Raw genomic sequence first — 228827 nt, forward strand, 5'->3', positions numbered from 1 at the left:
TCTTTTGTTTCACTACCTTTTATCGCTGGAATCCTACTTCATTTTTTTAATTAATATTATTTTTATTGTACTAGTAATGCACTTCTTGTGAGTCTCTAGTGGGATTGTATAAATGATGATCTTTCTATTAAACCTGCATGGTAGAACATTGGGTGTACATATCCTTCATTGGTTTACCATAGAGCAATTTACTTTTAATTTCACAGACTTTCCAAATTTTATTATGTTCTGTTTGCAAACAAAAATTCTGTAATATCTCACTAAATGCAGATCAGTACCAAAATTCATGGATTTTAAAACCATCTGTTCTGTTTGAGATTGATCATTTCCAAAGCACCTCTCCTGCCCCCCAAATAAAAAATGGTGTGAAAATTTAACAATGACCCTGGCATTTCAGTTTAAATTTTGTATTTTACTGTGTGTAGTTACTGTTATAGTACTATAATAAGAGACTGGAGATTTGTGCATAACTACAGTATAATATTATTGTGTTGTTTCTTGCTTCTTGTTACAAATCCTGCTATCAGTGTTATGGACTACTGCTATGAAAATTCATATTACCTAGGAACAGTACTGTTTGGAAAATTGAGAATCTATTGTCAAATTTAGTAGCTGTTAAGTGTTTAGGATTGCTACTATAAAATGATGAAGTACTATGTCTAGGAAATGTTTATCTTTACACATGTTCTTGTTTCCACATTAGGAGGAGGTGTAGATTATGTTGATGTGTTGGTAAATGTAACTTTCCCTGTTGGAAGCACATCTCAAGTGATCACTGTAAACCTCATTGATGATGGAATACTAGAACCAACTGAACGGTTTACAATAGAAATCATAGGAGTTCATCATGAAGGAGATGAAACTGTTCCATGTGTGATAAGTGGAGCTGCCTTTTACGTGGCCAGTGGAGTGATTCTAAATAACAATGGTAAATTATAAAATAAACTTCAGTCTAATATAGCCATGCATTTCCTATTTTTTCTTCACTGCAGTGTTCATGGTAATGTTTAATTCCAGTACATATTCAGGAGTAGAAGCAGATGGTATAATACCAGTGACAGTGGTAGCCACAGGGACAGCATCAATACCATACACTATCATAATAGCACCATCAGAGTCTGACCAGCGATCTATTAGGGAAGTTGAGGACTTATCTACTGACACAATAGAAGTGACATTCAGCCCTGGAGAAACTAATAAAACTATACATTATATTGCCAACCAAATGTACTTAAGTAGAGTTTCAGAATTGTTTTTGTCTTTGTCACCTGGTATGACAACTCTTGGAATATTTCTAGGTGCTCCCAGCAAAGCTGTTGCTAAGATTGCAGACATTAATAGTAAGTGGGCTTTGTATTTTTGAATGTACTAATCTTTTAGTATAATAACATAACTTAAAAATGAAGTAGTGATACCAATGATACAAAGTAGTGAAACTAATAGTCATATTACAGAATAGCTTTGTAATAGGCCTGAGTCAAAATATGCTCAAAATTTTGCCCAAAATGCTTTCAGGAGTTTTCCGAAATTCCACCCATTATGCTCTTTCAGTGTTCCTATTATGCTTGCATTATGCTCCTAATTTAGCAGCATTTGTTACAATTATCATGGAACATTTTAATCAGCAAATGTTCTATTGGAGTATTTACTATAAAGTGACTGTTCCATTAGAGAGTATCAATCTAAGGAGCTATGACCAATGTATATAGATTGCTTTATTGCAATTTGCACTTTCCACTGACTGTTCTATTAGGGAGTTTTCATACAATTAAGCTCCACAGTTTGAAATATCTACCTATATGCCAGCATTGTGCTGGCATACCACTCCAAACTCTTATGCTTTTTACTATGCTGGCATATTTGATGTAGGCTAACTTTGTAGTATGGTGTGTGGGCAGATCAAAGGCTGCCACCAGTGATACAAATCAGTTATAAACCAGTTTAAAAATAATTGTAACATGGCTAAGTACCTCCTCTTGGCCACACATCTGGCCACTAATTAGCTCAAAGACATCAAACAAAACCAAACACCAGACCAACACAGGAAGTCACAATTAATTTGGCTAATACATCAAGAAGATGAATCACTCTGGAACAAATTAACACACAACACTGCACTTGTCTGAAGCAGTACAACCGCTGGGCTGAGTCTGTAGCTATTTGTATACTACACGCTCATTCGCCAATAAATTATGCACCTATCAATGTATTGCCCCACTACCCCCTCAGACTTATATGTATAGTGTAGATTTGACACAGCTGAATGTCAAATGCCCCATAGTAGGGCATACCTATCATGTCAAATCCCCACCATTGGCCCCAGTTGCAGCGTGGGGATTTGACATACGTAGTATAGAAAGTTAATACTTGTACGCTTAAAGAAAGGCTGTCAGATGCCCCATAGTGGGGCAACAGTTTTGTATCAATTCCCCCAGTAAAGCCCCTAGCTAACAATGAATTAACTAACTATCAAGGCAGTAATTGGTAAGTAAAATCGTCCCTTGTATACAGCGCTCAGCAGTTTCCAGTATTAGCTTTGCTTTCTTGTTCCTTCAGTGTTACAAATGGGTGCCTTTGATCTGCGCACACCCCATACCACAACTCAGTTAGAAGTAAACAACTCTACCCTCGGGCCTGTGGCTCTCAGGTGTCGTGTTTACAAATCAGATACAAACTTCATGGTTGTGTTACAACTATAATTTATGTCTACTATAAACTGTATATGGGTCATTCCATACCAAATCAACAAAAAAAAATCCGGACCCTTTTCAATTTTCATGAAATTTTGCACAAACGTGGCCCCTTTCAAGAAACTTTCTCTCTCCAAAATTTGGCTCATTTCATAAGTCTCCCTTTAAGTTATGACCACTCAAAGTTTCTGCTGAAAATTTTATTTTGCTTACATGTCTTCAATAAAATGGCCATAACGTTGCTTGTGATTGACGTAGAAACATCTGGTTTAGATTTTTGAAATGCTTATTAAATTCTTTTTCAGGTGATATATAATGTTTTATAATTGCTCAAAGGAAAAGGTCAAACCACAAAAATGTAGCTTTTTCCTTTGATCTTAATTTTCAAAAATATGTATTCTTTGATTAAATTTATTTTTGGTTTACATGTTGCTCTAATACCCATCATTCACCACTGTGAGTTTAAAGTTGGGACCAATAGTAGATCATGAGTTATAAGTGTTAATGTGTAGCCTTGTAATCACTGCTGTTTGTATGGTATTTTTAGTGTAATTTCCAATACCAATTGCAAGTTACCTTATATTAGTATGTCAAAAATCATTTTATGCATTAAAATAGTTAGGGTTTGTATTGACAAGGGCTCAGTACACTGAAACCATACTAACAGAGCCACTTTTAAAGCTAAGAAAGTTGGAGCAATAATAAGGCTGCCTAATAAAAGAATCACTGATTATGTTTTTGCTGTAAGTTCAGTGTCCTATAAATAGAGGTGGTCTTATTATAGAGGTAGCTATATTTATAAGGGATTTACTGTACAACTAATGATATTCCAATGTATTCTTTCAATTTTACTTACTGTACAATAATATTCGGCCACAGATTATGATGATAGTTTCCAATCTTATACGCGTGTATAATGGATGCAAACGACATGCACAGTTATTCATACATATGTACATGTAAAGTGGAATCGAAATGTCATGTCTTAGTGATATCCAAAGCTTCTTGGTCTTAATACCTAGATAGCTGCTTCATATAGTTGCATTAGAGTAGAAATATTCTATTTTAAGTTGGCCCTTATAAAAAGGTGGCCTTTAAGGTAGCTGCTAAGATATGTTACACTGTATATCACTCTGAATCATACTCTGAAAGGGAATGCCTACTACTGCATGGCCACTTAAAGGCCACCTTTATATGTTTGAACCTATAAATAATGCCTTTGCTGGAAAAATGTACACTTCTAAAACCACTATGTATTGTCTTACTCGTCAAATTAAAAATTTGATGGAATAGAGTGGAAAGTGGCCACCTGTATAGAAAGGCCACCACTCCAATAAGGCCAATTTTAAATTGTTGCTGTACACTTATGCAAATGTATTAAGCAGCTACCTACACATTAAGGCCTATAAATTTTGGCCCTAAGATAACTGGCTTAAACTCCATACATCAGCTGTATCATGATAAAAATAGCAATGTAGCTCATAATTTGATTCTATAATTGAAAATCATAGAATCATAGAAATGTTCCATAGAAATTACATTGTACAAAGATTCACTACAGCAATTGCACACTGATGCATATCTATAGCTTTAAGTGAAATACATCAACAATTGATTAAAGAAAGGGTCAACGCAACTAACTTCAAAGTTAAATCAGAGTGTTATAGTAAAAGTTGAGACTAAAACTGGTGCATATTGCATGACAGTCTCTACAATCATTCACATGGAAACTTGATACATTGATATCAGTACACAATTGAATTTTTGAAGGTATAAGTTGAAAAGAATGTTAATACTACATCAGTTGTTCATTACTACTTGTTAGAAAAGCTCTAGTAGATTACAATATTGAAACATTCATGCCTGTGTGAATGCAGCTACATAACATTGTTTTATTTGTAAGTGTTTCAAATTACAGTGGAACTTGTCTTAGCAGCCACCTGTAATGAAAGGCCACCTTTCTATTAAGGGCCAACTTTAAATTGTTCAAGTAAAAGATTTGTACACATCAAACTATATAAATAGCCACCTACATTATTAAAGCCAAAAAAAATTGGCCTTACTGGCTTAGACAGTTTCCACTATAGCTACATTTGTGTGTCAAAATATGTACTTGCATATCAACAATCAGCATTAAATGCTAACAGTAGCAGTTACTGTAGCTAGTGAAAATCTCATCAAGTTCAATATTTCACTACTATATGATGAAATATTGAACTTGAATATTCGACTTGGTGTCATAATCAGAAACAATATATACAAGCTTGATAAGGGGTAAATTACTTGAGTATATGTATTTAATTACAAGCTTTTACAGGGTTTTCTTACAAAACATAAACAAATTAACTTTACTTACAAACCAACAATGTATAAAATAATTGTGACGTACTATTATATACAGTTACTTGCAATTCGTATTACATCTTTGCGTATTTGAACCATACAAACAACAGTGATTACAAGGCTACACATTAACACTTATAACTCATGATCTACTATTGGTCCCAACTTTAAACTCACAGTGATGAATGGTAGTTATTAGAGCAACATGTAAACCAAAAATATATTTAATTAAAGAATATATATTTTTGAAAATTAAGATCAAAGGAAAAAGCTACATTTTTGTGGTTTGACCTTTTCCTTTGAACGATTATAAAACATTATATATCACCTGAAAGAGAATTTAATAAGCATTTCAAAAATCTAAACCAGATGTTTCTACGTCAATCACAAGCAACGTTATGGCCATTTTATTGAAGACATGTAAGCAAAATAAAATTTTCAGCAGAAACTTTGAGTGGTCATAACTTAAAGGGAGACCTATGAAATGAGCCAAATTTTGGTGTGAGAAAGTTTCTTGAAAGGGGCCATGTTTGTGCCAAATTTCACGAAAATCGAAAGGGGTCCGGATTTTTTTTTGTTGATTTGGTATGGAATGACCCATATGTACTTATGCCAAAGGAGAGATTTTCCCACAAAGCTATGTTGCAACACAATCATTCATTATCTTGTTTCACTACTTGTCATACTGTAGAGTCGGGTTGTTAAGTGCATGCAATTATAATTTTCAGAGAAAACTTTTTGTAAAAATAATACTATCTGTTAAGGGCATACACCTAAGTAGTAATTATGGTGTGTTTAGCACTGAATCACTATGTTGTAATAGAGTAGTTCATGATCACCATGCCAGTGTATAAAGATATTTGACTCCATTTCTGAGTGAATCCTTCGTGATGAACAAGAATATTGCAATCTAGAAGGTTGATTTGCTGTATCACAGTGAAGGGAGACCTCAAGGGAGACATAAGCACTTGAGGAGACATTAATTTTCCAGTATTTCCAGTTTTTTTTCTTGTGCATAGCTTCATTGCGTGTAAGCTTTGCATTGGACCATGTGTGCTTATCAGCCATGATTAATCGCAAGAAATATGTATGTGCTTAACAAACAATATGCGCTTAATAGACACATGTGCTTAACAACCCAAATCTATGGTATTGCTTGGATCCTACTTCATTTTATTTTAAATTTGTTTACATTCTTTGGTAATACAGCACACACTAACTTATACACACATGTGACTGTTTCATTGGAATATTGTGCATCTCTGTTGTATTAGGTTGACTGCTTTTTTAGAGTATCTTGGTCTTGCTGCTGATCTTGAGTGAGCTACTGGTAGAGGTATCCCAAATAAAATCATCAAGGGGAATTTTCTCTATTCCTTCTTTTCTGTAGCAAAACTGATCATTATAAATGCAACTAGATCATTAAGAGGCATGATCACTATGCTCTGCTTTTTGTTTATTATAAGTATAGCCATCTACTCCCTAACATAAATACATAGCTAATCTATGACTGTAAGCACTTCAAATAGCTTTGTGGCAGTACTAAGATTGGAGATGAATTGTAATGGCAAACCACAAAAGGATACACTCTTCAGAATCTAAAAAATTGGACACATTCCACAGGTGTGTCTGTTGTTTAGGCACCAGCTTATTATGCTGGCATAATTTTGGATGGCATAGGTGCCTGAAAGCATCAAGCATATTGCTAGCATAATAGGCAGAATAATTGTCATATTGTAAGAAAAAATGCATGCCACAGAAAAAGGTTAATTTACAATAATAGAACAGTCGATGCCACTGATATGACATTAAGTAGTAATTTGACATGACTGTTATTATAGTTTACAGTGTAGCCAAATTCTTAATGCACGAATACTTCTTACATTTAACTAGTTGTTCATTAGCCAAAGTTTATCATTATCCATTAGAAAGTAACAAAACATTGGAACTGTGGCAAAAATTTTGAGCATAATAGGCAAAATTTTTGAGCACTGCAGCATAGCATAATAGGCAAAATTAAAAGCATAATAGGCTGGTTTGCCCGAAATATACACACTCGTACTCGGGCGCAGCCTACTGTTGTTGTATCATAAAATTGTATTGGTTGTGAGATGTGTCTTTTAACCACTAGGACTGTGGTAAGCAGAAAGCTGGCAGGCACACCAAAAATCAAGTTTTGACAATTTTTTAAATTAAATTTTTGTAAGGTTCAACTCTATAAATTAGATGTTAGATACACTAAGACTTTTCCAGAAGGTGCAGTATCTGTTTTTTGGTGTAAAAATTTTTATGCTGAATTTAATGGCAGAATTTTGGGGTGGGAATGTTTTGAAAGGATCCCTAGTAAAGTACTACCTTACTGTATGATAACTGCAATATTTTTTTCCTACAGCAATAAGTATAAACTTCAGTCAAGCTTTATATTCAGCCAAGGAGGCAGATGGCAGAATGATTATTACTTTAGAGGCAGATGGATACTATACCTGGCCTTTCTTTGTTTTAGTAAAACCTATGGAAGTTGCTGATACAGGTAGGACTACATAAGTACAGGGATGTATATACAAGTGCTGAGCCTTGAGGCACTTACACTGTATGCACTACTGGAAGGTGGTGTATTGTGATTCAATCGGCCTTTAGTGGAGTATACTCAATTTAACCTGACTCATGATTTTTCAAAAAGGGATGAGGGGTTAGTGAACACTGTAGCAGGAAAAAATTCCATTTCTCCTATCTGTCCTCAAATTGAAATTCTGTAATGACTCTGGTGGCTTCTTTATGTGTACTATTCCAACTGTTACTTGTCACTGTACTAATTGTATCTGAATTATTTACAGAGGTGTACAGATGCCACCTTTTACCAATACTTTTGATACCAGTACTTTTAGATCTACCAATTCCAATACCAATACTAAACATTGAAGCCTAGACAAGTTTAAAGGATTCATCTGGAAGTCAAATATTTATAAGTGAGCTGTATTCAACAATAAGATGGCAAAAAGTTGCAACTTGTAGGTCACATGCAACCATGTGACTTACAGCAACGCATGATTGTACTGGACTGATAAATAAAGCTTAGGTTATAAATTTAGCATTTTAAGAGGCTAGGACCAAGTAGGTAAGTCTTATGCAGTATGTGCACACTGTACATAATACATGAAGGGAGCTAATTTCACTTTTGTTACAATGTATGCATATGGATTTTTTTCAAACCCCTTCTAGGTATTTGTCCCATTTCACTTTAGTCAATGATTTTCACTTAGCTTCTTTGGCTTGTGGTAAGCACCTCGTACAGGCTTTGCCTCCAGTGTTCGCCCTCCAGTGCCTAACTAGTAAAGCAGATTAAAACAAGCAAACAATACTTAGTAGAGTAATGTATTAATTTGAGTACATAATATTACGTCTCATGTAGTAGCAAATGTTTAATGATGATAAAATGGCCAAGACTTTGAAGAATATGTTGCATCTCAGCTGATGGGAGAGAATTGTTATTACTTCAAAACTGTGACCCCATGATACATTTACATTAATATTTTGATTGTTCTATTATAGTATTTTCTTGAGAATATATCAAACCTTTTAGCAGCTTTATTCAGCTCCACCAAGATATTAGGCAAATAGGAGGGGACTCCAGAAAACACGGAATATGGAATAACGGAACAGCGGAATAACAGAATAAGCGAAAATTACATTCTGAACATGTTACACACTCTATAACGTTTATACACTCCTCACCTCACAGCAAATCTGCTGAAAATGCAATCGTGATGGCAGAACAACACTAGAGCAATCCTCATGCTGATCTTTAAATAGAATATGCACAAACTGTTCACTCTGTAACGATCTAACTAAGCTAAACCACTATCAAATACACTTCACTACACTATCGCTACAAAACTATAAGCTTTTTCATCTATACTTGCTTATACCAGCTGTCACACATGTTTATTTAAGTATAATAATAATAACAGAATACAGACATTTATTGTACCTCTGCTACAATGGAGTTGGCTATGCTTCGATAGCTATTCGATCCTCCATACAGCTATCATGCCTAGACATGTTACCTGCAGTTCTTGCGCATCGACAAATTTAAAGCGCCGCGTGAAGAGCAGGGTCTGCTGGCCACGCTAGATATCCTGAGAATTCCAAGTCGTGCTGCTTGGTGTTAATTGTGGTAGCTAGCACTTAGAAAACGAAGCGTCTTAACTTAATAGAGATTGAATATAGGATATACTGGGATATTGGAGTGCCATGGCATCACGTTTCACGACTAGACTGTAGCAGAGGTACAATAATGTGTATTGCGTGCGTAGGCTGTTATTATTAAATGTGTATGACAGCTGTTATAAGCAAGTATAGCAGAAAGAACTTATAGTTTTGTAGCAATAGTGTAGTGAAGTGTATTTGATAGTAGTTTAGCCTAGTTAGATCGTTACAGAGTGAACAGTTTGTGCATATTCTATTTAAAGATCACCGTGAGGATCGCTCTAGTATTGTTCTGCCATCACGATTGCATTTTCGACAGATTTGCTGTGAGGTGAGGAGTGTATAAACGTTATAGAGTGTGTAAGATGTTCAGAATGTAATTTTCGCTTATTCCGTTATTCCGCTGTTCCGTTATTCCATGTTTTCTGGAGTTCCAAATAGGAGTGGGGTACATGTTAGCTAAATAAGAGAATCCTTTTTCACCTGCTAATGACCAATCCCTCCTCTGATAGTCTACCAAAACATCATATATTTTTTTCAATTAGTAAAGCACCAAACAACAAAATATGAATTAATTACTGAATGAGTGTTTAAATAAGTGTTTAGTATTTAGTTAGGGGAGTTTGTTTGAACCCCTAAACACCCATGGTATTGGACCTATTAATTTTATAATGCTACTTGCTTGTTAACTGAAGTTGTATTTGAATGCATGGTCAGACTTATAAATTAGTAAATGTGGTTTGCTCATTTGTCCAGTTCATTACATTATATAAGTTAAAACATACAGTGCAATGTACAATCACAAAATATATCGCAATGTCATTAGTTTGGATGTGAATGAATTGGCAGTTTTATATGTCAAATGCATATTTCAATGATAAAAATGTTGAAAAACTATACCTTGATTCAGAATTTCTTCCAGCATACATTCGTATTTGCAAAATAACTAGCAAGTACATTACAAGTAGCCTAATATCATTTAAATTATCTCAAGATTCAAATTTTTATATACAGCTGGTGCAACTGGTGGTGGAGTTGACTTTGAATCAGACACACTCATTGCTATATTTGCTCCTGGTGTTTCACAAGTGAATGTCTCAATGATCATAGCAATGGATGGTACAATTGAACCAACTGAAATGTTAAAGTTTACTCTGTCTGTCCCTGTTGAGTTCAGTAACGTCAATGGAAGGTTTTCGGTGAAAGCAGGCAAGAACAATACGGCAGATGGAAAAATACTCAACTCTGGAGGTATGAAATTTTATATTTTTCTGAATTATTGGCCTCCATTTATTAAATTCTGTTTTTTTTTGTTTCTTTAGTTTTGGTCAATTTTACTGCTAGTAGTTATAAAGCAAGTGTTGATACAACTGAAGTAATTGTGCACTTAACAGCTCTTGGTAATTTTGACACTCCTTTTATTGTAAATGTAATACCTGATTCAGAGGATATTGCAGGAAGAGGTATGTATAAGTTAACAGCAGTTGCATGATTACATCAATTATTTGCAATGTCTCTATTAGATGGATTGTTTTACAATCCTGATTTAAAGGAAGTATTGTTTCCTGCTGGCAGTGATACTGCTCTAGTACACATATTTTTACTTCTTGAGGAACTCTGTGAACCTGGATCGTTCAATGTTACTTTAGAAGTACCAGAAAATGCTATTAATCTTGGTGTGATGCTTGGATTACCAAGTCAAGCTATAGTTGAAGTGCCATCTCCCTCACCAGGTACATATACAATTTTCATAGAAAGCAGTGACTACGTGTTTAAATGATGGACTTCAATAGGTGCAGTAGTCAATTTTATCCAAAGCAAATATTATGTGAAAGAGTCTAATCAATATGTGGCCATTGGTATCAGGGCTTCTAGAAAGAACTTCAATAATTCCTTCTCACTTAAAATAAACCGGTTCTATAGAGGACTGCATTCATCATCCAAAGGTACATGTATATCATCACAGTGTATGTAAATCATTTTATTCAATGTACTTAAATAATTGCTATGTAATAAAGTACAGTAAGGGCCTGCAAAAATTACTAAGTTATGTAAATGCAAGGGATTTTAGTCCTATACTTTTACAACTTAAACTTGATGGCTTGATGGTTATGTTGATCAAAGTGTTGACAGACTAAACATAACTATGATGAGTTGGATACATGTTAATGTGTAACTAGAATAAGTTCTGGAGCAAACAGAGATGGAAGAAGACGAAGTAACTAGGTTTCTGACGATTATAATTAGACATCTTATAAAAGTAATGTGTAATTTAATGTATTACTGGTTACATTGGTTATAAGCTAATATGTTACTGCAATACACTACTTTGTGCTGTAGTAATAACCTTTAAATATTTTTTTCATAAGACAAATAGTGGGTATTTCTGTTAATCAGATGATTGATTGGTGATGACGGTAAAGGTGACAAGAGAACACATGTGTAGTAAGTGTATATGCCAACTTTCTGAGGAGTTTCATTCCTGAGAAACATTGGGCAAAGCTTCAAGAGCTTATTACATAAGCTAGTCTATGAACTACTATTGGAATTACTAATTGTTTTTCTGAGTGATGCCTGTGTGGAAAAATATCAGTATCGGAATAGCATTGGCCACTTCCATCTAAAATGTACTCGGTATCAAATTGGTAGTAAAAATGTGGTATCTGTGCATCACTACTAGATACCTCTGTAAGTCAAGATGTTTAGCCAGATCGCATTTACTCCTTCGCGGTGCCTCACACAATGCCTCAATCACATGATGCCTGTATCAATTGCTAGCTGTACCTCTGAAAAGGTTCTGTACTGGCAACTGACTATGTATTATAGTTATAGCATAGGCCATGGCTGATGACTTATGCTGCACAATAGTACATTATGGCACCTATAGCTACTATACTGTACTGTAGTTCAGAAGTTTGCCTAAACAACTAGGAAAGTAGCTTTAGTGACTGCAATTGCTCACAAATAGCTCAAATAACAGACTATCTCTGTGTGTCATGTAGTGCACAAAAGTAAATGCATAGAATTTATCACCCCTGTGTGGCTGGAGGGTGTAAGCCAGAGAGAGATGTGAGGATGCCCTATGGTCATGTAGCTACAGCTTTTCGGCATACTTCTGTCCAGATACAAGGTGGGAGGGGAAAAATTGTTCTGTTCTAGATCCGCCATTAGAAAGATGGTAAGAGACAGTTATTAATGTCAGCTACTTAACTTTCATCTACTCTAGACTTCACACAGTCACAGTGAGAGAGATAAAGATGTAAGGCAAGACCTTCACTGCACCATGACTGCACTTAGGTTTCACTTCCGTTTTAAATTCCATCACATATGCTAGCAAGAATCCTTAATGGAGCTACATACCTTTACAGACTAAATCATCGTGGAAACACATGAAACATTCTAGTGACTTAAAATTTCCTAACAGTATACAGGAAAGCAAAACGCGGGTTATTTTCATTCATGTCTCTGTTGCCAATCCCTATTATAAGTCAAGTATCTATGCCCAAGCAAAGTAACCATGTGTTTTTGAAGTTTTAGCGTATTCTGCATGCACCACAAGTCTTTAAAAGACTATACAAAGCAATAAAAACCTTACTTAGATGTGTCATGCACCATTAAAGATTTCCAAGCTGTCATAAGCATAACTTCATAATATTGTTAAGTTTCAGCTGTATAAAAGCTCAGATGATGGAGCAAATCACAAGTTAAATGCTTGTTGTTATTTTGTGCCAGGGTTCTATTTGGAAATTTACAGAGTACTTTTTTTATAATTATTTGGATGCTGGAATGCCTACATATACGTAGTCAATACTACTAACTGGAGGTATATTACATCTGAAATAAAACAGAGTGGAAATTGAGCAGGGATCAGTGGCAGAAATCATTAATTTTTAGGTGAAGCCATAGATCATAGGAGTATGTCCTTTGTAAAAATAAGAAATGTATTACCAAGGTTGCTATAAATTTCGACTCACTGTTGTGGGCATGGCTGCAACTACTTTGCTCCCTACCAATCAGCATTGTAGCTAATGTCTTCTTCTACAGAGCTAATACATAGCCATAACAACCTCTTTCCACTGCATGAGTTTTTTCTTTTACTTTTGAGTGGTGTATTCAGTACTTAAACAAATGTAACAGCATGTGACAAGTATCCTCTTTTCTAGCAGCAAATTGCTCATTTACCAATGGGAAATGTGTTCAAATTAGATTCTTCCAGCTCACTCTTATTGTTTACTTATAAATACAACAGATGTGTTATCATTGATTATGTACCTTACCACATTAGTATCTGAGGCTGATTTTGATAGCACATGTCATGTTGTTGATGTTCAAGCTCAACAATCAATAGTCACCACAGACATTGCTATTTATGATGATTTTGACAGTGAAGATACAGAGTCTTTCTATGTGGAAATTGTAGTGCCACCAGGATCAGCAGCTAAAGGTGTACGATTAGGAAATCAGCAAATTGCGACTGTCCACATTAAAGATGGTTAGTTGTATGGGTAAAAAGCCTGCTTACTACACATGCATGTACACTTGTACATGATAAACAAGTAATGGACATACTACTATTAGTCAGGTTCACTATGTACTTTTGTTCAAATTTTATGGGGATTAGCAAACCTATATAATTATTTTCAGAAAGCTTAGAGCATGGAGAATCTGAAAATCATTGTTTACATTTGCACAGATTCCTGCAAGGTCAGCATTTTTAAATTTCAAAATGGCAACCAATAAAGTAAGACATTCCTGATATATCAATTTTAATTTGACATAAAAGTTCATTAATGAACTCAACAAATTCTCTGGTGACACTTGTACATCTCTATTCACTAGAGGTGATAGTTAATCATGAAAAATTAAACGTTTTAACAAACAGAATAGAAGAGCGTCCATTATGCTGCAATAACTCAGGAATAAATTTTAGCAAAAAGAATTAAGGAATATTCCAGATTAATTGGATGAGATACATGTATAACTGGTGTAAAGTATTAGTTTGGCTTCCACAGAAATAGTTCAAGCCTAAAAACAGCAGAGAAGATTGAGTTACTCTAATAGAGCAGTCAATTACTCTGATAAAGCAGTCAACTTTTGAGTCCACATTTCTAATGGAGCGGTCGCATTTGTGAAAGTCCTAGCTAGTGTGCTTATGTTGGGCATAAATTTCAGGAGATTAGCTAATTTTAGGTTTGAAAGAACGATTGGAATTTACATAAAATATTCTCCCCTACAAGGTAATTTTGTTAATTAGCAATTGGCGACTATGATTTCACCCTGACTGGCACTTTTGTCAGTTGGTGGTATACATTGACATAATCAGGTTAATTATATATGTCAAAGATAACTGTTCAAAATTTATGGGCCTACATAAAGCTTGGAGAATGCATGGAGATCAGTGAAAATCAATGTTTGCATTTACTGTATACAGATGCCTGCATGGTAGTCAATCAGCAGTTTGAAAATAGCAGTCTATATGGTGCAAATTTCTTCATATACAAACACCATTTCTATGTTCTCACACCCATATAGAATCCATTACTTAATGGCCTCTAAAGTGCTAAGAAACCTAAAAACAATTTATTTGGCAGATAGTTATTGCATGAAGCAAACTGAATAAGTGAATTATTAACATTGAGAAGTAGAGCATAGTTACATATGAAGACATCATGGCTGTGTATGTACATACATGTACATAACAATCATCAGCAGTGTCACTGTTGTCATTTTCAATGCATCATACAGTCTTATACTGTATTTTAGGGATCATGCAGAATTGAGCTTTTCCAGTTCAAAATACCACCCTGAAACCAGTCTCAATTTCCCTTCATGACAGCTTGGCAGCATTGGTTAGACACAGCCAAGCCCCAAAATGTCAATTCCAAATTCTTCCAACAAGTTTCTACAGCATTTAAAACGTTTCTATTCAACAAAAGTTTATGCTGACTTACTGACTGATGCTTCCAGCCAAGCACGCATAACTTGACATACAGGCTTGATTTTGGCAACATACAATATATACATGCATCGTGGACTTGCCTTTGTCCTCCTTTGTGTTTCAGTTCTCTTCACTGATAATGCAAGGTGTCAATTCATGCTATATTATATTGTGGTACGGCTTCCCTGTGGCTGTATTTCCATAAGCCATATGACTGATTGTCGGGACACTTCTCATGCTGTTTTTTGTTTGCAATGTTGTGTATTGGGCAAAGCATACTGTAGATGAAAATGAAGCGTCATGGCTACCTCCCTTTTAGCTACATAACTGATAGTTGGGGCATGCGTCCAGACATATGGCTTGTCAGGTGCCTGTCCTCCTTTTGATGCAACATATGTACGGGTCCACCAGTCATAATTATGTTACAAAAAAATAAGTAGGAAGTTAGATTAAGGATCAAAAAAGTAAAGAAACAAGAGAATAGCTAAACAGTAGTGAAACAAGAGAGGTTTCCTATATACTGCAGATTAAATGTCCACTAGTACATCTGCAGTATATAGGCAATCTCTTGTTTCACTACTGTTTAGCTATTCAATTATTTCTTTACTTTTTTGATCCTTAATCCAACTTTATACTTAAAGCAGTTACTTGTGAGCCAGTCATTAAAAATGTCTCAGATAGATGTGCCAAATGTCCTTTGTTTATTTTTGGATAAGAATCAATTCGTTGACAATGGCAATCTTTGGATTATTTGAATATGTCTGATATACAATAATTCTGTCACTGAAAAGCAAATTTTCATTGGATTTACTGTGGATATTAATTTTTAAGATTGTGTATATATCAATTTTAACTTGTTGGTGCAAGTATGTTTGGTGCAAAAAATTGCTCTTGGTGATCAGTGTGAATTCGTTCTTACCAATTGTTATTTTAAAACTACTGTATTAAGCAAATTCCAACTACTGTCGTAGGAAATGAAAATTCTTTCAAAATTTATCTAGTAATAATAATAATATTATTATTATGCTAACATGCATAAGCACATTAGCAAAAAAAAATAGGCTCAAAAGTTGACTGCTTTACTAGATTATGTGACTGCTCTATTAGAGTATCTAAATTTTCAGGCTTGAACTGTTTTATTAGAAGTCAAATTATACATTGCACCAGTTACACTTTTGCACCAGTTATGCTCCAGAATATTCGTTACTGTTAATTATTCCTGAATTATTGCAGCATATAAATTATAATGGGCATTCTTCTATTCCCTTTGCAAAAACTTTCAATTATTCATGGTTAACTGTCACCTCTAATGAATAGAAGTGTAAAAATGTCACCAGAGAATTTGTTGAATTCATTTATTAAACTTTTATGTCAAAATTAAACTTGATGTATTAGAAATTTGTTATTTTTAGCTGTCACTTTGAAATTAAAAAAATGCTGACCTTGCAGGAATCTGAGCAAATGTAAACATTGATTTTCAGATTCCTCATGCTCTAAGCTTTCCAAAAATGTATTGGTTTGCTAATCCCCGTAAACTTTAAACGAAAGTGTATTTTTGGACATAGTGAACCTGACTATAATTATGGTCTAGTTAATGTATGTACTGTACACTAAAATACTGTTATTGTATAATTGTGTGATATGGACCAAAGTCACCAGCTCATATAATATTTCTTTGGACACAAACTTATCACAGTGTAAGGATTTGGTAAGTTAGTAGGGACCATATTATTTGCAAGGGAGACCATCACCTGATGTCCAAAATTAATCCCTTTATTCTTCAGCTATGCTAGTTTAAGACTAAATTAGGACACACATGACCCAGGGACACGTTAATTTTGTCAGCAAAATTATTGGCACAATCGGTGAGATAAAGCATAATTTTATTATTGAGAATAGTACATATCTTGGTAGTTATATTTTCGTTAAGACAAAAACACCAACTGAGATTTTGTTAGCAAGTACAGGGAGTCTATCATTCTAAAATACTTAAATTGGTGCAACAGCATAGAGTCTTTTAGTGGTGATTGAGTGGCTAAAAGTAATAAGTTAGATTCATTTATATACTTTTAAAAACAACTGTATGTAGACTTGTAGAGTCCACTAAAGATTGACTCACATTTTCTACTTGTTGTACGGGGAAAAACTTGTGAGTAGGTGTGCTCACCCACCTATTGGTGGTCTGGCTACATCACTGAACTGAGGAATTTAAGAGTAATCCAGAACCTTTATAATTAAATAATAACTAGGTGCTGCATTTTCATTTTAATAGATATACAAATTTGGATCTAAATGTGATTGCAAACAGGCAAGCTATGGCTATGTCATTTAAAGTAAAATTTTATAGTTTAATGCACTCTAAATTATATATATACACATATATATGTATATATAACTTACCTTTTTGATCTTCAAACATAGTATTGTTGTGTTAATATTCTTTTATGTAATTTGTGATAGATGATGTGTCACTTTCATTTGATCAAGAGCGAGTTACTGTTACTGAAAATGAAGGCTTTCTTCAGTTTAGATTACTATTGTCATGGCCAATTGACTATCCATTTGAAGTGGAATTACAGTTTAATGATGTCTCAGCAGTTGGTAAGGTTAAAATATCATTAGACAAATATAGTGTGTTTACTATTTAAGCATAATTACAACAATGGTTATATATAAAGATGTATATATGTGACTGAATTTGACAAAACAAGGCTTCGACGCACAAAGCTTTGTTAGGAGATATGGCGGTTTTAAGGAATCATTGTGTAATAACTTCCCAGTGCCTACAGCTGTGCAAACAAAATTTGCACCAATTGTTCATCTGTTCACTAGCTATCACTGAGTGGGTGTATACATTTCTGATACCCAAAATTTGCCCTGTTTTGAGCAGCTTTTTTCGAGGGGGTAATAATATCACAGGTGGTAGTAATAGGGTGGGAGGGTGGGGATGGACGGTGGTCTTAATATACGGGTATAGAATGAAGTAAGAAGACGATTGGAATCCAGAGGCCAAGTTTGGGCTCTCCATGGCCCTCCATGGCCCTCAAATTACTCCAAATTGACTGAGAACACTATTGGCGAGCTCTCTGTGAAGTCCCAGCTCACTACACACCATTATCACAAAGCCATGGCCATTTAATGGTGCCAATCTCACACTCGTGGCTTTGACAGGGTCGGAAGAAAGCTGCTACAGAAACCAGACTTGCCAGTGCTGAAGGAAGTACAGTGTGAAATATGATAGTGTATTAGACCAGCAATCCATTTCTGGTAAAATCGTAAGTTTGATTTTGTGTGTGTGGAAGCCTTGTTATATGAAATCCGGTCACATATTAAGTACTCATTGTACTGACTTCTCGATATCTGAGGATGTTTATATAGATGGAGTGGACTACAAATACTCATCTAACAGAATACTATTTAGCAGTAAAAGGTCATACAATATGATGCGTATTGATATTGTTGATGATGATGTAGCTGAGCCACCTGAGGAATTTGTAATTAAAGTCACAAGGATTGTCACTCCTGGAATTTCATTGGCTACTGGAAATTCTACCAAATTGCTTGGAATCATTGATGACAATGATGGTATTGTGTAGTTGTTATTTTAATTGCAAGTTCACAATTATTAGTTGATATGTTAGCAAATTAATTTTGCTGACCTACTATATAGTGTAAATTTGCAGTTTTACATAAAACATTAGTAAATAGAAGCATCAAATTGGTGTGGTATTGCCATTGTGCAGAGGAGGTTGGTAAAGCGTTTTTTATCATTCATTTTGTGTTCTCAAAAATGTGGAACCACAGGTTGAAGTAATTAATGCAACACTGACACCTCCTGATATTCTATAGGATGGATTGTATATCTACACCAGCGTGTCCCAGGGCCCTTATAAGCCTTCTCAGTACAATGTGTTGCCTTCCTAGCTGTAACACACCTGAAACAAGGCTTTGTTGCACATTTAGTAGGGATTGCCCCAAAATATTTTGAGTGACTCCCAAAATTCTGCCTTTGAAAATCACCCTAGAGACATCTTATGTGACAAAAATCACCTTTACAGAATAGTATTAGTTCATATGATATAATGTAGCATAAAATATAACAAAACGCTTACAGATGGCCAGATATAGAATTTTTTTTAAAATTGCCAAAACTCAAATTTTAGTCTCACTGCCTGACTGCCTGACTACTTAACTGACCACAGTCACAAGGCTAGAACCTAAATGAAGCAGTGCACGGTCACCATTTTACGCCACACTAACAAACTCACCAGTGAGATGTTCCTTTTGGGGTTCCAACAAGTGTAGGCCCTCTGTGCCTTTTCTTTTCTTTTATCTCCAATCAGGCTGCTTGTCTTCTTCTTCATCCAATGAAACCATACCAAGGCATTAATTTTCTGTATTAAGACTTTCTTTCATTAGCATATTTAGATGCCATTTTTTCAGAGCTGGATTTTTGAAGTGTTTCAGTCCTGGTGCTACTATAAGAGTTATACTAAATATTTGCAACGTCGTGATTGGGATCCCATTCGCGATTTGTCTGGCAGCGTGCAAAGGGACGGGCGCCGCCAGGCTAGTTTGCAACCACACCCATCTAGGTTGACTAATCGCGATAGAGTATGGACCTCTTCACAACCTAGCTATTTACTTAACAGAAGGCAAGGCCTAATTGGTGTAGCTAGCTGCACATCCCTTTTCAGACTTGAGATACTCTAATACAAGTCATGCGTCTATGAATTCTAATAGAACAGTCACAAGTCTAGCTGAGCTGCAACAAAAAACTAAACAAACTAGTATTTATGAAGTTGGATTTATGCAATAAAAAGTAACGAAACAAGAGATAAATGATGGTATTACAGCATAGCATGGTGGGAAAGTCCCTACTTTGGCACATTAGCTATAACAATTATTTTATTCAATGCCAAAGTAGGGACTTTCCCACCGAGCTATGTTGTAATACGATTGTATGCTTTAACTAAATTCATGGAGTATGTAGATCTCTTAAATCTCTTGGCAAAACATTATCTGCTTGTGAATATGAATTCACTTCAGCATTCAAAGTAACTCAAAATGCTTGGGGGCAAGCAACTATGTCCTATGGCTTCCGTGAATAAAATTATGTGTTTTATATGAAGCTGTAAAGCCAACACAGATACTGTTGTCCACCTGATGAATAATACATGTTGTAGTTGAGACATTGAACTTCTGTTCAGTGCAAATCTGAGTGAAGTCCTCTGAAGTATGTACAAATTATGGCGTGGTTACAAAACACTGTAATTTTAACACTAAAATCGATTCTCCTCCTACAGCTAATTGTGAAACTCCCCAAAAATTCTTGCAGTGGCTTGTAATAACATTATCTTTAAAAGTATGGAAACAGACTTTTAGGAATGACTACTATGGCTTCAAAAGAGGAGATAACTGTTTTTCATAGAAAATTTAAAGAGTTAAATAGCTCAATTGATAAAATACTTCAAAAAATTACTTCCATAGTTTTGTTACAAACATACTTAGGTAGCAGATGACAAAGTTTAAGAAGCATAGAATTAAAACTGTGAGACTAGATCCAAAATTTGTCGAATTCTCATTCTTTAGGTCTAAAATACTAAACTGAGTCATAAAGTCAGTACTTCTAACCTGAGATGGTGATTTTTAATTACCACAAACACAACTGATGTAAAAGGGGATGGAAAGCAAGCACAGATCAATGAAAACCAAGATTTTGCATGTGAAGCCATAGGAATTAGTAGCGTCCCCCCTTAAGATTGTATTTACAGGTTTTAGCATTCTTGTGGGTCCCTCATGAGATACTTAACAATTATAATAACCAAATGTTTAGAATATGATTTCAGTATAACTCAATATTGCTACTGTATGCAGCCATTACTGAGGTATGAATGCATAAATATTACTTTTTCTTGGTTTCTGTAAAATACACACTTGTCTGTTGCGCACCCATTGGATTTCCTTGGTCACACGACACACTACTGTGTGTCCTGATCATGTGTTGCATGTAGGGTTTGGTTAATTAACTTTTAGCAGCACAAATGAAACTACCAATTATGTAGAATGTTACATACATAGATTAGCTACATCAATATTTGGTGATGACCTAAAATTAATACATAGCTAACTTGGAAAATAATGATTTTGACTTTTAAAATAAAGTTTAGATTACAAGAATAAGCATGAGATAATATTATGTGTAACATTAGCCTTTAAATGATGATTGAATTCTATATAAAATAATGCACAAGCATGGTGCAGTCTTTTTGCATACCTCACTCAGCATGAATATACATACAGGTGCATGCATGTAGTGCATGTATGCTGATCCAAATATGCCAACACAAATACACACACAACGCACACAAGCATGTTCTTACAGTTTCCATGCATATACCTACAGTTGTAAAAATTAGTACAGTACACATACTATTTCTTTGTTTCATTCTTTAGTGATTATTGTAGAATTTCAATCAGAAGAATACAAAGGTTGTAGTACAACAGATGGAGTAATAAATGTGACATTAACGGCTTCAAAGGCTGCATCATTACCATACAATGTAACAATATTACCATCAGAGTTGCCAGATAGTTATGTTGAGCAACACCCTGCCAAAGTCAACAGTGACTTTTCAAGTGTTCCTGTAGTTGTTACATTTTATTCAGGAGAAACAGTGAAATCAGGAAATGTAACATTACTCTCCGATCCAATGACATCCAAATTAGTGTTTGCATTAAATCTATCTCAACTTGACTCCAACATCATTACTGTTAAAATTAATATGGAACAAGAAACTATAATTGGAATCATAACTTGTAACTGAAGAGCAAGAAATTCTTACCGACTATCTCACTTGTCTGTATCACATTCATGTCATATACAAGTTCATGTTTTAGTATTGTAGACTACTATGTACAGACAATGTGATTTCAGTCTGAAGTACAGTAGTGCAGATACGCATGCTAGGAATAAAGCTAGTGTAGTATACATTGACAGCATTGTATCATCATTTGTGTGTAAATTTTAGAGACATCCATAGTAGTACCATAAAATGATCACATTTGGCACTGTACATATACCTTGAAACTGTTATGGGGTGACCCTTACTAATTGACTATACTGTTGATTTAATTCAAAGCATTTATCCTTTACTCAGCAGTCATGCACATAGTGTTACAAACACACATACAATTAACATCTACAACATATAGTGAACAAGCATACAAGTATAAGGTACACAATAAATTAAGACTTATGGACAATACACACACCTTCAAGGTTTATTAAGGAACATATGTACCTGGTTTTGTGAAGGGGTATGTGTCACACGTCTGATATTCACAGACCTTGGTCACTTGTAATCAGAATGCCCTTTCTATTTTCAAAAAAGGATTTCAGCCATTATTTATATTTTTGTTGCATTGTGATTAGTAACATTATTGTATATGTTGTGTACATTACTTACAGTGGAATTTCAGTTATCCAACTCCTTGGGGACCACTTAGTGATCTGGAATAGTCTATAAATTTTAAAGTTGCAATGCAAAAATTGCCTTACTATACATGTACTGTATTTAACACGTTCATGCATTATAGTCAACTATACTATAACTGGTGCTCAAATAACTGGACAGGTGCTCCACTGCACCACTTCTGTATTCCACCGAGTCAGTAATTTCTGCAGAGCATTTTTTTACAATTTTGTGAAACTTATAATTGAAGCTTTGGCTTGTCACAGTAGGCCATAATACAGTGTACAAGCTTGTAGAACCGTTTATCATTATAATGGTGGAGTTAGTGTTAACAGTCATTTGAATTGAGTGGTCCCTTGTATAATGGCTATGATCACGATGTCCCAAAATAGTACATTTGGCTGGAGCATATAGTCTCTCTTGTGTTAATGACTGTAGCCACTGAAATGCTGCTGGTCGTCCTGTGCATATATTTCTTTAGTACTGCCACCTACATATAAAGGCCAGAAATTTCTAGCCAAGGCTGATATATATTATAGTTTACTACATGCGCAGTAATAACCTTTAGTAGAAAATTCAGTAATAAATTTAAAAAAAAACATAACTTGTTGGAAGGGTTTGGGATCGGATCACTTTGAAGAAAATTTTATGGACTTGGCTATTTTCTAGCTAAACAATGCTGTTATGAAGGAAAAGTAAGGCTAGTATTTGGGTGATACTTTTTGGCAAGAAAACCAAACCTCCATGATCCCTTTACTACTGTACTATAATTATGATGACAGCATAATTCTTTTCAAAGTTATCTAATTAACTTTAACAACTGATAGTCTTTTAGGTATCCAGATGACCACCAGATTTAAAGCTGCTACACGTACATCAGAATTCACAACAGGTAGCAATGGTTGAACCAGTGACTTACTATATTTATCAGCTAGTGTTGCACTAGTAATGGTTACCAGAATCTAGGTGTGGTATAGTCCTACAAATATGTCGTGATCATCTTGTATAAATAGAAGTACCAAATAGCTATCAAGACTCACGGTTAGGGGTGGGCGGTATCTCGGTTATATCGTAAAACCGCGATATTCTGATGTAACGATACCAGTATCGTCAAAAATTCTTGGAAACGATATTATCGTGATATCGTGATCACCGCGGTGTTCTCCAATAATATTCGTATTAGCTAACTACTGTAAACATAGTGCTGCTGTTTAGCTCCAGGAAAGATCGAGATGCTCTAATAGAGCAGTCACCTATATACTCTAATAGAGCAGTCAAGTAACTCTATAGTGCATCCATGCGAATATGAAAATAGCTACTGAAGGGACTTTGTTATTTTGGATTATTATTGAGGAAAGAATGTTTCTGCACATTGTGGCATTGTAGCTAATAAAATGTACATGGGTGAATGAGCTTTTCTTGCTACAGTTAGCAGTCTTTTAGTCATGCATGGGAATCTGTAGAACTCTTGAATTTATGCCATGCACTTGGGTGTACACACATCCTCTTCATGCTTAATTGTAGGTCTAGCTAATGTCTATATCACCATGTATTAATGGTTAATGTCATGTACATGTATTTTTGTGCATCCATTCATGTTGCTGCAGGTTATATCACATGTGTAGGTAGGTGTAATTTCAAGTAGAGCATTTGTCAAAATATGAAAAATATCGTGATAATTAGTAATATCGTGATATTTTTCCCGTGATATATCGTTATAGTAAATTTTCAATACCGCCCAGCCCTACGGCCAGTACATTTCTTACTCTACTACTGCATAGGTGCCGATTGGTGGAAAGCAGGTAATGTCTTCTTTGATGGCTATTCAAGAGAATTGTGTGTGTAATATCCATAGTGAGTGGGAGGAGCTCCTCATAGTGTTCTTCATCTGTAATGCTGTATAACAGGTGGTACATACGTAGCTGGAAACGAAACATATGGCCATGTAACTTTTTCAGTCAGGGAATGTGTTCAGTTGTACAATTAATTTTATATGAAACCTGGCACCATTCTTTTCTTTGTGGTACATGCACTGGTTCACTAGTCATAAATTACAAAAAGAATAAACAAGCAAGTATAAGGAAAACTTAGAAATATTAGGAATTGTAGAAATAAAAAGCCTTGAAACAAGGAAGGTTGCCTATACACTTGCAGCTACAGTATACTATAGTGGGCATTAAGACCTTACTTCAGTTGACAGGCTATATGTGACTGAAGTAGGAATTAAATGTGCACTGTAGGGTAGCTACAGGTGTGTAGATAACTTCCCTTGTTTCATGGCTTTTTATTTCTACTCATATGATTTTCCTTATACTTGTATGTTAACAGTGCAGTACTTTTTGTGTATTCATGTAGAGTTTGTACTGTTTTATCTTTTTACTCTCAGTTATGCTTACATAATAGGTGGTCCTTTCTTTAATCCTGACTTAAAAGTAGTGCGATTTCCTCTTGGTAGGGACACAGTTCTAGTACAGATACTATTGTTTCCTGAAGTGCTACATACCCCTGCATCATTCAATGTCACATTAGAAGTACCAGAAGATAGTAAGAAGTTTGGTGTGATGCTTGGATCACCAAGTGAGGCTGTGATCTATGTTCCTTTACCATCTGACCCTGTACTCTATTTCTATCAAGAAAAGTATATAGCTTTTGAGAATGATAAGTTTCTTTATTTTACATTGTTACTATCACATCCAGTCTATCATCCCTTTGAAGTGGAATTACATACTCGTAATATCTCAGCATTGGGTAAGTAAACTAAGAAACACAAATCATCATTGTGTGAATAAATGTTAAAACTGCATGTTGATTTACACAAACACACATGCACACACATAGACGTGGAAAGAGGGAAGGGATGGGGAGCTTACACATACCCCTCCCCCCTAGAATGATATCTTGCCGAAATTAATCTTCATGGAGTGATACTGAAAACCATGAAAATGATTGATATAGTCTAATAGAATGCTCAAATAACCCTAATAGAGCAGTCAAACTTTTTTTATTAAAACATGTTCCTAAAAGTAGTCTAAAAACAAAAAAAATTGGAATTGAATCACTGACCTGCCTCTTTGAGAGTTGATGTCTTACCATTGTGCTATAAGCGTTTCCAAATGTCTAAAAGCTGTTTTGTACTCTTTTAAATGCTGTGTGTGTTCATTAACTCTGTTGCAACAGCTAAAAACTATTCACTGCAAATAACCTGTTTATATACTTTTGACATAGCTAGCTATGTGACCCAGTCTGGGAAAACTGGTCTTATCGCCCATGCCAGCAGGTTCGATTTTTCACCCAGAACACAAAGCTACATGAATAAATTATCTAATTTCACAATCAAAATCAGCTAGACTTGAGTGGTCTGGTTTTGCCGGCTGCTTTTCCCAAGCCTAATCGGGCGATCCGTGCACTGTTAAAAATAAAGAGTAACCACCACTCTGAGAGTTCCCAGTGTAGGGAGGAATTAACACCCCATGGAGAGTAACTAACACTCTGAAGAGAATAACCATTACTCTGAAGAGTAAGTGACACCACCTTCAGAGCATGTGTTACTCCCCAGTTACTCCTTTGGAGTAATGGTTACTCTCCAGGGGTGCTAAATCCTCCCTACACTGGGAACTCCTTGAGAGTTGTGGTTACTCTTCATTTTAACAGTGTACGTACGGTGTGGGGCCTTAATGGAGCTCTGGTCAGCCTGGGAATGGCTGTATGTGGCTATACAGCTCCGTGGTGTTGAATAAATACATCTGCTGTGAATTTCCTAACCTGAATGGCCCACAAATTGGTCTAATTCATCCCAATACGTTACTCTTCAATTTAACCATCTAAAATGGCGGGAAACTTAGCTGTTGACTACTTCTTCAGTGGATAATCTGGAAGGTAATAACTGATTGTTGTAAAACGTGTGAAAATTTGGTACGCGTAGCTACCACCATTGGCACTCTGAATATTTAAAACTGGCGTTTCTCGATACTTTCAGATGGGCTATAAGACCGGTTTTCCCAGACTGGGTCACATATAAAGTTGGTATTTTAGTTGAAATGCTTCAAATTATATACTTGTAAATAAATTCTGGTGTACTTTGAGACATTCTGAAATCTAAAATAGCTACAGCTTCTGGGGGGCTGTGCCCCCCAGACCCCCTGCTGCCAGAGATTCTATACTCTGGTCAGTCCCCCCTCACATCAACTACTTCCTCTACCACTGTGTGCTCACACACACACACACATGCACATGCACACGCACACGCACACATACACCAACACAAACATATATGCACGTGCGCACACTCGCACACATGCACGCACGCACGCACAAGACAATTATACACAAGCAAATGATTGGTACCATAGGCGGTGGAGACGGGGGGGCCAGGGGGGCCATGACCCCCCACTTTTTGTGATACTGTTTGCAAGAAAAGATCGAGATACTCTAATAGAACAGTCAGGATCTGGATACTCTAATAGAGCAGTCACAGTATTCAGAGAAGCAGTGTGGCAAATTCCTTAGCTACGTATGTGTAGTTATAAATAAGGAGATGTAATTGGTGGAGAGAAGCTATTGTCAGCAGGCTGTGACATTTATTTTTTTTTTGGTCTTCAACTTACAGCTGGCCTGGCCCCCTCACTCTATGGCCTGCTCCACCGCCCCTGATTGGTACACTTGTATGATGCAAATTTAGGTACCAGCTGAAACAGCATTTAAGTACATACAGTTATTGCCTATCTAATCCAAAACAGCCAAGCTGTAAAAAAAGAGTGATGCCCTCAAAAAGGCTATGGTGAATAAAGGTGGGAAATCCAAGGTGGCGGCCAAGAAATGGCTGTGATGGTAGGTTAATGGTAAAAATTTAATAACGACAATTCAGGTGAATTTGGTGCCGAGACCAAGCGGCACCGAATTGTCGTTATTAAAATTTTTACTATTAACCTACCATCACAGCCATTTCTTGGCCGCCACCTTGGATTTCACATCTTTTTTCACCATAGCCTTTTGAGGGCATCACTCTTTTTTTACTTGGCTGTTTTGGATTAGATTTCACTTCTTTTTGTATTTGTATACCACCCCAAAGCCGGCCTATGGCTGGCTTTGGGGCTTTTTTAATCTATCTTTTTTTCAGGAAGAAGAAATGATGAAGCAGATGTTAAATACTGTAAATATTTCTGATTTTATTAGTAAATGTACAAATTATATATATAATACATGTATTTATTACAGAACTCTCTACATGATTGTTTCTTTGTAACTGAACACTCTCTACAAGGTGACTTCTTCTAGCTGATCTCTCTACAGGGTGAATTGTCTGTAGCTGAACTATCTACAAGGTAACTTCTTCTAGCTAATCTCTCTACAGGGTGATTTGTTTTGTAGCTGAATTCTGTACAAGTGATTTGTTTGCAGCTGAACTCTCTACATGATGGTTTCTTTGTAGCTGAACTCTCTACAAGGTAACTTCTTCTAGCTGATCTTTCTACAGGGTGATTTGTTTGTAGCTGAATTCTTTACAGGGTGATTTGTTTGCAGCTGAATTCTCTACATGGTGGTTTCTTTGTAGCTGAACTCTCTACAGGATGACTTCTTCTAGCTGAACTCTCTACAGGATGATCTTTTCGTAGCTGAACTCTCTACAGGTGATTTGTTTGCAGCTGAACTCTGGTTTCTTTGTAACTGAACTCTCTACAAGGTGACTTCTTCTATAGCTGATCTCTCTATAGGGTGATTTGTTTGTAGCTGAACTCTCCAAAAGGTAATTTCTTCTAGCTGATCTCTGTACAGGGTGAATTGTTTGTAGCTGAACTCTCTACAAGGTAACTTCTTCTAGCTGATCTCTCTACAGGGTGATTTGTTTGTAGCTGAACTCTCTACAGGTGATTTGTTTGCAGCTGAACTCTCTACATGATAGTTTCTTTGTAGCTGAACTCTCTACAAGTTAACTTCTTCTAGCTGATGTCTCTACAGGGTCACTTGTTTGTAGTTGAACTCTCTACATAATAGTTTCTTTGTTGCTGAACTCTCTACAAGGTAACTTCTTCTAGCTGTCTCTACAGGGTCACTAGTTTGTAGCTGAACTCTCTACATGGTGGTTTCTTTGTAACTGAACTCTCTACAAGGTGACTGATCTTTCTACAAGGTGATTTGTTTGTAGCTGAACTCTCTACAGGTGATTTGTTTGCAGCTGAACTCTCTACATGGTGGTTTCTTTGTAACTGAACTCTCTACAAGGTGACTTCTTCTAGCTGATCTCTCTACAGGGTGATTTATTTGTAGCTGAACTCTCCACAAGGTAATTTCTTCTAGCTGATCTCTCTACAGGGTGAATTGTTTGTAGCTGATCTCTATACGGGTTACTTGTTTCTAGCTGATCTCTTGAATTCTTTTCAGGGTGACTGCTCTATTAGGATGACTGCTCTATTAGAGTATCTCGATCTCGCACTTTCTACACCAAGTTGGATTTCGTGTTATAACTCCGTGGCTTTAAGTCTGATTCTTCTACACCATTGAAGAGCCTTTCTAAGATGATTATTCCATCTGTACAGCAAATTTCAAAGCATTACTTCAAGCGGTTTTTCTGGTAAGCGTAGCAAGTAGTCGTTTTTTTTATTAGCCAATCTCGATTGCGTAATTGTTACACACTGTTGGTTTTTTCGTTGTATCTTCCTGGTTTTTAGCTCGATTTCTTTCACACCACAAAAGGTTTGAGGTTCAATAGTTAACCTATTCACCCATCGATTTTCAGCTTCTTTCCATAAGCGGTTTACCCTGTAGGCGTGACAACATATTGGTGTTATTTTTCGTGAATAATTGCTAATAAGTCTTTGCCTGTTTATCGTATTCCAGCCACAGTTGGTACAGGGATGCGCCTTTATACCCCCCTTCTGTGTGCCAAATTTCAAGGTAATCGGATATGGCGTTCGAGTTTTATAGCAGTTTTTGTAAGTGTGCGAAAAGGGGAAGAAAAATAATAAGAAAAAAAACTACGAAACTAAGCCAATTTTTGAAGTCGCATATCTCGGAACGCTTGAAGCGATTTCGCTCAAATTTGGAATGTGGAGTACTGAAGTTGGAAGGCGTGTCCACAGCAAAAATCGTCTTGGCAGTACAGAGCTACGGAGGTGCGAAAATTGCGTTTTCGTTCTTCCTGTCAATATACTCACGGGTGTTGCGCGCCGGTTTCTTGGGCCGCACGACACACTACCGTGTGCCTTGATATGTGCGTCTGTATACTGTAGGAGGGGTAGATTACCAGTATGTATCCACAAACATAACCTTTAACAGTGGAAGATCATTTGAGGATGTCAGTGTTAATCTTATCTAATCCAAAACAGCCAAGCTGTAAAAAAAGTGTGCGGCCCTCAGAAAGGCTATGGTGAAAAAAGATGTGAAATCCAAGGTGGCGGCCAAGAAATGGCTGTGATGGTAGGTTAATGGCAAAAATTTTAATAAAGACAGTTCAGGTGAATTTTTGTGCCGCTTCACAAAATTTACCTAAATTGTCATTATTAAAATTTTTACCATTAACCTACCATCACAGCCATTTCTTGGCCGCCACCTTGGATTTCACATCTTTTTTCACCATAGCCTTTCTGAGGGCCGCACACTTTTTTTACAGCTTGGCTGTTTTGGATTAGATTTCATTTCTTTTTGTATTTGTATACCAGCTTTGGGACTTTTTTAACCCACATTTTTTTTCTTTACTACAGGAAGAAGAAAAGATGAAGTAGATGTACTTTAAATATTTTATCAGTAAATGTACAAATTATATATACTGCATAATACATATTTGACCGCATTTGCGAAAAGGGGTCTTCCACACTCATCCAATTTGCCAACTTTGACAATTGATAACTTCAGATTGGAAAGAGCTATTGCCTTGATATTTGGGCAGTGGTGAGCACCACTATAGCTGAATACATGGTGCAATTTTCAGGTTAATATGTTACTTGAACACTGAGTTATGGTCTCCAACGTTTACGGAATTGGATGTGTGTGGAAGACCCCTTTTCGCAAATCCGGTCACATAAATTATATTGATTACAGAAATCTCCATGGTGGTTTCTTTGTAACTGAACACTCTACAAGGTGACTTCTTCTAATTGCTCTCTCTACAGGGTGAATTGTTTGTAGCTGAACGATCTACAAGGTAACTTCTTCTAGCTGATCTCTCTACAGGGTGATGTGTTTGTAGCTGAATTTTGTATAGGTGATTTGTTTGCAGCTGAGCTCTTTACAGAATGGTTTCTTTGTAGCTGAACTCTCTAAAAGGTAACTTCTTCTAACTGATCTTTCTACAGGGCAATTTGTTTCTGGCAGAATTTTCTACAGGGTGATTTCTTTGCAGCTGAACTCTCTACATGGTAGTTTCTTTGTAGCTGAACTCTCTACAAGGTAATTTCTTCTAGCTGATCTCTCTACAGGGAGATTTGTTCGTAGTTGAATTCTGTACAGGTGATTTGTTTGCAGCTGAGCTCTTTACAAAATGGTTTCTTTGTAGCTGAACTTTCTCCAAGGTAACTTCTTCTAACTGATCTTTCTACAGGGTGATTTGTTTGTAACTGAACTATCTACAAGGTAATTTCTTCTTGCTGATCTCTCTACAGGGTGATTTGTTTGTAGCTGAATTCTGTACAAGTGATTTGTTTGCAGCTGAGCTCTTTACAGAATGGTTTCTTTGTAGCTGAACTCTCTACAGGGTGATTTGTTTGTAGCTGAAATCCCTACAAGGTAACTTCTTCTAGCTGATCTCTCTACAGGGTGATTTGTTTGTAGCTGAACTCTCTACAGGTGATTTGTTTGTAGCTGAATTCTCTACAAGGCGATACTTCTAGGTGATCTCTCTACAGGATTCCTTGTTTCTAACTGAACTCTCAACAGGGTAATCTGTTCATAGCTGAACTTTCTACTGGGTGATTTGTTTGCAGCTGAACTCTCTAAATGGTGGTTTCTTTGTAGCTGAACTCTCTACAATGTGACTTCTTCTAGCTGAACTCTCTACAAGGTGACTTGTTTCTAGCTGATCTCTCTACAGGGTGACTGGTTTCTAGCTGAACTCTCTACAGGTGATTTGTTTGTAGCTGAACTCTCTACATGGTGGTTTCGTTTTAGCTGAACTCTCTACAAGGTAACTTCTTCTAGCTGATCTTTTTACACTGCATATTTGTTTGTAGCTGAGTTCTCTACAGGGTGATTTGTTTGCAGCTGAACTCTCTACATGGGAGTTTCATTGTAGCTGAACTCTCTACAATGTGACTTCTTCTAGCTGAACCCTCTACAGGGTGTCTTGTTTCTAGCTGAACTCTCTACAGGTGATTTGTTCGCAGCTGAACTCTCTACATGGTGGTTTCTTTGTAGCTGAACTCTCTACAAGGTAACTTCTTCTAGCCGATCTTTCTACAAGGTGATTGAGTTTTTTGCAGCTGAACTCTTTACATGGTGGTTGCTTTGTAGCTGAAGTCTCTATAAGGTGACGTCTTCTAGCTGAACTCACTACAGGATGATTTGTTTGCAGCTGAACTCTCTACGTGGTAGTTTCTTTGTAGCTGAACTCTCTACAATGTGACTTCTTCTAGCTGAACTCTCTACAGGGTGACTTGTTTTTAGCTGATCTCTCTACAGGGTGACTTGTTTCTAGCTGAACTCTCTACAGGTGATTTGTTTGCAGCTGAACTCTCTACATGGTGGTTTCTTTGTAGCTGAACTCTCTACAAGGTAACTTCTTCTAGCTGATCTTTCTACAGGGTGATTTGTTTGTAGCTGAATTCTCTACAGGGTGATTTATTTGCAGCTTAACTCTCTACAAGGTGACTTCTTCTAGCTGATCTCTCTACAGAGTGATTGATTTTTTTTGCAGCTGAACTCTCTACATGGTGGTTTCTTTGTAACTTAACTCTCTACAGGGTGATTTGTTTGTAGCTGAACTCTCTACAGGGTGATCTGTTCATAGCTCAACTCCCTATAAGGTAACTTCTTCTAGCTAATCTTTCTACAGGGCGATTTGTTTGTAGCTGAGTTCTCTACAGGGTGATTTGTTTGCAGCTGAACTCTACATGGTAGTTTCTTTGTAGCTCTACAGTGTGACTTCTTCTAGCTGAACTCTCTACAAGGTGACTTGTTTCTAGCTGATCTCTCTACAGGGTGACTTGTTTCTAGCTGAACTCTCTACAGGTGATTTGTTTGCAGCTGAACTCTCTACATGGTTTATTTCTTTGTAACTGAACTCCCTGCAAGGTGACTTCTTCTAGCTGATCTCTCTACAGGGAGATTTGTTTGTAGCTTAACTCTCTACAGGTGATTTGTTTGCAGCTGAACTCTCTACATGATGGTTTCTTTGTAGCTGAACTCTCTACAAGGTAATTTCTTCTAGCTGATCTCTCTACAGGCTGATTTGTTTGTAGCTGAACTCTCTACATGATGGTTTCTTTGTAGCTGAACTCTCTACAAGGTGATTTCTTCTATAGCTGATCTTTCTACAGGGTGATTTGTTTGTAGTTGAACTCTCTACATGATATATTCTTTGTAGCTGAACTCTCTACAAGGTGATTTCTTCTATAGCTGATCTTTCTACAGGGTGATTTGTTTGTACCTGAACTATCTACATGATGGTTTCTTTGTAGCTGAACTCTCTACAAGGTAACTTCTTCTAGCTGATCTCTCTACAGGACAATTTGTTTGTACCTGAACTCTCACATGATTGTTTCTTTGAAGCTGAACTCTCTACAATGTGATTTCTTCTAGCTGATCTTTCTACAGGGTGATTTGTTTGTAGCAGAACTCTCTACAAGGAAACTTCTTCTAGCTGATCTCTCTACAGGGAGATTTGTTTGTAGCTGAACTCTCTATACATGATTTGTTTGCAGCTGAATTCTCTATATGATGGTTTCTTTGTAGCTGAACTCTCTGCAAGGTAACTTCTTCTAGCGGATCTCTTTACAGGGTGAATTGTTTGTAGCTGAACGATCTACAAGGTGACTTCTTCTTACTTATCTCTCTACAGGGTGATTTGTTTGTAGCTGAACTTTCTACAAGGAAACCTCTTTTAACTGAGCTCTGTACAGGGTGAATTGTTTGTAGCTGAACTATCTACAAGGTAACTTCTTCTAGCTGATCTCTCTACAGGATGATTTGTTTGTAGCTGAACTATCTACAAGGTAACTTCTTCTAGCTGATCTCTCTACAGGGTGATTTGTTTGTAGCTGAATTCTGTATAGGTGATTTGTTTGCAGCTGAGCTCTTTACAGAATGGTTTCTTTGTAGCTGAACTCTCTACAAGGTAACTTCTTCTAGCTGATGTATCTACAGGGTCACTAGTTTGTAGCTGAATTCTCTACATGGTGGTTTCTTTGTAACTGAACTATCTACAAGGTGACATCTTCTAGCTGATCTTTCAACAGGGTGATTTGTTTGCAACTGAACTCTCTACAAGAAAACTTCTTCTAACTGATGTCTGAACAGGGTGAATTGTTTGTAGCTGAACTCTCTACAGGGTGATTTGTTTGTAGCTGATCTCTATACAGGTTACTTATTTCTAACTGATCTCTTGAATTCTGTTCAGGGTGACTGCTCTATTAGGATGACTGCTCTATTAGAGTATCTCGATCTCGCACTTGCTACACCAAGTTGGATTTCGTGTTATAACTCCGTGGCTTTAAGTCTGATTCTTCTACACCATTGAAGAGCCTTTCTAAGATGATAACTCCATCTGTACAGCGATTTTCAAAGCATTACCCCAAGTGGTTTATCTGGTAGGCGTGGCAAGCATAATAATAATAATAATAATAAAATAAAAAAGTTAAAAATTAGCTAATCTCGATTGCATAATTGTTACACACTGTTGATTTTTTCGCTGTATCTTCCTGGTTTTTAGCTCGATTTCTTTCAAACCACAAAAGGTTTGAGGTTCAATAGTTAACCTATTCACCCACCGATTTTCAGCTTCTTCCCATACGCGGTTTACCCTGTAGGCGTGACAACATATTGGTGTTATTTTTCGTGCATAATCGCTCATAACTCTTTGCCTGTTTATGGTATTCCAGCCAAAGTTGGTACCGAGATGCGCCTTTATATCCCCCTTCTGTGTGCCAAATTGCAAGGCAATCAGATAACGCGTTCGCGTTTTATAGCAGTTTTTGTAAGTCTGCGAAAAGAGGAAGAAAAATAAGAAGAAAAAAAACGAAGAAACTAAGCCAATTTTTGAAGTCGCATATCTCAGGAATGCCTGAAGCGATTTCGCTCAAATTTGGAATGTGGAGTGCTGAAGGTGGAGGGAAGCTACACAGCAAAATTTGTCTTGTTTCATCAAGGCAGCACGAGGTGCGAAAATTGCGTTTTCTTTCTTCCTGTCAATATACTCACGGGGTTGCGCGCCGGCTTCTTGGGCCGCACGACACACTACCGTGTGTCTTGATCAATGATGATATAGCTGAACCTACTGAAGAATTTGTCATTGAAATAGTAAAAATTACGCCTGGAGCATTCAATGTGACTCCTGGAAATGTCACCATGGCAAGAGGGATCATTTTGGATGATGATGGTAATATGCATGTAATGTTTATATAGTGCTATAGACCTAGTCTCGCGTGGCCAGACCGCTTTTTCTTCGTCACGGCGCTTATCGATTAGAGATTATAAGTGCCTACTCCGAAATAGGGTCTGGTCCAGAATCAATACGTAAACTCGTTTTAACACCCCAAGCAAGAGCTCGGGGTGTTTAATCAACCTACGTCATAAAACGTATACTTCCTTTTAATTTTCAAGCCACGTACGCACTGGAAATGTCATGAACGATAGCCGGTAGAGTCGATGAGAAACACTGAGGCTGGTTTTCTAAGGCTAAAAAGAACACGGGTTGATTCCTTGCTCAGTTCGCCTTTAGCCTTTTCGTTTTCACAAGGAATCGATCCGTGACCTTTTTAATCAGCCTCAGTGTCTCTCATCAACTCCATCGGCTATCGTTCATGGCATTTCCAGTGTGTACGTGGCTTGAAATTTAAAAGGAAGTATACGTTTTATGACGAAAGTTGATTAAACACCCCGAGCTCTTGCTTGGGGTGTGAAAACGAGTTTACGTATTGATTCTGGACCAGACCCTATTTCGGAGTAGGCGCTTATAATCTCTAATCGATAAGCGCCGTGACGGAGAAAAAGCGGTCTGGCCACGCGAGACTACTATAGACCCACTGTTTTCTCTGACTTGAATGTTCAGTATAGTGTATTTTAGTAATGTTTAGTTGTCAGTCTACAACACGTGAGCGTAAGTACTGTAATTTGTTTTTTTATTGTAGAATAATATTGGATGCAAAACTTCTACGAAAATTTCTTACATGAAAAATTTTACATAAGATTGAACTACTCTAATACAACAGTCATTCACGTAAAACTTTTTACACGAAAATAAAGCGAATTACGGTAATAAGTTTTCTTACTGATTTAAAATGATGCCAGTGATGCCTTTCAGTGTAGTGGTGGGTCCAGAGGAGGGCATATATGTAGGGCACATAATTTCTCCTCTCAAACCAAACAAATGCAAAGATCATTAAGATTGAGATAGCCTTAAAACCTTCCAGCACTCTAATAGAACAAGCACTGCATGTCAAAATCTTCCAAGCACATTTCATTGTACAAGAGTGGATCTATGGGTGTTCTGAGGTGTCCAGAAACTGGTCAAGTATATCCAGGCAATTAAAATTGATTTTCAAATGTATCAAAGGCTCAGATTGAATGGAGGAGTGAAATACCCTAATAGAACAGTCATAATTTTGTATTTCTTTTTGTTTACCTCTACCAACACAGTAGAAATAGTCTAAAATCAACCCTCAGAGTACTTAAGACCTGAATTTTTCCAGGGACATGCCCCCAGATTGCATCCATGTTTATTGTACATATGCTTCAAACCTCTTAACTCTTTAGCCGCTTCTGATACAGTGCTAGCAGAAACAAGTAAGTCTATATCAATCAATTCCTAACACATGTTCGAACTGTTAGTTTTAAAGATTGGAATTGTTGCCAGATTCAATATCAGAGTACATCATTAATTTCCTGAAGGAGCAGGCCCTCATACCCCCTAGATTTAAGTGTACATGCAACAGAAGAAAACCTGTCATCAAAATTTCTGGAGCCACCCTCGGTATGCCTATATTATGTTGCTGCAAATAGAATCTTTCTGAGTAGCAACCCTCTAATGCAAACCACATATATATAGTATATGTCACAATTAAATTTTACATATTGTTCTTAAACCATTCAATCACCACCTCAATAAAACTCAAGTTTAACGAAGACCACTCAAAAAGTATTTTTTTGCTAACACTATTCTACACATTTTTTCTATAAAATTGTTAACAACTCCTAAGAGCACACTTCTAGACCCCCTGTTTCAGTACTTCTTATCCTGATGCATTTTTTTTGTTTGTTAAATTCATCTTGTAGTAAAGTTTACAGTACAAGTACAAGAAATTTTTAAAGTTCAATTAAGGATCATTAAAATAAGAAGTACAACACACTAGCTAATACTGTAGTAAAAGAAGGGAGGTCACATACACCTGCAGATCAAGACTCACGGTAGTGAGGCGCGCGGCCAAGAAACTACAAAGTGCACGCCACAATTGAAAAACGCGCGGCTACTACTGTGAGTTATTTACGTGTAGGGACGGTTTTGCAATTTTAGCCCTGAATTATGCAATCATTCCCATTAGAAATGTATTATACAGCGGGTGCCGTAATTGTAAATGAGTGGTTATCTTGTCGCAACCACGAAAATAAGACCAGGTTCACTTTATTATGCTGATACCTCGGCTTGCGTTAGCGTTATCGCCATTATTATCATTGAATATAACTACCTTTTGTGGAGTAATACTGGCACAGGAGTTTTCTAGTACTGGACTCCCTGTACAGCAGATTTTGCTTACCAAACGCCTAATCCAAATGATAACTTTTAAAGACGTGGCATGGACACAAACCCAACACTCATATAAACGTACTGTGAAAGCGTGAAGAACGTAACTTCCCTAGGGAGAGTGTTTTCAGGATAATTTCATTTAGCGCCACCCATGTACTATCACGTGATTGCCTTTGTTCGTGTAGACATTGTCACTCCCAATTCGGATCTAACTTTCTGACGAAACGGTGCTCATGCACAGTAAAACTAGACAGCTAGTGATTAACATATCATGTCACACAAGTTAATTGATACATGCAACAATACGGTATTTCACAAAATGCACTTTTAAAAATAAACCACTGTCCCATGTTGGTAGACAAATAAGAAATGATTATTGGCTTTGCTTCATCTGCTATTGTGTACTTGAGGGGACACCAATCCTCAGTACTGCCAAGAAGGGGATGGGGTGGGGTGGAGGTGCAACTGGGGCAGTCTGCAAATTTTTTCCTGGGCTAGATGGAACACCCTTGCCACCACCCCCACTGGCTGTCAAGTGCTGGACAGTTGAATAACAACGGATGACAAACAGAGGAATCCACCACTGTCGCCCCCTATTCCACTCTGGGTCACATACCTGGATTTAAGAATAACGATATGAAGTTACGACCAAATACAAAGCTAGTACAACCAATATGTTGTGTACGCATGTATATTTTAATGTCCATGTATATTGTGTGTGCGTCTCGTGCTCATGTACAGTATGTGTGTGAGTGCAAAAAAGTACACGTGCACATGCGTACCAGTTTGTAATTGGTCTCCTTTACAAAAAGTGTGGTCCGTTCACAAACAACCTGTGCTGCAAGTGGCAAACCATCAGTAATCCTAGCTAATGGGGTGCCTTCCCCAATAAACCAATGCCTGAATTTCACTGGACCTGTCAAGAAAAACAACATGTTAGTTTTGTGGTCAATCTAAACCTAGGTAACAAGTTTGGCATGCACTATAGAGCACATTAACCATGCACAGACAGTCAAAGGTTCTACAAAATCTCATTGCACATCAATGTGCCTGGAAAACCAGGACACTTTCATAATCAGGGTAGTCTCATGATCTAGATACTGGTGGTTAGAGCCATTAGCCCATTACTAGTAATTGATCTGTAAAATAACTAGTGGTGGGACAAATGTCTGAAAATTCGAACATTTGTTCAATAAGGAGATATGTGACAAATGCATTTTACCAACAAACATTTGTTAGCATGGTTACTATGGTACATAAGCATAGTAACATTTTTAGGAAATAAATTCAGTTGAATTTAGATTACCACACTACTGAGAACACATCTGTAAACAGCAAGTTGGCAAAGTGGGCACTACAAGTACAAAGAGATTAATGTGTAAAAATATGGACGCTTAAAACTCAAGATACTCAAACATGAGTCCTTGAAAGAAACTGACCTGGAGAATTACGATGCTATAATCACAATACATGTAATCATTGGTCCAATCTGCCAATAACACAGATGTCTGTAATATGGTTCCATTCCTTCTTTCTTGATATAATTTGTTGATGATGCAGTAGACCACAATAATGAGACCTTGAAAATGCAGGATAATATCATGCAGTTATGACCTCATAGTATAAACAACAAATTGGCACTAAAAATATGTAACACAATTTCTTTCACCAGGCAAGGTCAGTTTCAACATCTGGCAAAACCATCACCTAGGGAAACTTACTTCAGTACTTCTTACATGAAGAGACACATGCTGCCTGACTTTAACACATTCAACAGTGTGAGGTAGACCTTCAAATGACCTGCAGAAACAACCATCGGGACATCTGATAAATATATCAAAAGAAATAACTTGCTTTGCTCTTTGCACAGTTTAGTATGTAACAGGAACACATTTAACAACTAGCAACCACCCTCGCAACCACCGTCTGAGGTGCCTAATATGCACTAACTCTAATTAATTCACTCATGTTCAGCCAAGACTGAAGCGTCAAGACTGAAGTGCCAAGACTGAAGCGTCAAGACTGAAGTGCCAAGACTGAAGCGCCAAGACTGAAGCGCCAAGACTGAAGCGAAGGGCTGAAACACCTTATTTACACACATACAAAAACATTTCATAAGCGATATTAACTTACAGTTAGATCTACACCCTTTCGCAAAGTAGGTCACGATCAAAGTGATGCACCATTTCGATTTGGTCATACCACTTCATACACGTGTCATACCAGGCAGTAGATTTTAGAGGTGCGTCAACCCGTACAGCAGGCCATAGGGTGCATGGCACTCAGATTTCATGATCAGTGACGTATACAAGGGTGGGCATATGGGCATTTACCATTCCTTGCCCGACCATCATCGATTACAACTTGTGCTAGCAGGGGAAGTCCCTTGGAAAGTCCCTTTCACACCTCAAGTAGCACACGTGAACACTAGTATGTTGATACTCTTCTCGACTCTTATGGATCATGAGTTTCGTGACCGTGTGTCCTTTGACCGAAGACGCCGGTGAGACTGAGTACACAATAATACCCTTGAATCCACTGTACCGTGGTGGTCTGTCTGATGATGTTGTCTCCTCCTCCAGCTTTCCATCTTAGGTAAATAATTTAATAAATAATAATATGAATTGTTCTTAGTAGCTTTTATATGGAAGAACATGCAGCTATGCCAAATTATTTGAGCTAAAAAAATCGTCCATGCAGTTAACCAAATCCTGGCTCTAAAGGTGCTTATTCAATTAATCTTATTCAATTTCAAAGGAAAAAATTTGTAAAAAGCTATTCTGCAAGGCATATGCATACTCCAGCAGATATGCACCCATCTTCCCTTCTAAAAGTTGTTTCCTCTGCCTCTGTAATGGTACTCAAACATACCAGTACAGTCTACCAACATACCAAAAGAGGTAATCATATTGTGAGATAAATCATGTACATTAACATAACAATGTTGATACAGTACATAAGCAATTAATATTGATTTCACATTGCAATAATTATTGTGATTGAATATGATGTCAGTGATAATCCTTCACTCTCCAGTACCTCTGTTTCAAGCACTGCAAGAACTTTTTAACATCTAGTAAGGGAACTACCAGCTCACCTACGAGAGCATTGTGATATTAACTTGTTTACATCAATATGTCGGATATATGTGTGGACATGTGTAGTATGTACAGTGTTTGCACATTTTGTGTGCGTTTGTGTGTGTGTGCCTTGTGTTCGTATAATATTATGATGATGATGTATGTGTGTGTCTATGTACTGAAACGAAAATAGTATAATGTGGTGTACCACATTTGTGATCTCTGTAATAGACCCTCAGCAAAGCATCTTGTGCTGTGAGTGGCAAACCAAGTTGCTGAACTGTCCTAAGGACACTATGGCCACTATGGCAGTGGCCATAGCAGGTTTTATTCATGGAAAAGTATCAATATAATTATTCTAATAGAACAGTCAGGCAATGTTCACAGCTACTATAGGAATGTATGATATATGTTCACCACTTTGTGTTTGGTCTCAACACCTCTACAATGCAGAATTCATCATACATCCCCATGGCTTGATCAATCAAGTTGGGTCTGTAAATTATATGACTGATAAAAATTTGTGATATCTCCCCCAAAACACCTTTGCTGTAAAAAAAGGCGTGTCCAAGAAACTACAAGTAACTGAAAAAACAGCTCAGCTATAGAAAAAGACTAACTGGCAACTGAAAGAGCTGATACCTGGAGCGGCCAAGATTCAATGTTACTACAACTACCAAAGTACCAAATTCATGCAAGAATACCTTGGCTGAAAAACAGGTAAATGAAAGTAACCAGCAACCAAAACAGCTGATATCTGAAGCGGCCAAGAATAAAATTTATGTTGATACAACTAACTACAGTTATCAATGAAGTTGTAACATTGAATCTTAATCATTCAACTATGTTCTATACATTCATCCCTGCTACATCGTAAATTAATTCTTTGTAACTCTAATTGGCTGGTAATTTGGCCGCCTTTTTCAATAGTCAGTATAAAGAAAAAAAGCGGCCAAATTACCAGCCAATTAGAGTTACAAAGAATTAATTTACGATGTAGCAGGGATGAATGTATAGAACATAGTTGAATGATTAAGATTCAATGCTACAACTTCATTGATAACTGTAGTTAGCTGTATCAACATAAATTTTATTCTTGGCCTCTTCAGATATCAGCTGTTTTGGTTGCTGGTTACTTTCATTTACCTGTTTTTCAGCCAAGGTATTCTTGCATGAATTTGGTACTTTGGTAGTTGTAGTAACATTGAATCTTGGCCGCTCCAGGTATCAGCTCTTTCAGTTGCCAGTTAGTCTTTTTCTATAGCTGAGCTGTTTTTTCAGTTACTTGTAGTTTCTTGGACGCGCCTTTTTTTATAGCTAAGGTGTTTTGGGGGGGATACATATAGTGTACTAGTGAACATTTAGTTATATAGACTGAAGTAGATTTATATGTCCACCAGTATATCTTCAGGTGTACGCGACCTCCCTTGTTTCACTACTTATTTTTATGATCCTTAATTGAACTTAAAATTCCTAATTTTTGTACTTGTTTGTTTACTTATTGGTGACATAATATGGCTGGTTAACTTGTACATACAGCATCAAAAGAAAGAATTTTGCTGTGTTCATTGTATCTGCCAACCATTATTTACTGAGACGTGAAGTGGCTATTATGCTTTGTTTTCAGTCATTTTCAGCCTGTTACATAGCATTACAAACAAAGAACAGTACAAGAAGGGTCTCTGTAATCAATCCATTCATGACAAAAAATACGGACAACTCCAGTTTTAAACGTGGTAGTCAGCAGAGGGAATCCATAATTCACTATCATGAATCACACTGCCAGCACAAAGAAATGGGACACAAGATAAGTTCCTAATGCATGCGTGGTACGTACTGTGGTATGCCAAAAACACCTGTTGACTGAAGCAATTACAATGTCTAACAATGAAATATTCAAGCCTGTAACCTTAACTTATGCTTGTCTGTGTATTAATGGATCAGCCACAGTCAGGCATAGAGTCAAGTTGCTATGTACATAGTATAGAAATCAGCGACAAATCCAGTAGAGGAGGGGTTTCATAGAACCCTTCCCCTTTCCTTTTGAGAAAAGGCCTTGATTACTTTTTGGTTGAAGCATTCAACAAATTGAAGAACCAAGGTCAGTTTATTTTCAAAGATGCTACTATGTATTAGTTATAACATGGGCATGGGATTGTTCAGATATGTATGCCAGCTAGTGGTCCACATTACAACTTTTGTGTAACAATTCCTTAGCATTTCATTAGCCCACAGTGGGTGACCGATTACCCAAGCCAATATGAACCAAATCACTGGACACATTGTAGTGTGTCATGCACCAACAAAGCTGGATCAGAAAACCGCATTTTCATGCATGCAAAGCTTCATGATCCCTTCTCCAAAGCACATCATTTTTACATTATATCTGTCTGCCAGAGGGTAAGCCACATAACCAATTTAATTAAATTCGCACCAGCCATTTGGAGATATAGTTCAAAGTTTCAATTTAATTTCTTCGTTTTCTCTTCTTTTTAAGCCTTGTGTGTGTGTGTATGTGGGGGGGGACTACAGGGCTTCAATATATTTTCATTGCAAATTTGATTTAAAATGCAAACATGTAACTCAATTGCCTCGATCTTTTGGACAAATGAAGAGCATAATTATGAAGGTGAATTCACGTACTAAGTTGCTGTGAATCCACACACATCCACTTTACCAACATTGACAATCCATAACGTCAGATTGGAAAAAGCTAATGACTTGAAATGTGGTCAGCAGTGAGTACCAACATAGCTTAATAGATGGAGAAAATGTCCGGCTTATATGTTGCTTGAACACTAAGTTATGGTCTTCCAAGTTCATATAATTAGATGTGTGTGGAAGACCCCTTTTCGCAAATCCGGTCACAAATATCCAAGGAGTTATAGTATGAGTGTCTATTCATGTAAAAAAACATCAAACTTCTGTCATGGCTAAATCTTCTGTCACGGCTACAGGTTTTGTATTATTATTATTGCTATCATCAAGTCTACCAGTTGGGCACTGGAGGGTTTGCACAGAAGGCAGAGCTTGTATGAGGTGCTTACCACTAGCCCAGGGAGCCCAAGCAAAGATTGCATACTTTGTGAGTTACTAACGAAATTTCAGTTACAGGGGCCATTATCTAAATAACTAAGACATGCATTACTAGGATTCTTCAGTGGATAAACACTCCTCAGGAATGAATCACCTCTGCTCTACCTCGCATCCACTGAAAGAATCACTGGAAGAGTCCTAGCACTGCATGTATTACCTATACTAATTTCACAGGTCTACCAATAGAAGTACTAGATTGTTCTAGAACATTCTATTACTATGTATAGAAATTCTCAAAAAATGTGCACTGTATTAGAGCAGTACCATAATATTACCTAAATATTGAAGTAGACCATTCAATAGATCTACCAATGGAAGTTCTAGATTGTTTTAGAACATCCTATCCTCAAAAAAATTTATGTGTTAGAGTATTACAATAATATTACCAAATATTGAAGCAAAGCATCAAAGTTCTAGATTGTTCTATATTAAGTGAGCATACCTGAGTGATATATATATGGCCACTTGGTAACTAATTAATATGTGCAGTTATGTCCAAGCTCGAGGGCCGCAGGCCCGAGGGAGTGGGCATATATATATCAAGCAAATGCTTTGTGGCCATGGTATAACTATTAAACAACATTTGTGTGTTTTTTACTATTATAATAGAGGTTGCTGTATCGTTTGAATCAGAAGTGTACAAAGGTTGCAGTACTAGAGGTGATGCAATAGAAGTGACACTGAAAGCATCAAGAAATGCATCCCTTCCATACAGTGCGATAGTATGGCCAATGGAGTTACCATCCAATGAATGTAATCGGGCCATAGTTAATGTTGATTTCTCATGTGATCATGTAGTCATCAGATTTAATCCAGGAGAAACAGAACAATCAGGAAATGTTACTCTATTGGAATCTAATCCATACAAGGGTGCAGCCTTAAAATGTTTTAGTCTGACCTTAGTTATACCTGCCAAAAATGAAGTTGCTGTTAATCTTAGCCAGCAGCAATACTCCATTGCAGCCATTACCTGTCAAACTGGATGAACAGTAGTATACAGAAGTTATCACATTGTAACATTGTTGTTGTTTTACATGTGTAAAAAGTTTGCACGTACATATTTTCAGTTGCTGCTAGAAATTGCTAAACATACAGGACGTGTATTTGTACATCAATAGCTTACAATAAATAGCATAGAGTGGAACCCTAATCCAGGAATACTGGTTTATGTTGTTCATATATACATGTCTTTGAAACTATGATGTACAGTGTTGAAATAAATTAATCAACAGAATCTGTTTTTGTTATATATATATACTTGACATCACACTTGTTATTCATGATCTTGGGATTCTTATTCACCTATACTGTAACAGGCTTTTAGCCCAGGGTTGTAACTAAAATGGTGTTTTGCTTAGCTACAAAGCTTACTTCATTACTGTTATATTGATCACTTTCTCTTGTTGAAGGCCTTGTACATAGGAAATGTACATGTTTTCTTATGTATATTGCCTCTTTAATTAAACTGCAATAATTATTGTAATTAGCTCTTTGCTTTATCACTCAATATTATCATTTCCACTGTAGGTCCAGCAGCTTGTAACATTAGTTCTTGCGCTGGAAACATATTATAATTTGTGCAAGTTCCTACCAGAGTGACCAGTGACATCCAAAAAATTCCATATAAATTGTAGTTATGCAAAACGTGTAACAAACATCTTTTGAATCAGCCAAATAAATAGCCATTTTACAACCCGTCAAATATGCCAGCATAATAAAAGGCATAATAGGCTAGAGTGCTATGCTAGTACAATGCTACCATATTAGGTGGATATTTCAAACTATGGAGTTTAATTCCATGAAAATAATCGATACTCCCTAATAGAACAGTCAGTGGAAGCTGCAAAGAACTCAAATGCAGCTCCTTAGTCGATACTCTCTAATAGAACAGTCACTTTGTAGTGAAATAGAGTGAGTGAAATACTCTAATAGAGCATTCACTAATTGAAAATTAATGTTCCAAGATAATTGTAAGAAATGTTGCTAACCTAGGAGCATAATGCAAGCATAATGGGAACACTGAAGAGCATAACAGGTGAAAAATTTGGGAAATTCCTGAAAGCATTTTGGGCAACATTTTGATCATATTTGACTCAAGCCTAATGATGAAGCAGATTAAATATAGCTACATTCTGAAACCAAATTGTTACACATAATTTAGCCATAGTGAAACAAGAAAACCTATCTGAATCTTATTTTGTAAGAGAACTATATAGAGGAAACACAATTCTTTTTGTGATGATTCATCAATGTAAAGATAATGTTTATCCATTGTCTGCTATGTGTTTCATACAGTGTGCTGAACAAGCATTCATGAATAGCCACTATTAAAACATTTGGATGTAATAATTATTGCATACAATAAATGAACTGAGACATGTAAACAACAAAAGTTCACACCAAAATATTTAGCAAGCTAAGTAGCTAGTAGATGCTACTGACAGTGTAACGATAACAATGGCAGCTCAAAAATGCTGCTGGACTTACAGAAATGAGGCAAGTCGGCACAAACCATGCACAGCTTATATGATTGTATACAGTGTACCTCAGTACCAAAATAGGGTATCTGCCTGGCTATCTGCATTCTGCACCTTAACTGCAGGACCATTAAACATTTCATAGCTACTGTCTAACTGTGGCCATGGTAAAAGTGACATAATTATTTTGTGTCTACATATCCAATTTTGGAAAACCATCCTTTTGGGCACATGTAAAATTTGCAGGAAAACTCAATTGAAAATTTCAGCAATTTTTTAAAACTTACTATTTTTGCACATTTGGATAAAGCAACTATTAAACCTTCTTGCTGTGAAGTTTCACACCCAAAGCTTCTTTCTGCTAGGAGATATGGATGATTTTATCAGATCATGTAATGATTTCACAATGCACAGGACACCAATTAACTTACAAATGGGGTGATTTGTTAAGTGATGGAATCTTAAAATTAAGTATTTAGACACTGATACATGTTATTTAATTGAAGAAAAGACCAGGAATACTTGATTTAACTATCAGAAGTCTCTTTATGTATATCTTTAGGCAGTAGGAATGGAATTATTTGTAAACAAAGTGATTTGTCACCATTTGTCACAATCACTCACAGAATTCAATGCATTACTATAAAAAGTTATACTTTGTTAATGTATTATTTATTATATGTTGTATAGTGCAGACCTCAAGAAGAGTGCGGTGCACAAAAGGAACAATAGTACAATTACAATCATACATAATAATTAATTAATTAATTAAATAGTCTCTAGACCAGCTAGGTTGTGCTTGAATTGTTCAATCTCTGTCGAGTTGATCACATGTTGGGGTGAGGAATTCCAAATTTTAATAGCAGACGGAAAAAAAGAAAATTTGTATGAGTCAATCCTTGTCATTGGTATCATAAATCTTTTATTGTGTCCTCTGGTGTGGTAGATGTCAGGGTTAGGAATAAGAAGATTGTCAGCATTTATATGTTTATGATCTTATATAACATTATAGCCTTCTGTTCATTTCTACTTCTGGTTAACGTGGGTCAGCTCAGGTTGGATAACATTTCAGTCACACTTGCGTACTGGGAATAATTGTTAGTTACAAATCTCGCTGCACGTCTTTGAACATTTTCGATGGTATCCATGTCTCTCTGCATGTGGGGTGACCAGAGAGTGCTTGCGTATTCTAATATATGTTTAACAAGAGCCTTGTAACAATTACTTTTGGTTTGGGGGGACACTTGCTTATATTATGTTGTAAAAAGTATTTTACATTATTGGCTTTCTTAGTTATTTGTTTGACATGCTCAGACCAGGATAAATTCTTATCAATAGTCACCCCTAAATATTTGGCATGAGTTATATACTTCCTTTATAGTTTGGTTTTGCAGAGTGTATTGAGTTAATATTGGGTGTTTTTTGTTGGTAATTCTGAGAAACTCACATTTTTGTAGATTAAATGACTTTTTCCAATCCAGAGCTCACAGTTCTAAAATGTCGAGGTTTTGCTGTATTCTGTTGCAGTCATCTTGTGAGTGAATAGTAGGATACAACAGTACATTATCTGCATATAATTATTTTTTATCTTGGATGTGATTCTATTAGGCAAGTCATTAGTAAAGGAAAGAAACAGTAGTGGAGCAAGCACCGTCCCCTGAGGAACGCCAGATGAGACGCTAGAGACGTCACTTTTTTGACCATCAATTATTACATGTTGAGATCTATTCAAGGTAAAGTTCTTTATCCAGTCTAGTACATCTCCACGAATACCACAGTGATGAAGCTTGTGAAATAGGTGGTGATGGGACACACTATCAAACGCTTTGGAGAAATCCAAAAATACCACATCAGACTGTTCTCCTCTATTAAGTGTTTCAGCAAAGTTGTTAACTGTCAGTATGAGCTGGGACTCACGTGATCTTGATTGACGAAATCCATGTTGTTGGTCGCATACAATCCTATGATGATGGGTGAATATATATTGAGTACACTATGTGTTCCAGAATTTAGAGCATATATATACAAGTTATAATTAAGGATATGGATCTGTAGTTATTAGGAGCAGCACGATTGCCCTTTTTGAAGGTGGGTATGATATATGCTCTTTTTCAATCTGCAGGTAATGAGCACTGATGTAACGATGCTTGGTAAATGAGAGTGAGTGATGGGGCAAGAAGGTCACTGGTTTCTTTTAACAGTTGTGCTGGTATTTCGTCAGGCCCAGCAGCCTTGCGGACCTCTAAGGACTTTAATAGTTAAACAACACCATTAGTGTCCACTTGGATAGGATCAATGTCTGATATCAGTGGTTCATCCATTGCTGGGGGAGTATCTAATGAAACCAGTGTAAACACCGATGTAAAGTACTTGCTAAGGATCTCAGCTTTATCTAAGCTGTTATTATAAACAACTCCATCCACTTTCAAAGGTGCTACACCACAATGATCCTTCCTTTGGCTCTTTATATAGGACCATAACCTTTTTGTAACAGAACCTTTCTCGTCAATTAATCCTCCAATGTCCTTCAAGATATCAAGCTGAAATTTTAACACAAGATAGATAAACACCCAGTGCCTCATTTTAGCTACAAAAGAGAAAATTGACAAACATGCCAAAAAGGATGGCTTTCCAAAATTGGGTCACAAAATATGAAAAGAGCCAAGAGAGAAGAGCTAAGCTTTTCTATTATGTAAAATCACATGTATGCATAGGAGTAAGGATGAAAATTGAAACACTCTAAGAACAACATTCAAAAGGATTCCATTGTTGGTTTAAAACATAATTCACTAAAGTAAATACTTATTGCATGTTAATGACCTTGAAAACATCTATATGGTTTTTTGTCAATATAATATCTTCAGTACTGTTTTTTAGCTGTGCCCTGCAACAAATACAAACAAATGCAAAACAAAATGTGACTGGATCGGGTCTTAAAACTTTTCCAAATGTCCTCTTAGTAGGACTCTAACTGTTACACTGTAACATATTGGTGAGCCCACATTTCTACCACTGCAGTTGTGTGCTTGAAATCCTAAAAGTGATGGCACCTTTTTAAAAGATTTCCACTCACCTCATTTTTAAGGTTTCATAGAGTTTGGAACTGATAACAGTTTGTGCTTCATACAGTATTGATGTAGCTGCCCTTCATAAAGTAATGCCTTACAATCACTGTCCACCAAGATTTAACACTTGCTAACCAATTATCTGAAATTCTGTCAGCAGAAAAAATTCTGTCGGCAGAGCAGCCATGTGTGATGCAGCTGGTAGCACACACATGTGACATACATGTAAACAATAAAAATTGCACAATCTGAAAGTCTAATTGGTATTAATTTATACAAGACCTAATGGCGACTAATGAAACTACAAAATCTACAATATGTTCATTAACATGTCTAATCTTATTCTCTATAAAATAAGTGAAAATAGTTTACAATGCTCCTTCAGTTGTAAGCATAATACCAAATTACATAGATTCTAGCGGACCATAATAATTTATCTACACCAATACAAGTAAAATTGTACATGGTCCTTTTTCTTAACTGCATGTATGTATGTACTATATAAAAATATATTGTATGTGTCTTTATACACCAAGATATATCGTCGTGCTTCTTGAAAATAAAAATTATATCATTTTTATCATTACTCTTCTCCGTCAAGAGATGCTTATACAATTATTACTTGAGACATTACCGCTCACACATTATATAACTGAAATAAAATATTGCGTTAAGGTATGCAAACACACCAATAAATTGTATAGTAGTGTATCGTACATACAACAATTAAAACATATTGTATAATAATTATACATCTCGGTTCAAAAAATGTTACATCTGTCCAGTGTTTTAGTCTCGTTTAATTTGGCCCACCATATCTGCATATTTCACAATTATAATACAGGCATCCACTAGCCAATATATCTGTATTGCAACATAGATGCCAACAACTACAAATTCAGATGGTGCTATGATCTTAACAAGTTCATATTTAGTTATTCCAATGTGAGCCCCATAACGTAGATATAACATTGGAATTAGTACTATTCTGACATAGAAGCTAAATAGGGCCAGTCCAGCAAACACAATATATCTTGAATATGGGTGTGCACAGCAGGATGTTATATACTTGAAGAGGGAGACAACACCGCTACAGCATGGCATTGCATATTTCAAGTAGGAGATAGGATATCTGTACAAGTATGTCCAACACTTTTCCAAGCATCTGCTCTTGCAAAACTGCAGCAGAAAGAAAATACCATGAAATATAACAAATTGAAATTCAATTACCATAATGTACCAACCACATGCAGGTCTCCCTTGGTCACTTACTTTGTTAGATGATTGTTTTCTAGCAGATAAATGTCTTCTCTGTAACATAGACAATACATATTATTACTAGTGCATGAAGTAGAGTTCCTGCAATAAAAAGTAGCAGAAATGATGGTAGCTATGAGGGAAACCCCTATTTGGCAATGTGGGAAATCCCTACTTTGGCCCATATTGTTACCATGCCAAGTAAGGATTTTCCTTCATCGCTACCATTCACTACTTTTATCACTGGGATCCTACTTTTATATTAATAAATTTTTTTCTTGCACTAGTTTGTTTAGACATAAAGTTGGAAGGGAGTGGCATTTGGCCAGTATAATTAAATAACAATTAAAAATCCTTACATCAGTCATGGCTATATTATAGACAGGCTGTACACCGCATGATGTAAGTAGGGGTTACTGTATAGCTGCAGGTATTGTTGACCTCCCTTATTTCATTACTTTTTATTTCATGATCCCTACTCAATTGTAAAATCTCCAATTTTTTCTTACACCTGTGATGTATACATGCCTATCAAGACACACAATAGTGTGTTGTGCTACCAAGGAAAGCCAATGAACCTGGCGCACGACAGACAAGTGTGTGTTTTACAGGAACCAATAAGCACATTTCTCATGCACGAATTCGTACCTCGGTAATGGCTAAACAGAAGTAGCCAATTATTGCTGTGAAAACTTCCTTGGATTGGGAAGTCTCTCATACCAAATTCGAGTTAAATCAGTTCAATCATCTTTAAGATAAGCATATTCAAATTTGGTCTTATTTTCTTCGTATTTTCATCTTACTTCTTCAGCTACTTTATCTTTTCACAGCACTTACACAAATTGCCATAACTCATGTATGAATTTGTTCAAATTTGGAGGGTATAAAGAGTATTAGTTCAGTGAATTTGTCCTCCAATTGTGCATAGATAGGTAGAAGTTGTGCAAAGTCACAATTGGTTTTTGCAAAATTACAAGTACAATTTTTGTCACGCTTCCAGGGTAAAATACTGGCAGAAACAAGTTAAAATTTGATATGCAGAGAGACTGACCATCATAGCACAAACTTTTTGTGATTTGAATATACTGAAACCATTAGTGAATGAGATGTAAAGCAAAAACTATAAACATGTGAAACAAGCGTACTCTAATAGAACAGTCACACAGGTCTAAAAAATTGTCAGGGTTTGAACCAGGGACCTCTGTACCTATATACCGAAATCCTTTACCACTCTGTCATTACTGTCAGGTACTGTAAGTGATAGTACACCAAATTGTTAAAGTTTTATAATTTCATAGATCTATCAGTGGAAATTCTAGATTGTTCTATAACATTCTATGCGTGTTCTATTAGAAAATGTGTGTTCTACTACAGTGCTACAATTATATTATTAAATTAGTCAAAAAAATAGGTTTTATACCAAACATATGTAATCAAGATACTCCAATAGAGCAGTTGATAGGCAATAAGAGTGCAATGCAATTTGTTGTCATGCCTACCAGCTAAACCGCTTATGCAAACTAGTTGAAGTTACGTGAATGTGCAAACCTTAATGGAAATCTGTTTAAATACTAATGCAAAAAAAAACAACCAATGGATTCAAGCGCATTTTGAGATTCCTTATACATGCAACATTCAACAGCCAATATGAAGTACAAATTACCAAAAATTAATTTCAAAATAGTATATAACACTTAATTTTTGCTTCTTCTGTTTTCCTGTAGAAAAATAAAAATGATAGACAAAAGACAGTACACTGTACAAATATAAAAAGAAATGATAACTAATCAAAAACAGCCAGCAAGTGAAACTACCAAAAACAGGTTAGTATGAAAAAGATGAGATATCAAAGGTGGTGGCCAAGAAATGGCTGCAATGATATTACGCAAAGTCATTTGTAATGTGCACGTGGTAATTGACATTATAATATCATTGCAGCCACCACATCTTTTCTTGGCAGCAACCACATCTTTTTCATACTAGGAAGGCCATACTCTTTCTCCCAAGTTGGCAGTTTTAGATTGGATTTATCAATGTTGTCTACACAATAATGACAATAACATACACCACTCTTAGACTAGTGCATTATTGCAATACAAACCTTAACTGCAGACCGTGGATGTACTGGCATAAGTTCAGTTGACACAGGCTTTGTCTTCCTTGAATAATACTATATAACAATATTTTACAAATATATTTGTGCATAATAAATATTACAGGTACTACGTTTTACATTCAAATGTTTATGGTATTTCATACAGTTGTATAATTCACATTATTATTCTAAAATCTGTACAAACACTTGCGTGTATAAATTTGAACTTCTCTAAAACTTTGTTTCAAATTTATACCACTGTATTGTGGGATACTTCCAAGGTATACACAATACACACACACATACACGCACACGACACACACACACGCACACACATGCACGCACACGACACACACACACTAGGTCCTACCCAATCATTTCAACATAATTTAAGGCATAGCTAAGTATTATGGCAACATTATACATAGAGAAATGATTTTCAAAAATTCAATCATGATTTGCAATGCACATGACAAACGAGATACTCTAATAGAGCAGTCACCTACTCCAATACAACAGTCAGGAAACTTTAGAGGTCACAGATATGCTAGTGGACATTTAATCCCTTATTCAGTCATGGTGATAGACTGAAGTAGGGATTAAATGTTTGCTACTATATCTGCAGCCTCTCTTGTTTCACTGCTATTTAGCTACTATTCCCTTGTTTCACTACTTTTTTGATCCTTATTCCACCTTTAAAATTCCTACTTTTCCTTCTACTTGTTTGTTTACTATTTTGTAACATAATTATGGCTGGTGAACCCACACATACTACATCAAAAGGAAGAATGGTGCCAGACAAGCCATGCAGTTAGTTTTGCATCTGAAGGTGCACCATAACTAATATATATCATTGAATAGTGAAGTGCCATTATGCTTTATTTTCAGCCATGTTCAGCCTGTTAGACGACATTACAGATGAAGAACAGAACGACAACCACCTCTTCAATCAATCAATGTTGGGTAATCATGTGTGCAATATGCATGCGTGTACTTGATGCAGCCATGTGTTTCGTGTGAGGCTACACAGGTATCAACATCTATACACACGTTGATGAATGTTGCACTTGTGTGGTAATCCATGTGTGGCCATGTGTGTAGATGAGATTAATTTGTGTGTCCGATCCACGCATGTGGCATTGCACACAAAACATGTGTGCTGTGAAGTTATATTGGAGCAGTACTGCACCCACGATTGAAGCAGGCTACGAGAATGACTCTTGCCTCAATCTTTTTACCATGAACTGGCAAATTCATTCTTTTCCTGTGATCCTCTGTGTTGACAAGGGGATGCAGTTATCAGTAGAAACTGACCATATGGACTGCAGTATTACTCTCAAGTGTTTTATCAGTTTCCCTAGCAGTACTCCTTTAAGCACACAACCAGTAGCCCCCACTTTTCACAGTCAAACGGTGAGGCAGAAATAGGAGTGCAAACTGTGAAGAAATTATTGAAAAGATTAGATGTCTGGAACTGAATTACCTATACTACAGTACAAGCAACGAATCTGCTAGCAAGCAACCAACTGTAAGTGAACAATCTTCACAACCATCTTTGCCTTCTGTACCACCAAGTGATGTAATGGTAACAATATAAGTGAACGCACTTCTAGGCCTCCACAGCAGTTGTTAACATGTAACTTGTAAGTAAGATAGTAGTTAGTGGGCATTGTGTATGTAATTGTGTGTAACGAACCCTTAAGTAAGGGGAATGTAGTATAATGTTGTACCAATAATTAGGACATATATGGTATGTGTATTCTTATAATTATATTAATTGTATTGAGCACATTGTGTGTCTACCGGCTGTAGCTGCTGAATCACCAATAGTACAGGTCCCAAAATTTCCGTACTTATGTATTGCTGTACAAACACAAAACAAATACTCTCCATAAATCTAATGGTGTTAACCCTTTCGTGGCTGTAACCGGATTTATCCGGCACGATGGTAAAAAACACGCGTTGAGTGCAATTCCAATATGCTAGTGCTTCTATTGTGTGTTTCATAGTATGATGCGCTAACCCTGAAGTGGGCACGCCCACAGAGGTCCGTTTCTGGGATAACCGGATAGTTCGCACAGTATTGCGGGTTTATTACATAATCCAGTAAAACTTTTCTCTTGAAAATAAGGCTATTTCATTTATATTTGAGTTGATAGTAACATTTTGAACAAAGATACATCATTATAGTAGATAGGCTGGCAAGTAGCTGTGGATGGTTTTTCAAATGTGTGGCGTGATTCAATCGTGAGTGTATACGCATGCGTGACACTGGATTTACGATAAAACTCGAAGAAACCAGCCATGAAGACGATGATTCAGTAAGGATACAATGTATAATAGTTTCATACAATATGTAACACTTATTTGTAGATAGTATATTAGTGACCACCTGTTTCTCAAGGCTGCATTAGCGTATTTTGTAGTTTTGTTGTCATAATTACTTTGTGGTTTTATTTATGTAAACAAAAACAACCCAGTCGAGATTGTCAGTCCACAGTGTTTACGCAGAGGTATAGTAACCAAGTGGTTTAGTGTACAGTGAGGCTAATACAGCATGATTCGGTGTGCCTCGTAAAGTGCGCCGGGAAATGCAACTGTGAAAGGGTTTTAATTATAATTAAGGTTTTGTAGACTCGAGTCTTGTTTCAGTGCATACCAAAGCAAATAAAATATGCATATAAACTTTCTATGTATAGCATTTCAATGTTTTTGAAGCAAATAGAATTTTGCCAAAATGGCTGGTTTTTGCTCAGCAGTTTGCAAATGTTTAAAAGTAGTATTGTGAAGTTCAACACCTGACCTGTTTATCAACAAACCGTTTTGATATAAACAAAAATGTGAGTTATAAGGATCCCACACATTTATAATTGACAATTTCAGGCATGCAAACATGCATATGTTCTTACAATTCAAAACTATTAGGAGTACATAAGTACAGGTTCACCTTCTAGCTGCATACAGTGTAGTATGGCAAACCTAACATGCAGTTAGCCAAAACAATGTAGGAGTTTGAGCAAATTCGAAAAGTAAAGTTTGTTCAGTGCTTGCATAAAATGTTCAAGAATAATCATGAAAATGGCCACCAAAGTTAACATGCACTTTGGGGAGGGCAGTATCTTGGTTTATGTCATAATTCTGCAATAGCATTGAAATCACACTATCTAAATTTCAACTGGAATGATAATGTATTATCAAATAGGGATCACCTTTAAAAGGCTTGCCTTTAAAAACCATCCTAGAGACACAACAACAAAAATCACTTTTATGGAATAATATTAGTCCATCTAACAACAACTACATCATTAAAAGAAAACACTTACGATATGGAATTTTTTTAAAAATTGTAAAAACTCCAATTTTGGTCTGCATACCAGTCTGCCTAACCACAGTCACAAGGCTGGAAGCCAAACAAAGCAGCGCATAGCCACCACTTTACTAACAAGTGTGTACCCTCTGTGCCTTGTGTTTTCTTTTATCTTCAATCAAACTGTCATCTTCTTCATGTAACAAAACCATATCACTCAAGGTGTCAATTTTCTACAGTATATGAACAAACTTTCCTTGAGCAGTATAATGAACTCCACAAAACTATTTTTAAGGTGCTCAGACTATGCTACTGTAAGAGGTACTGGACACCTGGTAACTGTATCTTCACGATAGGAACAAGATCATGCCCATTCTTGTCCAATAACGATGTATCGATCAAGTGCAGAGTTGACTATGATGACCACACGCCCTTTTCTAGCTGTATTTTATAATGATATCATGGTGATAGTAAGGAATGGTAGCCACACACCTTGGTAGGCGATGATAGGCTGACTCAAGATATCGAGTGTTGGTGACCATTGTAAACTACCATAAGAAGTTGTGACTGGATCTGCAGAAAGCCGACTAAGCCCAGCATAAAGCACCGATTACAATGGGTAAAATGCTGTACTTGCATATTTAAAAAAAAATCTGTTAAATTTTTTAATGCTTTGTTCTTTGTGGGAAAAAAAAGCCTGGAATCATCTGATTCACCTACTCAAAAGGAGTTCAAAAATCTTTATTACCTTGCAGTAGTAGGCCAATGGAAACATAAGTTATGGGTATTTGTTTATGTCAATCAAAGCAATAGTATGTGATCAATTTTTCTTCACTTGCTTTGCTTTTGCATGTGGTGAAGTAAGATACTACAAAGACAAACATACCCAGCAATAACATCCATTGCAAACACAATAGGATTATAATTCAACTGGATTATAAGTTATAACCGTTTTAGTAAGTGCCTGTAATTTTTTCCCAATACTCGCTGTACAAATTGTTTTTTTGTAGGGCTGTAACTCCAAACGTTTCCGACATAATGAGGCTGAAACTCTATGAGAGCATACACTTGGCTAAGTAGATAATTAATAGTGAATAAAGAATGTAAAATGTGTTGGATTTTTGCAGACCCGGTCAAAACTACTTAACTTGGAAAATGGGAGTGAACTAAAAATGTAAGAATTCCTCATCAATTACCAATTACAGTAGTTGCAGCAGTGATGACAAAAATACTTTATAATAGTGGCCCTTTAACAACTGATCATGAATCAATTGCATGTGAGGCTGTAAACTAAGAAGACACGAGTGGTCCTAGAGGTGTACTTGAAATATTTGATTGATTATTTTTAAAAAGGAGTGGCAGGTACATAACACAAAACCTGGACACCAGCTATGTATACCTACATAATCCATGCTGGAAGGGTTAGCAGAATCTGTAGACTCTGGTCATTAGGTGCAGATGGTTATTAAGTGCATACTGCTTGTTAAGCATACATGGCATACATCCGTGCTAGATATATTTTTCCATGTTAGATATTTGTCTGATAGTTGAAATAGCTCCTGCAAGCTTATACTACACAGAATGGTAGCAAAATACCACTAGAATAAGCCAGAAGTGTCACAGTACACTTGATATCTTGCCAGGCACGTGTCTGGCAGGTACTACCGCCTGTACCAGCACCTCAGTTTTCAAGACTGCTGTTTCCTTGATTGAAACAAACTGTTTGAATGAACACTGGTATCTAAATCACTTGAAAAAACGTCGTGAGCATGAGTGAAGTTCTCCAAGCAGAAACCCATTGTAGTCACTTCATGTGCTTAATAAGCATGGTGAGTTTCACAAATAATTCTAAAACTTAATAACCATAGACAGCAAATGAATAAATGCAGAAACAGGTCGGCCAGATGCATTCTAGACAAAATGATACTACAACAGCTATAGATGATTTTTTCATGTATTGTACAGAATAACAATGGTGGATAATGACAACCTACTATATAGACATACATGTACACCGAATAGGTATGGAAATACCGTATTTGACCGGTTAATAGTCGTGGCTCGCACAATAGCCACCCCCGGATAGTAGCCGCTCCACAGCCTAGAATTATTGTCATAAGAGCTGCCCTCGGATAAGAGCCACGGCTTGTATCTTAACATACTGTTGCTAGTGGTGATAGTACACGTTTGAAGCAGAAACCTGGCAAAGGAGTTGTTTTAAGCCAGGAAACATCATTTTTGAGAGAAGTTAAAATGAATGACAGTATTGACAGATGATTAAACAACGTCAGTCACTTGTGAATCCGTATAAATGCTGCAGGCTGCTGCCACACAAGCCCATAGTAGCCGCCCTCGGATAGTAGTCACCTTCGCATAATAGCCGCAGAGTTTTGCTTGCTGAATGTTATAGTAGCTGCGGCTATTAACCGGTAAAATACGGTACATACATAAATGAAGCAGTTATATGTGTCCATAAACAAGCACCAAAATTGTAGAAAGCTTAGACACTTGAAGCTCCATCACATATGGTATTAGCATGTAATACCATTACTGGGTTACGTTAAGATATACATTGATATAAATAATTGCTGTTGCACACCCGTCAAGTTATATGAGTACCACATGCACAGAAAACTTTGCACACTGAGTAACTGTGTGTGCAATGCTGTGTACACACATGCCCACATGAAAAAAATTCACTAAAAATATTTTTAACAATCATTTGCTTCACTTTTAAGTATAATACTATTATGCACTTGTTCCCTGTTCATGGAGAAAATTTTCACTCATCATAGTAGCTACATAGTATGACACAGCAGGTACACATGTAGTACTTACCAACTGTTCAATGATGACAACAGATAAACAAGCTGAACTAAACTCTTGAGATAATATGACACAACCGATGGACATGTGTAAATAAGCATCTCTGTCAGAACTCAACATCATCTGTGGTGTTCAAGTACAACAGTGTAGCAAGTGGTATAACTGTAGCAATGGCTTACAATAACAAAATGTTGAGCAAGACACTGATATATCATGTATCGTTTAATGTATCCTCTTCTCCATATAACACTGAATGATACTGAAGGTGTATCATGAGCAAAGATGGCTACCCAATAGAACATACTAACAACAAAGTACCAGAACAGGAATGGGTTCAGTGTGACAAAGTAAGAAGACCTGCAAAATTTACAAAGGTCACATCACATGTGTTGTGTTTGTGTACATCAACAAAACTGTGAAACAGTAATTGTTTTTGGGTAAAATTTTCCTGATAATATTTAGCAAGTTGTTGCACAACTTTGTACGTGAATGCCGTAAATATCCTAACACTGTGATTGTAACTGTATAGACAATTCGGGGTGATGTATTTAACATATAGGATGAGAAAATTGAGATCTCAAATAATATTGTGTGCTTAATGCAAGACACAAAAGAAGAAGAGATGTTTTAATCATAAAAACCTTACTACAATATGAAAAACTGGTAGTGTCATCAAAGATTGCATGAAAATTAGCTTGTGCACTTCACGGAACATTTAATTTATCCCTACCACTGTACACAAGTCACTAGTTTAATATGACCTAATTACAGTTATGATATCACAACAGCAGTTGTAGCTACATTAATGTGAGTGTGGTACATAAAATCAAATTTTTGGTAAGTATCTCACCACAAAACAAACACCACCACAACTGGATACAATATCCTGCTAATGTATCAGGTGTGTTTACTACAGGTGTGCCAATTACAAGATTAATTCAAGTTCTACAATTGCTTTGAAAGGTTACAAATTTGAGTGACAATGTTCCTACCAGGTAAATAACAACAGTATAATGAGTGAAAGAGTATATCTGTACCTTGATTAAGAATGCACTTAAGAGTGAAAGCAAAATTTGGTCATCATAAATTACATAATACAATACGTATAATACCTTGGCTGAACATCAGTATGGTATGTTTCAGAAATCACTCCAATAGCAATGACGCTGCATACGATGGCATGTATTAATATGAATATCCTGGAAAAGAATAAAGCAAAAACGTCTAAAACCGGTGTTATTGCCCATGACAACAAGTTTGATTTTTGCTACAAAACACAAAGCTACATGAATACACCATCGAATATTAATGTCATAGTCACTCAAGGTTAAGTAGATTGCTTCTGCTGGCTGCTTTTCCCAAGCCCATGGCAATCTGTACAAATGGTCTGAAGCCTTGATGGAGCTCTAGCCAAACAGGAGATAGCTGTACAACTACATGGTGCTGTAAATTTCCTTTCATTTTAGCCAGTTTTGAGCCTTAACTTGGTCTAATTCATCACTACGAGTTCCTCTTTAAATTTTTAAACAGCCTCTTGCCCTCATTCTGGGCCCCTGCCTCCCACCCCTTTTAGAGCTAGCCTGATAGTCAACCTCAGTTTAAAAACTATCTGAAAGGTTTAAAACTATCTATATAAAATGGTGGGAAACCTAGTTGTTAGCTGAACTGTGGATGCTCTGGCAGGTAAGGAATTGGTATAAAACGTGTGAAAATTTCAACCACTGATGAGCTTAAATGCTTTGAATTCTAAAACTGGCATTTCTCAACACTTCTAAATAGGCGATTAGACTAGTTGGTCACAAATCAGCATGCATATGGTATCTACAATGTAGCCAACTACAGCTATGGATTTTAAAACATGAAGCAATACTGTGACATAATTAAGTGATCCAATTGACAACTCATGATTATTTTTAATAAACAATGAAAAGTTGAATTGCCAGTAGCTAAGTATTACCTGCACACTGCAGCATAAACTACACATCTATACAACAGATAGGTGCAGTTGAATACACATTGAGCCAGTCAAATTTAACTTGCTTGTTTCTCATACCTGCCTGCTTCAGTTTTCACCCTACCACCTCAAATTTCATTATTATTCACATACACATGTATTTTTTTAATGCAAAAAAGACTGGCCATTGTTTTACAGCACGGGGAAAGGTAGATATCTTGCAACTCAAAAAAGGCGGTATACATTTAGGTATTAGATCTTCATATAGTAGGCCTGTTTTGCTATGGCTCCCAACCACTTGGCCTTGCCGGTACTACACACAGTGTAATGTTTTTACCTTTCCTTAAGTTGCTCTGTCGTCAGGTCTACTTCAGTAAATTGGTTCCTATCTTCTCCTTCACGCTCACCCCTAATTTCCGGTCCAGCTCCAGTGTCACCTTTACCCTTGCCAGCTCCGGTGCTACTGTTAACCATCTTTTCAATGAGCGCATATACGAGGATATAAAATGCAGCACCAGCAATAGATGGAGGAGACAGCAACAATGGCAGCACTTCCTGGAAGACCATTTTTGTCAACTTACTGCGACTGCGTCCAAAAAAATTTTGACTGGATACGCAATCTTGATTATCAGGATATTTACGTAATATGCTGGCGCACGTGATCCTTGTTAAAACGAGATGCTGGCATATTTATAGCCGCAGTTCTTTCTTTATATCTTAGCTGTTGGTAAATGACTTGTACGTATGTATACAGTGCAGTACTGTTTGTGTATTCATACAGAGTTTGTGTAATCTGGCGCCGCCCGCCCCTTCGCAAACTTTTTGCGAAGAGGCGGGCGGCGCCAGACTAGAGTTTGTGTGTTTTATATTTTGACTCTCAGTTTATGCAATTAAACATTATAGGCGGTCCTTTCTTTGATCCTGACTTAAAAGCAATGCGATTTCCTGTTGGTAGCAATACAGATAGTATTACATAAGCTTGAACCCCTGCATCATTTAATGTCACATTAGAAGTACATACCAGAGGAATTATCACCCCTTTGAAGTGGAATTACATACCGTATAGCCGGGAAGTTTGGCGAATTTGGCATGTTTGGCGAATTTGGCATGTTTGGCCAAACCAGGGCCGGAGCCCAGAGATTTTGAATGGTCCGGCCATCCATGGACTGCAATGAAGGTCATACTATTTCTTATTGATCTGATGTGATTTTTAGATCATGTGATACTCAACTGCATGTGCTAAGCTAAGTACACACAGCATGCCAAGTTAGGGGGATCTGAGGGCATGCTCCCCCAGGAAAATTTTGAAAATAGATGCTCTGAAATGGCATCTGGAAACTATTTTATTTGCAAAACCTCTTTCTCCTTTTTACTAACATAAGGAATATATACTGGTAATTTTGTACTACAGTACCAATTAATTCAATTTCATAGCTAATTTTACTCTCAAAGTTTCAGTGAAAGCTTAGTTCTTTGAGATACAGAAGTCACTGGGTTTGTAACTGCTAATGCATGCATGACATGCTCACCAATTAGCCCAATGCAGTGCAATGCAGATGACACACTGGAACTTTTAGGTGATTTGAGGACAACTAACATAGATGTAATGGCTTAGACTAAGTAGAACAGTGGCTATATTCTATACCAAATGCTCTATTAGAGTATTGCGATGACTGTTCTATTAGACTATATTATGATGACTGCTCTATTAGAGTATCTCGATCTTTTTTCAAATTCAAGTAGCTGAAAAGTGGTTAGGCCAATGCCGGACCGGCCAGACCGTGGGCTCCGGCCCTGCAAACTAAAATCTGCTAAATTGTTTGTCCAATACAAATCTGACAAATTCGCCAAGCTTTTTCTCGCCAAAATCCTATCGTGGCAAATTTGGCAAAGTTTCCTCCTGCCAAAGTTTCCAGCTATACGGTACTCACAATGGCTCAGCATTGAACTTTTAAGAAACATTAAACCATCGTTATGTGAACAAATGTTTAAAACTGTTGATTTGCTCACATATACACATACACATACACGCATACACACACACACACACACGCGCGCGCGCGCGCGCGCACGCACGCACGTACACACCCAAACACATACACACACAAATATATATATGTGTGTGTGTGTGTGTGTGTGTAGGTACACATGTATGATGCAATAAATTATATATAATTTAGGTACCAGTTGAAACAGCACTTAATTATATACAGTTATTGCCTATCTACAGTATATTATATTTATAGGAGGGGTGGATTACCAGTATGTGTCCATCAACATACCCTTTAATGGTGGAAGATCACTTGAGGTTGTCAGTGTTAATCTTATCAATGATGATATAGCTGAACCTACTGAAAAATTTGTCATTGAAATTGTAAAAATTACACCTGGAGCATTCAATATGACTCCTGGAATGTCACCATGTCAAGAGAAATCATTTTGGATGATGATGGTAATATGCATGTAATGTTTATATAGTGGTAGACTTACTGTTCTCTGTGACTTGACTTGAATGATCATGACAGTGTTTTACTAATGTTTAACTGTCAGTCTGCAACACAGGAGCTTAAGTAAAAATTAAGTTCTCTTATTGATTTAAAATGATGCCACAAAGTCAGTTGGATCCAGAGGAGGGCATATAGGGCACATTCCTTTCCAACAAACGCAAAAGTTTAAGATTGAGATACTCTTTAAAAACTAACAGAACTATTTTCATTTATATAAGAGTATACTTATAGTTTGTTGCTGCAGATGGAAGTTTTCATACTGAGTAACAACTCTCTAATGCAAACCACAAATAGCTACACAGCTACCACATACTGTACAAGCAAATTTTCGAGACATGTCATTTTCACAGAATAACAAAATTCAGGACTGTTTTCATTTTTCACTTAGATTACCTCTTTATATAGCATAGAACCTAATTATCTTGATAACTGATCATTTTCGAGGATGAAAATTTCATGGACGACTAAGCAACTGCAAAATCCAAAATATATGTTAGTACCCATGCACAAATAGTCAAGATGTATAAAAAGGGCACAACTTTCAAAAGCCTTGGTGAAAAAAGTTGCAAACTCAAAGGTGGCAGCCATGAAATGGCTGCAATGATGTTAATGATAATAAATTTTAATAATGCACACATTTCATGGCCACCAACTTACTTTTTCACCCAGGTTTTTGAAGGCCACAACCTTTTATACAGCTTGACTATAATTATTGTGTGTATTTCATTTCTTAAATACAAAAAGCCAACCATAAACTGGCTTTGAGGCATGTTTTAAGATAATCATTGTTTCAATCACCACCTCAATTCTACTCATGTCTAATGAAGGCCATTCAGAGAGAAATATTTGCTAGAACTACTCTACATGTATAAAATTGTCAACAGATTCTGAGAGCACATCCCTAGACCTCCCTATTTCAGTACCTCTTCCCCAGTGTTGGGAGTAACGTGTTACATAACTTTCGTGGTAGCTAAGTAATATATATAACGAAATACACTATAGAATGTGGTAATATAACTCATGTTACTTTACTTACAAATGTAGCGCGTTACCTAAGTAATATAGTTACTGTAACGAGTCTAATATTACGTAATATTATTACTACAAGTAACGAAGTCACTAATCTCATTAGTAATCCACTAAGTAATACCTAGCCACAACGAAGTAATGAAGCCTACTCAATGAAGCTTATTCACCAGCTTCTTACTTATAACCAAGATTTGCACATTGCCCAACAACGAAATCATGTCATGTGATAAGGTGGTAGTTTCACACATAACAGCTTAAGGCTGTGGACACAAAGTAATATAATATGTAATATTATTACATTTACTTTATTTTTTTAGGTAATATGTAATTGTAACTAAATAGTTCTGTTGCTGTAATATGTAACTAGTTACTTTTACAAAGTAGCTGTCCTAACACTGCTCTTCCCCTGGTGTATCCTTTCTTACTTGTTAAATTGTGGATTCATCCTGTAGTAAAGTTTACAGTACAAAGAAATATTATTAGGAATTTTGAGTTCCATAGCTATCATAGAAATAAAACAAGAGAGGTCATTTGCAATACATATTATGCTGATTTAGTGCTATAGACTAAAGTAGAATTAAATGTCCACTAGTATACCTTCAGGTGTATAATTATAGGTAACCTCCCTTGTTTAACTACTTCTTATTTCTATTGAACTTAAACTTCTTTAACTTAAAATTTTTGTACATATGAATACTTGTTTGTTTACTTATTGACATAATATGACTGGTTAACTTGTGCATACAGTATCTGAACACATGCCTCAACCATTACCTACTGAGAAGTGAAGTGGCTATGATGGTTTTCAACCATTTTCAGCCTGTTGCATAGCGTTATAAACAAAGAACAGTACAAGAAGGATCTCTGTAATCAATCCATTCATGACAAAAAATACAGATAATTCCAGCTTTAAACGTGGTAGTCAGTAGAAGGAATCCATAATGCACTATCATGAATCAAGACCTTGGCACTGTCAACACAAAGAAATGGGACACAAGGAGGACAAAAGTAAGTTCATGATACATGCATTGTATGTTCTGACATACCATGGTATGTCAAAAGACACTAGTTGGCTGAAACAATGTCTAATAGTAATAATAGGGCTGAAGTAATTATGCTCATGATTCTTTGCATTATTCTATTCTGGAAAATTATGCTCCAAAATTTATGCATTATTCTTAAAATTATTCAAATAGAAATGTAGAATTGATTGTTTATTTATAATTCTATGGTTAACAAGATATTTCATTGCTCTAATAGAGTAGTATGCAAAAATTAGGATTGATTGCTTTATTAGAGTATATATAGGTGAATGTTCTATTAGAGTATCTCGATCTGGTGACTGTTCTAGTAGAGTATATCGATCTTTCATTCATGAATCTTGAATAATTCTTTCAAAATGGCATAATGCTAAAATAATGATTTTTCTAACATTATGCTGAACATTATTCCGGCATAATCACCGCACCTCTAAGTAAAATCCTCAAGCCTGTAACCTACAGTTATGATTGTGTCTGAAGGTATCAGTTCTGTTGAATCAAAATTTAAAATTACGTAGCAGCTTATCAAAAGTATTTTTAGCCACTCTGAAGACAGTTTCAGACTTGAGTCTACTTGCCATTACTGCCAAAGGCAAGGTATTGTGAGGCTGATTATTTTTATGTGAGAAGGTACAAAACAAACCTCCCTAATCAGCTACTGTACTGTATTATAAGACATAAACACATTATGTGGAAACTTCTAATACTGAGGAATCTGACTCAATAATCCACTCTTAATATTATTTTTGAAGAAGAACACCAGCTAATCACTTATGTATGTACTCACTATACATAACTGTGTACATATGTGAATCGCATGAGTATGTGTATATTAATGGATCATCTACAGTCAGTCAAGTTCTGTTGCTATGTCTGACTGTACATACTATAGAAATCAGTGACAGATATAGTAGGGAGAGGGCTGGAACAGTTACATAGAACTCTTCCCCTTTCCTTTTGAGAAAAGGCCTTGGTTACTTTTTGGCTGAAGCATTCGACAAATTGGTGAAACCAAAGTCAGTTTATTATCAAAGACACTACATATGGGATAGTTGAAACATAGGCACATGGGATTGTTCTGATATATATGCTCTCAGTGAGGTATATTCCAGTTTTAAAAATGGAAGGAAATAGTGGACCTACATTTATCCTCTTTTTGGAAGGTTTTTGTCCAAAATTGGTGTAGAATTGACACATTTCTTCTGAGCAAAATGAGTACTAATCATCCAAATTTGGATTTATTAATCTTCCACTTTTGAATTTGTCATGAAATAATCATCCAGATTTGGTTTCTTCATTATTATGAGTAAATTCCTCTCTCTACAGTATAGGTAATGATATTTGAGAACCATGCAGGAACCTTTGAGAGAGTATTATCACTGCATTTCTCCAACAGTAGCTACTATTTTACAAGTACAGTCCAACAAAGCGCCTCCCCCTTCATTTCCACAGTCTATGTATAAAAATCAATGTGATTATGTGAGACTATGTTTAATAACAGTGGCAATAACATATTATACTAGTTGAATGCAAGCAAACAGTACTGATAGTTATAGTGTTACTTTTTAAGTTTTTATGAATCCTTAAGTTTTGCAGGCCAAGAACAATTGTATGTGAAAGACAAAATTTGCAGCCTTCATGTGTGCAATGTGGCCTTTGATTTTCTACTGTCAAACATTTGCCTGTTCATTTATTTGAGAATTAAGTGATGTCAGGTGTTCTTGTGCATAAATGTCCATGCTGCATCCACTTGAGCACCCTGTGTGTCCTCACCAATGAAACCTGTCCATTTTTTAAAAGATTTTATTTTGAAGTATCACTGGTTCACGATTAATTGTGTACTGGTGTAGCTTGCAACTGTTGTCATGAATTACTGTACATACTCGGGCATACTGCAGAATCAGGTTAATAGTAATTATAACTCAAATGGATGTCTTGGAGATTCATGCTGCTTCAATATTTGAAAACCAAAGCATATAACGTGGCTGCAGAAAAGTGTAAAGATTCCTGGTGTTGTTGACTTGGGGAAAATATTTCTGTAGAAGTCCTGATCTTCCTTGTGTGATTTTGGACCTGCTGCATAGTGTCATGACCTTTTTATCAATGGTAGGCCAGGAAAACAATTTTCTTTGCAGTGAAAATACCTCTCAAAGCTTCCTGATTCTCAAAACGTTGTTACCTACTGTAGAGAGAGGAATCCCCTCAAATCCCTCTAAAAATGAAGAATCCAAATTTGGATGATTGTTTTATGGTAAAAATTATCATCCAAAAGAGGATGACTAGCTACAAAAGTGGAAGACTATTTTATGACAAATCCAAAAGTGGAAGACTAAAACAGTCCACATTGGATGATTATTGCGCATTTTGCTCACTATAGAAGAAACATTCATTACCATCCATTTTGGACTAAACTTATATGCTAATAAAAACCTTCCAAAAGTAGATGAAAATAGGTCCATCATTTCCTTCCATTTTTGGAAGCGGAACACTATATATATGTACCTTGGTCCACAGTACAGTTAACATGTAGCATTTCCATAGCATTCTAATAGCCCATGGTGGACGATTGATCATATAATTTCAATCACTGGATAAATTTTATATACATGTCTAATAACTTCAATTATGGGTTGGCAGCAGGTAACATTACTATGTTTGCTTAAAAGAACACATGATTCCATTCTTTACAGAGATTCTGCCAGTCTCAGGAGCATATATTTCAGCTGCTGATGCACTGCTGTTAACTCTTCTCATTGTCCACATTTACAACCTAATTTCCTCTGACATCATGCCTCACACTGCAAGTGGCCATAAGACATACTACCCTGTCACCTTCAAATTTGGTATAGGTACAAGATAGTGCACTATATAACAACATGTACATCTACTCAAACATCACTAGAACAATTCTCTTCTGAAATGCTACCAAAGCCCCTGACACTACCACCATCATTCTGCTGCCCAGTCACTCACACACACACACACACACACACACACACACACACACACACACACACACACACACACACACACACACACACACACACACACACACACACACACACACACACACACACACACACACACACACACACACTAATCAGAGAGTCTCATCTATGTTTGACAACCAAATAGAATCGAACAATTCCACATGGTGCAAAATCCTTCTGCATTAAGGTACCACACTCAATCCCTGGCCATTTGTTTACTGAAAGATGAGCTGGATTTACTGCTGTCAAAAAAATATTTTTGCTCCAATCAATATACATTCACAGAGTGGTGTGTGTATCAAGTGAGAAGTCAATTACTACAGCCATTTCACAATATCCCACACCAACTACCAGAACTGGCCTTTGCTCCTTCTTGGACCAGTGAACTTCTTGGACATGTCTCCAGCATTTTGATCCTTGTCTGATGGCTTACAATTTTACAAGTGGATAAATGGAAGTGTTAGGATAAATGGAAGTGTTAATGATGGTCATGATGCTCTGTCCGGTGATCCTGTATCTGACCCTCACATTGATGATGCCTTTGCAGAGTGTGACCCACATTATGAACCAGTCTTGTCTTTTGTAGAATTATGATTCATCACCACTGAGTACATACAGATGTCAACCTAAGACAGCCTGAAATTGCAAGAGGTCCACTATCATGCCACACAAGATCCAGAATACCAACAGTTGTACAACATCATGCTAAAAAGTTTCCCAGATCATTACAGCCAACTTCCACAGTCATGTAGACCACACAGTAATGCATGCAATTACCTTATACCATTGATGACAAATTGTCAATGATTGTCTATAGATATTATCTATGAATGTTGTCTACTGATGCCATCGACAACAACATGGATAAAAAACTAATGTTGATTTTGTGCAAAATTTTCAAAATGTGTGATTCATAAATGGCCCTGCAAAGTCAATAATGTGGTAGTGGTCAGGGTTTAGAAGGCCACAAAAGAGAGTTCTCATAGGTTAGCTCTCATCATTTGACACTCTGTGCAGCCTTTCACCATTTATTCAATGTCCTTGTCTATTTTGGGCCACAAGATTAATGTATGGGCCAAAGCTTTCATTCTCTGAGTGTCCCCAATGTAACTCTGGATCAGCTTCTATTAGCCTTCACTAGATACTAAAATTTGGAATCCTCGCCTAATGCAACCCTCAAAACAATACAGCCTATGTTACCAATATGGCTTCAATTCTAGTTGGGAACAATGGTTTGGCAAACCCTGTTGAATAAACTAGACAACCTGTAGTAACACTCAATCTTTGACCACCTGTTCCACAGGAATTGATTCTAAGATTAGAACAAATACTGTAGCTGAATCCTCTATATCACCAATACTCAAATTCATTCATGGGCTACCGGTTTTCAATTGATTCAGGAAGCAGCAGCCTATACTACTAAATGCAGCTGCATTACCACACTATGAGCAGTAAATGTGTGGTATACTCATAACCAGCTAGAGCTAATGCCCATCTCTGAATTCATGTCTATAAATGTCCTTACCTATTCCATGAAGGATACAACAACAAAAGAAATATTGCCTAGCTAATATAGTAATAACTATTAGCTATGCAGTAGCTGATTAAAGGAACAGGTTGGAAGCAAATATGAAAATAAATGCATGTTAATAAGTGGGTCAAATGATAGCCATATAGTGACAAATGTGTGTACAGACATTGAAATTATGACACCTATCTGTAAATCTTAGTTAGTTCTGATCAATATATTACTATAGCAGTACAACTTAAAGGTGATTAAGTGAGAAATTTGGTATATCTGTTGAACACCTAGGTGTGGTATGATGTAGCCATACAACTAACTACTCCTGTTCTATTAAATAGCTACAAGATATTTTCTAGTCCAGTGACTGATTAGTTGTATTGTACAGAGTGAGAGGATGGCTCTGTTTTTAATTGTACTAGTTTTGTGTACATATCAGGGTGATGCAACGTTTGGATCAGGATATTTTAGTAAGTGATTAATAACCTCTCCAATGTGTATACTATAGTGAAGGGCTGATATTATAAAAGTGGTATAATGTATAATATTAAGAAAATATAGGATATAACATTTAGCTAGTGATAACATACATGTATTATGGTTTTGCTTTGATGGGACAGTTAGCAGTGTATGGGTTTACCTGTTATCTATCATTGATGAACACTTTTATACTATGGTAACTCATCTACTGTAGCTATAAGCTGTACAATCCAATACAGTATCTGGTTACATGTATTAGTGATGCTTAAAAATAAAAGTTTAACTTCATTTTCTTGACAGACAGTAATAAAAGAAAAAAAAATTCAAAGGACATGTATTATTCCTCATAAACCACAATTGTATGAACTTGTGACAGTGGTATCTACAACTCTTATACTTGCTTTAATAACTACATCAATTTTTCTGAGGAATCCAATAACACACAGTGCACAAAAATGATTGATTCAGGTGAATTGTTTCTTTGTTGTGTAGGAAAACCGTATGTAGCTAATTCCTTCAGCCAAAGTGAATATAGTGCAAGAGAATCAGATGGAAGAGTGGCTGTTACTATTGTGGCTTCCAGATACTACTTCTATGGATCATTTTCAGTGAAGATCAAGTCTAGTGTGAACACTAAATTAACACCATATGGTATGGTAATAGTGCTAGTCTACACCTAAATCTTAAATGTGTTCAATTAACATTTTCTTTTTGTAGCCTCATCATCAGATTTTGATGAAGGTACTCAGGTTGTATTATTTTCATCCAGACAGACAAAAGCAACTGCCTACATTCGTATTAACAATGACAATAAAGTTGAGAATACTGAAGCATTCAAAGTTGAAATATTAATATCACGTGATGTATATGACAGTGGAGTAAGGTTTGGTACAAAACCTTCAGCAACTGTTTATATTAAAAATGGTAAGTACATGTAGGGATTCGATAACATTATCAATTTTTAATGAAAATTAAATGAAAAATGTATTTCTTTTGTATGTGCATAGATGACATAGCTGCTACTCATCCACCAAATCCTCCAACAACCTTACCGCCAACAAGCCATGAAGGTAATCATTTGTAGCAAGCAACACAGGACAAGGGGGTAAAGAGAGGGGTTTTGTTAAAATTTAGATTTGTAATATGAACCAAGCACAAGGCAGCAGATACAGTAAGTTGTGAGTAGCAATCTGTAGTACATCACAACAATTATTGTAGTTTCATTCATTTCTCAGAGAAAGAACTAGAGAGCCCTTTCAGGAAAAGGTTTTGAAATTTTGTGATACTTTAATAGAGCAGCTAATCATATACTCTAATAAAGTCTTCATATAAATATCCATGCATTAATTAAAATGAGAAAGAAGTCTGTTGTTAGAAAATGATGTAGGGTTTTAAATTGTAGGGTTTTACATTTTCAGTGGGGAACTTACTGATCAAATTGATGTTGTAAGCCTAGCTTTATTATAGTCTTCATGGGGATTTTTTTGTGATGTCACTAAGATATGTACTTGATATAATATAGTCCTAGTAGAAATCAAAATTCCTTATAAATCATCCATTTTGTTAATGCGTGTTAGTATGTGTAACCCCACTAGCTGTTTCTCAGTGGTTATACAAATAATATAACTCACTATCTATATGTAGCTACTAATTCATGCATGAGGTATCATTTTAATCCATTTGAATATTCAAAGTTACTTTCTCACTCCTGGGGGTGGCCCTCCCATCAGTAACTCAGTACTGCTGTTGGAAATTCGTTTTGTCTGTGCTCCTACATGCCATCATATAATAAGTGTGCATATACCACTATAGACCACTGAGTTTATTCCTTTAATACTTTATAGCTGGGGTGGAAAAAGTCCGTCTTAGTCAGAAAGTGTACAGGGTGAAGGAATCTGATGGATTTGTTGTGATCAAGTTACTTGTTAGTGGATACAGGAGGTCTTCAGTACAAGTTGGAGCTAGAGCATTTGTACCAACCAAATTTGACTTATCAGCAGGTTAGTTTTTTGATGTGCTATAATCATTAAATTTATCGTAGTTTTTGTATTAACAGCTGATGGCAGTGACTTTAAGATTGGCTATTATTATTTTAATTTTCCCCCTCATGCCAATGAGGCTACCATTATAATTCCTATCTTCAATGACAACAGTGAAGAGGAAACAGAATCTTTTGCAGTTAGTTTGCTCCAGAAAGACAAAGGAATACAAATTCAGGTTCCTTTCTTGGCAGAAGTCATAATAGAAGATGGTCAGTGTACACTTTATTATTATTTATTATTAACACTTTACAGTGACCAGCGCTTGAACCCTGCATTTGAATTTTAAACAATTAACTACTTGTAGTATAGTAACATACTTATCTATAACAGCTGCTTCAAACTTACATTGGTTCATTGGTTTCAGTTCCTAGATACTGTATAAACATCAACTCTAGAACAGTTTCCTCTGTGGACTGTTTAGTAGTACAATAACACAATTAGCAGTTTATCATTGTTAGATACTGTATACTTAGTTATAATTTATTCTCAGATGATGAGCGACCTGAGACTACTACACCACCTCCACCACAAACCACCATAAAACCAACTGATCCAAGTCAAAAGCCAGATGGTAAGTTTTACAATGTAATAATGGCTCTTTTCAATAATACTGTATATATCTACATGCACACAGATAATATTATGGTGCAGTTCAGTCAAGGAGAATACATGGTTGATGAATCTGCTGGCTATGTTTCATTAAAAGTGATACTCAGTGGTCAAAGATATATTCCAATTTCATTCAACTACAGAGTATTTGTATCAAACACCGAATTCAAAGGTTTGTACAACATTTGGTGTATAGAATAATTGTCATACATGTAAGCACCACCAATACTATCCATCACTATGGGATAGTTTTCTTGTAATTACTGTATCAACGTTTGTACCTTCACAGCAAGCAGTGCTGATGTACAAACTGGTGTATTCTTTGCTTATGTACCTGGAAACCAAAATGTGATTTATATCAAAGTTCAAATATTTGATGATAAACTGTTGGAGGGAACAGAAGCATTTGGAGTACAGTTGTCCATACCAAACCATCATAAAGCAAATGGTGTAAAACTAGGAGATCCTTCAGGTGTCACTGTTTTCATAAAAGATGGTATGGTACATGGAAGAAATATTAAATTATGTGCATTCAACTATTGCAATAGATGAAAAACCACCCTCCACAAGGCCTCCAACCACAAAACCACCTACCATAAGACCACCAACATTGTGTGAGTTAAGTAATTACTTAACTTACATCCAATCTGCGTTCATTTCTATTAGCACGGGTCAAGGTTCATATCGAGAGATTATTCTACACAGTACAAGAATCATGTACTATGTTATCAGTGACACTGGTGGTGGTGGGAGAAGTAAGGGAAGAATTTACAGTCGGGATCTATGCTGTGGGTCACTACATACCATCAGCTAGAGGTGCAGGATAAATATTTATAATTACATGACATTCCTTGAAGCAATTGCAAACAACATTTACAACTTCTGTGTATGTGTTTGCTAAGGATATATCTGTAATAGGAAAGAGAATGTCCTGTACTGGATTAATTGGTGATTTTGCTTTTTACACATATAGCTGACGTAGACTTTGAGAGTGGCATTTATCGGACAACCTTTAAGCCAGGACAATCAAGGAGCAGTGTGTGTATTGTAATCATTGATGATGACATCAGGGAAGGAAATGAGAAATTCCGCTTGTTGCTGGCCATTCCCAAAAGTGTTCAGAAGAATCTTAACATCTGGGCTGGCAAACCATTCTTTGCTGATGTGAAAATAATAGGTATGGTTGGAAAACATATACTGCCTATTTGCATACCAACGTCAACTATACATGTTTATGTTATACTATGTATGTATGATCCACAGATGATCCTGATGATAGTATGAGGTTACCAGTTCAGTTACCTCCTACAATGGAAGAAAGGGCCACAATGTGTATATGTAAGGATCGTCCTACTCCATCACCAACTACTCCACCTCCAGTGATCACTACCTTTATTCCTAGTCCTTCCCCCTCTCCCCCACCAATAATAATGGTATCATTTAAGGAGAGTTCTTATACTACACCAGAGGGAAATGGTAGCATCACTTTTGCTATACAATTATCACAAGCTTTTGATGAACCAATTTCTGTAGAGTTCTGTACACAAGAGTCTGACCCACTATCAGCTGAAGGTATATTGCATGGAACTTGATAATAATAGTGTTTGTGCATTTTACTGAGTTCATAATGTGTACCTAATATGTTTAAATTGTAGTAGGCAAGTCTACACTAATGTAGGGTGGTGGTAGCAAGTTATTATACCGGCCCTTAACCAGACATCTCTGTGTATACACAATGTATAGCTGCTGTTCTATGTTTAAACATGTGCTGAAATATTGTCTTTTTTACAAAGAGGCATCAATATATATTATTGCACTGGTCTATATTTATACCATGACATAATACATTAACCCTTGTGTTGTAGCACTTCTGTGAAGTCTCTATAGCAGGGTCTAAATTAAGTAGATCCCCATATTTGATTAAGGTCTCTTTTTAACATTCTAAAAGTTCATTGCACAAGGTGCTTTTCCAGATACAGGGTACTTGTAGCAAAGTATATTAAGGAAAGTACCTGTTGCAACTCCCTTAAACAATTGAAGTCCTACATGTTGCTTTTGTTTTAGGTGTGAAGTATAATATTTTGTATCAACTTAAAGAAAGGTCTTTATATAGAGAGACTTACAAGGCTCTATGAGATTTAGAGACCTTGGTTTTAGTAATTTATATAATTAATACCTAAATGTGAATAAAGTAGTTTGTTGAAATTATCAAATCACTCCCTATACAGCTTTGCTACATGAAATTTTATACAATATAATATCTTTGTATATATTGTACACAAGCTTTTGTCTATATGCATACAATGCGATTTCTCTTTGTTTTGTAACATCACACACACACACACACAGACACACACACACACACTGGACACTGGTGTCAATTGTGTAGCTGGAGGAGACTACACTGCTATTTCAAGTGAAACTCTCACATTTGCTCCTGGTGAAACATGTGTGTCAGTGGTTGTTAGTGCAACTGATGATGAAGTGCATGAGAAGGATGAGACTTTTGTTGGGTCACTGAAGACAAGTAGCTCAACTCCTGATAATGTATTAATTGGGGATCCATCCATGGCAGTTGGTACTATCATTGATGATGATGATCTCAGTAAGTCTTTTAAAATGACAAAGGATTATACTTGTTTGAACTATCTAAAGGAGCTAGTGCATGTATATGATTTTTGTGAAACGTTTGGTTCAGCACTTTTTGTGAAATGTTTGGTTCAGCAATACATGTGACAACCAATTCTTGGATAAAAGCTGTGTTGATAGACAAGAGTGACTTGTATATGGTTTGCTTAATTGGAATTAGAGACTTGACAGTTCAGCATGTACAGAGTTTATTTTGGATTCAGTTGATCATTTAGCAGTATGTCAGTGCTGCATAGATCATCAAGGTTTGTGTTTCCCACCAAAAATGTCAACCAACTTTGTGACAGCTGGTCAGTATGTATTACCAAGCCCAATCATGACTCAAAGAGTAGCCCAAAAATTTTTGGTCAGTTTCTACAGAATTTTAAATTTGTGATTTAATGGATTTAACCACTGCCTGACTGAATGTTATCTTCAGACAAGCACAACATAACAATATTTAACCCTATGGAGCTACAGTTAGTTGCTGTCATGTGCCTTTTGGTGTACTGTTATACAGTGTACTGTAGCATCACATAATTATATACTCACTTTTTTTTGTTCTTTGTGTCCCATTCTGTCTTGTTTACAGCACAAAGGTATCGATTCTCTTGTGAGAAGTGTATCAATAAAGTACAAAAGAATAAAGTGGGAATAGTCTGTAATTTTGGCACTATTCCTACAAAATTTAGAGTAAGCAGAATGAAGTTTCAGAACTTTTCTCCATATGGAGGCTGTATTACAGAAAATATGTAGCTGAAATAGAAGTGAAATGGCAACTTTCTGTAAATTTTGGGGAGTTGTTTTGCCTCATACATTGTGTGTCATACTCATGGAAATTCACTAATGATATATTACAAAAGTGAACAAAGAGTTAGCAAAACTGTAGGAATCATTACAATAAATAGTGCTTAAACAAGGGAGATCATCACCTGATTCCCAGCCTACTTTTACATTAATTATAATAATGAAAGCATTGCTAAAGTTGGGATTAAATTGTTGCACGCTAGGTGATGATTTCGCTTGCTTAAGCACTTGATAATGTAATGATCCCTACTAGTTTATAAAATTCTTAATTTTTCATTATCATACAGTATGATAGTACTGTATAGTAGGGACCACAAAGGTTTGGGCATGGCCCATGAAAAACATTACTCAAAAATCAGCCTTAATTTTCCCTGACGACAATGAGGCAATATTGGTTAGGTAAAACTAAGCCCAAACAAGCTTTCAGATTGACCCAAAATGCTTTCAAAAAGTTGCCATGGAGTTTAAATACAAATTATTAAACGGAATTTTCTATTGACTGACTGACTGACTGACTGACTGACTGACTGACTGACTGACTGACTGACTGACTGACTGACTGACTGACTGACTGACTGACTGACTGACTGACTGACTGACTGACTGACTGACTGACTGACTGACTGACTGACTGACTGACTGACTGACTGACTTGACTGACTGCCTTCAGACAAACATAACTCGATAATAGCTATGGGCTTGATATTTTCACTGTTCAGACTGCCTTCAGACAAACGTAACTCAATAATAGCTATGGGCTCGATATTTTCACTGTTCAACATCACTTTAGCCGGCCACGTGCCTTTTTGGCATACCACATTATGTACAATGCAGTCTTAATGTACTTACCAGTGTCCTCCTTTGTGTCTCATTCATCTTTGCTGACAGTGAAAAGTGTCGATTTGGCAGTAGTGTGTGATGGCCTCCCTTTGCAATGAAAATCTTCCGTATTTTTCATAGTGGCTACTTTGATTGCAGAGATGCTTTTCGAACAGTACTTGATTCGTAATGCTATGTAATGGGTTGAACATAGCTGACAATGAAGTGTAATGGATACTTCACTTTTCAGACAATAATTGGTAGCTGGGGCGTGCAGCACCATTTTTTTTTCTGTTGATGCAGCATGCATAGTCATAATAGTTTTATTTTACAAAAAAGTTAACAAACAAGTGCACAAAAAATTGGAATTTTCAACTAGAGTGGAACCATAATAGCACATCGATAAAAAGTACCGAAACATGCATAGTATTAAATCACAGTAAAACAATAAGAAGTGTCATAATATATATGTACTAGATAAAGCACTGCCACGAGTGCTATATGGGAAAAATAGCATGAAAAGAGTGGGTAAGAGACAAATATAGCACGAGGCAAAGCCGAGTGCTATATTTCGTCTCGAGACCACTCTTTGAGTGCTATATTTTCCGTATAGCATGAGCGAAAGGCAGTGCTTTATCTGGTATAGTGAACTGTCAATTTGAGGCATACACAAGATACTCGAAACAATTAGAAACTCACGGAGTAGTGTTATCATTGGTAGAATAGGTATTGCGCCTGTGTTTCACGTGTGTTGCACTGTGCTGCACCTTCATTAGTCGTTTTGTGAGTCTAGTCCATCTTCTCAATACTAAAACTTTTGATTGTGGTACTTTAATAAGCATATTTCTGTGATATTCCTAGGACTCATCCGTTTATTTGAACAAAACGTAGTAAGAACGTTCATTGCTGCTGACCACAAGCAACCATCATCGAAATCTTCAAGTGTGTCTATAAATTAAATCCAGTGGATTTACTCTTACTGGTTGAGTTGACTGGTCAGCTGGTGCAGTCATGCTATCAGCCTACACTGACTTGGTTGATTGGTTGTACTGGCCAGAATGAGTGATTACTCACTCAAAGTAGGCTATCAGCCTGCAAAATAGACCTGGCAGTTCTATAACTACCTGATATACGTAGAACTGTGGTCTATTAAAGTGTTCTATAACTTCCCAATATAGAACACTTGTGCTTGTATGATGAATATAGAACTTTTTTTTTGCTTTGATCCTCCCACGCAAAGTTATATATATATATATATACTTGATTCACTGCAATGCACTACAGTTACATATTAATAACAACTATTAAGTGTCCACTAGTATATCTGCAGGTGTAGGTGACCTCCAATGCTTCCCTACTTTTTTCTGTGATCCCTAACCAAAGTTGTTTGCTTACTTTTTTAATAACATTATTATGACTGGTGAACCCATGCATACCACATCAAAAGAAAGGATGGCACCAGAGGTAATGTTTTAGACTGAACTCCCCCCTCTATTAATTACTGACTCAAAAGTTGAGTGGCCAATATACTTTGCTTTCAGCTGTGTTCAGCCCATTTCGCAGCTTTACAACAATGAACAGTAGGAGAAGTGCCTCTGCAATCAATCCAGTCACCACAGAAAATATGGATGACTCCCATTTACAAACATAGGCCGGAAAGCCATCGAGCTACCGTAAATCAACAACACCTTAGGCTGTCAGCAAAAAGAAATGGGACACAACAATGGCGGATCCGCCCCTGCACAAAGGAGGACAAAGGTAAGTCTATGATGTATGTATTGTACGTACTGAGGTATACCAAAAGATGCCTGTTTTCTAAAGCAAGGTTGAACAGTGAAAAAATCAAGCTAGTAAGTACTCTTAGCTGTTGTGGAGTTATGCACCTATCAATGTTAAGCCCCACTTCCCCTGGTACGGGGAGAGTGGGGATATAGTGGGAGATTTCACCTGGTAGAAAGTCAAATTCTCTAATCTGGGGATAAATTGTTAGGTCAAATCCTCACACCTATGATGGGAGGATTTGACAAGGAGCTTCAGTTTAACCATGTACCACAAGTAAACACATTTTCACCACTTGTTCAAATTCCCCACCCTTGGACACATTTAACCTTCAAATCCCTTCCTGAAGCCTGAAATTGCCCATACTGGGAGGAGTGGGCCAGGGCTTAACGTTAACATTGATTGGTGCATTACACTAGTCTGAAGGAATCAGGCAGGCTGGCAGGTAGTTAGCTATATAGTCAGTCAGTCGAAAATTCCATTAATTTCTTTTTCTAATTGTAGCGATCTATTGGAACATTTAGAGTTGTACTGAAGGCACTCTTGGGCTTGGTTATACCTAATGAATGCTGCCAAAGCATCAGGATGGTATTGTAAAGCTGATTTTTGGGTGGTTTTGTTTGGCCAGAAAAACCCAAATCTCCATGTTTCCTAATATACAGCATTACCATACTGTATTACCCATATCTGGTTATCAAACTGTTGACAAACACTCTGTTGTAAATCATATTGACTCTTTTAGAATAGAAAGTTAGCTTTAAATGTCTTGTAGAATTTGAAATAATTACACCGATTTTTTAAATACATATTTAGAATTTCCTATTTTGCCATGTTGTATTGCTAATCTTACAAATTTATTAACAGACATAAAATATATAGTTATGTAATCTTGTGTATACATAGTTGTCAGATTCCTGAATGACACTAGTAGTGCAGTGGAATCTGATGGTGCCATACTGTTCACTGTCATATCACTGGTGACATCTGATAATCCATTTACTGTACAAGTCTGTACAAAGGAGAGCGACCCTGTCTCAGCTGAAGGTTTGTTGTAAATGTATAAGCTCCCCATTTAGATATTACTGACAATGGATACTGTACAGTGTACGACAGCTAGTGCATATTTTGCAGTTACTAAAATACGTTTTTGCCTAGTCTAACTGCAAAACTCTCTAATAGAACATACACTAATTGATATATTACAATATATGGGCCTACATGATAGTCTTTATGTTTATATTTTATTCCCATCACTAGCTGATCTAGACTATACTAGTGTGGTGACCAACATCACATTTAACAATGGAGATAACAGTCAAGTCTTTGCTGTTCCAATCACTGATGATGATATTGCTGAAGCTGATGAGACATTTGAAGTTTTTCTGAAGAACTTTCCAGGTGGTCCTTATAATGTGATCTTTGCTGATCCATCAGTTGCTGTGGGGACCATTTTTGATAATGAAATACCAAGTGAGAACACAGCACCATTATGGTGTTGAAGAAATGTATTAATGTGATTCTCCTATTAGGTGTGGAGTTTTTGTTCAATTCAACTACAGTTGGTGAATCTGATGGTGTTGCAACCTTCACTCTTATTTCATCATTTCCATTTGATGAACCTTTCACTGTTCAAGTCACTTCAGGAGAAACAGATCCAGTGTCTGCAAGAAGTATGCATGCTTTGACACCCTTAACATATTACAGTACAAGAATCATTAAAACATGTATTGGTCATAATAATTATGTTAATCTATGTATCTGCTGTGGAATTAAACAAATTATTTTTTATTACAGAGGATGATGATTACATACCAACTGTGGTTAATGTAACATTCCCAGCTAGAGTTACCACAGTTGATATAACTGTACCAGTTGTTCCTGATCTTGTGATTGAAGACACTGAAATGTTTTATGTGCGAATAGATGAATTGCCAGACCAACCTGTAACAATAGCAGAGCAAAACACTTCACTGGGTATCATCATTGATGATGACACTCCATGTAAGAAATTACTAAGTTTAATTGCATTAGTATATAACTGTGTAAGAAACTAAGTTTATTAAGTGATAACTTTGCAGTGACTGTGAGTTTCAACACTACGGAGGTCAGAGATGTTGAGTCATCTGGTAGTCTGAAGTTTATTCTAGGAACCAACATACCAGCTTATGTATCATTCACTGTACAAGTGTGTTCAGAAGATGCTAACTTGGGACCTGATTTGGAATTGGCCACAGGTTAGTGTAGATTATGTACTGTACATAAAACATGTACAAGGACATGTAATGTGATGTTTTGGTATTGTAGTGTATTGTTTTATAATGTAGACTGTGTCACAATTTTACTGGTTGTATTGTTTTGTAGCTGATGATGATTACGTTTCTGGTGCCTTTGATGTCGCATTTGGTGTTGGAGACACTAGTGTAGAAGTGTCCATTAATATAACTGATGATTCTATCAATGAAGGGAGTGAAGCATTTGGACTAGTTCTCAAGACAACAGATGATACACCAGACTTAGTGGAGATTGTAGATCCAATGAGAGCCACTGGTATAATAGAGGACAATTATGATACTGGTTCGTATATATTTGTTATAATCTGTAGTGTGAAAAGGTTAACAGATTTTTATTGTAATGGATGGTGAAGTGTCAATTCATTGATCTCTTGCTCTAGGCCTATTCTTGTATAAGGAAATGAGTTATAGAGCAAGGAAGCATATAAATTATTGTAGCTCATTATTATGTTGAAACATATCTGAATACATGCTATATGTTATCCAGTCTGCAAAAAGGGGTCTAATAGCCTTTTCAATTGCATGCACTTGGCAACCTGTAACTTGACTTGTGAATGTGGTAACTAAACACCCTGAAATTTAGTCCCCTTATACCCTTAACATAGAGCACTATGGTTTGGTGTAATATGAAGGTGATAGGTTGAAAACATAAGGAGTCATGATTAGTCAAACTCGACAATTTGGAAAGGCTGCAAGACCCCTTTTTGCAGACTGGGTCACATATCTACTTTTATATATGTATAATATGTTCTGTTGTATAAACACTATTTCTTCTTTATTAAATGGTCAATTCAGCTCATGCAGAGGTTTATTTTAATCAACGTCACTATTATATAATGGAGTCTGATAGATATATAGCAATCAACATTGTGATTGCAAGAAAAAATTTCTACCAATCTTTCTATCTTGAAGTAAGACCATCCTATATCAGAGGAACAGAGTCATCACAAACAGGTAGCTATTTGTTGATTAAAATATGCCATGTACCTGCACCTTTCAGCGTCTTATACTGATTTTGACAGCAAAACTCAGTACATTGAAGTTCAAGCCCAACAGTCAGTAGTGACCACAAACATTTCCATTTACAATGACAATTATATGGAAGACACAGAAGCTTTCCATGTGGAACTTGTGGTACCACCAAGATCAGCATATAAAGGCATCCAGATAGGCAAGCAGGGAATTGTAACTATATACATTAAGGATGGTATGTTGATGTAATATACTTCCCTAACAGTGAATTTATCTTTGTGCTGAACATGTGCATTTCTTTTTTAACCTGAACAAGTTCTATGAATTTGCATACTTTAGCCATTTTTCAATTGTTACTAAGCACTTCAGTGTATTGCACATCAAGGCTGCAGATCTAGCAGTACATGACCAGTACAGTTTTGGCCATGCCAACTTTTAGACAGTTGCTTAAAATGCAACAACAGCATGTGCAATTAACAAAATGCACAAGTGCGATTAATGGCTAGCCTACTCCAGAATAGCCAGGTATTCCTTCACTGCCACACCACCAACCAACCAACTAGCCAGTAAGGCGTACCATATTTTCTATGATGTAGTCAACAATGTGTATTATGATCTTGTATTTCATAGGAATAGTTTTCACTAAGTAGCATAATAATCACTAGTATGGTAAGCATCAAGTTTGAAGGTAAAAGTGCTCTGAATACCACTTCAGAAAACAATTTTTGGGGAGTGAAGCACCTCCCCAGACTACCTATATTGAGCTGCTTTGTAGCTCAGTTACATTCAACAACTGTGGTACTTTTTATTCTATTCAGATGGCCTTACCATCATTGCAGTGCTAGATCCAGCCCTGCACATATTGCTCATATTTCCTTATTTGCTTAGTAGGGCAAGCACACATACATACAATATACAGCGTGAGATATACTGAATAGTAGTGTAGTAGTTTAGAGGAAGGAAATACAAAACTATGATTGCTATTTTATTTTTGTGATGATAAAATTGTTCTTATTGTAATAGATGATGTGTCACTTTCATTCTCCCAAAAGATAGTAAAGGCATTTGAAAATGACAATCTTATCCAATTTACTTTGTCATTACTGCGGCCACTTGATTATCCTTTTGAAGTGGAAGTGTCCACTAGCAATATCTCAGCATTTGGTAAGTATATATAAACTGATGATGTGAAATGTGTATCGTACAATCATACATATGTAATATGTAAATATGAAGAATGACAAGAGCTGTTAGCATGCATGGTGTGTGTGTGAGTGATGGGGGGGGGGGGTCAGTATGTGACAAGCCTAGGATACTGCCTGATGGTATCACTTGGTACACACCAACCTGGTTCCCCTGTGGAAATTTTGCAAGCCTCCCAGGGAATACTGAAATTTTCATTGAGGAGAGGCACAACTTGGTGAATATTGTCATAATGCCAGAGCACATGCTGCTGGAGTTCAATGGGTACATGCACTCACTGCACTGGTGGGGTGGCTGTCCACTTTTTCTGCTGTGTGTCCCTTCCAACTAGGAAAACTGAGAGGGTAGAAGAGAATAAGGATAGAAGAAAGTGTGTGTGTGTGCTTGTGTGTGTGTGTGTGTGCTTGTGTGTGTGTGTGTGTGTGTGTGCATGCGTGCATGTGAGGCATCATAGCCAAGTGGTTAGGGCATAGGCCTAGTGATCGAAAGGTGTCCCAAGTTCAATTCCCAGTTATACCACTTTGGTGTTGTTGTTTCCTTGAGTAAGAAACTTTACTCACATTGCTCCAGTTGACCCAGCTGTTAAAATGGGAACCTGGTGGCCTGGTGTCAACTAGGGAAGCAACCACCTTTACCTGTGTGACATGGCACAGACCTTGCTGGTTACTAGTCCTGCCCCAGGATGATTTACCTGCGCTGACTCATAGCACCTGAGTAGTGCATAGGTGTCCCAGCGCTGGTTCATTGGGTTGGCGTGACCATGACTGCGAACTGAAGGCTTTGCTTTTACTTGTGTGTGTAGTGTGTACACATACGCATGTGTGTATAGTGTGTGGGTGTGTTTGTAGTGTGTGTGTAATGTTTGGGTAGTATGTGTGTTGTGTGTGTGTGTGTGTGTGTGTATGTGTGTAGTATGTGCATGTGTGTACGTATGTGTGTTTTTATGTGTGTGTACATATGTGAGTTTTATATGTATGTGAGGCTCATACAGGCAAATCCTCCTGGAGCAGGGCTAGTAACCTGCAGGACGACTGTCCATGAGATGTATAGAACCTGAAGTTTCACAACAATTCCAACACTGTTAAACAAGACAAGGACATTTGGGTATTTGCTTCCCTTGTTAACAACAGGTGCCCATTGATGTTACAGCTGGGTGAGCTGCTTCCCCAGGCTACCAGGTCCTGAATATACAGCTTGGTAGACTGGAGCAATGTGAGCAAAGTTACTTGCTGAAGGAAGCAACCACAACACCAAATTGGCTTAACTGGAACCTTTTAAATACCAGTCCAATGCCCTAGCCACTTGGCCATGCTTGCTCAAGTGTCTGAGTGGTGAACAGATATCCCAGTGTTGGTTCACTAGGCAGTTGTGCATGTATGTGTGTGTATGTTGTGTGTGTGAGACCACCCAGCTGTAACATTGATGGGTACCTGGTGTTAACTGGGGAAGCAAATTCCAACCATTGTCTCACATAGTCGGTGAAAGTCCAGGTGAGACTTTAAGTGCCTACATCTTCACTTGTGAGTATGAGACGTAGTAAATCAAGGGCGGTTTTAGGGGGGAGGGGGGGTTGGGGTTTCTAGAAACCCCTTTGGTGTTGGGCTGACTTCAGAACTGCTGTCCAGCCATTTGGCAGCTATCTATTAGCTAATATTGTACTGATTCTTCACTGTAGCACCCAGTAGAATACAACACATGAATTATCATAGGCGGTGGAAACAGGGGGGATGGCAGGGGTCCATGGCTCCCCACTTTTACAGGACAATGCTTGTAAGAAAAGATCGATATACTCTAATAGAGCAGTCAGCCATTCTAATAGAACAGTCAATTACTCTAATAGAACAGTCACTTGGATTATATCTTTTGAAGAGTATAAGTAACTACTTTAGAAATACTCTATCCGTGCTTCTGAAATGTGAACTTTTCTTGGAGGCAAACCCCCAGACCCCAATGAATATCATTCAAATCTTCTAGTTATACGCTTTAATCTCAACTGTTTCAACTTCATTGCCAAAGTTGGCCTGCATTTTGGCCTGCTCCCCTGCCCCTGATTATACTCACCAATACCCATCTGTTAACTGATGCTATCACTGTACTTGCAGTAAAACTTAAGAAGGATATCCAAGTGAAAATGCTTGATACCCACCACTGAATTATTATATTTTGCACATAGCCAATAACCAATTTTTAAGGAAGGTTTCTTGTTGTTAGTAGTAGACCTTCCAAGACTACAGAACAAACAGAACTGAGAAGGTGACTCTCATGATGGTAGTTCAGCTAGCTAGCTAGCTAGCTACTCAGAAAGAGATCAACATAGCTACTTAAATGTGCAGCTAACTTGTCTGACAATTTTATTAAAATAATGATATCACAGCAGCAGGGTGCTGATAAAAACAATTTTAAAAACTTGACATTTGCCATGCAAGTAAGTTCAAACTGAATAAAATTTATGCATACCCATAAAACTATCTTGTAATTCTGCGGGTGCAGAATACAGTAGCTATTCACTAGAATATTGGATGATAGTGAGTATCAGTATATCAGATATGTAAAATAACTATTGTGTAGTAGTATAACACATCAAAGTTTTATTAAATATTAAGCATTGTAATTATTAAAACCTTATCAGCGTCTGGGTAGACCCCTGCCCTAAGTCTTACTACCACTGGAAAACCTCCTCTGAAAATCCTAGATACCCCCTGCCTCCTGGGGATTACTACTGTAGTCCTACCTCAGGGATTTTCCTGCACTGGCTCATTGCACTGCACAGGTGTTGAAGTGCTGGCTCACTAGGTGAGTGTGACCATCCCCGCACAGTAGCCAATAGCTTTACTCTATTGTTTGTTTGTCTGTGTAGTGTGTTGTTGCATGTGTGGATTATGTGCAGATGTGTGTATTTATTTATGTATGTTTGAACAGTATGTGGCTGATGTAAGCATGCCTGCTTTTGTGTATAATACCTTATCAAGTGTGTAATTATTGCATTGTTAATATGCACATCTGCTAACTGTAACTAGGAGGAGTAGATTACAACTACTTTATGAGAAGTGTACCATTTGTTAGTGGAAGCTTAGCTGAGGTAGTCATTGTTGATCTCATCAATGATGATATAGCTGAACCCACTGAAGAGTTTCAGATTGACATTACACGAATTACTCCTGGATCATTACAACTTGTTGGAAGGGACACCACGGCATCAGGAATCATTTTAGATGATGATGGTAATATTCACTTTGGCTTACAATACATACAGGCATGCAGTAGCTGCCAGCTGAGATTGAAATTTTGCTAAAATTAATGTAGAAATCAAGACACACGATAGTGTGTCGTGCGGCCCAAGAAGCCGGCGCGCCACACCGTGAGTATATTAACAGGAAGAAAGAAATCGCAATTTTCACACCTATGTAGCTCTGTGATCCCTTATCCGATTGGAACCAAAGTTGCTAGAGACGTGCCGCCCAGTTAGGGGAGTCTACATACCAAATTTGAAGAAAATCGCTCCAGCCATTTCCGAGATACGAGCGAACAAAATTTCGTTTTAATTTCTTCGTTTTTTTCTTCTTCTACTTCTTCATTTCGCACACTTCGCAAAATCCGCCATAAAACACGAATGCGTGCTCGGATCGGGCTGAAATTTGGTACACTTAAAGGGCTCATTAAGGCGGATCTGTGTACCAACTTTGGTAGGAATCCGATGAACATTCACAGAGTTATGACCGCTTATTTGCGTAAAATAAGGTCGAAGGTCTGTCACGCCTACAGAGTAAACCCCTTGGAGGAATCAGTTGAAAATTGATATGTAGATGGAGCAACCATCGTAGGAGTGCCTTTTTGTGGTTTGAAAGGAATCGGAATAAAGACCATGGAGATATGACACAAAACCCAACCTGTGTCAAAATTACGCGATCGATTTTTATGAATAAAAAAACTATTAGTTTTCGTGTCTACCAGGCAAACCGCTTAGAGCAACGAGCTGAAAATCAGTATGTAGCTGGAATAATCATCATGGAAAGTTCTTGCAGTAGTACAGAAGAATCGGAGTACAATTCACTGAGTTATGATTCGGAAGGCAACTATGTACAGCAAATGCGAGATCGAGATACTCTAATAGAACAGTCACCCTAATAAAGCATTCAGCTGCATGTATAATTTACTCAGTTATAATACATTGCAAGTTATTCTGTAGGGAATTCAGCTACAAACAAGTCACTCTGTAGTCAGACCAGCTAGAGGAAGGTACCTAATAGAGAGTTCAGCTACAAAGAAGTCATCATGTAGAGAGTTCAGCTGAAATAAATCACCCTGTAGAGAATTCAGCTACAAACAAATTGCCCTGTAGAGAGATCAGCTAGAAGAAATTACCTTGTAGAGAGTTCAGTTACAAAGAAACAATCATGCAAAGAGTTTAGATGCAAACAAATCACCCAGTACTCAGAAAGTTCCGCTATGAACAGATCACACTATAGAGAGTTCAGTTAGAAACAAGTCATCCTGTAGAGAGATCAGCTAGAAGAAGTCACATTGTAGAGAGTTCAGTTACAAAGAAACAATCATGCAAAGAGTTTAGCTGCAAACAAATCACCCAGTAAAAAGTTCCGCTATGAACAGATCACACTGTAGAGAGTTCAGTTAGAAACAAGTCATCTTGCAGAGAGATCAGCTAGAAGAAGTTACCTTGTAGAGAGTTCAGTTACAAAGAAACAATCATGCAAAGAGTTTAGCTGCAAACAAATCACCCAGTAAAAAGTTCCGCTATGAACAGATCACACTGTAGAGAGTTCAGTTAGCAACAAGTCATCCTGTAGATAGATCAGCTAGAAGAAGTCACTTTGTAGAGAGTTCAGCTACAAACAAATCACCCTGTAGATAGTTCAGCTAGAAACAAGTCACCCTGTAGAGAGATCAGCTAGAAACAAGTCACCCGTAGAGAGTTCAGCTAGAAAAAGTTACATTGTAGAGAGTTCAGCTACAAAGAAACTACCATGTAGAGAGTTCAGCAGCAAACAAATCGCCCTGTAGAGAATTCAGCTACAAACAAATCACCCTGTAGAAAGATCAGCTAGAAGAAGTTACCTTGTAGAGAGTTCAGCTAGAAACAAATCACCCTGTAGAGGGTTCAGCTCCAAACAAGTCACCCTGTAGAGAGTTCAGCTAGAAGAAGTTACATTGTAGAGAGTTCAGCTACAAGAAACTACCATGTAGAGAGTTCAGCAGCAAACAAATTGCCCTGTAGAAAATTCAGCTACAGACAAATCACCTTGTAGAAAGATCAGCTAGAAGAAGTTACCTTGTAGAGAGTTCAGCTACAAACAAATCACCCTGTAGAGAGTTCAGCTAGAAACAAGTCACCCTGTAGAGAGATCAGCTAGAAACAAGTCACCCTGTAGAGAGTTCAGCTAGAAGAAGTTACATTGCAGAGAGTTCAGCTACAAAGAAACTACCATGTACAGAGTTCAGCTGCAAACAAATTGGCCTGTAGAGAATTCAGCTACAAACAAATCACCTTGTAGAAAGATCAGCTAGAAGAAGTTACCTTGTAGAGAATTCAGCTACAAACAAATCACCCTGTAGAGAGTTCAGCTAGAAACAAGTTACACTGTAGACAGATCAGCTAGAAACAAGTCACCCAGTAGAGAGTTCAGCTAGAAGAAGTCACATTGTAGAGAGTTCAGCTACAAAGAAACTACCATGTAGAGAGTTCAGCTGCAAACAAATTGCCTTGTAGAGAATTCAGCTACAAACAAATCACCCTGTAGAAAGATCAGCTAGAAGAAGTTACCTTGTAGAGAGTTCAGCTACAAACAAACCACCCTGTAGAGAGTTCAGCTACAAACAAACCACCCTGTAGAGAGTTCAGCTAGAAACAAGTCACCCTGTAGAGAGATCAGCTAGAAACAAGCCACCCATAGAGAGTTCAGCTAGAAGAAGTTACATTGTAGAGAGTTCAGCAGTTTAGCTGCAAACAAATCGCCCTGTAGAGAATTCAGCTACAAACAAATCACCCTGTAGAAAGATCAGCTAGAAGAAGTTACCTTGTAGAGAGTTCAGCTACGAACAAACCACCCTGTAGAGAGTTCAGCTACAAACAAGTCATCCGGTAGAGAGATCAGCTAGAAGGGTCACCTTGCAGAGAGGTCAGCTACAAAGAAACCACCCTGCTTCATCTTTTCTTCTTCCTGTGGTAAAGAAAAAATGACAGGTTAAAAAGTCCTAAAGCTGGCCATAGGCCGGCTTTGGGGTATACAAATACAAAAAGAAGTGAAATCTAATCCAAAACAGCCAAGCTGTAAAAAAAGGGTTCGGCCCTGAGAAAGGCTATGGTGAAAAAAGATGTGAAATCCAAAGTGGCGGCCAAGAAATGGCTGTGATGGTAGGTTAATGGTAAAAATTTTAATAACAACAATTCAGGTGAATTTGGTGCTGCTTGGTCTTGGCACAAAATTCACCTGAATTGTCGTTATTAAAATTTTTACCATTAACCTACCATCACAGCCATTTCTTGGCCGCCACCTTGGATTTCACATCTTTTTTCACCATAGCCTTTCTCAGGGCCGCACTCTTTTTTTACAGCTTGGCTGTTTTGGATTAGATCTATACTTACAGTTATAGTTCTAACAGTTTTAAATTATATATACACCAATATCAAGCATTTTTGCATAAATTGTATACAGCACTTAAGGATAAATTTCGGTACCATATTTTTCTTAAACAGTGAATGTTACAAAAATAATAACAATATTTGAAAAAAATATTGCACTAGTATTGTAAAGGCCTATAGCTGCACAGTGGCATAATGTTGTGGTCATGCACCACACCATTCCACATGATATATGGGTCGCAGCTACAGCACATGAATTATGCCTGCTCGAAGGCATGTACAGGTACGTGCTTGCATTTTTATAGTGATATTTGTAAAGCTTGTGAAAAGAAGAAATGATAGGCCTAAACACATTACAATACATTCTACATTATAGTCCCCAAGTAAATACTGTGTATATGTAGTAAACTATAATTATGTACAAAAAAATTAAATTTGTTATGTTTCATACTATAGAAGTTACCGTAACATTTGAATCAGAAGAGTACAGAGGTTGTAGTGCAGATGGTGAAATAGTAGTGACACTAAGAGCTTTAAAAACTGCATCACTTCCATTCAAAGTGAACATATGGCCAGTGGAGTTGCCATACTATGTGCGTGAGCGTAATCATGCCAGAGCCAATGTCGACTTCTCAGCTAACCCTGTAGTTATTATATTTTATCCTGGAGAAACATTAAAATCAGGAAGAATTGTTCTGTTTCAATCTGATCAAGAGAGGGGTGTAGCCTTGAAACGTTTTTATATGAAATTAAAACCTCTCCAAAACAGAGTCAACGTTATTGTTGGCCAGCAGCAAAATTCCATTGCAACTATTACCTGTTAAAAAGATGAACAGTATTAAAAACTTAGCATTGTTTTGTTTGACATGAATTATTGTGTGTAATAAGTTTGTATGTGTTTATTTTAAGTTGCTGCCTGAAAATGCTATAATATGTATTTGCAATTATGCACATCCATAGATTACTATTGTACAGAACATGGCACACATCATCCGGTGGAATCCCCTTATCTAGGCATTTTCACTCATGCTTTCTACATTTTTTCTGAACCTGTTAAACTAAATAATTTGAAACAAGTTGTGTTATTATTATTATGTAAACAAGAGCTAGTCCTCTATGCAGTGTAGAAGCAGTCACTACAGAAATTTTATGTTCACTATGATGATTGTTTATAAGAGAAATATCTCCTAGCTACCAAGTGACACTTAAGTAAAAGAAAAAAGCCAGCAAATACGCAATCCTTACCTCCTAAAACTCACTACTTAAGTGTTGGTATGTAATACTGTCAACAAGCTATATAATTTGGATCATTAAAAAGTACAAAATTAATATTTTTTTGAAAGATAGACACTGTAATAGAACATTAAACACTTTAAAATAATACATTTTACTGACAAGTTTATAGTGCTTAATGTAACAGAGAATTAATCACAGCATAACAAATGATGGCTGGACATCAAAAGCATTAGCAAACCACTTTCCCAGTATATTGGTCAAGTCTTAGATATTTTTCAAAAGAATTGCTATGGCTAGGTAAACCTTAAGCACTAGCAATGAATCCTTTGAATACTCCACACATAAGAGACAAAATTGTATACTTACATATAATGTGCTATGTATCAATGGGTCTATTATGTTTACAAGTATATCGTGTTTAAGAATAAATTTAAAAGCATTCTGATTGCAGGATGCAATTTTCAGTGTCATTAAAAATCTTACTTCAATCATAAAGATACCGTATAGAGGGAACTTTGGTGGGGCTAAACTTTGGTAAACAACAAGTTAAATTGTATTTGGTCAAATAAACATTGGTGAATTCAACCTCAGTGTTTAGCTATAAAGATGCTAATCTGAGCTGAGGCACTATGAGTAATTGGCGGATTAAACTATGGCAAATTTGTAGCAAATTATGTAGCCAAATTTGCCAAAGTTTCCCTCTCTACAGTGTTTTATTGTCTTGTGGTTGTTATGAGAGGTAATGTTACTTTAGAAGTCTAGAGTCAAGTTCAGCATATGATTACCATGTATCTTTGTAGGAATTGATAATATGTTTTAAAATATCCCCTGTTAGTAATTCACTGCTATGTGTGGGGTAAACAATTGAGGACCTTTAAAAATTCTTTCCCATGCTGCCACACATGTGCATGTATCGCTCAGTCATATAAGCACTATGTACTGTACGTAATTGTACTATATATTACTAAAATCGTTAAAATTTTGTAAAGATGCATAGAACGCATTGTACATATGCGTAATAGAAATACACTGCGAAATTTCGATTATTATATGCACAGAAAATTTACAAAAAAAAGTTATATTCATGGCTATTACTTTCAACAGCCAGTCATGTTTTTTAAAGTTATGGTGCAGGAATCTTGACCACAGCTTCACTTGGTGATCCAATAATCACACCATCATCCACTGCTTCTAATGTGACATTAAATAGTCCAGTTGTTCCAATGCGCAATCTCTCAGGGAACACTTGTATGGATGCTAGAGCAGTATTGTCACCAACAGAAAATTGTGCTTCATAGACTCCCTCAGTAAAAAAGGCCTCACCTGCACAAAGACAAGAGTACAGCATAATACAGAACTAACAATAACATTATACAGTGTTGACAGCCACTTTAACTGGTACAGGTGTATATTATCTGCATACATTCAAGCAGATGATGTGATGTATGAAATATAATTTACATACTTTGTTCTGATTGATCTGAGATTGCAGCTATCACATTTACAGCAAAATCTGTGTCAAATTGTCCAAAGGCCATTACTCTTACAATAGCTTCAGTTTCATTGGCATCTACATCATAACAGCTAGCAGTGAAATTGACTAATACTAAAGAAACAAAAAACATAAGAATTAAACAGTATGTTAAAAAAAAAAACAAAAAAAAAAACGACACTGTTAACGATTATATACACACCTCCAGAATTGATTATTTCTCCATCTGCCATGTCATTGTCACCTGTCTTAATCAACAACATCCCATTGATATTACTGAACTCATCAGGAACAGTCAAGTTAAATTTCAACATTTCAGTTTCTTCAAATAATCCATCCTTTGTGATGTTCAATTCAACAGTTGCTTGTGAAGCACCAGGAGTAAATATAGCAGTGAGTGGGTCTGAGGTGAAGTCAATTCCACCTCCAATAGCACCATCTGTAAACAATACAAATCATTACACTACTTGACACACTCTTTCTGCAAGATCTCATTCTGTGCATTGTATGTGGATTCATAGTTACCTATACAATTCTTGTTCAGTATATGTATGTGTACTATAGTAATCATGTTAACATACTTGAGCCTCCAATTTCTATGGGAGTTACCACAACTGAGAATGGCCATATAGAAAATCCATCTGCTTCTATGGTAATTGTAATTGTACAATTTGCTTCCTCATCTGAATATACAGCTTGACTGAAGTTCACATAGATTACTGTAGGAAAGAGTATTAATGTACATATTATACATACATGTGCGTGTGCATGAGCACATGTGAATGTAGTTGGAGACTTTTGCAGAATTAGTATAGCTAAAAGCAAGAAAATTACACTATGTTTAAAATTATACTATGGCAAATAATGTGCAATAGCTATATAAATATAATAAGGTCTTGTGTTTTCGGTGTTTCAATGAAAAGTGAAGGCACTGCTACTGTACGTGAACTACATAAAGACTATAAAGTCATCAATTTCTGTCTGCCTATGCTTTAGCTCATTGGCAGGGTTTAGAGACCTTTCATACATTCAGCCAGTTTGGTTTGGGTATTCAACTTGTTGCAATGTAATGCTGTTGAAAGCTTGTGGGAAAAAATTAAAAGCTACATTGAGCTGCAATAAGAGTGAATGTGTTCGATAATAATCTGATGGCTGTAATGGGTATATCAAAATATGCACACATCTGTATCACAAAAGCTAAACAAACACACTTACTATCAGTGTCTTCAATTTCAGCAACTGCCTCACTGGGATCACCTAAGCCAACTCCAAGAATCGATGCAACGGAAGACAGTGATAAAGATAGGTTGAAGAACTCTAATCCTTCTCTTAGACAATCTGGGTTGATAACTACATTTACAGTTTTTGAGGTCTCTCCGGGATTAAAAGTCACGTCTATAGTGTCACTGGAGAAGTCTACTATTGCTGTAGCAGATTGTGGATCAGACTCTGATGGTGTTATTATGACAGTGTATGGTATTGATGCTGTCCCTGTGGCTACCACTGTCACTGGTATTATACCATCTGCTTCTGCTCCTGAATATGTACTGGAATTAAACATCACAGACAGTGCTGGAGTGAACAAATCAGAAAACATAGGTAAACCAGATTGCAAGTGGTATACTTCCTACATCACTTACTATCGTTATTTAGAATCACTCCATTAGCCATGAGGACAGTTCCATTCAACAGACATGGAACAGTTTCATCTCCTTCATGATGAACTCCAATGATTTCTATTGTAAACTGTTCAGTTGGTTCTAGTATTCCATCATCAGTGAGGTTCACAGTGACCACTTGAGATGTGCTTCCAGCAGGGAAAGTCACATTTACCAACACACCATCGTAATCTTCACCTCCTTTTAATGTTGAAACAAGATAATACAATGGTGGTAATAAAGCTACACATAGTTATAAAGTGTGATGAATTTTGTAATAAGACATGTACATGTGTATATATCATAGAAGCATACTAACCAACTGCTGAGTCACTGTTAGTCATCACTTCTACAAGTACAGTACGATCAACTGGTCCTGATAATACTAGTTCAAATTCCATAGGAGAATCAGTTTCGAAGTTGGATACTGTCTGTTCAGCAAACTGTATCCTAACAGGAGCTAAAGAAAGAAACTACGTACTACCAATGCAGCAAAAATAGTGTTCCAATACTGCCTATATTAACTCCATCTTTACAGTCAGTATTGAAATAACTAATTCAAAAAAAAATACCCTATATCAAGGCAAAATGGACCACAAATCTATATATGACTCCAATGCTATTTGGTATTGGGACCTGTTTGTTTGAAATTTTTGGACTAGTAGTTCCAACACAGAAACATTGATAGATAAATACAGGCTGTATTTTTATACGCATGAAGCAGCACATTTATAAAATAAATGAATTTATGTTGTGTAATATGTTTCATTCTACGTGCTCTACAGTATGCAGCTTGTGCTGCAAATTTGTGTCAGGTATATGTGTAGGTTATACAGGCAGGTTATATATGCAGTATGACACTATAATTATAATATAATTCACTTGTATCTGTGATAGTTCCTACTGATAGGAATGGTGACATCAGTTCAACATTAGTGTCGAAACGTCTCAAGATCACATTGAAATTTTCAGAGCTTTCGACCAGGCAATCATTTGCGATGGGAACATTCACAATTTTTGTAGTATCATCAATTTCAAAAGTAATATTTTCAATTGTATCACTGTAATCCACACCACCTCCTGTTAATAAATAATGTAAGCATACAAACAATCCAAATTACCAACATACCCTGAGCTTGTCTAGGGATAGTCTCCTCACTAAACACTTGTACAGTTACTGGACTATCTGAAGATCCAACCAACTCAATAACAAACGTAATGAAGCCATTGGACTCTGGAGCAGTGCTAGAATCACTTCGGAATCTCACCCCTGTGAGTTAAACATCACAATGAATTCAAACATGATAATATACAGGTATCATTAATCTAGTCACTTTATATACCTAGTAGATATATATTAACACCACCACAAATAATATACCTGGTTCATCATCATCATCTATTATACCAGTGGCATTCATTGGATCTACAATCTCCACAAAGTCTGGTGTGTCATCTGTTCTCTTGAGAACTAGTCCAAACGCTTCACTTCCTTCATCAATGGAATCATCATTTACATTAATGGAAACTTCTGCATTTGTGTCTCCAACACCAAATGTGACATTAATGGCACCAGAATCATAGTCATCATCAGCTAAACCAATTGAAACAACAGATAGCAATTTCAGACTGTAGATATGGCACATTTTAATATTCTTAAGTTTGTATAGTACCTGTGGCCATTCCCAAATCAGGTCCCAGATTAACATCTTCCGTGCACACTTGTACAGTAAATGATACATCAGCAGGTCTGTTGGTTTCTACAATGAACGTCAGATTACCAGCTGACTCATCATCTCTGACACTAGTAGTGCTGAATTTCACTGTCACTATTAACAGATAACATTATATTTTAGCAATAATGTTAGCAATTTCTTACATGGAGTGTCATCATCAATGATAATACCCAGTGAAGTGTTTTGTTCTGCTAATGTGACAGGTTGATCTGGTAATTCATCTATTCTTACATGAAACATTTCAGTGTCTTCTATTACAAGATCAGAAACAACTGGTACAGTTATATTAACCATAGTAACTCTAGCTGGGAATGTTACATTAAGCACAGTTGGTGTGTAATCCTCATCTCCTGTAATAGAAAATAATTTGTATAAATCTGAAAGCAGATACATAGATTAACATAATTATAACCAAATCATGTTTAAAATGGTTAGTGTACTGTACATTTATGAATATTTTAAGGATTTCAAAGCATGCATACTTCTTGCAGACACTGGATCTGTCTCTCCTGAAGTAACTTGAACAGTGAAAGGTTCATCAAATGGAAATGATGAAATAAGAGTGAAGGTTGCAACACCATCAGATTCACCAACTGTAGTTGAATTGAACAAGAACTCCACACCTAATAGGTAGGAAAATCACATTAAATCACTTCCTCAACAGTGTAATTGTGCTGTATTCTCACTTGGTATTTCATTATCAAAAATGGTCCCCACAGCAACTGATGGATCAGCAAAGATCACATTATGAGGACTATCTGGAAAGTTCTTCAGAAAAACTTCAAATGTTTCATCAGCTTCAGCAATTTCATCATCAGTGATTGGAACAGCAACGACTTGACTGTTATCTCCATTGTTAAATGTGATGTTGATCACCACACTAGTATAGTCTACATCAGCTAGTGATGGGAATAAAATACATTTAAGCATGATCATATCAGTGTATGCTCTATTAGAGAGTTTGCATAAGAGAATACTTCAAATAATTTTACACTGTACAGATAATTATTATTATTATTTATATGATATTTGATTGCTATTAAATAGTAGAAAAAAATAAGGAACCATAGAAAAAAAGCCATGAGACAAAGAATATCTCCTACACCTGCAGCTATACTAGCACATATATATTTGATTCCTGTTTTTATACACAAACTGTCAATAGTGCACGTGGCTATATGGCTATGACTGAAGTGAGGGTTAAATGTTTGGCTAGTATAGCTGTAGTTGCAAGCTATTTCCCTCATTTCATGGCTTTTTATTCTATGCTCCCTACTCAATAATTTCTGATTTCTCCTTTTACCATACTTGTTTGTAACTTTTTTGCACCAGAGTTATTATAACTAATTACATGACTGAACATTTGTCCAGACTATTGATTACTCAAACTCAAGTATTTATTCTGCTCTGTCCTACAGCATTAAAAACAAAATACAGTATGAGAAACACTTCTACAATGAATTCACTCATTAGACAATTACCACTTCAATGGAAGTGAATAAAGAAGTGGGATATAAAGGAACACAAAGCTAAATCCATGGCAAATGTATTATAGCAGCAGCAGTAGTTAAAAAGGCACATCTTTAATTATAAGCAATACTGAACAGTGAAGATATCAAACCTGTAGTGTTGAGCTGCCACAATGGTTCAGCTAGGTGAAGGCATCATTTGGTCAGTTAATTAGTTAGACAGTGAGCTAATCAGTACAATGTTTTACATTATTAGTTTATCTAACTTTGTAATAGCTTATCAGAAGAATTTTAGGTTGTGCTGAAGACATGTTTGGGCTTGTAACAAATACTGCCAAGTTACCATGAAGAAAAGGTGAGGTTGTGATATTTTATGACAGTAAAACATGATTCCTTGTGATCCCTACTATACATATATAATACTACTATTGTATAATAAGCTAATGTTTGTGATTTTGTGTTATGCATATACAACAAACCTTCAGCAGAGAAAAGATCACTTTCTCTTGTACATACTTGTACAGTGAATGGATTATCGGATTGCACCAGTGATATGACAGTGAAAAGTATGGAACCTTCTGATTCCACTGCACTGCTAGTGTCATTCAGGAACCTGACAACTAAAAGTATACCAGTATACTGATAATACACTGTAACATTCAGTTTCAATGATCATTATAATGTACAGCTAACACACACACACACACACACACACATACACACACACACACTCAAAGCAAAACAAAGCCAACCCTATGGCAGCCGTACAAAACACAAATATTTCCATTTAGTGAACTAGCATTAGGATGCCTGTGCACCACTCAGGCAATTGAGCCTTGTGTAGGTAAGTCCTCCAGGGCAGGGCTAGTAGTAACCCACAGGAGGACTATCCAAGTGTGACGGAGAGAGGTCGTGGAACTTGAAGTTTCATAATGACCCCAATGCCACTAAGTGAGACAAGGACGGTTGGGAATTTGCTTCCCTAGCAAAAACCAGGTACCCACTGATGTTACAGCTGGGTGGGCCCAGATGTCACCAGGTCCCTAATACACAGCCGGGTAGACTGGAGCAATATGAGTAAGTTGCTTGCTCAGGGAAATAACAATACTAAATTGGTGTAACCGGGCATCGAACCTGGAACCTTTTGATTACCAGGCTGGTGCTCTAACCACTTGGCTATGCTGCCCAAACAGACACAGACACAGACACATGCACACACACACACACACGCACACGCACACACACACGCAAACACACACACACACACACACACACATGCACATACAATGGAAGCCCCTAAAGAAAATGACAATAATTTACTTGAAACTTCATAACACTTTAGAGTTTATTTAGAAGAGCTTTATTTTGTGGTTTCAACATATCTAGACATTCATACTACACTTTACCACACACATACCTAGCTCATCATCATCATCTATTATACCAGTGGCTCTCATTGGATCTACAATCTCTACTAAGTCCGGTGTGTCATCTGTTGTCTTGAGAACTAGTCCAAATGCTTCATTTCCCTCATTAATGTTGTCATCAGTAATATTAATGGAAACTTCTGCACTAGTGTCTCCAACATCAAATGTGACATCGATGGCATCAGAAACATAATCATCATCAGCTACAAAACATACAGTGTACAACCAGTAAATCAAACATCATCTGTATACACATTACAATAGTTTTATTTAATGTCCTCATGATAAACAGTCTTATGTAATGTGCACCCAACCTGTAGCTGTTTCCAAACCAAATCCTACAACAATATCTTCTGTACACACTTGTATAGTAAATGATACATCAGTAGGTCTGTTGGTTGATATAACAAATTTCAGACTACCAGCTGACTCATCATCTCTGACCACAGTAGTGTTGAAGCTAACAGTCACTATAAAACAATATCAATTTTAATATTAATAACTCAGTTATGGAATCTGAAAAAAAAAATCAACAAAGACACACTGTCATTAATCTGGGTCATCTTAAGTTCACACCACAGATATTACATATACTGTACCTGTTTCATCATCATCATCTATTATACCAGTGGCTCTCATTGGATCTACAATCTCCACTAAGTCTGGTGTGTCATCTGTTGTCTTGAGAACTAGTCCAAATGCTTCATTTCCCTCATCAATCATGTCATCAGTTATATTAATACAAACAATTGCACTAGTGTCTCCAACACCAAATGTGACATTGATCACACCAGAAACATAATCGTCATCAGCTACAAAACATGTTGTGTACAACCAGTAAATCAAACATCGTCTGTATACACATTACATTAATTTTGTTTAATGTCCTTATGATAAACAGTCTTATGTAATGTACACCCAACCTGTAGCTGTTTCCAAACCAGATCCTACAACAATATCTTCTGTACACACTTGTATAGTAAATGATACATCAGCAGGTCTGTTGGTTGATATAACAAATTTCAGACTACCAGCTGACTCATCATCTCTGACCACAGCAGTGTTGAAGCTAACAGTCACTATAAAACAATATCAATTTTAATACTAATAACTCAATTATGGAATCTGAAAAAAAGATCAACGAAGACACACTGTCACTATAATTATTTATCCATTACGATCAAAATCTATTAATCTGGTCATCTTAAGTTCACACCACAGATATTACACATACTGTACCTGTTTCATCATCATCATCTATTATACCAGTGGCTCTCATTGGATCTACAATCTCCACTAAGTCTGGTGTGTCATCTGTTCTCTTGAGAACTAGTCCAAATGCTTCACTGCCTTCATCGATGATGTCATCAGTTATGTTAATGGAAACTTCTGCACTAGTGTCTCCAACACCAAATGTGACATCAAAAGCGCCAGAATCATAGTCATCATCAGCTACGTAACAATAAAATGATGTCTGTGTACAATATACATATTCATTATGTAGCCAACATGGTCACAGACACATCTGTGACCGAATTTTGGAAATCATTCTTATTGTCATGCCTGAAACAATTAAAACCAGCACGGTGCTGTTAATAGCAGAAAACACTTTTCAAGTTTTCAAAATTTTTTCTTGTAATTCAAGGTATCTATGGTTTATTCAACCCTTAAGGTTACGGAATAGTTTAAAATTCGTGGGCGGAACAAATTACAAAACCTGCTTTAAACTAAGTGGGGATAAATAATTTCAACAACTGTGTTGTGTTAGCAATACAACTAATTGTGCTTGTTTGTTTTTACTACAGAACAACGACTGTCCTTGGGTGTGTAGTCTACAATAGAGCGATGTTTTATAAAAACGCGCCGCCAAAAACCAGACTAACAGATTACTGAATCCTTATAATTTCAACACAAGTGGCTAAACAACTAAAATATCTAGGTCCTGTGGAAGCGATTTTTTAAGTTACTGGTAGTATAGACGTTTTATTGAACTTTTAGTAGTTTTTTCGAGTGAAACAAGCTCTTTGAAGGCTTGTATCTGAGTCACTGGGGAGAAACACACCAAAAATGCTTCCACAGGACCTAATAAATTTATTATACAGTATCACTATTCCCCAGAAAAGCCAACAGAGCCCACAGCTTTTGCTGTATTTGGCGGCGGAAAAACATGGTAGTGACAGCTGGAGCTGAGCGATATCGATGTACGGGCTGGCTTACTTGTGTTACTACAACAAATTGTAGTGTTCCACCTGCCTCAAACTACACTGTAGCTACATAAAAACATTAAATATGAAGAGCTTCACCTTCATTTAAAACTTTTCACGCTGCTAAACTGGTTTTATGGGCTTCTCAAAAAGTATCGATAGGCATTCAAAATTTTGAATGATTGCTCGTGACTATACCGTAACCTTATGGGAAGGAATTAAACTTATAGTGCTGTGTTTCAGAACTAAATATTTTATGTGTCAAATGTGCCCACAAAGGTGATTTTCCAAAATATGGTCTTAAATCGTTGATTTTAATAAAAGCATAACTTCATACTTAGCAGCTTTAAACCTTTTCAATCAAACATGCTACTATACTAATGCTTGCTCCATCTGACCAGTACTGTATTGCTCCATCTGTATACAGTATGATAGTACTATATCAGGAATCAGGGGGTTTGCACTTTTTTACAAATTAAAGTTATCGACAAGAATCAGCCTCACAATACATTTATATATATTTCCAAATTCAGTGAAACCTGAAAAGTTTCCAATGAGTTGCTTAAAAAATTGAATTTTAAAAAAAATTTGTGGAATTTTCTGCCGACTGATGATTGACTAACTGACTGAACTCAATAATGGCTAAGACTACAGGTTTGATTTTGTTACTGTTAGACAGCCTGACAGGTGACTTTTGGCATAACACAGTATGTACAATGCACATACCATAGGCTTTGTGTTCTATTATAATTCCATTTTCACAGGCAGTGCAAGGTGTCAATTCATGGTAGTGTGAAATGGCCTTCCTGTCACCATTATTATGCTATCTTGTTCACAAGGAAAATAGCACACATTGGGATTGCAGAGGTATTTCTCTTATTGTTCTTCATTTGTATTGGTGTGAATATACCTGAATATGAAGTGCAATGGCCACTTCACTTTTAGTAATTGATGGCCGGGGTGTATGCTGGCGAGAAGTCAATGTTTAAGCACAGGTTGAATGCAGAGAAGATCTCAGATCCTGGCTGTTGTGGCTCCTCTGGCACATTCCCAGACTGCATGTTGCAGGGGATCAAGTCACCACTGGGTCTGGGATTTTTTCTGCATTCTTCACGTTTCAGCTACAGTACATGTTTCTGACTCTCTGTATTCACAGGCTTTAAGCCTCCTAACAGGTCCCTAGTGGGATAGCATTCACAGAGATGAAGAAGAACGTTTGGATACAAAGCCTGGTGCTATTGATGCTGAATGTGCAGGTTCACCAGTTAAACAAACAGATACAAGGAGAATTGTAAATTCAATTATGGATCATAAGTATAATGAAACAAGGGTGGTTATGTACACCTGTAGGTACACTAGTGGAGATTTTATTCATTATTCAGTCATGGCAATCAGGGGCACATCCAGGATTTTGCCAAAGTGGTTTCCAGATTTGGTAGTGAATTATTGATGCAGCTAGGGGTCTAGGGGCACGGCCTCCAGCCACTGACAAATTTTGTACATTAAAGATGCTTCAAGTTTGTGCTCTATGAATAATACAAACCATTTATATGCGGAATTTTCAATATGCATGTACAGTGTATGCTTAGTTTCCTGGTTCCTTATCAATTATACCATATAGCCTAAATATTTCAAGGGGCAAACTTTTTGAGGTTGAACAATGTTGCTAAAAGTAAAATTTTCATGGATATGCAAACATTCCCAAGGCATAAATATTTCAAGGGTAAATTTTTTGCTGATAACACCCAAAACCATAAAATCAGCGAAAATTTCCCCCCTGAAATATTTAGGCTATACAGTAGTTTATGGCTGGTCAGGAGTACTATAGTAATCCAGATGTATAATTGTATATCCAAATTTTCCAATTAAAAACTGAAAAACGTCTTAGGTACTAAATGTTTCAAGTTTCTAGTTATGCATTATATTCATTTAAATTACAATTCATTATGAATGTTCTATTAGAGGAGTTACTAGAATACATCTGACTGCTCTATTAGAGCATCTTGATTTTCATTGATTTTTTTTCCTCGTAATTAAATTCATACTTGTTCTCCCTTGATCCCTTTTTGAGTAGGTTTTCTAATACACTGTAGCTATACTGCTCTGCTATATTCCCATCTTTCTGTATGTTTGTGCAGCCAAAGAAGCTATGATGGTTTAGTATTCCTGCTGCAAGCCTACAAGTTCAAATTTAAAAGGGGGTTTCCGGAACCTTCCTCAATATGCCCCTGGCTATAGACTAAAGTGTAGATTAAATTTCCACTAGTATATCTGCAGGTGTGGGTGACCTCCTTATTTCACTATTTATTTTCATGAGTCCTTGAAATTTCTATTAATTTTAATCTTCTACTTGTATAAGGCTGAAAGGAAACATGAACTGTAAAAGTCAGACTTCTGGAAAGGCTATAAGACTGGTTTTTGCAGAACCAGTCATATTTAGTATTATACACATGTAGAATTGAATAATGTAATGAACATTGTACCTGTGGCCATTCCCAATCCAGATCCTGATCCAAAATCATCAATATCTTCAGTACATACTTGTACAGTAAATGATACATCAGCTGGTCTGTTGGTTTCTAGAAAGAATGTCAGACTACCAGCTGACTCAGCATCTCTAACAACAGTAGTGTTGAAGCTAACAGTCACTGTAAGGAAATACCATTATAATATTATTATCCTGTGAGCTAAGCAGCTGCCAATACAATACAGAAGACAAAATTTTACTGCACGTTCACCATAATGAAAATGAAAATCTATTAATCTGTTCTATTTATTAGACTACCTACTGTAAATGTTAAACAACAGAATATCACCATACCTGTTTCATCATCATCATCTATTATACCAGTGGCTCTCTTTGGATCTACTATCTCTACTAAGTCTGGTGTGTCATTTGTTCTCTTGAGAACTAATCCAAATGCTTCACTACTTTCATCGATGATGTCATCAGTTATGTTAATAGAAACTTCTGCACTAGTGTCTCCAACACCAAATGTGACATCAAAGGCACCAGAAACATAATCATCATCAGCTACAAAACAACAAAATGATGTCTGTGTACAATATACATATTCATTATATAGCCAACATAAAATATAATGTAGTTACAGACACATTTGTGACCGAATTTTGAAAAATCACCTTTATTGTCATGTCTGAAACAATTAAAATCAGCACGGTGCTGTTAATAGCAGAAAACACTTTTCAATTTTTCTAAATTTTTTCTTGTAATTCACGTTATCTATAGTTTATGCTACCCTTAATGGGAAGGAATTAAACTTATAATGCTGTGTTTCAGAACTAAATATTTTATGTGTCAAATGTGCCCATAAGAGTGATTTTCCAAAATTTGGTCACATTTGTACAAAAGCCACTCTCAAATCGTTGACTTCAATAAAAGCATAACTTCATACTTAGCAGCTTTAAATCTTTTCAATCAAATGCACTACTGTATTAATGTTTGCTCCATCTGAACAGTACTGTATTACTCCATCTGTATACAGTACGATAGTACTATATCAGGGATCAGGGGGTTTGCACTTTTTAAAAAATTAAAGTTATTGACCAGAATCAGCCTCACAATACGTACATTATACAGTGTATATATTTCCAAAAGTGTTTTCAGTGAAACCTAAAAAGTTTCCAATGGCTTGCTTAAAAATTTGAATGTTTAAAAAAATTTAGTGGAATTTTCTGACGACTGATGATTGACTAACTGACTGAACTCAATAATGGTTAAGACTACAGGCTTGATTTTGTTACTGTTAGACAGCCCAACAGGTGCCTTTTGGCATAACACAGTATGTACAATGCATAGTGTTGGGAGTAACGTGCTACTTATGTAACGCGTTATGTAATATTATTACTTTTGTGGTAACAAAGTAATTATAATGAATTACGCTATGAAAACAGGTAATATAACGCAAGATACTTTACTTACAAACGTAACGCGTTACCTAAGTAATATAATTACTGTAACGAGTCTAATATGACATAATAGTATTATTAAAAGAAACGAAGTTACTAATCTCGTTAGTAATCCTCTGAGTAACGCCTAACCACAACGAAGTAATGAAGCCTACTGAATGAAGCTTATTCACTAGCTTCTTACTTATAACCAAGATTTGCACATTGTCCAACAACGCAATCAAGTCACGTGTTAAGGTAGTAGTTTCACACGTGACAGCTTAAGGCTGTGGACACAAAGTAATATAATATGTAATATTATTATAGTTACTTTATTTTATGGGTAATATGTAACTGTAACTAAATAGTTGAGTTGCAAGTAATATGTAATATGTAACTAGTTACTTTTACAATGTAACTAGTTACTTTTACAAAGTAACTTGCCCAACACTGACAATGCACATACAGTATCATGGGCTTTAAATTTGTGTTCTATTATAATTCCATTTTCACAGGCAGTGCAAGGTGTCAACTTGTGGTAGTGTTAAATGGCCTTCTTGTCACCATTATTACGCTATCTTGTTCACAGGGAGAATCGCACACATTGGGATTGCAGAGGTTTATCTCTTATTGATCTTCATTTGTAATGCTGTGTAATGGGATGAATACACCTGAATATGAAGTGCAATGGCCACTTCACTTTTAGTAATTGATCCCCCCCAACATGCAGTCTAGGTATATGCTGTCAATGTTTAAGTACAGGTTGAATGCAGCGAAGATCTCAGATCCTGGCTGTTGTGGCTCCTCTGGCGCATGCCTAGACTGCATGTTGGGGGGGATCAAGTCACCACTGGGTGTGGGATTTTTTCTGCTTTCTTCACGTTTCAGCTACAGTACATGTTTCAGACTCTGTATTCACAGGCTTTAAGCCTCCTCACAGGTCCCTAGTGGGATAGCATTCACCAAGATTAAGAAGAATGTTCAGACACAAAGCCTGGTTCCATTGATGCTGAATGTGTAGGTTCATCAGTTAAACAAACAGGTACAAGCATGCAGAATTATAAATTTAATTATGGATCATAAGTATAATGAAACAAGGGAGGTTATGTACACCTGTAGGTACACTAGTGGAGATTTTATTCATTATTCAGTCATGGCAATCAGGGGTACATACAGGATTTTGCCAAAGTAGTTTCCAGATTTGGTAGTGAGTTATTGATGCAGCTAGGGGTCTGGGGGCACGGCCTCCAGCCACTGACAAATTTTGTACATTACAAATGCTTCAAGTTTGTGGAATAATACAAACCATTAATATGTGGAATTTTCAATATGCATGTATGCTTAGTTTCCTGGTTCCTTATCAATTATACCATATAGCCTAATATTTCGAGGGGCAAATGTTTTGAGGTTGAGCAATGTTGCTAAAAGTGCAGATATGCAAACACTCCCAAGGTCTAAATATTTCAAGGGTAAAATTTTCGTTGATAACACCCAAAACCATAAAATCAGCAAACATTTTCCCCTTGAAATATATATTTAGGCTATATATACAGTAGTTTATATAATTATTATGGCTGGTCAACAGTACCGTAGTGATCCAAATACGTATATAAGTACATATCCAAATTTTCTGATTAAAAACTGAAAAACTTCTTAGGTACTAAATGTTCCTAGTTTTTATTTTTGCATTATACTCATTTAAATTACGATTCATTATATATGAATGTTCTATTAGAATAGTTACTAGAATACATCTGACTGCTCTATTAGAGCATCTTGATTTTCATTGATTTTTTCCTTGTAATTAAATTCATACTTGTTCTCCCTTGATCCCTTTATGAGTAGGTTTCATAATACACTGTAGCTATACTGCTCTGCTATATTCCCATCTTTCTGTGCAGCCAAACAAGCTATGGTGGTTTGTTGCTCCTGCTGCAAGCTTACAAGTTCAAATTTAAAAGGGGATTTCCGGAACCTCCCTAAATATGCCCCTGGCTATAGACTAAAGTGTAGATTAAATTTCCACTAGTATATCTGCAGGTATGGGTGACCTCCTTATTTCACTATTTTGTTCCATGAGTCCTTGAAATTTCTATTAATTTTAATCTTCTACTTGTATCAGAATGAAAGGAAACATGAACTGTAAAAAAGTCAGACTTCTGGAAAGGCTATAAGACTGGTTTTTGCAGAACCAGTCACATTTAGTATTATACACATGTAGAATTGAATAATGTAATGAACATTGTACCTGTGGCCATTCCCAATCCAGACCCTGATCCAAAATCATCAATATCTTCAGTACATACTTGTACAGTAAATGACACATCAGCTGGTCTGTTGGTTTCTAGAAAGAACGTCAGACTACCAGCTGACTCAGCATCTCTAACAACAGTAGTGTTGAAGCTAACAGTCACTGTAAGGAAATACCATTATAATATTATTATCCTGTGAGCTAAGCAGCTATCAATACAATACAAATGACAAATTTTACTGCATGTTCACCATAATATATAATGAAAATCTATCACTCTGCTCTATTTATATGTACTACCTACTGTAAGTTAAACTGCAGAATATCACCATACCTGTTTCATCATCATCATTTATTATACCAGTGGCATTCATTGGATCTACAATCTCCACAAAGTCTGGTGTGTCATCTGTTGTCTTGAGAGCTAGTCCAAATGCTTCATTTCCCTCATCAACCATGTCATCAGTTATATTAATGCAGACAATTGCACTAGTGTCTCCAACACCAAATGTGACATTAATCACACCAGAAACATAATCGTCATCAGCTACAAAACATGTAGTGTACAACCAGTAAATCAAACATCGCATTACATTAATTTTAATGTCCTTATAATAAACAGTCTTATGTAATAAGCACACAACCTGTAGCTGTTTCCAAACCAGGTCCTACAACAATATCTTCTGTACACACTTGTACAGTAAATGATACATCAGCAGGTCTGTTGGTTGATATAACAAATTTCAGACTACCAGCTGACTCATCATCTCTGACCACAGTAGTGTTGAAGCTAACAGTTACTACAAAGAGATACATATACATGTAAACTTAATTTTCTGAACAGGAACCCAACACCTAATAGATAGGAACATTAATTTTTCAACACCATAATTGTGTTGCATTCTTTCTCACTTGGTATTTCATTATCAATAATGGTCCCCACAGCAACTGATGGATCAGCAAAGATCACATTATAAGGACTATCTGGAATGTTCTTCAGAAAAACTTCAAATGTTTCATCAGCTTCACGAATACCATCATTAGTGATTGGAACAACAAAGTCATGACTGTTATCTCCATTGTTAAATGTGATGTTGGTCACCACACTAGTATAGTCAATGTCAGCTAGTGATGAAGAATAATGTCACATATGATGAATTAATGGTTGTATAATGTGTGTTCTAGCTACTAGAGAGTTTGCAATTTCACATAAGACAACACTTCAAATAATAGTGCATTGTACATTTGTCATTATATTCTAACTTGTCAAACATAGTGAGCACATATACAAAATTTACACCAAGAAAGGACTTGCTCAAAATGCACCAATTCTGATATATATGGTGGTGGAGATAAGCATCAAATTACAACAAAATTCTCTTATAGAGAACATTAGCAGAAATTCAGTCAAACTTGAATGCTCTATTAGAGAGTTTTATTATAGTAATTTTGTGGATTTCAGTTAATTGAAGGTAAAAGATCATGCTACAGTAGCTTACTATACCATGATCCATTAGAAGACTACAAAATGCACCATAAGTGGTAATAAATTCATTGGTGGTATGAATCGCGTTAAGAAAATCTTTGGCGATAGGTATTTACCACACATGACCACAAATGTCACCGAAAGCCATATGAACACGCTTAGCATTTCTAAGGATTTAATTAAGCAGACGTACCATAATGAACCACCACTCAAGGATCCACTGTATACTGAAGTTAGATCTACAACTATACTGGAGATGCAAGTTGAATTACGACTAAACTCCCTAATAGAGTAGTCACCGCATTTCTGCTAATGAACTATCACATTTCTGGACATTACATAACGAGTAATGTGATTGTGTAATAATTACAGACCTATACTGCGGCATTGAAACTGGGTCACTACTGCTGACCCGGATAACCCACTGACCCGGATGTGACCCAGATTAATTAAAGTTGATGCATGCAATAAGAGCTATGTTTCGGGTAGTCTCAAGAGAGCGAGACTACGTTTTGAGCATTCGATTCGTTTTCAGTAAACAAATAGTTATGTTATAACAAGAAGAGTGGTGTTCCACAAGGATCAATTCTAGGACCTCTTCTCTTCCTCATTTATGTTAATGATATGGCGAAATCCATCTCAAGCCATCTGTTTTTATTTGCAGACGGTACCAAGCTTATAAGAACCATTTCTACATTGGCAGACCATGTACAACTCCAAACTGATTTAGATAATCTAGCCAAATGGTGTGATGTGTGGCAACTGAAGTTCAATGTTACTAAATGTAAAGTGATTCACTTTGGTCGAGCCACACACAGCTTTGGACGCTACTATCTTAATGGTGTCTCATTGGACTCAGTTAATTGTCATAAGGACTTGGGTATTATTTGATGCAAATTTAAAGTTCCACCAACACACTTCTGAAGTAGCTATGGAAGCGAACAGGGTATTGACTTGTATGAAAAGAAGCTTTATCAATTTGAATGAATTTGTACTATCACGATTGCACAAATCAATGGTTCGACCAGTATTAGACTACGGAAATGTAATCTGGGGACCCCATTATGTATTGGACCAATGTAAACTTGAGGGTGTGCTACGGCGTGGTACAAAACTAGTACCATCTTTAAGAGACAAGTCTTACATAGATCGACTTACATCAATGAATTTACCATCTCTTTTGTACAGGCACAGACGTGGTGACTTAATACTTCCTTTCAAGATGTTGAATGGTTACTTCAATCTGGATCACTCCAACTTTTTCATTCTATCCCACAATACACAAACTAGAGGTCATGCATATAAAATAATTAAGCCCCTTGCCCACCATTCATGTCGGGTCAACTATTTTGGTACTAGAGTAATTAATGATTGGAACAATCTTACAAGTGATATTGTAGGAAATTCTTCATTAAATAATTTTAAATCAGTTATATATAATTACTTTTATGACTATAGATTTACGTTAATGTAATAATTATATTCATAGTTAATTTTTGTTTATTGCATCTAATTTATGTATGTGTATGTATGTAATTGAATGGGTGTACAGGCTTCTAAGCCTCAACCCAAATCACATCATAATCATAATAATCATAATAACTAAGCCGGTAAGTTAATAATTTTAAGGCAGTCAGTGGGTTTGGTTCCACGTAGCTACTGTGAGTTTACAGACAGCAATTGGGTGTGGCTTCGTGCATACTTAGTGTTACAATTTCCCGATATGTTTAAAGTGGGCACAAAAGTAGACTATGTACAACTCAACGGACATGGTTTTGTGCTACAGACTGCACTTACTAATAAATGGGCGTGGCTGAGCGTAAGTTTGTAACGTGATAAGTAGGCGTGGCTCACGAAAAGGCTGCGCGATTAGCGTTAATAAGTTTCCACACCGTCAAACCAACAATCATCCCAGAACTGGGCAGAGTTTGCCTCTCTGCCCACTCTTTAAGTGTTTATTTATATTATCATTATCGTTAACAATAAAAAATAAAATATATATATATAAAAAATTTTTTCGGTTCTCATCTGCTCCAATCCGGGTCAGACCCGGATAATCTGTACGGACCGGGATGACCCGGAGAAAATGTGACGCGGTTGACCCGACCCGGTTTCAACCGAGGGGTGCGACACCTTCGCAAATCTGTACGTGATTTGAAACGTCACGCGTGATAGCCGTAGTGTGATTTCTAAGGTTATTACTGGGTCAATTCTGAAGGACATTAGTTCTTGATTAAGAACTAGTATTGTATCACTGTAAGCTTGTAGCTATGTCATAAATCTGTTTTCGAAGCTAGTTTGCAAGCCGCATCAATTGTCTGCGTGGGCGAATTACTTGATTTGTGATTTGGTACACTGTTAAAAATAAAGAGTAACCACCACTCTGAGAGTTCCCAGTGTAGGGAGGATTTAACACCCCATGGAGAGTAACCAACACTCTGAAGAGAATAACCATTACTCTGAAGAGTAAGTGACACCACCTTCAGAGCATGTGTTACTCCCCAGTTACTCTTTTGGAGTAATGGTTACTCTCCAGGGGTGTTAAATCCTCCCTACACTGGGAACTCCTTGAGAATTGTGGTTGCTTTTCATTTTAACAGTGTAGCTGAAGGGCGTACGTGTTTTGAGGTGTCGTACCCCCCGGTTTCAACGATGCTATACTGGCTTCTTAGTGGCTGTAGAATCAATGTTTGGCCAATAGTAACAGGCTATTCATGGTGTACCACTGATTCTCATCTAACCAGGTCAAGACCAGAAATCACCATTTGAGCTTGCTCTTGTACATACTTCTGAGGCTTAAAACCAATAGTATTGTATTGAAGCTGAGATTAAAGCTACTCACTAGTGATTTTGCTTATCAAATCTGGTCACATTATGTGAAGTTTGATTTAATGGGTAGCTACATCCTGGTGTCTGTGACTTTGTGGGTAGATTTGTTACAACATAGATAAACAACAAACCTTCAGCAGAGAGAGGATCACTATCTCTTGTACACACTTGTACAGTGAATGGATTATCAGATGTCACCAGTGATATGACAGTGAATAGTATGGAACCATCAGACTCCACTGTACTACTAGTGTCATTCAGGAATCTGACAACTAAAAAAGTATATAAAATTATATCCATATTATACAGCTTAAATAATTATGCAACTTAATAATGTACAGCTATACAGGGTTTAAAATGAATGGATATGCACGCACAAAGTTCATGTCAATAAAAACTTTTTCTTACTGAGATCATCATCATCAATGATAGTACCAACTGCCATTGATGGATCCCCAATTAAGACATTATCAGGAGTTGAGTTACTTGTCTTCAGTGACCCAACAAAAGTCTCATCCTTCTCATGTACTTCATCATCAGTTACACTAACAACCACTGACACACATGTTTCACCAGGAGCAAACATGACAGTTTCACTGGCAATAGCAGTGTAGTCTCCTCCAGCTGTAAGGAATAATAATCACATGTAGAGTATGAACAAATTGCAATGTATGTACATGCCAGAATGTGTAGCAAGAGTTAAGAAAGTATTGGCAATTTTGATAAAGAAAAACTGTATTAATCACTTTCTACTCACAGACTATATATTTAAGGGTTTGGGTGACCACACACAGAACAACTCCTATACTGTGTATACACACAGATACATATATGACTAGTAAGGTACAATGGTCTATATAAACTTACCATCACCACCCTACATTAGTGTAGACCTACCTATGTAATTTAAACTTAAAGTGAACCAATTGTTAGCCTAACAAGTGCAATAGTTTAAGGTTAAATGATAATAATTACAAACAGATGTCTAATGAGCAAGACATAGCAATCTAAATAGCACCATAATTGTTATTCTATAGGGAACCTCAGACATTATTAGTATTGTATGTGTGATGCTATAGCACATACAGTACCTTCGGCTGATAATGGATCAGACTGTTGTGTACAGAACTCCACAGGAATTGGTTCATCAAAAGCTTGTGATAATTGTATAGTAAAAGTGATGCTACCATTTCCCTCTGGTGCAGAATAAGAACTCTCCTTAAATGACACCATAATTATTGGTGGGGGAGAGGGAGAAGGACTGGGGCTGGGGCTGGGGGAAGGACTGGGAACAAAAGTAGTGGTCACTGGAGGTGGAGTAGGACGATCCTTACATACACACATTGTGGCCCTTTCTTCCATTGTAGGAGGTAACTGAACTGATAACCCCATACCATCATCAGGATCATCTGTGGATCATACATACATGGCATAACATAAACATGTATAGTTGATGTTGGTATAGCAAATAGGCAGTATATGTTATCCCACCATACCTATTATTTTCACATCAGCAAAGAATGGTTTGCCAGCCCAGACGTTAAGATTCTTCTGAACACTTTTTGGAATGGCCACCAACAAGCGGAATTTTTCATTCCCTTCCCTGATGTCATCATCAATGATTACAATACACACACTGCTTCTTGATTGTCCTGGCTTAAAGGTTGTCCGATAAATGCCACTCTCAAAGTCTACGTCAGCTATATGTGTAAAAAGCAAAATCACCAATTAATCCAGTACAAGACATTCTCTTTCCTATTACAGATATATCCTTAGCAAACACATACACAGAAGTTGTAAATGTTGTTTGCAATTGCTTCAAGGAATGTCATGTAATTATAAATATTTATCCTGCACCTCTAGCTGATGGCATGTAGTGACCCACAGCATAGACTCCAACTCTAAATTCTTCCCTCACTTCTCCCACCACCACCAGTGTCACTGATAACATAGTACATGATTCTTGTACTGTGTAGAATGATCTCTCAATGTGGACCCTGATTGGGGCTAATGAAATGTATACAAGTTTGCAGTAAACAAAGCAACTACATAACACATTTAATAACTTACAAGGTGTTGGTGGTTTTGTTGCTGGTGGTCCTGTAGTCGGAGGTTTTGTAGTTGGAGGCCTTGTAGTGGGTGGCCTTTCATCTGTTGCAATATATAATAGTTTACTCATTTCAAGTCCCAACAAAATATTACCATCTTTTATGAAAACAGTAGCATGTGAAGGATCTCCTAGTTTTACACCATTTGCTTTATGATGGTCTGGTATGGACAACTGTACTCCAAATGCTTCTGTTCCCTCCAACAGTTTATCATCAAATATTTGAACTTTGATATAAACCACATTTTGTTTTCCAGGTACATAAGCAAAGAATACACCAGTTTGTACATCAGCACTGCTTGCTGTGAAGGTACAAACATAGACACATAAAATAGTTAAAACAGCACACAATTTTGCATCACATACAGTATCTAATTACACAAACACATTCACATTTTCATGTGAGGATAAAATGGGTGGTGTTAATATACTAACATACATATTGCACTGTACACAAAATGCTGTACAAACCTGGGTAGGGTTGGAACTTAGTGTTAGACACAAATACTTTGTAGTTGAATGAAATTGGAAGATATCTTTGACCAATGATTATCACTTTTAATGAAATATAGCCAGCAGATTCATCAACCATGTATTCTCCTTGACTGAACTGTACCACAGTATTACCTGTATGGATGTACGTACATGTACCAATAAGATCGGCTCAATGGGAAACAAGAAGATCTCACCTTGTGGTGTTTTACTTGGATGAATTGGTTTAATAGTGGTTGGTGGTGGAGGTGGTTTAGTAGTCTGTGGTTCATCATCTGTGAATGATTATGATAACTGATAATAGTGTTATAGTGTTATAGTGCTAAACTGTATTAGTTAACAACTTTCTAAGAATGGATGTTTATAGGAACTGAAATCCATGTGTGATTTGTGGGTAAATCAAAGCCACTCTTTTCCACCAAAGCAGTACTAGTATGGATAGTGGTGTGTTATAACATTGAACAATAAAAGTCTCAAAGCAGGTGTTCTGTATACACTGTTGTATGGTATTATACTCTACACTTGGTCACTTGTTTACAATAAATAGAATACAAATTATTGCTAATACTGACCATCTTCTATTATGACTTCTGCAAGGAAAGGATCCAAAATTTTTATTCCTTCATCTTTCTGAAACAAACTGACTGCAAACGATTCAGTCTCTTCTTCAGTGTTGTCATTGAAGATAGGAATTTTAATAACAGCCTCATTGGAATATGAGGGACAGTTAAAATAATAATAACCAATCTTAAAATCACTCCCATCCGCTAAAAGTACAGAAAATACAATAATTTAAATGATTACAATTGCATCATATATCTAGCTAACCAGCTGGTAAATCAAATTTGGTGGGTACGAATGCTCTAGCTCCAACTCGTATTGAAGACCTCCTGTATCCACTAACAAGTAACTTGATAACAGCAAATCCATCAGATTCCTTCGCCCTGTATACTTTCTGACTAAGACGGACTTTTACTACACCACCTAGACAAAATGCAATTCTACACTCAATCACACACAATGGTTTATAGTGATGTACACTTGTTGAATTAGTAGTAGACAAAACACAGAACCACTACAAATGCTCATACACTATTGCCTATGTGGCAGTGAGATTACCTTTATAGCTTGTTGGTGGATGTGTTGGTGGGTGAGTTGGTGGACGAGTAGTAGCTACATCATCTGTGGTATACAAAATACAGTACATGTTTCAGTACAACTGGGCCTGCAAAAACAAGGCATGTGGACACAAATGTACTTGAATGGATTATTTGCATTGTATTTGAAAGCCAATTGAAAGTGTAGTAAAGGATAAATAGTTCATCATCACATATAGCATGGAAGGCAAACTTTATGTGCACACAATGAATGAATCAGCTGACTGCTCACCATTTTTAATATAAACAGTTGCTGTAGGTTGTCCACCAAACCTTACACCGCTGTTATATAGATTACGTGATATTAATATTTCAACTTTGAATCCCTCAGTGTTTTCAAAATCATCATCATCATTAATACGAATATAGGCAGTTGCTTTTGTCTGTCTGGACGAAAATGATACAACTTGAGTACCTTCATCAAAATCTGATGATGAGGCTACAATGAGAGAATAACAATGAGACAAATAAGTCAATGCAGAACTCTACTAGCTCTACCATATGGTCTTAGTTGAGTGTTCACACTAGAATTGATCTTCACTGAAAATGATTTATAATAATAGTATCTGGAAGCCACAATAGTCACAGCTACTCTTCCATCTGATTCTCTTGCACTATATACACTGTGGCTGAAGGAAACACTCACATACGGCCCTACAGCAAAGTAATAATGACATGAAGAATGTTTTATTATGTTCTGTAGCTAGCTGGCCATTATATATGTATCCTTGCAAACAGTGTGATCAAGTTTGGCAACTGTGTTACATGCCACTACAGCATAAATACGATTGGGCCTATGAAAATAAGGCATGTGGGCACAAATTATATCCTGTCACACAATAGGACATATTTCAGTACTGAAATATAATATTTACATTCTGCAACTTTTGGTATAAAGCACTTGGATTGTTTAATGCATGCTGAAAATTTCAAGACCATACATAGCATCATCAGCATGATGGTATAAGTTATGGGCAATGAAAAACTTGAAAAGTAGGCAAATTTTGTGTGCTCACATGACTTAGTTTTGCAGGCCTGTTCACAAATATTATGTTTATTCAAATCCTGTAAACTAATAGTTACATACTTACAGTACCATACATCACTAGAATTAAAAGTTACCTACTGTACATTTAAAGTTTGGTGGAAATTAAAACATTGAGCAATTTGGTTGACAAAAGTTTAACATTCCAACCTAGCTTGGATGTTTGTTTTTAAGCAAGAGTTAATGCCTATTTTTCTGGTGTATAGTGTTGGCATATAAAGTACACTACTGTACATTCAGCTCTAAGCACTACATGACTAGTCACTTTTCATTGTGGCAACTGCTTGATTTATCTGTTGACTGTAGTTCAGTAGAGTATTTTGATTTCGAAAGCTAACTGCATTCCAGAAATCGGCCATCCCCACCTCTTGAACTGTGCCTGATAGCTATTGTGATTGTAGTAGATCACAACTGATGTTAGTGTGTATTTAATTACTGGGGACGAAATGACAAATCATGTTGATCATCATCAACTATTGATTGGGGGTGGTGAGCTCCATTTTGATCGTTGAGGTTATGAAAGAGTTAAGGGAAGGATTCAGTTCTAACAGAGGGAATGGTGTGAAGCAATGGAAGTTTTAGAACATTCACAAGTAATTAGCTAAGTTTAGTTGGGATGTTAAACAGTCTAGCTTGTTTTCAAAATAGTTAACACAACTAGCTAGCTATCCTCAAATTCAATGTCAGGAACTCACAATGTGAAAATTAATTTGATAGCTAGCTAGCTAGTAAGCTGGCTATTGACTAACCCAGTCACCTTTCAAATTTCTTAGAATGAATGCTGTCAGGGTACCCTGACTATATCTATAGCTAGCTGCCACATTCCAAAATTAGTCAGTGGTTACAAAAGGGTTTGCAATAATTTTGCAATGCTTCATACCCTCAGGTTCCCTTGCACATATATACCACAATTGGTTCCATAGATAGTAGCACCCTCTACAATCTAAGGAATCAGTTCTCACAATTCTAGTAGTCTCGTGAGTACAAATCTAGAGTACCAATTACGAATTTCAGAGCTGGATCATCGTTTAGGATACAGAACGCTATACTCAACAACTGCAATTGACTCAGTGCTTGGGCCATTTTCTTACTCCTCACATCAGAGCTTTTTTTTAAACTGTACATTTTGTTCACATAATTATAGCAGGTCACATGTAGTGTCTGAGGTATTGTAATTGTGTGTTTTAAACAATCTAATGACGGTTTTTCTCTCTTATGGTTTGGGTTCAGCCATACAGGCTACATCACTATTTTTTATCTCGTCCCGTTTACCTTCAATGTAGAGCATGAAACGCCTCTAAAATAATTACCACCACCTAAGACTCGCCTAATTAAGACCGTAGTCCAGCCGGCTATGACACGAAATTTCTCATCGGTAGCTATTGCCTGAAATTCTCGAAGAAATCATAGACCTAAACAGGTACTTTTCGGGCACTTATGGACGTTTTACTAGTGCTGTCGGTGGGTTGGCAACTTGGCAAGAGCAACCGCATTAAGCCCAGGAAAAGCTTTTAAGGGCGCTTATGGGCAAAATTTTCAACTTTCTTCGAGACCGGCTTTCTTTCTTCACAATTTCCTGTCGTACGGTATAACGTTTGAAACTGTTTCAAAAATTGCTGTAAAGGCTAAAAAGATTCAACTGCAAAACGACATTACTTGGTGATTTTTTTCCGGCTGTAGATATATAATTAGCAGAATTAGCTAGCTAGCTAGCTAGGCATAGCTACGTAGGCTTAGCTATAGGCTGCGATTCATCAATTAGCTACCATGCCCATGACGCCGCTTGCCATGCCGACCTTAAAGAGGTGACCCCTCTTCCAAAATGTGGACCCGCCGCTGCTGCACCAGGAAGGGCAGTGTCTTAACTTGCGTGCAGCTACTTATCTGCTGTATAGCTATCTGGGAGTTAGAAATCAGTCAGAAAATTTCTTCTTGAAACGGCTCTCATAGAGCTGAGTGCCTGAAGAATCGCTTCCCGTGGCTATTAAATTAGCTATAATGCTATATACTAGCTAGCTACTTACTGATTCTTGATCCAAAGGTAGCATCTCCTTGATGAGTACATAAAAATAACACAGTTAAAAGTAGGGTAGAGCAGCGCACTACAAGAGCCATACTTAATTGCTATAATAGTTAGCTATTAAGGCCTAAATCTTGTATTTATGGTGCCGGATGTTTGTATGGATGCAGTAGCTATATCTGCACCACACCTGTGGGCACACCAAACTCCAGGCCAGAAATATGATTAATTTGTAACCACCATCAAGTTTTGCTGCAATATCAACACAGATATATACTGTAGGCTGTGGAAGCCGTATCTATGAAAACAGTATCCATTCATATACCACATGTTTTAGTACATTGATTGATCAGCAGGGTTCCTCCCTGACACTTTGTGGTAAACACAAATAGTATTCATAGCAATATTGATATTAGTGAATCCTACCTAGGAAATTGTATGCTTATGACTTCTATTTGATAGAATACTACAGCCTCCACTCTGTGACATGCAGTGTAATAACATCCTCTCTCTGTGTGTCTAATTTTGTTCTGTAGCCACCGTGTGAGAACAATGTTAGTCAATAGCTAACTGAAGTCATATGACTACCATCGGTGGCGATTCTAGACCTGACCAACAGGGGGGGCCAAGTAGGGAACAGCATAACTATTGTTGTTTGGCTATAGTATAAAGTAGAATTTCAGGGGGGTCTGGGGGTGCAACCCCCAGAAGCTGCAGGATTTTTGCAATTTAAAGGCTTGAAAATAGCCTAAAATTTATTCTAAAAACATGAAAAATGCTAAAAATAACAATGCCAATCTATACTGCAACTTTTCCCCAAGATTTTTTAAAAGTTATTTGTTAGCAGGGGGGGCCATGGCCCCCCCTGGCCCCCCCTTAGAATCGCCTATGACTACCATAGACACCATGAGCATCTAGTTACTCTTGTGTTTATTAAATTGTTATCTACTGGCATATACAGTAACTCTTGTGTAGTTATAGCCAATGGCACCAGCTGCACATCATCTAAATGTATAATATATATAGCCACCTGTGATCACAGCTCAGAAACGCAGTAGCAATTCTATAATAGCTAAACTAAACTCGAGAAATAGGTACAAATTGATGTTTTAGAAACAGAGTACACAAGACCTGTATTTAATTGCTAGTGTAATAATAATTTTAAAAATTAAAACATGGGAATGGACTCAATGGAGATTGCTGAAAAAAGTAAAGGAGAACAAGAGTCAAACAAACCAGCATGTTAAACACAGAGAGATCTCTATTTGGACTCAAATGAACATTTACATAGAAGCATTTAGATTCTCTTGACTCTTGTTTCTTTACTTTTTTCAGCATTCTCTATTCCCATGTTTTAATTTGTAAAATTATTTTTACACTAGTTTGTTTAGTTTTTATAAATCCATTTATATATGGCCAACATGATAATAAGAGTTGCTAAACATGTATATAATCAAGTTAGTCATCATGTATAGTAGCTGTTAAGTATGGCTTCTGATTTATGCAGCTATGTGATCACAATAATTATGTCAAGTGCATAGTGGTACACAACAACATTGTTGCTCTGGTATGAACATACTGTGGTTAAATATAGGTAATGATATAAGGTTTCCAAATGAAGTTATTAACATAAACAGATTGGATACTTATTAACACAATTAACACGTTCGTTACTCTTGCAGAAACTAAGTCACTAGATCAATGGCAAAGTGAACCTACAAGAAGCTGCTATCATTGTAATAATATGCATTTTAAAATAGGTCATGGACCTGAAGAAAGATATAGGAAGGAAAGGCATGTAGTTTTTATTCCCAAAAAGTATTCACATTTTGTTCTAGCCCTGTGGAAAAAATAATAATAATAAGATGAACAAAATGGCAGATCTCAATTCTTTACAAAAGTACTTTTATTATTATTATTATTATTAACACTTTACAGTGACCAGCACTGAAGGTCTGACAGCAACATGTGCTGCAGCCTTAGGATTATATACCTAACCTAATTTCAAGGACTTAGACCTAATGACTTGACCTAGTGACTTGACTTAGTGACTGATAAGGTGTAACAGGAAAGGGGACAAAGTAAGGAAAAAATCCCTCCAACCCCAGGATTTGAACTGTAGGTTACCCATGTCTAGTCGGGGCTATCGTATGGGTTTTCTCCCTTAAACCTTACAGTGACCAGCACTGAAGGTCTGATAGCAACATTTATCAGATCCTTTTGACTTCATCTTATTTATTGGACCAAAATTTATTCCAAATTAACTTCTAAGGCTTCTTTTGAGGTTGGAAAAGATTTCTAAGGTGATGTTTAAATGAGTGTTCTATTAGGATTTTGGAAAAATAACCATAGGTGATCTCGTTCATGATAAAAGAAACTGATATCAATACTAATGGCATTGATCTTTGCAGCAATTTCATGACCATTTTTTACCTTTTAAAATATTCAGGGATTTTTGAAGGCTACATCTTATTTACATAACTATACAGCCAAAAATCAGTTGAAACTTGGAATCCTGGAAAAGTGACAAAGCCATTCTAGGTAGAAATGTTTCAGTTTATTGTCGATGTGTTTCAAGTCATCATTGATTTGATGCTGTCCTGCCATTACTTCTGGTTTGTAAGGTATTATATACAATAGTTTTAAGTTACTATAGTTGGAAACTATTACAGTAGTTCATCAAATCTTTCTTAGGGCTATCCAGCACTCACTGCAATTAATCAAACAGTATAATTATACATGTGAGCTCTGTGTCTCTGTGACAATTCACAATTATATGTGAATCATCAAAAAAGGAAATTTAAGTGATCCAAAGCATTTGCAACTCTCTTCTCGACCTCTACATCCAACCTTTTCACTGTCAACACTGACTCAACAACTATTGAACCAAGGCACGAGAATTTGTTAACACATTCAGTTGTGTTACCATCCATGACAAGTGACATTCTATCCACCTCAGTCACATCACACCACAGTGAGTTTTGCTAGCTGCATGCACAGTATACGTACGAACAGTATACCACATCATAAGTGACTTCTCCCTATACAGATATACTTTCCTGTAGATGTTCAAAATAGCAACTGGTCAAATGTTTGCAACAAAACTACCTTCACCCTATGCATGCATGTGTTTACCATTCACACACACACACACACACACACACCCACACATTGCATGATGTACATATACATGGGCACAAACTGTGCTCCTTTGTCAATACTATATTTAGATAATTCATAAATGATATTTACATGCTCATTTGTTTCTTACTGGAGAGGATGCTGTACAGCAGAATTAATAATAGAATACAGGTAGGTTGAAACTTAACGCATGAAGGATTGAATGTGGAGGACTCTCAATTCGCTGTAAAAAAATGTACCATTTGGAGAAAGAAGAACAGTGCAATGTACAATACTAAGTGTTGAAAATTGTGTTATGGTTACTTAATAACACATGTAAATTGGCATAACACACTTGTAAATTGTGTCACTACTGTGCACATGCATCTTGATTTGGTACCAAAATTTGATGACCTTATCACCTCTACATAATACTCCCAGACCAATAATAATAAAACTATAGTATAATTACAGCTACAGTATTTGAAAGGCAAGCCCATGTAATAACTCTTTTACATTACTATATATCATTATTACTACACCACGCCCCAATGTATAAATTGCTACTAAAATGGTGCATGATAATGATGCTGTAAATAGAATGCACTGTGCAGAGTCGACATATACATTAATTGTGAAGTCTGTGTGTAGTTTTTAAAAGAAAAACAATACAAAAATAAACACAGTATATTAAACACTTACTCAATAAAATTTAGTAAAGTTACATGTCTTATTAATCATTTTGCAAATGGTGAAGGGATGGTGACCACAGCTTGACTGGGTGATCCAATAATCACACACACATTGGACGAGCCACTTGTTACTTGTAAAGTGACATTGAATATTCCAGGCTGTCCACTACGTAGTTCCTCTGGAAACACTCTTATGGGAACTAGAGCAGTATTAATGGTAACTGGAAACAATACTTCCATTATTCCCTCATCAAAGAAAGCTTCAGCTGTACAAAAATATAAATGCATAGCTAAAACAGTATATTAACTATTATACAAAAAATGAATTCATGCACATACTGTAATGTACAGTACATGCATACGTACTTCGTTCTGATAGTTCTGCAGCAGAAGTCGATACATTTACAAGAAAAGGAGACCGGAAATCTCCAAAGGCTGATACTCGTACAATGGCCATAGTTTCGTTGACTTCTACATCATAACTACTAGCAGTAAAATTGACCACAACTAAATGAGAAAACAAGCACAAGAAATACAGTAGTATGATTTAAGAGTACTCTGAAACAATTACACACCTCCAGAATTAATTATTTCTCCATCAGCCATGTCATTGTCACCTGTCTTAACCAACAACCTTCCATTGATATTATCAAACTCATCAGGAATAGTCAAGTTAAGTTTCAACATTTCAGTTTGTTCAAGTAGTTCATCCTTTGTGATGCTCAATGCTACACTTGCTTGTGAAGCACCAGGAGTGAATACAGCAATGAGTGGGTCGGAGGCAAAGTCAACTCCACCACCAATGGCACCAGCTAAAAATATAAAGTTGCTATCTAATTGGATGGAACTACACAACTGTTAGTGCAGTCATACTCTATATGGAGTTACATAGTAAGTATGCAAAATATTTACTTGAGATGGAGCAGTCAAATACAGTTGTGAATATATGTGACTGAACTTGAGGCTGAACCCAGCTTCCATTCACACAAAATCAAACTTATATTTTACCACAATTATGTACATTGCTGCTATTGCTTTCATTTTTTGGAAAGTCTGTTTCTGTAGCAACTTTCTTATATAGACCTTTCAAATGCAAGATTTAGCACCATTCATTAACTATATTGAGTTCATAAAGCCTTGGCTAGTCTGAGTAGTAGTCTCGTTCTTTATCAGTTAATAATTGTTTGAGAGAGCAACACCAAAATGTTGCCGCTGGCTATCACTTATCTTCTTACTCCACTTTTTATTCTAATCAGTAGCCCATCTGTCATTGCTATGTCTGTCCTATGTAATATCTTCTACTCACAGCAAAAAAATTCCAGGCACAAATTAATTTATTAAGGTGTGAATTTATTTAGACAAAGAAGTTGCAGTACATTGAGTGCAAGAATTGCTGTGTCTACAGATTTTTGTAAAATCATTGTATGCTTTTGTAGGATACAATGTTAACATACGTACTTGGACCTCCAATTTCCATAGGAGTTACTACAACTGAGAATGGCCATATAGAAAATCCATCTGCTTCTATGGTAATTGTAATTGTACCATTTGCTTCCTCATTTGAATATATGGCTTGAGTGAAGTTCACGTAAATTACTGTAAGAAAATACTTTTGAAAACACATTGCACATATACAGTACATGCTTTGTTAGCTATAAAATGTGATAGATACACCTTCCACTACTTATCCAAGTTTATGACTTCAGAGCAATATCTTGGTGAAGGAATATTACTTTCTTTATAATACTTGGGCTGATATTTATGCTCTGAGTGTGAAGGTGCTATTACAGGAGATGAAGGTAATTGATTTACATACTGACCTGCTATATACGTATGTAATGTTGTTTAAGTTATTTTCATCTCTTATTAGCAAGAACAATGTACCATAAATTTTGCAAAAGGTAGTACCTGTTGCACTATCTACAGACATTTCAACTCCAAGATGTTGCAAGTGTCACAGGTGTAAGCTACCTATTATTGTTTCTCTTTATATGTTAATATCACTTTTGAGAAATTGAGAAATTAGAGGCATTGCATTTAGCCAATCAGATTTGGGACGCAGTCTAATGCCACGAAAAGCTTTTGCAATAACCTTAGGTCAATAATAACTTCACAGATCAAGGTATACAGTACTTAATGTCTTTAAACATTGCAGGATCACTAAGTCCTCGGCATGAGCTGCAGCAATAATAAGTAGATTATGTGTATGGCTTTGATCTGGTCAAAAGCTTATATACATGTATGTTGTTAACAACACAACGAGCAAACCAGTATAGACACTTACTAGCAGTGTCTTCAATCTCAGCAACTGCCTCACTGGGACCACCTAAGCAAACACTAAGATTTGATGCAGCAGAAGATAATGACAGAGATAGGTTAAAGAACTCTGAGCCTTCTCTTAGACAATCTGGGTTGATAACTACATTTACAGTTTTCTCAGTCTCTCCAGGATTAAATGTCACTTCTATCACTTCATCAGAGAAATCTGCTTCTGCTGTAGCATCAGACTCTGATGGTGTTATTATCACAGTGTATGGTATTGATGCTGTCCCTGTGGCTACCACTGTCACTGGTATTATACCATCTGCTTCTGCTCCTGAATATTCAGTGGAATTAAACATCACTTTCATAACTGCATTGAAGAAATGGGAAAACAATAGTAAGTACCTCCCCCTAAAATCCCTTACTATTGTTATTTAGAATTTCTCCATTAGCCATGAGGACATTTCCATCTAACAGACATGGAACAGTTTCATCTCCTTCATGATGAACTCCAATGATTTCTAGTGTAAATTGTTCAGTTTGTTCTAGTATGCCATCATCAATGAGGTTTACAGTGACCACTTGAGATGTGCTTCCAACAGGGAAAGTTACATTAACTAACACATCATCATAATCTACACCTCCTCCTAATGTGGAAACATGATGGTTTATATATACATTCTAAATGAATAATGGTTATTGTAAGAAGGCAACTATGCTGGTAGCTAAAACGCTGGCAAGCATTATGCCAGCACGATTATAGTATTTTAAAGATTCAATAATGCAGAATGTGGGCACCTATCAAGACACACGGTAGTGTGTCGTGTGGCCCAAGAAGCCGGCGCGTAACACCCGTGAGTATATTGACAGGAAGAAAGAAAACGCAATTTTCGCACCTCCGTAGCTCTGTGCTGCCTTGATGAAACAAGACGATTTTTGCTGTGGACACTCCCTCCAACTTCAGCACTCCACATTCCAAATTTGAGCGAAATCGCATCACGCGTTCCCGAGATATGCGACTTCAAAAATTGGCTTAGTTTCTTCGTTTTTTTTTCTTCTTATTTTTCTTCCCCTTGTCGCACACTTACAAAAACTGCTATAAAACGCAAACTCCATATCCGATTGCCTTAAAATTCGGCACACAGAAGGGGGGTATAAAGGCGCATCTCGGTACCAACTTTGGCTGGAATACGATAAACAAGCAAAGAGTTATGAGCGATTATTCACGCAAAATTACACCAATATGTTGTCACGCCTACAGGTTAAACCGCGTATGGGAAGTAGCTGAAAATCGGTGGGTGAATAGGTTAACTATTGAACCTAAAACCTTTTGTGGTTTGAAAGAAATCGAGCTAAAAACCAGGAAGATACAACGAAAAAACCAACACTGCGTAACAATTACGCAATTGAGATTAGCTAATAAAAAAACGACTGCTTGCCACGCCTACCAGATAAACCTCTTGGGGTAATGCTTTGAAAATCGTTGTACAGATGGAGTAATCATCTTAGAAAGGCTCATCAATGGTGTAGAAGAATCAGACTTAAAGCCACGGAGTTATAACATGAAATCCAACTTGGTGCAGCAAGTGCGAGATCGAGATACTCTAATAGAGCAGTCATCCTAATAGAGCAGTCACCCTGAAGAGAATTCAAGAGATCAGTTAGAAACAAGAAACCTGTATAGAGATCAGCTACACACAAGTCACCCTGTAGAGAGATCAGCTAGAAGAAGTTACCTTGTAGGGAGTTCATACAACTATGGAAAGAGATAGTTCAACTAGAAGAAATCACCTTGAAGAGTTCAGCTACAAAGAAACCACCATGTAGAGATTTCAGTTACAAACAAATCGCCCTTTAGAGAGATCAATAGAAGAAGTTACCTTGCAGAGAGTTCAGCTACAAAGAAACCATCATGTAGAGAGTTCAGCTACAAACAAATCTCCCTGTATAGAGCTTAGCTAGGAGAAGCTACCTTGTAGAGAGTTCAGCTACAAAGAAACCACCATGTAGAGAGTTCAGCTACAAACAAATCTCCCTGTAGAGAGATCAGCTAGAAGAAGTTACCTTGTAGAGAGTTCAGCTTCAAACAAATCACCCTGTAGAAAGATCAGCTAGAAGAAGTCACCTTGTAGAGAGTTCAGTTACAAAGAAACGACCATGTAGAGAGCTCAGCTACAAACTAGTGACCTTGTAGAGACATCAGCTAGAAGAAGTTACCTTGTAGAGAGTTCAGCTACAAAGAAACTATTCTTTAAAGAGCTCAGCTGCAAACTAGTGACCTTGTAGAGACATCAGCTAGAAGAAGTTGCCTTGTAGAGAGTTCAGCTACAAAGAAACTATTCTTTAAAGAGCTCAGCTGCAAACAAATCACCTGTACAGAATTCAGCTACAAACAAATCGCCCTGTAGAAAGATCAGCTAGAAGAAGTTACCTTGTAGAGAGTTCAGTTACAAAGAAACCACCATGTAGAGAATTCAGCTACAAACTAGTGACCCTGTAAAGACATCAGCTAGAAGAAGTTGCCTTGTAGAGAGTTCAGCTACAAAGAAACCATTCTGTAAAGAGTTCAGCTGCAAACAAATAACCTATACAGAATTCAGCTACAAACAAATCACCCTGTAGAGAGATCAGCTAGAAGAAGTTACCTTGTAGAGAGTTCAGCTACAAAGAAACCATCATTTAGAGAGTTCAGCTTCAAACAAATCACCTGTGGAGAGTTCAGTTACAAACAAATCTCCCTGTAGAGAGATCAGCTAGAAGAAGTTACCTTGTAGTGAGTTCAGCTACAAACAAATCACCCTGTAGAAAGATCAGCAAGAAGAAGTCACCTTGTAGAAAGTTCAGTTACAAAGAAACCACCATGTAGAGAGTTCAGCTACAAACTAGTGACCTTGTAGAGACATCAGCTAGAAACGTTACCTTGTAGAGAGTTCAGGTACAAAGAAACCATTCTGTAAAAAGCTCAGCTGCAAACAAATCACCAGTACAGAATTCAGCTACAAACAAATCACCCTGTAGAGAGATCAGCTAGAAGAAGTTTCCTTGTAGATCGTTCAGCTACGAACAAATCACCCTGTAGGGAGATCAGCTACCTTGTAGAGAGTTCAGCTACAAAGAAACCACCATGTAGAGAATTCAGCTGCAAAGAAATCACCCTGTATAAAATTCTGCCACAAACAAATTGCCCTGTAGAAAGATCAGTTAGAAGAAGTTACCTTGTAGAGAGTTCATTTATAAAGAAACCATTCTGTAAAGAGCTCAGCTGCAAACAAATCACCTGTACAGAATTCAGCTACAAACAAATCACCCTATAGAGAGATCAGCTAGAAGAAGTTACCTTGTAGATCGTTCAGCTACAAACAATTCTGTAGAGAGAGCATCTAGAAGAAGTCACCTTGTAGAGTGTTCAGTTACAAAGAAACCACCATGGAGATATCTGTAATCAATATATGTATTATATATATATATATATATATATATATATATATATATATATATTTGTACATTAAACTGATAAAATATTTAAAGTACATCTACTTCATCTTTTCTTCTTCCTGTGGTAAAGAAAAAAAAGATAGGTTAAAAAAGTCCCAAATCCGGTCTATGCTGGCTTTGGGGTATACAAATACAAAAAGAAATGAAATCTAATCCAAAACAGCCAAGCTGTAAAAAAAGTGTGTGGCCCTCAAAAAGGCTATGGTGAAAAAGGAGTGAAATCCAAGGTGGCGGCCAAGAAATGGCTGTGATGGTAGGTTAATGGTAAAAATTTTAATAACGACAATTCAGGTGAATTTATGTGCCGCTTGGCGCCATTTCTTGGCCACCACCTTGGATTTCACATCTTTTTTCACCATAGCCTTTTTGAGGGCTGCACACTTTTTTACAGCTTGGCTGTTTGGATTAGATAGTAATAAACACACTACACTGCCATTGATATTAAAAAGATTAAAATTTGACTTCAACACTTCACAAAACAAGATCAAGATATAGTTAGACTATTAGAATAGTATTTTGCTCTAATACAACAGTCAGGACATACATATAAACTCTGATAAAACAGTTAGCCCTTGGGTGTAATCATGACTTTGCAATCATAGTCTTGAGCATAATATGCTACATTCTAGCACTGCTCAAAACAGGGGTGGATTCAGGGGTTCAAGGGTCCGCTTAGCTTTCTATTGGAACCTTAGTATTAGGTACTTGATGAGCTACTGACAAGTAAGTTTTTCCTAGATTTTGTAAAGTCAATTATCAGTCAAAGAAATACTTGTGTTACAAAGAGATTTTATTTCACTTTACAGAAAATCATTTTAAACTGCTATCCAAGCATTTTCATACACAATATGCACCTCTAAAATAATTATCTTTTGGTGTAAAAAGTGATTACAGTATTTCTATAGGCTTCAGATGCATTAGAAGCCAAAATAACAGTGAAACATTGCTGGAGTGTGATTTTTTTGCTATGAAATATTACTATTAGGTAAAACTACAATTACCATTTACCCTGTTTCAAGTCTGGATCTGTCCCTGGAAAAGCAAAACATGCTGTGTTAAAGGACAATCGGATCAAGCCTAATTGTATATAAGATCTCCTCGCCAAACAAAGATGCATACACAAACATTATTATACTAACCATCTGCTGAGTCACTGTTAGTCATCACTTCTACAAGTACAGTACGATCAACTGGTCCTGATAATACCAGTTCAAATTCCATGGAAGAATCAGTTTCAAAGTTGGACACTGTCTGATCAGCAAACTGTATGGTAACAGGAGCTAAAGGAGAAGATATACATGTACATGTGACAGAGTACAAGAAGAAATAATTTATTTATGTGTGCTAGTAGCTATGCACTGCCAACATATTATATGCACACATAATAACTACACATGTTAATGCTAATGAGCTTCAATTTAATGCTGAAATTTACACAGCTATAATGGCCTAAAATCCCATTTCTTGGTGCCAAGCAAGCATGCTTTTCAATTATGTATAACCCCAAGAGTTCAGGCCTACACATTGGTCCCCATATATAAGGTTTTGTGAAAATATTTCCACACAATGATACACAGATGAGACACTATTGTAATAAGACAATTCACCTGTATCAGTGATTATTCCTACTGATCGAAGCGGTGATATTAGTCTAACATTAGTGTCAAAGCGTCTCAAGATCATGTTGAAATTTTCAGAACTTTCATTTAGACAATCATTTGTAATAGGAATGTTTACAATTTTTGTGGTATCACCAATTTCAAAAGTAATATTTTCAATTCTATCACTGTAATCCATGTCACCTCCTGTTAATAAATAATGTAAGCATACAAACAATCCAAATTACCAACATACCCTGTGCTTGTCTAGGGATGGTCTCCTCACTAAACACTTGTACAGTTACTGGACTATCTGAAGATCCAACCAACTCAATAACAAATGTAATGAAGCCATTGGACTCTGGAGCAGTGCTGGAATCACTTTGGAATCTCACTCCTGTGTGTTAATGTGTGTACACTGTCATTTATATGTGCACATGTATGCATAAAAATTGGACTATTAATCTGTGTGGTGACTGTGGTCACTACCACCATACTGTACCTGGTTCATCATTGTCAACTATTGTACCAGTGGCTCTCATTGGATCTACAATCTCCACTAAATCTGGTGTGTCATCTGTTCTCTTGAGAACTAGTCCAAAAACTTCACTGCCTTCATCAATGGTATCTTCGGTTATATTAATGGAAACTTCTGCACTAGTGTCTCCAACACCAAATGTGACATCAAAGGCACCAGAAACATAATCATCATCAGCTACATACAACAGTACCCATGATGGATTCATACATGCATTATCTACCATAATTCATTTCATTTTTGTACAAAAATGTTTCATTTTTGTGTAAAATAGTTTCATAGGTTGACTGCTCTAATACGGTATCTCAATCTTCTACAAAATTGTGGTTTGTATAATTTTTTGCATATGAAAAAGTTTTGCAGGAAAAATAAAGGGGATTGCAGTATGTACACTGAACAGAAAATATTTTACAAGCCTGTACATTTACATAGGAAACTTCCTATATGTGCAGCAATGTACCTGTGGCCATTCCCAACTCCAATCCAGATCCAGATCCTGATCCCACATCATCATCATCTTCAGTGCACACTTGTACAGTAAATGATACATCAGCAGGTCTGTTGGTTTCTAGAAAGAATATCAAACTACCGGCTGACTCGTCATCTCTGACCACAGTAGTGTTGAACCTCACAGTCACTGTAAAGAGATATCACTCTATAAAATTACTTTTTTACACAAGCAGCTATCATTATGAAAGGATCAGTACTGTTATTTCTTACATGGAGTGTCATCATCAATGATGATGCCCAGTGAAGTGTTTTGTTCTGCTAATGTGACAGGTTGATCAGGTAATTCATCTATTCTTACATGAAACATTTCAGTGTCTTCAATCACAAGATCAGGAACAACTGGTACAGTTATATTAACCATGGTAACTCCAGCTGGGAATGTTACATTAACCACAGTTGGTGTGTAATCATCATCTTCTGTATAGCAATGAAAATCTTCATAATAAATTCAGCCAATCAAAAATAAAATATACGCACATATTAAACACATTTTGACCAAATAAGTTGTAAAGACTTTTTGTAGGTAAGTTTCTGACCATGAATACTTATTATGTTACTATGCAGTAAATGTTAATTTTCCATATTATGTGCTTGCATACTTCTTGCAGACACCGGATCAGTCTCTCCTGAAGTGACTTGAACAGTGAAAGGTTCATCAGATGGAAATGATGAAATAAGAGTGAAAGTTGCAACACCATCAGATTCATCAACTGTAGTTGAATTGAACAAGAACTCAACACCTAATAGGTAGGAGAATCACATTAATACATTTCGTCAACTACATAATGGTGTTGTATTCTCACTAGGTATTTCATTATCAAAAATGGTCCCCACAGCGACTGATGGATCAGCAAAGATCACATTATAAGGACTATCTGGAATATTCTTCAGAAAAACTTCAAATGTTTCATCAGCCTCAGCAATATCATCATTAGTGATAGGAACAGCAAAGACTTGACGGTTATCTCCATTGTTAAATGTGATGTTGGTCACCACACTAGTATAGTCTACATCAGCTAGTGATGGAATAAAATATAAATATAATGTATCAGTAAATGTATGCTCTATTTGGGAGTTTGCAGATTACATTTGTCAAAATAATAATGTTGCACTGTGCAGATACTGACAATAAAACCATAATTGAGACACACCTAGTAATTCTGTAGAGGGCAGTCATATCGTTATTATATGTGATCCGGTCTGCAAATAGGGGTCTTATAGCCTTTCCAAATTGTCAAGTTTGACTATATAAATCTTAACTCCTCATGTTTTTAACCTATCACCTTCATATTAGACCAAGCCATAGTGCTATGTTAGGGGTATGCGGTGACTAAATTTCAGGGTGATACCACATTCACAAGTTAAGTTACAGGTTGCCAAGTACAGACAATTGAAAAGGCTATAAGACTCCTTTTCACAGACCAGATCGCATATATAAAAAACAAACCTTCAGCAGAGAGATCAATGTCTCTTGTACACACTTGCACAGTAAATGGATTATCAGATGTCACCAGTGATATGACAGTGAACAGTATGGAACCATCAGACTCTACAGCACTACTAGTGTCATTCAGGAATCTGACAACTGAAAGAATAAAGCATATACAACATCAGAAGTATCACTGAATAGTGTGGAGTTTAATGTCTATACAATTATAATGAAAACCAAAAACAAATGCAAATACTATAACTACAGTTTGCTTGAACTATAGACCAAAGTATTATTTATACAATATTCTTACTGAGATCATCATCATCAATGATAATACCACCTGCCATGGATGGTTCCCCAATTAAGACATTATCAGGAGTTGAATTACTTGTCTTCAGTAAGCCAACAAAAGTCTCATCTTTCTCATGTACTTCATCATCAGTTACACTAACAACCACAGACACACATGTTTCACCAGGAGCAAATGTGACAGTTTCACTGGAAATAGCAGTGTAGTCTCTGCTATCTGTAAGTACAATGTTCATATGTGAAGAAGATATACTGCAGCATCAACTGCAAGCATATATTAATGTTGCATGTATAGCAAGATAATTATAGAAATATTAACAGGGAAAGTTTTGTTAATTCTCTTCATTATAGTTAGTAATGTTTGTTACTGTACCATGAAGGTTATCTTTCATTGCTGTCATGATAACTTAGAACTACTGGTTGTATCAGTGGCTAAAAAACTGTATCTTCTACAGGTATGAAATCCAGGGGGAGGGGGGATTTTGTGCTTGAAGTATAGTTGTGTTTTTGTTTTTTGTACTCTATATTGTTATGATTGTCCAAATAGCTAAAGTGAAGAGAGGACTTCTGTAGCAAAGTTCCAGTGGAAGGGAAGACTGAATGGCATTCTCACTGATTAGCTTGGTCAGGGGAGGGGGGGATACTCTTCAGGAAATTTTTCAAAAATAGCTGTGATGAGATTGAATTTGAAAGGAAATAATTGGGATCTGGAAGCACTTTTAAGGAAATAGTGAACTAAAGGGGGTGAAATTGAATAGATTGTAGTTGCAGGGTTTGAAAGCAATTATTAAAATAATGTTTTATTAATTTAATAGTGAAAGAAAATTTAAAAGTAATAATGTTTTACGCCGTTTGGATTGCAAATCAAATGGTGGAGAAAACAGCTATCTCAAGGTTGGATTTTTAGGTACTTTTAGTCAAAAGAGATTTAAGGTGCACACATACATATATGTAACATTCAATTGACTTGCAGCTTGCTATTTTAGTGTGACTTTTGCAACTAACCTCATCACAATTTACAACTATATAGCCAAAAGTAACTTCCTTTTTTATAGCACCTGGGTTGGATACAGTTTTGGTTATATTTAAATCAAGTTTCCTATACAATGTATATGAAAAATATTAGTAAACTAACCATAAGTGTGAAAAAATTTGGTACAAAGTATTTCCTATATTAGGGGTAGTTAATCTTACTGACTGATCTAGACAAGTAGCAAAATACCTAATGATATGGGTTTTTATTTTTCACATTTACACCATACATTCCAGAGACATGCCTTTTTCCATAATGATATTGCAGGAGATAAAATTCATGGCTTACCTTTAATTTGCTCCACTGTATATTTATACTGTACCAATTCTTTACCGTCTAGTTCAAGATGACATGATTTATATATACACTGGCTACTGCATGAAAAATGAAGCAGAAACTGCTTGTAAATTTCAGTACAGTATGTGCCTGCCTCTTAGGGTCAGAATCAGCTGATTGATTACAGGCATATTTCAAGTACTGTTCTTTATGCTCAAAATTGTGTAATAGGCAGAACATGACCATCTACTCCAATGCATGTTACATACCAAGTCACTTAACTCATTCAGATTTTGTGTTTATGCATAAAGTGTCCAAAACGCAAGGAAATGAAGAGTTTACAGAGGTGGATTCAGGGGGGAGGGGTGCACCATGGACACAGTAGTAGGTAGATGCTAAAGATACTTAGTATGTGTCAGGACTGAAATTTTTGATGTAGAGTAGTTTATGGGCAAAACATCTTAATCATACTGAATTGTACTTTCTAAGTCAAGTTCTAAGTAGTCTGCATTGATCAAGAGTTGCATGGACCAGTGACAGCAAGAGTTAATAATATAGAGAGGCATACAAAGGACTCTCCATATTATGAAGGACTTTCTTCTCCATATTATTAATCCTTAGTGACAGTCATAAGTTGTGAGCCTAAAATAAATCATCATATAGAATGGCATACAAAGAACCACGTGCATTTCATTTACAAAAAAATCTCAGTAGGCAAAATATGCTCATGGCCATGGAATGATGTTGTGGATGAAGGTTTTCTTGCATACTCAGCAACTGTGGAGGATTCTTAATAGTGTTAGACTACATGTGGCAACTATTCTATTAGAGTATTTGACTGACTGCTCTATTAGACTATCTCAATCTTGTATAATTTTTTGTTTGTATTATTTTGGGGGGATGGAAACTAGCCAAGCTGAATAATCATTACCTTATTTTAAAAAAAAATTAAAGCTGAGAAACTGGTGAACCCCTAGAAACATGCCTAATGGTAATGTTATTTGGAGTAGGGAGGATGGAGCAACCTATGCATAAAAAAAATTGAACCAATTTCTGTCAAGGAATCAAAACACCTGTTACACAAATACAGTAGATTATATAAATATTCTCAGGCATTAATCATATTACTTATAAAAGCATTTACATTGTAAATAGTACAGTACACACCTTCAGCTGATAGTGGGTCAGATTCTTGTGTACAGAACTCCACAGAAGTTGGTTCATCAAAAGCTTGTGATAATTGTATAGTAAAAGTGATACTGCCATTTCCCTCTGGTGCAGAATAAGAACTCTCCTTAAATGACACCATTATTATTGGTGTGGGAGAGAGGGAAGGACTGGGGCTGGGAGAAGGCCTGGGGCTGGGAGAAGGCCTGGAGCTGGGAGAAGGACTGGGACTGGGTGAAGGACTGGGGCTGGGTGAAGGACTGGGAATAAAGGTAGTGATCACTGGAGGTAGAAGAGTAGTCATTGGAGGTGGAGTAGTCATTGGAGGTGGAGTAGTCATTGGAGGTGGAGTAGTTGGTGATGGGGTAGGACGATCCTTACATACACACATTGTGGTCCTTTCTTCCATTGTAGGAGGTAACTGAACTGGTAACCCCATACCATCATCAAGATCATCTGTGGATTAAATAACAACATGTTGATACGTATGAGACAAATATAAAGTACTGTTTGGTGTTTGCCCTGTATACCTATTATTTTCACATCAGCAAAGGATGGATTGCCAGCTGAGACATTGAGTTTCTGAGTAGGTATAGGAATGGCTAGCAACAAGCCAAATGTCTCATTTCCTTCCCTGATGTCATCATCAATGACTACAATACAAACACTGCTTCGTGATTGTCCTGGCACAAAGTTTGCTGTGTAAATGCCACTCTCAAAGTCTTCGTTAGTTAAAATTAAACAAGACATAATACACAAAGATAATGTAGTAGGCATATTTCTGATTCTTTAATACCTCTAGCTGATGGTGTGAAAGGATCCGTAATGACCCGAACTGTAAATTCTTCCCTCACTTCTCCCACTACCACCAGTGTCACTGATAACATAGTACATGATTCTTGTACTGTGTAGAATGATCTCTCAATGTGAACTGTAATTGGGGCTAATGAAAGGTACACAATTTTGGATTTACAAGCAATTACATACTATGTGACAATTAACTTACGAGTTGCTGGTGGCCTTGGAGTGGGTTGCTTTTCATCTACGTATTACAATACACAGTTTATTAATTTTATTCTATCTACAAAAGACAACATGCATACCATCTTTAATGAAAATAGTAGCACCTGAAGGATCTCCTAGTTTTACACCATTTTCTTTATGATGGTTTGGTATGGACAACTGCACTCTAAATGCTTCTGTTCCCTCCAACAGTTTATCATCAAATATTTGAACTTTTATATAAACCACATTTTGTTTTCCAGGTACATATGCAAAGAATAGACCAGTTTGTACATCAGCACTGCTTGCTGCAGAAAGCAAAATATTGATGCATAAATGCAATTGATATATTAAATATCTAAGAGACCTGCAAAAACATTTCCCCTTTGAACATGCGTTCTCTATGTTAGGCACCAGCCTATTATACCTTTAATTTTGTGTATTATGCTATGCTGCATGTTCCAGAATCCAGCCTATTATGCTCAATTTTATGTCCTTGTTTTGGTTTATTAAAGATTAATTAATATTTCTGTATTATGAAATTAGGAAGCACTGAATTAATCATTGTACTCCAATGAAACAGTAATGTTATATAGCTGATGGCTGCACTAATATACTAGAGTTGTTGACTGTTCTATTAAAGGGACTCAATCTTTGAGATATGCATTTTACAGGCATGAATTTATAACAAAACATAATTATACCATATGTATACTATTTTATCATTACATGTGATGCTTATACATTATACTCATAACTATAACAGCATTATCAACATGTGAACAACTACTGGTAGTATGTTCTAATATCTGCAAGGGTGGCTCCAGAAATTTTGGTGACAGGTTTCCAATTTTTCTGTTGCACGCACACAAATGGGTCTGGAGACATGCTCTCCTAGAACTTTTTTGAAATATATATATATATATATACGTATTATTATTCTGAAATTGAATCTGGTAACATTTATTACATTTCAATCATAATATGGTAGGAGGTGATTGATATTGGCTGCTTTGGTTGGCTTCTGTTGGCATAGTATCAAGAGCAGACTAAAGAGGTAAGAGGTGGAGCTTTGTGAAGTTTGAGCCATACAACAGACATGCATCAATGCCATTTGGGGGTCTGAGGGCATGCTCCTAGGAAACAGTTTAGGTCTTAACCACTCTGAAAAACGATTTTTGATTATTTTTATTGTGTTGATAGTTGGTGTAGTAAACTAAGCAACACTAAAAAGTCTGTTCTATTAGGTTAGCTGACTGTTCTATTAGAGTATTGTATATACCTTTGCAAATCTCAGAAACCTCAGATGTCCCTGGATCCACCCTTAATCTGTGTGCTTAATAGAGGAATTGTAATTACTATCCCACTAGGGACTTGTGTAAGCATAAGGAGCCAGAATCTTGATGAGCAAGGCAAAATCCCAGACCCAAATAGTATGTGGTGACACTATTTGACACACACGGCTAGCTATTTAGTGTAGCTGTATGTGGCTTCAGTGGTCATGTGTTTTATAACCATTATTATACTAAAAAAATATTTTGACACCATAATATCCCTTTTGTAAGAAAAATAATACATTTTATAAAGACATTAATGTTTTATTAAAGTTTGTGTATCTAAAGTTATTAATAATTCACACAATATATGTTTGAAATGATACAAAGCCATTAACTGGCACATATAATTGAGTCTGCTTTTATTTTCTCTTCCTAAAATTCAAAAGCTTCTGCATGTAAATACCATTTCTGAATTCCACTAATTATGCAAATGTGTAAAGTGTACTAGCTAATTTTTTACTCAGACATTTGCATTACGTATATGTATAAATCAATACAAACCTGCATTAGGTGAAAACTTGTATGATACAAATACTTTGTATTTAAATGAAATTGGATATCTCCTTTTGATATTACTGTTGATTATCACTTTTAATGAAGCATAGTCTGTAGATTCATCAACCATGTATTTGTCTTTACTGAACTGTACCGTAATTGCTAAACAGACATAAATGTAACATGCACAGCAAACACATACGATAAGTTCTCACTTGGTGATGGAGGCTGTTTATCATCTGTAAATAATCAAAGGTGTACATGTAATGTTAAATACCATTAGATTATTACTGCTAGATATACAGTGGAGCAGTAGCTCTACAGTAGTGTGTAAAGATGAGAGAGTCCCAACTTAATCCTCTAGAAACAAACTGACCACAAAAGATTCTGTGTCCTCCAAAGGGTGGTTAATAGTAATCATTATGACCTCATACCATTTTTGCAGCTTCAAATATTACAATTTATATCACCATGGAAACTGTATTGTACTTACAGAGAACAAAATTAATGTTTATTTGCCAAGTTGTATGTTGTGTATAATCCAAACATTTTTAACCACGTAACACTTGGTGTGTTCTGGAACTTGTTCCATTTCTTTACTATGGTGGCTACTGTATCTTAAATAAACATTATTATTAGTACCACTATGATTGTAGTTACTAACTAGGGCTCTGTAATATATAGTCATACTATGTATTACCACAATACTATATCTAATCAAAAACAGCCAAGCTGTAAAAAAAGGTGCGGCCCCCAAAAAGGCCATGGTGAAAAAAGATGTGAAATCCAAGGTGGCGGCCAAGAAATGGCTGTGATGGTAGGTTAATGGTTACATTTTAATAACGACAATTAAGGTGAATTTGGTGTCAAGACCAAGCGGCACAAAATTCACCTGAATTGTCGTTATTAAAATGTAACCATTAACCTACCATCACAGCCATTTCTTGGCCGCCACCTTGGATTTCACATCTTTTTTCACCATGGCCTTTTTGGGGGCCGCACCTTTTTTTTACAGCTTGGCTGTTTTTGATTAGATATCACTTCTTTTTGTATTTGTATACTGCAAAGCCGGCCTATGGCTGGCTTTGGGGCTTTTTTAACCCATGTGTTTTTTTCTTTACTACAGGAAGAAGAAAAGAACTTAAAGAAGAATTTTAGTGCTTCAATTATTTTTGATTTTATTAGTAATTATACAAATTATATACATATATTTATTACATGCCCATTATGCCCCACAGGATATTTTCTTGCAGCTGATCTCTCTACTGGGTGACTTGAAATGTAGCTGAACTATATACAGGATGGTTTCTTTGTAGCTGAACTCTCTACAAGGTAACCTCTTCTAGCTGGTCTCTCTACAGGGTATTTTGTTTCTAGCTGAACTCTCTACAGGTGATTTGTTTGCAGCTAAACTCTCTACATGGTGGTGTCTTTGTAGCCGAACTCTCTACATGATGGTTTCTTTGTAGCTGAACTCTCTATAAGGTGACTTCGTCTAGCTGAACTCTATACAGGGTGATTTTTTTGTAGCTGAACTCTCTGCAGGGTGATTTGTTTGCAGCTGAACTGTCTACATGATGGTTTCTTTGTAGCTGAACTCTCTACAAGGTGACTTCGTCCAGCTGATCTCTCTACGGGGTGATTTGTTTCTAGCTGAACTCTCCACAGGTGATTTGTTTGCAGCTAAACTCTCTACATGGTGGTTTCTTTGTAGCTGAACTCCCTACATGATGGTTTCTTTGTAGCTGAACTCTCTACAAGGTAACTTCTTCTCTACAGGGTGATTTGTTGTAGTTGAATTCTCTACAAGGTGGTTTGTATGAGGCTGAACTCTCTACATGGCGGTTTCTTTGTAGCTGAACTCTCTACAGAGTGATTTGTTTGCAGCTGAACTCTCTACATGATGGTTTCTTTGTAACTGAACACTCTACAAGGTGACTTCTTCTAGCTGATCTTTCTACAGGGTGAATTGTTGTAGCTGAACTATCTACAAGGTAACTTCTTCTAGCTGATCTCTATACAGGCTGATTTGTTTGTAGTTGAATTCTGTACAGGTGGTTTCTTTGTAGCTGAACTCTGTACATGATGGTTTCTTTGTAGCTGAACTCTTTACAAGGTGACTTCTTCTAGCTGAACTCTCTACGGGGTAATTTCTTTGTAGCTGAACTCTCTATATGATGGTTTCTTTGTAACTGAACTCTCTACAAGGTAACTTCTTCTAGCTGATCTTTCTACAGGGTGATTTGTTTCCAGCTGAACTCTCTACATGGTGGTTTCTTTGTTGCTGAACTCTCTACAAGGTGAATTCTTCTACCTGATCTCTCTACAGGGTAATTTGTTTGTAACTGAACTCTGTACAAGTGCGTTTTTGTGGGTGATCTCACTGCAGGTTGATTTGTTTGTAGCTGAACTCACTAAAGGGTGATTTTGCTTGTAGCTGAACTCCTTGCATTGTATCTAGTTTCTAGCTGATCTCTCTACAGGGTGATTTGTTTGTAGCTGATCTCTCTACAAGTTGATTTGTGTGTAGCTGATCTCTCTGCAGGTTGATTAATTTGCAGCCGATCTCTCTACAAGGTAATTTGTTTGTAGCTGAACTGTCTATAAAGTGATTTATTTATAGCTGATCTCTCTGCAGGTTGATTTGTTTTAGCTGAACTCTCTACAGGGTGATTTACTTGTAGCTGAACTCCTTACATTGTGTGTAGTTTCTAGCTGATCTCTCTACAGGGTGATTTGTTTGTAGCTGATCCCTCTACAAGTTGATTTGTGTGTAGCTGATCTCTCTGCAGGTTGATTAATTTGCAGCCGATCTCTCTACAAGGTAATTTGTTTGTAGCTGAACTGTCTATAAAGTGATTTATTTGTAGCTGATCTCTCTGCAGGTTGATTTGTTTTAACTGAACTCTCTACAGGGTGATTTACTTGTAGCTGAACTCCTTACATTGTGTGTAGTTTCTAGCTGATCTCTCTACAGGGTGATTTGTTTGTAGTTGATCTCTCTACAAGTTGATTTGTGTGTAGCTGATCTTTCTACAGGTTGATTTGTTTATAGCCGATCTCTCTACAGGGTAATTTGTTTGTAGCTGAACTCTGTACAAGGTGCTTTTTTGTAGGTGATCTCACTGCAGGTTGATTTGTTTGTAGCTGAACTCACTAAAGAGTGATTTGCTTGTAGCTGAACTCCTTACATTGTGTCTAGTTTCTAGCTGATCTCTCTACAGGGTGATTTGTTTGTAGCTGAACTCTCTATAAGGTGATTTGTTTGCAGCTGAACTCTCTACATGGTGGTTTCTTTGTTGCTGAACTCTCTGCAGGGTGTTTTGCTTGTAGCTGAACTCTCTACAGGGTGATTTGTTTCTAGCTTATCTCTCTACAGGTTGATTTGTGTGTAACTGATCTCTCTACAAGCTGATTTGTTTGTAGCTGAATTCTCTGCAAAGTGTTTTGTTTGTAGCTGACCTCTCTTCAGGGTGATTTGTTTCTAGCTGATCTCTCTACAGGATGATTTTTTGTAGCTGACCTCTCTTCAGGGTGATTTGTTTCTAGCTGATTGCTCTGCAGGTTGATTTGCTTGTAGATGAACTCTCTACAGTGTAACTTGCTTGTAGCTGAACTCCTTACTTTGTGTCTAGTTTGTAGCTGATCTCTCTACAGGGTGATTTGTTTGTAGCTGATCTCTATACAAGTTGATATGTGTGTAGCTGTTCTCTCTGCAGGGTGATTTGTTTGTAGCCGATCTCTCTACAAGGTAATTTGTTTGTAGCTGAACTATCTATAAGGTGATTTGTACATAGCTGATCTCTCTGCAGATTGATTTGTTTTAGCTGAACTCTCTACAGGGTGATTTGTTTCTAGCTTATCTCTCTACAGGTTGATTTGTTTGTTGCTGATCGCTCTAAAGGTTGATTTGTTTGTAGCTGAACTCTCTGCAAAGTGTTTTGTTTGTAGTTGATTTCTCTACAAGGGGATTTTTTGTAGCTGACCTCTCTTCAGGGTGATTTGTTTCTAGCTGATATCTCTACAGGGTGATTTTTTGTAGCTGACCTCTCTTCAGGGTAATTTGTTTCTAGCTGATCGCTCTACAGGTTGGTTTGTTTCTAGCTGAACTCTCTACAGGGTGATTTGCTTGTAGCTGAACTCCTTACATTGTGTCTAGTTTCTAGCTGATGTCTCTACAGGGTGATTTTTTGTAGCTGAACTCTCTACAGGGTAATTTGTTTCTAGCTTATCTCTCTACAGGTAGATTTGTGTTGATTTGTTCATTGCTGATCGCTCTAAAGGTTGATTTGTTGCAGCTGAACACCCTGCAAAGTGTTGTGTTTGTAGCTGATCACTCTAAAGGGTAATTTGTTTGTAGCTGAACTCTCTCCACAGTGACTTATGTGTAGCTGAATTCTGTGTAGCTGAATTCTCTAGAGAGTGACTTAATTGTAGCTGAATTCTCTACACAGTGCATGACTTGTTTATAGCTGAACTTTCTTCAGTGTGACTTGTAATGTTCTGAATCTCTATAGTGATATATTTGCTTAACTCTCCACATGGTGATTGTCTTCTTGCTGAACTGTCTATAAGATTAACTGTTTGCAGCTGAACTCCCTACAGAATAACTTGTGATGTAATAAAATTCTATAATGGAGTAAATAAATTAGCCGAATGCTCTATTAGGGTGACTGTTCTATTAGAGTATCTCGATCTCGCATTTTCTACTCGGAGTTGGCTTTCGAATCATAACTCAGTGGTTTGTAATCCCATTCTTCTGTACTACTGCAAGGCCTTTCTATGAATATTATTCCAGCTATGCACCGATTTTCAGCTCATTGCTCTAAGCGGTTTGCCTAGTAGGCGTGAAAACTAATACTTTTTTTATTCATAAAAATCGATCGCGTAATTGTGACACAGGTTGGGTTTTGTGTCATATCTCCGTGGTCTTTATCTCGATTCCTTTCAAACCACCAAAAGGCACTCCTACGATGGTTACTCCATCTACATAGCAATTTTCAACTCATTCCATGAAGCGGTTTACCCTGTAGGCGTGACAACAAATCGATCTTGTTTTACGCGAATAATCGGTCATAACTCCTGAACCATTCATTGGATTTGTACCAAATTTGATGCTAGGATTCGCCTTTGGACTCCCTTTCTGTGTGCCAAATTTCAAGGCGATCGGAGCACGCGTTTGCTTGTTATAGCAATTTTTGCAAGTGTGCGAAAAGACGAAGAAAAAAAAACGAAACTTTGGCAGCTCGTATCTCGGAAATGGCTGGAGCGATTTCCTTCAAATTTGGAATGTAGACTCCCTTGGCTGGCGGGCAACTGTGTAGCAAATTTGGTTCCAATCAGATTAGTGATCACTGAGATACAAAGGTGTGAAAATGACGTTTTCGTTCTTCCTGTCAATATACTCACGGGTGTGGCGCGCCGGCTTCTTGGGCCGCACGACACACTACCGTGTGTCTTGATACTGAGGCCAAATACAAGGAATTAGATGATTTTACCATACCATTAGATGTAAATTACAAGGAATTAGATTTTGTGGCATCAAAATAAACTGTGTGTTTACAGGATGGCTGTATAGCTGAGTACAAATGTTTTTACCTTGCCACTTACTAAATACCATTCTTATTCAACATTAAGTATCCATTCAAGCGCAATACCTATCTAGGTATTATTCCGAATAAAAGTTTTTGGCAGTCCTAGTTACTAGTAGGAAACAGCAATACAGAGTATTAAAAAGAGGCTTACCCACTTCTAATATGCTTATGTAATTGTAGCAGTATGTGTTTCCTGGCATGCACAACAGCTGTTAGGAATGATTAAATAGTTTAGGATAACGAATATCTTACTACAATCATAACAAAAAAGTTTGCCATTCCAGCATTCTATTCATATGGCAATTATTTACCACCATGCTTTTGACATGTAGGCAAAGATGGTACAAGTGCAAATAACTTGCAATTTTCTGTGTGGCATTGTGATTAATACATACTGGCTTGCTGACGAATGAGGCTGGTGGAGGACTTCACGGGTGATTATAGCAGGTATATAATTACTGTATGTACAAAATAACTTGAGCATGAAAATACAAATTTCCGGTCAGTTGAGTATATACTCACCATTTTTTATGTACACAATTGCCACGGTTTGTCCACCAAACTTTATATCATTATTATATTTTTCTTGTGATATCAGTATTTCCACTTTAAATGCCTCAGTATTCTCGACAACATTATCATCATTAATACGAATGTATACAGTTGCCTCAGTCTGTCCAGATGAAAACCATACATCTTGAGTACCTTCATCAAAATCTGATGATGAGGCTACAACAAGTTACAGAATAATATTCACAATATACTACTATACACTATTTTACCATACCATATGGTCTTAGATGAGTGCTCACACTAGACTTGATCTTCACTGCAAATGGTCTAGAATAATGGTATCTGGAAGCCACAATAGTTACAGCCACTTTTCCATCCGATTCTCTTGCATTATATACACTATGGCTGAAGGAAACACTCGCATATGGTACCACTGTAAAAAAACAAACAAACAATGACACTATACGGAGACTGAATACATATCCTGGCATGGAAAACAACTGTTAGGAATGGTTAAACAATATTATTTCTGCAACTATAACATGTTTGTCATTCCAGAATATATTCCTGTGGGATTTTCTAGCAATTATGAACACCATGAACTCCAGTTGCATTAGCAGTATTATAGTACAGGCAAAGACAACAGAAACAGTATAAGTGAAAATAAATTGCAATTTTCTGTGTGGTATTGAGATTAACACAATGACTTATTGGTGGTGGAGGTCTTCATGGTGGAGTTATATGTATGTAGAGTAAGCATGCACTTCCTGTACTCACCATCTTTTATATAAACAATTGCCATAGTTTGTCCACCAAACTTTACACCACTATTATATTTCTCTTGTAACATAAATATTTCCAATTTAAATGCCTCAGTGCTCTCAACAACATTATCATTATTAATACGAATGTATACAGTTGCCTCAGTCTGTTTGGATGAAAACCATACATCTTGAGTGCCTTCATCAAAGTCTGATGATGAGGCTACAACAAGGTTACAGAATAATATTCACAATATACTACTATACACTATTTTACCATACCATATGGTCTTAGATGAGTGCTCACACTAGACTTGATCTTCACTGAAAATGGTTTAGAATAATGGTATCTGGAAGCCACAATAGTTACAGCCACTCTTCCATCTGATTCTATTGCACTATATACACTGTGGCTGAAGGAAACACTCACATATGGTCCTACAGTAAAGAAATAATGATTGCATGGTGTTTTACATAGTATGCTTTGTTGTTCTGTAAAACTATTGTATTTAGCCAGATTACCTATAGAACTGTGTAAAGTACACTGTTTCAGTAATCATCATGTTCATTTCTTTAGTTTACATGCAATAGCGCAGCAACAGCAGAGGTCCTATTTGAAAAGCCTATAGCTATATACAGTAGCTATACTTAAATGACAAGCTTATAGGCAAATTAGTATGTTGAGTAATTTGAAATTGACCATATCAACCAACAATTTTTTGCTAGAAAAGAAAGGTCATTTAAAATAATTATTTATAACTACCATAAATTGAATAACAAAGCGAGGTGGAATTTAAATTAAACTCAGTGAACTTGCCAAGCTAATCTGCAGCTTGTTTGTTTTGAAGCAAACTACTGGATGCACTATGAAATATTCTGTGTAGCAATTGACTTGTGCTGTCAATTCAGGTGTGATCTTGTGGCAAGTTACTAATGCATTTCAACCAATCATTATTATACTATGTTCATTCAAGTAGGTTATCATAATGGCATTATATCTTTTAGCTAATTGTACATGACATAATCAACTTATGTATTATTACTTACTGAATCTTGGCTCATAAGGATGGGTAAAATGTAGAGATTCTCCTTGATAAGTACATAAAAATAACACAGCAAAAAGCAAGGTAGAGTAGCACACAATATTTGCCATTTTCACACAACTAATATTCACAAAGGTATTATAGTCAAGTCTTATACCAGCAAAACAGCTGGTACTTGTATGGATGTAGTAGTGTCACCACACCTATGTACACACAACATCAGGATTGAGAAATGATTAATAAGTAACTACCACTAATTTTGTTATAGTATTAAATACATGTTGTGCTAATAGTTACAGAAGCCTATACTTTATGAAAACAGTATCCATTTGTGCACTACATGTTTCTCCATAATTTGATGTTTACATGTTCCTCCCTGACACTACGATAAACATAAACACTATTCATAACAATACTGAAAGTGACAAAGTGTGTGAATTTTTTATTAGTGTTATACTGTAGATTATTGCATCCTGGCTTTGTCGAATTATAGCTACTCTAAATACACCAGTGAAAAGATGTAGCTACCTATCTGATGTTCAAAACAGTCATATAACCACCCGATTGTTTACAACATTGTTGGATATGTTATTTCCAATAGCATAATATATTTTATTCTACTGTGCCTGGTGTAACTAGCTATATATATAACTATATATTAGAGATGCAACAATATATCGATATATCACGTATTGTATCATTTTAATACAATACTGCTGTATTGATACACAGTCCAACCATATCGATACATCGCGTATCGTGATATATCGACATATTGTGGCTTGTTAACATGGCTGACAATCAAAATATTGTACATTGTGGTTAAGCGAAATAGTATGCAACGTTTCTCAAAGAAAAAATAGCTCATTTATTTCCCTTAAAAAATGACATAGATCATTGTTAAGACTCCACTTTGTATCATGCAATATATCGCTGTATCGTGATACACCAGAAGCAATATATCAATACGTCTACACACTGTATCATTGCAACTCTACTATATATACATTCACGCATGTTGTTACAGAACCACAGACATACATATAATTACACTGTAGAAACATAGTAGTAATTTTTTTTACTACTAATTTCACTACTAGTGATGTTTATTGCTTTTGTAGTGTGGATCATCACAGTTACTGCAAAATTAGTAGTGATCTTCACTAGTTTGTTTCACTGTGTATGTAATTCACTATCAAGAAACAAAATACTTTAATGTCAATAGAAGATAACTACATATATATGCAAGAGTATATAATGGGGTCCTCCCCATTATGTACTCTTGGTAAAGGTAATAGCAGATGAAAAGGATAAAATTATGATTCCGTAAAATGAACTATGGTAGATTTTAGCTTTACAGTTGTAGACTGATAAAAGTTCACCTGTCACACACGCAAGCAATTGCAATAATTAACCTGCCTGGAGGACAGTGAATTCGAATAAGAGGCATTACTAAACTATAGCTACTTGTAAAGTGGGTGTAATAGTGCAAGAGTTGAGAGCCACTGGCTTAGCTCTATTATATAGCTAGTGAGTAACTAGCTATAGAATCTGTAGTGGACAATGTTTGCCAGGCTGCAGCTTGCCCTGGCCACTGATGGTGGCTGCTGAGAATATGCTGACTTGTTATAATACTATGGTATAGGCTACGCTGGTTTAAAAGTAAAATTAATAATGTATGCTATTACAAAAAAAAAAAACATAAACAAACAGATGTAAGGAAATTTCTCATGAGTATCGATATAGAAAAGCAATAAAACAAGTAAGAGAGGTCATCTACGCTCGTCTGTACTATAACAGCTGCATGCTGTATATAAGGCCCCTATTTGGTGATTATTAGTTTCTCATCCACCGCCAGCATCCTTCTCAGGCTACCGCATGGTAAGCCATTATTTACTCTGTGCATGCTCAGAAACACGTGATACTGAACCGTCATGTTTAGTATTGAAACACGATGGAGTTTTTTTATCAATGCTACAGTGCACCATGCATCACCAGGAGAACTGTTGTTTACTTGGCAAATTACTTCTATTTTCGACAGTTTTTCAACATTCAATTGAAACCCTGCTATGATGAAGTCAATAGAACACGATTGCAACTAAAAACCAATGTTAATTTGTTGGAGGAAAGAAAGAAAATTTGGACATCAGTGTACTAATGTTATAATGGCCTAATGGTAATGCCCTCCCGCCCGCATCATAATAATCAGAAAAACTGGATGAGAAACTAATAATCACCAAATAGGGGCCTAACTTAAATCATGTTTCCACTAGTACTATATAGCTGCAGGTTTAGATGACATGTCTATCTTGTTTCATTGTTTTTTTGCCTCACACACACACACACACCTGCACGCATGCATGCGTGTGCACAGTCTGCACACACACACACAACACACACACAATGTCAAAATGCTTACCTTAATAAATTGACTGCATGGCAATATAATATAGATGAGAACCAGGAATGTTGAAATGGTTTGCCATTAGCTTTGCCGGTAGATGTAATGAGCCAACTGATCGAGCAACTGATTCAATTCTGTTACTGTGCTTGACAAGAAGAAGCTATAGCATCCTATAGCTACTCCCCTACCACATGAGTAGAACCACAGGATTTAATTTATAGACATACTTGAAGGTTTCGATAACGGTTGCTACACGGAAATATCACGGAAATATGCTAGTTAAGCACCACATCGAAAACTTTTGTCTTTGAGAAGACGGACTAGCCTCATCCAGCTCATCCTCTCGCTCATCCTAGCCTAATGCAGGTGCAGCACAGGTGCCCTATTCTACCGATGATAAGACTACTCCGTGACTGTGAGTTTCTATTAAATTAAACTGTTTCGTGTGCCTTGTGTGTACCTCAAGTTGACGGTAATAAAGCACTGCCTAGACTCGTGCTATACGTCAAATATAGCACTCAAAGAGTGGTCTTGAGAGAAATATAGCACTTGACTTTGCCTCGTGCTATCATATGAAGAAGTTTGCTACAAAAATGGACATTATTGTGCTCAAGCACAAAAACACTAGCAAACTTGATTACTTGTTTCTCATCCACAAAATTTTGGATTTCCATGTGGGTGGGAGGTCATTTTTGATTATTCATTATTAAAGAAAATGCTCCAAGTCAGGGTGTCTGTTATAAAGGTTAGCTAAAGTCCTGTAAAGGCTAATATTTTCTGAGGTGCAAGTAACAGTTGGTGTGCTGTGAAATGATACCCAGCCTTCTTAGCCTCAAAATATGTGTACACATGGTTGATAATAGCAATAATGAAATTTGAGGTGGTGGGATAAAAAGTGATGCAGGCAGGGATGAGAAAACAATGAATCAAAGTTTGCCTGGCCTAAATTTCACAACTAACTTGCAGAGTACGCTTTTGTTTCAGTATAGCACTAATGTAGTGAGAATTAATGGGTGTCAAGAGGTCGGAATGCCATAGAGTGTTCCTTTCCAAATATCCACCATTAAATTCACCATAGAACAAGAAAATGATTTTCAATCTCAGACTGAGATGCTTAAAGTTTGATTTCCTTCTGTTATACGTAGCTCATTAAAATTGCCATTCACTGTTCTTTCCAAATCTAGTCCAGAATCTGAGGTATCTATCACATGTCATGGGTTATTATGCCATTTTTTACATGACCCTGAAACACCCAATGCAAAATGTATGGGGAAATTTGTTACACCGCATTAGTGTAGACCAGTTTGATTCAAAATTTTCATGAATTGGGCTTATTCTAGCATCATTGTGCTTGTAGAGAGTTGCTCTACACTTAATCACGTATCACACTTGGAAAGTTGCTTGGAAAGTTGCTAAATGGACACGAGATAGGTGGTGCACAGTGATTTATTTCATCATACAGTACAGTAGTACTGTATATTAAAGATCATGAAGGTTTGGGCTTTTCTGACCAACTAAATCCAGCCTCACAATACCTTCATGCCACCTTGGCAGTATTGGTTAGGTATAGCTGGTCCCTGAAGTGCCTTCTTTTGGTGGGTTTACCTTGGAGTCTCGCTTGGAAAGTATCAGCTGCATTCCAACTATGAGTTCAGAATTAGGTCACCATGGTAATATGCTATTCATGGCACAAACTACACAATTTGTTTCATAAATACTTAAAACTGGGTACTGCAATTTGATTGGCTCTGCCACTTTAGTGATATCGCAGTAATCACACATACAAGTACTGTATACTACACTTACCAGACCCAGACCCTTCCTTTTATAATAAAGTGAGCATGTGTAGCTATAGTTACAGTAACAATAACTGTAACTGTGAAGTGTATACATTATTTGAAAGGCAAATCTCTACCAAATACAAAGAGCATTGTTAATACAATTGTATTTTTAAAATTTTAAAATGGTATACGAAATCGGTATTAAAAATGGTGTAAATAGAATGCACTGTACAAAGTTAATAGAAGTACACTGCAAAGTCTTCATGTAGATTACAATAATAAGTGCAATATTAACACTTGATAAAATCTATTATAAAGTTACGGGTTTTATTAAGTTATTTCATCATTTTGCAAATGGTGAAGGGACTGTGACCACAGCTCGACTTGGTGATCCAATAATCACACAAACATTGGATGAGCCACTCATTACTTGTAAAGTGACATTGAATATTCCAGGCTGTCCACTACGTAGTTCTTCAGGAAACACTCTTATGGGAACTAGAGCAGTATTAATGGTAACTGGAAACAACACTTCCATTGTTCCCTCAGTGAAAAATGCTTCAGCTGTACAGAAATAAAAGTACAACATGTATCAGTGAAACAGTTACTGTATTACTATACTGTATGTACAGTACATCGTATACAAATGTTACATACAGTTAAAATCTGTATATGTACGTACTTCGTTCTGATAGTTCTGCAGCAGAAGTTGATACATTTACAAGAAAAGGATTACGAAATTCTCCAAATGCTTGTACTCGTACAATAGCATTAGTTTCATTGACATCTACATCATAACTACTAGCAGTAAAATTGACCACAACTATAGAAGACAACAAAGTATGATAAACAGTATGATTACTTATTTGCAGAAATTTCACACCTCCAGAATTGATTATTTGTCCATCTGCCATGTCATTGTCACCTGTCTTAACCAACAACCTTCCAGTGATATCGCTGAACTCATCAGGGACAGTCAAGGTAAATTTCAACATTTCAGTTTGCTCAAGTAATTCATCCTTTGTGATGTTCAATGTGACACTTGCTTGTGAAGCACCAGGAGTGAATACAGCAATTAATGGGTCTGAGGCAAAGTCAACTCCACCACCAGTGGCACCATCTGTAAAATAAATGTATTGTTGATAAAACTCAATCAGATAGTTTTTACAATTTCAACACACTTAACATGCTACATGTATGTGATATTAGAAGATCCACGATTACATATTTATAATACAAGCGTATCGTACTATATAGTTACACACTTAACTAATATAATAGTACGATGCAGCTACAAAAATATAGCAATAATGTGCATGTGTGTGCCTATACTATATTTAATACCACACTAACATACTTGGGCCTCCAATTTCCATAGGAGTTACTACAACTGAGAATGGCCATATAGAAAATCCATCTGCTTCTATGGTAATTGTAATTGTACCATTTCCTTCCTCATCAGAATATAAGGCTTGAGTGAAGTTCACATATATTACTGCAGGGAAATAATTGTGTAATATCATCATACAGCTACATACAGTACATAAGTGGACTATATAGTTAATACAATTGGATAAGGCTCATCCATTTAAGGATGGACACAATATTCCTTTAGAGAAAGTTATTTACACATATACATCTCAAGCATTTCTAAGCTCTTTCAGGCTTCAGCTGCTTGTAACAGAAGAAGTATATAAGAACGATATACGTAGAACACCTGTTGCACTAGTAAACAATTCATCACCCAGTGTTACAGGTATAAAGTGTGCTGCTTTGTATCGCTGCAGAGAAATGAAGCCTAATAGAATTAGAGATCTTAATTTCAATGCATAACTTGTTAAAAATGTCGGAACCAATAAGATACTCAAAGTCAAGACACATTGACCTAAACAGTAGATGTGTGTGTGGATGTGTGGACTTATAATATCTGGTTACAAACACAAATATGTGTATAGTTATGCTAGTAGTAAAGCAAATACACTTACTATCAGTGTCTTCAATCTCAGCAACTGCCTCACTAGGATCACCTAAGCAAACTCCAAGAAGTGATGCAGCAGAAGATGTTGATAAAGATAGGTTGAAGAACTCAGATCCTTCTCTTAGACAATCTGGGTTGATAACTACATCTACAGTTTTCTCAGTCTCTCCAGGATTGAATATTACTGATATGGCTTCATTGGCGTAATCGACTTCTGCTCTAGCAGATCGTGGATCAGACTCTAATGGTGTTATTATGACAGTGTATGGTATTGATGCTGTCCCTGTGGCTACCACTGTCACTGGTATTATACCATCTGCTTCAGCTCCTGAATATTCAGTGGAATTAAACATCACTTTCACAGCTATAGTGATGACAGGAGACAGCATGAACCATACTAATGGCTTTACCCTTACGTCACTTACAATTGTTATTGTTATTTAGAATCACTCCATTAGCCGTGAGGACAGCTCCATTCAACAGACAAGGAACAGTTTCATCTCCTTCATGATGAACTCCAATGATTTCTATTGTAAACTGTTCAGTTGGTTCTAGTATTCCATCATCAATGAGGTTTACAGTGGCTACTTGAGATGTGCTGCCAGCAGGGAAAGTCACATTTACCAACACATCATCATAATCTTCACCTCCTTTTAAAGGTAATACAACGGTGGTAATGAAACTACACATAGTTATAAAGTGTGATGAATTTTGTAATAAGACATGTACATGTGTATATATCATAGAAGCATACTAACCAACTGCTGAGTCAGTGCTAGTCCTCACTTCTACAAGTACAGTACGATCAACTGGTCCTGATAATACAAGTTCAAATTCCATGGGAGAATCAGTTTCTAAATTGGACACTGTTTGTTCAGCGAACTGTATGGTAACAGGAGCTAAAGGAGAAAAGAAGGTACTAATACAGTGGATTGTAAATATGTGTACTATGTATGTTTGTCAGATGTACAATAGGATAAGCGACCAATTATCAATCAGCTTTGTCCTTTAACTCATAACTCAGTGAAGGAAGGCCTGTACTAACATCCTCAAAAATGTACTCAAAGCCTGCATGGTATACACTATTAATTGTAAGATAATTCACCTGTATCTGTGATTGTTCCTACTGATAGCGATGGTGATAGAAGTCTAACATTAGTGTCAAAACGTCTCAAGATCATGTTGAAATTTTCAGAGCTTTCAATTAGGCAATCATTTATGATGGGAACATTCACAATTTTTGTAGTATCACCAATTTCAAAAGTAATATTTACAATTGTATCACTGTAATCCACACCACCTCCTGTTAATAAATAATATAAGCATACAAACAATCAAAATTACCAACATACCCTGAGCTTGTGTAGGGATAGTCTCCTCACTAAACACTTGTACAGTTACTGGACTATCTGAAGATCCAACCAACTCAATAACAAATGTAATGAAGCCATTGGACTCTGGAGCAGTGCTAGAATCACTTCGGAATCTTACCCCTGTGGGTTAAAAATCTCTGTATACACAATGTCTTTTACATGCACTTATACAGCAAATTCGACTGTTAATCTATCACATTATGTATTATTAACACTTTACACTATCACCATACCTGGTTCATCATTGTCATCTATTATACCAGTGGCATTCATTGGATCTACAATCTCCACTAAGTCTGGTGTGTCATCTGTTCTCTTGAGAACTAATCCAAATGCTTCACTCCCTTCATCAATGGTATCTTCAGTTATGTTAATGGACACTTCTGCACTAGTGTCTCCAACACCAAATGTGACATCAAAAGCACCAGAATCATAATCAACATCAGCTACAAAGCAATATCAAAAATTCTGTGTGCAGTACAGTAAATTCATTATGTAGTCACTAAACACAAATGCATTAGTACAGTATTAATGTAGGTTTGCATACACTGATGAATACCTGTGGCCATTCCCAAATCAGGTAGATCAATGTCTTCTGTGCAGACTTGTACAGTGAATGGTACATTAGCTGGTCTGTTGGTTTCTATAAAGAATGTCAAACTACCAGCTGACTCATCATCTCTGACCACAGTTGTGTTGAAGCGAACAGTTACTACATAGAAATAACACTTTGTAAACTTAGTTTCTTATACACAATATATATAAAACTTAAAATGTGCAATTTAGCTGCAGTGTGAAAAATATCAATAAAAAATGTATGTGTGTTACTATAAAAATCTATAAATCTGGCCTCCTTAAAATATATGCCTATTTTAACTATCAATGTAACCATACCTGTTTCATCATCATCATCTATTATACCAGTGGCTCTCATTGGATCTACAATCTCCACAAAGTCTGGTGTGTCATCTGTTGTCTTGAGAACTAGTCCGAATGCTTCATTTCCCTCATCAATGTTATCATCAGTTATGTTAATACAGACAATTGCACTAGTGTCTCCAACGCCAAATGTGACATCGATGGCATCAGAAACATAATCGTCATCAGCTGTGAAAACATTCAACAAGTAAAATCAAACATCATCTGTACAGTACACTGCAAGTACGTACAGACACATTGCATCCTTATACAGTGGAACTTCTTAAAAATGATATTACGTACAATTAGGGAAATGTGATAATGAAGACACCTGTCCATTGTAGTCTGACAGCACATACAGACTCCTGAAATAAGGACATTTGGCACCTCACTATTAAGAGCACTTTAGCATGGTCTCAAAGTATATCTGGGTAAGGTTCCACTGTAACAGTTTTATGTAATGTGCACCCAACCTGTAGCTGTTTCCAAACCAGGTCCTACAACAATATTTTCTGTACACACTTGTATAGTAAATGATACATCAGCAGGTCTGTTGGCTCCTATAACAAATTTCAGACTACCAGCTGACTCATCATCTCTGACCACAGTAGTGTTGAAGCTAACAGTTACTATAAAGAGATATCACTCTATGAATTGTTTTATCACTATATACAAACATCAGTAATATTGTACAATTGTTATTAATTCTTACATGGTGTGTCATCATCAATGATGATACCCAGTGAAGTGTTTTGTTCAGCTATTGTGACAGGTTCATCTGGTAATTCATCTATTCTTACATGAAACATTTCAGTGTCTTCAATCACAAGATCAGGAACAACTGGTACAGTTATATTAACCATAGTAACTCCAGCTGGGAATGTTACATTAACCACAGTTGGTGTGTAATCCTCATCTCCTGTAGTAGAAAATATTATTTGTTAAAACAGAACTATTCCAAAACAGATATATAAATTAACATATTACTGTATACCCAAAGCATGTTTATATTATGGTACTTGTACTGTACATTTATGTATGACCATATTATGTAATATCACCATGCAGTTAAGGATGTCAAAGCATGCATACTTCTAGCAGACACTGGATCTGTCTCTCCTGAGGTTACTTGAACAGTGAAGGGTTCATCAAATGGAAATGATGAAATAAGAGTGAAGGTTGCAACACCATCAGATTCACCAACTGTAGTAGAGTTAAATAAGAACTGGACACCTAGTGAGTAGAAAAATCACATTAATTCTGAATAGCCTAATGGAGCTGTATTCTCACTTGGTATTTCATCATCAAAAATGGTCCCCACAGCAACTGATGGATCAGCAAAGGTCACATTATAAGGACTATCTGGAATGTTCTTCAGAAAAACTTCAAATGTTTCATCAGCTTCAGCAATAACATCATTAGTGATTGGAACAGCAAAGACTTGACTGTTATCTCCATTGTTAAACGTGATGTTGGTCACCACACTAGTATAGTCTATATCAGCTAGTGATGGGATAAATATCATGATTATGTGTGTATACACTAAACATGCAGTTAAACACACTCACATGTGTACAAGTGAATGATTGCTCTATTAGAGAGTTTGCGATTTTCATAGTGCATTACTTCAAGTAAGAAATTATATTGTACAGTAGCTGTTATACAGGTTACTTAAATGTCCAAAACATCGTAATAGCCAATAGGTAAAGGATATTACTTTTTGAAGTCTTGTAAAGTAGTTAAAGTCATACAACAACTGTGGTTCTTCATAAACAACAAACCTCCAGCAGAGACGGGGCTACTGTCTCTTGTACATACTTGTACAGAGAATGGACTATCAGATGTCACCAGGGATATCACGGTGAATAGTATGGATCCACCAGACTCCACTGCACTGCTGGCACTGTTCAGGAACTGCACAACTAAAAAAATAAAACAGGTGTGTGATGTAGTAACAATGAATACATGTTCAATGAAGCCACTTACAACAGTTCAACACTAAATATTGTATATGAACATTATTTAGAATTATTTCTTACTGAGAACATCATCATCAATGATAGTACCAACTGCCATGGATGGATTCCCAATTAGGACATTATCAGGAGTTGAGTTACTTGTCTTCAGTGACCCAACAAAAGTCTCATCCTTCTCATGTACTTCATCATCAGTTACACTAACAACCACTGACACACATGTTTCACCAGGAGCAAATGTGACAGTTTCACTGGCAATAGCAGTATAATCTGGACCATCTGTAAGATTATAACATTTACAATTACAGTGTAACTCTTAAGAGTACGTATGTGTATGTACTTGTATGTATGTAGCATGTGTATAAAGCAGGTGTCTACTGTAGGAAAATATTGGGATTTCAACATGGCAGGAATGGCATATTTCTATCCTTCTTAGTCACAAAAACTGTATTTAAGGTGTTCAGGTGACCACATACAGAGCTACACCTATATGTTGTGTACATACACAGATGACCAGTTAGGTGCTTGGTCCACCTCCACCCTACATTAGTGTAGACCTACCTACTGTAATTTAAAAATGTAATTGTAAAGTGATCCAATCATTGGCCTTACAAGTACAATAGTTTTAAGTTAAATGACAATGATTCCAAACACTTATCTAACGAGTTAGACTTTAGCTAAACAATAGCCCTACAATTGTTATTCAATGATAACTGCAGACAAATTATTTTATATTGCATAATGTCATTACATGGTACAGTACCTTCAGCTGATAGTGGGTCAGATTCTTGTGTACAGAACTCCACAGAAATCTGTTCATCAAAAGCTTGTGATAATTGTACAGTAAATGTGATGCTGCCATTTCCTTCTGTTGCAGAATAAGAACTCTCTTTAAATAACACCATTATTATTGGTAGGGGAGAGGGGGAAGGACTGGGGCTGGGGGAAGGACTGGGGCTGGGAGAAGGACTGGGGCTGGGGGAAGGACTGGGGCTGGGTGAAGGACTAGGAATGACAGTGGTGATCACTGGAGGTGGAGTAGTTGGTGATGGAGTAGGACGATCCTTACATACACACATTGCGGCCCTTTCTTCCATTGTAGGAGGTAACTGAACTGGTAATCCCATACCATCATCAGGATCATCTGTGGATTATAGTAAAGCATTATATATAACACATAATACATATTAGTAAGGCTAATAATATGGGTAGTATATGTTAGCATTTTAAAACCCAGCATACCTATTATTTTCACATCGGCAAAGAATGGTTTACCAGCCCAGACATTGAGTGTCTTTTGAACACTTTTGGGAATGGTCAGCAACAAGCGGAATTTCTCATTTCCTTCCCTGATGTCATCATCAATGATTACAATACATACACTGCTTCTAGATTGTCCTGGCTTAAAGGTTGTCCGATAAATGCCACTCTCAAAGTCTACATCAGCTGAAAGCGTAATAAAACAGAATCACTAATCAATGTAATGTAGAACATCATCTTTCCTAATACAGATATCCTTGACATGCACACATACACAGAAGTTGTAATCTAATTGCTACATTTCATTGCTTCAAGGAGTGGCATGTAGTTATAAATATTTGTCCTGTACCTCTAGCTGATGGTATGTAGTGACCCACAGCATAGACTCCAACTCTAAATTCTTTCTTCACTTCTCCCACTACCACCAGTGTCACTGATAACATAGTACACGATTCTTGTACTGTGTAGAATGATCTCTCAATATGAACACTGATTGGGGCTAATGAAATGTATACAAGTTTGCAGTAAACAAAGCAACCACATAACATATTAATAACTTACAAGGTGTCGGTGGTTTGGGTGGTTTTGTAGTTGGTGGTCTAGTGGTCGGAGGTTTTGTAGTTGGAGGCCTTGTAGTGGGTGGCCTTTCATCTGTTACAATAGTAAATAATTTATTCTTTTAAGGTACCAACAAAATATTACCATCTTTTATGAAAACAGTAGCACGTGAAGGATCTCCTAGTTTTACACCATTTGCTTTATGATGGTTTGGTATAGACAACTGCACTCCAAATGCTTCTGTTCCCTCCAACAGTTTATCATCAAATATTTGAACTTTGATATAAATCACATTTTGGTTTCCAGGTACAAGAGCAAAGAATACACCAGTTTGTACATCAGCACTGCTTGCTGTGAAAGTGCAAACATTGACATATAATTATAAAAACGTCACACAATTCGCATGGTATAGTAGGATTCTCCTCTATAATGAGCGGCGCCTACTAAAAAGTTTAATAACGACCATCATAGTATATTATATAAAAATATTATAAGACTAAGTGCACTTAATTTAACATCCACCATTAAAAACAAGAAACCACTTACCAATTGCAAATTTAGAAAATGGTCTGCCTGCCTGCCTGCCCATCTCACCCACCCACCCACCCGCCTGCCCGCCCACCCACCTTCCACCTGAAGCTGCCTGCCGGACCATGCTAGAGGTCAAATGAAGCAGCACACAGCCACACAATAACAAAATCTTGGGTGGCATGTGCCTTTTGGGGTTCTATATTTTCTGTACTTTGCTTTTCCCTTTATCTTCAATTAGATACGAGGTAATTTCTTCTTCATTCAAGATCATACCAAGACATTAATTTTCCTTTCCATAGAGGAGTGTATTTAGATGCCACAAAGTTTTGAAGTGTTTAAGTTACTGTTAGAGGGAGTAGATACCTGTAACTGCACCTTGAGCTGCACTCACAACATAAAACAATTGCAAGGTCCTATCATGCCCCTAAGCAATAAGAACATGCTGCAACATCCTTGAGCAGTACACAGTGATCATGATGTATGATTTGCTGCAAGACATTACAAACCATGCCCCCTTAAACTATTGTGTACTCTAACAATTGAGATACTCTAATAAAATAGTGACAGCCATACCACTATCCTATGTATGTTATAACAAAAAGTTAATGAATCATTTATAATATATAGTGAAGTAGGATTCCAGTGATAAGTAGTGAAAAAAGAGGTATGAATAATGGAAGCTATTATGACATTCAGTAGCTGTGTGGCAAAATTCCTACTTTAACACTAAAAAGATGGGTCAATGTAGTGATTTTCTCATATGTTGTATCTATTTCACTATATTTTATCACTAGGACCCTACTTCACTTTAATTGTACTGGTGCAAAATTACATAATTATTATAAATTTTTGTGAAAATAACAATTACATGGGTGGTGTTAATGTAGCACTGTACACCAAAATTAATGCTGTACAAACCTGGATAGCGCTGGAACTCAGTGTTAGATACAAATACTTTGTAGTTAAATGAAATTGGAAGATATCTTTTACCAATGATTACCACTTTTAATGTTACATAACCAGCAGATTCATCTACCATGTATTCTCCTTGACTGAACTGTACCATAGTATTACCTGTATGGATGTATGTACATGTATCAATAGGACTAAATGTGAAACACCAAGATCTCACCTTGTGGTTTCTTACTTGGATGAATTGGTTTAATTGTGGTTGGTGGTGGAGGTGGTTTGGTAGTCTGTGGTTCATCATCTGTAAATAAATTACGATATCTGATTAGAGTGCTAAACTGTATTGGTACCAGCAGACAGCCTGAGACAGTCAACAACTTTCTAAAGTTTAATACTTACAGGAACTGAAATATTATATGTGATCTGTGGGTAAATCAAAGCCACTCTTTTCCACCAAAGCAACACAAGTATGATTGGTAGTGTGTCATAACATTAAACAATAAAAAGCTTGAAGCAGGAGCTCTGTACACTAATATAATTCAACTTTGAATATAATTATGGTATTATACTCTACACGTGGTTACCTGTTAAATACCATACAAATGTATTGCTAGCACTGACCATCTTCTATGATGACTTCTGCAAGGAAAGGGTCCCAAATAATTACTCCTTTATCCTTAAACAAACTGACTGCAAAAGATTCAGTCTCTTCTTCAGTGTTGTCATTGAAGATAGGAATTTTAATAGTAGCTTCATTTGAATATGAGGGACAGTTAAAATAGTAATGATCAATCTTAAAATCACTGCCATCCGCTGCAAGTAGAGAAAGCCAGTTCATTAATAAAATGATTACATACATCTAACCTGCTGGTAAATCAAATTTGGTTGGTATAAATGTTCTAGCTCCAATTTGTATTGAAGACCTTCTGTGTCCACTAACAAGTAACTTGATCACAGCAAATCCATCTGATTCCTTTACCCTGTACACTTTCTGACTAAGACGGACTTTTACTACACCACCTATACAAATGTAATTCTACACTCAACCACACACAATGGTTTATAGTGATGCACACTTGTTGAATTAGTAGTAGACAAAACACAGAACCACTACAAGTGCTAATACACTATTGCCTATGTGGCAGTGAGATTACCTTTATAATAACTTGTTGGTGGATGAGTTGGTGGAGGACTTGGTGGATGAGTAGTAGCTATATCATCTATGGTGTACAAAATACAGTACATGTTTCAATAAAATTACAACTATGTGACTGCAGCTAGGTCTGTAAAAACACAAGACATGTGGGCACAAGCTACATCACACAGGTAGTTAGTATCTCAATACTTGAATGGAAAATTTGTATTCTGAATCTTGTATTACAAAGCCAATTTAAAGTGTAGTAAGAGCTGAAAATGTCATAGCCACATAGCATGGAAGTTTAAAGTAGGAAAACTTCATGTGTCCACAGTTGACTACTTACCATTTTTAATATAAACATTTGCCGTAGGTCGTCCACCAAACTTAACTCCACTGTTATATACATCACGTGATATTAATATTTCTACTTTGAATCCCTCAGTGTATTCAACTTTGTTATCATTGTTAATACGAATGTAGGCAGTTGCTTTTGTCTGTCTGGATGAAAATGATACAACCTGAGTGCCTTCATCAAAATCTGATGATGAGGCTATAAACGAAAAATGATAATTGAACACACTTCAGATCTTTTCCAATATAGGTGTAGACTATATTGTATATTATACACTATTTTACCATACCATATGGTCTTAGTTTAGTGTTCACACTAGACTTGATCTTCACTGAAAATGATTTATAGAAGTAGTATCTATGCGCCACAACAGTAACAGCCACTCTTCCATCTGATTCTTTTGCACTATATGCACTTTGGCTGAAGGAAACAGCTACGTATGGTTTTCCTACACAACAAAGAAAAATTGAATAAGTCATTGTATTTGCACTGCGTGCTGTAATGCAATTGTTAAAGTTCAAATTTACGAGTTATTATTTTAAAACTACACCTTAAGCAGCTTATTTTGTTACTTTTTATTTTTTAAGAGGACGTGTGTGTACATAGATGAATGTATTATTTCTAATTCTATGAATGCATGTGGAATATTGAGTTTAATCCATATAAAACAAAAACTGTTTCTGTCTGTCAAGAAAAGAGGTTAAACCTTAACTCTTACAGTACATCATCAATAAATGTAACCAGATATCTGTATTGGGTTGTAGCTAGATGAGTTGCCATAGTATAAAATTGTTCACCAATGAGAGATAACAGGTAAACCCATACACTACTGACCTATACACTAGTAAGTGTCCCGTCAAAGGCAAAGCCATAATATGTCAAGCACTAGCTACATGCTGTGATATCCTATATATCTTCTTTAGATTATAATCATTTAATACCCTTAGTCACAATATCTACCTTCACTATACACATTGGATACACTTACTATAATATCTTGATCCAAATGTTGCATCACCCTGATATGTGCACAAAACTATTACAGTTAAAAACAGGCTTAAACAGCACACAAGATTAGCCATCCTCTCACTCTGTACAACACAACTAACAATCACTGGACTAGGAAAAGTCTTGTATTTATACTAGTGGAAAAAGAAGTAGTTAGTTGTATGGCTGCACCATACCACACCTAGGTATTCAACAGACACACCAAACCTCTCACTTGCCTTATAAGCTGTAGTAATTAATTAGTGATCAAATAGACCTAAAATTAACAGATAGTTGTCATAATTACAATGTTTGTTAACACTTATCTATAGAGTTTTCACCTTTGATAACTATGGCTACCATTTACCTTCTTATTAACATGCAATTATTTTCACACTTTCTTTCAACCTGTTCCCTTAATCACACCCAATAGTTACTGAACTTAAACTCTTTATTATTTTCTCAGAACATGACACAAAGGGTACAACAATAAAATGAAGAAAATGCACCTAGCTAATACATATAATACAGTAGCTAGGGTTTTGCATGTGAGCCTGCACAATTTTACATATCTGGGTAATTTGTGTATATTAAGTCCAGAGTACTGTAACAGATAACGAAGAACTTAGTTAGTTCAGGAGTACTCCAACAGCCACAGACTGCTGTGTAAGAATGACCCCCTTAGCTTGAGCCGTCTCAGGCACGACAAGCCTCATGGTAAATATGGTGATAGGCTGTGTCAGTCTCTGAAACAAGGGGATGGTGAATTCGGCAAATCTTTGTCCAGGATTAACAGTTGTGGTTTGAGGTGACGCATCATAGGTGAGATCAGCTATATGGAATAACAACAGTACATGACATCCCTTATACAAAAACCTCAATGTTTACTAACTTTCTCCAACAGCATCTCTCTTGTCTGGCACCAATAATAGATTGAATTGTTCAGTTGCTGGTCTGCTAAGCAGCATACGTACACGAAGTTCATTGGCAGATGACAGGCTTGCTTGGTAATATGATCTTTCAAAGAACACTGTCAATCAAATAAAGGGACATTAGTAACATTTAATGCATTGTTTTACATAGGAGAGGTGATAATTGTAGCATTTCAGACTGTTAAATTAATTACACCTTGTAGCAGTCAGTATACAGAGTTAGACTATGAATACTATCAACCCTGGTTGTGGTATTGTAAAAGACAATTAAATCATACGTGTACATTTGGGCTGCGGAAATATTGACTATATACTTAGTCTGCTTTGCTAGTTGAATACAACCCATGACCACAGAGAACAATCACAGAGAACAATCAGAACATAACAACTCAATGACAGCATATAATCCTAAGCAAGAAACCTACATCCTTGACATACAAGTCATCATTGTTGTATTATGTTTATCAGAAACCACTAAGTGATTTCACTTATGTTAGGGTTTCATAACCCAATACAATATATTACATCTACCCTTGTGGTGTTATTGTATGGAGTTATAAGAATTTTATATAGCAAATGTATACATCAATTTTCTCAAATTACACAACAACCAAGCCTGTGTTCACATATGGAGTTGCAACAAAGCACCATCAGTTAGGTGGCTATTTCGTGCTGACAAGACCACCCTGTTGGTGGTGACCACATCAATTAAGACCTAAGTGCTTCATGACTCTATTATAATTAGTTTTTAAGTAGGCCAGACTTATTTCGATAAAGTCAATTTATTTTGTACGTAACTACATATTATAAGTTTAACAGATCACAACTTCTGCTATACCCCATGAATAAGGTTTGCTACATTATGGCTAGGAAAAGTTAGGAAGCCTTATAGTAGCTAGTAGGATTGGGTTAAGTCTTCTTAATTAATCACTTTACACAGACCCAAAGACCTTGTTGTAGTCTACCAGGCATTGATAGCAATGTCAACACAGTCTTAGAAGAAGAATGCTTGCATCTGTTTCACTCCTATAATTTACTTTTGGTTTGCCTTAAAAAGCAGTTGGAATCCTAGAATTGGCCATTAGTTGATGCACACCCTTATTGCCACTGTGTTTCACTTCACACGGTGATAAGCATCTATGAATGGACCACTTACCAACACCATCAAACAATGAATTCATTCAAATGCTGATATAGGAAAACCCGTAACAACCTGCTCAACTACATACCTATGGACTGTAATAGCCATCACAAGTAAATCCAGTAACAGACTTGACACTATACCAACAATTTACTGTATATGTGCATCTATGCATACTGAGAGAAAACGACTTCCGTTCAATTAGCTTTTGTAAATTATGACATTAGTTGTTATGTACTTTTAGAAAGAGGAGAAGATTATGTGGTTCACAGGAATATTAGGCTATGACTTCACCTAAACAATAAGGCATGGTTAGGAGGTGAATCAGATGTAAGCATGATGAAACCCTCACATGGTAGCATAAACTGTTTACTATTGGTGAATAGTTACAAGCAAATTAGCCATTGAATACTGCTATAGGCATAAACCTTAGCTCATTGTGGGTAGAAACACCTGATACCATACACCCACAAGTTTACCAACTGTAAGTATATTAGACCAAATATGATTCCTTCCAATGCTGCAATTGTTGAGCCTTCTGACATGTACAGTACCAATAAGATTTATACAATACCTTATAAAGTATTAAGGTGCATGATAGTGCATTAAGCACTGATCGGAGATAACTAACCAGAAATAGTTTGTCTTCTGAAAGTTCACATGCAAAATGATGAAAATTACAAATGAACTCAGTTTGTGATACATAACTTGTAATTTACACCACAAGGCAAGACGAGATTACTTATTAGCACAATCAACACACCTGATATCAATGAGGAGTTGGTGTCTGGAGGTATACACAATGGACAGTTATCAATGGGATTATCTGGTACAGGTACATCATCTGTAACATACAGACTTCGGTCAGACTCTAGTTCATACTATTGACTCAGTTAACAATGCATTATACAAGATGTCTATACATGTGAAATACGATCCTGTCTGGACCTTTGTATGGCTACCTATGTACATAGCTAACTATATACATCAACTTGTGTTTGAAAGTATGTGGCACTTGCATGCAAACATGTACATTAAATCAGTATTTAATTGGCAAATATATCCCCCTCAGTTGTTCCTGTCATGTGTATAGTTATGCTGTATTGCTACTACAAACAATTTCTAACCTATGATGAAACCACCGGCTAATGAGTTGGGGCCAAGGATGACATTTTTGGGAGTGAAAACGTCCAGTATAATTGAGAGATAAAACATCTCAGTGTCTTCTTGTAAATCATCAATTATGATGGGAAGGCACACTTCAGTCCTTGCTGCACCAGTAGGGATGGTGACACGAAGAGTAGTTGAGTCAAAGTCAATACCAAAACCTAGTGGAACCATATCAGTTACAAGAAAAGTATAACCACAAACACAAACACTGGTATCTATTTACATATGTTTGTACATAACTTATAGACATTCTAAAGAAACACAGCAAACTGGTTGGAATATATACAGTATACACAATGGGAAACTGTATTTCTAACACTCATAGAAGCATGCAGTATGCAGTGTATGCATATGTGTGTATGTATACACAGCCTTAAATGTCACAAAGTTCAGGTTTCTACACACGAGTGCTTGTGTATGGAGACTTTAGATAAATATAGTCTGAAATAAAACCATATAGGGTAAAACAGATGGTCTATAATTAAAATTGGCCCACAAATATTCTGTTAATGGTATGATAAAAGACAAGTAAGGGTGAGCGATATGGCACAAAATTAGCTATACGATAACATGTCCAATATTGAAATAGCAAATTAAAGCTGATTACATGTGCACAAAACACACAATGGAATTGGTGTACTTGTAATAAATAAACAGAACGATAGCAATTAAACAAGTTCCATAAGTAGTGTGCCAATTTCATGGACCATTTGCCCTTAATCAGCTATTCAATCTGTTTCCCAAACAACCATTGCTGCATACTTCAGCATGCACTGGGCACACACTAAAGACTTATATTTCATAAATGGAGCAATATTGATATTATAAGAGGCTTCTTGATGTAAAATTAATTGATAGGCATAAAGTATTTTTAGTAGCAAAACTAAATGCATTGAAAGTTAAAAGTTGTATGTCTGTGAATGTCCTACAACTTGGTGGAGTTGAACTAAGTTGGTAATAATTATGATGTGCACTTATCAGTTCAAAATCATGCATAAAGGATATGAGACATTGCTGAATCACTGTGGAGAGCTGGCTGCAAATGTAATCATCATATTATTGATGAATGCATGTTACTAAGTGTGTACTGAATAGAACCCTCACTGTGAAAATGAAACCACATACTTCAAATATTATCTGTATGCAAATGTTACGATAATTGTAGTATTCAATAACTTCTAGGCTGAAAAGGGTTGTGCTTCTTAAGTTTGGTGTCTGAGAAAGGCTGTACTCTGTTATTAAATGTTTGCATGACAGTTAACCCACATGTGTTATAGCTCAAGTCTACACAATGAAATAACTGATAACACTCTAAACAAGTCATAGCAATGCATTTACAGTACTGGGATGGAGCTGTGGGCACACTCACGGTGGTACATAATATTAAATAACACTGAAGACAATACAATATCATTCCAGCACTTTGCACTTTTCAAAATGTTTGTAAATTAAATTTGTTTCACTGTTTACTATGTTTACCATATTATTACAAGTCAACAAACCAAATTACCTTCTGCTGAAACAGGAACTGTTGTGAATGAAATAATACTGACATCAAATGGTTCTCCTAGCTGGCCGATGGTAGTGATGATCGCACACAGTTCACCAGCAGATTCATTAGCAAAGTAGGATGAATTTTCAAACTGAATCTGCACAAATTGGCCTGTAACAATTAAAATGCATGACCCTACCCTTTACACTTTGGTCTTTGGATAATGCGTGGAAATGTGTACAGAAATGCAATACAGATGACATATTTGTAGTACACTCCCTACAATTGTTACAAATTTCAATTAACAAAGCTATCATCTTCACATTTAAAATGAATTATATAGCTTAAATTAAAATGGGAAAGTGAATAGTATCCAAGGACAATTGTTAGGGAACATATTAGTATTGCACTTGGGAATAAATGTGATGCTAGTCCATAATGAACAACAAGGTATTTTACACCAAATGCTAGTTACGTTGATTGCAGTCAGTATGCCTATTTAGATTTGTAGATGTGCGGCAGGCTTGCTTTTTTCCTTTGCAAAGTCTGTAACTTCAGTGTGAGGTATAGTAAGTACATAATTTACAAGGAGTTCGATTTGTACAGTAGCCAATGTACAAATATATGTGAGCACAGAGTAGAGAAATAGTAGTACGTAGGTGGTACGAAATTATTTAAGTATTGAGCCACATAACATAACATCACCCTCCTACAATAAATTTAACATCATTGTTGTTCAGTAGTAAACTCTGTACTATGCCAAGCCATTATGAAAGCTACACCATAAGCATAAGACACAACTGCAGGGCTAGGCATGAATAATCAATCGTGTTATATACTACTAAAATACTGTACTTTGTACATCTAATCTTTTATGATCTGTAATTTTCATTCATAATTGTGAATCATTTAGCTAACATGTGCATACACAAATATTATAATTTACTTGGTCCACTGCCATCATCAGGATCACCTCCGTTCATGTTGTCAAACTCAAAGACAAGGTCTGCACCATTGAAATCTGGTGGAACAGCATCTAATGGTGGATCTGCAATTAATTAAATGTATACACATGTTACATAATAATTCACTGTTCAGTTGTTTTAACACTCTGAATATACTATGTAGCTAAACAAACAATATTAGTAACAATTTCCTGTGTATGGATTACAATGAAAGTAATGAAAGGCAAAAGTGAATAATTTTACAGAAGGAGGAAGCTGTGTGTTTGCACACAGTGCTCTCTATCAGTGTAAGCATTTTATATTATTTTAACTAGCTATTTGTATGTTGCCAGAACCGCATGGGTATGGTTCATGTTAGTTTGCATGTCATACAAGTTCTGGACTACACCTCAAACATGTGTCTCCATTAGCAACAACATAATGTAGGCTTGCAATGTGACTTGACCACATAATGTCCTTTAATATGAAAGAATAGCTTGGTTTTCATATGTGCACAGTGACATTTTCTGTATGCTGAGACACTCCACTTAATGTTGTACTGGTGGCATGCAATAGTATATTTCCTATAAAAAGAGTCACATCCGTGGTAGTGTATAGCAATAGTGGAGCTATAGATTTTTAAACCCTGTGTAATTTTTATACATATAGTTTGCATATTATAAAGCAAAAAATTGTACCAATACAACTACTACTGTACTTAACTACCCTATGACTTTTGGCTGTTTTTACTAGCTACATTAGACAACATCTTCAAGAAAAGTAGCAAGTAGTGGAAGTTGACCTTAATAATTCCCTTTCTGAAAGACTCACTAGAGGCCATCAACTAAAATTGAGACAACTGCAAGCAAGAACCAATTCATTTCAGTAGACCTCTCCTTCTTTATACTATAATATACGTAATTACGTATGCAACAATTTTTTTTACTGTGTGTGCCCTCCCCCCCATCCACATAAGTATGAGGTTCTGTGCATCATAAATTAATGCGTAAAATAAAGGGAAAGAACCTATTTCTGCTAACATAGACAAATATGCTATAAGTGTAGTCTTCATATTGGGAAAAAGTGCAACACTGTAACAAATCTTACTTTACTATGACAACAACATAGCAGGTAAGGTCATGCAGGAGCTCACATCAATATTTACTGGGCTATGCCAGCCACACTGTACCACAGTAATGTACAGACATCACAAACTACAATAATGCCTAACTGTTATCTATCATGCCCAGCACTAACACAAACCTGTTCACTCAAGTTTACATAAGTAGCCCTAAATATCATTTTAGTCATCAAAGAATGGTTTAGTCTTCATGTGGTTAGCCAGGAATAACATAATGTTGGCCATTGCTCAATGTTTTCATTATTATCACTGACGTATGCAGGTAATTACAGTGTATATATTACATACTACTCCCATGTATGGGTGTGTTAACAATGGTATGTCCCATTACCCGGAAAAGCTGAAGTAATTACAGTTGTAATTATACAGTTTGTTTGCTATATCAATATTTGATTTTACTAAGTAACAATGAAATTATAGCAGTTATTACAAGTGTAACATGTTTTGCAGCTTAGCAGAGTAGGCATTAATAGTTAGTGTAATGAAATATCTCCATGTTGGTTGTGTAAATAAAAACAATTCTGTATATGCTGTTTAAAAAAAAGTCTAGAGTTGGCCATTGTGCTGCTGAAATCATTACTAGAATAAAGCATTGAATGAAATGAAGCTTGCACTGTACTGCCTGTCATTACTAATGTATTGTTATACAGAACATGCATGACCGAGACATTAATCAGGTTTTCATTCAGAGATGTAGAGTATAAATAGCATTTAAAACCTAATTATCTGTCCACACCTCAAATTGTATTAAGGTGGAATAATAGTGTTGAGGACAAGGATTAGTAAATGTTTAGTTTCAGTGAGAAAAACACTGGAAATTTAACCAGTATAAACAGTAGGTGTCTCCAGTGTGTGGTTTTATGTAATGGCTGTACATGTACAGACAAATGGGAAACATTGAACACTCTTTACCAGAAATAAGGAAGTGCATGTTTTGAACAGCAAAAATCAAGGTTTTTTGCTTGTACAATTATTGCTTTCTGATTAAATGAAAACATTGCATCATATTATATTTCTTCAACATTATTGATTTTGTAATGACTGTTAGACACTGTCGAAGCTTTCAAATGCACACAGTTTGCAAACCAGCATATCACGAACATATTTTTTGGAATTCACATACTTGAGCCATCTGAGATGATCCCAACCGTTAACATGATGTCACCTGACTGAAATGATACAACCATGCCACCAAGCCTAGCTGGTGACTCTGGTGGTTGGAACCTTATCCCAAAGTACTCCGTATCCTCCATCTCATCATCAGCCACTATAGGAATGGTCACTGTAGCTGCTTGCTGATTTGGCAAGAATGTAGCATTGACTGGATCAGACACAAAGTCAACTCCATTACCTGAAGGTGAATTGTACATAATTACATTCTTTAGAATCAAATGAAGTCTATTGATGCATTGAGGTGACCTTGTTAATAAGGGTATAGATAACCTTGCTTCTCTGTGCATCAAATATCATATATTGGTACATATTATGCTACTGTTATGTGAAAGATATATAAAATAAAAGTAAATAGCTACCATCGTACAACTTTTAATAGTTTATAATGGTGAAAAAGATATATAGAATTAGCTAACATAACTACATATAGGTAAAACACTTGGTTTCCCTACATCATTTGTAGACAATACATCACTCTAGATTAAATTAAATACTCCTTTCAGGAAAATGAAATATATACAAGCATGTTGAAACTAACCAAAGCCTAGACAACAAAAACAGAGGATGCAATACACACATTATGCAATACACACATTATGCAATACACACATTATGCAATACACACATTATGCAATAACATGTGGATGTGTATGTTGTGCATAATCAGTCACCTGCTGCAGAAATTGGTGTGGACTGTAATGTCTGGATCAGGACAGAGTACGTCTCATTGAGAGGTACAGAGGACACAAGAGTGACATTTAGTTCACCTTGTGCCTCTGATGCTCCGAATGAAGCTTGTAGAAAGCTCAGGAGCACAACTACAATATAACAATAGTTATAAATAAAAGATACGTATATAGTTCTTTGTTTCTATCTACTTGTAGCATTGTAAATACTGCAAAGTAGGGATTCTTCAAAGTTCACCTGTTTCATCTTTAATGATTGCTTCAGCAATGAGTGGATCATCTGGTAAGAATCCATCCACATCAATTTCTAGCATGAGCTCAAAAGTCTCTCTGTCTTCATCTATTGAATCTGAAATTATGGGAACTTGAAATCTAACAAGAGTTTCTCCTGGAGCAAATGTGACATTTATTGGAGTGTCATCAAAGTCGAGTCCTCCGATGGCTGACACTGGAGTGGAGATAGTAGGTATGACAATGACGGTGTACGGAAATGAGGCAGGGACAGATGCCCTTAGTGAACCCATCACAGCTCCATCAACTTCATATCCCACAAATGATTCCTGCCCGAATGTGATTCTACCAGCTACATAAAACATATGTATAATTATGTAGAATAACTTTGAGATTTTCAACAGCAGATACATTAATACATATGTAAGTATACCACTAATACTTATGTAAGTGTGACCGGTTCTGCGAAAAAGGGGTCTTGTAGCCTTTCCAAATTTCCAAATTTTACGAGTCATAACTCATCATGTGTTGTTAAGTACCTGTTGTCTTAAAATTACATCCAGGAATAGTGCTATATTAGAAGTGTAAAGAGACCAAATGTCAGGCTGGTACCATACTCACAAATCAAGTTATGGATTGCCAAGTGCATGTAATTGGAAAGACTAGAAGACCCCTTTTCGCAGATCTGGTCACAAATTTAGAGTAAATTGCAACTTGCAAAACATTTTTTTTTAATTTTGGCATATGTATGTATATCAAGATCTGTCAGGTACAAAAGGTTCAATAACCGTAAGCCATAAAAACATATATATTGAATTTCAACCAGTATAATAAATCTGTGTATGAATATGGTATACATTTATCTTATGTGTAACCAACTACATTACAAATGTTAGCCAGATGGCTGTTAGGTTATTCATGTATAGTGATGTTGGAAGACTAAAGACTTGCTGTAAGCTATAAATGGCCTCAAATTCACAATGGTTGTACACATAGCGTATGGCTGTGGCTATAGGCCGATATATAAGGCTAATACTACCACATCTAACATGGTCATTGTCAACAGAGCATATCACTGTCACACACTCCAACTCTAACTAAGCCAACATTTTATGTACATACAGAGAAAATGTACATAACTACCAAGTGTCTTGGTTATATTATTGAGCAAGAGAAAGCACCATACGATAATATTAACATACCTTCATTGTCTGTAATTGTCACTTCCAATACATCCTGAGGACCAATATCTACTGCAGGAAGATTTGGTACAATGTTTAGTGTTACTATGAACATTTCATCCCTCTCGAGTATGGCATCATCTTGTATTGAGATGGTGATGGTTATATTGTCTTCACTTCTTGGAAAGGGAATAGTTTGTGTGTTGAAATCAAAATCACTATTATCTGAAAATTACAACACACTCAAATAATACATGCTTTACAAGTATAGTTTGTTGGTCACAGTGGACAGCAGCACATCTGAGGAATAATGCTATAGATTCAGCAGCACATATTAGTAAGCCATACTTTTTTCTGTCAGTAGCATAATAATACCATATACAAAAGTACATATTAAAGAATGGCCTTACAAACTGCGTACACTTATGGACATAGCCATTTGACAATGTCAGAGAATTGTGCAGCATATAGCTACATACATGTGTGCTACTTAATGATAATAAAGTGGTCTATTGCATCACATAAAATTCATGTTCAGTTGGTAAATTCACTGTCTCTCAAATCAATCGCAGTTTACTTACCAGCTGTAACCGGAACAGGAATAATAACAACATCAAAGTCCTCATCAATACTGCCAGTCTTTTGGATGTTCACAGTAATGGAGTTGTCACTCTCAGACACTTGTATTGTGGATGCGTCAAACTGTACCACTGTTTGTAGACAAACAATGTAATAGCATGCAGCAGTAATCACAGACATGTAAAATAGCATAGATAATATGCACATACAAGTTCATTGCTAATATTATGATCATTCCACCTTGCATGCATATCTGCAATTAGAATAACTGACCTATTGGTTCTGGTAGTGTTGGTATGCTAGTGTTTTCAACACCATTAGTTGGAGCAACAGTGGCTGTTGTTAACATTGCAGTGGTTAAAATAACTGAGGATGTTGTGGGTATAACTCTAGTTGTTTCAGGAGCAATAGATGTTTCTGTTTCAGTAATAATCAATGAAGAAGAAGAAGTTGAAATCTCACTGGTGGTCTCAGGAAGGATTGTTGGTGAAATGGTTGCCGTGGGAGAGATGGTGACTTCAACATCAGTATCATTTGTGCAAGTACACTTACTCAAATTATTCTGTGATGTGTCATTAGATAAAGTATCATCCGAGTCATCTGTGTGTGGTAAAATGAACTTTTAACAAAATCTCAAAATTACTATTATTTACATGCATGAAGGCACACACACACTGGAAGCAAAAAGTTTGCTTTAAAATAGCACAGTGGATAATTATTAAAGAACCAATGTTTGTTGTTGCACAAATTATTCAGAAACATGTGAGCAAATAAATATCCATGTCCCCCAAATCGGCAAATTGAATATGCTCTGCTGATTATGGTTTTCTATAGATACAACAAGACTAACTATGTCCGTATGTGTGAACCTTATACAGCACACAGGCACATGTGGATCATAATATGCATAATTTTTGTGTGTAGTTGGAAGTTAAGACTCCTAGAAATTGATAGGGAATTGTAAGTGAAAATAGTGTTAATGATCCATGTTTGAAGCTTAGTTATCACAACAAAACTTTGTGGATATGTGTATACACTGGACAATAATTATAAAACTCCATTAGCCTACCTATGATTACTGCTTCTGCACAGACTGTAGCACCACCCTTCACACCCTTCACACTTGCAGTATCAGGTATGAAAAGGAACAAACAGAATGTCTCATTTCCTTCAGCAAGCTCATCATCCAGAAGCTCAAATACAACATCCACTGTTTGTTGTCCAGGCTGCACAGTAACTACAATCACCTCTGATGTAAAATCAACGTCTTCTAAAATATTAAGTAAATGAAACTTTTGTAATATGTATGCACCGTTAATGTGGTGTGCGTTAAATCTGTTTACAATATTGACCACGTGTATTCTAAGACTTCTGTATAGCTTTATTTATAGTATTTTTATTTAAAACTGAATTTGGAAGTATTAACAAATTGGTACAAATTATTAGCAATAATATCAAATTTGTTTATTACCTAAGAAGGTTTACACTCAGAGACAATTATGCATCAACAATTTCTCAAAAATATTCTTATTTTATGCATCCCTGTACTTTAATACTGTCACAGTATATGAACGTTGCAAATTATAATACTGAATATCATTTTTAAAAGCTCCTTGCACATGTACTCAGATATGATGGTCTGGGATTTTTACTGCATTGTTCACAGTTTTAGATACATGTTTCTGACTCCTTGTATTTACAGACCTAGCCTTCTCACAGCTCCCTAGTGGGATAGCATACGTGTGCTACACAGAGTACATAGCAACTGTGTATAGCAGCACAGCCATACTAGGATATTAATTTTAGGGTGTCATTGAAACCTTTGCATTTGCCTATAGAAAGTTAATCAGATATTATTGATGGTATTAATGAGTTATTACTCTTTTGCTAAGTGCTACAAATTATATAAATAATGAGAAGCAATACAAACTTAACGACTCTCTGTTGAAAGCAGTTGGATCATTAATGTACAAACAGCAGCTTTCTAACAACATATTCTCCACACCCATAAACAGATCGTGATTTCTTATGAATGACATAAAGTACAAGATTAATGGAAGCAATTGTTTGAGTATCATTTAATCCTTTTTGTCTATATTCAAGTATATACACATATATAGTACCTTGAGCAGATGGTGGGTTTTTAACACTTGGGATCACATTTACATCAAAACTTCTTGACACATTGCCATTAATCCTTATAACTGCTGTTAGCTGTCCGCTAGACTCTTGTGCCACAAATCTCTGATCACTAAATGTTATCTCAGTATCTTCAACCGGATCGATCAAATCTTTTTAAGAACAAGTACAAGTAAGATCCTAACTGTGGACATGTAGTCAGTTACTTAAAGCAGCAATAATCTTGTTATGTAGTATTATTCACCTTAATTGGTAGTTGGTATTGCCAATACTTTCATTTTTACCAATGGTTTGGTTTGACAAGGATTGATATTGTGAAAACAAGCTGGATGTGCATTTGTTGATCTGCGTGTTTGTCCAGTGATGCATTATGATATATCTACTTTCTATTGGAACTAACTATCATGGTATAGCTATAGCTATTGTAAGTGAAATGTAGAAACTGAGAGACTTTGTAGCATGCAGAAAATAGAGCATGATGTACCACTACTAGCAGTCAAGTATTGCAATTAATGGGCACACATACAAGTTGAATGTTGTGTGGCTTGCAGTCATACGCATATGATGCACAATACCATTAAGCAGATTGTGGAGTATTTAAGCAGGCAAAACAAAGTGTTTTCTATAGGTGTATTATGAATAGTTCACACATTACATGCTGTTACATAACCTCTTTTATCTTGTTAAATAGTATCACTTTTGTACGCATTGATAAGTATTAGGTTTTGCCTGTACAATATGTACTGTAGATGAGACATGTCTGACATGCCTATAGCTACACATTAGGTACAACAGTGCAGTAAGTCTACAGGAAATGTTTAGATGTATAAAGGCAATAGCCATAGTGATACAGGGCTGAATAATACTGCTTACCAGCATCAAGTATAGATGCAGCTGCTATACGGTTTGCTCCGAGCTTGACTATCAATGCTGTGTTCATACTAGCATTGGGTAATCGTAAACCCAATCCAAAGAATTCAGTTCCTTCATTGTTCAAATCATCAGCAACCACGGGAACTATCACAGTAGCTGTAGTCTCTCCAGGATTAAAGGTTGCTACTATTTCATCAGAGATGAAGTCTGTACCATTACCTAGATAAGAGAGTAACTGATGAATAATGTCTGACAGCTACACCAGTTTGTGTGGAAGGTGTAATCATTATGGGTATGTACAATGCATGCCTGTATACCTTTTGCTTAAGTGTCTAAGTGGACCATGAACTGTGTTAATTTTATTTGGTACTTTGTTGAAGAAAGCAAAGCTAAACATTTAGAGGGATACTAGATATATGAGTACTTGGTGAAATCACACAAGTGGATACTATAAAATTTTAGATGTATACAACAAGCACAGCTGGTAAAGTATGGCAACCTCCAAAATATGCAACAAGGGTGGTTGCCAATAGTGATGTTATAAATACTACAAGTGTTGATGCAAACTTATACATCAAACACCATATACAGATAAGTAAATTTTAGTATGTTGTTCATTAGTACCTTCAGCAGAGAGATCAGTTGACTCCATAGGCACTACAATCACTTCAAATGGCCAGGGAGAGGGGTCTGATGCCACAAGTGTCACCTCCACTCCTCCAAACTCTTCACCACCAACAAAAATCACACGTTGAAACCCCACCTCTATTACTACAATCAGAAAACATTTCAGTTCTCAATAAGCAGTGAAGAAACCATAGAGTATGCTGAAAATATTGTCTGCATAGACCAGATGCGTGCTCTGTAATAGTGTTATAATTAGTGATATGCCATAGTCTACAGTGTAGTGTATTTTATTGTATTACTTAAACAGCAGACTTTTGTGGTGTACAAAAGTGGTTTGCACAGTAAGTTAATTGTTTTCACACCATATCTTAACACTGCATGAAAGTGTGGTAATTTTTGTGATAGTTACACACAGAGAGTATAGTGTAAAGCAGTCATATCATTGTAACCAATAAGGCTGCATTTGTTACACTGTGGTACTGCTATATATTAGTGTTTGGTTATTGAAATAAATGAATTAAACAAAGACAAGAGCTACACTAAAACTGTTTGCTTATCTATTCCATCCCTGACAAGCTGATTTGCTTTACACATTTTCTTTGTCACACCTGCTTGCATGTGTTACCAACAAACTGTGTTGGCAATGATACAAAAGTGTGGATACAAGCATATGGTTACATGCACAAAGTAACGCACATCTAATATGGTAAACAGACGCAATAGTACACTCATGACAAGTTTTGATGGACACATACATACTAATGGCTGCAACCACAATACAACCATAGAACATATAGTACCACATTGGCGTATGCAATTATGTACTGGATGGACAACAGGGTAAATAAGCCTTACTAAATGGCTTAAATACCATGACAACATTCCATGGCAACTATCCAAAATGCATTAGCCACTAATCCCATTTAAGTACAACTAGCCCTATGGCTTCTATAGGCAATAAAATCCAGTCAATGACCTACGTGACTTAGTGGCAGACAACTAATAGATACAGGAGTAATACTGGCTAGTTACCATGTTAGTCTGAATGATGTCCTACTTATATTTAAATATTTTATGTCAAAAGTTAATAATACAGTATTACTAACTTTTAAAGATATACATATGTAAGATACCAGCAGATTTTATATAGTTTTGTAAGACAGTTGGAGTCTGTTGGATTCTTAAGCATGATAATCTGCAATTTATTTTTCTTATTTGCATAGGAGGATCTGAGACACTGTTGTGGAACACAGGAGACCAAATGTGGGGACAAGAAATTTTAAATATAATATATATAGTGCTTGGAGGGGTAAGATGGATGGAACTCTATGATTTACAAGCTACATATTCTTCCTCACGATCTAGAAGCACATTTACATCCTAAGTGTCTATTGGGCATATCCTTAGAAAATTTTTAATAATATTATAGACTCTTTGTAATTGAATCAGAGGGCTATGGTGGTTATTTACTTAAGTACGTGCTTTTAAAATTATGTGTTGACCAAAGAATCTGTTTGATGGTTGAGTTTTGTCAAGTTCCTAAAAGTAAGAAGTAAAACAAGACAGTAGGATCATAATCCACAATAGAAGTTGATGAATGTTCTGTTAGAGTATTATGGTTATGGTGAATGTTCCTTTAGAATACTGACTGTTCTATTAGAGCATTTTGATTGTTTTTACACCTTGTCTTGACACAAAAATTCAAACTCCTCTTCACAGTGTACTTACTTTTTACATGAAAAGTACCTTAGTCATCTAATCACTGATTGGGTTTTCCGTACTTCAGTTTAGTGAAAGTACTAGTCAGTTAAACTTTACCAGTATCGGATTGTATCCTGAACATTCAAGGGGAGCGAGGGGTCAGGGTCAGGCAGCCTAAATTGTCCCCCCTCAAATCTGCCTAATGTGTGTTTGTATGCCTATTTGTTTAAATTCCATGTGAAATGATATACTTCAGGATACATACACATCCCAAGAGACCATCAACTATTTAGTATAATACGTACCATCAGTGTCTTCAATCTCAGCCACTGCTTCACTGGGATCTCCTAAGGAAATATCAAGATTTGGTGCACCAATAGGCAATGACAGAGATAGGTTGAAGAACTCTGATCCTTCTCTTAGACAATCTGGGTTTATAACTACATTTACAGTTTTTGAGGTCTCTCCAGGATTAAATGTCACTTCTATAGTTTCATTAGTGAAGTCTACTTCCGCTGTAGCAGATTGTGGATCAGACTCTGATGGTGTTATTATGACAGTGTATGGTATTGGTGCTGTCCCTGTGGCTACCACTGTCACTGGTATTATACCATCTGCTTCTGCTCCTGAATATTCAGTGGAATTGAATGCCACAGTTATACCTATAGCAAAAATGAAGTGACACATAATAATAGGGTTGAAAGTTAACAATGTTGGTAATAAAATGTGGACAATAATATTTTCCTTACTATCATCATCCTCAACAACAATGAATGTGGTGTTTGTATCTCCCGGTTTTACATTATTGTCGTTGGTATCATCCAGCTCCAAAATTAGTTCATAAAATTCCAATGGCTCCACTATGCTATCATCAAAGAGTTCAATCCTAATTGGTATTACTCCATCCACTAGTAATGGTATGGTTATCATCAGGCTGGTTACATTAATAGCAGGTGCTGAAAATAAAGGGAGTACTGTAGTTACATTCAATGTACGTAATACAACAATTCATACATTGAAATGATCCGGGTTGATCTTGTGACAAAATGGTGATGAATGCAGTGACATTTTCAGTACTACTACCATTCTTGATCAGAGGGATTGTCACTAATCCATCACTTTCACTAACAGTGGTGCTAATTCTACCAAATTCTATGCATATCACTGGAGATGCTAAAAGAAGACAAGGTTACAATCTATACAGTATTGCAAAACTTGACTAACGTGATGGTGTAACTGCCACAGTAGTAGTAGTAGTAGTAGTAGTAGTAGTAGTAGTAGTAGTAGTAGTAGTAGGAATGGGCATCATGGCGGTAATTTCAGAAGTGGAAATGGTCATAGCAACAGAAGATGGTGTGGTAGTGACAAAAGCTGGCATCATAGGAGTTGTCTGCATAATGACAGGGGTAGGTGTCATAGCAGGAGATGTAGGTGTTGTAGTGACAGGAGTAGGTGCCATAACTGATGAAGGTGTTGTGGTGACAGGGGTAGGTGTCATAATATCAGACGTAGGTGTTGCAGTGGCGGGAACAGCAGTTGTAGTATCAGGAGTTGGCATCATAACAACAGATGCTGTAGTGATAGGAGTGGGTGTCACAGCAGCAGACGTAGGTGTCGTGATGACAGGGACAGGTGTTGTAGTGACAGTGGTGGGTGTCATAACAACAGAACTAGGTGTCGTGGTGACAGGGACAGGTATTGTAGTGATAGTAGTGGGTGTCACAGCAGCAGATGTAGGTGTCGTGATGACAGGGACAGGTGTTGTAGTGACAGTGGTGGATGTCATAACAACAGAACTAGGTGTCATGGTGACAGGGACAGGTATTGTAGTGATAGTAGTGGGTGTCACAGCAGCAGATGTAGGTGTAGTGGTGACAGGGATAGGTGTTGTAGTGACAGGGGTGGGTGGCATAACAACAGAAGTTGTTGTGGTGACAGGAACAGGTATTGTAGTGACAGTAGTGGATGTCACAGCAGCAGAAGTAGGTGTAGTGGTGACAGGAATAGGTGTTGTAATGACAGGGGTGGGTGGAATAACAACAGAAGTTGTTGTGGTGACCGGGACAGGCGTTGTAGTGACAGTGGTGGGTGTTGCTGCAGCAGAGGTAGATGTTGTAGCAACTGGAGTTGGTTTGGTTGTTACAGGCTTAGGAAATGGTTTACAGCCACATCTTTTAATTTTGTCAGCAATAGATTCCTTAAAGACTGGTTTTCTATACAGTTTAGGTTTGATAGGACTCCTACCATCGGTCACATCATCTGTAGAATTAAATACATAGATATTATAAGCATACATAATATAGTGTGTACATAATTTATTACATACAAATTCTACAAGTAACTTATACGATGAAAATATAATAGTAAAACAACACAAACTACACTGTGCTCACAGCACAGAAAAACTAAAAAGAGTGGTAACATTCATTTAAAGTGGAAAGATTTATTTACATTTGTGTAGAAACGGCAGTTTACAGTATTTTCAGGTCTCAACAGTACATTCATGAAATTGAATTAAAAGGATGAAATTAATTGCATATTTAGTAACCATTTAATAATTTTAAAGAAAACAGTGCTTAAAATTGCTACTACACTTCCTAATCAGGGGCGGATCCAGGGGGGGTTCCAAGGGTTCCATGGAACCCCCCTTTTGAAAAGCCCTCTCTCACTCGAGATACTCTAATAGAGCAGTCAAATCGAGATACTCTGATAGAGCAGTCACAGTAGTCTTTTGAGGAGCAGTGTAGCAAGCTATATATCTAGTTATAAAATAAGGAAGGAAATATAGTTGGTGAGGTGGCAGCTATTGTCAGCAGGTGATGACCTTTTTTCTTCTTCTTTTTTTTGGTCTTCAACTTATACAGCTAGGCTGAAGTTGCAATTTCAAAATGGAACCCCCCTTTTAAAAGTCTGGATCCGCCCCTGCTAATTATAAACCATTTTCGGTGATCATACACTTCAATGACTATAATTATTTTAGAAAAGGTTATTTATCAAAACATTTTAATAGAGCATTCAGCAATGTAACAAATAGGATATTAGTAAGATTGTTTCTATGCTGTCAACTTCATTATAAAATGTCTATATCAATAAGACATTTTTTAATCTGAAGCTATGCACAACTACTTTGTGCAGTATTTGATTATGGTACATTACCCTATATACAAGTTGCACAAGTCTTAGCTAACTCATTTACTTACAATAAAAAGGTTGCCTTGGCTAATTTACATGTATTAATTAGTTTGCAAAATAATAGTAGTATTTTAACCAAGAGAATGTGATTAAATCTTGTTATAACTAGTATCAGATATCACACAAACATTTGACCAGTAAAATTATGATGAAATGCTTCAATACTAAATATAATTACAAGAGTGAAAATAACGAATTGCAATGCTAATTCATCATAATTTCTCCCATTAAACTTTTGCGCTATACAGTATAAAAGCGATAGATTATAACACGGTATTTAGAAGAGTATACTGTAAGCATGTTCTTGACATGTAAAGATAAGGAGTAGTTTTTTTAGCTGTATGTAATGAACACAAACAAGAGGATTAGAAAGTACAATAATTAACATGCATACTATAATGAATAATAGTATTGTGTTAGTGACATTGTTAGCACACAACTAACCATAGATAATAATTCTAGCCATCGTACGGTGACCTGAAACAAGTCCAGAAGTGTTGGGAACACTTAGTAGAACATAAAACATTTCATTTCCTTCCTTAACAGTATCATCATGGATTGGTATACATACTGAAGACCTGATTTGTCCCACACTGAACTTTACAACACAAACTGATGAGTTGAAGTCACCACCTGTGTATATGTATGACAAAGTGAATGGTATGCTATGTATGTCTTGTTTTTTGGTTGAAGTGTAGCTATGCAACAGATAGTGTAGTGCTATATGCCATACCATGAACTATAACATTCAAATCTCTAACGTCACTCTTAGCTCACACTAAACATACGTCAGTTAATAATACTGTATGTATCTGCATGTGGACTCATCATAGTTCTAAGTTACTTACTTGTTGCAGATCTTGGCTCCTTCATCATTGGCATCACAAAAACAGAAAATGGTTTACTAGTGGTCCTGTTAGCAACAACTCCTACACATACTGCACCACTGGATTCTCTAACAGCATATACACTTGTTGATAGCTGTACCATCAGTGGACTGGGAACAGTTGCTATTATATGTATGAATGGAAAGATTATTAGGCATATTAATATAAATTAATACAATACAAACAGTAGTGTATGCACAACCATCAGAATATGAAGTGAAATTAATGAATGCTTATGTAGAATATGTGACCGAATTTTAGAAAATCATTAAATCACCCTTATGAGCGTATTTGACACATTAAAATTGGTTCCGAAACACAGCATTACAAGTTAAATAGACCATACAGTAGATACCAAGAAAAATCTTAGAAACATTTGAAAAGTGATTTCTGCTATTAATTAACAGTACCACATTAGTTTCAAAAATTCTAATTGTTTCAGACACGACCATAAGGGTGATTTTCCAAAATTCGGTCACATCTAGTAATGTAGTGTATGTTGTATTAGAGTGATTGGAGGGCATTTAACTGTTTGAAATGTTGGACCCTGTGGTTGAAAATCAAACAGCCATCATAGCTACACAAACAGGTAAAAGCTTAAAAAATTTATTAGCTTTACTGAAGATGCAGTAAGAGGTGTGTGTTCTATTAGAAAGTTTGCATGTTTTCACGTGTCTTTTAAAATTGGTCTTGAGGTGACTGAGCTGTATTACAACAATGGAAACTTTCTCTACAATAAAGTGTATAGCTATGTTGTAAGACAATGCACCACTGGTAAATTTCTAATATTTAGATTTCTGAATGTATACATAGTAGCTAAACAATACCATATCACTTTTAAAAAAACCTAGATACAATATTGGCTCTACTCAAGCCTTCAGCTGGTTCCTTTCCAGCTGAAGACTTGAGTAGTGCCAACATTTTGTTAAAGTGACAGATAACAATTACATGGCTACTTTGCGCATGCGTACATCTTAACCATAGTTATTTGTGTTAACCGCAAATACTTCATAGATTAACTTGGTTTAAATTGTACCAATATAAACCTCATTTATGCAGTGCTGGTTGGTATAAACAAACAGTAATCAAAATGTAATCACTCAATATGAATACTCTACTATCAGATTTTAGAGTTTACTCTGATGTGTCTTAGAGCAAAAATAGGTCTGCTGTAACAGATAACTGGCCTTGTAATAGCTTTCTTCATACTAACTCAAAATATATCACTGGAATTTGCAATCACAACTTATCAGTAATGTTTTAGATTAATTTTACAGCATCTCACAATGGTCTCCTTAATCACAAAATTAATATGTAAATTGTGCAATTTTTAAAGCTCAGATGTTAAATACTGTGCATTATGCAATGTGTATAAGGTGTTAACTGACCACAAATCACCATATAAAATTTACACACATGCCAAATTCAGAGATGAATACTTACTGTCTTTGATGTACACATAAGCATGCCTTGGGTGTCTGTACATAAGCAGCCTTTTATACAATCCACCATGAGGGAGAGTCATTTTCACTGCAAATAATTCCACTCTTTCAACTACATCATCACTGAATATCTTAATGGTGCCAACTGCTTTTTGTTGAAATCTGTTAAATCTCACATAGATGGGTGTAGTAGCTACATCATCTCTGGAGGCTAAGCATTGAAACAAAACATGACATGATGCTAAATTATATCACATGATTATCACATGATTATCATAGTTTAGCTATACGTATATCACAACTCCATACAATAGAAATGCACAAGTGTATGAATCAAAGCACATACCTAATGATCCTTTATATCTGTGTATATTTAAGATTACATCAAGTCTGACATAGAATGCAAAGCTTGGTGGTCTAGATGCTACTAGAGTGACCTTCAATGAACCATCAGATTCATCGACATAATAACGTGAACTTCCAAAATTAACAGAAATGGGACCATATCCATATCCTATGTGGTAATATACATGTATTCAGTGAAAACTGTACTATAATAACTGCATTCATTTACATAATTATATAAACAATGCTTAATTCATACCATTCCATTAACATTATCAACATACTTGAATAAGTGACAGCACTTTCTGCTAGCCAGCAACAAATAAGAAAACAAACCAACAAAGTATATTTGTAGAACATTTCTGATACTGTTTGTACAAAAACTACCCAAGTAACAACTAAGGTTTACACACAGCCTCTGTTGGTCTTAAATACCCTAGCAAAGGAAGAGTTTCATGACCTCATATGTATGCTCCACTGCCCCTAGTGCAATATAGATGTACACACATGGAGAAGGTGAACACAAGATGACCATAAGGGGAATAGTTACCATTGCTAAGGTTTTAATTGATAAAAGGCTTGGTAGATTTGTATAGATTCCAGTGTTAACAAGACTATCAAATAACAATTAGAGTACACATGAAGCAGGCACATGCATGGTTGCCTAATGAATTAAGTATTGCTTAAGATGGTTTGTAAAGAGATTAAGAAGTGAAGCATTTAATGTTAATTGTGACTGAGTGGTGATGCTTGCACACAATGACTAATTCATGCCATAAATGTGTTAAGATAAATGTTAACCATTAGTGTGTAAAGCATCACATGTGCAAGGATGCGTAAAGAATTTTCACCTCCTTAACCTTTACTAGAGGTTGCTTGTTGTGGCTTGGAAAAGCACTAAAGCATATTACACAAAATGTACTTATGCTTGTAGTGTACATATGAATCACAGAGACCGTAACTATGGGAAGTAGAAAACTGTAACATTGTATACAATTTCATGCTCAAAATACATAAATACACACATATATTAGAGGTGCTGCTTTGGTAGCAAACTTGTAGAATAGTAAAAATGTGTGATGACGTTTAGACTATGTATTTAGCATATGTAAAAAGGAAGGATGCATACAGTATATAGTAGCAGATTTATAGTGCATGCTGTTAACTTGATATAAATTATCAGCGAAAAGATAGCGGCACAACTGCATGAAGTCAGAGGACTTTAGGATTAGCAAGCTGGCTTCTACTGTGTATATGATTTGTACAACCACAGGCACGTAGAGCAACTACAAACCTATCAGTAAATAATGCAGCAGAGATATTGTATGTATGCATAAATGGAAGCAACCAGCTAAACAAACCCATATAAATCTTGTAGATCCATTACATATATAACCATAAGTTACTAACATGTACACAATAACCATTTCATGGGTGATTAACACTGCTCCAACAATAACCATACTCCTCTCCACTCCTCAATCGTCATTGCAATGTGGGCTTGGTAACGTACAATTTATTAATCACAAACAATAGCTACAGCTGTTTCATGTCACAATTAATGGAATTAGTAGGAGTACACTGTAAAAACAAGGGTGTTTCCAAAACACCTTTATGAGTGTTTTAGCTGCCATTTGTGTGGTGTTCCCTTGGGGTGTTCCATTGCACTTCATAAGGGTGTTACAAAACTCCCATTAGAGTGTTAAGTAAGACTGGGTACAAAAAACACTGGCTCCTCAAAGGGAGGGAATTAGGGTAGGAGTCACAGGTTTACATCTCTGATAATACCTAAGACTCAAAGAAAGCCTCACTATATACTGAAATAGAATATCACAACACAATACATATCACCATTACATTAACAGGATGCCTCACTTTTATAAAGGTTACCATTTTGTATTAATAATCTTACAAGCAAGTATTTTTTTGATTGTGGGTTTCCGCCAATTTTGACAGCACACTCTTTTGGTGTCGAGAAACACCCCTGAAGGTGTGGGTGTAGTATAACACCCCTTATAGGGTGTACTTAAACACCTCCGTTTTTACAGTGTAGCAACTAATTCACAAGTGCGATTAAGGTGTGAATGGTGACAGATGAACTATGCATCGTTACACTTTAACCGAATGTGTGCAGCAATAATGCTATTATTACCAAGCAAGCCACTTTCTCAGCAGTGAACCACTTTGGTGGATTCCTTGAACAGAAAATCGAGTTCTCACTATATATAGCTACAGAGCAAAGTAAAAATAAGCCTATGTAGCTATATGTTACCTGTATCTCTACTACTATACCAATCGGTACAGTTGATCCATATATTTCCATGTCAGTCTGAAACTATTTGTACATTATAGTATTCTCAGATACAATATTTAACTGAGCTTTAATTGTGTCATTAATTTGTTGACTGTTTGGGCTGCTGTCGTTTGACTTTTAATTAAGTGACTATGTTTACTGCAAAAAATGTAGGATGAGTCAATATAAACATTAAGTAGTTGTCCAGCATGGAAGAATACAGCATACTGTACTTGAAAGTACATAGACTTGGATATACTGCTGCACACCCTATGACATCATTCTAACCAACTACACAATGTCACTGTAATTGACTTATTACTTGTTACTTTGGTAACAATTCAGCTCACACACCAGGAAAACGATACAAGCCACAAATCTAGCAACACCTAGATATAGTTAGAGGCCTGCACATGTCTTTATTATCACTATCTTTAAAGCTATGCTGTGTAACATTAGAACAACTGATGATAACTATGTGCTTAAAACCTGGTCTGAATCTCAGTACTCTCTGTATGTATGTACAAATGTAGCTATTACTCAATATTTGTAATCGGAATTGCGAAAAGGGGTCTTCCACACACATTCAATTTTATGAACCCAGAAGACCATAACTCAGTGCTCAAGAATCATAATAATCTGAAAAATACATCCACTAAATGTGACCCGGTCTGCAAAAAGGGCTCTTATAGCCTTTCCAATTATCCATGTTTGGCTAATCATAACTCCTAATCTACTAAAGCTATCACCATGTAATTACACCCACAGCTACTGCCAGGTTAGGGTTGTTGAGTGACCAAATTGTAGGCTTGTACCATATTCACCAGTCAAGTTATGGATTACCATATATATGCAATTGGAAAGGCTATAAGAGCCCTTTTTGCAGACCGGGTCACAAATTATGATGGTGCTCGGTACTGACCAAATTTCAAGTAGGGATGCGCCGATTTTGCCGGCAAATTTTTTGGATAAATACGTTGGTAAAAGCAAAGAGCAAAATGCTGGAAAAATAGGTGGAAAATTGGAAAAATGGGCACCAAGGAATGGCAGCTTAGCACATTTTGTATGAAAAAGATCGAGATACTCTAATAAAACAGTCACGCATGGTATTAGCATAATTAGGATAACATGAGCTCATAGGAAATGGTGACAAAAGATAGAGATACAGTCACACAGTCAGATAAAGTCAGCAGTCACACATGCTTGCAAGCTTGAGATACTGCAATTAATTTTTACTGATGCTCAGCAAAATAGAAAAAACCCAAGCAAAATATTGAGCAAAATAGGTGAAAAATAAAAGAATTGCTGGAAAGAAAAATAGGTGGAAAAAAAGCAAAATAGGCTCATCCCTAATTTCAAGTCAATAGCTTTTTCTAATCTGAAGTTGAGTTATCAAAGTTGTTAAATTGGATGTGTGTGGAAGACCTCTTTTTGCAAATCCAGTCACATTTATTGATATTAATTTGAGGGAAGTATCAAGTGTACATTCCAGTTTACTTTAAAAAAATTTAAATCATGGGGTACAATACCACACATGTACAGTATGTATGTGTATGATCACTGATATATATGCTGCATCAAACTGGTGTTTAACGATGAGCTACCTCATCATGCAGCAAAGTGTACAGTAGATACCTGATAGTTTGGCTGCTATTACAGAAGCCATGTACTACATTTGAGACATCCTATATGTTATACTTGCATTGTATGATTCCAATTCATGTACTGAGGATGAATAAAATTAATGGATTTTCATTACACTATATATGTACATTGTAGTAACCTAAGAATGACAATTTTCATGCCTAATGAGCATAGCATTAATACTGTGAAGTAGCTGTAGGTGCGTATCACTTGTTAAAATCATGTGAAGGAAAATAAGAGGTTTTGTATCTACATATGTAAGTCAGCATGTATACAGAATGGCTTGGACACACATTAGTTATAGTACCAGCTGTCAAAGAATCTTGTCATATTAGTAAGGATATAGGATTATCATTCAAGGCAGTTAAAGTGGTGTTTCAAAATACAAGTTTTTATAATATGTAGCTCAGCAAATGATTATCAGGATGTCAGATTAGCAGTTGTCACTGTACGTGTCATCAGTATTACTGAATTTGTGCAACTTTATTGTACTGACTAAAGGGAGTGACAGGTTGAAATACGTACACTACACACTTAGTGGTCTAGCAATATAGAGCTTACCAACACTAATGTTCATAAGGCTCCCATTCATAAAGCAATAAAAGTATTAATGTACAGGTTGACATTCTGCAATGAGTTCTCCTTATAAAGGTATGTAATTAGTTGTGTTACTTTCTATACTATATGTGTGAGTGAGGATTATAATTTGGCAAATTGGCCAATTGCCAGAATATGATCCTGTCAATCTACTTTGCTTATGGTCTCACATGACCTAGACACAACCATTCACCAAATTAACAGTTCACCAATTATTTACCTATTTGTTTTTAATGCCTGCCAATCAGTCCACGTACTATATATGGAAAGTTATCCATGTTTGTACTAAGCATATGTATAATCAAAATGCTAACTTCCTGTAGTTTGTTCAGTATACAGGCCACAAGGTCTTTTTATAGGAAGGGATAAACTTATGCAGTAGAAAATTTGTAATAGATTTGTAATAGTAATATGATATAGAAAACATTTGAAGTCATGGGATCCTATAGAGGCCACTACATGTTCCGTATGCAATACCACATGACTAAAACATGTAGCACAAAATGATTTACTGTGTACCTACACTGGTACTTTCAAGGATATAACAAATTAAAATATTTTGTGTTCTAGTCTTATTGGCACTCCCATCCATCTCCTAAGTAGACTAGTTTTGTTTGGTCTAAAACAGAGATTCCCTATTAAAGAAAAAATGTGACTGAATCATGACAAAACAATTAAGGCTTCCACACACATCCAACTCTGCCTTTAACTAACTGTAACTTGACTAGTCAGCAAGCTATTGACCTACAATTTTCACACAAGTCTTCCATAGCACCAGGTCAAAATTTGTAACTAATGGAATACTCCTACAATGAGTTATGGTGCTTCAATTTTATAGAAGTGGATGTGTGTGGAAGCCTTGTTTTGTCAAATTCAGTCACAAATGCTTGAGCACAATTTTCGTAACGAATTTTCATCTTTGCATCGCATATTGGGTAAGTCATTTACAGTATAGAAAGGAACTTTATCATTTGTTTCTAAAAGTATTTAATATCTGCAAGTTGTTTTTTTGTTCTCACAAAAACCTTGAGATGTACTAACATCACATGAGGCTTGCTAACTGCTTTGTTGATGCTAACAATATTTACTTCCTCTGTGTATGTCTTAATGACCTCATACAGTTTTCCTTGATAAGTTTGACTATCTTCACACATTCATTAAAATTATGTGAAACGGCTGGAACACTGGTCTGGCAATTGAGGTTTGATGCCCAGTTACACCAAATTAATTGTGTTCTGTTGTTTCCTTGAACAAGAAAATTTACTCACATTGCCCAGCTCATTCAGCTTTTAAATGGGAACCTGGCAGCCTGGTGTCAACGGAAGCAGCTCACCCAGCTGAAACATCATTGGAGCAAATGCCAACTGCCCACATCTTAAAGGTTAAAGTGGGACTTCAGATGTCTACACCTTCACCTGTGAGAAATGGTACTGCCTCCTTCAGGTTAGTCCTGCACCAGGAGGATTTTCTTCTGGTGACTCATAGCACTTGAGTAGTGCACAGGTGTCCCAGTGCCAGTTCACTGGGTAGGCACGATCATGCTATCACGGCGGCTGAAGGTTTTGCTATTTTGCTTTTTTGGTTTTTGTGTGTGCTATAAAATTAATTTTGCAAATGATAGTTTATTGGTGGCCTTACATGTACAGACCAAGGTTGAGTAGTCATTACCTCATTTACACCTTGTACATACACTGTTGTTCTCATGGATACACAGACCTCAGTACATAGATTAAAACAGATCATCTGTTCATCATTATAGATAAATCTTGTATTATTGCACAAAGGTGTCTTTTTGAGAACATTCAAGAATAACAGCATAGCTGCTACAATATATGTAATTAGGTTTGGGAAGTTGAGTAATTATAAACATCCTTAACATACCATGACATCCCAGAGTACAGATGATACATGATGGCAGTAATACAAACCAGCGGACGCTGAGCAATTAATTTTATAGATTACTTTGACGATTTGATGAAGATGATGATTTGGATCTTGAGTTAACGATTGGCTAGATCTTTGAAACCATATGGATCAGAGACCATTTTAATCAAGTGGTGTTCTCACTAATTGTAAGATTATTTTTCAGTTGCTTGGAAACAACAAGCCAGAATTATTTCAAATAATGTGGCATCACTTATATGCACTCTGATGGAACCACAGTGGAAATGTTGTTGCACAAACAAATTGAAGATAGTAAGCCACAATTAGTGTAATGAATGCAGCAAGTAAAATTGTCATGTCAAAACCCTACTGGATGTAGGCTTCATAAGTTTTAGTGATTTGAGCCTACAGTAGTATAATTTTAAACCATTCAACTATACAGTTATCACTTATCACTTACACTTTACACTTAATAGATAGCTAGTCAATTGTGTTTTGCTCAAACACTCTAATAAAACATGCATAGTATTCCTTAATAGCAATATGTTTTTCTTGTCCAAAATCTTCTTAGCAACTATTAATAGTATAGCGTAAGTGCTCAAAAGAATGCAAATAACATTGTTATGGCTTTGAAAAATAGCAAGCAAGTTATGTCCCTAAAACCACTGAAAGTGTTGTTGAAGATGATCAATTAATTAGTACAATTAAAACATTGTTAATTATTAACACTGAGCCCAACAAAAAAGCTTTGCTGCCATAATATGTACAGTAATTTGCACAATTGTAATACTAATGAATAATGATTCATCTTTACATGCATGATAATGTGTATTCACCGGCAGACCAAAGAGAGGGACTCATATTTATGTATAGTAATCATAATAGAAGTCATACAACCAGGACACTGTTATTATGGTCTGGTGATCTAGTGTTAGTACATTATGTTCAACGTGTTGTAAGAAGTTTATGTAGGCAGTTTCAACAATATGACTGTTTTATTAGAGTATTTGACTTTTCTATTTTATTTAGGTAAAATAGTTAATGCTGTATGTACTTTTCTTATTTGAGATTTATAAGACTTTATCTTTCCTTGTACCAAATAATAATAACTGTAGTCCTATTTTGGCTGAGCTTGAACACTGTCTCTTTTCCTGTTTTTTTTTTACCAGCATTATTTTAGAGTTGAAGTATCTGTTGCTGAAAGGTAGTTATTTACTCTGCCGGTCCATATGGGTGGACTTGGTCTTTCTAATCCGGTAGCTGTTTCCAATCATTATTTCGAGTCATCTGTAAGTTCATCCGCTCTTCTTCGTGAGTCTATACTGGGTGTTGTCACTTTTGAATCAGGGGCTTATTTTGATTCAGTTCAGTCCTCAAAGTCTATGTTTGGTAAATTAAAGTCAGACTGTTTTTCTGGAGTTTTTAACAGTCTGATTGGGAACTTTGCTGCAGCACAACAGTGTGCTATCTTGAGGGCTAGAGAATGTGCCTCTTCTTGATTTTCAGTTCTTCCTTTACGGAGTCATCATTTTGATTTGTCTGCACAGGAATTTAGGGATGCACTTGCTTTGCGTTATAGAAAGCCATTGTTAAATTTACCACCAGTTTGTGACGGTTGTGGCTCTCTTTTTAGTGTGGAACATGCCTTAGATTGTCGTGTAGGTGGCTTGGTTTGTCAGAGACATAATGAGGTGTGTGATGCAATTTGTAATCTAGCTTCATTGGCTTGGGGACAGGTTCAAAAGGAGCCTGTGGTTTGCGAAGAAAAGATGGATGATCCATCTTCTGAGACCCTGATTGTTGATGTAAGAATTAGTGGTGTTTGGCAGTCTCAAGTTGATGCTTTGTTTGATGTTTGGGTTGTTGACACAGATGCTCCTTCATATCAATCTCGTTCACCTCAGGCTGTCCTTCGTACTGCTGAAGTTGAGAAAAGGAGGAAGTATGGTGCTGCTTAGCTGGCGCGTCGTGCCAGTTTCATACCTCTGTGCTTTTCTGTAGATGGTTTATTTGGCTCAGAGGCTGATTATTTTTTGCGCAGGCTTGCAGACTCTCTATCAGTTAAATGGGAAAAGAATTATAGTGTTGTGATGGGATATGTGAAGGCACGATTATCATTTGCAATTATTCGAGCAGCCTTATTATGTGTGCGTGGATCACGAACGAAATGGAGATCACTAAGTTTGGCAGATGGAGCGGCTATTGATGAGACATCTTATTGACAGTTGTGACAGATATATTCCTTTTTGTTTAATTGTCATATTTACTGTTGTTTCATTGTGTGTATGCTTTAATGTGTTTTATTTAACCAATAAGAATAATAATAATAATATAGGAGTCTTTGACCATCTGTAGCAAGTATTGTCCCTTATAGTAGATGGCCATAACCCCTGCCTTCTGTTCCTTGCCCAATATCCTTCACAAGCTGTACAACATTCAAATCAGCAATGTGACCATCCCCAGATTATTGGACTGAGTTCGCCACCTTTTGGCTACTTGAGCCATATTGCTTTGATTTCATTATATTTCCTTTCAATTTCATCAAGAGTATTTATAATGGGGAAAGGTCACTGTGTAACTATCCTAGGAAGTTTGTATATTATGCTATGGAAATCCTGATGTTTTGTTTATAACCATGACTATAGAGATTCTTGTTAATGGAATAAGGCATATTGGGTATGTACAAGGCTATGATTGGTAGCTACTTCCAACTTCACTAGCCTACAAGTTTGAGAAGCTATGGGAGAATTTGAGTCTTTCAGAAGTATCTCACCTCCATGTAATCAGTGCAATTGACCCTTACATAACTGCAGTTTGTCACTTTGATTGTAAACTATATAGGAGTGGATTTTGGAAGTGGACTTTTGGCACATGGTGAATTAACCCATGTGCATGCTGCTTCCTCTAGTACAAGTTCTCATAACAGTCCTATATATACTGTAGTACATACGGTTTCTATTATTCTCTGAGTATGCATTTAGGTGTATGATGTATGTGCAATTATACTACCAAACAATATTAGTGCAGTAAAATAAAATCCACATCTACATGATGTAATGGCAAACTATTCAATGGTCTGGATAGCTCAGACAAATTAACAATAGTACAATAATTACTCAAAAGACGTATCCTACAAATTTTAAATTATGATATACAGTTCTGTTAATCTTAATTCTTTCTCTACTGTACGTACTTAATACATTAATTTGATGCCTTCTGTTATTCAATTGGTACAGACGTTAGACAAAATGCAACACAAAAGGTTAGTATACAGAAATACTGTAGTGTAATATCTACTTCTAGGTAATTGTTAAAGAAACAAAAACAAGAACAACTTCAACAGATGAAACATAGTACTTGAATAATACTTTACCAACTGTAAAAAACTATATGCCTACAGAATTGATTATTTCTCCATCAGCCATGTCAATATCATCTATCTTTATAAATAACATTCCATTGATATCACTGAACTTATCAGGAACAGTCAAGGTGAACTTCAACATTTCAGTTTGCTCAAATATGTCATCTCTTGTGATAGCCATTGAGACAGTTGCTTGTGAAGCACCAGGAGTGAATACGGCAGTGAGCGGGTCTGAGGCAAAATCAACTCCACCGCCAATGGCACCAGCTATAAAAGAAATGGCACTGTACTGACTAAGTTTGTGAACTCTCATCTGTACATTAGTATGTTGTTACCACTATACTGAAAAGGGTACTTTTATTATACTGTATGCTTTTTGCATCTTATTTCAAACTTTTCTGTGTAAATTTAAAATACTATCGTTCAAGATTCACAATGGTAACCTAGCCACAATTACATAATTAATAATATGAATTGAGGTTTAAGCTGTCCAAGAAGCTGTATTATCCTAATGTACATATATAGTCAGGGGTTAAGTATTTTTACTTGCAAAGATGTGTTCTTTTGCAACCAAGCTGGTTATTGGTATAATATAGTAGCAACAATATTAGTGTACTCAGATTACAATACCTGAGCCTCCAACTTCCATAGGGGTCACGTCAGCAGTGAATGGCCATATTGAAAATCCATCTGCTTCTAATGTAACTGTCAACATTCCATCTGCCTCCTCAGCTGAGTACAGGACTTGACTGAAGTTCACATGGATTTCTGTAGGGATATTACAGTATTACATATTATTTATTATTATGCATAATAGTGATTGCACTGATTAATAAGTAAATAATTGGAAATTGGTTTATCGGCCAAATTTCAGCATTATCAGTATCAGTAATTGTTGGTGGACTATTTAGCCAATTAATTTACTGACCCTGATGCTATTGTTTTCATAAAATTAAGACAAAAATATAATTTAAAACTGGCAATTTTACAAAATGCGTTTGAAATTTTGGTAAAAATAAACATCAGATTGGTTATCGGTATCAGCTATTATATGAATTTCAATATCAGCTAATCGGATAATCGGCAATGTCTCTTATCAGTGCATCACTAATGCATAATATACTTACCATCAATGTCTTCAATCTCAGCAACTGCCTCACTGGGATCACCTAAGCCAACTCCAAGGATTAATGCAGCAGAAGATAATGACAAAGATAAGTTGAAGAACTCTGATCCTTCTCTTAGACAATCTGGGTTGATAACTACATTTACAGTTTTCTCAGTCTCTCCAGGATTGAAAGTCACATCTATAATGTTACTGGAGAAGTCTACTATTGCTGTAGCAGATCGTGGGTCAGACTCTAATGGTGTTATTATGACAGTGTATGGTATTGATGCTGTCCCTGTGGCTACCACTGTCACTGGTATTATACCATCTGCTTCTGTTCCTGAATATGTACTGGAATTGAATGCCACAGTTATCATTGTTTCAGATTCTATAGGAAAACAAAATTGTTATATTTTACAATGAGGATTAGCACAGTGCACAGCTACTTACTGTCGTCATCTGCAACAATAATGTATGTTGTGTTTATTTCACCCAATTTCACACTAGTGCCATCAGTATCACCCAGCTCCAATACTAACTCATAGAATTCCAATTGCTCAACTGTGCTGTCATCCAAGAGTTCAATCCTAATTGGGATTATCCCATCAACAAGTGCTGGTATATCAATCATCAGACTGGTTACAATAATTGCTGGTGCTGAGGAAATGATGAAGTAAAACATTGTAAGGGCCTGATGCAGCAATTAAAGTATTCACAGAATTTAATTTCATAATTGACTGCTAGCTATATAGCTATTTCAAGTTGTGCATACTTGTTATAATGTATGCAATTGGTGCTATTGGTGTCATAATGTATTATGCATACATGGTGAAGATGGTCCGGGTTGATCTTGCATCATGACGGTGATAAACACAGTGATGTTTTCAGCATTGCTGCCATCTTTTATCAAATTGATGGTCACAAACTCATCACTTTCATTAACAGTGGTACTAACTCTGCCGAATCCTATGCATACTGCTGGAGATGTGGTGGCTAAAAATAAAAACAACCAAATAATTATCAGAGCATGTATATACATGTATTATGTTTGAAACTTGACTTACGTAAAGGTGTGACTGAAGTAGCATCTGGGATCACAGTGGTAACAGCAGGGCTGGGCGTCACAGTGACAGAAGTAGATGGCATATCAAAAAGAGTGGATGTCATAGTAGCCTGGGTAGGTGATGGAGTAGGTGTAGGCTTGGGTAAAGGCTTGCAGCCACATCTTTTGATTTTGTCAGCAATAGATTCTTTAGTAGCTGGACAAGACTTGTAATAACTCTTCGTATCATTTGCATCATCTATAGGGATGGTTATACAGACATGTCATTATACTGCTAAACATAGTGCACACACTTCTCAGGAAATGTATTTTGATTTGCATAGCTGATATTAAATAACAAGATGTACAAGCAGAACACTGATAACAGGAGTTGTATGTTATTTCATTTGGATTCCTAATTAGCTGAATGGCAAAAGTGATTGAATGGCAAAGTGATTGCTGTATTAGAGTATCTGGATGTAGTAGCCACTTAAAAATCATAATGTTCTGTTTGAAGGTAATTTCACACATAGCTTTAGAGATGTGCAACTATCTACTGCAAAGAGATTACGGTGTATGCATGCATGTATTCGTATAGTCAACCAACCTAAGATGGTTATAGTAGCCATCACAAGTTGACCTGGAATCAGAGCAGTGTTGTTTGGAACATTTAGAAGAACACTAAAGGTCTCGTTTCCTTCCTTCAGACAATCATCACGGATTGGTATACAAACTGAAGTATTGGATTGTCCCACACTGAACTTGGCCACACTCACTAAAGAGCTGAAATCATCACCTGTACACAAAAATGAATATAGCAGTTTGATCATTATATGCGACCGGATTGTAAGTTAAACATGTCTTCCACACACATCCGATATTTACTACCTATATAACTTGAGATAGGATAATACTACTGACTTCAAATTTGGTTAGTAGTAGTGGTCACCAACATAACTTATGAATTGAGAAAATTCATCACGTTATGTTTTTTGAACACAATGATATGGTATCCCAAGTTCATAGACTCTGATGTGTGTGGAGGACATTTTTCACAAATCCAGTTACATAATGCAGTCTAACAATTTTAGATTGCAAGCACTTAATAGAGTTACAGTTTGGCTTACTTGTTGCAGATATCGGATATTTAGCTATTGGCATAACATAAACTGAGAATGGTTCACTGGTAGTACTGTTAGCCACAACTTCCAAACATACTTCACCACTAGACTCTTCAACAACATAATCACCAGTTGATAGCTGTACCACCAGTGGAGTTGCTACAATATCAGTCAAACAGTAAATGTACAAATCAATTCTTGATACATACTTATAACCCAATTAGAGTATGTTAAATTTTCATTGCAATAGTACAGACCGTACTAGACCTGATTAAGTAACCATATGAGCAGTTTCTTATTTACAGAAATAAGCCCATTTTGCACTGCTAAAATTGTAATACATGATCAAACAAGTCATGATCAGTGTGATCATCAAATGTGGCTGGGTCTGGGAAATGTCCATGACAGCAAATTAGATTTTTCACCAAGAACACAATGCTACATGAACAAACTATCAAATTTCATAATCAAAATCAGCTAGACTTGATCGTGAGTGGTCTGCTTTTGCAGGCTATTCCCAAGCACAGTGGCGATTTGTACAAGTGGTCTGGGGCCCTAATGGAGCTCTGGCCAGCCTGTGGATGGCTGTATGTGGCTGTGCAGCTCTGTGGAGTTGAATAAAGACATGTGCTGTAAATGTCCTTATATTAGTTTTAGCCAGTTTTGAGACCTGAATAGACCATAACTTGGCCTAATTCATCCCTACGCCTATCATCGAGTTAAAACTATAGGTAACATAGTATTAGCTACTTGTAGAGTGGATGCTCTTGAAGAAATTGGTGGAAATCATGTGAAACTTTGGTACTGACGTAGCTTCAATCATTGGCAAGCTATGACATACTGAATAAGCACTTCTCAATTCTTTTAAATAGGCGCCAAGACCATTTTTTCCAGACTAGTTCACAAATAATATGCCACAATCATAAAGGTTTGTCTTTTTTTCAATTTGGGAAGCAATTGCAACTTTAACAGGCTGAATCTCTCACTATATCATTACAGAAAATCATATACAGTGTAGTTGATGTAAGAGCACTACCTACAGTAAACACTCCATATAGACCAGGTACATGTAGTGATAAACAAACACTGTAACATTATTCTGACCAAACTAACATGTCCATGAAATTGACAAATGTATCTTATTACTTGTTACTGTGGAAACCGATAGTAGTTCATTTCTTATGGCAAACAACACAACCACCAATTAATCACAAGATACTACACATAATGATGTCAATTACATACTTGACTTTGGAAAAGGTTTGCAACCACATCTCTTGATTTTATCAGCAATAGGTTCCTTAGTAACTGGTCTAGTGGTCAGAGTAGCAACACTTCTACTGTCACTTGCATCATCTGCAAAACACAATAACATGTCAAGTGAAAAAAAATTATTATTGAATTAGATTGATGCATAACTGGGCACTATGTATAATTACACCAAACAGCAGCATTGCACACAAAGAGAAGGCATGGCTTTGATGACACTACTGCATGATATTATAAGTTTGAAGCAGAAAATTCTTTGCCTGTAGCTGTAGAATTTCATCAGGCAAAAGGAGAAGGATTTTAAAAGTTCAGGTAAGTGGCAAATTGGAACTCATTACCATTGAGTTATGGATAGGGGCTTTGGGACCTAATGTGTTATTAATTAATCAGTAGTTTCCAATTCAAATGTAATTGATATCCATTCCCCCGGACTACTTAACATTATGATCTTAGTTTTGAAGTATTCTTTAAGTTGAAACTTCAGCAGTTATATTACTGCCTTTCTTGTCCTTCTTAAGACCTGTTTTGCATGTGTTGTTCTGATTGTTCTATTAGAGTATATTTGGCTGTTTTTAATATAGTATCATGAAGTTTCTTTGTAGCTATGTGTAGTCTTGCTGCTCCTTTTAAATCTACTACTGAAACTCATGATTAAAATACATTGTGTATGCATAATTTTCAAAATATGGTCATATTGAGTGTTTAAAATCCACCAGCTTTACTTTCCAAGTGTACTGATAGTTGATATTTCACCACAATAGAACTATTGTCTGAATGATTGGCACTGAACTTACCTATGATGGTTACACTAGCCATTACATGTTGGCCAGGAATCATTGTAGTGTCATCAGGCACACTAAGAAGAACACCAAAGGTCTCGTTCCCTTCTTTAAGACTATCATCATAGATCGGTATACAAACTGAAGCACTGGATTGTCTCTCACTGAACTTGACCTCACTGACTGACGAGTTAAAATCACCACCTGTAAACAGGTAATAGTTTAAATGAACACATACTTATGTAGTGGCTGTTGAGTAACAATACAGAATTGTTACCTGTATTAAGAATTACATATGTAAGCAGCATGTAACACATTAGTTACCTTTGGGTCAAAGCAGCTTTAGCTACTAAGATTTAGCTAATAATCTGTGTACACATATATATACTATGTATATTTAGCTTACGTACCTGTTGCTGATGTTGGCTCCTTAATCATTGGCATAATAAAGACAGAAAATGGCTCAGTGGTAGTGCTATTAGTCTCAACTTTTAAACACACTTCATTACTAGATTCCATAACAACATAATCACTGGTTGATAGTTGGACCATTAGTGGGGGAGGAGAAGTTGCTGTGAAAGAAATTTTCAATCTGGTAAAATCACATCACACTCTGATACAAATGCATAATTAGCAGGACAGATGTTATATTAGAACACTAAGAATAGTCTAGATTTCACAGATTTACACTAATGACTAATCACAGATTTAACATGCACAGTTAAACAAACTGTGAGGACTTGTAATTGAATTTTGGCTAAGTATATGACTATGTGCACAGCCTTATATATGTAGCATACAGTATATGCAGTATAAACAGTAAATCATTTGAAATAAATAGCACAACATTAAAGAGTTTGAATAAAATTAAATACATTGGGGAAACTCAGTAAGATTCATGTGGTGCGATACCTTCACTTAGTCTCAATGTAGAGTTTAAAAAATCTGGTCACCCACAACATGCCTTACATAACTTATGTATGAAATCAAAGACACTACACTTACTGTCTCTGATATACACAAGGATGTGCCTGGGACGTCCATACTTAAGCCATCCTTTGCGAATTTCATGTGATGGTAGAATCATTTTTACTGCAAATAATTCAACTCCTTCAACTACATCATCACTGAATATCTTAATGGTGCCAGCTGCTTTTTGCTTAGATCTCCTGAACTTTATTGTGACAGTTGATGTATCTACATCTTCCTCGGAGGCTAAAAATGGTAGAGAACACATCATAACTGTTCGGTTATTTCAGAAGCATCCTGTATGTTATATGATTTACTGCAAACATAATCAAACACAGTTACTATATGTATGTGCAGTATTCTCCATGCAGTCTAATTATTTGAAGTCAGAGTGTATATAGACCTATATGTACATTCTTACCAAATGATCCATTGTTTTTGTGGGAATTGAAAATTACTTTAAGTGCAATGGTGAAGGTAAAGCTTGGTTTAGGAGATGCTACCAGACCAATTTCCAGTGAACCATCAGATTCATTGACATGATAATGTGAACTTTCAAAACTGACATAAACAGCATCATCATCTATACATGAAATCATTCATATGTATAACAGCATTACAATGTACTAACATCATTAGAATGGCCACCACTCCAATTAAGGAGAAAATGTGCAAGACTAACTCTGTTATACAAGATTATCCACAACCTAACTGAAATACCTAACAGCTACTTACCAACATTATCACCTGTCACCATTACAAGATCTAATCATGAACAAAAATTCCTACACTATCATACATCAATAGACAACTATAAGTACTCATTTTCTCCAAGAACAATACCAGAATGGAATGGACTACCACAAGACATCATCAACCAACAAACTATTGACAGCTTCAAACAATTATTATACAATCACTTTTAATTTTAATGTACATTAGCACTTTAGCCCCAGGCTGGCTCTGCTAATTAAACAATATAATAATAAAATAATAATGTGTGTATTGTCTATGTGTACCATTATACCAAATTCATATTAATTATATTATATATATATATATATTTATATACTTACATTTATATATAATATTATTGTATACATACATGACCGCAGAATACCCATGCACCTAGTCCAATATACAAGCATTTGCACAATTCCGTACGTACTTGAGTATGATGCAGAACTCTCTGCTAGCCAACAACAGATAAGAAGGCAAGTGAACACAATGTACTTGTTGAGCATTTCTGACGTTGCTTGCACAAAGCTGCTCTTATCAACTAAAGTTCATCTACAAGCTACACTGGTTTTAAATACCTGATCAAAGACAGTACTTCACAACCACATTGCATGCTTCACTGCTCTTGGTTAATGTAGATATAAACACACAGATGAGGTGAACATGGAGTATCCATTATTGGAATAAGGTCTATTACTAACATATTAGTGGAACAAAGTATTTGTATAGCTTCTGGTACAAACAGGCCTATCAAATAGCAGTTAATGATAGACCATTACACAGGCTGTATGAGAGGCCATTGGTATTATGGAGATCAAGAATTTAATCTTGCTGCTGTTGCAAAATACTGTATGTTTTGGAGTTTATCTGCAGGGCTATTATACACTACTCCAAAGGAATGCATTCGTTACTTTTTAGAAATATGTGGTGCTCCCTTAACAGTATAATGTACTCTTAGAGTAATGAATACTTGTCAGAAGTGTTAGGTGGAAACTTTACTGATCATGACTTACTCTCCAGATAACTTGCAGAGTTTGTATTAAGTGTACATGTGTGTTGTCAGTGTGCAAGAATTCCTTACTATATGGCTTATTCAAGCACTTAGATCCTATTATTATAGCATAGAGGTTATTGTACTGTATATGCAAAAATACTGTACATGCAAAAATACAGTACATTCAAACAAAAGTGGCAAATAGATATGTACCGGTCCAGTGTTAATGAAGCATTTTCTGCATGTATTAAGCACACAAATGCTGTGACATAATTCTGACCAAACTTACATATCCATGAAATGAATGATGTATCATATTGCTTGTTATTATGGAAACCAATCAGCTCATATGTCAGGAAGACTTATGACATGTCACACAACTCTGAACCACAAATTAATCAAATGGTACACACTTATGACATATGTACATGCCATATACTGGCCTCAACATGTAGAGCTACTGTATTTGAGTGTGCCAATTTGTATACAGGTGTACATAGGTGAAATTATTGGAAAACTCATGACCATGTGCTGAGTATTTTCATATTATATGTAGCCTCAAGCTAGTACTTTTAATTTGATCTTAAGGAGCATTATATAATCCTCAAAGCGTAAAGGAAAGAAACGATGTAAAACATGTTGAAAGTATATTATACATGATTTGTTTCTGATGTGTGCCCCATATTCTGTTATATACTCAAACCATTATTATCTAAAAACTTTTTGTATTATGGTGGTCATAGCTTTAAATATTATCTTTAGTTTCTTGCACCAAAGCCACGTACTATACTATTGATGCTTCTAGCATGGCTTGCACAGACTACTGCACTTGGTGACTGATACTTACCTTAACTATAACACAAATAGTCAATTGATGCCACTATGGTTGTATTTCAATGAAGTGCTTCATCTGTAGTATATACTCATAGGGAAGAATTGCAATTAACTGGTTACCATAAAAGTGAAATTTGAAAATGGTATAGGCAAGTAACCACATTGGTGTACTTTAACACCTGAGAATGTTAAGCACTTACCGTATAGTTATACGTACTTATAAATTGATATTATGCAAAGAGTACTATACGGTATGTAGTAGCAACTAAATCATTCTCAGAGATACATAAATTTTCTCAGGGTTTAACTTAGCTATTAGGGTCTGTTCTCTGCTGAGCTGATAGATTGAAACATACACTTTGCACAAATGCACACACGCATGCACGTACACACACACAAAAGCAGGCAGTTATACCCATTTGTTTGATGGGGGTGTTTCTCCTACATTGATAATGAACCCATATGATTGCACATAAAACAATTGGAATTTTTGTATCTGGCATACATGTTGCTGTTAATACTATAGAAGAAAATAGTACTTTATTATTTTAGTGAACCAGGTTTATTCTACTCATAGTTAGGTAAAAATTCAACAATAAATTCTCTATTTGTACCTAAATTTTGGAAAATCACCCATGTGGGTGCATGTGCAATAATTAGAATTTTCATGTTTAGTGGGTTTCTAATAACAGCAGGTTTGAAAATATTTCAAGATTTTTCTTGTAATTTAAGGTATTGAGAATAGCTTAAATCCATCAACAAGTATAGATTTGCATTTAAATATATTAGGTGTCAAATGCATCCATATGGGTGATTTTCCAAAATTCGGTCACATATAGAAACTAAATATTTAATGTGTTAAATGTGCCCATATGGGTAACAATATAGCTAGCTCAGATACAGTGTAGATGTGATTGCTATGTATAATCCATTTCTTTATCTACACAGCATAGGCCTAGCTATAGATACTTAGTAGAATCATTGTGCAGAACTGTATATGTATGTTGGTGAATGTAGCTTACAGCCATGCATGCACGGTGTCCCATCATGCATAACCCATGGGCACCACCCAATGCACCCATTGATGTAGTCATGGATTTACATGTCCATAAACAATAACCAATACCCACCAAATATGTCTACCAAATTGGGAAGTGTTGACACATCTAACTCTACCAGCCAGGAATATTGTAAGCAAGTGCTATCCCACAAGCTATGTGTAGTCAGAACCTACTGTAAACACTAAACCTCTATTACTAGAAGAAAAAGAATTGTATCAGAGATTGCTTCTGAGTGTAGTTTGCATTGTTGGGTTCTGCTAGCAATATAGTGTACAGTAGAGACCCTATGGTTGAGCTGTATTAACAGTGATTCTGTGTTAACCATGTGATCACTCACTTAATAGCCTCTAAGGTTTCTTTTGTATTGTGTGAGCCACCTGAATTGATGACAATTGACAAATTTTGTAATTACAGAATATATATATAGATATCAAAACAAACAGAGTTTTTCAGATGCAATTCAGTCTGCCTTCATTATGCCCCAAAAAAGAACTGTGATTATCTAGTTTGGTCAGCTTCTACTGTCATTATGTACAAATGGTGGTAAACAGCATGTAATATCATGCTTCTTTTGATGTATGCAGCATAGTACAGTATTACTGTTTGAGTGTGATGGCTGATCATGTTTGCCTTACCATAGGAAAAATCATATGCTAATACTGCCTACACTAACTCCATCTTTACGCGAGTATTGAAACTAGTGCATAGTCTAAAATATTGCCTAGACTAATATAAGACAAAGTTGGACCACAGGTCTATATACTATGCAAACACATTTAATATTGAGATAGTATTGGAACCAGTGGTCCATTGTTTTCAGTCTTTTGGGCTACTATAGCTAGTTCAAATACTGATGTAAATGTGAAGTCAATATACATGTAAATAGGCAGTACTGGTAGAGTATATAAATGATATTTGTGTATGCAGGTGTACATCTGTGTCTTACATGTAATCCACACAATCAACTACCACAGTGGTAAATGAAATTGGTATTAAAAATGATGTACTAAATAAAATACATTGTATATAATTAAAATAGACAGTCAAGGAAAAATAAATACAAGCATGCATAATGAAATGTATTGATGGTATATTTCAACAACTCATCTTGAGTTATTTTGCAAATGGTGAAGGGATGGTGACCACAGCTTGACTTGGTGATCCAATAATCACACAAACATTGGATGAGCCACTCGTTACTTGTAAAGTGACATTGAATATTCCAGGCTGTCCACTTCGTAGTTCTTCAGGAAACACTCTTATGGGAACTAGAGCAGTATTAATAGTAACTGGAAACAACACTTCCATTATTCCCTCAGTGAAAAATGCTTCAGCTGTACAGAAATAAAAGTACAACATGTATCAATGAAACAGTTACCATATTACTATACTGTATGTACATCGTATACAAATGTTACATACAGTTAAAATCTGTATATGTACGTACTTCGTTCGGATAGTTCTGCAGCAGAAGTTGATACATTTACAAGAAAAGGATTACGAAATTCTCCAAATGCTTGTACTCGTACAATGGCATTAGTTTCATTGACTTCTACATCATAACTACTAGCAGTAAAATTGACCAAAACTACAGAAATGAAAAGAGCAAAGCATAATAAATGTTTGAATTATGGTATCATCAATTGCGTACCTCCAGAATTAATTATTTCTCCATCTGCCATGTCATTGTCACCTGTCTTAACCAACAGCCTTCCATTGACATTGCTGAATTCATCAGGGACATTCAAGGTGAATTTCAACATTTCATTTTGTTCAAATATGTTATCCTTTGTAATGTTTATTGAAACATTCACTTGTGAAGCACCAGGAGTGAATACTGCAATAAGTGGGTCTGAGGCAAAGTCAACTCCACCACCAATGGCAGCAGCTGTAAAAAAATCAAATGATATTGTTTCTAAACTATATGTACATTTAGACTAGGACTATTAACTACAATACCTACGTACATTTATTTGGGGTACAGGTATTAATATACAGTATATAACTTTATACAACTATGCAGAGTTTGTGTGTATACATTCATATACTGACGTAACTCTCAATGGATACATACGTAACTGGTTACCTAAAAGGCTAAAATATAGTATAATTATACTGTTTTACTGTTAGTACAGTTGTACTGTTAGTATTGTTGTATTTACTGATAGTACCAATTAGCATACCAGGGCCATCAATTTCCATAGGAGTTACTTCAACAGAAAAAGGCCAAATGGAAACTCTGTCAGCTTCCAATGTAAGAATCATCATTTTATCTTCTTCCTCAGCTGAGTACAAGGTTTGGCTGAAGTTCACATATATTACTGCAACGATATGAAAGTATGTATGTACGTTATGCTAAACAAACAAACACACTTACTATCAGTGTCTTCAATCTCAGCAACTGCCTCACTGGGATCACCTAAGGAAACTGCAGAATTTGACGATGTGTCAGATGACAGTGACAAAGATAGGTTGAAGAACTCTGATCCTTCTCTTAGACAATCTGGGTTGATAACTACATTTACAGTTTTCTCAGTCTCTCCAGGATTGAATGTCACTTCTATAGTTTCATTGGAGAAATCTACTACTTCCATAGCAGATTGTGGGTCAGACTCTGATGGTGTTATTATGACAGTGTATGGTATTGATGCTGTCCCTGTGGCTACCGCTGTCACTGGTATTATACCATCTGCTTCAGCTCCTGAATATGTACTGGAATTGAATGCCACAGTTATACCTACAGCAAATATGAGTTGTTTTCTGATGACATCATTTTAAAAAAGGATTTGGTGTGATGTTATAAATTATACACAATAAATTTTCTTACTGTCATCATCTGCAACAACAATATATGTCATGTTTGTGTTGCCCAATTTCACACTGCTGTCAATGTTGTCAGCTAGTCCCAACATTAGTTCATAGAATTCCAATGGCTCCACTATACTATCATCCAAGAGTTCAATCCTAATGGGGATTATTCCATCAAACAATGCTGGTATATTAATCATCAAACTGGATACACGAATAGCTGGTGCTGAAATGACAATGAAACACACAGTGAGGTACAGCTCATGGTTTGATGACAACAAAAGATTTAATGTTTATCTATCAATTTACATTGCACACTTTTGCATATTGTATATGTACATCTAGTAAGAGCATACGTACATTGTGTAGATGGTCCTGGTTGGTCTTGCATCATGACAGTGATGAATACAGTGATGTTGTCAAAACTGCTGCCATTTATTATCAGACTGAATGAAACAAATTCATCACTTTCGTTAACACTGATACTAACAGTATCAAAACCTATGCAGACTACTGGAGATGAAGTGGCTAAAAGAATAGAAGAAGTAGGTAATTTTAATTCATTACAGATTACAGCATACAGTAGACTATTAGAAAATTACTAACGTGATGGTGTGACTGCTGTGGTGGCAGGAACAGGTGTCATGGTGGCAGGTATAAGAGTAGTGGTGACAAGGTTGGGTACCATAGTGACAGGAGTAGGTGTTATATCAGCAGTTGAAGGTATCATAGTGACAGGGGTGGGTGTAATAACAGTTGAGGTAGATGTCATAACTGCTGGAGTAGAAGTAGGTTTCTCAGGCTTAGGATTTTTTTTGCAGCCACACCTCTTGACTTTTTCAGCAACAGATTCTGGTCTTTTACCCAGTGTAGACTTCACAATTCTCTTAACATCAGATACATCATCTACAAGAATGAATATGCATACATGCACAAAAAGACAGTGACCAGCAGTAAACTGTTTAGTTGGAGAATGTATTGAAAAATGCAAAGACTAACAAGGCAAACAATTACTGGTTAAAGAATTAGTAATTTGTAGAAAGTTTTGTATGCAAGCAATGACTTAAAATGCTAGTTAAATGAGAAGCATATGTACATGAGTGATTAGGCGTAAGCTGGGGTAATATACATGTACAGGTAGTGAACTACTGAAGGAGGTACCATTTTTGCATAATTCAATTATGTGTATTTTCTTTTCATTCACACACAAAATTATTATCACTTTCCAGGGCTTACAATTCCATTGTATTGAATATATACACAATCGACTAACCTAAGATGATTATTCTTGCTATCACATGTTGGCCTGGTATCAGTGCAGTGTTATTGGGAACACTAAGAAGGACGCTGAAGGTCTCATTTCCTTCAATAAGACTATCATCATAGATCGGTATACAAACCACAGCATTGTCTTGTCCCACACTGAACTTGACTGCACACACTGATGAGTTGAAATCTCTATCTATACAGATACAGAAATTTGTAGAATGTATAAGTATAGATTTGCTATATTAACTCACCTGCTGCAGATTTTGGTTCTTTAACTATTGGCATAATGAAGACAGAGAATGGTTCATTGTTAGAGCTATTAGCCACTATTCTCAAACACACTTCACCACTAGACTCCTGAGCAATATACTCATTGGCTGACAATTGTACCATTAGTGGCTCATAGACAAGTGCTGAAAAGGACAAAAGTCAATCAAATAATTACATAAACATTATACGTTCTATGCATATGTACACTCTACAAATGAGATCATTTACACAAAATATTTAATACATTATGAGTTGCATGGAGCCTTTCATTGGTTATTCAATCCTTTACTAAATTGGTTATCTCAATTAAAATGAATGTTCAATTAGAGTATTTTGCAACAAAAATAATGTGATAATGAACAACAAAAGTGTTCAGGTTATTATCACAATATTCACAAATATTGCATACACGGAAAACTGTTGACATACTGTGTAATTGATAAGCTAGCTACAATGTAGTAAACAGTTTCAAGTAACAGAGTGTGCATCAGCGTTGAAACCGGGTCGGGTCATCCGGGTCATATTTTATCCGGGTCTGACCCGGTTTACAATTTATCCGGGTCTGACCCGGATTGGATCACGTGAGAAACGAAATTGTTCGTTTGACGACGTGGAAACTTATAAACGCTATCGCGTAGCTCTTTCGTGAGTCACGCCCACTTATCGCAATACCAACATACGCTCAGCCACGCTCATTTGTTAGTAAGTGTAGTATGTAGCACGAAATTGAGGGTATCTATGGTGAGGGGTAGCTATTGTCAGTAGGTGAAGACCTTTTTTTATTTTTTTATTTTTATTATTTTTGGTCTTCAACCTACAGCTAGGCTGAAGTTGCAATATTTACTCAACACAAATCGAACGCTCAAAATGTAGACTCGTCCGCTCGCTCGAGACTAGCCGAAACACGTCTCGGCTTAGTCTCGAGGCGCCCGACCCTAAAAGAGGGTCTGGTGAAATTGTGTACAAAAAGTTTGGCGCTGCCGGAATGTTGGAAGCTCCAATCAGATCGCTCCATTTCAAATTGATAATAATAATATAGATTTAATGTACATACCTCCATAAGTGGAGTATAATCGTACATATCTGAATTACAATTATATGATTGTGTGTGAATGTATATTAACATTATTTGTTGTCAGTTAATTACAAGTGTGTGCATGTGTGTGTGTGCAAGTTGGCTTGAAAATTTTCCACTGAGTTTTGATTGATAACATCTCCTGGCAAAGTATTCCAAAGTTTAATTGATGATGGCATATATGAATATTTGTATGTGTCCACTCTTGTGTACGGCTGCATGAGGTGACCACGTGTATAGTGACATGTTACTGGTACTAGTATATTGTCATCAATATCAACATCAACAATATCGTTAATTATTTTGTAAAACATTATCAGTTTTGCATTTGTTCTTCTGCTTTGCAAACTAGGCCATCCCAAAGATTCCATCATTTTAGTCACACTAGCATATCTGTCTTTCTTATTTAAAGCAAATCTTGCTGATCGTCTTTGCACCATCTCTAGTCTGTCGATGTCTGTCTGGTAATGTGGAGACCATACCACTGATGCATACTCTAAAACTGGTCGTAGATAAGTTTGATAGCATGATGATTTTACAGCGATTGGACAGTTTGTTAAGTTACGTCGCAAAAAACCAAGCACAGAATTTCCCTTCTTGACAACGTTGTTGATGTGTTCATGCCAGTTCAGTTTTTGGTCTATGGTGACTCCGAGGTATTTAGCGTGTTCAACTTGTTGGATATTAGTATAGTCTATGTGATATGTAAGGTTGATTATGTAATGTGTACATTTCAAAAGATTCGCGGTTTACGGTTAATTACATCCGGTGACTCTGCTGCTTAAACTCATTGAGAAAACAGCCATACAATTCTGTTTGGTTCGTTTTAATGAATAAATAAAGTAGCGCTATTGGTTTGGTGATGCTGTAAGCGGATCTGGTTGAATGGATGTTGTGACGTAAACAGTGTACTTACGTAACACGTGAACGTCATCCAATAAACATTCCAGAGCTCAAACTTTTTGTACACAGTTTCACCAGACCCTCTTTTTAGGGTCGGGCGCCGCGAGACTAGTCTCGGCTTTAATTAATCCGGGTCAATCCGGGTCTCATCCGGGTCAAATCCGGGTCAAATCCGGGTCTGACCCGGATTGCTATCCGGGTCAGTGGGTCATCCGGGTCAGCAGTAGTGTCCCGGTTTCAACGTTGGTGTGCATTGTATTAGGAAGCTTTACAGTCTTATCATAGTCTTAAACACCAGACTATCTGCAATGACTATAACCGTATTATGTATGTACGTTGCAAATATAAAGGTTATCAAAAGAAGCCGGCGCGCCACACCGTGGGTTATTGATCAAGACATACGATAATGTGTCGTGCGGCCCAAGAAGCTGGCGCACCGTGGGTATATTGACAGAAAGAAAGAAAACGTCATTTTCACACCTTTGTATCTCGGTGATCCCTTATCCGATTGGAACCAAATTTGCTGCAGAGTTGCCCACCAGCTAGGGGAGCCCATATCCAAATTTGAAGGAAATCGCTCTTGCCATTTACGAGATACGAGCTGCCAAAGTTTCGATTCTTCGTCTTTTCGCACACATTGCAAAATTGCTATAAAACACAAACGCATATTCCGATCACCTTGAAATTTGGCACACATGAAGGGAGCGAATCCTAGTATCAAAATTGGTGCAAATCCGATGAATGGTTCAGGATTTATGACCTATTATTCGCGTAAAACAACAGGGGCGGATCCAGGGGGGGGGGGGGGGGGGGGGGGCTTTGGGGGCTGAAGCCCCCCCTTCATATTTAGGCTTTACTTGATCAATATGCTGAGTATTATAATGAAATTTTGTCTTAGCATAATTATATGATCACTAATAATACAAATACCCATAAAACCACCTTATAAACGTCTTTCCAAGGTATTATCATTGGATTTATGCTAAAATTTATGCAACAAGGAGTCAAGGACTCGAATCAGCATTGGAGGTTTACAAGATCGAGATACTCTAATAGAGCATTCAGCTAACTACTCTAATAGAACATTCACTGGAAACATGAAGTTGGTTCTGTTATGGAATTTTTCCAAATCTTCCTGCACCTATACATACAATGAAATGAATTGGTCTGTTTAAAGGGCTTCATTCATCTACTTGTGTATGACAATACTTAATTCAGGTTCACAATTTCCATTGAAAATGCTCTCAGATTCAATCTTGTATTGTTCAAATTTCAAAATTTTCCACTTTCAACATTATTATTCTAACATGCATCTATTCAGTGTTGTGCAATTGTGAGAGGGGTGCATCATGTGCTTGGTTGTCTGTACCTACCCAAACTTTTCCATTAGCAAAATGCTTCAGAGAGCCATACCTATAATCTAAAGGCAGTATATAAAATATCTACAGGCAGAAAATATTATGAATTTTATGTGGAAATGTCTCCAAATTGCAGTGCTTTAGCATCTATTTTCAAAATTTTCCTGGGGGGGCATGCCCCCAGACCCCCCAGTTCCAGCATGCTTCGCATACTGGGAACTGTGCTTCGCTACCTCTACCCAAGAGATTAGTACCTTGAGTTAGCCCCCCCCTTTTATAAATCCTAGATCCGCCCCTGAACAAGATTGATTTGTTGTCACGCCTACAGGGTAAACCGCTTCATGGAATGAATTGAAAATCGATTTGCGGATAGATCAACCATTGTAGGAGTGCTTTTTGGTGGTTTGAAAGCAATCGAAGTAAAGATCATGGAGATATGATACGAAACCGAAGGTGTGTAACAATTGCGCGATCGAGATTCGTGAATAAAATACCAATAATTTTCAGGTCTAGCTACCAGGAAAACCGCTTAGAGACGTGAGCTGAAAATCGGTATGTAGCTGGAATACTCATCCTCGAAAGCCCATGCAGTAGTACAGAAGAATCGAAATACAAACTACTGAGTTATGATTCGAAAGCCAACTCCGTGTAGCAAATGCGAGATAGAGATACTCTAATAGAACAGTCACCCTAATAGAGCATTCAGCTAGTTTATGACTTACTCCATTATAGAATTTTGTTACATTGCAAGTTATTCTGTAGGGAGTTCAGCTGCAAACAGTTAATCTTCTAGACAGTTCAGCTAGAAGTAAGTCACCCTGTAGAGAGTTCAGCTACAAAAAAAAATCACCCTGTAGAGAGTTCAGCTAGAAGAAGTCACCATCTAGAGAGATCAGCTAAAAGCAAGTCACCTTGTAGAGAGTTCAGCTACAATGAAGAGTTCAGCTACAAACAAATCACCCTGCAGAGAGTTCCGCTGCAAACAAATCACCCTGTAGAGAGTTCAGCCACAAATAATTCACCCTGTAGATAGTTCAGCTACAACAAATCACCCTGTAGAGAGTTCAGCTAGATAAAAGTCATCCTGCAGAGAGATCAGGTCACCCTATAGAAAGATCAGCTAGAAGAAGTCACCTTGTAGAGAGTTCAGCTACAAAGAACCCACTCTGTAGAGAGTTCAGCTCCAAACAAGTTACCCTATAGAGAGATCAGCTAGAAACAAGTCACCCTGTAGAGAATTCAGCTACAAACAAATCACCCTGTAGAGATTTCAGCTACAAACAGGTAATCCTGTAGATAGTCCAGCTGATAAAAGTCACCCTGTAGTAGAAGAAGTCACCTTGTAGAGAGATCAGCTAGAAACAAGTCACCTTGTAGAGAGTTCAGTTACAAAGAAACCATCCTGTAGAGAGTTCAGTTACAATAAATCACCCTGTAGAGAGTTCAGCTACAATAAATCACCCTGTAGAGAGTTCAGCTACAAACAAATCACCCTGTAGAGAGATCAGCTACAAACAAATCACCCTGTAGAGAGTTCAACTACAAACAAATTACCCTGTAGATAGTTCAGCTACAAACAAATCACCCTGTAGAGAGATCAGCTGCAAACAAATCACCCTGTAGAGAGTTCAGTTACAAACAAATCACCCTGTACAGAGTTCAGCTACAAACGAATCACCCTGTAGAGAGTTCAGCTACAAACAAATCACCCTGTAGAGAGTTCAACTACAAACAAATCACCTTGTACAGAGTTCAGCTACAAACAAATCACCCTGTAGAGAGATCAGTTACAAACAAATCACCCAGTAGAGAGTTCAGCTACAAACAAATCACCCTGTAGAGAGTTCAACTACAAACAAATCACCCTGTGGAGAGTTCAACTACAAACAAATTACCCTGTAGAGAGTTCAGCTACAAACAAATCACCCTGTAGAGAGATCAGCTGCAAACAAATCACCCTGTAGAGAGTTCAGTTACAAACAAATCACCCTGTACAGAGTTCAGCTACAAACAAATCACCCTGTAGAGGGTTCAGCTACAAACAAATCACCCTGTAGAGAGTTCAACTACAAACAAATCACCTTGTACAGAGTTCAGCTACAAACAAATCACCCTGTAGAGAGATCAGCTACAAACAAATCACCCAGTAGAGAGTTCAGCTACAAACAAATCACCCTGTAGAGAGTTCAACTACAAACAAATCACCCTTTAGAGAGATCAGCTACAAACAAATCACCCTGTACAGAGTTCAGCTACAAACAAATCACCCTGTGGAGAGTTCAACTACAAACAAAGTACCCTGTAGAGACTTCAGCTACAAACTCATCACTCCGTATAGAGTTCAGCTACAAACAAATCACCTTGAGTTCAGCTAATAACAAATCACCCTGTAGAGAGATCAGCTTCAAACAAATCACCCTGTAGAGAGTTCAGCTAATAACAAATCACCCTGTAGAGAGTTCAGATCACCCTGTACATAGAGAGTTCAACTACAAACAAATCACCGTGTAGAGAGTTCAGCTACATTTTAAGTTCCTTAGTAGAGAGATCAACTGCTAACAAGTTATCCAGTAGGGAATGATAGACATGTAATAAATATATGTATATAATTTGTATATATAATCACTAACAAAATCAAAAATAGTTGAAGTATTAAAAACTTGCTTTGTCCTTTTATTCTTCCTGTGGTAAAGAAAAAGGATAGGTTTAATAAGCCCCAAAGCTGGCCTATGGCTGGCTTTGGGGTATACAAATACAAAAAGAAGTGATATCTAAGCAAAAACAGCCAAGTTGTAAAAAAAGGTGCAACCCCTAAAAAGGCCATAGTGAAAAAAGATGTAAAATCCAAGGGGGTAGCCAAGAAATGGCTGTGATGGTAGGTTAATGGGAAAAGGCCATGGTGAAAAAAGAAGTGAAACCCAAGGTGGCGGCCAAGAAATGGTTGTGATGGTAAAAATTTTAATAATGACAATTCAAGTGAATTTGTTGCCGAATCCTAGTGAAACTTGGAGGAGGCAACGCAAATTCACCTGAATTGTCATTATTAAGTTTTTTACCATTAACCTACCATCACAGTCATTTTTTGGCTGCCACCTTGGATTTCACTTCTATTTTCACCATGGCGTTTTCCCATTAACCTACCATCACAGCCATTTCTTGGTTGCCCCTTTGGATTTCACATCTTTTTTCATCATGGCATTTTAGGGGCCGTACCTTTTTTTACAACTTGGCTGTTTTTGATTAGATTGTTACAGTATTTTCTTTACAAAAGCCACGAGTTCGTAAAGAAATAAAATTATATAACTATGTACTTAACTGACTATAAGAACCTTGCACATAATACAGTAACTATAGTACAACAAGCATGCAGTAATAAACTATTTTATATTGTACAGTAACAACACGATTAACATAATTATACATATAATTATTTGCATAGCTCACTAAATATATGAATACATACGTGAATAGATGACAGCACTTTCTGCTGGCCAACAACAGATAAAAAAGCAAATCAACACAGTATACTTGTTGAACATTTCTCACACAGCAGGTACAAAACTATACTACAACTAGAGGTTATCCACAGTCTCTACTGGTCTTAAATACCCTAGCAATAGGATAACCTCATGATCTTATTTATATGCTCTACTGCCCTACTGGTACAATGTACATCAACATACTGAAGGGTATCCATTATGGTCTATTACTATTATGTCAATGGATCAAAGGCTTGATGGAATTGTATAGTTTCTGGTGTTAGCTAACAAATCTATCAAATTGCAATTATAGTACATGCGTTATTACTCAATGGGCATATGTATACACATGGATGCCTTTACCAATAAAGTGTTATCACTTAAGGGGACTTGCAGAAAAGATCAATGAGCAAAGCATTTAATATTAATCATGATTGAGTAATGATGCTTACACACATACAATCACAGCTTCATTCCATATATATGTTGAGATAACAAATAAATAATATTTGTTTGTGTGTTAATATCACATGTGCGGAATTACATAATGTACATGTATAATTGTTATGTGTAAACTTATGCTGTGGCCTTTGTCTTATAATTGAAGTACAATGTGCACATCCTGGAGGCCTTGTTATGGAAGTGAATGTACTGCATTGTAACTGTCAGTTGATTAACATTTGATTTACCTATATAACTCTCTAGTGACGTAGACCAGGTACGTGTAGCAATCACAACTTGATCCACTGACAGCTAGCAGTCTTGGCAAGTGCCTGCGGAGCTACATAACCTGGGATTAAAAGGATTGTCTCTATATCCATCTGGTACTTAAACATTATGAGTTTTCATGTTTATTTTTATTAAGATTTATTGATAACTGCCCCTCTAAGGACCTGCAAGCAAGGAGAATAGCTATGTACAAGCAAAATCAAAACTTCTGATACTGACAACACTAGAGCTTAAGGTTGTGCTGATATTATTCATTTGTAGTATGTTAATGAGAAGTCAATGTTCTATATAATGCTTCATGATTAGGTCAAAGGTATTTTCATATCTGTTGTGGCTCTTTTGGTACATGCCTAGGCCACATGTTTCTGGAGGAACAAGTCACCCATTTTAGACATTACATTTCTTTAAAATTTAGTGTTAAGATTTTCTCTCCATACTTTACTCAGCCTTCTCACAGGTTCCTAGTGGGCAAGCATTTCCAATGATGGCATGTATATAATCAACAGATATCTCCAAGGGATTATCCAAGTTTTTTAAGCATGTGATATACAGTACAATTATGGCACTACAACCTTATAGCTGTTTGGTAAAATGCACCACATATTGGTTCATTTGTATGTTTACAGAAAATGGAAGCCATCAGTTACATAAACTAAACCCGTACAAATGGTGCAAATCTATTACCCACATACCCATAAATTGCTTAGTAGGTGATTAAAATTATTCCAACAATGGCCATACTATGCACACCTCAGTCATTAATTACAAATTAAGATGTGGGTTTGGTTACAATAGGTACAATTTTATGAAACACAAACAATATTCACAGCCTCTTTCAGACTGCAATTATTGGAGTAACAACTAATTCACAAGTGTGGTCAAGGTGTGAATAGTGCTAGACAAACAAGCATAGGCGGCGGAAAGGAGGGGGGGGGGGGGGGCTAGGGGGCTGAAGCCCCCCCTCAGAATGATATCACACCGAAATTATCTTTCTTGGAGTGGGGCTGAAAACCGTGATAAAGATCGAGATACTCTAATAGAGCAGTCACTCTAATAAAGTATTCAGTGTGTAGCGAGCTATGTAAGGATTTTTATTGTATTGTATTGTATTGTATTAATGCTTTACAGTGTAGTTTATCAGCTAGAAATGGTAGCTGGTGAGGTGGAAAGCTCTTGTCAGTTGGTTGCGACCTTTTTTTTTTTTTTTTTTTTTTTTGGTCTCACCTTACCAAACTATAGAAATAAGTCTGGGTCAGCTCAGCCCCCCCTCATATCAACTACTTGCTCCGCCGCTGCAAACAAGCTATCAATACACACAGTAATGTTGCACTCCAATTATGTATTTATTCAATGAGCAGTGTTGGGAGTAAAACAGGTAATATAACGCAAGTTACTTAACTTACAAATGAAACGCGTTACATAAGTAATATAGTTACTGTAACGAGTCTAATATTACGTAATATTATTACTACAAGTAACGAAGTTATTAGTCTCGTTAGTAACGCCTAGCCACAACGAAGTAACGGGGCCTACTGAATGAAGCTTATTCACCAACTTCTTACTTATAACCAAGATTTGCATATTGTCCAACAACGCAATCATGTCACGTGATAAGGTGGTAGTTTCACACGTGACAGCTTAAGGCTGTGGACACAAAGTAATATAATATGTAATATTATCACAGTTACTTTATTTTATGGGTAATATGTAACTGTAACTAAATAGTTCAGTTGCAAGTAATATGTAATATGTAACTAGTTATTTTTACAAAGTAACTTGCCCAACACTGTCAATGAGTTAATACAAATATATAATAACAGTCAAAGTGTCTGCACATCATCAGTGGAGAAGAGTGACAGATTCTCTTTCAATAATTTTAACTTCAAACAACTAAGAGCAAATAAGATTACAAAACAGAGATAAATCTATCATATTTATAAATCATATTACTTTTTACTTAGAAATAATTCCTAGAACACTTACACATACATGTACATACCTAAATCATATATAAATCAATCAAACATTACTCATCATACTCACTTGATCATAGCTACTAACTGTCACTTGGAGGTGTACCTGCTTACTAGTCAGACAGACTACAGTGAATATTGAAGGCAGGCATGGTTCAAACAGTGTTGGACAAAGGTAGCTTAGGCATAGTGGCTAACCAGACAAGACTCCTTCAACATCTACTGATGCATCTCTTCCTTGTGGTGGCTTACTGATGGGAAAATTAAGAGTTGCTGAACTCAACTTGATAATTTTATAATAAACCATTGCAGACCATGCAGAGGATATTCAGTGACCTTAGTGCTATTGTATGTCTTTCACATCATCCATTTCAGGTTTTTCTACATTCATGCGAAGCTGGCCAATTTACATCCTTACATAACTTGAGGGTCCATGTGTCTGTAGTGAACTTGCCCAATAGACTACCCAAGCACTTTGATATTAGCATGTGCTGTGTAATTCAATGGGATCCTATACAGCTCCATGATATGCAAGTATCAATATAAACTTTGAACTTTCCAAATCCTATTGTTTACTATGTGACCGGCAGTGTTGGGACAGTTACTATTTAAAAGTAACTAGTTACATATTACATATTACTTGCTACAGAACTATTTAGTTACAGTTACATATTTACCCAAAAAGTAAAGTAACTATAATAATATTACATTACTTTGTGTCCACAGCCTAAAGCCATCATGTGTGAAACTACCACCTTATCAAGTGGCATGATTTCGTTGTCGGGCAATGTGCAAATCTTAGTTATATAAGTAAGAAGCTGGTGAATAAGCTTCATTCAGTAGGCTTCATTACTTCGTTGTGGCTAGGCTTACTCAGTGGATTACTAACAAGATTAGTAACTTCGTTACTTGTAGTAATAATATTACATAATATTAGACTCGTTACAGTAACTATATTACTTAGGTGCAATACATTTGTAAGTAGAGTAACTTGAGTTATATTACCTGTTTTATGGCATATTTTGTTGTATTACTTAGTTACCACAAAAGTAATAATATTATGTAATGCATTACCCTCAACACTGATGACCGGATCTGGTCTTATAGCCTTTTCAATTGCGTGTACTTGGCAACACATAACTTGACTTGTGCAAGAGTATAACTTGAAATTAGGTCACATTGTACCCCTAACATATCACATGGTTAGTGCTATTTGAAGGTTTTGGGTTGAAAACATGAAGAAGTAGCTATGATTATTAAACTGGGAAGGATTACAAGTCCTTTTTTCTTCTCTATAATTATAATTATGTAAACTTCATAGAGCACTTCCTTGTCCATTATCTCTGGTGTGGTATACAGGTTTCTTTTACTTCAAACGGTGTTTCAGATGATATGTACATTACCTACAGTATTGTATAAAAAATAATGTAAAAAATATTCACTATAATTATAATTTATAGTCACTATTGTGACATGCCACATATTCTAGGTAGATAAAAAGTCACATAATTATTTTTGTTAGCCACTGTCAGTGTATACCTAATTATCACATGGTCTTTAAAAGTTTAGGTTTAAACATGGTGGCTATATTCATCCGGTTCCGGACACCAACTTCTACAAACTATTCATCTGGCTCTCACTCATCATAACTCAAGTATCAAGTACACTTGTATGAAGATAAGTTTTGGTGAGTTCAAGGCGAGCTAGCTAGGGTTGGAGTTAACAAAGCTCCAACCCTCAAACTTATCAAAACCTTATCTTCATACAGACAATGAAGGACATCATTATGTTTAACAGGCAAACCTAAGGTTAGTGTTAGGGTCAGGTTCAGCTTTGGTTTTGTCTTCACCTGGTCTTCTTACTATATACAGTTTACTTATCGAATCACATTAATAAAATAGAACAGAAAGAAAGCTGTGGAGCTAGCAGCGGTAGCACAGTTGGTACCACACTCGCCTTCTACACCAGTGGTCCAGGTTCGAGCCCTGGACATTTCGCGGATGTTTTTTTTTGTTCATTTTGCCAACCCTTTTGGTCTATGTGTGTTTTTATTACATATGGAACCAGATGACTTCCCAAGTTTAAAATAGTTAAAATCACTAATAGTTAGCTAAGTTGGGTCAGCATTACATACGTATGGTATACTTGTACCTACCCTAACAGACAATGTTTCTCATCACTGTTAAATTAGTTTAAAGACTATTTTTTTTATAAATTGTTACAAGAATAAATAATCGTATATGCTGTTAGACAATGGTATGCAGCGTTTCGTTTGATGTGTGAAGGTCTCTTATTTGCGAAGAAACCTGGTATCAGGTGTCTTACCAGTAAGACACCCGACAGTTGTTTACAACCACAATGTGGCCTACAGTAATGCAATTAGCCTTTTGTGGACAATTAGTATTTCGCACATCAGTAAACACCAAGCGGTTGCGAGCAAATTTTTACAAAGAAAATTACACTCAGGTACGCTGTTATCATGGGTAGCTCAGTTGATTTATAGACCATCGTGGTACAAGCCATTAATTCAGTTTGTGGCCTTCGCCATATTAAAGTACGCTCTGTAGACCAAGGCAGCCATGTTGGCACTGGCTTTTGCTGCCATTTACACGTATCCATAATGCCTCAAACATACTTTTTATCGACTTTACAAACCTTCAGTTAGTCGCGCGATTCATGGCTTGCGCGACCTCACATCTTTTGCTCGCTGAAATACCCTAGGTGTTTACAATGGGAACTCACTGCTTCTATGCCATTGTCTAAAACACTTAGACACTCACAATAGGTGTCTTCGAGGATTTAAAAACCTGAGGTGACGTCAATAATTACCGAGGCGCAGCCGAGGTAATTATTGACGTCACCGATGGTTTTTAAATCCTCTAAGACACCTATTGCGAGTGTCTAACTATTACATAGTACATAATGCTACATAATTACAACTACTGCTACATATTTTTTTCTCCTTTCTCCACCTTTCCAAACACACTTTATGTAACAACTTTAAACAGGCTGTAGGACCAGGTATCCTACAGGCCTTCAGCACTTGTACTGTAAAGCCTTAAAAGATAAATAAAATAATGCCTGTGGTGAATGAATTATTAGATATTTAGAGTATAAGACATAAGATTTATTGTTTTACAGTAATGCAATCACGTGAAGCTGCATTGCTTATTGTCACATTACAGAGTTATGCACAACTATACAAATATGGGCATACAGTTGCTTCCACACTAAAAAACTACTTTTAAAATGGCTATCGTACCAACACAAAGGATAGTGTATTGGTAGCCAGTCTGGTAGTATCAGTATAGTTAGTCTAATATTACTGTTTGGTGTGACTTTGTACTTTCAGTCATCACTGATATTAATTTTTTATTTGCTTACATTTTGAATGCACCAAAACATAAATATGTTTGTGTGAAGCCATTCTATGAATTGATTGGTGTCAAATATATTTGCATTTATTCTAAATAATTTTAAGCATATACCAGTAAGAAAATGACCACCAACACAAAGGACAGTGTGTTGGTAGCCAGTCTAGTACTATCAGTAGTTAGTGTAGTGTTACTGTTTGGTGTAACTTGTTACTTTCAGTCATCACTGAGTCTACTACAACAACAAGTAGAGTATGATAGGGAACTGTTGGTGAAGTTACAGGAACAAATTAAAGTGAGTTGTCTTGCTAAAATTAATGTAGTTAGATCTGTTTTGCTAGCAGTTTATCTTTTGGCATAGTGGTGTTTTAAGGGTAAGTAAAATTATAGGAAAACGGGAACGGAAAGCGGAAACGGGAACAACCAGCGGAAAATGCCTGAGAAAAAGGTCATCATGCCATTATAAAGGTTGGATTTTATCGCACAACGCTTATTTGCAGCATTATTGGATTCTTCCGCTAAAATGATCGAAACACTCTAATAGAGCAGTCACCTGTAGTAAAATACTCTAATAGAGCAGTCAAAAAATGTTTTGTTGCCTATCCCATCAGAGACCGGCCTGTGAATTTATGGCTATAGCTGTCATAGATTAGGTATATAGGCTAGCTGAGTCATCAACATTAAAAATTAGCTACTCCCTTGAAACCATAAATTTATACCAATATAACATATAATTAAAAGTTTACAAAAGGATTCTAATTAACTGAGAGTAACTACATATAGATGAGGGAAGTTGTACCTGCAATCTCATGAAAATGTCACATGATGGGCATGTGGCAACTGAAGTATGTGTAGGTGTATGGCTCCAATGAGGAGACTAAAGGACTATATAAGCAGTCATGGGGATCTTGGAGCCAATTTCAGTTTGACAAATATACCAGTGTTGCATGCATACTCCCATCATATGACTTCTTACCTGGAAGCAGTATAGGTGTAGTTTTCGAAGCCTATAATAGGCACTGCCAGTTAACTAGAGTACTTTGTGAATCTCAGTTTTCATACAGTGTTATTTTACTGTTTAATAGTTGAATATTCTAAAAAAATTATGGTTTCAAAGGAGTAGCTAACTTTCAATGTTGATGACTTACCTAGTCTATACACCTAATCTATGACAGCTATAGCCCATCAATTCACAGGCCATCAATGTGGGTCTCTGGTGGGATAACTAACAAAACATTTTTTGACTGCACTATTAGAGTATTTCGATCATTTTAGCGGAAGAATCCAGCAATGCTGCAAAAGAGCATTGTGTGATAAAGTCCAACCTTTATAATGGCATGATGACCTTTTTATCAGGCATTTTCCGTTTCCGCTTTCTCTTCCCGTGTCCACTTTCCTTTCCCGTTTTCCTAGAATTCTACTTACCCATGTTTTAATAGTACACATTAGCAACATAATTACAAGTTCACAGAAAAATTCAACTAGAGTAGGGACCATAACACATCGATAAAAAGTACTGAAACAAGCTGGAGGGAGTGCACGATATTAATTCACAGTAAAACTATAAGAAGTGTTATATCCCTACTGTACATTTCCATTATGGTATCTTGAGCACAGTAGAGATATAACACTTCTTATTGTTTTACTGTGAATTAATATCATGCGCACTACAACTTGTTTCAGTATACCTTTTATCAATGTGTTATATGGTCTCTACTCTAGTTGAAATTTCCAAATTTTCTGTGTACTTGTTTGTTAACTTTTTTTGTAAATAATAATTATGACTGGTGAACCCACGCATACCTCATCTGAAATGGTGCCGCGTGCCCCAATTATCATCTGAAAAGTGAAGTATCCATTACGCTTAGTTGTCAGCTATGTTCAACCCGTTACACAGCATTTCAAATCAAGAACTGTTCAAAAAGCATCTCTGCAATTCACGCATACCGAAAGAAAAAAAATGGTGCCACGCGCCCCAGTTATATCAATAATCATCTGAAAAGTGAAGTATCCATTATGCTTCGTTGTCGGCTATGTTTAAATCAAGAACTGTTTGAAAAGCACCTCTGATATTAAAATACCCACTATGACAGATACAGACGATTTTCGTTACGAAGGGAAGCCATCATGTGCTATCACCAAATCGACACTTTTCGCTCTCAGCAAAGATGAATGGGACACAAAGGAGTACACTAGTAATTCCATTGTACATACTGCGGTATGCCAAAAGGCATCTGTTGGGCCGAAGCGACGTCAAACAGTCAAAATCAAGCCCGTAGCCTTAGCCGTTATCTACGCTTGTCTGAAGGCATCAGTCAGTCAATTACTTACTCAGTCAGTAGAAAATTCCATTAGATAAATAATTTTTAAAATTCCGTAGCAACTTGTTGAAAGCGTTGCGGGTTGATATGAAAGCTTGTTTGGGCTTAGTTTCACTTAACCAATACTGCCTGATCGTCGTTAGGGGAAATTGAGGCTGTTTTTTGGTTGCTATTATTTTGTGGGCCACACCTACTCCTTTGTGGTCCCTACTATATACTATCGCAGTGTATGATTATGTATAATGTATAAGCAAAACTCAGTTCTATAAAAGCCATACAGAATGCAACTGTTCAATATTGGGAAGTTATAGAACACTTTGATAGACCCAAAGTTCTATATCAGGTAGCCACAGAACAGCCATGCCTATTTGCAGGCAAATAGCCTGCTTTGAGTGATCAATCACCCATTCTGGCAAGTACATCCAAGCCAGTCTAGGCTAATAGCCTGTGTTGTGCTAGTCAGTTACTCAGTAAGTCAGTCAGTCAGTCAGTCAGTCACTAGAAAATTCCATTAAATAAATTATTTTTAAAATTCCGTAGCAACTTGTTTAAAGTGTTTTGGGTTGATCTGAAAGCTTTTTTGGGTTTAGTTTTACCAAACCAATACTGCCTCACCATTGTCAAGGGAAATTTAAGCTGTTTTTTGGGTGATATTATTTCATGGGCCACGCCTACTCCTTTGTCCTTTGTGGTCCTTACTATACAATTACTATCATACTGTATGATACTACAGTGTTTTCCCATAGTTCTAACATATTACATCCTGAGTACTTGTTTGTACAATCATATAGTGGACCCTGTCTTAGTAGCCACCTGTGTAAAGAGACCACCTATTCATACCAGGGGCACTGAAACAGCAAATTCAAATAACTGTATTGCATAGCCAAAGCCTGCTTGTCCTACATACCACAGCAAAATAAACTTGAGGTGATTACAGTAACTACATATGGTATCTGGTTACATCATTTTGTTTAAGTATCCTGGTTTACAACTGTATTAATTTTCAGGTTAGGAAAACTATATTCAGCGATATATGCACTGATTAAATCCTGTGTAACAGATTAAGTGACATCCAGTATAGACTCCGTATAGTCTGCAGGAGAATAAAGTGAATACAGCATATATTTAAAACATTCACATAATATTAATCCTAATGTTATGCTATGAAAAAAAACAAAAAAACAGCCAAAGACTATAATTATATGGCCATAATATAATTTTACTGACATAGCTCCAATGTAGTTTGCCTCTCCATATCTGTGAACAATTGTTGTTAATAAATCTGTACAGCAGGATATCCATATTCTTTGATATTTGAATGTTAAAAGTTAATAAGCATTTGGCGATTATGTGGATATGCTTTCATTTTTATTGTTGCCATTCAAACCTGTTATTATACTGCCATATAGGCAGAATCAGTGATGAAGAAAATCATGTAAAAATCGATTTTCACATTAATTTTTATTCACAAAATTCTAGATTATGCAGCCTATAGTATGTTCACGTTGAGCTGAATTCTGAAAAACAGCTAAAAATTAAAAGTTGATTTTTTCTCAACAGAGTTAACACTTCAGCCAACCAGATGATTATTGGTAACAGCAAAGGTGTCAACAACAAACACGTACAGTTTGGCTCCATTAAAATTTCGGGAAAGGGCAGTAATGGACACTATACTTATATGGCTTCCCCATAGGAAATGTATAGTGAAAATTTTGATTGGCCGTAAATATTATGTCAAACATTTGAACAAAAAGATTTTGAAATATTTTTAGTGGGTCAAGCAGTACTACAAATGAGCCAAATATCAAGTAATTGTATCCATGAGTTATTAAATGTTTTTGAGGATTCAGCTCAACTTGAACATACTATAGCAAAATAATATTATTATAAACTCAACCATATTCATTCATGATTACAATTAAATTTCTAATCATTTACTTATGAAATTTGTGAAAATTTTGTTCATTATTATTATTAACCTATAAAGTAATAGAGCCTTTCTAACTCATGGCTAGTTTCATTTGGCCAATATAGAATTTAGCTGTAATTACGTATCACCCAAAGTGCCTTGACTTTACACATTGGAATACAAATTGAAATTATGTTATAGAACAGTATCACTGCATGTATGGCTGGACCACAATGGCTTAAGTAGACTTCTCAGTAAATAGATCAACCTTGACACTGTGAAGCCAATATGTCATAAATCAAACATACATGTAAGTAGCTATTAGACCAACCAGCTATTAGCAGCATAAGAAATGTTTCGAACATAATCAAATATTGTACTTCTATGCTAGTACACCAACTCTACATAAAGCTCTTCCTAAGGTGATTTTATAGAAAAGTATATGCGTGGGCAGGAGAAATAATGGCATTTGTTATTTGGAATACAGACTTTCTGTAAGTATCAACTTGCTGTTTAGAGTAAAAACATTAATTTGGCACCAAGTTTCTGGATTTTGAATCATGTATAAGTGAAATAAAGGAAAAACTGCCAATTTTATGTATAAAATTGGACACAAAGGTTGCCAAAGATCAAATCTGAGGTGGTTCCCAATCTTAAAATGACCTTTATGGCGTATATATACAAACTATGTACTAAGTTCCATGCTGTTATCAATAAGTGCACAAAGAAAGTGCTTAGGAGATCTACTATGACACACTTGAGCCATCAAATGATAGTACTGCTGGATACTGCATGGACAGGAAAAACTGAAATCTAGAATCGCTTGGTAGGTCAGCCTGAAACCTTCTGTCCTCATAAACTCCACTGGGAATGTAGTAGTTAGTATCTTCAGCAAAACTTGTTCAGCAATCTACACCAAGACTAGGGATGAGTCTATTTTGCTTTTTTTCCACCTATTATTCTTTCCAGCAATTCTTTTATTTTTCACCTATTATGCTCCATATTTTGCTCAAGAATTATATATTTTGTTCAGGATTAACCTTTGTTAATTGACTATTTCCAAGTGCAAATCACATTTTTACCTTAAGTGACTGTTCTATTAGAGTATCTCAATCTCTTACAACGTATAGCAAGTGACTAGCTAGGATTTACTTAACATATGTGACTGTTCTCTTAGGGTATTTCGATCATCACTTGTTCTTCCTGCAATAATTAGCTATGTATTATTTATAATTTATTTTAACATGTGTGACCGTTCTATTAGAGTATCTCGATCTTTTGTGCAATTTTTATGTCCACCTCACAAAAGTTGCACCTATTATGCCAGCATTTTGCTCATTGCTTTTACTCACCCATTATGCCAAAAAATTTCCAGCAAAATCGATGCGTCCCTAACCATGACTATATTTGGAGGGAGTCAGCATGGGAATGACACGGCTCCTTCAAGGTGCATTTAAGTCTAGACAACCACAACCGATATATGTGATTGCTACAGTAATAAGGGGCACTAAGTTACATCAAGAGAACACGATATGTTATTTCCATTTCTTGGCAGATTATTCACTTACAAGATCAAGATGCTCTATTAGAGCAGTCACTTGCAGTTGAAAAGGCTAAATATTAATAAAACATTCAGCACTCTAGAATTTAATTTTAAGCATAATAGGCTTTTAATTTTGAGTACTTCCCAGAAGTATGATAGTTTATTTAAAATGTTCAAATTTACTTGGTACTGTTAGCAAGGTGAACACTAACTATACATTCTACAGAGAACTGGCTATATATTCTATTGTCTTCATCAGATGAGTTTGATTTTAGATAATGCAAGCACATAACCCAAACTTGACTTCTGATTGTTTTACTGCACTTTCTTCTATAATTAGCGCTGCTGATAACCTGCTGGAATGCCAACCTCCCAAATAAGGAAAATTTGTGGTATCAGAATATTGCACACTAATGTAGCAAACAGATAACTTGTAATGTCTTAGCATAGCCTTGCTGCTTTGGGCACTGGGAAGTCACTATAGGATTACATATCACATACAATGACGAAATTTGGATATACAGCTGGTCTGTATACAACTCATGTCCATTTTATAACAGCATATGTTGCTTTACTTACATGTATATGTAGGTAGTCAAGGTGTACAAGGACCAATAGGACCAGTTGGTAGAGGAGTAAAGAGAGAACCTGGACCAAGAGGACTGAAGGGAGAAATTGGATATCAAGGAATGAAAGGGGATAAAGGAGAAAAGGGTAGTAGTGGATTACCAGGATCAACAGGACTGACTGGTCCACAAGGAGCTGTGGGTCAAAAAGGTACCAAAGGAGATAAGGAAGATATAAATGGAGGAACTGTGTATGTAAGATGGGGACATGATCAGTATCCATCAACTGCTCAACTGGTGTATAGTGGAAGAGCTGGTGGATCTTGGTATGGTAATAGTGGTAGTGGCAGTAATCCCCAGTGCTTACCCCTTAATCCTACCTATCTAAAAACAAAAATAGGGTATGAAACCTTAGTTTCAGATATATTTGGCGCAGAATATGAAACGAGTGTTTTTGGCTTTGCCAAGTCTGTTCACAACCATGATGTGGTTTGTGCTGTATGCTATGTCAGTCAGCGTTTTGCAGTCTATATGGTTCCGGCTCAGTACACTTGTCCAAGTGGATGGACCAGAGAGTACTACGGATATTTAATGGCTGAACGTTGGAATCATAATCGATCACAATACACTTGTATTGATAAAGCACTTGTGACTGTTTTTAGAACAGGGGCTAACAATGATGGTCTAACATTCTACCCTGAGGAGGGAAGATGTGGATCACTACCTTGTCCTCCATATGATGACAATAAAGAACTCACATGTGCTGTGTGTACTAAATAAGCTAGAACACAATGTAGAACAACTATAATTAGCAATTAACATGCACCGTGTACTCATGGTTAATCTTGTTGAAATTACAATAAAGTATACACAGTTGCAAGCAATCACATAAAACAAGTTTCTATAAGGTACTTACTGTATGTATTTATCACCATAAAGTTTCTGATGTACAGTATAAATTATACACAAAAGTAGCTTTAAAACAATTGGATGTGTTGTAGTTTACATGATGAAAGGTGACTGGCATGTTGTTAAGGAACAATGGAATTACTTTTCAATTGAACTATTTTCACAAGCATCTTTTATACACCTAGCTGAGACACAGTTAATATCAACTTCTCTTCAACTTTGTAGTACTGTGTGTCCGTTTACATTCACCTGAGCCCCAGCCAAACACAGCAATATCAAAGAGATGGACTTCAGTTCACTCCCAATGGTTTTGTAGTAGAACATGGATATTTTATGTTGTGAACATTTTTACATGCCTGAATCATCAACGGAATGACAAAGAGTCAAAGGCTGATTTTACTTGTAAATATGACTGTTGTGGTTAGTTTGACTTTTAATGGCACTATAGTATGAGAACCTTATGTATAACATATTTCACAGAAAACTGACTAACACCACCACTATCTAATCAATTCATGGGGCCACTCTCTAATATTATGAACTCTTTATTATATGTCTGTTCCTTCATTCACAGGAAAATCTATCTCTAGTTAGTACCTGTGTGTAGGCCTTGTAGTTTGCAAGAACATCATTTATTTATTAATTATCATTTTGATGTTACGTATTTTTAAATGCATTTCTTATTATTCTTAGTACTTGGCTGTATAATTGAAAACAAGCAACTAATTATTATTATTACTTGGTTATGTACAGTGGATTAGTTGTGATCAAAATGTAAATTGTTTTTTTTTTTTGTATTGTATAGTGGATTGATTGAAAAAAGGTACTGGAGACCTGTAGCTAGTCCAGTCTAGTGGTCCAGTCCAATGAATGGATACACATTGTCAATGCACAAT

The 228827-nt window shown here is 36.4% G+C and overlaps 11 protein-coding genes and 1 long non-coding RNA gene across 18 annotated transcripts; 4 read left to right on the forward strand and 8 right to left on the reverse strand.

Annotated features, from left to right (window-relative positions):
* Positions 1–1250: 1250 nt before the first annotated feature.
* LOC136254592 (extracellular matrix organizing protein FRAS1-like) lies at positions 1251–22160 on the forward strand. The gene is made up of 10 exons (XM_066047338.1): positions 1251–1340; positions 7426–7563; positions 10254–10490; positions 10562–10702; positions 10763–10972; positions 11033–11185; positions 13525–13731; positions 17638–17778; positions 18556–18762; positions 21634–22160. The coding sequence occupies exons 1-10, from the start codon at positions 1274–1276 to the stop codon at positions 22002–22004; spliced, it is 1872 nt and encodes a 623-aa protein (XP_065903410.1). The 5' UTR covers positions 1251–1273; the 3' UTR covers positions 22005–22160.
* A 12894-nt stretch (positions 22161–35054) lies between these two features.
* Positions 35055–44899, forward strand: LOC136254554 (uncharacterized). Its single transcript, XM_066047292.1, has 2 exons — positions 35055–35175; positions 44325–44899. The coding sequence occupies exons 1-2, from the start codon at positions 35145–35147 to the stop codon at positions 44699–44701; spliced, it is 408 nt and encodes a 135-aa protein (XP_065903364.1). The 5' UTR covers positions 35055–35144; the 3' UTR covers positions 44702–44899.
* Positions 37745–39933, reverse strand: LOC136253462 (uncharacterized). 3 transcript variants are annotated; one of them, XR_010700145.1, is made up of 5 exons: positions 39673–39933; positions 39261–39339; positions 38979–39118; positions 38322–38455; positions 37745–38155 (listed from the first exon to the last, which is right to left on the reverse strand). It is a non-coding gene; the product is annotated as an uncharacterized lncRNA (long non-coding RNA). The 3 variants fall into 3 exon arrangements; XR_010700146.1 differs by lacking the exon at positions 39261–39339 and having other exon boundaries at positions 37746–38155; XR_010700144.1 differs by lacking the exon at positions 39673–39933 and having other exon boundaries at positions 37749–38155; positions 39261–39580.
* Positions 44900–49898: 4999 nt separating the features above from the next.
* On the reverse strand, positions 49899–61293 carry LOC136254003 (uncharacterized). Its single transcript, XM_066046644.1, has 7 exons — positions 61034–61293; positions 59855–59941; positions 58922–59099; positions 58755–58865; positions 52616–52684; positions 50530–50568; positions 49899–50436 (listed from the first exon to the last, which is right to left on the reverse strand). The coding sequence occupies exons 1-7, from the start codon at positions 61261–61263 to the stop codon at positions 50047–50049; spliced, it is 1104 nt and encodes a 367-aa protein (XP_065902716.1). The 5' UTR covers positions 61264–61293; the 3' UTR covers positions 49899–50046.
* Positions 61294–70181: 8888 nt separating this feature from the next.
* On the forward strand, positions 70182–91009 carry LOC136253843 (uncharacterized). The gene is made up of 25 exons (XM_066046503.1): positions 70182–70254; positions 70757–70915; positions 70982–71188; positions 71272–71334; positions 72109–72264; positions 72321–72515; positions 72797–72877; positions 72941–73087; positions 73205–73411; positions 73464–73529; positions 73582–73731; positions 73889–74092; positions 74179–74487; positions 75305–75520; positions 79852–79992; positions 80206–80418; positions 80478–80618; positions 80743–80949; positions 81027–81182; positions 81310–81522; positions 82035–82193; positions 82240–82446; positions 83235–83375; positions 86432–86635; positions 90469–91009. Exons 1-25 carry the CDS (start codon positions 70182–70184, stop codon positions 90834–90836), a joined length of 4383 nt encoding a protein of 1460 aa, XP_065902575.1. The 3' UTR covers positions 90837–91009.
* A 1198-nt stretch (positions 91010–92207) lies between these two features.
* On the reverse strand, positions 92208–118628 carry LOC136252052 (adhesion G-protein coupled receptor V1-like). Of its 3 annotated transcripts, none has more exons than XM_066044399.1 (41): positions 118535–118628; positions 115964–116119; positions 115698–115904; positions 115428–115490; positions 115137–115292; positions 114881–115075; positions 114506–114583; positions 114288–114443; positions 113912–114118; positions 113780–113860; positions 113567–113716; positions 113206–113409; positions 112801–113118; positions 112118–112333; positions 111841–111981; positions 108307–108519; positions 108039–108194; positions 107729–107941; positions 107392–107556; positions 104056–104268; positions 103718–103882; positions 100270–100482; positions 99954–100109; positions 99630–99842; positions 99345–99500; positions 99021–99233; positions 98083–98223; positions 96821–97033; positions 96617–96757; positions 96278–96484; positions 96072–96227; positions 95780–95992; positions 95528–95668; positions 95281–95478; positions 94718–94858; positions 94381–94599; positions 93956–94312; positions 93322–93459; positions 92943–93179; positions 92714–92854; positions 92208–92571 (listed from the first exon to the last, which is right to left on the reverse strand). In XM_066044399.1, the coding sequence occupies exons 1-41, from the start codon at positions 118623–118625 to the stop codon at positions 92372–92374; spliced, it is 7338 nt and encodes a 2445-aa protein (XP_065900471.1). In that variant the 5' UTR covers positions 118626–118628; the 3' UTR covers positions 92208–92371. The 3 variants fall into 3 exon arrangements, with proteins under 3 accessions (XP_065900471.1, XP_065900470.1, XP_065900472.1); XM_066044398.1 differs by having other exon boundaries at positions 115428–115505; XM_066044400.1 differs by lacking the exons at positions 99345–99500; positions 99630–99842; positions 99954–100109; positions 100270–100482 and having other exon boundaries at positions 115428–115505.
* Positions 118629–122214: 3586 nt separating this feature from the next.
* Positions 122215–145826, reverse strand: LOC136252053 (adhesion G-protein coupled receptor V1-like). 3 transcript variants are annotated; one of them, XM_066044403.1, is made up of 28 exons: positions 145712–145826; positions 144947–145102; positions 144681–144887; positions 144178–144336; positions 143913–144119; positions 138012–138035; positions 137803–137958; positions 136066–136272; positions 135969–136004; positions 135759–135905; positions 135493–135684; positions 134963–135418; positions 132488–132703; positions 132193–132330; positions 131549–131761; positions 131345–131485; positions 130956–131162; positions 130696–130872; positions 130200–130412; positions 129954–130094; positions 129707–129904; positions 129239–129379; positions 125030–125251; positions 124627–124974; positions 123801–123938; positions 122918–123154; positions 122709–122849; positions 122215–122608 (listed from the first exon to the last, which is right to left on the reverse strand). In XM_066044403.1, the coding sequence occupies exons 1-28, from the start codon at positions 145815–145817 to the stop codon at positions 122388–122390; spliced, it is 5145 nt and encodes a 1714-aa protein (XP_065900475.1). In that variant the 5' UTR covers positions 145818–145826; the 3' UTR covers positions 122215–122387. The 3 variants fall into 3 exon arrangements, with proteins under 3 accessions (XP_065900475.1, XP_065900473.1, XP_065900476.1); XM_066044401.1 differs by having other exon boundaries at positions 122215–122632; positions 122682–122849; XM_066044404.1 differs by lacking the exon at positions 136066–136272 and having other exon boundaries at positions 122215–122632; positions 122682–122849.
* Positions 145827–150039: 4213 nt separating this feature from the next.
* Positions 150040–159552, reverse strand: LOC136253844 (adhesion G-protein coupled receptor V1-like). Its single transcript, XM_066046504.1, has 24 exons — positions 159405–159552; positions 158100–158306; positions 157959–158048; positions 157747–157896; positions 157380–157583; positions 156901–157281; positions 156201–156416; positions 155943–156083; positions 155452–155664; positions 155254–155394; positions 154874–155080; positions 154635–154790; positions 154138–154350; positions 153803–153955; positions 153477–153689; positions 153223–153363; positions 152976–153173; positions 152629–152769; positions 152296–152520; positions 151878–152234; positions 151250–151387; positions 150776–151012; positions 150575–150715; positions 150040–150456 (listed from the first exon to the last, which is right to left on the reverse strand). Exons 1-24 carry the CDS (start codon positions 159550–159552, stop codon positions 150236–150238), a joined length of 4632 nt encoding a protein of 1543 aa, XP_065902576.1. The 3' UTR covers positions 150040–150235.
* Positions 159553–160254: 702 nt separating this feature from the next.
* LOC136253845 (uncharacterized) lies at positions 160255–161980 on the reverse strand. The gene is made up of 5 exons (XM_066046506.1): positions 161874–161980; positions 161175–161333; positions 160877–161083; positions 160550–160615; positions 160255–160415 (listed from the first exon to the last, which is right to left on the reverse strand). Exons 1-5 carry the CDS (start codon positions 161965–161967, stop codon positions 160255–160257), a joined length of 687 nt encoding a protein of 228 aa, XP_065902578.1. The 5' UTR covers positions 161968–161980.
* A 31408-nt stretch (positions 161981–193388) lies between these two features.
* On the reverse strand, positions 193389–201062 carry LOC136254165 (FRAS1-related extracellular matrix protein 2-like). Its single transcript, XM_066046842.1, has 14 exons — positions 200987–201062; positions 200240–200401; positions 199855–200064; positions 199260–199421; positions 198865–199053; positions 198047–198157; positions 196808–196960; positions 196288–196476; positions 195703–195939; positions 195464–195631; positions 195089–195295; positions 194658–195026; positions 194161–194298; positions 193389–193797 (listed from the first exon to the last, which is right to left on the reverse strand). The coding sequence occupies exons 1-14, from the start codon at positions 201060–201062 to the stop codon at positions 193553–193555; spliced, it is 2616 nt and encodes an 871-aa protein (XP_065902914.1). The 3' UTR covers positions 193389–193552.
* Positions 201063–204279: 3217 nt separating this feature from the next.
* LOC136253468 (FRAS1-related extracellular matrix protein 2-like) lies at positions 204280–214715 on the reverse strand. Its single transcript, XM_066046147.1, has 11 exons — positions 214592–214715; positions 207774–207935; positions 207527–207715; positions 206860–207159; positions 206614–206781; positions 206273–206479; positions 205823–206182; positions 205629–205766; positions 205097–205333; positions 204893–205033; positions 204280–204779 (listed from the first exon to the last, which is right to left on the reverse strand). The coding sequence occupies exons 1-11, from the start codon at positions 214665–214667 to the stop codon at positions 204559–204561; spliced, it is 2199 nt and encodes a 732-aa protein (XP_065902219.1). The 5' UTR covers positions 214668–214715; the 3' UTR covers positions 204280–204558.
* A 6101-nt stretch (positions 214716–220816) lies between these two features.
* On the forward strand, positions 220817–227871 carry LOC136254428 (short-chain collagen C4-like). Its single transcript, XM_066047122.1, has 2 exons — positions 220817–220978; positions 227048–227871. The coding sequence occupies exon 2, from the start codon at positions 227146–227148 to the stop codon at positions 227800–227802; it is 657 nt and encodes a 218-aa protein (XP_065903194.1). The 5' UTR covers positions 220817–220978; positions 227048–227145; the 3' UTR covers positions 227803–227871.
* Positions 227872–228827: the final 956 nt, after the last annotated feature.

This window comes from Dysidea avara, chromosome 4, assembly GCF_963678975.1.
Source record: "Dysidea avara chromosome 4, odDysAvar1.4, whole genome shotgun sequence".
NCBI classification, from domain to species: domain Eukaryota; kingdom Metazoa; phylum Porifera; class Demospongiae; order Dictyoceratida; family Dysideidae; genus Dysidea; species Dysidea avara.

Excerpts from the sequence above, each read along its gene's own strand:
- LOC136254428 (XM_066047122.1), top strand. The coding sequence starts at position 227,146 with ATGAAAGGGGATAAAGGAGAAAAGGGTAGTAGTGGATTACCAGGATCA.
- LOC136252053 (XM_066044401.1), bottom strand. The coding sequence starts at position 145,817 with ATGGCAAATATTGTGTGCTACTCTACCTTGCTTTTTGCTGTGTTATTT. Across the intron at positions 130,413-130,695 it reads GGAGTTGGGAATGGCCACAG|CTGATGATGATTATGTTTCT; the intron begins GTACATTGCTGC and ends TGTTGTATGTAG. Across the intron at positions 129,380-129,706 it reads AGGAATAATCACTGATACAG|CTCCTGTTACCATACAGTTT; the intron begins GTGAATTGTCTT and ends CTTCTCCTTTAG.
- LOC136252052 (XM_066044398.1), bottom strand. The coding sequence starts at position 118,625 with ATGGCTCTTGTAGTGCGCTGCTCTACCCTACTTTTAACTGTGTTATTT. Across the intron at positions 107,942-108,038 it reads TGGTTTGGAAACAGCTACAG|CTGATGACGATTATGTTTCT; the intron begins GTTGTGTGCTTA and ends CATGTTTTGTAG. Across the intron at positions 100,483-103,717 it reads TGGATTGGGAATGGCCACAG|CTGATGATGACTATGATTCT; the intron begins GTACAATGTTCA and ends ATTGTTACGTAG.
- LOC136253845 (XM_066046506.1), bottom strand. The coding sequence starts at position 161,967 with ATGGCTAATCTTGTGTGCTGTTTAAGCCTGTTTTTAACTGTAATAGTT. Across the intron at positions 161,334-161,873 it reads ATTTGGATCAAGATATTATA|GAAAACCATACGTAGCTGTT; the intron begins GTAAGTGTATCC and ends TTTGTTGTGTAG. Across the intron at positions 160,416-160,549 it reads ACCAACAAGTTATTATAAAG|GTGGTGTAGTAAAAGTCCGT; the intron begins GTAATCTCACTG and ends ACATTTGTATAG.
- LOC136253843 (XM_066046503.1), top strand. The coding sequence starts at position 70,182 with ATGGCTCTGTTTTTAATTGTACTAGTTTTGTGTACATATCAGGGTGAT. Across the intron at positions 74,093-74,178 it reads TGCTGATGTGAAAATAATAG|ATGATCCTGATGATAGTATG; the intron begins GTATGGTTGGAA and ends TATGATCCACAG. Across the intron at positions 82,194-82,239 it reads AACAGAGTCATCACAAACAG|CGTCTTATACTGATTTTGAC; the intron begins GTAGCTATTTGT and ends TGCACCTTTCAG.
- LOC136254165 (XM_066046842.1), bottom strand. The coding sequence starts at position 201,062 with ATGCTCAACAAGTACATTGTGTTCACTTGCCTTCTTATCTGTTGTTGG. Across the intron at positions 194,299-194,657 it reads TGAGATTGAAGACATTGATG|AAATCCATGTGAACTTCAGT; the intron begins GTAAGTATATTA and ends ATATCCCTACAG. Across the intron at positions 193,798-194,160 it reads TATGGAAGTTGGAGGCTCAG|CTGGTGCCATTGGCGGTGGA; the intron begins GTATTGTAATCT and ends TTTCTTTTATAG.
- LOC136254592 (XM_066047338.1), top strand. The coding sequence starts at position 1,274 with ATGACAACTCTTGGAATATTTCTAGGTGCTCCCAGCAAAGCTGTTGCT. Across the intron at positions 10,703-10,762 it reads AGAGGATATTGCAGGAAGAG|ATGGATTGTTTTACAATCCT; the intron begins GTATGTATAAGT and ends TGTCTCTATTAG. Across the intron at positions 11,186-13,524 it reads ACTGCATTCATCATCCAAAG|TATCTGAGGCTGATTTTGAT; the intron begins GTACATGTATAT and ends TTACCACATTAG.
- LOC136254554 (XM_066047292.1), top strand. The coding sequence starts at position 35,145 with ATGGCAAGAGGGATCATTTTGGATGATGATG. Across the intron at positions 35,176-44,324 it reads GATCATTTTGGATGATGATG|AGGTTGCTGTATCGTTTGAA; the intron begins GTAATATGCATG and ends CTATTATAATAG.
- LOC136254003 (XM_066046644.1), bottom strand. The coding sequence starts at position 61,263 with ATGGTCTTCCAGGAAGTGCTGCCATTGTTGCTGTCTCCTCCATCTATT. Across the intron at positions 59,100-59,854 it reads CATACTGATGTTCAGCCAAG|GTCTTCTTACTTTGTCACAC; the intron begins GTATTATACGTA and ends TAAATTTTGCAG. Across the intron at positions 50,437-50,529 it reads GAAAACAATCATCTAACAAA|TTTTGCAAGAGCAGATGCTT; the intron begins GTAAGTGACCAA and ends TTTCTGCTGCAG.
- LOC136253468 (XM_066046147.1), bottom strand. The coding sequence starts at position 214,667 with ATGTTCAACAAGTATACTGTGTTGATTTGCTTTTTTATCTGTTGTTGG. Across the intron at positions 207,936-214,591 it reads AAGTGCTGTCATCTATTCAC|CACTTGTCTATGAGCCACTA; the intron begins GTATGTATTCAT and ends TGTCCTTTTCAG. Across the intron at positions 207,160-207,526 it reads AGCAAGAATAATCATCTTAG|ATGATGTATCTGATGTTAAG; the intron begins GTTAGTCGATTG and ends TCATTCTTGTAG.
- LOC136253844 (XM_066046504.1), bottom strand. The coding sequence starts at position 159,552 with ATGGTACAGTTCAGTCAAGGAGAATACATGGTAGATGAATCTGCTGGT. Across the intron at positions 154,791-154,873 it reads CATTGATGATGACACACCAT|TAACTGTTAGCTTCAACACT; the intron begins GTAAGAATTAAT and ends ATCTCTTTATAG. Across the intron at positions 152,770-152,975 it reads AGGAACAATCACAGATACAG|CTCCTGTTACCATACAGTTC; the intron begins GTGAATTATCTT and ends TTTCTCCTTTAG.